Genomic DNA, 242,500 nt, shown 5'->3' on the forward strand with positions numbered 1-242,500 from the left:
AATTTCATGTCACTTCTCGTGGCTTTGGCAGTGACTTGGTGTCCATTTCGATGCTCTGGGAGACAGTTAGTGTCACAGTTAAAAGTCGCTGTTTTTTGTGCTTCATGGAGACGCACCACGAGGAGATCATGTTTTTCCCTCCATGGCCAAAGTTTAAAAGCGGCAGACTGGTAAATGTGAGACCCTGAAAAGTCGCGAGACTGATTAAATTCTTGGACGTTAAGTGTTCTCCGTAAATTATCGTGCGGACGGAAAAGCATTTTGTGAATCAAACTGTGGAATTTAAATCTTTTGAATTACGGCGTGTAGATTGTATCTGTTGAATTGTAAATTGCCCGTCTTATTAGGGTGTAAATTATGCTTGATTACATACCGCTTGTCTACATCCTCCTAAACCAAGAGTGATCAACAGCTAGGTGTAAATTGAGCCGTGAATTGGTTTTAGGTTCGTCTGCAGCCAGCGACCGAGTCTAGAGGTCGAAAGCTTATGAACATTTGCTCGTATAAATCTGTTGCTCAGTCTGAAGGCCAAAGAACGTTTCGTCTTGCTGTTTGAAGGTCTTTTTTTTTCTCAAAATGCCAACGGGCATTTCGTCTTTGAAGGCTTGCAGTTTCGTATAAGTCTTGTAGCAGAAAGCTAAACTGCAGTCAGTTTACTGACTAAAGGTTGCCAAACGTTTTTCTTAAAGTCCCGCAGTCTTCAGGGCCAAACAACTCTTGCTCTTCAAATGTTTTCCTAACAACAACTGGTCTTTGAGGGTTTGCGGTCCAAAGGCCATTTAGCTCTTGGATTCAGGTACTGTAGTTGCCAGACGACCAAGCACATGGCCCTTCTTAAAAACGAGTGGTGTAAAGGCCAGCTTTTATGCTGCCTCATTGTAATCTGAGTGTAATGGGTGGATGTTGTACCCCTCGTGTCACGGCGAGGGAATAGTGGCTGACTGACAGCATTTTATTGTATCTGTTTACAATTTAGTTAAGAACTGGAGGCCTTGTTTAGTTTTGTATGTCAGGAAGTTTGAAAGTTTTTTTTATCTGGACACTAGGAGGGTTCGAGGTTCGGTGTGGGGTGACATGAAACTTTCTGGTCCAACAGACAGATCCCAGTCTGAGTGTGATTAGGTGCAGGAAGACACTGGTAAAGTTATTGCTTTTTATACGACCGCAATCACGACGTAAAGGTATTGTGGTTGGGCAATGTCGCCGCTAGTAAACAAATGGTTTTTGTGGTATAACTCGTCAACCCATTCTTCTTTTCTTCTAATTTTAGGACAGTGATGCTAACACGACCCTCTCTCCATCACCTTCGCTTCACCACCACAGTGGTTCCATCCACCACCCGAGTTAGCTCCATCACAACTCAGAACTTCATGACGACCCTTCGGCCATAGGCGGAGCTTCCTTTATTCATTGGTGTGACCGTACGTCAGTGTTGGTCTGCCTCCTTCAGATATTGTCCTGAAAACTACCCATAGAGTGGAGAACAGGCTTTTGTTAACATCTTGATGCGCATAGTGATGCCATGTTTTCCTTAAAAAAAAAGCTCCGCAATTTTTTTGCTGGGCTAATATGAGAATAATCATGGCTTACGCATGTGTTCATCACTCACGCACTGCACTTCTGTTGAGTTTGCTTTTCAAACGTCAACTTAACGTCTAAACTTCCGGTACCTCCGTTGCTGAGGCTGAAGATATTGGGCAGGTGCAGTAGACGAGCTGGGCGCCTGACATCAATGTGGTGTACATTTTTGGTAATCCTCTTTTACTTTTGGTTTGGAACATACGACCTTTAGTGTGTTTCGCAAACGTCACAACAAGAAGATGGTGCTGTCTCTACGTAGTCTGGTGAGGATGGTGGTGGTGGAAGCCGAGGCTTCCCACCAGCCGTCGCAAACCACACACTCACAGGCATGTGGTGTGATTAACATACATAATGATGGTTACGTTCACTCGCAGCAGGATGAGACTTGACACGAGTTATTTGTTTCCTGTGCGTGCGTGCGTGCGTGCGTGCGAGTGTGATCTTGACCTCGTGCACACAAGAGGTGAAGCTCCATGCCGGGCGAGCTCTGAAAGGGGCCGAGAAGCAACAAGCAAAAGATCTTCACCATCCAGAGGGAGGAAGTAGCGAGACGGAGGCTGTCCAGGGTGGGTGGGGTGCGTGACTTACGACAGGCCTGTGTTAACCATGATGACTGGACGCACCTACACCTTGTCTGGGATAGGAGGTCGGCTGCACACGGGTAATTGGAAAGGTTAGGCCGTCGAAGGCCACATATATACATAGCTTTTCCCCTATTATGTTCCCAGCAATTTATAGCATCCCGGCTGTGCGTGCTTCCGTGCTTGCGTTAAGGACAGGTACAATTATTATGTAATTTCGTTTTCGAGGCGCAGGTTAGACAGATGTGGTGGTCACCTGTGTTCCACCGTCACCACCGTAAAGTAGGTCAGTGGGGTTAGTTTGTCACGCCCGATTGACCCTACGTTTTCTTTTTGCTACGTGGCGGAGGATCCGGGTTCTGCCGACACACACTGTTTTTTTCAGAAGATATACCAGAGTAGTACATGTACTTGCTTGTTCAGGAAAAAATATATTATCCGACCTAGAACTTGGTATGCCGTCTTACAATAACAAGTCCTAAGTCATTTTTTTTTTTTAATGACACCCCGTGCTCTCTGGTAACCTTTCATCTCGTTTTCATTGTAATGTCACTGGCCTTTGGAAGAAACGTGTTTTATTTTTTTTTTCTTTTTAAATAAAACACAATGAAATGCAGCAACGAGGATCAATAGCAAAGGTTTTATTACATTGTTGCATTATTTTGTCCAGTCAGTTGAGACATTTTAGAAAAAAATGTCGCTAGGGGTGAAGAAAGTGATAAAAGGACTGACTTGTTAGGATGCATAAATCTAGGCGAAGATGAGGAGCAAAAGTTGCGTTTTTTTTGTTTTTGGTAACCAGATTTTTACGTGATACGGATTTAGCCGCGTAACCTTTCGCGACGAATTTATGATCTATTGACCCCCCCCCCCCCCCCCCCCCCGCACGCGTGCGGGCGGGCGGTTCCCCCCCACTGTACTGGACAGAGATCTCTGATGGACGTAGCAGTAACTACCGGAGTGCTGACTGATCTCGCGTTCTGTGCGAGATAACTGAATGGTCAGGTGGTTTACATTGTAAATGGATTCCGAGGCTGGATCATGATATATCCTGTACGTAGAGTGTTAAGAGTTGTTCATGTTGACAGGGTTCATGAATCTGAGGTTGTCATTGTATTCTGTCGTGATACAGATGAATCGGAATTCATGACACCCTCCCTTTGATATTTAATGCTACCACTGAACATTCGTGATGGTTATTTTACAAATGAGGCATTGATGATTTGATAACGCTAGTTCAGGTAATCAGGACATGTCCATAAGATTGAATTACTGATGAACTTGGGATGTTTATTCTATGAACCGCGTCATTAGGAGAAACGAGAGGGACTTTAACTATAGACGTACATTTGGTTCGTTATAATGTGAGGTCCTCTTGTCCCTCAGAGGCTATAGTTATCTACCCATGACTGGTGAGCTTAGCACTGGAGAGCAGAAGGAGGGTAGCAGCAACCTGACCTTTCACAGGTACACCCGTGTCCTCCCCCTTACCAGCTGACTCCCGCGGGAAGTTGCTTTGTACAAAGTGTCGCAAGAGGACTTGATGTCTTGGGTATATTAAGCCACCTGTACTACTTCTCGCGTTTGAGTTTCTCGGCGATCAGATGGTACTCTTCGTGCGAATCAATGATTCGGCAGTGGTTAGGGGCTTCGACGATGTCTGGGTGATGGTTCCAATCCCGAGCGGTGATTGTATGATGATGCAAGTCCCAAAGGGTGATTGAGGAATGTCGCAAACCTCTGGGACTTGAGTGAGTGACAGTGGCGGCTGGTGGACGGTGCTAGGGTGTGTCAGTAAACCGGGGGGTCGGGTGGGGTGGGGAGCAATGGTAGCAGTAATACCTGCTCCGGTAACTAAATGTTGGTGAAGGTGATGGCCGTCTGGTGTTCAGCGGAGCCTGACTCGGAAGAGGATCGATTATTCCGGCATACTCGGCCGCTGGCGACAGCCTTTGAAGGTGACTAGATGTAGGTATTTTATTCACTAGTTCAGTATTCACGACATGCTTCCGTCACGTACGTACTTCCCAGAGTTTTCTGTCTGATGCTCCCCTGAAATACCCGACCTTGAATGCTGTCACACACGGATTGTTGTTATTCGCTGAACAGTGTAGCAGATAACCTCAGCACAGATTGTGAATGCTTATAATCCTTATGTTGTTGCCCCTAGTCCCTCCCTCTCTCTCTCTCTCTCTCTCTCTCTCTCTCTCTCTCTCTCTCTCTCTCTCTCTCTCTCTCTCTCTCACCGCTAACACGAGCGTCGTCTTCCGTCTATTATTTTTTTTCTAACGCGGACGTTAATCATTCGCAGTTTTTTACCAATGGTTTAGAACCCCCGGAGGTGTTTAGATTAGCCTGAAGTCCTTCTCTGCTGACGTTCCTCGTCATGAAGCTAACCACACTTTGGAAAGTGGGAGGCACATAACCAACAGCAAGGCGGGGAACACCACCAGAGAGGAGGGTCATGTGCACTGATGACAGGAGCAACGTTGATACCGAACACCCCTGTAACCGACGCTCTTCTACGAGGCGAGATACATCAAACGAAATGACACTAATCTGGAGTTAGGTATTCCGTGAAGAAACTAAACCACCGTCCTTTGAAGAGGGCAAGGGGGAGTCTACAGACAAGGGCCCGTGCCAGGCTAAAGCCTGATAAATCTCCAACAACAACCATCCTTTGATTTTAGAGGAGACATAGGGTGCTGTGTGTCTCAGTGCCGACGATGCCAGCCATGTATACCAGGGAGGTGAGAGGAGGGTTGTTGGGGCAAGCCCAGGGTCGTTGCCAAGAGGTACATATTGTCAGCGCTGGGTGACAGCCGCTTCGTAATACCAGCGAGAGGTTTTACGGAAATATAGCCCATATTCTGGGAATATTTCCACATTCGATACCAGCACAGAACGAAAGGTGGTAGTCCCTAATAAAAACTGGAATTGAGAAGCGGATTTCTGTTAACCACGACTGTGTGCAGGTGTGCTGAGGTGGTGACGCTCGCCCCGAGACGCAGTTTGTTTGGGTTCGACTCTTGCATGACTGGCATGCTTGCTGCCCTTATGACTTCTCAAACAGCAGGACAGGGGTCAAAGGTTTTCTGGGAAAATTCACAAGATGATGGCGGATTATTTCGGGAAAATAACAAAACTACGTCAAGGGGACGAGGCCTTAAATGTCTTTCCACTTAAGAAAGAAAACACGGTGAAACATAACACACGTCATCTCTTGTTACACCGCAGTATTCGAATGGTCATTTGAAGCTGGCGACACAACCGCAGTGGAGGGCTCACATGTCTGGTATCTTGTGACCAAGAGAGAGCTCGCCAGATTGATGCTTTTGGGCTCGTGTCCAATGCCTCTGGTCCCGTGTGTTGGGCGATGTATTACTTCATGTTGTTATCTGCGCCTCGGCTATGTCAGGTATACCCACATGTGCCCCCCCACCTCCACGTGTGTCTTGTCATATCCCACGGCTGCATCTAAACCTCTCCTCCCGGGGAGTCTTCCAATTGTCTTGATGGAGCGTGACATTTCCTCTTAGCTTGAATTTACCTTCACCTTTAAGTGCCGGCGACCTTGTGTCCAGGGAAGGTGCTGATTACTTGCCAACGCACCCTCCCTTATACCCCTCTCCTCCTGTCTATCCTTGGCCTACCATTCCTCTCATCTTCACTCTCTTCCCTCTCCTCCCATCCTTCTTTCACTCTCCTTCGGCCATTTGGGTGACCATAGTGTGGACCTGTGTGGACTTGGTGGAAGACCAAAAGCTTTAGGAGCATCACAAACGGCCGTCCCACGTAGGAGCGTTTCCGTTAAGCGTAACCCGTGGTAGGCAAGCACACGGCGTTTATCTGATCCTGGGGAAATTGTTCGTCGACCGTGTGAACAAGGTAAAAGAGTATAGTCTGTGGGCTACAGTAAAGGGTTACTGCTATAGATACAGGTAACTTAGATATTCCTGCTAACGCACGGCTGTAACGTACAAGTTTTATGAAGGCCTATTATAAGGCCGTCAGTCTATATTACGAGGAGAGAGAATAATAAAGATGTAAGACATAAAAACTGCACCGAATATATTGCTTCCACAAGCCAGTTCAGTTTTTCTAAACTTTCTAAGAATGATCAAATGATAAAGATCAAGTTTTAATGTTATAGGCAGCCGGGCAAGCAAACCGACATGTGTGATTACTATTTGTGTTGAGGGAAGAGAATATTTTACTCGTGTTGCCCCGTCTCTTAACTCGTACTTATGTACCATTTCTGTACTCCTAGTTACGTATACACACTCCTCAACCTTAGCCAGGTACCTATTTATCGACCAGCCCGAAGGGGAGGATGAACAGCTGGCATTGGCTGTGGGCCGACTGCGGCGCACAGTTGATATGAGATAACTGTTGTGGTGTAATGCTGAGACCGCAGTGATCCAGTGTGTGTCATAGGGGTTAGCCACAGCTTCACGCAGGGTCAGTCATGGTTCCTGGGTTGATGCATGTACCAGTCGAGCCAGTTACGTATAGAAGACCTGGCTCACTAAAGCCCCTCAGACGTCCATTCTGTTGCATATCTCCTGCAGGATCAAGCAGATGTTTTTCCCTGTTTCTGGTGTTGTCAGTCTTGGTTGTTGCCACGGGTCACGCGCGGGATATATCTGGCGTTCCATCTAAGTTCATATCCTCATGACCGCATGCCTGCATGTGCTTCAGAGCAAATGTTCTGTCTCATGTTGTGATGTTTCGATGCATATGGAAGTTAACCCATTCCTCTGCTGTGCCATCAGGCTTACCATGAGCTACTGATGACATCATGTCATGAATGTGCACGTCATAAGAGTTCCTTCGTCTCTCACTACTGTTCTGGTAACACGGATCACCTTCGTTTCCCCCCTTGGCCACACGTGTATTATGCTGAGCACAAGAAGTGTGGAGTGACTCATTATTTTTTTTCACACGTTGGGTTCATGTCCACTGTAAACTGCCAGATTCATATTATGGCCGAAACACTTTGGATTTAATATTATTTCCTAACCTACTGCTGAACTGTGAATGTTGTTATTATTTGACATGCATTGGCTCGAGGAAGACGGCGAAGGGAACCGTGGAATCTGTGCCATCTTGTAGTCAAGCTAACCCTGGGACACAAAGGCTCACACCATTAATTCGACACGGACCAGGTCGCCCAGACTAGCCAGCTCTTGTTGTTTCGCCCGGCTGAGGATTTCGGGTCCAACAAGGGCTTGGGGTTTGGCTGCACGTCGGAGTTGTTGGCAGCAGCCTTACGGCGGCAAGGGATAGTGTTCGTCAGTGTGAGGGGAGTGTGGTACGGGGCTTCATTCCGAGGGAAACTGACCGTTCTGGTGTTCAGGTTCGTTACTTAGGAAGAGCCGGTTGTAATTTCAGGATTTCGCTCCTAAACATCTGTGGAATTCACAGGTTTTGCTCTGTTTCTCCCAGACGGGAGAGCCATATAGTGTACTATATTTTCACGTTGTAATACCTGGGGATTTGAGGAAACAAGTACTTCTCTATGGGGCTCGACCACGTAATTCATGTGCATGGTATTTTTTTTTTCTTCCGTCTCGTCTGACTGTGCGAAGGAACCGCAGTGAATGAGATGAGGCGCGTCAGTTGTAAAACAGGTGTAACCAGTTTTGGTTACGTACTAATGCCAGGTGTGTGTACGTAAGTCGCTGACTGAAATGGTATTTGGAAGATATGTTCAATCCCCTGACAAAGATCTCGAATGAACAGCAGCTTTTGGTCCCCATATAATACACCTCGAGTGAAGAGCAGCTTAGGCAACAACCCTGTATTGAGTACCACTCAATCAGTTGGGCAAAATGTTAGCGATTCACTACTTCTGTAATATACTTATTTTTTCCTCATCGTACTGGCCTTCGTCTGTATAAGGACAGGGGAATGCCAGGTAACAGAAGACCTGATGGTCTATGACGAGGATATCTCCTGAACGATATAGTAACTGTGACCTAAATTCTTAATTTATCCAGGTGGAGACGGGCGGGGTAGTGAAGTGTGGGAGACGAAGGGCCTCTCTCCCCCTCTATCCTATGTGGACGTGGCGACCAAGGGGAGAAGGAATGCCGCTCAGGGATGGTTGTGATTAGCGCACTGTGGGCAACCTCGGTCCGATTTTTTTTTTATGTGGTGTGTGTGTGTGTGTGTGTGTGTTGGTTGGGACAAAAATGGGTTGGGAGTAGAGTATGTGTGTGACATTTAGTCTTTTATGAATATGTGAATAATGAAATTCGTTAACTGATTCTTTGTCTATGTCTTTCAATAGATTTCTTTATTCTTTTTAGATAAGTCATATTATATAAGGTCAAGTACAGGCGTGACGTTGCCCTTAATGACTGCACAGTGTATTACCATCATCAAGTGCCGGTCATATTATATTATCCGTTTCATTAGGTCGATGTTTTAGAAGAAGAAAAAATAATGCTGATTGTGGAGACTCGGGCTGGACATAATGTTTTCGAAGTGGATATTGTAAAATGACCTCGTTTGGTGTTTAAAAGCCGTCCATAATTTCCAAATCGGCATGTAAATAAATTATTGCTCTCTCTCTCTCTCTCTCTCTCTCTCTCTCTCTCTCTCTCTCTCTCTCTCTCTCTCTCTCTCTCTCTCTCCATCTAAAAGCACTATGATGCAATCTCATATTCGTGGTAGTGGAGGCGCGTACGTCGATAAGCTGATAATCACCAAGAGCATTTCCTCGGTCTGACAAGATGATAACTGTGCCCAGTGGTGTGATTCGCTATAGTTTTCATCAGTTCCCACTTAGTTTGTGAACTCGGTTCCCCAGCCTTGACTCTGGGGTAAAGCCGTTTTTTTTTTTTTTCAGGAATCTATACTTCGTATAGCCTAATTAAGAAGCCCCATTGTAAACCCTTTGTGGAGTTAAGTAACATTAATGAGACTCGGTCTCGTGTTAACACCAAATTTTCAGGACATTGTTTTCCTTTGTGTTGTGACCTCCCAGTGTTGCCTAATGAAACACTAGTCCCTCTGATGCAAAACCGAGACCCAGAAAATAAAATAAGGGATTTGATCCGTCATGCTTAACGGATTCAATTTCCTGCGCTTATGTTTTGTGGTGTGTATATACGTTCGCTTGTATGTTGTCGTTTTTCTTGTGCTTGCGCGGGCAAGCATACACCAAGTCAGGTGATTAGCATCTGAGTATAAAATCGGCTTAAGGAAAAAGCAGTTTGATATGTTATAAACGGAAAGTATTTGCCTCACACGAGTATGACTTAACATAATTGTAAACCTTTAACGACGTATCCCAGTTGGGAAATAACTCACTTGGTCGTATGGTCAGGAGTCAGATACAAGGCAAGACGTTGACTAACGTCTTGACGTAATCTCCTAGTAGCTATTTATTTATACGCGAAGGCCGGTGCGGAAGGTCAAGCTAGGTGAGCGACCTTTCTCTTGACCTTTTCGCTCGATCAAGGACAAGCCGCTTGGCTAGGGCGAAGGCTGGTAAGATGCCTAGGATGGGGCCACTAAGGGTTGTTGCTGTCGTCTTTAAAATCGGAATTGCAACCCTATTGCCACTTTTGAGACGCAAGGATTACAACAGAGCCCCAGTTTACCAGGGCGCGTTAAGTGTCCTTGTGTCACTAAATATATATATATATATATATATATATATATATATATCCCACGGTCGAGCACATAGGTTCGAATCCTGGCTATGGCAGGCGGTTCACAGTCAACCCAGCTGCTCATCCACCCCAAGGGGTTGGTCGATAAAACGAGTACCTGGATCAGGCTAGATATATATATATATATATATATATATATATATATATATATATATATATATATATATATATATATATATATATAGCAAAGAGCTTACTAAACGAATATGTTGACGTCTCGCGTTCGAGTCACACGGGGGAAATGTGATATAAGAGTGAATTAGTGTAGAGCTTTACGAACTTATTTGTCCTATACTGTTAATATTGTGTAAGACGAACAAGTTCCCTTGTTAGGGTATTGCATAATGGTCGCACCCATTCCTACCTCATAGCACGTGTCTTGCAATGCTTTTGTCAGTACTTGACGCTTTTTTTTTTTTTAGCTCTCCCTGGCAAGGCCTGGGCATATATTGTCTGGCTTCGTCGTAATATACGGGTGGAAACGTGTACACACAAGTCCGCGTGACTTCCTCGTGTCTCTTAGTAACGCTTCACAAGTACGAGTCATTATACGTATTAGCAACAAACCACGAGACGACGCTTCCAGTGAACGATATGTTTTTTTTGATGTCATTCATGACAGAAATTACTTCCCCTCGCCTCTGGCATTCCAAATACCACATGTTAAGCCTTTACGTAATCGTACTCATGTACTTCGTAAATTTTATCATATCTGCATTACTTTATCTATATATATATATATATATATATATATATATATATATATATATATATATATATATATATATATATATATATATATATATATGGTTGGAAAAATAAGGTGCCTTGATATCCTTCAAGGAAATATGTGTTGTCTAAACCACCTCCATGAGCAGTCAAGTTGCCAGTTGCACTTGGTCTATTTGGTCGCCATATTTCTCATGATCTGTCTCTGCTCTGAACCCCTTCCCTCCACTTTCTCAAGTGTCCCACACGTCATCCTCATGGCTCGTCACACAGCCTACCCTAACGCAACACTTCGCACAGTCCACCGTCACCCTTTACTTCAGGTAGAATGGCAATATAAACATCTCGCTCCTCCCGTTCCTTCTCGCATACCCCATACCATCCCTTGATTTTCCTTTCACACATTACTCATATAATCGTCTTCCATCCCCACATATCACTCGCATATAAATATGAAAGGATAAGACCATGCCATATCCCCTTACAGTTGGGTATTGTATGCTGGGTACCATTCTATTTCCCCTCACGCTTCGGCAGTGAAGTCTAGAACTATCCTATTTCCCTTCACACTTGGATACACAGAAGTCCGTATTTACCTCATTTCCCCTCACATTACGTCACACAACCACCTCTTCCGTCATACTCGGCCTCACAACCGAAGGTTCCTCCTCTGTTCTACCCCTCATACTTGATCCTGCTGCCTTCCCTCCCACCTCACGACCAGTCCCTTCGTCACCCGTGCTACAGTTCATCATCAGCTTTCCCTCTACAGGCCTTCACCACCACCACCACCACCCACCACAGCCATCACGTCTCAACAGACAACCACGCAGCCTTCCGCGGAGCCCGAGACATCTAGCGATACAGAGAACGTCCAGACTAACAAGTAAACCTTCGTTAATTTGTTCCCCTCCCTCATTTTGGTGACGGGATTCTTCCCATGTTAAACTCTTATCATGATATTTATGTATGTGGGTTCAATTATCCGCGTTCCCTCTGCTGCTGCTGCCTCTGTGATATTGCCCTCCATGTCTTCTTGAATTTCCTTGATCTGTGTTGGTACCCATACAGCGTATCAGCTTCTCTAATACTCCTCTTATGGCACAAGTATCTCTGCATCTGTTCTTATTGCCTGCTTGAGAACGCTCGTTGCTAACGGCATAAGCTTTCGCATTATCCCTGATCATGCTCATGTCACCTGACACATAAACCTTCTCATGTTCAGTTATGATGTTCGCTGCTACAGACAGCTGCGTCCTCTTTGATGAAGGAATCCATATCGTTAGAAACATTCGCATCATTTTTTTTTTTTTACATTGATCTGAGTTAGCTTTATATCTAAAACATGTGACTGTTAAACGATTTCGTAAAAACATTCGTGTCCCCTTTGATATTATAGTCGGTATTCACCCTGGAAATAAATAGTGATCCCGAACTGGCACAAATTTCTCGACTTTGATAATATTGATCTGAGCTGATGTAAACATCCGCGTCATTTTCCCGAAAGTTGAAATAAATTGGTAAAAAAGGGACTGGGGCCTCTGGCATAGTATTAATCAAAGTCATAATTGGATTTGATTTCACTCCCGACAAACTATTAGGGGTTAATTTGTAATCCATCTCCGGCTAAAAACATCTTTTTCCCTGCTTCTGTGCGAATCCTGCTCTATATACTATGGGAACAGTGATCCCACTCCATCAAGAGCCCTGTTCTCACCCTAATAAAGGCTCTGTTTTCACTCATATGACAGCCCAGATCTTATTATAATGAGGGCCCTATTCTCACTCGACCAAGGTCCCCGTTTTCACGCAAGCAAGGGCCATCTTATAATGAAGGCACTGCTGCCCCTCCCTAGTGCACTATTCTTATTCATGAAGGCCTTGTTCTCACTCACTATGGGGCTGTCCTCATTACGGGATACGCTCTTCTCTCTCTCTCTCTCTCTCTCTCTCTCTCTCTCTCTCTCTCTCTCTCTCTCTCTCTCTCTCTCTCTCTCTCTCTCTCAGGAGGGCCCTGTTCTCACTAACTAGGGGGCTGTTCTTATGCAGGGATGTGCTTTCTCTCAGGAGGGCCTTGTTCTCACCCAAACCAAAGATGTTGTTCCCAATGACTTATAAAGACCCTGTCGTCCACTGAGGAGGTTATGGTGAATATATCACATTCCACGATGATATATTTTCTTGTCTCGCTACACTGCTAGCGTGATCCCTTCCGCAGGGAGACCACAGATCGGTCTGGCTGTATGCGAGGTACGTCCCGTTGAACATTAGGGGGTTTCTGACTTAAGCAAGAAAGTTTTTTCTTCCCCCCCTTCTCTCTCTCTCTCTCTCTCTCTCTCTTGTCACTCCACTTGGTCGAGTATCACCCAGATCATTGCCCGGCTTAGGGAGACTGCTGGATGACAACATCTTGGCCGTCCCCAGTTCACTGAAGAAGGCCTTAACCATTAAAAGGTCCACTGGAGTCTATATAAAGTTCTTTTAACTCCAACCGCCCCCGCGCGCGCAGCCATGTGAGTCCGAAGGGTGATGGCCGTAGCTGATGTCATATACGTGTGTGCTGCGCAGCCAGATTTATAGATGAAAGGGAGAATTATTCCCATGATAACCAATTTTTCTTTTTAATTAACCAATATCTCCTAATGTTGTGAAAGCTTTTGTATTTGTTAGTGAGCCTGATCTAAGAACAGACGGGCAGGTCTGTTTGATAAGCGATCCTGATCTGTTGCATAACAGACGGGCAGGCCTGTTTGATCCCCTGGCGTCCTATGTGCATTTTTCAGAAAACTGGACGTACTTCGTCCGAAGACACTCCCTCACGTCCGGACGTCCCGGGTCAAGGACTGCTCTCTCCAGTGTCTGTCGTCTTCTTGAGAGATTTTTTCTTATGTGGAATTATTCATTTGTTTATACCGAGTTCATTATGCACCTCTCTTCATCTTATCGTGACCAAACGCGAATATATATATATACATTCCTCCCGGCACATAACAAGGTCTAAGGTTCTCCTGATATGGATTAACGGTTGGTGTATTTAATTGCTCTTTTAACGTAAACCGTTTTCGTCATCATTGCTTTCTTGCTGCAAATAGTTATATCTGATACGTAACGACGGGCGGAAAGCCAATAGAAACTTACTATCTAAATTGCACAAATCAGAGATTCATGAGTAACGTGAACAACATATGGGAAAGTCTTAGTTAACTTAGTAAGTTAACTTACCTGGGACGGAGGGGGAGCCAAGTTACTGCTACTGGTAGTGGTGTGAGGTTTCCAGCACTGTGGGAGGGGAAGGGGAGTGAGCATTTGGACGTACTGATGTCATGTAGTGTTGAGCACCGATGATCTACGACGCCGCTGAAGTCTGTTGGGAAAGAGAATGAACTTATTGAATCGTACCGCTGATGAAAATACGAAATTGATGCAAGAGTCACTGGTAGATTAGATATGATGATAGAAGAACTGAGCCTCCTGCAAATTGAAAATATGTTTCTCGTTTAAATTATTATTTAGTGGGGGTTTATCTTTAGAAGGGTTGATGTTACTACTAAAGACCAAGGCTGATACAGGTACAGGCCCCCCAGGCCAGCATGTAGGGAAGCTGATGACCTTGCAGGTAGACTATGGTGGAGGCCAGGCGTATGCTTGGCGTATGCTTGGCATATGCCTGCTTTTGACCCACATTCCTGGTGATGAATGAATAACTCGACACTGAATGAATGACACATTGAAACGATCGTCCTCTGCACACAAATTGATATGGAACAAGTTGGAAAATGTGTCAGTAAGTACGAATTTTACAGGAAAAGATGGCGTGTTGCATAGTTGAAATAAGGTCAGTGATGAAGACATTAAATAGAGGAGGTGATAAAAGAAAAAGTTTCAAAATTGAATTATAGTGAAGAAAAGATGTGCTCCCCCCTCCCTCTCCACAAGATGCACAAACGTACAAATGACCAGACATGCATTAGTCTATGAACAAATCTGAGAAATATTGGGAAATTATTTAACCCACAGTCTCTTGTTCAGCCTGTAATCTAATCGTAAATCAGTTTATCAGTAATCTTGTATAGCTGTACATAAGCGGATGGTTATACGTAATAACTAAGTACGTTCTTGAAGGCCAAACCTACTAGTCTTGGTTAGTTAGGGAACATCTGAAGAGAAGATATGCACAGTTGTAAACGTGTTCTGAGTACCTTTTATCTTTCATCAGACGGTCGGCTTGTACCGCTGAGGTAATGATGATGTGGTAAAAATGTACGGTTAAGGAAAAATGTAAAAATGTATGCTTTTGGCTCTGGATATTTCGTGGAATTGCTGTTGTAGCTTTAAAGGCATACGAAATGAAAATATTTCTTCGTTCCTCTCCAATATATATATATATATATATATATATATATATATATATATATATATATATATATATATATATATATATATATACTTAGAAAAGCAAATGGATTTGTATGTAGCATTTATGGATCTGGAGAAGGCATATGATAGAGTTGATAGAGATGCTCTGTGGAAGGTATTAAGAATATATGGTGTAGGAGGCAAGTTGTTAGAAGCAGTGAAAAGTTTTTATCGAGGATGTAAGGCAAGTGTACGTGTAGGAAGAGAGGAAAGTGATTGGTTCTCAGTGAATGTAGGTTTGCGGCAGGGGTGTGTGATGTCTCCATGGTTGTTTAATTTGTTTATGGATGGGGTTGTTAGGGAGGTGAATGCAAGAGTTTTGGAAAGAGGGGCAAGTATGAAGTCTGTTGGGGATGAGAGAGTATGGGAAGTGAGTCAGTTGTTGTTCGCTGATGATACAGCGCTGGTGGCTGATTCATGTGAGAAACTGCAGAAGCTGGTGACTGAGTTTGGTAAAGTGTGTGAAAGAAGAAAGTTAAGAGTAAATGTGAATAAGAGCAAGGTAATTAGGTACAGTAGGGTTGAGGGTCAAGTCAATTGGGAGGTAAGTTTGAATGGAGAAAAACTGGAGGAAGTGAAGTGTTTTAGATATCTGGGAGTGGATTTGGTAGCGGATGGAACCATGGAAGCGGAAGTGAATCATAGGGTGGGGAGGGGGCGAAAATTCTAGGAGCCTTGAAGAATGTGTGGAAGTCGAGAACATTATCTCGGAAAGCAAAAATGGGTATGTTTGAAGGAATAGTGGTTCCAACAATGTTGTATGGTTGCGAGGCGTGGGCTATGGATAGAGATGTGCGCAGGAGGATGGATGTGCTGGAAATGAGATGTTTGAGGACAATGTGTGGTGTGAGGTGGTTTGATCGAGTAAGTAACGTAAGGGTAAGAGAGATGTGTGGAAATAAAAAGAGCGTGGTTGAGAGAGCAGAAGAGGGTGTTTTGAAATGGTTTGGGCACATGGAGAGAATGAGTGAGGAGAGATTGACCAAGAGGATATATGTGTCGGAGGTGGAGGGAACGAGGAGAAGAGGGAGACCAAATTGGAGGTGGAAAGATGGAGTGAAAAAGATTTTGTGTGATCGGGGCCTGAACATGCAGGAGGGTGAAAGGAGGGCAAGAAATAGAGTGAATTGGAGTCATGTGGTATACAGGGGTTGACGTGCTGTCAGTGGATTGAAGCAAGGCATGTGAAGCGTCTGGGGTAAACCATGGAAAGCTGTGTAGGTATGTATATTTGCGTGTGTGGACGTGTGTATGTATACATGTGTATGGGGGGGGGTTGGGCCATTCTTTCGTCTGTTTCCTTGCGCTACCTCGCTAACGCGGGAGACAGCGACAAAGCTATAAAAAAAAAAAAATATATATATATATATATATATATATATATATATATATATATATATATATATATATATATATATATATATATATATATATATATATATATATATTATACTTTTTAGCTGTCTCCCGCGTTAGCGAGGTAGCGCAAGGAAACAGACGAAAGAATGGCCCAACCCACTCACATACACATGGATATACATACACGTCCACACACACACATATAAATACCTATACATCTCATCGTATACATATATACACACACAGACATATACATATATACACATGTACATGATTCATACTGTCTGCCCCCATTCATTCCCGTCGCCACCCCGCCACACATGAAATGACAACCCCCTCCCCCCGCATGTGCGCGAGGTAGCACTAGGAAAAGACAAAAAGGGCCACATTCGTTCACACTCAGTCTCTAGCTGTCATGTACAATGCACCGAAACCACAGCTTCCTTTCCACATCCAGGCCCCACAGAACTTTCCATGGTTTACCCCAGACGCTTCACATACCCTGGTTCAATCCATTGACAACACGTCGACCCCGATATACCACATCGTTCCAGTTCACTCTATTCCTTGCACGCCTTTCACTCTCCTGCATGTTCAGGCCCCGATCACTCAAAATATTTTTCACTCCATCTTTCCACCTCCAATTTGGTCTCCCACTTCTCGTTCCCTCCACCCCTGACACATATATCCTCCTTGTCAATCTTTTCTCGCTCATTCTCTCCATGTGACCAAACCATTTCAAAACACCCTCTTCTGCTTTCTCAACCACACTCTTTTTATCACCACACATCTCTCTTACCATTTCATTACTTACTCGGTCAAACCACCTCACACCACATATTGTCCTCAAACATCTCATTTCCAGCACATCCACCCTCCTCCGCACAACTCTATCTATAGCCCACGCCTCGCAACCATATAACATTGTCAGAATCACTATTCCTTAAAACATACCCATTTTTGCTTTCCGAGATAATGTTCTCGCCTTCCACACATTTTTCAATGCTCCCAGAACTTTTGCCCCTCCCCCACCCTATGACTCACTTCAGCTTCCATGGTTCCATCCGCTGCCAAATCCACTTCCAGACATCTAAAGCACATCACTTCCTCCAGTTTTTCTCCGTTCAAACTTACCTCCCAATTTACTTGTCCCTCATCCCTACTGTACCTAATAACCGTGCTCTTATTCACATTTACTCTCAGCTTTCTTCTTTCACACACTTTCTGCAGTTTCTCACCCGAATCAGCCACCAGCGCTGTCTCATCAGCGAACAACAACTGACTCACTTCCCAAGCTCTCTCATCCACAACAGACTGCATACTTGCCCCTCTCTCCAAAATTCTTGCATTTACCTCCCTAACAGCCCCATCCATAAACAAATTAAACAACCATGCCCTGCCCCTGCCGCAAACCGACATTCACTGAGAACCAATCACTTTCCTTTCTTCCTGCTCATACACATGCCTTACATCCTCGATAAAAACTTTTCACTGCTTCTAACAACTTGCCTCCCACACCATATATTCTTAATACCTTCCACAGAGCATCTCTATCAACTCTACCATATGCGTTCTCCAGATGCATAAATGCTACATACAAATCCGTTTGCTTTTCTAAGTATTTCTCACATACATTCTTCAAAGCAACCACCTGATCCACACATCCTCTACCACTTCTGAAGCCACACTACTTTTCCCCAATCTGATGCTCTGTACATGCCTTCACCCTCTCAATCAATACCCTCCCATATAATTTCCCAGAAATACTCGACAAACTTATACCTCTGTCATTTGAGGACTCTACCTTTATCCCCTTTGCCTTTGTACACTGGCACTATGCAAGCATTCCGCCAATCCTCAGGCACCTCACCATGAGTCATACATACATTAAATAACCTTACCAACCAGTCAACAACACAGTCACCCCCTTTTTTAATAAATTCCACTGCAATACCATCCAAATCCGCTGCCATGCCGGCTTTCATCTTCCGCAAAGCTTTTACTACCTCCTCTCTGTTTACCAAATCATTCTCCCTAACCCTCTCACTTTGCACACCACCTCGACCAAAACACCCTATATCTGCCACTCTATCATCAAACATATTCAACAAACCTTCAAAATACTCACTCCATCTCCTTCTCACATCACCACTACTTGTTATCACCTCCCCATTAGCCCCCTTCACTGATGTTCCCGTTTGTTCCCTTGTCTTACGCACTTTATTTACCTCCTTCCAAAACATCTTTTTATTCTCCCTAGAATTTAATGATGTTCTCTCACCCCAACTCTCATTTGCCCTCTTTTTCACCTCTATCATCTTTCTCTTGACCTCCTGCCTCTTTTTTTTATACATCTCCCACTCTTATGCATTATTTCTCTGCAAAAATCGTCCAAATGCCTCTCTCTTCTCTTTCACTAATAATCTTACTTCTTCATCCCAACACTCACTACCCTTTCTAATCTGCCCACCTCACACGCTTCTCATGCCACAAACATCTTTTGCACAAGCCATCACTGCTTCCCTAAATACATCCCATTCCTCCCCCACTCCCCTTACCTCCTTTGTTCTTACCTTTTTCCATTCTGTACTCAGTCTCTCCTGGTACTTCCTCACACAAGTCTCCTTCCCAAGCTCACTTTCTCTCACCACTCTCTTCACCCCAACATTCTCTCTTCTTTTCTGAAAACCTCTACAAATCTTCACCTTCGCCTCCAGAAGATAATGATCAGACATCCCTCCAGTTGCACCTCTCAGCACATTAACATCCAAAAGTCTCTCTTTCGCGCGCCTATCAATTAACACGTAATCCAATAACGCTCTCTGGCCATCTCTCTAACTTACATACGTATACTTATGTATATCTCTCTTTTTAAACCAGGTATTCCCAATCACCAGTCCTTTTTCAGCGCACAAATCCACAAGCTCTTCACCATTTCCATTTACAAGACTGAACACCCCATGTACACCAATTATTCCCTCAATTGCCACATTACTTACCTATGCATTCAAATCACCCATCACTATAACCCGGTCTCGTGCATCAAAACTACTAAAACACTCACTAAGCTGCTCCCGAAACACTTGCCTCTCATGATCTTTCTTCTAATGCCCAGGTGCATATAAACCAATAATCACCCATCTCTCTCCATACACTTTCAGTTTTACCCATATCAATCTAGAGTTTACTTTCTTACACTGTATCACATACTCCCACTGCTTCTGTTTCAGTAGTGCTACTTCTTCCCTTGCTCTTGTCCTCTCAACAACCCCTGACTTTACTCCCAAGACATTCCCAAACCACTCTTCCCCTTTACCCTTGAGCTTCGTTTCACTCAGAGCCAGAACATCCAGGTTCCTTTCCTCAAACATACTACCTATCTCTCCTTTTTTCTCGGTTACATCCACACACATTTAAACACCCCAATCCTAGCCTTCGATGAGGATGAGCACTCCCCGCGTGACTCCTTCCTCTGTTTCCCCTTTTAGAAAGTTAAAATACAAGGAGGGGATGGTTTCCAGCCCCCCCCCGCTCCCGTCCTCTTTAGTCGCCTTCTACGATACGTGTGTGTGTGTGTGTGTGTGTACCTGGTACATATACAAGGAACATATGTACCAAGTAATGGGTTATAAAGTTATCGACCATACAGTACATCTGAAGCTTGTAACGCTATTATCTTTGTGATTTTATCAGGGGTGTTATCGCTGACAGTATCACCGAGTTAGTTTTATTATACCGGCGTAAATCTTAATGGCTTCCATGACCTCTATTTTTTACCAGTTCGTTAGGGAAGAAGGGTATAGTGTTTGTTTCTGTTTCTCCCGAGATCTTGACACAGTGGATGTATTAATATTGTGTGTCTGTATGAATATAAACAGAGACCGGATGGTCAAGGAAAATGCCAGAAATGCATTTTTCTTTAATTTCATTATAAAATTGCCATTTTTTTTTCGTGGTTTTTGCATATACGTTCAGTGACTTTGATATCATTCTGCTAAGAGAAAATCTACCAAGTGTTTTTGATTCACTTTTTGGCTCTTCTTAGAATAAAAATCCTTCTATCCACGAAACAGATTGTCTAACGTAGAGATGGAACATGTCGTATGGCAACATTATGAGTGTTGCCTACACCGGAGGTGGACAGCTGTGCTGTACGAGTACAGTACTTGTGCGAAGGCTGAACGCTCCATCGTCCGCAACCTGTTTGAGGCAGTCGTTTCTCTCTCTCAGTTACAACTACATGTGTTGCTCCCAATATGCCTAAAGTGGGCCCATCTCCAGTTCTTAAGTATTTCGTTGAAGAGTGTGGTGTTCGTGCGTTGTCTCCAGATGAGGCGGAGTTGTATAGCCAAATGTGGAAACAGTCGGTGAAGAACGACAGTTACTCTGTTCCTCCTACTCAGCAGAAAGCTGCCGGTGCTCCCACAGCTGGTGAACAGAGCACCACAAGCACTACAGCTTCCGATGGGCAGTCACAGTTTCGGCTGGACAACAGCAAAGTGTTTGTCGATGCCAACATTCCTCAGTGGAAAATGGGAAACATTGCTCCGAAGTCTTTTATGAAGGAAAACATCAGGCAGAATGTACCAAGTCAGGCCGCACCACGAAAATATCATGCGAACTCTCTTTATGCTTGTGTTAACGATAACGTGAAACATAAAGTCACATACAATGTGTGGATTTCTGGTGATGAAAGAACGAATACTACGGGAAGGTATGTTGCCAATGTGGTTAATGGAACCATACATGGAGAATATCGGGTTTTGAATGTGTGAAAAAAAAAAAAAGAATGCTTTCTTGTGTCTCTTGGGAAATAGAGAATGGATGGAATCGAGGTTGGGAACTTAAAAAAGCTGGTGTCAGACTTGTGCTGTGGTGCAGCATTTTTTTCACCAACGTTTCTCAGACATAGTTGTCTGATTTGAGAAAATTAATGAAAATTAGCATTTTTTTTTTTTTTTGCAGCGTAGTAATTGGTGAAGTATCGTATATTTTACTAATAGTGTTGTGTGACATTGACTTTTTTCTAGTTTTTTACTGACCTTGTTGTTGCCTATTTTTGCTCATTTCGACTGCTTGTAAATGCCTATTTGCCTACTTTTTCTGTTGAGATTATAAGTGCCTAAATAGTGTGGTTCTAATTATCATATACAATTTTCGTGGTGTGTAACTTCTCTAATCCTCACAGTGTGGTCTTTTGGTCGCTTAGAAAAGCGCAGGGGATTCGTCAGTTAGATCGACTCCCTGGCCCTCAATAAGATGACACTGCATCCTGCATACATATAGACTCGAGGTGTACGCCTTCACTATGTAACTGCAGTGACAGATGTCTACTGCTGTCGTGTAATACGTTTGGGATAACTTTTTTGGGACTTCTCTGTAGTAAAGATGACATCAACTGCCAGCCAAGTATTTTATTTATAGATATTCCATCAGTTGCAAATAGTTCAGTTAATGGGTTGTGTTTAAGGTGTTAATGAAGCTGGCATCGGAAGTGTTGGGTGAGGTGTTTTATCCCAGTGCATCGAGACAAGTGAATTTTGAGGTCTCGTGGTGTGGTGTATTCTGTGTGACACGAGATAGCCAGAATCTGTCCATCATCCAAGCCAGCATCAATTCAGTACATTAACTAGAGAAATATTGAGAAGTACCCTGACGCTAAGCGTTTATGCTTCCTGGACATAAACTAGTAACTTGTTACAAGTACCTTCCTTACTTTGGTAGTCATGGCTATCATTAATAGCTTCGCTGTTTTTCACATATATATTTTTTTTTCAACTGGGACTGAGCATTATGTTGTATGATTGTGCGTATGTCTGGAATTACTCTTTTTGCAATGGACTTCACGCTGCTGTAAGTTTATTATTAAAGATTTTGTTGGCGGCCTTGTGAAAAGTATCAGGTGTCCACCTTTTCATTTCTTGTTGTCCATGATCCTTCGTCTCTCCAGGTGATAAGGTTCCTTTTGGATCGTGTGTTGGAGGAGGGCAGGAAAAGGCGATACCTACCACAAGTGACGTGTGGTGGCCGGGGGGGAGGGGGGTCTAGATGGTGGCTCTGTTGGATAAGGTTGTGGTGTTGTACGCGAAGGGGACTTGTGGAGGATCCGGCACACCAGTAAGTTATAGGGATGGTGGTGTGGTATGGGCTGTTGTGGTAGGAACGATTGTCTTGGAGGTGGAAGTTATTCCTAGAGGTAATTACCTCGGCGTGTTTTTATTGGTTTGGTAATAATTATTATCCATGGAAGTGAATGATGGTTTGATTGGTTATAGCTTAACAGAAGGGGAAATGTTCGTGAAGGGCGACAGTTAGTCTTATGTCAATAACAGATGGTCAATCGGCGTGAAGGCCAGCTTTCCTGCCGTCCAACGACGCTCTTCTCAGGTCACTTCTGGTGTGAAGGACTGTGTAGGACACGGGAGAGGACTGATAACCCCACACTTGGCTTGAGTTAGAAGGACGTTAACACGAACGCGAGCCGATTCGGAAGGTGCGTTAAATGATCAGGAGTGAAGGTGCACTGAGTCGTAGGGGTTCTTTGAGGCTTGGTCGAGTGTGAGATGTGGTGAAGGCCGGATGAAGAAAAAATGATATACGTATGCTAACCCTTCCGTCTGATTACACTCGCCAAATGCAGAGGTACAACGACGGAGTATGGAAGGTGATGTGCGGGTCATTCCCAGACTGGCTGAGGCCACAACGTCGACGTTCTCGACATGGAGTTTGGACGATTGTGGAAATGGTCGTCCATATTCAGTGACGCTGGCTGAAGGTGAGACTTCCATTGCGGGGAGGGGGTCCATCGTTCTTTCACTGGGGGGAATCCATCGTGCTTCCAGTGGGGGGATGATCCATCATACTTCCAATGGGGGGAAGGGGGGAATCGAACGATGGATTTAACTTCCTAACATGTTTATGATGTGTTCCTCCCTAGTATAATGGGCGTGGGTTTGTTCGAGGCGACATCTGGGTAACACAGCACACTTCAGTCTCTGAGACATGAACATGCAGCAATTTTTTTTTTCATGTCTTAATTTTATGCTCGACTCTCGCTTTGCTCTGTGTTTGGGTCACCTGGATTATAAACTATTTGGAAGATTGAAATGTACGCAGATGCCAAACTAGTTATGAGAAATATGGAGATGTGAAGGTATTAGTAAGAATGATTTCATCTAATGGATTAATTTTCTGATCTGCATTGTGTGTGTGTGTGTGTGTGTGTGTGTGTGTGTGTGTGTGTGCACAGCGCCTCCACACAGGAATTTATTCAGTTGACAGAGTTAGTGCTGCTTATGTGCGCCCGAGTTTCTCCCTGCTGACGAGATAGAGGTCACGGGTCATGTAGCCAGATCTGCATCTGCTGCATGATTCACGTCAGTGGCTACCACGTTACTGTGGCATGGACGCCAGAGGTACGGTGGTCTGGTTGGCCCAGCTCACACCGCCGCCAGCCAAAGTCATTGTCAGGTTATAGCACTATAACCCTACGTGGAAGCATACCGTGAATTTAGTGCATGTGGTGAATTTATCTTCCATGCATACAGTAATGTTAACCTTTCTGAAATAAGTTTACAGTTATGGATTTAGAAAAAAAAATACCTTAAGTTTCCCTATGATACATTTAGAATAATAAATGATAGTTACTCTTTTGTGTATCCCCGACAGAAATTACAGACAAACTATTCTCAAAGTTTTTGCGAGTTATTTATATTCAACAGAGCGGCTTGTTGACAAATCGTAACGAGCCCATATTTGGCGGAGAACCGGCCTACTTGAATGACAATAAAAAAAAAAAAGATAATGATTTTGATTGGCGAAACGGCGGACCTAAGTCGCTAGATGTAGCGAAAGTTGTATACAACAGTATGCACCACGTTTGGTACGTGTGGTTACAATCGTCACAAGGGGGGGGGGGGGGGTTGTAACGGGATGTCGTAATGGCACCATAGGGTGGGGAGCACGCACTCCCCCCCCCCTCTCCTCCCCACTCCCCCATACAAGGAAGACAATAACAACCTTGGAATGCGTTACTGAATTTCGGGTTGGACCCCGGAGCCTCTGTTGGCCAGGAAGTCTCCGCAGGGGTGGGATGGCTGGGTGGTTTAAAGGTCATACACGCCTATAGTAGCCCGGTAGTGGTCACGTGTGTTTGAAAGTGTCGTCATCCAGGCAGGTGGGGGGTGGGGAAAAAGAGGCCACTTTGGTCGACTGTGGATTTGGAGGGAGGGAACGGTCAGAGAACGAGGAAGGGAGGGTATCTTGTGTAGGAAAGGTCGAGAGAGTCATCCAGGATGTTTCGTAAACATGAGGTAAACCCAACAAAACAAAGGCAATACGTCAGAGGCAGGAAGTGTTCAGAGGATCGTAGTGAGTACCAAAAACTTGGCTGCAAGGAAAAAAATTCAGGCATAGATGTGGAAAATGGGATTCTGCTCTTGAATCATGCTTACTTGTATTCGTTCTTATGTGTGTGTGTGTGTGTGTGTGTGTGTGTGTGTGTGACAGCAAGAGAATGCATGAGCGGATGTGGCATTTCTTCGTCTGTACCTGGCGCTACCTTGTTAACGCTGGAAACGGCGATAAAGTAAAAAAATAAAAAAAATGTTGGAAGCTGTTGTGCTTCCTCCTTTTGGCGAGATCACATCACATGGCAACAGAGAGGCCTTATATCACCTCTCAAATGAAAACTCGTATCAGAGTGAGAACGTTGGAAATTCGAACATTATCATCCAATTCAGTCATCTTTCCTTCCACGGTGAGAGTGTGGGAAAGGCTTGTGACCCTACGTGTTCTTCCTCTCGTGTCTTTCTTGAAGAGGCAGGTCTATCATTACTTGAAGACTGTATGCCTTTTTCTCATATCCATGTTCTAACTTGATGTTGCCGCGCGCATTATATATATATATATATATATATATATATATATATATATATATATATATATATATATATATATATATATATATATATACTGACGTCATGACCTCTATACGTTCCCTACTTGTATTCATCTGCGCGCAATTTTTTGTGAGTTTGTTCTACATGTATATTTACATGTATGCGTATCCATTCGTATGCACCAAGTCACGCCGTGCATGTGAATGAAAGTCATCCCTACAAAATTTTCCCATATCCTTTCGTTACCATCGTCCTGTTCATGCCTATGGTGTGTCGCTGAGGGTAAAGAACAATGTGGATATATTTCTTGGCTAAATATTTATTTTCTTCACCACTATGAGGAAATATGCTGTTAGGGATTTTTCTTTCGTGTTCCCCATGAATAACTGGTGGGTTTTTAGAGTCGGGTTGGCATGAACTAAGTCATCAGGACAGATGGAACTACGTCTTGGTTAAATTGGTGAGTCAAGTGGATTGTTAACATCAAGAACGGGGAAGGTAGAGGGGACTGACGGGTGTGAGTGAAACTGAGGCGTTGCTTTGCGGTCCAGTTTCTTGGCGCTGATGTACGAGAAAGGGGAAGGTAATGGATGGCTGGCATCAGAAGGAGGAGCTACAGCCAGGCTGGGCCACTCGTGGGGTTGGAATGTTAGTTTACTACCTGACACTTAACTAATGACGTCAAAGCTGGGGTTTTTCCCCCTAATCCGAGTAACTGGTGACGTCACGTACTTAGGAGGAATTTGGAGCCGATGACGCCAGAGAAGGGTATTTACCGCTGGCCTGGCAAATGTTGAGGAGAGGCTAGGAAATGTTTATAGGTCTCGGGGAAGTGGAGCCACTAAATGAGGGCACGGGCTGTGTGTGTATAAAGAAGTCTTCAGAAGTGTTACGGTTTTATTTTGGGGGTTTTCCTTGTTTCATCCTTACTTGGTGTTGTGATAAGTTTGTCTTGTAATGCGAGATACGGTAGCATTTTCGGCGAAGACATCAACAACTTGAAAAGTGACGAAAGAATAGTAATTTGCCCGACCGTAACGGAGTATCTGTTCAGAAAGTTGAATACTTTAACGTTATTCGGAACATTACAAAGAATGAGACAAGTGTAATAACGGTGTAATTGAGAACTGCAAAAAAGGGATGAAAGGGTTTCGTAATAACTCATTTTGCCCGTGACAAAAGCTGGACTTTGGGCCCGCCTGCACAGGGCCACGCACACGGTTGTGGCTATAAACCCTTCACAGAATGAGTCACCCTCGCCACACGGGGGGACGGGGGGGAGAGGAAGAGGAGGAGGAGTAACTGTCGGATCATCACGTCCCATCGTCGTTGACTTTTGTATAATCGTCAGGTTCGAACCCTTGGTTACGGCTAGGTGGACGTCGGAGGGGGACGGTGAGGGAGGGCCGGAACCGTGTAACCTTATATTACTTATATGTACGTAAAATAGGGTATATGGATCCCTTACAAAGTGACAATATGTTTGACACAAGTTCGTCGCTTGTGTACTTAAAGTTTGACATGCATCTACTTTAATCATTTGATGGTAAATGTTAATTTCTCTTCCGTTTCGAGCGTCGACGTGTTTCATGAAATTTTCCACGCTAGGCTCTGGTTGTGTGGATCTTTTTTTTTTTTTTTTTTTCGTGTGCCGTCCGAATCGGGTTCAGTGCCCTAGCTGGTCGACCCAAGCCCGGCACAGACAGGCCGTGTGAGCCGCCACCCTGCACTTCGATTATCTGTTGTATAACTCGCCTGGTGTATAAAGAAAAAAAAAAGATGCTATAAGAACAAATGACACGAGAAAAAGTGGTTAAGCCATCACACGTGTTAATTCGATGATGACATCCTGTATAACTGGTAACTGTCAGGGGAGTTTTGTGGTGTGGGGTGCAAATGTTGGCTCCGCTGGATGACTCAGAGATCCGTATTAAAGCTGAAGCTGTGTACCTCTCTCCTGGTGGGGACCGGCTGGATAAAGGTGTCTTGTCCTAACCGTCTGTGTGGGAACTCGGAGACCCTCTCATCTCCAGGAGGCGGCAGTTCATGAGAGTGGGCTTTTATGCTGGGAATATAGAGTGTCGATAGTAGACTGAGACAGAAGCATATATGTAGGGCAGGGTCGGACACACCTGCTTACAGTGTTGGCTGGAGCTGACGTATAGGTGAACCTAGTTTAAAATACGCTGTTAATTCCACATTAAGGAGAGCTTTGTTAATGAGGATATGAATCCGAGAGCGTGAGGTGTGAGTGGTCGAGTGAGTGAGGGGAGCTTATGACCTTTGTTAAAAGTGTGGAAGTGACTGTGAGGGTGTGTGAATAGACTAGGAAGTGAAGTGGGTAATGCGCAGGTGGTGTGTACAAGAAAGGTGAAAGAAGTGGCGGGGGTGGGGTGGGGTGGTGCACTACTTGCTGCTGCAGCGGGCTGGGTCTGAGCTGCGCATCGTAAACCTTGGACTGACGAAGACCCGAGGTTTGAGGAGGGTTTTTATGAGAGGAGGTATTTGGATAGGTAGGTTTTGTGGCCTGAGGTAAACATGCATGGGCGTTGGTGTAAATAGTTTAGGATATGGCATGGTGGAGAAGGTTTTTGGTGAGGGAAGGCCTGCAAGGGATCACCCTCCATGCTTGCCTTTGGTCGCGTCATGCACCGCTGTGCTCCTCCCCTTCATGCTGACTAGCATCCATTAGTTGGCTGGGGCGTCTCCGTTTTCTCCAATTCGTCTCCCGGCCCTCTGTCATTAGCGTTAATAAACGGGGGCAATCTGTTCTCTCCACGTAAAATGATCGGGGAATGATTATGCCATATGACCCTGAGCAAGCACAAGAGAGCAACCGTTGGCTCTTCCAAGATGATGGTGGGCTAGATTTTGTGAAGATTCAAGACGAGAGAGGCTGGACCTATGATGACTTTTTTTTGAAGTGCTTATACTCTCCAGAGGTTAATTGCTTCCACTGACTTTTATTGAAGTTGAAACTATTATAGGAACTGCTGGAGTCAGTGCTTTGTTTGGACCCGAGTAAGGGCCGCGCATGTGGTATAAAGTAAACGACACAGTGGCAGAAATCACTAGTCAAAACTGACCTCTCACGGCAAAAGTTGATTCTGCAAGTTTACCGAGACATCAAACTGAATATCTAGTTATACTCGAAGAATAAGAGAAATGCCTTTTGGTTCATAGTTTGTGTACAGCTTATCTTCTTGTTGGTAGCCACGAGTAATTAACACTTCAAGGCAAGCTGTTGCAACCTTTACATAAGATCTGGACTGCGGTTTTCTTTGGTTCTCCAAGTTGTGGCTTTAACGCAGTCCTTTTGTGCCACAGTTCCTCTTGAAGGGGCAGGAACAAAGGAACACGTCACCCAGGTGGTCGGTGGCGGAGCTTGAGCTAAGGCGGTCGTATGACACCGGTCGGTGGTTCTAGCGAGGGCCGTGGCCCACGGAGGCAACAAACACGCCTCTACTTTTTTTCTCTCTCTCTCTATCTAACCTTCTATCAATATTAATAATAAAATTTTCCATGGCTGTTGGTACGAGATTACTGTGGTATATCATCAGGGTAAGAGTAGGTAGTAGTAGTGATAACAACCGGGGTATGAAACGAGGACACGAGAGAACGAAACATTGAGAAACATGAGGTGGACGGGGGTATTCCCCGACGCGGATCATACCAGAGCGCATCACAGGCTTTACAGGTGTAGCCGGCAAGGTTTAGCTAGTAAGTTGTTCCCATGTGTTATGTGTACAGTGTTGTACGCAACAACGGCCACTCTACAACCTTCTTCAGCCTACGAACGAGCTCGTTACGTTCTCGCGACTAGAAGACACACCTGATGTGCCTTGATACCCAAGGCGAAGGAGGCAACTTAAGTAAATGATTTACATAATATCATCTGAGGCTAATAACCCTGACCCCAGGATCAAGATGCTGTGGTTTGCGGCAGATGTTTATTCACAACTCGGGCTATTGAGGTTTCAACCTCTCCACCCCAATGTACCCAACCTCCTGGTACTGCACTCACGCACCTTCACAACCGTGTCATCGAAATGAGTTTTTTGTTTTACATATTTAGAACCGGATGACTATCTTTGCTTGTACCATTTACGAGTATGTACACTTCAGTTTGTCAGTAGAATGTAATCATTCTCCCCCTAAGTATTCGTACTATTTTCAGAGAACTTTTGTACCCGCGGACGACTTTCATATTTTAGAATTTTTTCATTCTTTTGTACCAGAAGGACAAGACTCTTAATGTTATCTTTATATTAGATTTATGTATCAAACTGTTCAACGTAGTTCCTGTTGCCATGTTATGTGTATGACGATGATGGTGAGGTCAGGGACGATGATGGTGAGGTCAGTGACGGTGATGGTGAGGTCTGTGACGACGATGATGGTGAGGTCTGTGACGATGATGGTGAGGTCTGTGACGATGGTGGCGAGGTCTGTGACAATGATGGTGAGGTCTGTGACGATGATGGTGAGGTCTGTGACGACGATGATGGTGAGGTCTGTGACGACGATGATGGCAAGGTCTATTACGATGATGGTGAGGTCTATGACGATGATGGTGTGGACAGTGACGATGATGGTGAGGTCAGTGACGATAATACCGATGTGTGGATGATGGCGGTGGTAAGTGTAGTGACGCCGACGCGGATGATGACGATGTCAATTGTGTTGTTGTGGAAGATCCGGGTCGTGTGAAGGTCGGGATGATACGGACTAGACTGAGCTGAGGTGAGGTCAGCCTCCCCCGCACTTGCAAAACTCTCATATATTCATTTTCATCTTCGTCTGGGCTTTAATATTATTCCGCGCAGGCCGGATACCGGGGGAGTAAACGTTACTTAATGGTGGCACAAGTTATCTGTGGATTATTTCAAGGCAATATTTAAAGGGATATACATAATTCATACGTCCTGAGGAGCGTAGGTTTTTTTTTTTTTTTTTTTTTTTTTTTTTTTTTTTTTTTTTTTTTAGGGAACCCCTGTTCGTGGGAGGGTACGGACATGATGGATTTAGAGGGAAAGACTTGGAGGAGGAGAAGGGGAGGCGATTTGTAGTATAAGAGAGGGAAGGTATGTCCGGGAGGGTACGGGTATGATGAATTTAGAAGGAAAGACTTGCAGGAGTAGAAGGGGAGGCGATTTGTGGTATGAGGGAGGGAAGGTATGTCCGGAGGTAAAGGGAAAGGTATATAAGGAGAGGGGAAGTAGAGGTATGCTGTATGAGAAACTTTGTGGAGGGAAGGGTAAAATCTGAGAGAGAGAGAGAGAGAGAGAGAGAGAGAGAGAGAGAGAGAGAGAGAGAGAGAGAGAGAGAGAGAGAGAGAGAATTTAATTCCTGTGGCGAGATTTTGGTATTATGGCAAGGATCACGCGTAGCGCTCACCGCACTCCTGTTTGTTGGACATCGCTGTTTTCTCGAGAGGCGGTGGTGGAGGACGGATGTGTTTTGAATTTTAGGAGCGGATATTTTGGAGAGAGAGACAAACACATTAGAGGGAGAGGTTTTGCAGGAGGTTTAGAGGGAGTTCTGTTTGAGGAGGAAGAGGGAGTTACGTAATGGAAGTAGTTGTAAGGCATATCAGACGGTGCAAGGAGACGCTATGATGATGATGGAGGAGAAGAGGGAGGGGAAGCTATTTTGTAGTAGTAGTAGTAGTAGTAGTGGGGGTGTAAGTAGGATGGGGTGAGCTGCGGGAGAGGTGCAGAGTGGCACGGTGGAAAACATGGGCAAAAATTTTCCCTGGGGAGGACTTTGTCAACCTGGAGCTGGAGAGAGAGTTACGACAGAGGAAAAAATTGGAAGACATAGGGAAGTAAAAAGACAGGTTTAAGATGGGGTTTGGTGAAGGAGGGGAAAGGCGTATGGGAAGGGAAGGTTGGGAGTGTGGTGGATTAAGACGGTACCTGCCCAGAGCCCAGCCACTTTTTCCGCCTCAGGTTCTAATGTTCTGTTGTACGCTTTTGTGTAGACCAACGCGGGAGAAAGCTGGGGTCATGTTGTTGTTGTATATCTTTACAATGGTGTAGACTTTTTGGCCCAAACTGTCAGAATGTGAAAGTCATGATCATTGTACTCTCATGTTGTCTGAACAGATATGCAAAGGCATCCTATGCTGTGACACTTGCTTTGGAAAGCGGTAGGAGTCTGTGTTTCGCGACGGGAACGGTTTTCTCATCGGCGAAAATAATTCCGACTGAAGCACCACTTCCAGGTTAAGGAATAACATCTCCAATGCATTTTCCAGAGGGGGACTAGTTTTCCATACTTCACCTCAGAAAGACCGAGAAAGATATTAATAATATTTTTACATGACTGAATTATATAAAGGGTTTATGTCAATCGGGGGAAGAGATTATAACTTGAGGAAAAGCATTCTATACCTATGCTGAGTTGTCTCAACTATTTACAGACAGTTTCCAGTGCTCCTGAGTCATGACTTCAGAAAATGAGACCAGATGTATAAGACTATGAGTTGTGTTTACCTAGGACCAACTACAGTGTCAGAAGGATCACGTTCATTACCCCCTTTTTTTTGTTGCTTTCCTGATTACTTTATTATTTTCAGTTTGTCCCCGAACCTCCTTGGTTACATTTTAAGTTAAGAAAGTGAGACTAAAAAAAAAAAAAAAAAAAAAAAATGAGACCCTTGTCAAATCCTACTTGCAGGAAATATATATTTGAATATTGTTTGATCAGGATCAGATGGAGCAGATGCGGTGTGAGGAGCAGTAGTAGGAGCCGTAGTAGGAGCCGGAGTGGTAGCGGTACCTGGAGGAGGAGTAGGGGGAGGGCTCCGGTGGACGGCACGGGCAGGTCCCCGCACAAACGCAAGTATGCCCACTTGTGGATCGTACTCTGGCCACCTCGTTTATTGATGTAGGAGTAATCATCATTATGTATCTGTCATACACACACATATATAACGTGCCGATGCTGGACGGTTCTGTCACCGAGGCTAAATCACAGGAGGTGTTCAAACTCAACTATTTGCTCACAAATGATCTTTTTGTTCATGGCTACAGAGAGCAAGAAAATGTGTGTTTTGAGTTCTGAGTTCATATAACAGTTAATGAATCACATTTTGAAGCCAATTTACGTTTTCAAAAGGTCTTGGCCAAATTGTCAGTTGTGTTTTACTTGACCTGGATCACATTCTTTATGAGCTGGCCATTGTTTATAAGTTCATTACACTTGATCAAATTCCTCAAAAAAGAGTAAAGTCACATATGGACTACCAACGGACGGATGAAGGTAAGGTGACTACATTTGGTTACTTCGTTTCCTGGGATCCTGATGTACACATCTGGTGTCTTCCAGTCATGCACCTGACGGTGGTTAGGTTAACTGAACACAGGACTACAGTTTAAGGTCTGATATTTATAGCACCTCTGCCGGTTATCGAAATTTCAAGCATATGTTATATGACTCGCCTTTGTGAAGTACGCACCAGAGGAACAAAGTTTTCATTCTGTGTCTACAACACTAGAGTGCTGAGGCGCTTATCCCCCGCCTCGTGCTTTGTCGTCCTCGAGTTGGGTGATTCGAACCTCACGAACGCGACTCCTGAATCAGACGGTACGACCCATGGGGTATGATGGCCTGGTCCTCTGACCTGACCCCTAGTCCGTAAACTCCCATCGTTACGTGACGCTTTCAACATTCACGCCCCTGTCTGGCTAAACAGTTGACTTGTCACAGTAGCCGGGAAAAGTCTCTCATCACCAGGAAGGTGAGGCAATACATTCTACTCTTCTCTCTACCAGTACGACCACAATTACACCCATGCTGCCGCGCCTGTGGGACGTGGGTGCACTGTAATTCCCCCGGAAAATACGTAGATCGGTGGATGACCTGTGTTATAAGGACGAACACTTATTGAGGATATCATATGGTGAGGAGGGTGAAGAACAGGAAAATATTATATATATATATATATATATATATATATATATATATATATATATATATATATATATATATATATATATATATATATGAAGAAATAAGGTGACCTAGAGAAGGATTATCACTTAATGAACAGATAGACCATCACCAGAGGCCATCAATACCACGTTCGGCTTTGCTTTTTATCACGCGCAAGAAATTACATGACTGGTAACTGATGAGAGTTAAAGAGTCAGAATAAATACTTCGAAAATACAAAATCACAGTATCCTCACCACAACCTTCTAGCTACTTACACTACAACAATGTTTTTTTCTATAGTGTTCAGTGTAATATTTCTGAGTATATTCATTGTATTCACTGCCAGAGTTCTGTCTGCGTGTGAAATGTGAACAGACTGAAAAATTTTTAAAAATCGGAAAATACAGAAAACGACGATTTCCATGAACGTTTATTACGAGGGGTTGCCAAACACGCCACTCCCTCTGCTCCTCTCAATAATTTTTTTTTTCTTCGAGTGAGGGTGTCAGGTCAGGGGCCATAACGTCATTCCAAAGGCTTGTACCGTCGTGTTCCAAGGGCTAACAACTGCCATCATGGAATGCTGACCTCTTAATGCTAACGTATACACAGCATGGAACTGAAGAGACATCCAAGCCACAGTCACAACCACAACAAATGTTAACGTTTGTACCAGCGAGAGTGAACGTTGTATGACAACACTCATACCTCCAGCTCAGGAGGTAGAGGAGACTTAAAATGTGAAGCTAACACTAATGGTTATTCTAGATTCATGATGGCCATGAAACATTGTGGGTCACTGTGGTAAGATCTGAACTAAATAGATGGGCAAGTTAGAAAGTAGATCGTTTCTCATACCACCCGTCACCCTGGCCAACCTCCTTGACGCTCACAACTTCACACATTACACCTGACTGCTCAAGACATTTATTATTATTATTATTATTATTATTATTATTATTATTATTATTATTATTATTATTATTATTATTATTATTATATAACCCCGGACCGTCTCCTATGGGGCTCTTGCAGCCTCGAGGCTGCGCTACACTACGTAGCTGGGACTGGATGGACTCCTTCCAAGAGAGTTCTTTGACGAGACACTGTAGGCGGGTAACACAGTGTATCATTAGAGAAGAAAGAGAAATAACTTGAAAACATTTGCAAACTTTTTTGTCATTCATCTTCGAAACCGTCTACAGTTTATATATTTTTTTTTTCCCTAACCTGACGCAAGTGCTGATATTTGCTGCGTACACAGAACTTCCAGTTTATGTGAACTATTTCCCTGGTAACTGTGTTACATTGTTGGAGTTGCACACTTACGTTCCAGCAATGTTTTTTTCTGTCAAGTTTTTACGCAACTGCTAGAAATGCCGGAAGAGCTAATGTGTATGCAACGTCGACATTCCTCAATACAAGCGTGGCACCAGTCCTTGGTGCATACCAATACCTACGGCTCAGTGTTGGACAAATATGGGAGGGATTATGACAAGACCAATTAATACCAGGATGAGCCATGGTAATTAGGTCCAGCGATACCCTTATGTGGTGGAAGCCAAGTACAAGAGTGGGACGGAGCTCGTGATAAATCAATCTTGAGGGTCGCTGCCTCATGGAGTGTCCTACGACTGTGGAACAATGGGTGGCGGCGGTAAACAAGTATTTACAGTGTGTCCCCCATGGCGGAACACGACGGTACGACCCTGAGGTACGATGGCTTGGCCTGAACCTCCCTCCTGGGGCAGGTCGAAGGCCTGGCCATCATACGTAAGGGTCGCTCCATCTTGTGCTCTGAGGGTTAAGGGGATGAACCTTTCCGGCTTATGGTAAACTTCCTCCAAGATATTCTATACATAAAAAACAGGGCCATCTGTGTGGAAGAGCTTCGTGTTTCGCATTCAGTATACTGTGACATTTTATCATCTCAAGCCTATATCAGAAGTGTATTATTGTCCCAAGGGGTTGTTTAAAGTATTTTTGAAGATGACAGAGTGCCTTAGTGTCTATCCCAAATATACATCGGTTGTAAATACACTTAATGAACTAACTGTCAGAGAACGGACCGTTAGAAGCCAAGGTAGGGCACGTGCCAACCACAGACCTGGCGAGCCGCGGCGATGGATAATACTCCTTGTGTTGGCTGTTGAGCAGAGGAGTGAGTCGTCCCCCTGTGGTTTGTGGGATGACCTAGCCAGGTGTACGTCCCTGTTTGGTAGCCAACCAGCTTAACTGGTTTATGTTATGTAGTCACAAGCTTATTTTTTCCCCTCCCTCGACTGCAGGTCATCGGACAAGCACGGTGTTGCTCTGTCATTGAATTTAACTAAGGAAGCCTGTTCATTGGCTGAAGTGTTTCCAGCTGATATAACGTTTCGGACATGAATACAGAGAAACTCTGTAAACTAGAGATTTCTCTAGTTCCATTATCTTACTGAGTTTTGCTGTTGCAAAGAGAGAGCTGCGGAGGATCGTATTGCTCCTAGTCTCAAGCAAAACATGTTTACAGAATGACCACACATGGAACAAGGACCCGGCCACAGTGGGTTGGGTAGTTCACCTTTCCCTAGTGTCCATCTCCCTCTGCCTGCCACACTTTCTTTTCCTGCGGAAAACCGCTCTCGATGTTGAGTGCTAAACCCACCAACATAATGCAGACGCCCTACTAATCTCCCCACATCACTTGCTGCTGTGTAGCATCCCATCCCACATACAAGTTTCGTTGAACAATTGAGGGTTTTTATTGTGTCTGTTGTGTCCCTTCGTCTGTCATCAGACCCCTTAAGGAGTGGTGCGAGATACAGGTGCTGAGATCTCTCTTTACCTTGGGGTAGGGAAGATTACTATCGTCATATTTTGACGGTGAGTTTCACAAAAGGTCACCTCAATGTCATACGAACAATGTGTTTACCTTTTTTCTTTTTGTACAGCAGTTCATCATCGACACGGATCTTGGCCATATTTCTTATATGGCTGTTCTCAGGAGCACGGAGGAACCGCTCGCTCCCAGTTATTATGCTGAGAGAGAAAAAGTCAAAGGTTACTACTACTGGTTGAATTCGCTGCTGTGACCACGGGTAGAAGGATGGTTTCCTTGTCGTACCTCAAGCTCCGTTACGTCAGTCAAGTGGACGAGTCTCTATTCACGACTTCCTGAGAGACAAAGACACTCGTTTTTCTTTCGACATCAGGTCGGAGTAGCTGTCGTGGCTGAAGCCCACGCCCAGAGAAAGCTGTGGGTTTTTGCGTCGGGTGGTAGTGTGGGGCTGCTGCGGGAGGGATCGTCGGCCGGTTGTTCAGAGGGGAGTGTTTTTGTGTGTGGTGGCGTCGCGTCGGGTGGGTCCCAACCTTGGCAGGAGGAGCTTGCTGTCCGGCCGCCACTATTAATAGCTTCATTAATCCCGTGCTTGTGTGTCCCAGGTGTTGTGCTACCTCCCCCAGCCGCTCACAGGCTCTCCTCATGTACCTCATTGACTCATTACTTCATTTTTGTCATATTCTTTTTTTTCCCTCCTTACCTTCCTATCTTATTATTCATCCTCATTTTTTGCCAACTTATGTAATGCACCAACTCTTTTTTTTTCTTTTTCTCATGTTCTCTTCCTCATTCCTCTGTATTTTGTGTTCTCTCCTTCCACTCATTCCCTCTTATCCTTCCTTGCCTCTCTCACTCCTTATGGCCCTCGTCATTGTCTAGTCAGGGTCTTCCTCTTTTACCCGTCCTTTGACATATTCTCATCCTTCCTGCTCTTATCTTTCTGTTTGTATCTGGCCATATAAATATTCCCGATATCAAATGTATTAACCCACCAGACCTGTTTTTCCTCATGCACATCATCATCGTCCTTTGCTCTTCATTCTGATTTTCCTTCGTGCATCTCTGTGTCTCACACTTGAGACAGTTTGTTTTTATGTTAGCTGAGGCCCTAATCAAGGCCATCCCATTATCGACCAATCCCATAGGGGTGGATGAACAGCTGGGTTGACTGTGGACCGACTGCCGCAACCAGGTTTCGAACCTGTGCGCTCGACCCTCGCCAACCCAATTACTCTCTTCTTCATTCTTTTGTTTCCCCTGTCGAGTGTGTGTCATCTTCCTCCTATTTTTCTTCCTTTGCGTGTGTCATTTTCTCCCTTCTCTAGTGCTCTATTTACAGTTTTCGTCTCGCTGCTCCCTCCAGCATCGTCATCGACCGCTGGTTGAAACTGTGTTCTTCCAGGGAACCTGTCACTTTCCAGGACTCGCGTTCGGCAGTGTAGCCCATGTTTCGTTGTGTGATTGTTCCTGAAGCAGTGTCGGGATTTCCCGGGTTTCTCTTTCGTGGGTACGCGGTGTGCCTGGTGAGGGCAGGTGCTCCTGTGTGGGAACTTAGGTACATGCGAGGGGTTTATTTTTCTCTGTTTTAGAGTCCGTCATATTCAGTGTGGAGGTGAGCAGCACTATAGGCACTGGCTAGGTTCTGATGTCGGGTTATGACAAAGGTTTTATCTCCATTACTCTGGGATATTATAACTTGAGGTATCTGTCTTGATTATCCTAAGGCATATATCCTGATTATCGTATTATAATTAAAGTATACATCCTGATTATCCTATTATAACTAAAGTATATGTCTGATTATCGTATTATAACTAAGGTATATAACAACGTTATAGACCTCGCAGTAATAATGACTCACAATCTTACTTTTAGTGAACACAACAGACCAACAACAGAGCCACTGACCAGGGTTCTCTTAGGTGCTACACCTACCCCTGTCCAGCCCCTTTTCTTTCTAACCACCCTATATAAAAAAAAGAAAGCTCTCGTAAAGTATACATAAAGTATGGTAAAGCCCAGGCCGAGCTGTGAGGGGTAGAAGAACCAGTGAAACCATCGTAAGGTATGGGTAAGTTAAGCTAAGGTCCTAGACCCAGCTGTCGGGGGAGGGGACAGAGACCTCGAAACCAGTGTATGGAATACGGAAGGAAAAGTAAGGTCTTAGGCTGAGCTGTAGGGGTGCAAGACCTCCGAAACCATCGTAAGGTTTACGTAAGGTAAGGTCCCAGACCCAGCTTCGGAGGGCAGGAGACCCTCGAAACCACCGTAAGGTATACGTAAGGTAAGGTAAGGTTCCAGACCCAGCTGTGGGTGTAGAAGACCTCTGTAGCCACTGTAAATTTACTTGAGGTAAACTGACTCTAAAAACAGTGCATCCTCAGTAAACAGTACCAACGGTACAGATGCTGGACACTGACAACTTGATTGTGAAGCCTAAGACGTAAGCCTTAAGACGTGGGTTTCGTCGGTGGACATCGGCGTGAGGGTGTGGTCGTTGCCAGGAGCTCCCGGGCACCAGCTGTCTCCGTCTCCCCGGGAATCTTCCCTTTTAAAAAAAAGAAATGAAAAAAGAGTTGCGCCGTGTAACGCTGTCCCTGAACCTTATCCTTAGGTATTATGGCCTTGACGAGACGAGGTTAACGGGCGAAGGGCGTGTCGTGACCCACCGAACCTTCCTCAACCTCCATCCATCCGCTCCTTCCAGCACTCGTCCCTCGTGTTTCAGGCCGCGTCGTGCAACGTACTTATTCACGTGACCCGGATTTACGCTTATCCTTGACCTTCGCCTTTTGTTCTGGGTGGATGTCGGAGTTTCTTCTGGGCCTCTGCCTACTGTCATGAATTTCGTCAGGTGTTAAGACTGCAGTGTGAGGTAAATCGTCACTATGGACATCTGGTTTAACATCACCAGCAAGTGTCTCTATGATAACACTCGTACATAGAGATGCTTTGGTCGAAATTCCTTCATTACGGCTGGTAAACATCAGTAAAAAATCGTATTTTTAATATGTCCGGTCATAAGCTCATAGCTCCAGATTTTTTATTGTCTCAATCTTTGGACCTTTTTTTTTTCTAGGGTATACATTTATGTCCAGCCCCTGTTTATAGTTGTATTTATGCTATAATACCTTTCAATGAATCTAAGATACGTTCAGCGAAAGATCTATTCTTATTTTGGCGTGTGTAAAATCTTCTTTAAAGAGTAAGCTCGTGTGAGTCCAAGACAGTTTTATGGGAGTTCATGAAACTGTAGAGTCATTTGAGACAGAGTTATCTTTCCTTTTTTTTCCCCTTGTGAGTGTGGCGTCCTCTGCAGCCAGAGAATGCAGCCTTATTTTTTCCCCTTTGGTTTGGGTGTGGTCTTCCGGACCTTGACAAGGTCTTGGGGTGCAGTGTAGGGCAAGTTCATAGAGGGGGCCTTCTCGTCCCACCTCGCCCCGACGAAGGGGAAGTTGAGTGAGCACCAGAATGTGCTCACAGAGGTGCTGCATGCCAGTGGACCTCGGTAGAAGGTAACGGATGGCGTTAACGATGGAAAGTCACCTCGGAACAATCGCCATCACGAATGTTGATCCAAGACTTGCCCGCTGGGGATAACATCCTTTCCCAGGGATCGAGCGCGGTGGAGTGAGTGACAGGGTTGGCCATCAGGTAATAAGATGGTGAGGGATATTCTGTAAGCATCTTCAGGGACCCGGTGTCAGCGGTGGATTCCTCAGTTCTTGTGGATCAGTAATCATCAGTGAAGATTGGCGTCTGTTATGGGCGTGGAGGGTGTAGGTGCGGTCGAGATCAACTTCTTTTGCTGATCCTCGAGGCTTTTGCTGCACTTACCAAGGGCACGATGGCACTCGCCTGCCACACCCAGATTATCATCTTACCTGCCTACCCCCCAACGCCACACCAAAGGAGACGTGCCTGTCCTTGGTTCGTCTCTCATTTCTTCTGGATCCGTCCCCGTAAAAACATCCTATGTAATATCAACCTACCGGGGTCTGAGTAAGACCCTATGTGACCCCTGTAATCCTTTTGCGTTACCGCTCACGGGACGAACATGGGGTACACGATATTTTTGCCGGGGTTACCGGCACAAACCAATCAGTCGTGACTGGGACTAGATGGAGGTGATGAAGATGACAGAGGGGTTGGTCTCAAGGCCGTAGGTTGAAGTAAGGACTATTTTGGAACGAGGTGATGTTAGTTTTTTTTTGGTGTCAATAACAGGTATGATGGAACAGCGAAAAAAATATTTTTGGCATTATACGCCTAAGAAATAATTAAATGCGAGACGGAAAGAATACCTAATGAAGCCGAATCATCTGTAATCATCGTGAAGAAAATAAGTTGAGAGAGGTTCTGCTCAAGTAATTAATTGGTCAGCCACAAGATTAGGTGACAGTAGTTAGATCAGTGAAGTTAGATTCGATTTAGCGGAGCCAACGATGGGACATAAGGGTGGGATGCATTTAAACTGGTTCGGAGAATAGGACAGGGAAGGTAGCGGCTGTGTTTTTACTGTTGCGGTAGATGGCATACGTAAGATCCCGTGGGACTAAGACGGGTGCGAGGGTACACAGGGGATGCAAGCGTAGGATGGCGTCCTTCGGTATGGTAACTGAAGGGAACCCTTGTCTGGAGGTTCCCGCCGTGCAAGGACACCCACACTACCTGAAATCCCATAAATAAATTCGTCGGTGAACCTCCTGTACTCTTGGCCTGCGTATATCACTCCTGGCCTCGACCAGTGTCCATGGCCTCCACACACTTAGTACCCTACTTCCCCTGCCATCACCGTAGCCTAGTCGTGATGTAGAGTACCCTACTTCCCCTGCCATCACCGTAGCCTAGTCGTGATGTAGCCCACCCAGCACAGCACGGCAGACAATTAGGCATCACTCTGTCCGTATCCGTCCGTCCGTCATCCATCATCCACGTATCCGTCGTTGTTAAGTTGCACCCTATCCGTTTGACCTGATCAGCAATGGTTGGATTTAGGGCATCGAAAGGTATAACTCCTTTTCTTCCCACGTCTATAAAGAACTGATCGACGTATTTCCTATAAGTGTAGCTTGTACTTTGGCCGAGTTTTGCAATTCATAAAAATGGCTTAACCTTGAACGTATTCTGACTCTTATGATAATCTGAAAAGACTTTCACCTTTGGACGTGAAATGTACATACAGGTTTTTCCTAGTGTCTGACGAAATGAATGCCATTTGACCCGTAACTCTAGCTATAATTTATATGCCACTTAAAAAAAGGTTTACATCGATTTTACTCCAAGTAATTGCACTATGCTTGTGCTGGCGAACCAAGTATTCAATGGAACACCCTTCTTGTGAAAGTTTTGACATTGAATGTAAGTGAATATAAGGAAGTATGGAGTTACGAGTTACCTGAAGCACGTTAAGATTTTTAAAATAATGAACAATCACTTCCCCGTACGTTTAAAATTTGAACGTTATTACTTGTCTGTTAAAATAACGGCGCGGCAAACGCTGATGTAAAACAATGTTCCGTCTCAGACGCAAACACCAACCTGTCGTGTTGGCGACCCAGTACGGGGCCTACCACACACCGTTCATCTATCCATGTGTGAATAACTGATACTAACTGAAATTTAAATCTTAAGCTGTAAGGGGCAGGAAAAGGTCTCTTAGCCCCTTTACATACACACACGGGCGCGTTGGTGGTTTCATTATATATAAAATTATTACATCCATCACACCAAATAAATGTGGTCGAGTGGACCGTTGCGTGTGTGTGGGATGCTGAAGGTGGTAATTCTTTGGAAACGTTGTACTTCTAAGCTTGTCATCTGTTCCCGGGGGTCCTCGACTGCCCCACGATTGCCTAAGGAGAAAGTTGGGCGCATTTACTGTGTAACTGATCGTAAGGGCGCTAGGTCGGTGGGGTGCGTCTCCCGTGGAGGCCTTCCTAATCCTGGACGTGTACCCTCTAAGATCACTCTCGGTCACTAATTTCCTCGCATTTTTCATGCTGTTGTGCTTCGCTTTTCTCCCTGGACGTCACGAATCGTGGGCGTTCCTCCTGACGACTTGGGTCATCCAGCGATATACGCAATGTGTTTGCGGGGTCGTCATTTAAGAGTTAAAGAAGAAGCAGTAGAGAAGGTCGTGGTAAGAACGACGAAGACATTGCAAGAAATAAGATAAGGGAGTGACGGTGAAAGGTCAGAGGACGTACATTTGCCTGCCATGGAAGAAAGAAAAGTAAGAGGTGACTTAGTCACAGTCTTCAAATTTGTAAATTAGTCCTGTGAGGTCAAGAGCGAACGGTTCCTCGAAAGACGTAGACGTTGAACTAACATGAATTAACGCTTGAAACTCGTCAGAAAAGATGCAAAGACGTATTTTTATGCTATAAAAGAAGTGGCTGAATAAAGTAAACTGACGACATTGTGAATGCGTACGTCACAAAGAAGTTTAAGAGGACGTAAGGCAGCAGAGAAAGTTTATACACACACACACACACACACACACACACACACACACACACACACACATAGTGGCATCATCTCTTCCATTCCATTCTTTGTCTCCGAGGTCATTCCCTCCCGTCGCTTAATCCCGTGGTCTCCGCCTGGGTGAGGGTGGGTTCCACTGGGGTGGACCTGTGTGGAGAGAGCGCTAATAATGTAGAGGACACAAGCATTTGTTACGCCTCGCTTGTTCCTCCACCTCCCGACTCAAGAACCGGATCATGAAAGCTACGCTATGGAAACTTGATGCACCACTTTCTGACGTGTTCCATCCCTGAATTTTCTCTCACCAATAAGCTGTTATAGCTGTTTGTTGTATGAGGTTGTACTGGCTAGACTGACCGAAGAACTGGAAGGGCTTTTGTTGCTAAACGGGATTAAGTGCGGGAATCGACAGTGCGTGGCCTTCGACGCACCAAGAGCGTTAACATTGCATGTAATCGGCGAGCAGGGTAAGGCAGAGCGTGTGGTCATTTTAGTATATTCTGATGTCTGGAAGGTATGGCAGCCACGCTATCCTTCCTCACGACTTTGATTATAATACATTTATACTGCTTCACCTCATTTTTTTTTATATACATTATTATGTTTGAAAGTACAGCGTGTAGGTAACTCGTTTAATTTTTTTTTTTTATATATATCGGCATTATTTTTCGTTTTGAATGGTTTTGTGTACCTTAATAACGCTGCTTAATTTTTATGTAGCAAGAAAATGTTGTGGATTCCTCAGAAGGTGATAATGCAAGTGTCAGTCCGGCATTCCGTGTGGTGTGTCCGACTGATCCACCGTCGGCACATTACACAAACGAGAAAAAAAAAAAACTTGACTACAGGATATAAGTGCCTCAGAATGACTCGTAAGGAACACACCACACACTGCTACGTGGTATGGTATAGCGATTGCGTTTGGGGTATCCAGATGTAGTCACTTGTTGACGGTGTTGCAGTTTTGATGTATATCTTATGGGATCATGGTGAGGTATTATCGGCTGAAGACGAAAAAGTAGAAAATGAATATTGAGGTTATCTTGGGGGAAAAATAGACATGTACCTCGAATCGTAATATGACGGTAGGCTAAGAAATTTAATGGGACTGATTATTACATTGACCGTATAATGTACGTACAGTGTGACTACAGGTGTCACAGGAGATCTCGATATCAAATGATGTAGGACGGTAACACGCGAGGAACATTTCCCCCCCCCCTTGAGGCTGGGTCTTCTGTTCTTAACGTTAGCTCGCCCGCGCGGGAAATGGCAAGCGTACTGAAAGGATTTGAAGATTTGCAAGATCTTTGATGTCTGAATCTCGCCACGACCCGAGAAGCTGGATACCACACTTGATGGTAATGACAAGAGGTGACGCAACTGATCATGTGGTAAGATAGATCTTAACCCCTTGAACATACCCTTTAGTATGACGGCCGGACCTTGACACAGACCGTTAAGGGTCAGGTGTAAGGCCACGCCCAAGGTTTTACATTGTCGTGCTCAAGACTTTAATGATGACAGAAGAGAATGTCAAGGTTAGGTCCGGTGAAGGGAAAGAACCCTTACTGTTTGTGTGGTGATGTCAGCTCTAGCTAGAGGAAGACCTTCGTACTGAACAAGAGTTTTACTGGTGTAAAGGATTGTGAAAGAACCTAGTCTTCGCTCCATCAAAAGCGCGCCGCACATATAGCTTTGAGGAACGGGTTATAGGAGAGGATCAAGAACAAGGTCAATGGATATTCTCCACACAGGTAGGTAGGTAGGTTCGGCCTATCCGCCCTAAGCGGTCAAGAAGGCGGGGCTATTATGACCTTCGGGTGTTGTGTCACAAGGACAGCCACTTGGTGGGACTGTACCATACGGGTCTGGAGGCAGTCAAGTATATTCCACATGTAGTTCTAGAAAAGGCAGGTTTGGCATCGTCTCAAACACCTCATCTTCCACCCTTGTCATCTTATACATCACCAGCCCTTCATAATACTCATTCCGTCTCTATTTTTTCCCCCATTTGCTCTCCTTACTGTCCCTCCCATTCGTTCTCTTATATTCCTCACATCACAGTCTTCCAAAATATTTTCCTACTCTCACAACATCTCTCATTTCCCCTGTTTTTCAGCTTCCGTGCCTTTTTCCTGTACTTTTCTCAATCATTCTCGTCCCTTCCCTGCGCGTACCATCCAGACACCTCTCCTTTATCGTTCACCAGCAGTTTTTAACTTCATTCCACCGCCTTTCTCGTACGTCCGCATCCCGAATTCCGTATGCCACACACTTCACCTGCACATGTAAGCACAGCTTACCCAGATACCTTCCACTTGTCTCGCACGTTCGTTCCCACATGGCCTATTGTCCTCAGCTGAGGAACGAGTCTGGTTAATACCAGAGCAATTGCCGTTCATTATCTTAACGTTGTTACTCCACTAACTGTAAAAGAGCCTAAGAATTCGTAACTATCTACGCCATTACGACAGGAGACATAGATCCTTCCCTCCCATCTTCGTCTTGAATGCATTTTTTTTTTTTTTTTTAAGTTGGGCTAGTCTCCGTATGGTTACAACAGGTAAGGGCTCCTAAGCTCGAAAACAAATGTTGCTGCGAGTCTGGCGTTTCGTTGGAAGGCGGAGGGTTTAAGAATGGCTCTTGCGACTTTGAGGAAAGACGGAAGCGACAAAGCGGCTCCCTCGACATTAAGGCGTTCCTTGTCGTGCGCCAGCCAACACACTAACCTGAACCTGGTTTGTTATCGATACTATAGGAGGGAGTAGCAGTGTTACTGTAGGAGGGGGAAATAGTGTTCTGGACGTGGCAGCTCTTATAGCAAAGTGTATGGGAGGATGTGAAGATGAAGGGAAGAGAGGCTGTGAGAAATGCTGTGAAAGGTTGAGGACCAGACAGAATGAGGAAGTTAAACGAGACGTGAGAAACACTTGAGAAATGATAAGGACCAGGCAGAATGAAGATGGGTTGCGAATTTGAGAGCCTTATGAATATGGGACGTAGGGAAGGGTAGGTTAAGTAGAAGAGTGAGGTGAGTATGAAGGAATAAGAAGGACGTATGGTGAGGTGGGGACAGGAAACGCGAGGACGTAAAGCTAATTGTGTAATATCTGTAGAAATGTAGGGTGTACAGAAAAAAAAAAAATCGTTTGCAGCGCATAATTATTTTCGATGCTCGTGACTAATGTCTCGATTATGAAATAGATTCAGTAGATATTTTTTTTTTTTCCAAAACTGGACTACCATCACGGATATAGATCTACGGCGGAAATATACTGAGTACACGTACATTACCCGAGATAGAAGCAGCACGTATGTGGTGTTCTGAGTTACAGATTTGTAATTATGAAGGTTGGTAGGGAGATATAGCAGAGGCAGGGATGTATGCTCTCCTCAGGTACTAATGGTTAGGGTCCGGTGATCAAAAAGATCTTTTGAAAAGTCTAAACACACTCCTTTATAGTACATCAAAGTTTGGTAAGTATAAATGATTTATTTTATTTCTTCATAACGATGTTTAGGCATTTACAGGGCCTGGTGGCAGCAATTGTCTTCACGGAACTGTGAATTCTCAACCCATCGTAAATTATTGAAGTGGGAAAGTAAAATGAGGTCTGGTGCTGCGCATACTCCACACACCTGACCATAAACAGTACTTTTATTATCGATGTTGACCCGGACGTGTGCCTAGGGTAGAAAGATTACGCCTGTCGCAATACTGGAGGAGGGAGGAGGAGGAGGAGGGTGAGAGCACAGTGGTAAGACTAGTTTCGTTTCGTCGAGTTCGCCTGTTCTAGATCCATTATTGGTCTATGGTGATTTCCTGAACTGTAACGTTGCGTGCTCTATCTCTGGACCATCACAATGGATGATTAAAGGGTTGTGGTGATTTGGATTTCTTGCGCAGAGTTCTAATGTATCAGGGACTAACGAGGGATTCCACGTACACAAGGGCATTTTCAGATATGGTGAGACCAGGTGAGGCAATGGTTTGGAGATAAGACGGGTACGTATGTGACCGGGTCTCGTCCCTCTAACACTTTGGTGATTGTCGTCATATGGTGTGGAGGGACGCTGTCTCTCATGTTAACTTAGGAAGGACATAGAACTGGAGACTTGATTCTTCATGACTAGGTTATATGAGCTCGACATCTTATTTGTGGTAGAGACAGGATGGTAAAGCAGAAGGCATCTGCAGTTTGTTTGTTTTTTCAGTGCATATTACTGAAATCTCCATTATGAACCGTCTCTTCAGTTGAGTGAAGGAAAATACTGTTTATACTTATATTGACGTTTACAAAACTGTCTTGCTCAACCCTTTTGAACACGACGGCACGATCCCTGGGTGGCGTGACATTTGACCTGACCTTTCAGGGTCATGTCAACGAGTGTCAGTGTTACTTGCTAAGGATCTTCCAGGAGCGTTACGTCCCATGTCCAACCCTCGCACTGTGAACTTCTCAAGTCTTTCCTCAAAGGGTTGCCACGCATCGTTTCTCACCCACGATTCCCATCTATGTCATAATTCGTGAACCTGTTCGTCGTAATCAACGTTGCTCCTGTGTCGTAATGACCACAATTTACGTTACCTGGTTTGATTTCCTAGCGTGTTGCACGGCAGGGTACGGGGGAAGAGAAACCTCTTCCAAGTCGACATCATCATACCAGCGGGGTTGGTTGTGCAATCCGGGCTGTTTCCCGTGCCTCACACTAAGGATTTCTTCTGCTTTTTATGGTCAACTTCGAAGGCAGGTTTCTCGTGATTTGTTTTCTCAAGAGGATGCCTTGGTGAACTGTGTGTGTGTGTGTGTGTGGAATGAAGGGCTGTGAATTTTCAGCAAGAGATGATAGCCATTTACCTTGAAGTAAAGCGTTGTTTTCTTTAAAATCAATAATATATTGATATTGATACATTTAATGCACAAGACAAGGACGTATTTGTGAGTGTAAAGGTTTTATTTCCTGTCGTTATTTCTATAGTGAGAACAGCTTTTGGTGCCAACATCAGGGACGGCCTCTTTGGGATAAGGTTTCACCTGTTCTTCAGTTGATGCTTGACCTTCCTCTTAAAGACAGAACTCCACGGTTTAGTCATGGAAGGAAAGAAGCAAACTTCGAGTAAATGCATCCGCCAGTTCCCAACGCTCGCACGGTGTCCTAAGGACGGGGCTGCTTGACCTACCCAAAGAAGGAAGTGAGCAAGCAAGTGGCCAACTCTCCATGAACAGATACTAAAGTAATGTTTGCAAACGAGGGGGTAAAAGAAGACACGCTGCTGTGAATGGCAAAAGGAATAAAGCTCTGAAGTGAGCGAGGGCAAGCTCTTAAAGGACGTGCTTTTGTCTGACCTTTGGGTAAATGGCCTCCCCCCTCTTGCAGACACTAGGAACTTACTTCATACAGATGGGGAGAATCCCCGTGTACAGCCGGCGTAGCTGCACACGAAGGAAAGTATATCCGAGACGAATAGAATCCCAGACTTTAGAAACCTATTGAGCACTAACTCTTAGAGTTTCCAGTTTGCTTTGACATACGATTACCGTAATTGTGCATGAAACATGACATGAGACTATGATAGCGGTGTGGCTGCATATGCGAAATAAGTATGAATGATTATTCTCGATGCGTGTTTGATATCGTAGGCTGTTCCTTTTACCTAAGGTACATTCAAGCTCCCAACACTAGCTGAAGCATAAATGTATCCGGGAATTTCGATGTCGTTTGCTTTCACGTGATAGACTCAGTGACGTGTTAACCGCACTGATGAGGGAATGTCTATTAGTCTTTGCATGTACGTTTGAACATAAAGGACACGAGCACCGTCTAGAGATATTGAATCAGTTTTGACTGTCAGGATATAAACTCTTTGAACGTCAGTGTTACAGTGCCGTAAACATATATTTGTTAAGAGCTACACGAGCGCAGCTGTGGTGACCATGGGAGTTGACCCCCAGGTAAGAAAGATGGCCACCGATGTGGTCAGAGGTGGTGCAAGCAAGGCAGAAGCTTCCTCACCATCTCCCATTCTTCATGTCTCTTCTCCTTTGCCCCGAACGATTCACCTTTGCCCTCCCTTCCTCCACCCGCCTCCTATTTCTTCTCGTCCTTTCGTAAGACCCTCCTCCCTCTCACCCCTAACCTTACCTCACCTCACCTCCCCGCGCGCCGTGTGTGTGTGTGTGTGTGTGTGTGTGTGTGTGTGTGTGTGTGTGTGTGTGGCTGGGGAACCAGTGCAAGCAACCCAGCGGTGGTTCTCTCCGGGGTTCCCCGCCACCTCTGTGCACAGGTCCTCCCCGCCTGTCGTCTTCGCTGAGAGGACATGACCCGGAGGTTGACTGACGTTACCTCACAGCTCCTCCTCGTGCTGTGGACAGGTCTCCAGGCGACGCAGTGGAGCAAATAATTTCGTTGTTTTTAATGGATCTCATAAATTACGCTGGTGGTGTGTTATTTGTCCGTTTCTCTGTAACGTAAAGACTATTTTACTTTAATATTATCATTACTCTACTGATCTTCTCCAGTAAAAGTAAAATCCCAGCGTATTTGGCCCTTTAACTTGTCGCGGTAGTAATTATTATCATAATTATTCTTTTTTTTCTCTCCCTCACACTTGATCGCCATTTCCGCCTAAGCGAGTTAGCGGCTGGAACAGACGAAGATTATCATCATTTATTTGTATGTTTTCATATAAGTTTGGTCGTGTTAGGTACAGCACGTGCGCCACTCGTTCGTGTTGTAGACCTTCCTTCATAACTGGAGGTCGAGCTCTTCTCTCCTGTCCACCGTGACGAGACTGCTCTCCTTAAATGGAGATGTGCGCACCATTAGGCTGGGGTAGAATTTAATACGCCTGTAATGTAGTCTGTTCAGTTGTTGCCTTTTTTTTTTTACCAACACTGACGACAAGCTTATCTGGTCGAGCGTCCATATTAAATCCTTCCCTTGGTTCCCTGCACACACACACACACACACACACACACACACACAAAATGTAATTTTAATATTTGCTAAATGAATATTATTCATGGAAATGTATCTACTTCCCGCTGGTACTGGTCACACCACCTTTCTCAAAAGCTTAAAAAAAAAGGAGACGAGAACACGCTTGAGCAATCCGGCAAGAGTAGGGACAGTGGCCTTGTACTTTATCGCGTGTAAGGTAATTTCCCCTCCTGGCTTAGGGTGGGATGGTGCGGCCTGCAGGGGTGGACGAATTGTGTTCACGGGCCCTGGTGGGGCTGTGGAAAAGGTCACACTGTTGCCGAAAGGTTCTTTTAGGGTTGTCCCATGTGGTGATATCTCGGGGATCCTGGTGGCGATGAAGAAGCTCCGAAATGTTGTGGTTGTAGAGTTTTATCAGTAGTCGCTGGTATTGTCGGTCGTCGGGGCTGGGTCTCAGGACGGGAAGGTCGACTGGTGTTGGCGTTGGAAAAGTCCGGGGGAAGAAAAATGTCTGGCCTTTGTGGTGGTTCACATGCCGCCGTATGGAACGTAGAAAGTTCGAGAGGATTAGGGTCAAGGGTGAGGAAGGGGGGGGGGGGGGCTATATTGGTCAGGAACCTGCAGGTTGAATTGAGGATTATCCTCAGCCATAAAACTGTGAGCTGTGATCACGGACGAAGGGCCACAAGACGGTCGGATACTGAACACTTTCAACTTGAGCGTGATTAATATAAGGTTGAAGAACTAGTGAAGGTTAGAGGCAGTGAGCGATGAGAGTGGTGGAGGCAAGCGATGATTACTGTGAGACAGAAGAGTGTGTGCAAGGCTGCGGAAGGTGTCCAGTTGGCAGTGAAGCGTGCAAGATGAGAGGGATCAGATCACAGCCTTACGTACCAGTTCATAATGATGAAGGTCGATTGGGGAGCACTTGGGGCAGATTATCACAGGAAGTTCTGACGATTCATGATGATAAGGGACGTGTAGTTGAGATTTTCAGAAGATTCATCTTCGTTTCAGTTTAAAGCGTGAACCATGCAGTGTCTGTTCGCTCATCTGCATCCTCGTCCTCCGTCTAGTTTGCTAGTCAACATGGGTGCCCTCATTATTGAGGCCCTGCTGGATTCTGCACGTATTATCCACGGAGCAGTTAATGTTATGAATGAAGTAAGACAAACGTCTCCTTCCTCACCAGTTTTACCCTCAAACTTCTCTGTATCCGATGATAAAAAGTAATTCCTGTGGCACCGGCAACACTGGGTGTTTGCCCGTCATTATGAAACAATAAGTAGTGGTGGGTGGACGAAGGTGTGGGAGTGTTGAGTGGTGGTGTCGTCTCACAGTGTTAGAACATATAACACGCGTGTTTTTAGTACAGGCAGTCATATGTAGCCTTGCCTGTGTACTACTACTACAACAGCGTTTTACACTACTGGATCCTACTAACTCCTCGACTTGGGCAGCCGGGTCGTGTAAACTGGTGGTGCAGCAGAATGACGAGTGTTAGCGTGAGGTAGATGTTTTCAGTGTAGCCCCCAGATTGAAGAACTTAATTTCCTTTGTTCATTGAGTGTCGTCGCTTCGATCCTGGAAACGAATAACGAGGACGACTTGATAACTTCAACTTGTAATATTTATCTAATGTAAAATACATGTAATTAAAGATTACAAGTAAGAATATCAAGTGACTGCATGATACGTGTGTTCACGAAAGTATCCAGTAAGGTCATGCACTACCTTCTGTGAAGACGCTGGCATTGAGTGGCCTGGTAACGTCTCCTGTTAGAAAGTTGTCGTGGACGATGCAGGAAAATCCCTGACTTCATCTTGCGCCTCCCGCGCGCGAGTGGTGGGTGGGGGAGGCATCATTGGACTGTCCCTCCTTTACACAGGATGATTTCCGGGGCCAGTACTCGAGAGCCATAATTGTCTCTTTCGTAATTAGCTCTGTGGTCATATGGCCCCCCCAGCTCTGGCCCGGTGGTGTGTTGCGGCCACGCCCGATCGCACCCGACCAATATCGTCGGGTTTAGACCTCTTTTTTCCTCCCCTCGGTTGACAGACTGAACAGCATCAATTAGTATTGTATGGCGGCGGCCCGTCACACCTGGACGCCCCGCTGATAAACCACAGCCTCCTTGTTGTTGTGTATGGCAGGCTGGTACATGAGCGGCTCTCCTTACCTCTTACTTAGTGGAAGTGTTCCTCCTCTGACGTGAACCGTCAATGTTGCTGAAATGGTAGCCGCCCTCTGGCCCGCTTGATGAGGATGTACACAAATATATGGCTCTAGATCATTGTCGTCTTTCGTAATCATTTTAACACTTACGAGAAGTGTTTGGCTGGCCATACCCAAAGGATTCTTTTACACTGGTGCTCATAACTGAATCGGGTCTATTCGATTTATTAGTCACTATTTTGGTTTAATTTGGATTAAGAGTAAGAGAGGATTAGACCAGAGGGGTACGTGGTGGAGAGGATCAGACTTGAGGCACCTGGGAGGGGAAATGATACAACCTTCATGACTGTGTGGCTGATCCTGTGGCAGCTGCGGGTAAACAACTGGCGTCCCGCTGGCTCGTAATATTAGGATGCTTTCAGACACTGCTTCCACTCTGCCTCCCTGTGACACCCTTTTTTTTTTTTCCTCAGTAACGCACGATTTAGTAAGTAACGACATTGTTCATTTTTGGGACACAGCTTTTGAACTAGTGGATCGTAATTTGTTATTAGTCAGAGATGTGGGTAAGGTGTTCTTAAAGGCGGGGCGGGATGAATGGTGAGTTGGTATAAAGGTGGGGAGGTCGTGGCGGGCGCGGGCATGGTGGCGGTGGTGGGCGGAGTCACACGGAGGTGCAGCAGGAGGACTAATACCACCACCTTCGGGGTCGTCCGCTCCCCGAGGCCTCAGTTAGTGATCAACCTCGCACGGGGACGCACCTGTGTTCGGCTAACTCCACGCACGCGCTCTCCCTGTCCTCACGAATGAGACACCGGACTCCCGTTTTCTATCGCGCCGCGGAATTTTACGGGACACCACCTTATCGTGATAAAAGGGTTAAAATTCTTCTTTAAAGTGAAGTTGTAACGAATGGTTAGTTCCCTGTGTTTTGTGAGCATTCCTCGGACGGCATATGTATCATCACTCGGACGTGATGTATGACTTGTGAAGAGACAAAAATACTTGACTGAAAGCAAGAAACTTATGTTTAAGTGCAGTCGTAAGCCAGGAATGAAAATATTGTAGAACTACCTGACATAGAAAGCAGAAAACGTATAGCATTATCCCCCTGAGTGGAACAGTGTTTGTGAACGTTTTGAAAAAAAAATAGTTTACCCCGAAAAATAAAATCTTACGAGGTTCATGTATTTAGGCTTCTCCGAGGACCATTTTCTATGAAGGAGTCGTAGTGTTATCATTCTATGGCCATTTTCCATGAAAGCCACAGTATTATCCGTTATTTTCATTTAGGCTCCTGCATCTTTAGGCTGCGCTGCGACCAGTACCAGGGAAATGTAGACACCTTTGGAGTTCAAAAATTTCTTTAAGGAGACTGTACTCTCTGTGATACAGCCTCGACAATGGTGAATTTTCACTCTCGGTACTAAACGATTTCTGGACGTCTTACCCATAATCGTGTATATTTCGAGTTAACAGGTTGTTCAATGTAATCCCATGACTGAAAGCAGGTTCATAAGACATCCGACATATGGGCGAAGTAGAAGATTTTCCCCGATCATAAATTTCGATCTTGTTGTCTCGCGTCAAGTGAATACGAAGGAAGGTTTCGAAGTCAAGTCTGGAATGGTCGAATTCTAGATTGAACTTTTTTTTTTTTTTTTTTTGTCTTATACGTCAAGGTATTATTAAAGTTTTGTGGATGTGATACTTATACATTAAGATATCACAGTGTGGGATCATAATTATGATACTTGTATGATATCACACTGTGGGATCATAATTATGATACTTGTACGATATCACACTGTGGGATCATAATTATGATACTTCTATGATATCACACTGTGGGATCATTATGATATACGTTATCATACTGGGGATCATAATTATAGTACTTATACGTTATCACACTGTGGGATCATTATGATACTTATACGTTATCATACTGGGGATCATAATTATGATACTTATGTTATTACACTGTGGGATCATAATTTAGATGCTCATACGTTATGATATCACACTGGAATCATAATTATGATGCGTATACGATACCACACCGTGGGATCATTATGATATACGTTATCATACTGGGGGATCGTAATTATGGTACTTATACGTTATCACACTGTGGGATCATAATTTAGATGCTTATACGTTATCACACTGTGGGATCATAATTTTGATGAATGGCGATGTACAAACGTTGCATGAAATCGTCGAACCAAAATGTTTGAAAAAATTAAAGAATAGATTGTTTTTACGCAAAATTTTTATAAAACTGTTTGGTGGAAGCCTTGGGTATTATGAATGTGGTAGTGTTTGAGACGTTCTCCATGTAGTTCTTGGGTAGTTTACCCGGTAGTTTTGGCTGCTCATTTTGCATGACGGGTTGTTTGTTTGAGAGGTTGAGGCAGCATGATTTAACAATCAAGGTCTAAGAAATGTTAGCCTGAATTCCGTTTTCCGTTTGGAAAGTTAATGTGTTACTTTACGATATGAAAATATATTACTCCTTTGTGTTTCGATAGCAAGGATGAACTGTAAGAAATATGGAGTACACTTAAGCACGGGTTTATACACGAGTCACGTTAACATTTGTGGTTTATATTTGGCTTACCTCATTAAGGAAAACGTAAAGAGAACTCTGGATGAAGAGATATCAAGGAAAGATCGCGTTGGGAAATGTGTTTAGCTGCGTTAATCAGAGAATAATGTCTGTATACTGAGTCACGTATATCGGTGTATATTATACACTGGAACACTGGCGCTGTTATGATGGTATTAATATTACACTGACACTTGTTCCAAGACACCCGCTATGAATAACTGTAAGGTGTTTGATTATCACTGAACGGTACTGGGTAACGGGGTTTTTAAGAAAATGAGGTGTAGGTGTTATTTGTGATTATTAGTTATTGTGTGTATAATTATCAATTACGGAATCCGGAGAGGTAAACGGATACTTGGCCGTACGGTAACGGCTGAGTGTACCGTCAGGGCCGGATGAAAGACGAGGGAAGGAAATATATAATTATTGAGTGTGTTGGGGAAGAAGAAAAAAACGGGAAGCGTCTACCGTGAGAGTTCACTGTAACACCAAAAGGTTTACCACCGCAAGGCGAAGGAGTCCCGTAACAACAGTGGGTCTAAGAAGGTCATACGTACGATACAGACCAGCTCCAGTAGTGCTGGATATAGCTCTCTCTCTCTCTCTCTCTCTCTCTCTCTCTCTCTCTCTCTCTCTCTCTCTCTCTCTCGCTCTCTCTCTGCTGTGGTTGTCAGGGGGTGACGGTGGGTCGGTGGTACTGAGATGGTCAAGAAGATAAGGGTGTGTGAAATCACTCAAGCTTCTTGTAAACTTAGGATGAATTTTTTTTTTTTTTTTTGTAATGAAATTATTGGTATTAAAGTGTTTGAAAAAGATGAAATAGGGGAGGGGGGCGCAGCACAAATTAGCCGATATAAATGATCATGTGAATATACTCGTGTAGGTCTTATAGATGTATGTTAACTGGTCAGCAAGAAATAGATGCGAGAGGTGAAGCAAGAAGTAGATGGTAATGATAGGTTAGTGCGGGGTAGATGTTAGAGGTCAGCTCCATAGATGTCAAGAGGTCAGCATGGTTAACTGTTAGAGGTCATCCGGTGAACATATCACAAAGGAACGCGGGGCAGATGTTAGACGTCACCACGAATATATAACGCAGGTCAAGACGAACAGACGACACGGATGAGCCGTGATAAATAAACTCTTTATATAAGACGTGAATGTGGGCCGCTGTGTGTGTCATTAACACGGGTACAGTAGGGTTCGAACTGGAGGTAAAATGAGGATATAAGAAGAATGTTATGATAAGAGGAAAACAAATGGAGGTTGTCTCTTTTACGTGATTTCCTCCCCTACCTACAGCAAAGGCGATCAGTCACTAAAAGTATATTTAACCGATTTACCAAAGAAAACTTCATGAAAAATGTACGTGTATACACTAGTCCCTATTCGTAACTCGTCTTCCGTTTTCTATGATAGCTTCCTTGACGTAACCGAGCACGGACGCACTGCCCCCTTGTCTGGCTCACATTTGGCGCGGTTATATCTAGTAAATGATAAATTCATTGAAAGGAGCTTACGGGCTGCGGAAGATCTTGCGTGGCGGAAATAACTACAGCTTTAAGTGAATACTGTTTCGTGTTGAGGAATGCCGAGTGTAGGTTGTAGAGCAAGTGTCAAGAGTCAGGAAAGGAGGGAAATAGTTGGCCCAGGTATGGTGTTGTCTTAGTCGTGACGTGTTGTCGTCCCTCAGGAGATGTGCATGTTAGAGGCTGGTGACGGGACGCAGTGAGGCCCATGGTGGCGTAGCCGGGCCCACACCTCCCCCGTCCCTCTGCCACGCCACCTGTGCCCATGGCAGAAAGTAGGCGTGGACTGCGCGGCCACCAGGGGAAGGTGCCCCAAGACAGCGTGCTCCGTGTCAACGTGGACGTGCGTGCAGGCGTCCCCCGTGCCAAAGTCCTTCAGCCAGGGCACCAGTATCTCAACGGAGGCCCCAGGACGGGCGTGGGGATATCCCCGGACGTGTCCCACGAGCACAGGGGTCACGACCCGGCCCCGCCTGCCACACACCGCCACTACCATCCCGCCGCCCACGGCACGCACCTCCACGCCCACACTGCCTCCCGCTACCGGGAATCGCTGGACGAGCCGCCAAAGTATGATGACATATTTAAGAACCACGTGAATTCAGAGCCTTCTCACCTTTATCATGGACAGCATAAGAGTTATGAGAAAAGGCGTCTAAAGTCCTATTTGCTGAGGCACTTCCCTAAGGCCAAGACTGTAAACAACAGAAAAAGTGGGACTTGTCTCGTCAACGGTGGGGTTCCCTCGCCCGAGAGTGGTGGTAGTGTTGTCAGTGGACCAAGTCAGTGCTACACCCAGATCAACATTCCTCGCACAACGCCCGTAGATTATCCGACGCCTCCGTCAGTAGGAGGTGGGGGTGCACCGCCGCACCGCATGCACGCGCCAGAGGCTGACCAAGAGCAGAAGAAGTACCAGTTCAAGCAACAGCAGAAGTTCAGGCATCATCATCGTCAGCAGCAGCAGCAGTTTGAACAGCAGCAGGAGGGCAACAGGAAGTTCACCATCACCCTAAAGCCCGGGAACTACCGGGTAAACGTCCAGTGGCGCTCCAAGACCCATCCGTTCAGGATAACCCTCACGCCGAAGAAGACCAGCAGGGACGCTCCGCCGCCAGCAGAGCAGCAGCCACTGTATTACGGCACGTGCCACGCGCACCAGCAGGAGCACGTGCAGCACTCTCTGCCCAGGCGACTAGTGCACCGTCTCTTGTTCCGCCCACACTCGCCCAACGCCGAGTGTAGTCATCGAGGAGGAGACGAAGACGAAGAGATGTCGCCAGCACAGCTGCCCCAGTACTCGGTCCACGTGCCAAACCTGCAGCAACAGGTGACGCAACAACAGATCCAGTTTCTGCAGCAACAGGTGGGCAGTAACCCTGTTGCCTGTGGGAGCCGGAAGGGCCAGAAGAGGTGCTGGGAAGGCGTGGGACCGCGGCATCGGCAGCGGAAGAGCCGCTACAGGTGGGCCTCTCTCTCATGTATGCATTTGGGGAACCTGGATGACAGCGTTGGGGAGACCTCGGGCGGCGATTCCTTCGGCGGGTATGAGGGTGTGGAGCATCTGAAGCGCCACACCCTCAGCCACGTCAGGGCCGCCAGCTGCGAGAGTCTCACCTGCGGCTGTCAGGGCCTCCCTGGCACCGCCAGTGCCGAGGTAAGGCCAGCTTATGTTAACTATGTTGGTAGGAACATGAGACGGCGAGTGGCCGCTCTGGGCGTCAATGCCAGACTCAGCTCTCTTAATTCTGCTTACTGTGGTAATAAAGGTGGTGGTGACGGAACGAAAGACGACAGCTACATATTCGTAAAGAAGCCCCAGCTGACGTACCACGCTGTGTCCTGCGACGTGCTACGCAACGATAACGATGGGGAGCCCGTGACTGCTGACGTCCTCTCCAAGCCCAGGAATGTTGCCTCGCTGCTGGCAGGCGAGCGCAAGACATGGCACGAGGACGAGGCTTTCGTCAAGCAGGTGGTTGAGGAGTACTTCAAGGACCCCGCTCCCCTCTCAGATCTGGAGGAGAAGGACTCGGAGACCATCACTCACCCACTTCCTAAGAGGTCGATGACCGCGGACAACATATTCGACGGTAAAAGTGTAGACCTTCAGGACTCTTCGTCATCGTCGTCCTCAGAATCCACGTCGACATCTGACGACGAGGACGACGAAGACGACGACGAAGACAACGATGTAAATAAGCAGGCAGATTGGCGGAGCCCGAGCATTGACGACACGACCTACTGTGACACTGACGAGACCAACTCATGGTTCACAGACGACTCGCTCGGGTACGAGGCCGATGTGGAGCCGAGTGACAAGGACACTTTGGGCCAGGTGTGGCGCCGCTGGCGGAGTGCGCCAGACGTACGACCATCCAGTGACGTCAGCGTGGGGCGGCGGGAGCAACAGCTGGGCCAGCATGCCGCGGCGGCAGCAACGCCTGTAGGTGCAGATGCCGCAGACACCCGTGGTGGGGGCCGCGACGGTGCCGCCAAGAACGGCACCGGGCGAGTGAGGTGGCGGGGCGAGGATGGCGGCATCTTAGGGCGGGCAGGGGAGGCAGCCGCCCAAACCCCCCCATATAAACATTCGCCGGTGTGTGGGTACCAGACCCGCAAATCCTGTAGTGTTGACGAGACCAAACTCTCGCGCCTAAGGCTTGGTCTTCGCAAAGTGAAGGAGCACAAGTTGCTACAGTTTCCTCAACACGATTTGGACAGTAAGAGGCGCCCCTCACGAGGCAACGGCCAAAGCAACAGAAATAATGAGAGAGTACGAGTGGGTGGTGGTGGTGGAGGTAATGTGCCCAGCCCAGTTACCACGATCCCTCACAAAGAAGAGGTAGACAGCCATGAGTTCATTGGCGTTGTGGAGAATCTGGAGTTTGTCAATGGCAAATTCAAAGCAAGTGCGGATAAGGATGTATGCGAGGAAGTGCTGTGTGACTGTGTCCGCAGAAATGTGGAAAAGGTGGGCGTAGTGGGAGAGGGTAACGTCGGCGGTGGGCGTGGTGGGGGAGGCAGCAGTGTTGATGGGGGCGGCAGTGTGGACGACAGCACAACCGAGAGGACCCACAGAATTCTCACCCAGGGCCTTGTCGTCCACCACTCGGACGTGTCGCACGACCATCACTTTGTCCTAAACGGCAGTGTCATCAAGAATGCCCTCGCTGTCCTCAGGGAGGGTATAGAAGCCCAAGAACTCGAAGCAGTAAAATCTGTGCCTTGTGAAGCTACCGACACGCCGGGAGAGACGGCTCTGCCAAGTGAGCCAGGGAGGAGCAAAGAGGCTCACGGTGAAAATAAAGTGGTGCAGGGAGATGAAAGGGTAGCTCAGGGAGTGGCTCAGGGGGGAATTATAAGTGGTGAGAGTGTAAACAAAGGAAGTCTTAAGGAGGATAAAGCACGAGACGAAAGTGGTGAGACTAAGCTGTTGGAGAAGGAATTTCTTGATGCAGTTAGTGATTACGAGAAACAAACTGTAACAGGAGTAGCGCAAGATCACACGGAATATGTAGATCACAGTGGGAAGGTGCCAAAACAAGATAACGAGATGAACAGAAGCAACATATCCATTCACCTGATCCCGCCTCTACCCCGGAGGCCCAGCCACGACCTTACCCTAACGCCGGACTCAAAACACCAGGTTTCCAAAGCCAAACCTCCTCACAACTCTGTTACGAAGGAACACCCGCCTGTAGGATCGTGGGGAAGGTCGCCAAGTGAGGGGCGTAATACACGCACTTACCAAAACATCAAACAAGATGAAGGCTCTAACATATGTGCAGGACGCAGAGTAAACGATGGGACAGTGAACCCTGGTAACCAGAGGGTTAGGACTGTTCTTGAGGCAGGTCCCACGAGGCGGTCTTCCAGCGTGGACTCCGCACGGAGGAGTGAGAGAACTTCCTCCGAGTGGAGGGCCAGCACCGACACCCTTTCCTCGTCCAGCGGCACCAGTAGTTGCTGCCACGCTATACCGAGGCCCAAGTCTAAGGCTGGTAGCAAATCGAAACCATTATCCTCGGGTCACGGCCGTCGTCGCCACGATGCCTCACACGAGGAGGACTTAGGTACAACGAGCTCCTCCTCCACCAGAGTGTTCGATAATGAGTACCACATGCACCGTGTTCAAGTTGCTACTGGCAACGATCGCAAATTTGCCCTAACGACGCAGCGCACGGTCATCGAAGTGCCCCTGAGTGGTGGGGAGCAGAGCGAAACCCAGACGTTACGGACCCCCCGTGAGGAGAGCAAGCAGGGTGGTGGTAGAACGCCAGTACAGAGGAGTGAGCTAGTGCTTGGGCCGCCCCAGTTAGGTGTTAGCCAGAGTGGGAGACACAAGCATCCACCCACCTTCCTCACTTCAGCCTTTCCCAGCAGTAGCAGCAGCAACACCTGCATATCAGAGTACAACATCGGCGAAGCCCAACAGGCATCTCCCGAGTCTCCCAGGCTCCTGACTCAAGGATTTAAACTCTCCAACACCGACGTTAAAACGTCAAAGCCGGTGAGCGATGCCAAAGATGAAAATGCGAAGAAGTCAAGCAAGAATAGTTCCAAAAACAAGACTAAATCCAAACCTAGGAGGTATTTCTCGGGCATCTTGAACGCTTTTGGTTCAGCGGCGCCCCGGTTCAGGGGAGTGCACACACCTGATGCCAGAGGGGAAGGTGTCAAGAAGGAACGTGACGCCAGAAAGCTTTCTAGTGAGGTCTGCTCCCAGGTGTCGCCGGACCCGACGCCCCGTATTGGTAGCGACCTTGCCGATAATCGGTCATCCAACAGAACCAAAGGTTCGTCGGGTGGTGGGGCTAGTAGTGGCAAGCCTGACGCGGCTTCCTCAACGAAAACTGAGGTATTACAGGTGCGCGCCGCCACTAAAGATAGCAGCAAGAGTGGCTTAGAATACGCCATTGGTGACGTTGCTCCTGTTCCCAGTCCACGCCCACGCCGCGCCCGCAAGAATAGCCATGACTCTGCAGACAACGTCGTTGCGCCCACACCGCCCACCCGCCGCAAAAACACCGAGGAATCCGCAGGTAAAACATTTATAAATGGAGGGAGTAACGAGTGGGGTGGGCAGCGTTTTGAGAGCCCGCGAGCTAGTCCCCGAGTCAGGCGTGGCCGGGAGCCAATTTCACACTCAGTAGAAAGGAACTTCCGGTGCAACCTGCCCACCACCGCTGAACATCCCGTTGAGAGCAGCTATACACTGAGCGGCTCGAACCCTCCCACCCCACGCCCACAAGTCTCGTATGAAAACCTGAACTTTCATGAAAACCTTTCTTTTCGTAAGCCGGGAACTCCTGCTGCCTCGGACAGGAGCTGTGACAGTAGAGAAGAGCTTGGGAGAGTTGCATCTATAGCAAAGATTTCTCCGTTGTCCACGAGACGAACAAGTCACACCCACGGGTCGGAGAACCACAAGAGCCCGCAGACGGAGTCATACGGACGTTCAAGGTCAGGGTCAGCTAGAGTACACACCGAGTCAAGTAGCGGGCACAGCAAGAGGCTCCATGAACACAGCAGACGGTCAAGGAAAAATAGCGGCGGGTCGAACGGGGAGAGAGTGGAGAGGGATGGCTATAATGCAGAGCCAAGAAGCAGTGGTGGTGAGAACGGCGGCCGCGAGGTAGTAGAAATACATGGCTGCGGGTCAGGAAAAGAAAACAGTGGATCGAGGATAGACCAAGAAAACAGTCCGACGCGTACCAGCGATTCAAGGAGGGACAGCGAGGAGATGAATATAAGTCGTCGGAATTGTGGGGAAGACTGGCTACGCGCAAGTGCGTGTCTGGATGGCGGCACGGGCAGAAGTACTCTTGGCGGGTCATTCGGTGTTGACTCTAGTACGGGAACACCTGGTCGCCGGCGACGTCCCCGACCACCATCCCTGCCCACGACGCCGCCGCAGTCATCGAGGCATCGTAGGACGTCACACTCGTCTGGCACGTCTGGTGGGTCGCTGACCTCTTCCCCGACACGTTGGAGAAGACCCCAGGCCGAGGACACATGGGAGGACAGCTCAGTCGACGGCTCCCGGGAGGGGCGTTTGTCAAACTCGCCGTCAGCAGAGTCCGTCGCATCCGACTCGACGTCCTTCTACTACAGCGCCGTGGGTTCCACCGTGTACGACCGCCCGAAATCACTATGCGAGGATTTGACGGAACGGTACTCCTTCATTACGTGCTCGCAGTATGAGCCCTTGTCCTTCCATCAGAAAACTACCGCAACTACTGACCGTAGGCCAACCTCCTCCGCTTCGGTCGAGCTGCAGGGCAGCGCCAGTACCACCAGCCTCCCTAGAACCATAAGTGGAGACTTGAACTGTGACGTGGATGTTAATCTTTCGGAGGGAGAGGTGAAGGTTCGTGTACGGGCAGACGAGGATGTGGCATCTTTAACGTCTTTACGCGATGACAGTGATACAGAAAGTGACAGTGACGAATATGAATTATCCGGTGATATCAAAACTGAAGATGAGTCCAGAAAAAGTGACTCTCCTGAAATCTGCCACGTGGCATCTGATTGGGAAAAGTTATCGTCGAATGATTGTGACTTGAAAGATGAGCCTCACGCGAGCGATGGTGGCGTGGTTCACGCCGTGCCCTGCGTGACGAGGACTGACTCATCCGGCAGGTCAAGCCCGTCCAGTTTGGGCATGCCGACTTTCCGCGGCCAGTTCGTGGATTCCCTCAGTTCACAGGACTCTAGGAAGAGGGAGAGCAGCCTGGTTCACGCCAGTCCCTGTTGGGCCACCACAGACTCCGACCTGAGGTCCAGCGTCTCCAGCACCGACTACTACGGCAAGGTTTACCTCAGTGCTACGCCAAAGGAACGAGTTTACGAGCCCGACTATGAAAACCTTAAGGAACAGAGCCCACTAGCAGAATTCCTCGAAGGTAATCGAGAAGCGAGTGAAGACCGAGCTAGCGAGTCATCAAACCCGAAGACAAGGAAGCGCCGTTTGTCTGGCTTTTGGACTACCAGCGGCGAAGGTGAAAACAGCGATTGGGAGGAAGAAACTGTCTCCGTCGATCTCCAGAGTTCTTTCACCCAAGCTGGCGTTCAGGAAGCAGCGGAGGAAGGTGAGGCATCACAGTCCACTCCTGTTGGTTCGCACGTTGGAGGGCGAACGCCGCCTGAGTACCACGATGCTACAGATTACTCCATCGTGGAAGATGAGTTCGTCCCGGAAGAGGTCCAGCCACTCTCTCCCACCCCACGGGCTTCTGGTGACACCTTTTCCACAGATCACTCGGCAGCCCCGTCAGACGCACCCGAGCCCCAGCATGCTACCCCTGGCTGGGAACAGCATGCCGCCGCGTGGGAGTGGCACAAGGCTATGTGGGAGCACCATCAACATCTTCACCAACAACACCTCCATCAGATCCACCAACACCAACTGCAGCACCAGTCCTTCTTTGCTGACGTCATGTCCTGTTTAGGCGGGAGATGGGGTGCGAGAGCGGGGTCCTGGTGCCGCCAGTCCTACCCCGACTCTCCTCACACCTACCCGGACGACAGCCGTGGTGCCCACCTGCAGGACAGACCCATGCCTTCCTGCCGGTGGTTGGGGCAGTACCAGGACGACCCTCCATACCGGCCTGCCAAAGCCTCGTCACCCTGCGATATGGGCAAGCCCCCGAGGTCTCCGCTGCCGCCCTCGGGCTCACACAGAAGTCGCGACACATCGTCAGTGCCGCGGGAAGGCTCCAGGCCACAGAGCAGACAGCGATCGAGGTCCAGGCGCCGGGCCTATTCGGCCAACTCGAAGTACCGCGTGGAGTTGGAGATTCCTCCTCACTTGCTCTCACGGCCGAGACCTTCGTCCTTCACTAGCCTCGCCGCCAGAAGACCCGGCAGCCACTCCCCTGAACCCCTAGAAGACGACTTGAGACAGGAAACCCTTCAGTACCTGTCCGGCGCGGCCCACGACCACAGCGTTGACGCCACACGTCGCCGGTACTGTTGTGTGTGTGCCACCCAGCCCTCTTAACACGCACCAACACCGCCAACCCTTGGTTGTTCCCAAATTAACTTCTTATGTAGTTCGAACTGACTAATGTAGACGTAGTCTTGGTTGCATGTATGCCTTTTGTGTCGTACTAAATCCTAACGGCAGTATTTTTGTAATGATATGCTCTTGTGAATTTGTTAGGGTAGTTAAGGAGGACAGACAAGTGTATTTGTACTGTACGTATATGAAATGAAGAAAATGCGGCAAGTTCAGAGTTGGCGCATCAATAGTAACCACGTAACGTTTTCTTGGAAACCTGTAGCATTGGTACTCGGAAGCATAGTGCCAGTAAGGATCTACCTTTCACTGACCGAGCTGTAGTTCACATCGAATAATCAGTGATTGTGTGTGCCAGAGAAGCTGAACGTAACCATTCGCGTCGTTCATGTTAGGAAAAGAGAAAATGAGAAGCGAAAGTAAATTTTGTCTTTAGGATCCGTGATTCATGATGTACGCTCAGTAAAGACTACGATAGAGTATGCACCTCGAAAAAAGATTATCATGAATTCGTGATGTAAAAGTAAAGATTGTTAATAGAATTCGTACTACAAGTAACAATGAGCGATAAAGCGTGTACCTGAAGTAATGGCATCTGACCACATGGAAAGATTTACAGTAAACCACGTACCACAAGTTGAGATGTGGGAGGGATCGCTCACCACAAGTAAATTTCCCCCGTGTGACACCATCCCATTATTTTACCAGCAGACAGTCAGCCTCCATAACACCTCTCACCCTCCGCCTTCATCAACCCCTCCCCACCTCCCCATCCTTGGCAGTGGGTGCAACATATCTGTAAACAAAAGTATCTGGGACAACACGTGTGCTGGTGACGCTGCAGGACCAATGTAGCTACGTTGCTGAAACGTTACGGTCGCCCAGTTGGAACGTTTCCATAGAAGAATCTAGCGCGGGTGTTGCAGCATCTGCGGGTTACTGAATTGTTGTGGGTTTAGGTGCTTAACCATTTTGGTCTTGCGTGCCATATTGTGTAATGACTATGGGGAGAGAGTTGTACACCGCTTTCAATTCTGTCTACACACACACACACACACACACACAATGCCTAAAGTGTGTGTGTGTGTGTGTGTGTGTTTAAAAAACGGGGCAAAACAAGTGTAAGACTTTTTTCCCCCGTAACATAAATAGTACGCCCGCCTCAGCCAGTTACACATATCGACCAGCCCCGAAGTCAGGATGAACACCTGGGTCGGTTGTGTGGCCCCCCCAAGATTCGACCCCGTGTGTTTTATTGTGAAGAATGTGAATGGTGGCACTTGACTACGTTACGAGCGTAGGTTTCGTTTGAACAGTAAGGTGACAGAGCGAGTGAGGTGATCGATTTAGTAGCGGGACAATGAGAACTTTCTTCAATTTTGTATCGATGTCCTGCGCGGGGAAAAAAAATATATTCTAGGCTAGAATTCCGTAAAGTTCACTGGCCGTTTTGGGGAAACAAATTAGTTTTGACGATTTAAATAAGTTACCCGAGACGGTCATCAAATTATTAGGGAAAGCGAGGTTTCGGTGTCTTATGCGCTGCTCTCAAACTTTCTGCATCACCTTGTGGAAATCGCTTTTGTAATGGTCGATTTTTCAACTAAATTATCGTAGGCAGATGACTTTGTTACGGGTTTTACGCTGGAAGGTCAGACTAGTTGCTAGGCTAACGTCAGTATATGCAGTTTAAGTTACGTAAGGACACAGAACCTACCTATCAAGCATCGATTAGCGGGCCGGCAAGGTTAGTCTTGTCGGTTACACAGCCCCCGTTTTCTGACAGGCTGGCGCCTTTAGTAAAGAAAACGTGAGCAAAACAACATGACGCAAGTGCCCTGCTTCCATTGTTGCAGTGCGACCGGCATCCATTATTTAATGACTGTACATAGTACCAAAATATGTTACGATGATCGATCATTGTTCGGAATGGCCAACCCGGAGGGGAACAGTGAAAAGGAACAAAGTTTGATTCATTAAGCTGAGGCGCAGGTATATAAATAAACCTCTCTTGAAATGCAGGCCTGAACACCTCGGTCGATGACGCTGAGCATATTGGCTATCTGCTCTCAAGTGTTTATGAAAGTAATCCACAAAGTTTAGATGAAAGTCTGCTTAATTTTGAATCTATCCCGGGAGTGGTATGGTATACCTGACAGTGAAAACAAATAACTATCAGTGAAACGTAACTCTGAAAGCAGATGTCGCCCAATATATTTCGAACAGCTAATGTATCTATTCAGACAATTATTTACTCTGGGATCAACATTTCTCTGAGCCTTTCCTCGATGCCTTGTTTACCAGCAGCGTGGTCCCGCATGACCCACATACAAGCATTCCTTCCGTATCGAGAAATATAACATCAGTTTTACTGTTTACTTTACCTTGGCACAGTGGTGGTTCTCGGCCAGTTTTGCGGCGTTGCTTATCGCGCTCATCTGGGCCGAGCAGTGTGAGTTGGACCCTGAGGAATGTGGCTCAAGATGTCCCATCCTGGCTGACTCCCTTGCATTGGGAGGTGGAGAGATGTGGCCCGGGGGAGCGGTGGTGACGTGGTGATCCGGGTTGCCGAGTTTTCCTGGGGGTGGAAAATGGGAAGTGAAGGAGGTTAATATCTGTAGGAGAAGAAGGGATGAGGAGGGTTGTAGGTGAATTTCTGATAAGTAGTTTAGCTGAGGAAGGGGACTGTACAGAATAGAGAGTGCTAGGTGTGGAGGTGGGGCCCTAAGGCCAATTTCCTCACAAAACCAACCAACATCGTAACACACATTCCCAGTCTGCCAGGGTTATTATGTAAATATACTCAGTAAACCACCCACACATCTCGGTAAAACCTACACCATATATATATATATATATATATATATATATATATATATATATATATATATATATATATATATATATATATATATGTGTGTGTGCACTGTAACTATCTTGCTTTCTTTTCCTTCCTCCACTCTGCCTTTCCCCCGCCCAGTTCAGTCCCTTTTCCTATGATAACCATTAAAAAAAAATGTATCGAGGTGGATTGTGTGGTAAGGGTTGGGATGAGAGGCTCTTCGGGAGTTGTACCAAGGTTGACGACTGGAGTGAAAGGTTGCACCGGGTGGATGGTGCTACGGGGTGGATTTAAAGGTTCATGAGGCTGTTCTAAGGGTGGATGTGCTAAGGGTTGGTGGCAAAGGTTATGAAGGGCAAGCAGAACGTGCGGACGGTTACCCCAAGTCGATAGTCATGACTGATTGTCAAAGAGACACAGTGTTGACGTAGACTGTGTTCAGTGTGAGGTAGACAGTGTCGACTCTTTAGTAGTATGTAGTGACGATCGGCTGATCGAATCTGCTGACAATTGGCAGATAGGCTGTGCTGACGACTGCAGTAGAAGTTCTTAACGTTACAGTGAGGTGGAAATTTAAGATACTTTGATGGGAAGGACCTTGATGGGGTTAGACTATGGTGAACAGTTGGTATGGTAAGAATGCGAGGTGCTTGGCGTTTGGTTGGACCCTGACAGTGCTAAGGGCAGGAGGTGGCAGGCTCTGAAAGACTATGGTGTTGGGGTGATGATCGTGTGTGTGTGTGTGTGTGTGTGTGTGTCTGGTGGGGTGTCGTGAAGGGTGGTGAAAGGTCGGTTGCGGTGTATGATTTCGACCTTGAAACACGAGCAGGAAGCATAATTGACCAAGATCTTGTATTTTTTTAATCCTAATTTTTTCCTCAAATGTTTAATTTTCACAATTTCATTTTTCCTTCATATCAGCGGTATTTTGCTTGAACGAATGTGTTAATATGAATTTAACTGATGCCTTCGACCAGCAGTCTCTAATTGTAGAATTTCAATCGGGTTACATTCCAATTTTTTTCGATATAAAATCATGACTTGTAGACTTTGATTTCACGGGTCTGGCCGCCGGACAAGTCCGGAACTGTAGTCCTCTGGAGGACGTGGGGAGCGTGGCGTCCTGCCCCAGTGGGAGGGCTGAACACTAACTCTCTCTCTCGTCAAACATTGTCTTTCAAGAACACGTTTCTTAATACGTTTGTAATACTTTAGTATGAATGATTCTCTTCCGTGTCTGTCATACTGAGTCTGTAGATTGTACTCAGCTATTATTATTATTATTATTATTATTATTATTATTATTATTATTATTTGCTGTAAAGACGGGCATATTGCCTCGACCCTGTCCTGGGTGTAGGAGACCCAGTCACATGTACGCGATGTTACATGACTTAGAACGTATCTTCAAGGCGAGGGATCAGAGGTAGTGGTCACAAGGTCGTATGCAATGAAATGCTGCTGCCTTTTTTATTTTCTTTTGCACATATCTCGTGACGAGGTCATCGAAGGACGACCAAACTTGATCCACAAATATTGCTGACAAAGTAACCTCACATTGTGTAACTTTCTAGATGGAGGGGTCAGAGGTCAAGGTCACTAGAGGACAATTCATTACGAGAGTTACGAACCATGTCTATCAGTATTGTTATTACTACTACAACTACTACTACTACATAACAGGGTTGCAATTAGGTATAACATTACATCAAGGAATATCATCTTTCTGATCATTATTTACATTATCGCTGGGGAAAACAGTGCGTGTTGGAACCAGTCCAGCCATCGAGCCTTAGATAACGAGGCTTGGAGTTAAAATGTCTTTGTCAGCGATATATTAATATATGTGGCACACTCGTGAATGGCGGAGGTTACAGTGTCTCGAGAAGTGGGTGTGCGGATAACTTGGAGAGAGAGAGAGAGAGAGAGAGAGAGAGAGAGAGAGAGAGAGAGAGAGAGAGAGAGAGAGAGAGAGACTAAACTCACGTACGCGTAGAAGAGTTTTTGCCGTGAGCCAGGGGTAGAGAATGCAGTACACGAGTGTCCCCGCCATAATGAAATGTGATTGGCAAGGAAGGACTGTATCTCCGGCCAGCCTGTGTGGTGGTGGTGGTGGTCAGCCAGGTGTGTGGCGTGGCTGTGGCAACATTACCTGCTGGCCTCATTGTTCCTCGCCCACACTCGCACGCCTACACCACCACAGCTCCGCTCCTCTCTCTCTCTCTCTCTCTCTCTCTCTCTCTCTCTCTCTCTCTCTCTCTCTCTCTCTCTCTCTCTCTCTCGTTTCCGTATTTTTTGTGGTACCTGCACGAGTACTTACATATATCCCCTAACGTGTATCTGTATTCTCGACCGTCACAGAGGCCCGTGTGTTTCATCGCGCAACACCCGTCTCTAAAGCAACCCTGCTTTCATGAGTCATAACGCAACACTGGTCTCGCCAGAAACACTAGTTTCCTGGATTCGTGGCCCGGCTTGTGTTGTTACGGTGTCTGCAGCGGTGTTGATCTCCCTGCAGTGCCAGGCTCAAGTTTCTGGTCCTCGTGTTTGTGTTACACTGGCTTAGTTCCGCGGTATTCCTTCCCAGTCGTGTCGTGTCGTGTGTGTGTGTGTGTGTTCCATTCCTGGGTGTTTCTTTTCGAGCTGTGATTAATTCAGCCATTGTGGCCCAGTTCGTGCAAGCTGCAGCTGAAGGATATTCCCAAACTTTTAAATCTGTCGACCTCATCGCAGACTTACTGAGCCCTCGTCCACCCCCCCGTCACATGCTCAGTTTATGATAATGGTTAGGTTTATATTTCATTCTTGGGTTCTCCCACCACACCAGCTTGTAATTTCTATCGCGAACGTTTAGAACAAGTAATTTGCATGCTTCTGTAGCTCTGCTTACGGCAAATGTGTGACTTCCTGCAACCGTTAATAACACTTTGCCTCCACCACAGTCACACGAAATGTAATCCTGCCTTCGACTTTACACATCACGTCGTTAAAACTGGAAACTGAGTTTAGATAAGTAACAAACCCCGAACCACGTGCTATTCCTGGTGGAAGTGGATTGCTTTAGGTACCAGGAAATGGACAAGGCAACGAATGGGACCCGAGGGAATGAAGCGACTCGTGGTGCGGCAGAGGAAGTTATGGTTCTCTAAGGTGTGTGGGAGGAAAGGATGCTAAAGTGGGAGCACACGTAGTTTTGCTGTAAGTACTATTTCAGGGTGTTTCCCCGGGGTGTGCAGAGGAGGCGGTAATATAGAGGCCGTGTGGAACAAGGACTTGGGACCAGCGCAAGAGAAGACGTATCACCCTTAAAATGTGTGACTACGGCTTACAGGTACAATTGACACGTCCCCTCACTTGAGCTGATAAGAACTGGTCGGGTGCACTTCTTTGTACGTGGATGAATGTAGGATTAAGTAACAAGTACTACAGATAGGGAAAATGTTGTCCCCCCTCTTTACTAGAAATACTAGAGAACAGTTTCTGTCTTAATATAAAACCGGTTCACACACATTTAAGAGTTGTAGCCCAGAGTAATGAGGCATTAAACTCGAGGACAACGTAGATGGCAACACAAACATGAAACACACCTGATTCTCTCGAAGCCTCAGAGCTGGTATGTTTGTGTGTGTGTGTGTGTGTGTGTGTGTGTGTGTGTGTGTGTGTACATACACGGGAGTAAAAACATGACACATATATTCAAGGCTACGAGAAGGGGGCAACGCGTGTATAAAACTCCTCCCCAAACACACAAACAGTTATCACGTAAAGACCCTTACCCTTGGTATGCCGGGGAACATAAACAAGGCACGGGAAAAACCATAATCTCTCTCTCTCTCTCTCTCTCTCTCTCTCTCTCTCTCTCTCTCTCTCTCTCTCTCTCACACACACACACACACACACACACACACACACACCAATAACCTACACCGTACATCTCTACACTCTACCACTGTATCTTCTCTGTCCAACCTCCTCTCTACTCTTTAAGCCATTCCCCACCAAAAGAAAGAGGGCCTTCCCTCTGACACTAGAGAAAATGTTTTGTGCGGAAAGTGTACCCAGTGCGGCTATAAAAGTCTTGGGTTGTTAGAACATTCCGTGTTAAGGCCTCTGTAAAACTGTCAAACACAAACAAACACTGTCGTGGGCAACGGCTTCACGACCGGTGCGGTTCTGCAGTGACAGACGCAGGGAGGGAGGGAGTAGGGATGCAAACGGAGACGGATGGAGAGAGAGAGAGAGAGAGGGAATTACACCTTGACCAAGGTAGGCGTCAAGAAACAGGCGAGGGGAAAACGAATGGGAGGAAAGAGGAGGAGAGGACTTAGTGGGTAATGGAGGGCTAATGGATGTCTAGAATTAGGAAGAGGGAAGAGGCATAGGAGAGGGAGAGATGTGGATAAGCAGGAGGGTGAAGGTATGAAAGGAGGGAATGGAATGTGGGGGGGAAGATGGAGCATGGGAAGTAGAAGGCGAAGGACGTGGGAAGGACAGACGCATGGGACAGAGGATGGAAGCGGAAGGGGCGCGAAGGGGAAGGATATCATGGGAAGTGGGAGCTGAAGAGAAGGTGGAGTAAAGAAAGAAGGTGCAGGTAAGAGATCTGGGATATGGGTTGGAGGAAGAGGAAAGCAGCAGGCTGGAGGCTGGAATGGGGAGGTGGAAAAGATGGCAGTGTAATAGGGAGGAAGTCTGTTGTGCCAGTTCAGAGGAGGTAATGTGGGCCAGGCGCCACAAGGTGGTGGTTTCTGCCTGTGTGCTGCGTGGGACCGGCCCTCTCCCGCCACAACCACAACAATTACCATCTACCGCGGCCAGCACGAAACCATCCACCCCAAGGTTGTCGGAAGGCTAACGTAACCAAGGTTACCAGTGTTGTTAAGTTGCTCAGGTTATGGCGAGGACCCCCTCGGAGAGACATAGACTGTATCGAGTAACACCAGGGGGAGGGGTTGTTAGCGAGGTGTGACTTGTACCGAGCGAGGTAGTTAACAGTTAAAGCCGGTTTAACGTAACGAGGGACACCTGGTGGTGGTGTTTCTTGATGTAATGGGGGAATACCTGTTTTGTGGTAGGGAACGCCGGTCGGACGGAAAGACCGATGAACATTTATGAATTCCTCTTCAATAATTCGGGAACTGTAGTCCTCTAGTAAGAATAGAGTTGGTCACATTACCAGCCTCGACACAGGTTATTGAAATTAACCCCTTGAGCACGGCGTTAACAATCCTTGAGCACGACTCTACCATCTTTGAGTACGACAGTACGATCCTTGATTAAGCTCCCGGATATGATGGCGTTTTAAACTGACCTTGAGTTTGGTCAAACATCATACCGTCATACGTAAAGTTTGTGCCTTCCTACTCAAGTAGTTAAAACAGTAAATGCTCAGAGCTATTCTACTTTGTGTAACACGAATTATTAATAATATGACTGTAAAGACAGAGAAGGAACTTCTGGCAGAGGTTTTGTATGGTGTTTGTGTTGGCACCGACATAACGACAGTGAAGTAGGGCACCGGAACACTTGTGGATACCAGAACGTCCCACACCACAAGCAGAGTGTTACAAGTTTCCCCTCACCATCTGCGTCGTCTGCTTAGGCCATCTGTAAGGTACGATAACCACGCTCTCCGAGAAAAGCCTCTTGCAGGTGAGATGGGGCCATTACCGAAGAACCACTTGTGGATTCAACCACCTGTGCGAGTCAGTGATTGGATTTACCCGTGTGAGAGCCATCTGGTTGTCCCTCAGAGGCATTACTGGCTGTCAACAGCAGACTCGAGCAGTGTGATGAACTTAAGTGATCGTCTTGCGATGTACGAGAAATGGACCGTTCGAAAAAGCCGCCTTCATGACAGTAGTGGAAAAATGTCTTATGTCTTAGACAACAGAAATCAGTCTTTCATCTACAAAGAGGTCGAGCTGTAGCAGGATGGGTAAGCGTGTTTGTAGGTTGCTATCTATTTTGACACAGCCCATGGCACAGACAAGTTCTTGCATATATGATTATATATCTGGTGGGGTGTTGCCGGAATCCGCCTGCAAGCGATGAGTTTTACGGCGGGGCTAAACCACAGTCAGTAGACGGGAGTGCTGTCAAGTCGCTGACCTCTTCACTGCAAAGGAGTCCATCATGGAGTGCAGCCTTGAAGGTGCATCATCATCATCATCATCATCATCATTATCATAATAATAATAATAATAATAATAATAATAATAATAATAATAATGATAACTCCGATCCCTAAGACGTTCAAGGTAGCTCTTGAGTTCCCTTTCAGAACTCGTTCACTGTGAGTGAATGTTCAGATGGGATATGTGGAAGATGCCACTGCATCTGATGTGACGTCTGCCGCTGAGCAGTGTTAACCCTCTTTACAGAATTCATATGGATAACACACCGTGCATATGTACAGCTGATGCCAGTGACGTCAGTATTCATGTTAGTAACGTCTGTATTTATGTTAGTTACAAAACTACAGTGGGTCAGTAAACCTGCCTCTTCATCCTCTTAAAAACGAATAATTTGCATACAGGAGGGCTTTTTCCTTTATCATTCAGCACACCTCTCTCTTTCTTACACACACTTACACACACACACACACACACACACACACACACACAGAAAAAGTGTCATCCGGACAGACGGAAATACTTATGAATATTCAACCTGGCGTTAATTAATTTCATCGTGCCACAGAGGCAAATTATGACCCCCCTTCCTCGTTTACTGTTAGAAGAATGTGCCTCAGACACACAGGTGTCGCTTGTATTTATATACTTGTTTATACGTGCAAGCCAAGGGAGGTGAAGCTGATAGAGGATGGTGGTGCCAAACCTGCTGCCATTTTCCTCTCCACACATAATTTGGCTGCTGCATTTTACTCTAATTTTTTTTTAGAGACTTACGTGATGGGTCCGAGAATAAATTGTAAGACTATTAGACGGATATTGTCCGTGTTAGCCATCGTCTTTAACTGGAGATTATTCAGAGTCAGGAAGTCAATGTTTCTCGTGAAAAATGTCACTGGAAGCGGAGCGAGTGACTGTGAAAGTGGTACACAGGAACCATGTTTCCATACGGCAAGATCATGGGTATACAAGTGGCGGTGGATTGTTAAGGAGGCTCTGTCACCATAATTTACATGGTAGCAGATGCCGTAGCTTACCGCCACGCTGCCGTACCTCACAAGGACACTTGTGCATATCATAGGGCGCCTCAGCTACATGCTACATAGCGAGGGACGCTTCAGCCACAGGGAGTGATAGCCACATGCTACATAGGGAGTGACACTTCATCCGCATGGTGCAGAACGAAGGGCACTTTACCCTCGCTACACAGCGAGGGAGGGGCGCCTCATCCCACAGCGAGGGAGGGAGGAAGGAAGGGGAGGGCCGCCGCCTCAGCAACATGCTAATATTGCCCCACACATCGGGAGGACAACGTTTCTGATACAGCAACAGGGTCGCAGGTGGAGCTTTTCCTGGGGGAGCTTCACAGATGTCAGCGTTGTAGTCTGATGTGATATCGGTTCCTTAACCCTGAGGCAGTCTGCGCTTGTTTGGTTCTCATCACCACATCCTTGCCCGGTACTCCCTGGGCCCCTGCAACGTACACACACACACACACACGTACGTTACTCCTGGTAACCAGGCGCATAGGTTCGTCTTCGAAGGTTATTGTAGCTATTCATTTTGTCACGTATTACCGCCGTCGTTTGACGTCGCAAGATGTGTTCTTAAAACCCATCTCGTCGCTATTTTTAGTTAGAGCAGCACCAACTGCTCTCTCTCTCTCTCTCTCTCTCTCTCTCTCTCTCTCTCTCTCTCTCTCTCTCTCTCTCTGGCAGAGTAATCGAAAAAGTTTGTCCCGGAATAATAATTTCTTAAAACTCGTTTGTGTCAGTTTTCCCAATGCTAGATAACAGTTTCAGATTCTAAAGAGGTATGGTTGATGACTTTAGTAAGTTTTTCGGACCACTAAATCGTTGAACTTTGGTATTGGCCAGCAGTCGAACAGTCTGTGATAAGCATCCGCTATTAAAAATGTACGTCAGAGAGAAAACAAACACTCAGGAGTTTGAGTGAGGTATTGAGAGCTTGACTCCAGATATTTAGACTGGATAAGTAACATCTCTACTTGACGCACTTATGTGTGCGACGAGTGTTAAAGATTTTGGCTTAATGACATTAAATTATGTATTGTCATCAAAACTAACAACATGCGTACTGTGATGCCCCTCTCCGCCAGGGTCGGGTTAGATACATGAGGTGGAAGCTGGTGGCTCGTCAGCGGGAATGAACCTTTTACCTGACGATGATAAACTGTGAAAGCTAAGCAGGCGTTTACGTTGTACTCGCGCCATGTTGAATGACGTGATAGGTTCAGGAAATGCCTCAGTTGCCCCCTACGGATTTTGGAGCTATTTTTGACATTAATCAGACAATGGATTACTGTTATGCAGCAAAGTGCAGCAGACTAAGTGCACGAGGTTGCTGTTTTATTCAGTGTAATTATTCGTTCTGTGATGGTCTGTATATAATGCCCAGAGCTGCTGTGGAGAGGAATTCTTTTCAGGTTAATTCAAATGATCCTTTTAGGCGTGTTAAGGGGCATGCAAAGGCAAAAGAGTGAATGTGTGTGTGACATCCGAGAGCTAAGTTCTTTTCCAGGTGCTACAGTAACCACATCACAACAATCTGCAGCTTGATTAGGCGCTTATCTTGTGTACTGTCGGTACAGGGAGCCCCAGCCTAGGCAGTAGGCACAAGCCTATCTCTACCCACATGATCACATGTCACACCCAACGCTTGACAACAAGTAACTCACACGACTCGTTCTTCGTAGCCTTAGCGTTTTTTTTTTTTTTTTTTTTTTTTTTTGCGCTGAGCGCTTCGGGATGACTTAGGCTACCTTTTGGCAAAAGCTTGTCGTGAATACTCGTAAGCACTCTGTATCTCTATGACCTCGTGGGTCAGCCGAGGGCACGCAGAGCGGGGTCTACTGCCAACGCTGGTTAATGTGTGGGGGGAGCACATGGTGTTGTTGTATTGCCTGAGTTCACTTGAACTGTCGTTGCAGTGACTCTCGGTAGCTTTGGTAGTATTTTTTCACTCATATGTTGAAACCATGTATAAGCACACCACGGTCGACCCTCTCGGTTCCGAGTGTACATAACACACACATCTCTCTCTGGCTCTGTCATTCCACCTAGGATCAATGTCTCATACCAAATATCTTCTTTAGGCATTTGATTTCAAAGACATCCATTCTCTTCTTTCTCTTGGCGTTCAAAGTCCTTTATACATGCATCGTTGATGAGGTTACTATATCTTAAAGCATTCCCAATTTTTTTCTAACAATGACCTTTGCCTCGTAATGCACTCAAGAACTTGGCTCCTTCCAACTTGTGACTCATTTCAGTCCCCTTGGTTGCGCCCGTTTCCACTTCCATTCTGGTATCTAAATCATATCCTCCAGGTCTTCCACATCCTGTCTCGCCAACTTTCATACTTTGTTACGATCAGAACTGCTTTGTTTTCGTCATTCTGAATCAGTTTACAAATAGGTCTGCAGAACGTGCTGGAAGATCTTATTCTGGCAACAATGTATCTAAATTGACTCAAGTTCTTTAACACGACGGTCCTACCCTTGAGCACAGCGGTGCGATGCTAAGGTATGTCTTAGCCCGTAAAGGTCGGGTCAAAGGCCAGGGCAGTATACTATGTATAGCACTGTCGTGTTCAGAACGGGTTAAGAATGGACTAGAGGCAGTGGCCGAGGAGGAGATATTTTGGTGGTTGCCGTACACGTGCCTTCCGTTTAATAACTCAAGTGTTGACTAATTTTTGGCGATGCGTTGGATTAGCTGCCAGCAGCTATGTGATGCTAGGGTATTGAGAGATTTATGACTAACGTTATATATATATATATATATATATATATATATATATATATATATATATATAGAGAGAGAGAGAGAGAGAGAGAGAGAGAGAGAGAGGGGGGGGGGAAGAAGGATGATGATGATGATGCGTCAGAAAAATTCGGTAATGACGTAGGCTGAGGCAAGTGACGTGGCTCTGACGTAAGGTTCCTGGCTCCTGCTGCTGGTGCTTGAGGAGGAACGACACCCACTGGTGCCCCCGACACCATGGTTGCTCCCAAAGTGGGATGATGAGGTGTCGTGTGCAGTAACGTTGGCCGAAGGGGTTGTCTGTCATTTAGACACACGCGATGGGATTATTGTGGGAAGAGTGTGTTGAGCAGGTGAGCTAGCGGTCGGTGCCTGGAACGGTGACCCAACTGGTGGAAGCGGGTGCCAGGCAGACCCCCCGTGCTTACCCTACTTCCTGCACGACATTGACCTGACCGCCACATGTATGTGTCGTGGAGCATATCCTGAATTCTCTTCCGACTGGGTTTATTCCGCTTTCGATGAATGGATCACCTCTTAACGATGAAGACAAGGGCTGTTCATCATGGCGAGGAACAGCGAGACGACACCTCCCGTGCTCGTACATAACCTTGAGTGCAAGTCCCGGTGTCCTCTGTGGTGCAAGCAGAGTTACGGGGGCTCAAGAGGTGGCAACGTTGTAGCCCCCAGTATTGTTATACAGCCAACAGTGGGAGGATGGTTTGGACAGTAACGGGATCCTGCTCATCTGGGAACTAGTTTTGTATTCTATTGCTGACCCTAATTCTTCGTTCAGCGTAATATGTCCCTCCTTCTTCCTGTAGCAGTTCCCTTCCTCTCGACTCGGGTGTTCTTAAACCAGTTCGTCTGTCACAGGGAGTGGCTCGCTCCTCCCACTCCCCGCTCCTCCTCCTCCTCCTCCTGTTCTAATAACACGTGTTTCCTGCTCCTGGCCTGTGACCATGCCCTTCTTGCTCCTGCTCCCCTGTCATCTTCCCTGCCACTCACAAGAATGTATATTCAATTCTACCTGTATATTCACCTCTCTCTCTCTCTCTCTCTCTCTCTCTCTCTCTCTCTCTCTCTCTCTCTCTCTCTGGCTTGCCTTGACCCTTTCCTTTTCCCTTTGTGCTGTGATTTATCTTTACACCTGCGGCCCTGTTATCCTCTTCTGTTTACCTTGTGGTCCTGTTATGCTCTTCTTTCGCGTCAGGCATATTCCTTCAGCTACATGTCGGTCGCACACTTGCATTTCTGTGATGCCGCTAGAACTTCCCTTAAAGATTTCCTTCTCTTCCAATGTCTTTCCTCTGTTCCTCACCATATGCTGTTGATTTCTACTCCTTTTTCACGCACCTTCACCCTATAATTCATCCTTTACTTCTCTTTCTTCGACATTCACTGCCCACGCTCTTCACCTCACCTTTCCCTCTGCTGGTGTAGGTGGGGCGGCTGAAGCTCCTGCCGTGGGCGTGGACAGTGTAGGTGCGTCCCGGTACGGGAGCCAGCCTGGTGCTGGTGGCGGCGGCGGCGGCAGAGTCCTCAGTATGCCGCGCGGCGCTGTCACGTTCACCTGGACGCCCCCGGCTGCTCCCCTTCGCCCAGCTGCACACCCCTCTCCCGCCTGCTTCACCTACGTGTAGACCCATCTGTGACACTACCTGCATTTGTTAAACGCTCCCGGACCTGTGTCTCGTCTCGTTAACACGACTGGGGCTTTTGTAACCCCACCTTACCAACAGTGCAGTGCGGACAGCCGTTGCTTCGGAGGAATTATTCTGATAAAATTAAAAAGTTTCGGATAAAAAAAAAGTTCTGGTACCTTCAGAAACATGTACGATTTTCGTGTTTTTATTATTATGAAAGGAACTTTAATGTGTGACCTGTGTTTTATGTTCTGTGGACGTGTTATCCATATGTAGTGTGACGATGGTGTGGGTTTACTACGTTGTAACGACGGACGTCGGAGACATGGACGACAATAGACTGTGGGTGTCGTGGATGCCGTCGTCCTTCGTCTACGCCCACGAGTGGCTCAAGGCGTCCTCGTCATGGAACTACCATAGCCCTGACGACGTGTTCTGCGTCTGTGGCAGCTACCGAAGCGGGGCCTCGCAGGACATAACCCTGGGCAGGCGTATTGGGAATACCGAACAGGGAGGTCTCCCCAGTGAAGCCATCAGACCGGGAGGAGTGGGAAACCCCAGAGTACAGGAGGGTAGCGCCGCGCGCCTTTCTCTCCCTATCGTCGCTTCAGTATGCTCGTGTGAGACCCATAGTGAAATGATGAGGGAGGAAAGGAAAGCAGAGGTTTACAGCGGCGCCAAGGGGGAGGGGGAAGCAGAGGATGATGACAGAGTCATCAGGGAGGGAATTTGCACCTGCAAGTGGGGCCGTGTGGGACTGGAAACATTCTCTGGAGGTCAGGAGAGTGCTGGGCCGGGTGAATGTCGCAACCACCCGAGAGTAGAGGTGCATGGGGCTCGGGAAACGTCCAGGGAGGCTTCAGGATGGTGGTGGTCTGAACTGTGCAGCCGAACATGGCCACCAAAGTGCCATGAAGGGTTGCTGGCCTCCGAAGATAAGCGGTGGTGTGTAGGACGCAGGTCGTCAGTGCCTCCCGCTGATAACAACACTCCCCCTGATCACCGCAGCATCACTGATAAGTTATTATCATTGTTTACGTGCTCGGTGTTGCGCAGCAAGGCAGCGTCTCGAACACCAGCGTGTGAGGCTGGAAGCGCCCCGTGTGCCGTCGCTGGCGCCGCCGAGTGCCGGGAGTGTGCTGGGACGCGTCCCCGGGCGTGTCCCACCTGGAGGTGTGACTCGCGAGGCCCCGTGGTCAAGGACACCCCGAAGCCCCTCAGGTTGCCCCAGTTGCCACAACCCAAGTCTCCGCTTATCAGACTGCCCTTCAGACCTCGGATAAAAATCGTTTGTAGACCACGGATTAAACTCCCGTCCAGGAGACTTATTAAACTGTCCTCCAGACGATGCATTAGATGTCCCTTCAGGAGTCGTATCAAACTGCCCTTCAGACGCATCAGACTGCCCTCTAGACTTACCCTAAGACTGCCATCTAAACTGCCCTCCAGACCCCGTGTAAAACTGACATTCAAACGACGCTTACCCACCAGACCTCGAATCAAACTGCCCTTCAAGCTGCCCTCCAGATATCGAACGATTAAACTGCCACGTAACGTGACCACCAGTCTGACCGCTGGTGAGCGTGCCACACTGCCCTCCCTGACGGCCACTGCCCCCGAGCTCCGAGTGACCCTTATTATGACCCTGGGACACCTGACGCGGTACTTGCCCTTGCACAGACTCAAGAGACTGTGTGGGAAACTGCGGACTTACATGACTGACCCCATGTTTAGGTAACAGCTGGACTTATGTGGATGACTCTGGGGAACTGATTGTGGCTGGACTGATTTAGATACTTCTGACTGACTGCTTTTGTCACATTATGGTCTTTCGCATACCCTTGACTGACTGACTGCAGTAGATTTTGATGCTTGTGTGTAGTAGTAACTGAGTTCATTTCTAGTCAATCTGATAGTTGTAAATGAGTGACGAGGATTCTTATCATTTTCCAGGCTCATTAATACCTCGTAGAGATTTTAGTTGTGGTTCAGACATGTAAAAACCTTGTTTTATTTCGTAAAAGAAAATTAAGGGTGTTTTGAAAAGTTTTGGTTTAACAAATAGTTTTACACATTAACATTTGAAGATGTTGCTCTTAACAGCTGATGCAGCTGACTTTATAACGATTGAGGATGGTCTAGATGGCTGAATGTGACATTTGAGTGATTAAATTTAGTGTGATTTCATGTTTACACGGGAGAGAGAGAGAGAGAGAGAGAGAGAGAGAGAGAGAGAGAGATATTCACGTTGAATGACTGGAGTTTACTAGGGCTGTAAACGTTGTCTCGTAAGAGTGAGGCTTACTTTGAGCGAATCGCTATCGAGTTCAATTTGCTCTTAAGTCTTTTGGTGAGATTATGTTGATTTGAGGGAAGTTCACCGTGTGGGCAAGTTCATGTTGTTCTCTTCTAATGACGTCAAATAACTTGAGTGGACTCTAACACCTGTGGTTTATGGCTCTATAACTGTTGTTACTGGCGGAGGGTGTAAGTAGTAACTGTGTGTGTGCTGATAAATTTAGCATGTTCATGTGAGCCTTCTTCTGTGTGTGACACTGCCAAGATAACCAGCATAAAAACGATCCCCGAGGCCTGGCGGGCCTGTGGATGTGGCCGAGGGGTTGTGGCGTGGCTCGTTTTTCGACGTGGACCTTGCACGTTGGGTTTTGTGAAGTAACAATATTTTTGCAGGAATGTTTTTGACTCTGTGAATTTGCCGGGAATACCGGCACAAATGAAAATCTCTCTCTCCATACATGTTCTCTTCTAGGTTTGTACGTGTGTGTGTGTGTGTGTGTGTGTGTGTGTGTGTGTGTGTGCGCTTATACCTTTGATATTCTATCTTTGATGAGAAATGCGCGACGTACTAACGCCAAGTGTTTCCACCATTGCAGGTTGGCGGAACGAAAGAAGAATGAAGGGAACGAGTACTATAAAAACAAGGAGTACCGCGAGGCCCTCAAGCTGTACACTCAGGCTATCGGTGAGTACCTCAACACATGTATATATCCTCGGGTGTGGATACACTCGCGGTCACCTTCAACTTTACAGAGCTCCCGCATTTTCCAGCCAGTTCCAGTATCCCAGAGAACTCCCTTCATCACATCCAGCCCCCATCGTTCCAATTAGTCCTATCATCACATCCAGACTCCATCATTCCAGTTAGTCCCATCATACCAGCTAACGCCTTTCATCCTTGCCATTTCCCCATCATTCCAGCCAGACCCATCATCTTAGCTAACCCTTCTGGTATTATTCCAGCGACCTAATGGTATTGGTACCCGTCACCTTTACCCTTCCGTCCCGCCGACTCCGTCCGTCCTCACACTTGATTCCTGTCACACCTACCCCTGCCATACCAGCTCTCTTGCGTCCCATGGTCCCAGTCGGGTTCACGCTGTCATTCCCCCACCCCCCAACCTTCTAGGTATCCCCACTACTCTCATAACTCCACCTCAGCTTCAGTCTTCCAGTAATGACTGTCATACCAACAGAGTTCCTTGTCTCAAGGTACGAGACGCTGTATTAACAGTCCACTTTTTCCTCTGTCGTACTCAGTATTTCCTGCACCAATGGAATACATTTCAGTTCAGTTACGGAAATCCGTAATCTGCATTTTCGAGAAATGTGGATCCCTGAGCATTCCATGCCGAGGCTACATATCTTTTTTTTTTTTTTTCTTGTGTACATGTAGGACACGAGTTTTGGGAACGTGGCTTCACCAGGTGGGTAGAACTGTGTACGAACGGTAATTTGTCGTGCTGGGAAGGTTTACGGACGTTCTGTTAAAGTATGAGAAAGACGAGGCTCTAATAGCTGGGCGAGTCTTTACGACATGTCGCTCGAATCTGTCGACGAGACTTACAAGCCGTTCAAGAGAGAGAGAGGCGAAAAAAAACGTGTATTATCGTTATTGCACGAGAGAGAGAGAGAGAGAGAGAGAGAGAGAGAGAGAGAGAGAGAGAGAGAGAGAGAGAGAGAGAGAGAGAGTATCAATGTTAGCTGGTGTGTTTGTGTGTGGGTGTGCGGACGGGAGGTGGCCGGGACCGTTACCAAGGCTGGCCTCGCTAGAGGCCGGGGCCGGACGGACGGACGGGAATCCTTCGGCAGGCGTCGTAGGGCAACCGGATGTTGCTCTCGTATATTCCTCTCTCGACTCATCCACTTCCTCCAGGACGTGCACGTCATTATTTGCCGATACATTTTACGCACTTGATTGTTTTGTTGTTGACTGTTCGGTACTGTTCCGTCTGATCAGCGAAAACAGTTTTGTCAACATCATCTCATCTCGGCGGTTGCGGGAGAGCTCATGTCCGTCGCTGTCTTGAAGTCTTGAGAAAACAGGGTTTTCAGACAGCCAGACTTATTATCAACCTTGCCTCACTCCCACCCAGCGGGCTTGGCTCCTACGCCGTGTCCTCCGACACTATAACCTGCTTCAAAGTGACCAAACCAGCGCGAGAAAACGGATACTCAAAATTGACCTACTGGGCAAACTAGCGTCTGACTTACAGACACCAACCATTGGGCAAAATAACCATACTGGCATATTTTCTCGTCTGATTTATTTTGGCTATACGGTTAGACCCAGGACGAACTGCGGGGTTAAAGACGTGCCTCCTACATCGGGTATGCGTTTATCGTACTAATGGATTCTCTCTCTCTCTCTCGAAGATTACCGTTTAAATTCACTGTTCCATCTCTCACGTTTGAATAAAACACTTGCAAGAAAAGCGTCTTTATGTACTACAGCTGCAGCTTGAAACTGGTGAACCACCGCGAGAAGGGTGTGTCGATAGCTGCAAAGAGAACGGACCAGGAGTGTTGTTAAAAGGGGGTACTAGTGTGTATGGTCGCAGAAATGGAATTTGGAATGATCATAAGTTGTTGTCAGCTGAAGAGGAATTATTTGGGACTGAGGAAGGCTATACCGTCGTGCAGTAGGTGAATTTATCCCCAGCCGATGATGAAAGACAGGTGCCTGGTCATTCTCAGTGAGGGAGCAAGTGAGGCAATACTGATGCTTGCTTTACGTGACCAGAGCAGCGTGTTGTGGCTGTGTTGGTGATGATGCAGACTGTGTGCGCACCACGTCAGAGCCAACCCTGCATTTTTTTCCCCTCTTCCGTCAGCGTTTCCAGAGAAATTGAGTCCTTCTGTCAGCGTTTTCAGAGAAATTAAGTCCTTCTGTCAGCGTTTCCAGAGAAATTAATTCCTTCCCACTATCACCGCTGATTGCTTAACCGTCGTCCCACGCTCCCCTCCCGATCTTCCCCCCACCTTCCAGCCGTGCCCGCTGCGGCTTCCTACTCCGTGCTGGGACCACAAGGCCGGCTCGTTCCCTGTCACTGGCCTCAACTTTATTTTTTCTCTTGCGTGGACCTCCCCTCCTCCAGTTCTCTAGCAGGCTCTAGGTATGCGGTGTTTAGTTTTCATCCCTAGCTGCGTTTTCTTTCAGCACAATCTTTTTTTTTTTTTTCTTTTTTGCTGTGATGGAAATTATAGGGCCTTTCCGACGGTGTTAGGGTTAGAGACGCGTTGAGGAAAATTTGTTTAGCAGCAGGTGTTGACGCTGCTGTTCACGGTGGCAGAGGAATCGCCCTCACCACCCGGCCCATCAGTCCATGAACGGACCAACATGATCTAGTTGCCAGACAGAGCTTTATCCTGAACTACTTGAGCACACCGGTACTAACCTCGAGTACGACGCTCATAATACCTTTGGTCATAATGGCCTAGCCTTCGACTCTGCCCAAAAGGGTGAGGTCAAAGGTCAGGCTGTTATACCCCAAGAGTCTTACCGTCGTGCTCAAAAACTCGACACTTGGAGTCGTATACTTCCTATGATTTACGAAATCGATTCATCCTTTTGCGTTCGTGATTACTCTTAGTACGTAAGAACAGGTGCGACTGTACTTTTTTCGTGTGAATAACATGATGAATGATGCACATTTCGTAGCGCTGACGTTTTGAATTTGCGGGTCGATGGTTTCAGTGAAGTGAACGTCAAGCGGCTAGTGGAATGGTGGACGTGTCTGTGAAGGCCATCAAATATGGAACCTCCTGCCGGCGGGCCAGGAGGACGCAGAAGGATTTTTTTTTTTTCAGAAGGCCTCGCTCCGGGTACGTGTCCTCTGATGCGTCGGTAAATAAACGTCGCAACTGTGCTGGAGGCGTTTGTACTGTACTCACGCTCTCTACCAGGATCTGGCGTTTCGTCAGCCTCGAGGATCTGACGAGTGACTGCTGGATAGTTGATACTCCTACTCGAATAAAGTGACGTATTCTTCATTGTGGACTTACACGATGAAGCAGTACCTTGAGCTGGAATCTACGTAGAGTCGTCAGCTATGAAACTGACGTAAGTTTTCCACTTACCAGCGGAGGAGGTATAGTCTGTCGAGCTGTATATTTTGTAAAGGTGAGTAAGGGAACCGGAGGGTGGGTTGCCTTCCCACGTCTTGCTCTCTCAGTTTGAAGCGTCAGGAGATTAATATCATCGGAGAATCTGGGACGGTTTTGTGGTGCACGTTGTTCGGAGCTTGCATTACCCTCCCAGTTCTCTCTTGTTGTATCTGGTAGCTTGAGTAATGCTCACGTCAGCCACCGATCAGCCACACTCGTGCTATTGTCCGCAATAATGCCAGAAAGTTAATTCGTCACGAGCAACCGATTCCTGAATTTTTCCCCACATGCCTTCCATGTCCGCTCTAATCTGTTGTTGTGTTCGTGTAAAATCGGACAGTCCTCATCAGTCACGGAAGGTGAGGTAGGCACGTTGTTGTTACGTGTTGTGGTCATAAAGGGTGACACGAGTCAGCATCGAGACCAAGGTCATTGCCTGAACAAAGTGGCGGGTGGATCACCCCCACACTGCCCAGCAGGTGCACTTTACAAGGTTAAAAAGGTTTTGATACTATTGTGTGGACTGCGTAGCATGCAAGATGCACTGGAATTGTTTTGTACATCTTCGAGAGTTGCACTTTAACATTGAACATAACCTTAGTCATAACTTTAAAAAGTTTATATATCTGATACATATGAAGAGTCATAAGTTATTTCCCGGCGTTTGATGAATTTATCATCATAAGGCCCCTAACTCTGGCTTAGATTTTATTTTGAAGTACTCTGTTTAACCAGGAACCTGCCTGGCTCATAACTTTAAGAAAACTCCGACTGTGGCCATGGGAACTAATGCAGGTGTTTTTGGTATTATCCCTTCAGTATTTCCACTCATACTCTCACTTACAGTCACATTGCTGCAAATGCAGGTGACGTAAGTGTTGCGTGGAACCCCATTCTCGTTGCAGTATCGTTGATGCGCTGCATGTTACTGTGTTTAATTAGAATCCGCTATCTTGATGATGTATAGAATCTTCCCTTCAGTCTCGAAAGTGCAAATGATGAATTCGGGTCAGGTTGAAACGGAGGCAATCAAGTTGTGTGTACAGGGCTGATAACTGACCGTAAGTGTGTGAAGTGCAGGTGAGAGCTGGTGCTCGGCTCTTTCCGTCAAATCTGTTGTTCGCGGTTGAAGCACACCACACACTGGGTCGGCCCCCGCCCCACATACGGTGCCTTGAGGAATTTCTTGAACGCCAGTACCGGGCATGTCGTGCGTTGGTATATATGGTCTAGGTTTATGACATAGTCCTGTGGACGGGGTGGTCCAGTGCGAGGAGACCTTATGGCGCCGTTTGCTGAATTCGCTCAGGTTCGCCCGAGTATTTAATTCCACGGGATGAAAAGTTTAGGTGGAAAGCTTAGGTGTAGACAGATCCCTCAACCTGGATTTGACTCCATATGGAAATTTCATGTGAGCTTATTCATAAACATTCACTTGAGGACAGCTATTTGGTCTCATCCTTGAGAACGAAAGCACGGAGAACCACGAAAATTACGTGGCATATCATATAAGTTTATCGACGGAGAAAGTTCTTGTACATGCTGGTCATGGACTGGAGTTGATAGGTGCTAACATTTTAAGCCAGGAGGCTGTTTTTGTATATTGTTACTCCACTGACATAGACATTAATATCTAAGTACAGTGTCATCTGTTGACGGCCAACATGACCACACTGGTCTTCAGAGGTGATACAAGAGGGTGACTTGAACTTTGTTACTGCATGATTCAACTATTCCAGGTGCGTTGTAATACACAAACTTTTGAAAATACATGTTTTTTTGTATTCCCCTGTCGAAGGATCCGGTCACGGACACCAGTCTTCATCGAGGCAAGGCCTTACACTAAACATGAAAGGGGCTTGAAAGAACGAGAAGCACATAGAGGATAGGAAAAAAAAATAGTTTTAAGGAGTTTTAGAGGAAGTGGAAAACCTGCATTTTAAAAATGGGACAGGTCGCAAGCGTTTATAGACAATAGCTTAGAGCATGAATTTTTATTTTCTTCAATATGGTTTAAAACGTTTTACAAAAACGTACCAGGTAGTGTTGCTTTTAAAGTGAAAGTTTAGAATTGTCCGAACTTCGGGAGACCTGATACACCTCCACGTTGGGTAGGTGTTCCTGATTGTGAAAGTTTCTGAGTCACGTCTTGGCCAGGTGTAAAGGCCGGATCACAGGGTCGCGTGTGTGGTAGGCGAGGTGCATGTAGACCTGCATGGACCTGGTGTGTGTGTGGCAAGTGGTACATTACTGGCGTGTGTCGTGTGTGGTACGAGGCTGGCAGGGGTCAGGTGTGAGGCCAGAGATGCGGCCAGAAATGCAAGAGTAAAGAACATTCAAATAAAATCTAACTTATTACTTGTCGACGCTATTATTCCTGATTACATTATTGAGTTTAATGTGACGACTTTTCGTTCACTGGGGTAAGAGGCAAGGTAAGTACTGCACCATGGCACGGTCATTGTATTTGTCGCCCGGTGATGTGCGTGTGAACCTCATCATAACGAATTAGTACAAGTCTAGCGGGTTATTCACTCGCATATTTACATTTGGTCCAGATGGTAGCGGGAAATACCTTCCAGCCCTCGGTGTTTTTAGAGATGTATTTCTATAAGCAAATTCGAGTACTCTGGGTTCCCTGTAGCGTTCAGAATCCCCTGACTAAATACCCTCCTCCCAGCGGACGGTGGTGAGTCTTATCTCGAAACGGCAGTTGCAGATGGGTGGAGCTGTGAAGGGTTGCGATTAGATAGTTGATGGCGACGGTGTGGTGATGGCATTGCTGTGATGGCGGTGATAATCACTTGCAAAGAAATGTTAATAGCTGATGTTATCTCGGTCAAATTTAGGCGGGGGGGTAAGGAGTGAGGGTGAGGCGCCAGGTGAGTGTGGCGGAGAGAAGGTCGATGGTGTTGGGGAGTGTGTGTGTGTGTGTGCGCGCGCGCTCTAGCAGGAACGAGACTGCCTTGTGTCTTTATAATTAAATTTGCTTGGCCGAGGAAAAGTTGGCTGTAACGCTGGCGGCTGATCCAGGTGTGGGCGGGGTCAGCTTTAGATCATTATCAAGGGGATGATGATGATGATGAAGAGGAGGAGGAGGAGGAACTTCGTCTTAAGAGAGAAGAGGTGGAGAGGCGGCGGTGATGGCGGCCAGAGTAGATAAAGGAAAACAACAGGTCGTCGAGATAATCCAGAAGGTAAAGGACATTCCATCATCTTCCTTCACTAAACAGGGTCATTGAGATCATTTAAGAGATATAAAGATGGAAATGATAACAGTAATTACCTAAAATGTGAAATTTGGATCATGTTAATTTCTCTGATGTGTTATCGACAAAATTAAAATCACCAACCTTTGAACTGACGATTCCAACGTTTCCATCACCACGTTTCTGTTCGATCACTTCTGTAAAGGAGGAATAACTATATTATTTTCCAGAAGAGAAAGTAAAGGAGGGGAGTGGGAAATATTTCACTCTACGTAGAGACATAAGACGAGAAGAAATATAGCGTGAATACCGGGGAAAAACAGGAGAGGCGTAATGTAAGCAGGAGAGACGCCATCGTATGTGACAATGTTTGAATACGCATCCCCACCAGCAGGACAGTACGCTCCGACAACTACCACCCCGCCCGCCTCTCTGTCATGAGTGGTATTTACGTTAGAAAATCAAGCATCTATGATTGAAGGGCGAGTGGTGCAGCGAACTGCCTCAGACGACATTGGTACACGCATAGAAATGGTTGTAAGCCCCTTAGTTCAACATGACGTAACCTCTGACATGACCTGCATCAGTAATACGGACACAGGGTTTTTTTCCCTGTTTTGACGGTATAGAACTGAAGTTTCTAAAATAGTGTGTCCTATTTCGGCCCCTTTTCTTCTCCCACAACGTCATAGTTATTACTGGGTAGGGTAATATGATTTTTTATCGTCAGTCTGTGAAGGCTTTTTTGATATGACGGGAAAAAGTATATAATTTTATTCGTGATACGTAAAGGTATGGCTTGAACAGGTTCGGCAGCTGAACAGGTGTGATCTAGGGATGAAGTGGGTGGAGGAAATCATAACACGGCACGGCGAGTGTTTACGATGCGGCTGGAGGGGAACTAATAGCCAAACCCGTAAGGAAAGACTTTCATCAGCATCATCAGGAGTAGACATCCTGGGAGTAGACATCATGTACACAACAAAGCAAGCTTAACAACAACAGAGCACGACCATCACGAGAACAGATCACTGTAGCGAAAGAGAAATAACAAGTGCAACACTGAAAAAGTCTAGGAGGCGTTGGTATGTGGTGTAGGTGTGCGGCCTGTGTCGTTGAGTAGCATGAGGAGGCTCTCCGCCCACGACTCTGTGTGTGTGTGTACGGTTCCTACACATCTCTCCCGTCCTACGTTGAAGGTGACTGTATGGACTCACGGGCACACTGTTACTTGGATGGCTGTGTGCTCAGTGGACGAAAGTGTGTTTAGTTACGAAGGGGAGTGGACGAGTGTGCACAAGGTTAAAAGGGCTGGGCGAGTGAACGAATGATAACAAGGATGGTTGGTTTTAGAATGAAACAGGGCCAAGTGTTTGATGAATTAAGGTTACCTTTGAAGGGATGGTTGTATGACTGATTGGTGTAGCGTGTGTTAATTAGCTTGTGTTTTGCTTTGATGCGACCTGAACTCCCAGATCACTGCATGAGATCGAGCGTGCTGCTCGTTTAGCCGGGTGTTGGTGTCCGGGATGACACTCGTCATATCTGCCTTGTTGTGAGGAGAACGGTGAACAAGTGAAAGGACCACACAAGAGATGGGGAGACGAGAGAGAGAGAGAAAGTGGTAAAGGTAGGCAAGATATAAGAGCATGGAGGCAAGGTTTGTGATGACAGCAGTTGTCTTCGACGTCAGGGAAAAAAAAAAAAAGAAAAAAGCTGGCTCATATTTTGCTAAACAAGCTTTGTACATGGACGTGTTTTATCATTACTTTGTTTGTTACTGAGCTTAAGTCAATCCTGTGGTAAGGCAAGTTGTGGTTGTGTGACTGGCTACCTTGATATTTACACGTGTGTGTAGAACAACTTCTCCATTGCAATGTTGATCATTATTGGGTCATTCGTTCTAGCTAATGTTGCTTCGTTGTTGTAAATTACAGAGTTTATTTGAAGTTTAACCTGCTAATTTTTTTTTTCTTACGACGAAAACTGATTATGTTCACAGTGTAACGATACAAACTTCATTATGAGCTGACCATTGGAAGTTCGTGAAGATAATCACGGTTTAAGATATGTGATGATAAGCGGTGTTTATGAAACTAAGAAAGGGACGACCAGAGGGCCAGATTACCTGGATTAGGATAATCGTGGCGGAGATAACCTTGAGGGGCAGTGTTGGAGGCGTCTACAGTTTCCTCGTCCGGCAAGTTGGCCAGACAATATAAATACACACACACGTCTCGTCGGGTTTTACAAGACAAACTGGTTTTTGACTTCTGAAAACCTTGCAGGGGTGGTGGGTGTCTGTAAAGTGCACCTGATGATACTGAAGTTCATGGTGAGGTTGATGCCTCGGTACACATACCAAAGGTGGCGTACTGAACTCAGGGATGAAGGGTATTTCATCCTACCCTCGCGCTGAATACCCGCTTTGTCTCCGTATATGTATATATATCTCAGCAAGTAAAGCCATTTGGATTTCTAAAACTATCTAAATAAGAATGATGATGGTTGAAACCGTTACACGAAAAACTGTAAAATGGTAATGACTTCGGTGTAAATGTAGAGTGTATAAGATGTGTTTGTATTTTATATTTTAGGGACATTGCTGCCTTGTGTATGGTTTTATGTGTTCGTGTATAAAACAGCCAGGTATCCAATGGGGTTTAAAGGTGCGTTGGTAGGCGATGCTGGCGCATTCTCGGCTCGGTACGTGGGCATTTGAGGGCTGGATGAGGGCAGGGCAATGCGTGTGGGAGAGAGAGAGAGAGAGAGAGAGAGAGAGAGAGAGAGAGAGAGAGAGAGAGAGAGAGAGAGAGAGAGAGAGAGAGACCCATGAATTAGGTAGTGTTTGTGTCGTGTGGTGATCTGGTATTCAGATGTTCATGGGAATGCTTGATTCGGTTGAGAGTTGATCCAGGTGGGGAATGTTCGGGTTTTGGTGCCTTCCAGTATAGCGGCTTCGGGGCTGCAATCCACGCCCTCACCTCTGCCCACTCACCCCTGTAGCCTCGTCCTCGCTCCAACAATGACCGCTCTATGTCTCCACCCACCATACCCTGCTCCTTCCCGCGGCCTTCCCACTCCCACTTTCTCCCCTCCTCCACATATAAGATTTCTGCCACTTTCCTCCTGCGGAAAACCTTGTAGATTGTCAGGCCTCGTTATTTCTCCTCATATGCACTTTCCTCCAGCAGATAACTTCGTCAGAGACCATCATGTTATATGTCCTTCCCATGCACTCTGTGTGAGGACCGCCACTGCTGTCTGGTGTAGCTCATGCTCTGCCTGTTCCCTCAAAATGCTTCTTCCACCTGTGGTTCGCTTGTCTTATCCGTGCTTAGACAATGCCCGCTGTGTCTTCAACCGTGCCAATTCAGCGGCCGCCCGTTCCACGTCTACTGCACTGCTTTGTTCAAGCCACCTTAGCAGAATCAAATGAGTAAGGCACACGCTCGTGTGTTATGTCTCAAGACACGCTTGGCGCTCTTATAGGTGTTGCGATGCCTGTGAAGATGATAAACGCAGTAGGGCCAGTGCAAGTGTCCCCTGGACAGCACCAGCACTCTTGGGCAGCTGTCTTAAGGATTTTGGGGATGGGGTAGTATTTGACTCGAAAATAAGTCATTTTTATCCTTTTTCCAAACTTCTGTTCTGGGGACTGACAGCTTCACTGTACCTGGACAAGAGCGGCGTAGTGAGTGATATAATGCTAAGGCCACTCTAAGGTGAAAACTGTCAACAGACAGTGTCCTGTAGTTCATCCAGGTCAGCACTGTATATGATTGGTGGTAGACAGTCACCATTTGATATCATAACTCATATCCGCTGAACAAGAATGTGTTTAGTCGAGTCCTTATTGTGAGCATTCACATTCCATGGTACAAGCACTCGGTCGACCAGTTACCCCATATTAATCAGTAGTCCACACACCGTCCATACTGTTAACAAGTAAACCTCAGAAGTGTTCACACTAGAGTGTGTACTTGAGGTGGTGGGGCTCAGCAGTGTGAAGGTTGGGCGTCAGGATACTGCACCATCAGGGAGTCAAGCTGTTGGCCAGCAGCTTCCCGTCCATTATGTGATAACCCATGGGTGTTGGGGAGTGACGGGGAGATTATGTAGAGGGGGAGAGAGAGAGATGAGGGGAGAGGGGGATAGTGGCTAGGAAGAGAGAGTGTGGAACTGTAAACAGAGGTGAATAGACAGCATACTCATCTGTAGACAATATTTCAATTACGATGGAGGTTTTTAAACAGGTCTGGTTTCCTCGCTTACACCATATGAAAAGGAAAATCATTGTCTTTGCTAGTGTTTACAGTCTTCATGATTATCACTCCTCTCCTGAATAATGAAAACGAGAATCGGTCGAGTAAGTTATTTAATGTGGCTGAGGTAAACAGGTTGGTTCCATGCCAAACGGACGTAAACACGGGTAGAGGCAATTTGTGGCTCACTAGAGTACTGTACCCTTGTTCGACCCGTGCATTAAGTAACAGCCCACGTGTCTAAAGCATCCCCGGGCCTTGCAAGGAAAGAGTTCAGTAACGATATATCCCTCGTTCATTCGGTCTTTGTCAACTGTTCGATCATTTTAAGACTCACTTCAGGCTTTATTTAATGCTTCATTCGCGTTTGTGTGCAAGGAGCGGCAGATGAAGGGGGGGGAGGGGTTGTTAGTTCGCCGTCGGTGGTATGTTACATCAACAGTTTTTAACAGGATTTTTACACTTTATAGAGTAGTAATGGGTGTCAGTTGTTGTGGTATTTATTTTGACTATCGACAGGCCACCGGAGGATATGATCCTCCACAGTTCACACACTCCTCACAAAGTAAGGTTCCGGCACCTCGCCCTTCTTCCCCCCCCCCCCCCCTCCACGTCAAGCCATAATTATCTCGTCTGTCAAGGGCACGCCTCGCACCTCCCCCCTCCCCTCTCCTCAACGTGGGTTTGATATTACGTCACTGCTGAACCTGTGTTGGATAATAACCCACAGTGAACGTCGTTTACTATGTGCGGCTCGGAGATGCCTTCAGCCAGAGACATTACTTACACAACTCCCTCTGTCTCTCTCTCGAAGTGCCTGTTGCGTAAGAACAGGGTAATGCCCTATTACCTATAGGGTAGACGAAATTTGGCGTTTGTTTTCGTATAGAGACCAATTCACGTGGTTAGTACATGCAAATGCTTTGAGGTAAGTACATTTATCATCAACGATCCTGTTTGGGTAGTAAACATTTACCTTAACCTCGTTTACTTTAATCTTATTTCTGGGAGGTCGTTGAGTACTCTACCCCGTTGCCCGGCCTGTGACCAAGCGTATATCCCTACATGGTGAGGGCCTCGTGTACCTTACTTTTTGTATACACACCTTTTACTGTTGTTTCGAGGGTACTTTACACCTACAGCTGTGTGTGTCTTGGACTAACCTGCTGAGTTACTGAGGTTCTTTGACGCCGTGGCCCGCAGGCTTACGCAACTATCACATCCTGGCTGTTCTAGTACACCTCGTAGATACAGACCCATTTTCAGTTCCTCCACTGAGCAGTCACCAGTGTTTATTATTGATAACTAAAGTCAGTGTAGTTAGGTGTACCAGACTGTTGTGTACTGCACCGACAGATTATGAAAATAGGTGAAAATAGGAATAACAAGCTCATCAATTTAGCAGTGGGAAGAGTGAAAGGTGGTGTGAAATTAACAAAAAAAAAAGTTAAATGTAAAGTAGTACACTACAGGGTAGCATTACAAGATGTAATGATAGATCATACGAACAAAAGAACCCAAAGGGAAGCTGCTCTAAAAATCCTGTACGGGGTGTGTCACCTCCCGCAAATACAAGAACTTCATGATGAGATACAAAAACAACATCCTGATTATGTCTGTGATCCACCCTTTACTGGGAAGTTCCTTGGTTTCCTCCCCGCTACCCTCCACGTAATATATGCTCTCTGCCACCACCTTTAACCCGGATTCGAAAGGGAGGGGATATCGTGGCGTGGAACGTGCACTGACGGAGGAGCGGTGAGCGAACAGGAAATGTGATTGTGAAGATATGTGATAGAGATGATCAGGAACAAAGATTGTGGTCGTGATTGTGTTTATCCGGGTAAATGGAGACCCAGAGGTACAAACAGAGGACAGAATGGGTGTCTTTGGATCACCGTTCGAGAGGTAGGGGAGCAACTTTTTATCAATCGTATGACATATCCTACTGCTCCGGATGGTCGTACTTACTTGTCCACAAACACTCAAAGGGAAAAATAGTGTGGGAAGGTTGTGATAGAAATCATACTGTCCGATTTTAGAAAGCAGTCAGTATTAAGCGCAGGTTCCGTGCCCGAACACTTGGGTTATCGAAAGCCATTGGTTTCCTTTGTATCTTTCCATACTGTTAAAAAAAAAAAAACGGTCTGGGGTGTCGTAAGGGTTAGCTCTACAGGGTACAGGTTGGGACTGAAGGGTTGGCAGCTGTATTGATAGGGGGTGGCCGCTTATAATCCTCAACAAAAGACAAGCGAAAATACATACGTGACTTTTGCTCGAATGCAAAGCGAAGGACCCATCGAGATATTTCAGTACGTAAGCCAGGAACTTATATGGTTAAGATAAGTCAACAGAGTAGCACTTACATGGCAAATATAACACAAAGAATAGCAATTACATGGTTAATTATAGCCCACAAAATAGCACATAACCTTTCAGTACTAGTTGCAATTGAGCAGGAAGTCCTTAAGAAAAGTAGCTCTCGATAGACAAGAAATATCAGATAAAGGTATCACGAGACAACGTATCGAGAAATATCACGAAAGTGAACATAGAATTAGGAATGCATAGAGTAAAAGATGGAGGACGGCAAGATTGTATACAGTTCATTTCTGTAAGATCCGTAAATCAGGTTCAAGTCACGAATTATATGAAAAAAACAACAGTTTTCGGAAATTTGCTATTTGCCAAATTAAACATAAAAATGGAAAGTTGTAATACACACAAACACAAGTTATAGAATAAATATATATCAGCAACAAACAGGTTGTGTAGAAAGTGTGTGTGTGTGTGTGCCATTCTTGTCACATGATCGTATCGAACTGCGTCTTATGTAAAGTCACGTCTCATGCTTCAGTCGCCTTATTTTTCTATGGAGACAAATTAAATGGGAGAAAATGTGAGGATAAGATACCCCAGAACTAGTAAGTAATATTAACATGCATATATAAGTAAATGTTTCTGAGCTAACTATGCTCTGTTTTTATTAAGAAATGCACTTCTGTCATCGTAAACAGTCAGCATGAAAAATGCGTTGCAGAAAATGGGACGATTTTAATCGATTAAAAGGAAAATGATACTCTAGGAAGATATTTGCGACACAAGTGGACAATAAAATTTCGTATTTACTAATTCCAGAGGATCCATTAGCATATGAAGATTTCTAGCGCTTCAGTCATGCAATCAGTCATCACTACAGTAACATCAGAGAGTGACATTACCCCAGGTAAACAAACAAAACCAACAACTAGGATATCCTTTGACTAAGTTATGTCTCGAGATAAATTTCTATTATATATTATACTTTCCTTTATGATACCAGTTACTCGAACTTACCTAAAGGAGACAGATTTTGCCTGGAGAATGCAACAGAGACAATCACAACACCCTCAAACACTCCTCACCAAGCTAAACAGACACAATGAAGTCGAAGTGCATTGTGGGAGAACACGTGGGAAAAAAAAACTGAGTAAAGAATTACCAGTTTGTTTGTTTGTACACTTTTTCATAAGCGAAATACTTGATAGTTATCACTAAATTTCTGTGACACTTTAAGTTGCATAGTGTATATAGAAAAGTTACTGAAACAGCAATAAAAGTTGTGTAAATGTCTGAGCAAGTAAAAGTTTTAGCCCAACCCACACGACGAACCTGTCGTTTAAATTTACGCGGCCTAACATGAGCGTGCATTTCATTTTCTAAATTCACTTTTCTTCAAATAAGGCAGCGTCCCCGACGTATCATCCACGTAGCTATGTCTCCAGATGGGCAACTCTAATTCAAGTGTTAAACTAATAAAGGAAACCCTAAATCAGTTCAAAGTGTTCCATATTCCCATAACTCTTCCCTTGCTCTGCCTAACCAGGAACTATATTTGCAGTTCCATCACATTTACAAAAAAAAAAAGGAAACGTATTATTTATACATATTAGCCAAGTTAAATATGTGCAGATGTAGCAGTACATGCGGTCCTAACTCACTATGCGCTTAGTAATTTCTAGCGCTTAATCCAACTATTTGCGCGTCTACAAACATAGTCTTGTTGCTGTTCTATAATACCGCATCCCACCGGCTGTAGGTACTATTCTTCTGTAACCCTTAGGTATAAACAGCACGGCATTCAGGTTCGGTGGTTTAGCCCTTAACCAGAAGGTTAAGTTATAGTCCAGGCCACCACACTCTGGGTCCCCACTTGTCACGTATCGTCATACTCAAGTGTATATGCTGACTCACCACTCCTTAGATGTGCATATCTTAGTTTCGCATGTTAGGTGAGCTTCTGTTTGCTCTGCTTCATGTATATATATATATATATATATATATATATATATATATATATATATATATATATATATATATATATATATATATATATCTTTCTTTTATACTATTCGCCATTTCCCGCATTAGCGAGGTAGCGTTAAGAACAGAGGACTGGGCCTTTGAGGGAATATATATATATATATATATATATATATATATATATATATATATATATATATATATATATATATATGTGTGTGTGTGTGTGTGTGTGTGTGTGTGTGTGTGGTGAGGTAGGGTTGGAACCGCGTCTAGCAGCAACAGGTGTGGTACCTGGGGTGAGCGAGTTACTGGGCAGCTGCTCAGCTTACTCCACCACATCTGCACCTCATCCACACCTTTTGCCTAGCACCACACTCGTACGTGACAACGAATCATAGTGACTGATATAGGGGTAGACAAATGCGAAATGTCAAAAAATACGAGTATAAGGACATTATTTAGTGCATTTATGTTTTCCTGCATCAGGTGCGCTGCACAATGTTATTGTTGAGTTTAGGATAAAATAGCCAATTTTTCTCGATCCTTGACTTGGATTATAAGGTGGTTAATATAGGAAGCGTCTGAGTTCGAACGTTTGCATGTCATCATTGTATTGGTGGCGCAGCGCGACACAGAGGAGTGATGCAAGCTTTGGGTGACTGGCTGTGCTGGCTGAGAATAAAACGCCTTGCTTGAGTAGGTGTTGCCGTGACACACGCAGTTATGTAAGGAAGATTAGATGCTGTTGGGGTGCACGACGTTTTCGTATAACGAAAAGAAAGGATAGTGTTGTGAGCAGTATTTGACACGCTGTCCTTCCTTAGTGGAAATGGGTGATGCACACTCTCAACCTTCTCCACATAATTTACCCAAGGCAGGAGCTGCCACTTCCAGTCATTTGAAAGCTTGATCTTCCTCTCCCTGAATAAGGAAAGGGAGGAGGATACGTGTATGTACCGCTAGGCTTAACATAGGCAGCCGGAATATGGAAACTTGATTTGACTTTCGACTTGTATAATAGTTTTACTTGGTATGTCCAGCTACTTGTGTCTCTGTGAAGTGGAGATGGGAGTGGGAGGACAGGTTAGGTTAGGTTTTACTTTCATCAATTTACTTCGTTTTTATATAATTTCATCTCCCGTCTTCTCCCTCCCCTCCTCAGGACCAGGGAATTATGCTTTAAACTCACACCCGAAACGGAAATATGGGGTTCGGGATCGTTGTGGACTGCGATGTCTAATGATAATAATGATAATAATAATAATAATAATAATAATAATAATAATAATAATGATAGCACTATTGTTCGATTATGCTCCGAGGTATTTCAGTTCTTGCACGAGACAAAGTTTGCCATCTTACACATATTGAAAACAAATCGAAACGCAATTTCTTTTTTTTCATCAGTCTGAGCTTTTTCTTGTTAGTATGATAACATATTGAGATGTGTGGTGTAGGTGGATGCCAGATAGTGAAGAATACGGATGAGAGTTGATGATGAGGCAGTATGGACGAATTTGGGTGAGAGGAAATATAATGAGTAAGGGATAACGGAGACAGAGTGAGGAGGAGGAGGAAGAGTTCCTCACGGCCATTTTGTTGTGGTCACGCGACGCCCTCACGCTATTTGTCACGTGCCTCCTCCCTCTCACTTCCCCACACCTTCATAAAACACTCGCCTCTTCCATTCAGCCGGCCGTGCATTAACCTTCCCGGACACCTGGTGCCTGCCCGTCCGGCTCCCAAGCCTCATGGACGCGGAGGGAGCAGTGTTGCCATACTTCCCTTACGTTAGTCGAAGTAGTGGCTCAACTATAACATGACTTGGTATGCTACATCTCGCAAACTGTATAGCGTTTTCCTTTACAGACTGTATATACAGTTTTATTATACTTGCACAATGGGAAATTCTTGTATTACTTTACGGTTACCCTTTTTTTTTTTTATCATTTTCTTTGATGCTTGAATGTCTACTCATATGAAAGACCATTCTGGTTATTGCATTTGATTATTGTGTAACAGAATTTCCTTTCTGTAAACGTAGCATTAATCACTTACGATTGTAACTTTATACGTCATTCCCTCTCTCTATACCCATCTATGCTTTTTTTATTTGTGTGAAGTAAATGATACTTGAATGCCAAATATTTTTTATTAGTACATGTGGGTGATATTTTCCACCGAACAAAAGTACTGAATTGAATACCCAGAGCGCTGAAGTTTTAATTAATTACTTATTGTTATATGTGACCGCTCTATGGAGTCCGGAAGGGTGTACGTGACCAGCACGTCCCAGCACCCGTCCAATGAACTCTCTCTCTCTCTCTCTCTCTCTCTCTCTCTCTCTCTCTCTCTCTCTCTCTCTCTCTCTCTCTCTCTCTCTCTCTCTCTCTCTCTGGTGTATTATAACTTTAACACACTGGATGTGACTTGATAACCCTGTGCTTGCCTTATCCACCCATTACCAAACTTATTCTCCGCCCATTCCCAGACTTGGTTCTTTGCCCAGTACCAGACTTGCTTATGCTTATCTAGTCAGCTTTCGCCGGAGGCACTTATCTACGTCTTGTAAACACGGTCAGTAACACGGTCACCATAGCAGTGACACACACACACACCCACACACACATCTGAGGCCATAACATGACATTGAGCACGAAACTTGGAAAAAAATGTAAACATATAAAATATCAGTTGATCGTGAATCGAATAAATGCGATGAAACTGTCTATGCTGACCGTATACAAAGGTTTAAAAAGTTGAATGTTAGGGAAGGATCAAGAGATAGGGCTTATAAGTGAAGTGTTTTACAAAGCGAGTCGGCATTCTTACCATAACAACACCTCGTTGATGAGGAAGACATCCTTGGCGTCCAACCGTAGAACTAGGGCGTGGGCCGGTTGTCCTGAGGAATAAATGGTGAAATATTAAGGATGATAGCCAAACATTTGCATATTGGTTTTACCACATTTATAATAACAGTTAACTGACCACTACGTTTCCCTCTCTCCAGTGTTCAGCCATCTGGGCGGATAGGAGGTTACATTTTGCTTGGGGAGTTACAGTTCACCAGTTTACAGTCCTCTATTCGCTCCCGATAGCTTACATATATATGCAAGTCCTCCATTCAAGGCAAACCTCAGATCAGAAATCAGTGCAGTACTGGTCAGTGAATGGTAGTTTAAAGCAGGGCAGTACGGTCAAGGTGAGGTTAGTTAGGGGAAAGGCAGTAATGGTCGTCATGGTTGGATGGTGTCTGCCACAGCCCCTACGCCTGATATATCACCCGTCATTAGCAGTCACTGTCGGAGCTGGAGGATGTGTGGTGGATGGGAAGGCTCTGGGTGAAGAGCGGATGAGGGGAGATTGGGGATTGTGAAGGGGTCGGGGAGGGGAGGCGTTGAGAGGAGAGACGCAGGCGCCGCCTAACGGGAAGGGAGACAACAGGACCAGAGAAGATTCAGTAAGTGAGGGCCTTAAGGTGGTGAGGGGACTACCGCGCGTCGCCAAGAGTGCTCATGTGTCGTGGTATAAGTTGCAAGTGGAGGACTGTCACTGGTGTTGAGACGTCGTCTTATATTGTAGTCTGAAGGAATAACTCTGGAATGTTGAGTCTAGAATATATTGTTGACTTCTTGCTTAATGTTGTGGTTAAAACTTCAAGGTTGAAATGGTGTTATCATAATATTGCAACAGTGAGGTGAGGAGGACAGATGGAGTGATTACCACAGCTTGAATTGATTTGATCGAAGAGTATCGACTCAGAAATGAAAAATTGTGAAAATATGCCTGGGATGAACTAGGGCAATACTCATTCTCCCTCCCGAAACTTTACATTCTCAGGTTGGACTCAAGAATGTGGTATTTAGCATGATAGTATGTCATTCAGAGATACGGAACATGTTCTTGCTTTGAAGGCTTGATATAGGAACGGAACTTAGAACTAATCAGAACCATGACTAAGTACTCATTTTTGCCCAAATCTAGAGTGAGGTAGTGTCTTTAATTGTAGGAGAAGCGAGATTGCGCCACACTAGCTAGGTGGGAAGTGAGTGGAGTGGGAGTGTGGTGTCTACTATTGTTTGGCAGGTAGCACAGGGGTGGCGACACCCCTTTTATTGTGGCAAGATTACAACGAGGAAGTCCAGCCCACCTCATGTTTGTTTTGGCTCTCTCTGTGCATACCGGAGCGGCACTTGCCATGGGTGGGAGGGACAGTTGTAAGAAGCGCGGGGTGGGGAAGTCGACAAGGTTAAAAAATGTCTTGAACACAATTCCATTGTAATAGTGAACGGGAATACGAAACCAAAATCCTTCTCAGTGTTTATATTAAGCAGGGGAACAGGCTTAACAACGTGGGTTTCTTTTCATTAATTGTAGAGCGTACTCTTTTAAAGCAAGAAATAAAGTGATCTGCGGGCGTCGCAGTCCACGAAGCCCAGGATGCGCGGCAGACTCTACACCGCCGAAACCGAATACCACGCACCGGCTTGCTGATTCATGTTAACACATTGATATCAAAAGTAATTATTGAATGTTTCTTCAGCAGGTAAATTTTTTATTATATGTTAAAGAAAATTTACTCGGTGCGTAACATTGCTACATGTGTAGCATGGTCGTAAATATATATCTGTTGTTATGACCAGTAATGAATTTCGATAAGATACTAAATGCCCATCCTTAGAATGGTAAAAAGTATATCCAGAACTGGTTTTTCGATGGACTTTTCTTAAACATGCCGAATCTACCTACCTACATATACCCCCGAGTAGTCGAATCCGGTGCACTTTAGGAACAAGAGTGTGGGCGGTGTTCACACGTGTGAGGTAATGTGTGTCTTAGTGAAAGTAATCCAGTAGGTGTGGGCATGTAGGAACTGTGCTGTCGCCCAGCTGATGGAGGGGGATCCTCAGGTCCATATCCAAAGGAGGGGGGGGGGGGAGACTGCTTCCATGACCGGAAAGGTCCACTTTTCTCATTGTACCGGTAATTGTATATAATAAGATATACATCATTTAGTAAATACATACAAGTTTTATAAACCAACAATAGTCATTTCATGGAAATCGAAGTCTGTCACCAAAGTGCTTCCATGACTCGCTTTCCTCTGCAGTGACTGTTATTACCCACACAACACAGAACAAGGCCACCTATATTTAAGACTACCTCCTTAGGAAGTCCTGGCTACGGGTTTTTGTCTTCCAACTTCTTTGGTTAGGAGGTGTAGGTCATGTGGTGATAATGGGACATGTTTAGGCCGTTCTGTCATTATGCCACATTTCAGGAAATCGCCCCCCCCCAAAAAAAAAAAAAAAAATTAAATCTGGACATTTATAAGAATATTTTTAAGAAAGAATGTTTCATTTTTGGAAAATGTAACAAAAAATGCAAGTAATTTTTTTGGAAGGTACACAGAAAAAAATCCATGAAATTTGTTTCCTTGATAAAAATCGAATTACTACGAACGTGACGATTGCCCAAATCGGTTTTTCATGTATATATAATACCTTCTATAATGATATTTCAGCAAAATAACATTATCACATTCAAGTAAGATCATCCTATAAGAAACGCTCAAGTTTTCATATTCTTCACATGCCAAATAAGTGAGATTTACCAAACTTGAAAACATTGAAATAATTAATTTTATGGCCAAATACATTAACATAGGTAAATGTCATGTAATAAAGTGGATAGACTTACTTTGGAAGACTTGACAAAGTGTTCACTTACACACCCATCCCATCCCAACACCATCTACCTTAATCCCTAATCACAAGCATTCTTAGTGAGATTTAATAAATGTCATCTAATGTATCATTGATATGGCAGCAGTTGCTTCCTCAGATAGTGTGGTATATTGATAATAAGCTGTATTGGGTATAGTCCATACATGAGAATTACAAAGTAAATTTTTGGCCTGGAATGTAACCCCCCCCCCCTCCCATATAACATGGGTTTCATTTAACTCATACAATGGCAAGTGACAAACTAAAGGAACAGATTGCCTGAAGGGCAACCGTCTCCTGCACTGGCCCCCAATAAATGAGTTTTCATTCATAACCATCAAATGAATTTTAGGTTCATTCTTAAATTTTGTTTGTTGAAGCTTCTTTATTATAGATAGGGTTCACATAAACCAAGACAAAAACTAAAGAAACTGAATTCTTTCAGTTTCATGGAAAGATATGTTTTTTTATAAACAAGGAAAAGTTCATTTGCAGCACTTTTTGATACATAATTATGTATATCTGTATAACTATAAAAGTTTTATCTGCTGCACTACATAGATCATGCAGTGATACAGATATTGTTAGTGCTTGCCTGTCCTCTAATGAGATTCTGATAAATTGGGTCAAGATAAGGGTGCAGTGTGGACACTGGATATTTCTACTCATTTCCAGACAAATGGCAATGCTACTTTTTTCCTCTTGGGAATGTGGTTTTAGTAGGAGTTCTAAGGTGGGTATGTGAGTTAAGGTCTGTAGTGATGGTTGATGGAGATGTAGAGTTCTCTCTCGAGGTGGAATGGGAGAGGTAGTTTTGGTGGAGGGTCTGGGGTTTAAAGAGATTGTACAGGAGGTGGGAGTGGATTGTAAGGTCTCTTTAGGTAGTATTTAGGTAAAGAAGATAAGGCACTGCACTTTGCAGTGCAAGGAGCCATTCTGAACTTAGTTTTTGAGCAACTATGGATGTACATTGTGCACAGGTCTTCATCGTGGAAAATATGACCGTAATATGGGTAAATATGACGTACATTCGATGTTGGGCTTGGCTGTATTGACACCCAAATCCTTGTGAAATAACCAGTCACACCAGACATAGGCCTTACTGTTTTATTTTACTAATGCCATGCCCAAGAAAAAACATTATATGAAAACAATGAAAGAACTGCAACAGAGAAAGATACTGACACCCCTTTTTGTGTTTAAGAAATGTGTGGCATATCTGTCTTAATATTTGAGAATAGAGAGTTATAACATTAATGGTTGAAGGAAAGTAGACTGATGAGAACAATAGAATTATGAGCCGAGGAAAGAAAATAGTTGTTGGTGGTGGAAGGAGGAAGGGAGGACAGGAGTGGCGGCAGTTGCCCCCTCGGGACCGCCCATCATCCAGTGTCAGAAACACAGACTCCTGTTATGCCTGGAGGAACACCAGCAAAGATACTGGTAATTACACTTATTTCTACTCATAACCTCTTTAGTAAGAGTGGATGCATGGCTGAATTTTATCTTATTCTAGAGTTTGTCCTTTCATTTATCGCTGACTATATTTAAGAATTTTTGAATAAATTAGTCCCACCTGGCAGCATGTTGGAAGTTTGATACCTTGAAAGTAGCCAAAGATTGTATGGGGGAAAAAAGACTTATTACTGATCTGTATCATCAGCATTTAAACTTTTTAACTTCTCCAAGGTATTACTTTTAGACTGAATGTCAGCTTCATGGGCACGGAAGTTTGACCCTAAGGCACAGCCATACAACTCTTGAGAACTGTTGTTTGACCCTTCAGGATGATGGGATGACCTTCATCATGACCCTAAAGGGCCAGGATATAGATTTTACCCTCTTGCTCAGTGGGTCAACATTGTTACATTGACCCATGAGAAAAAATTGAACATTATGCTTTTACTTCTGGTAGTTGTACTTGGTCACATTAAGTGGCCCACTTTTGCATACTTTGTTAAATAATACATTTAGTTAGTATGTACATTTTCACTGTGTACAGAAATGGTTCAAAATTGCTTTGAATATATGTGTTCACGAAATTCTGATAAAAGCACTGGTACCCATTGTAATTTTTTGTTTTGAGAGAAAACAAGTTTGACTGATGACTGCATGGGTTCACCAAGGTCAGTGACCCTGTTTTACAAAGTTAGTAGATGGCACTTGTGATACAAAGGTTTCTACCTATACATTGTCTTCTACCAGTACTGGCCTTCAGTACTGGTATGGGCACTGGTATGGGCACTGCAAAACTGCATAACATTGTGGCATCATAATAACCTATTACTGTTCCCTCATATTGGAAGCCATTGTGGTGTTATTATAAGTAAATACCAACATCTTATATTGGATGCCGTTTTAGCATAGCACTAGAATATCACTTGCCTGAAATCAGGGCATCAGTATTATGACACCGATTTGGTATAGAGGATGGTATGGGGTTTTGTGTCACACTTGGTGAATTTTGTGCAGAGTGCCGGATGAACATATATATTTCACATATGCTCTCAGAATCATTTGGGAACTCATTATCTATATATTTATTCAACAAAGTTTTCTTTGTAAGGCTTTTAGCTGATTCATGAAGTAATAAAAGTTTTCATATGGATGAGAAGAGCTTACATGGATGAGTCTCAGTTTTCTTAGGTAAGGTAAGTACCTTCACTTGAACTGAACTTGATTATTGGATCTACCTTCTGCAGTTTTTAAAATGAAAAATGATATAATCTTACTGTACTCCTTTATCCGGTATATATTATAAATATAAATTGCTGTGTCAACGATTGCAGTCAATAAGCCAGAGTAAATACAAGAACGAAAGCACGTTACATATTCCCCATCATATTTCTGTGAAAATGTCATGGGACAGACGAGTAAGTTCTTTGAAGACTAATATATATTATTGAATTTTTGATTGCATTTAACAGGAGTTTATGTTATACATGGTAGACATACATAAAAATACTTTTTAATAGTGCGTTGGAAACTGGAAAGTGAATTTGATTTGCTCTTTTTCTCATGGTATAAAGGTGATAGTAAAGCAAACAGGTACAGATGATGATGGTGGATAAATGTTGGTGTCAGTGGTAGTGTTGGCGTTAATGGTGGTGATGGTGGTAAAGCTTATGTGTGGTGGAAAGGAGGTCCATCCATGTTTACCTAATTCATCGCCTACCCATTTGATGCCATTATCACTTCAAACCCTCTTTCACCCATCCCTCCTACAGTCAACCTTTTTTCTTTTCTCACCCCTTCCTCTCTCAATTCTCAGTCTTCCTTCCCTTTTTCCTCTGCTTCCCACCTAACCTACTGTATTTGCTCTCTCACCAACCTAAATTTATCTTCACTTTTCTCTTTTTTTTTTTACTCCCATCTTTTCTGGAGTCAGCATGTTGAATAGGTATAGAAACTCACAAACACGTAATTATATAATATCATGTATGTATACGTGTGTGGTAGGGTGTATTTGTTCATTTATCCTACTTAACCATCTTAACCACTATTGATTGGAGAAAGTCATTAATCCCAGAATGGAGCAGGCTGTATAAAGAAAAAAAATTAACTGTGGAGATGAAAATGTGGTGATCACAATAATAGTGGCAGGTAGGACACTGTGGGAACAACCACCTGCAGGGTGGGTATTCTAGTCGATGAAGTATTATTTTTCATGTTACTCATAATAATGATTAGTCTCTTCCACTTGAATAAGTTCATATAAAGCCAATCAGACTAAACCACAGTGAAGTTTTACATAATATTAATAACGTTTATTTTGATGTTGTGGAGTAATTCCCAGAATAGTAGGTTAGTCTTTTGGAAGATTTTTTTATTCTTGGAAAAAAAAATAGAAAGGCTTAGTTTATGAAGCTGAAAGGAAATGATTTTTTATCTTGTTTATATATACTGAACTATGGCTGATTCTTTGGACTCCTTAAGCTCTCATTTACATGTTTGTTGATGAAAATGAATTATATAATATGTAATCCCAGGACACCTGTTATGGGGTTCCTGGGGCTTTGTGGTTGCATTACAGGCAGTTGCAGGGAAATGAGTGAAAAATTTGTTGAAAGTGAGAGAATATTAAGCTTAAGCAAGCCCTTGGTAATATTTTATCCAGAAAATCCAAGGACTATGTAAAGTCTGCATTACCTTTCATTTGATAAAGTTGCTGAAACGGATAAAATTCTGGGATGACAAAAAAAAAATCTCACCAACAGTACCTCAAGCCCTTACCATTACATATCTTACTTGTATCCAATGAATTTCATGTACATTACATGTGATATTGCAACAGTTGCATATTCAAATACTTTTGAGGATAATGTAGACAAAACTGAATACACTCCAATAACCCTAATTCCACCATCAACCCTCTCCAAAAGTACCTGTGGAGGATGATGTAGACAAACTAAATAAACAGCCCTCAACCTTCCATAACCCTAATTCTGCCATCAACCCTCTCCAGAAGTACCTCAAGCCCTTACCAATACATTTGCATCCCCTGAAATTCATATGTATTACATGTTATATGGTAACAGTTGCTGGACAGACAAGCTTGGTCCATGTCCCTCTACCTACCATTCTCTCTTTTCATTTTACCCCACTCCAGCAGAAGCTCAAGCCTTCATCGCCACCTTTTTCAGTTCCTTTTCCATAACTTTTCATTAAATATTGTCAAAATTACATCTCCCCCAACTGTGATTTATGGATGGTAAGTTGTTTCGGTATATTCCGTACATAAGGATTACATGAGAAAAACTTTTGTTAATAACAAGAGTTCCAGTTTCTCTACTTATGATATTTCCACTTGCGACAAGTCCTTCAGGATGTAATTCCCATCACAAGCCAGGGTTCTAGCATAAATGTTGAAATGAACAGAAATAAATTTTCATAAGATACACTGTTTTAGAAGTAAATCTTTAAACATCTGTAACTGTCTATTGTATTTCATTCATTACATTATAGAAGTCCCATGCTAATCATGTTCCTGGAGAAATCAGTAGCTTGTAAAACTGTGGTTGGCAAGGTATGGGGCCTATGGGAAATGGGGTTTAAGGAGAATAACCCTTGAAAAACATCCCATAGATCCTATAATGAGCACTTTAAGTTTACCAGTAAGCATGTTTTTCTTTTAAAAAGAAAAACTTGTTTAATTTATAAAGGCACTAAGAAATTATGTTCAAAACTGTGAAGTAATAGTTTGATGGTAGTTTGTTGGCACTGAAGCTACACCTGTGTACTCCCAGAAAGCAGTGAGACAGCTACCTTGGTAGCTGGCATTACTGGCTGGTTACAATATTCTTGCCTTTCCATTAATATATTGGTCTGCTGCACTGGGCCACAAATAGCCTGCAACCACAGGACACTTGCCCAGTGCATGGAATTTTGATGATGCCATGGAAAACCATGGATACTCAGAAATTGATGCCTTGGTTGATAAAATTATATACATTCTAAAAGTGTTTACTCAAAACCACTGTTAGCAAAACCGATTATATGGTATTAATTTCAGATGAAAACAAATATTTTTCCGTTTTTACTTTCTGTATGGTAATGTCTCTAGTTTGTAAATAGGAATTGATTAAGCCATATAGTAGCATTTCTTAAGTTTAACTTGACTAAACTTGATAGTCAATCAGGCAGGTTTATCTCAAGCATGGCATGTCAGCAAAGGGTTTACCGAGTTATTATTTTATTCTTTAGTTTGAATATGTTTAACTGGCATTAAATAACTTCTTACAAGGCCCTAGATATTCTTCCGTTAATTGTTTATTGTGTGATCACACATATTTTCATGATTATTACGTTATTATGGTTCCCCTTAGTAATATTGACTGCACAGTATCATACTTTTGATTCCCTTCCCTTACACATACTTTTGCAGATCTTTGTCCAGACTGTGCAGCCTACTACAGCAATCGGTCAGCATGTTACATGATGCTTGGAAAGTATTATGAAGCACTCAATGATGCTAGAGAAGCAGTACGGTTAGATACATCCTTTGTAAAGGTAAGAACTGATGAAGTTACACTTTTCATTTTAAGTATTCTGATCGTTTTGTGATAAAATTAAGAAATGTTTTCCAAGATTAGGAAAGATAATATGATGCAGCATCTCATCCTTGATGAGACTGTACTCCTTTTTCTCCATTGATTATAATACACTGTAGCCAAAGGTGATATTTCAAGGTGATAACCACATAAATGCAGAGTAAGGTATCACCTCCAGGAACAGAGAGGGGAGCCAAGTGAGGATATTTCCTCAAAGGCTCAGAGCCAAGTGAGGATATATCCTTTAAGGCTCAGTCCTCTGTTCTCAACATTACCTCGCTGACGCAGGAAATGGTGAATATGTATGAAATATATGGGAGCGGGGGGCTGGAAATCCTCCCCTCTCGTCTTTTTTTTTTTAATTTTCCAAAGGAAGGAGCAGAGAGGGGGGCCGGGTGGGGATATTCCCTCAAAGGCCCAGTCCTCTGTTCTTGGCGCTTCTTTCTTTCTTTGAAAGAAAGAAAAGAAAAGATATATATATATATATATAATGTTTGTATTCTTGTATATAATTCTTATTATTATTTTCATTAGAGTATAATAGATATATTACCTTAGAACCCCTTTTCTCATAGGGGCTTTCTGCAGCCTCAAGGCTTTGCAACTTCTAGTAGGAGGGAAATGGTGGACTCCTTTAGAGTGAGATGTTCCTTAAGGAGAATGTACTCCCTTTCATCAAAAGATATTGATACAGCCTTGCCATAGGTAATTTTTCACTTGCAGAGTAAATCGAATACAAAACAATTTTTCACTCCTGTTCAGGGCTACCTTCGCGTTGCCAAGTGTAACATAGCTCTTGGAGATGCTACTGCAGCACTCTCAGTACTACGGCAGGCTGGTGAAATAGAACCAAACAACAGGGCCATCCAGGAAGAGGTAACCAAAGCCCAGAGCCTCATTCGATGCCAGGATGAAGTTGCCAAGGCTACAGCTAAAGCTGACTACAGAACGGTAAGTAGGAATTTATATTAAACTTAAGAATTTCATTCAGTGTGACAGATAGCCAAATGCAATAATAATTAGTGTTTCAAATCCGGTTTTACCACTTCTTCCTGTCCCTGAAATATGAATGTTGTAATTAGTTCGTATATTTCTATGTCTGTCCTTTATTGTGCACTGGCACCATGCCTATATTTGAATATTCATGTCTTTACAATGCCATTATTATTGACAAATTGTTTTCTTGGTTAAAGAATTTTGTATGTAATTCAGAAAAATGCTCATTCGAATTCATTGATGAGATGGGTATTTTCTTTATGAAGTTGCTTCTGTCTAGAAATAGAGGTTTTGAAGATTGAAAAGCCTTTTCTTTCCAAAATGATATCCCTAGAGTATGATATATTTTCCTGGACAAATATGGGTTAGGACCTTCTAGGTACTGTTGGGATACACTGGCTTTCCCCACCCATTACTATCTACCCACCTGTGGTCGTGGCATCCATCTTGTTTCAAGCACAACTTTGACCCCTGTAGATTTCCCCAACTTACTTGCTCCTGGCAACTTACCCAAGTTTCTCAAAATATGTAGATTGTAGGTGTCAGCCCCTTATCAGCCCAACTCTTCATAATGCTCCTCCTCTTGTTGACATTAATGTCTTACTTTGTCTTACTTTTTCCTCTCCTTAGTCCCTTTTTATATCTTTCAAAACTTATCAAAGTTATAAAAAATTTTGTTGCCCTTAATAAGGGGAACTTATTAAAGTCTTTACTTCATACAGGCCATATTCCACTTGGATCGAGCATTAGAATTGGCTGTTGGGTGCCGGAGCTTGAAAATCACCAAGGCAGAATACCTTGTCTTCCTGCAGCGGTATGGAGATGCACAGGAAATAGTTAAGTAAGTGTATTATCAAGATTGTTTGGTTAATGATGTTAATCAAATAAGATTCTGTTTGGTTAATGATGTTATGTCTCGATGAATCTTTAACAATTTACCATGATTACCTTAGATTGTAAAACTTTTTCATACCTGATTGCCATTTCCCACATTAGCGAGAAAATGCCAGGAACAGACAAAGAAAGACCACATTCACTTACATCCATTCTTTAGCTCTCATGTGCAGGGCTTCGAAACCAGAGCCCTCTCCACAATCAGGCCACACAGACCTTTCCATTGTTCCCCCTAGCTACTTTACATGCCCTCGTTCAGTCCATTAACAGCATGTCAACCTTTGCATTCCACGTCATTCCAGTTCGTTCCCTCCCATGCATGCCTTTCACCCTCCTGCATATTCAGGACTTGAAATGCTTTTCACTCCATCCTTCCATCTAGTTTCTTAAGTTTGGAATCCAGCAGTAGTATTCAGTTAGTAATTCCTTGTTACAGTAAAATTTGTTAAAAGTTTACATTAATAATGAGAAAGTAGTTCAGTGTTATACTGTAAAATATTGTTTCATCTATTCTGAGGAATTCTGCCGAAAAGTAATAACTTCAATATTGTACGTAGTTATGAAGATGAATTTGATGCATAACTCTGTATCTTAAGCATAAGTCCCCTTATCTGTGTTATTCATTTTAATAGTGAACCTCCCATATATCTTTTAATGTTGGAATTATAATTGTACTATTAGCTATATAAACATATTTCTTTTTCCTTATCAGTAGTGTTCTTTCAGTCAAATATTAATTATATTTCCTTTAATATTGGGATAATCTTTGTGTCTTCATGCACTCCTCAATGTTTCATATAATTTAGTGTCATCCCCCTCACCCCCCCCCCCCCCCCAACTTTTTACTTTCTTTTTACACTTCCTTTAAGATTAGAATAGTCTCCAAGCATTTTCATATAAACTCTTCAATAATTTATAAAATTTGGTGTCATCACTTTCTCTTTTCACTGTCTCTACATTAAGGATTGCTTGATGTATATAATGTAGTTTGTACCACAAAATGTCCAGCAGCCTTTAAGGAATCTTTCTGAAGATTGATTTCTCTTATTTTTCATGTGTTAGAAATTAACAAATAGCAAAATTAGGTTTACAATAAATATTGCTTTCGGGAATTTTCATATGCTTTTGATCGAACATCTTGCATATCCATATCTTGCCTGTTGACACTGTTTTTCAAATTATGTATCTGTCATTTTTTTTTTTTTTACTATCTAATATAGCTTCTAAGAAATAATTAGGCCAAATATAGAAAATATCCCTTAGGTAGGGGAGAAAAATTTTACCTCCATATTACCCATCGTGTCTTTGAAGGTGACTAAAGGGGACCGAAAGGGGTGGTTGGACCCCCCTTTCTTGTATTTGAATTTAAAAAGAAGGAACAAGGAGGAGCCAGGCAGGGAGTTCCTTTTAAGGCTTTGTCATCTGTTCTTGATGCTGCCGCACTTACATGGGAAATGGCAAAAGTATATGAAAAAAAATTCTTCCCTCATTCTTTAAATAATAAGAAATAAGAACATTAGACAGATTTTGGTGTGGATAATTAACACCAGACACAGAAATTCAATTTTGTAGCAACACATTCTCATTGTTATCGGGAATGAGATGTGTGTACCTAAGCCTCCAAATTAAGTACAGAATGAAAAAATGACAATAAAATGAATATTTAGTATATGTTCACAGTTTTGAAATGTATGTCAACTAGAAACTGAAAGGCTTGATCATGAAATAGGCTGTAACAGAAAAAAGGGACTGGAGTAAGATGAGTAAAACTAAGTTAAACATGTAAAGTTTTAACATAAAAACTCATTAGAACTAAACACACTATCATTTTATCATGGAATGGGTGAACTAATCTAGGGAATGGATGCTTTCTGTTCTATTGCGTTAACCTGATCCTTTCTGTTACTAGTGACATCCTTCAGTATGACAGCGGAAATGCAGATGCTATATACGTAAGAGGGATGTGTCTGTATTATCAAGATAACCCCGATGCTGCCTTCAGCCACTTCCAACATGTTTTGCGATTAGCACCAGATCATCAAAAGGCTCGTGATGTTTACAAGGTGAGATATTGATTTGAACTTTAACATGTTGAAGTAAGAAGGTATGTTTTTTAAATATCTTCTGTATTTGTAAATTGTTTTTGTATAGATAAGAACCACTCATATGGATTTGCAGTAATTCCCAATGCATTAATTCAGGTAACCAGGACACCACAGCATAGAATTCAGAATCTCTTGATTTGGAAGAAGTGAAGTAAAAGTGAAAAAAATTACTTTAGTTATGGTTGTTTATTTAAAGAAAAACTCAAGCAATAGTGACCATATATAATAGTTTTGATAGGCGTTGAAAATTTATCTGTAGTATATCATCTCAATTTTAGCAACAAAGTAAGAAATCAAATCAGGAAAAAAGAAAAAATAGGGTATATATGCAAAGTTGTAAAAAATACTTTTTTTTGTCAAGGTCGTGTATGAAGTCCTGCAAGTAAGAATGATGTACTTATATACGAACTTTGAATTTAATGGCAATGTTCTATTACTTTGAAATGTTGATGGCGCAAAGATCACTGAAAATTGCTTTGGGCTTAAGTAATACTGCATTCACATTTTATCAGATTGATTGCATGGTAAGAAGATACTGCATTATATAGGTTGAGTTTGAGAGTTAGTCATAGCTGACCTTGTTTTATTTTGTATGGACTACTTGAAGCTAATCATTTTTATATTGATTTGTAAGAGTAAAGTAACCTCTTGCATGTTATGATGCTACCTCCACACGATAAGGTAAAATGCATGTAGAGTGTGTAATATGCTACATGGAGAACTAGTGCAGAAAAGTTATGTTATCTAAAGTATTTTTGATAAGCAGCTTGCATCTTGTTTTTTCAGAAAGCAAAATTGCTAAAGCAGAAGAAAGAAGAAGGTAATGAGGCATTCAAAAAAGGAAACTATCAGGAAGCTTTCAATCTATATACAGATGCCCTTGCAATAGACCCTCTGAACAAACACACTAATGCCAAACTGTACTTCAATCGTGCTACAGTTGGTTCAAAGGTAAGCAGATGTTGTTAGTTATGGAAAGGAAGTTAATATATGCAGTCTTAAACATACACTTTGGAAAGTTTACTTTCTTTTTTTTTTTCCTGAAGAAACCACATCATTATTTCAGCTCTCTCTCTCTCTCTCTCTCTCTCTCTCTCTCTCTCTCTCTCTCTCTCTCTCTCTCTCTCTCAGAAGAAAAATGTTTTGTCCGTGAATCACAAGCAGCTTGACCAAAAGAGTTAAGTCTGAAAACCTAATAAAGTGAAAGTAATTCCTCAAACAGCCATTTACCATAGGATCACAGTCCGTAGACAAAAGCAAAAAACTAAGTACATACCATTCAGTCTTTATCAGTGTTAGGCTACCTTGATGAAGTGAAAATCATTCCTCAAACAACTGTTTACCCAGGACCATCTAATCTCAGCCCCTTATCATGTTTATAAAAATTATGTGTTGAAAAAAAATTGATTTATATACTGACAGAATTTGAAGGTTACATGTACAAAGATCTGCTACCCAGCCAGAAAAATTAGTGCCAAAATACTGGTGTATATACTGACAAAATTTGAAGGATAAAAACATCTGCTACCCAGCCAGCTTAGTTCTTTGATCATATCTAGTATGTTTGCAAGCAATGAGACACAGTGCTGGAAAAGGATATGATATTCTAATAACAACAGAACTTCAGGGTTTATGATTAACTGGCTCCCGGTAAGATGTTTAACCTAATTTATATATATACCCTACCTCAATCTCCCCTTCAGATAAAGGAGAATGAGAAATTGTCTTCCTCATCTGATAATCTAAACTACTCATTATTGAGGGCATAAGAATGCTCATATGGGCAGATTCACCATTACTGCAGACATGCATCATAAAGGCAAGCCCTGGAATAAGGCACTTGATTATCCCCGACACTTTTTGGTGAATATCCATGGTCTCTGAGCTGTTCCAATGACTTATCCTTTGTTTGGGATGCTAGCCAATAGTGCATGCATAATTTTGAAAAAAATCCTGTTGAATTAATCTAGCACATCTGAAATAGTCTTCCACATTCTAATGTCACATCATCCCATCTTCAACTATGCTGAAGGAACATAGAACTAGTACTTTGTCATATTTCAGCACATCATTATTGTCCTAGCTCTCCAAGTACCCCTTTTGCATATTCCCATACTTCTACCCTAGGAATAAATTTTGATAACTTTCTTTAAGTACAACAGAAATAAGTGTGAAAAGTACACAAATTAAGACGCTTAGTTAAATAAAAACTACACAGCAAACAGAGTAATGAATTTGAAAGATTTTTAGCTAATGGTTTTCTGTATCATGAAATGGATAGTTGAGTAAATACAAAAAGGTTAAAATAGAGATTACTGTATGAGAATAACATAAGAGAATTGTAGGGTTTGTTTAAGTGTGTAGAATGGGGGTGGTTAGTAGAGATGGTGAAGGGCTTTTAAAGGAACTTTAATCGTATTGAGGATCCATAAAAAATTGTGAGCAGTTTAGAATAGCATCACCTTCATTTCTAGGTTTGTTAAAAGCACAGTATGGATGGAAAAGAACCCTCGTGGATTTTATATTTAGGTTAATGATGATATGAATTGAAGATAAGTAAAAAAGATGCTGAAGTTATGCATTATGATGAATGGGAGAATACATGGGATTAGAATACAAGTGAATGTAAAATATGGATCTTGTTGGCAAAACATGGACCTTTTCATAGAAATAATTGATGAGGATTTGATGGCTGGAAAAAGTGTTATTGTCATGTGTACTACTGTGGTGACTTTGCTGATAGGCTGGATATAGCATAAAATAAGTATATATTTTAGAATGTAGGATTTAGCCATTAGTAGTTTTACTATTACTATTTTTTCATTCACTGTACTAAAGTTATTCATGAATAAGAATGTAACATGCTAGTCCCTAGGTATTAATTAAAGTGTCTGTATCAAATAACAGCTTAATAAACTTGAACAAGCCACAGAAGATTGCACAGCAGCGATAAACCTTGATGATGGTTACGTAAAAGCATACCTTCGAAGAGCCAAGTGTTATCAGTTATTAGAAAAGCATGAAGAAGCTGTCAGAGATTATGAAAGAATAACCAAACTAGATCGTAGTCAAGGTAAGTAACTGTGAATATTTTGATTTATATCTTTCTCATAACATATTATTATTATTATCATTATGAGTGTATTTGAAGGTATATTAGTCCTAACAAATGTTTTATAGATGCAAGGAATGGGCTATAGATTAGGATGGTTGAAGGAGAGTGGATGCGTTGAAATGAAATGTAAGGACTATATGTGGTGAGGTGGTTTAATTAAGTAATAAAAGGGTAAGAGAGAGTTTTGGAGTATGGGTGAGAGACCTGAAGAGGGTGTGCCTAAATGGCTTGGACATAAGAAAAGAATGAATGAGGAGAGTATGAGAAAGAGGATATGTGTCTGAAGTGGAGGGTACAAGGAAAAGGGGAAGACCAAATTGGAGATAGAAGGATGTCATGAAAAAGATTTTGAGTGATCAGGGTCTGAACATGGGATAGAGTGAACTGGAACAAGTGGTCTACACGGGTCGACTTGCTGTGAGTGGACTGAAACAGGGCATGTGGAGCAGCCGGAGGAAATCAATGAATGGCTTTTGGGACTTGATTGTGGATAGGGGCTAACTCATGGTCTAAGAGGTAGCTAATAGGGGCAGGAACAGGGGGGCCTGGAAACCTTCCCCTTCTTATGTTTCAGTTTCAAAAAGTGGAAACAAGGAGTGTTCCTAGGGGTGTCAAAATGTGAATGAATACAACTAGGCTAATAAGGGAGTCAGGTAATATGTGGGAAGAGGAACTGAGCAGTTCTGAGTGGAAGTAAAGTAAAAGGAAAGGGGGAAGAATGGTTTAGAAATGTCTAAGGGGTAAAGTCTTAGGACAGTGTTAGCATAAAAGCAAAAGGAGTAGTATTTATGTTGGAGGAGGAGTTGGGGGAATGTGTTAAACAGTGCAAGGAAGTGAGTTCATGACTGGTGTGGGTGAAAAATAAGAGATTATTACGAGAGGTGGAATGAGTATTATGAAGGACTTATTTGTGTGAACGTTGGTCAGCAGTGCCAAACACAAGACTATGGAAACCCATTTGTGTGTAATTACCTATTTGTGTAATCGCAGACTTGTACTGAATGAGGAGTGAGTTTTATACTTGTAGGGCCCCATCTCTTGAACATTCTCTACTATCAAACATCTTAAATCTATGTACGTTTTGTGCAATAACAATGTCCATAGTCATTCTTTTCCATTCACGCACCACTGTTATTCTATTCAAGTATTTCTTTACATCTTTTTCAGAAGTTGTTTGTTTAATTTCATGTTATGTCATCTGTTTGCTCTGATGTGTGTATGTTTGCATCTGTACATACATGCACTTCAGTTTGTACCTAATGTTAAAGAACATATTCAATCATTAGGAAGTTTTTTGTTTGGTAAATCTCTTCCTCAAAAAAATGAGAAAGCTTTGCATGCAGGTTATAACGAATCCTATATTTGCTGCAGAACATAAACGTTTACTACAAGAGGCCAAAATTCAGTTGAAACGGTCTAAGAGGAAGGACTACTACAAGATCCTTGGAGTTAACAAGAATGCTTCAGATGACGAAATAAAAAAGTCCTACCGCAAAATGGCATTGGTACATCATCCAGGTAAGTGAAAATTCAGCTCTAAAAACTGGAAAAACTTTGAAAATTTCTTCAGCAGAGACCTCTAGAATATGGGTTAAGGAAAAGAAAATATACTTCTCTTTGTTGAAATTGTACAGATCAGGTACCTTCTCAAAAATAACATTTTTGTGACTGTTTATGTAGGATCATGCAGGTATTCAAAATCAGAAACACTCATAAGACTTTGTTCACAAACCTACCAGTTTCCAGTGATATTGATATTGCTGTGTTGTAAATTGATGATATGACATGCTGTATTGTATACTGATTTTGATACATCATAAGTTAGTTTGGAACAAAAAACATGATATTGAACTAGGCTAGACATGCAGCATTGTAAACTGATAGTAACACGACACACTGTATGTAAACTGTTGGTAATACATCATAAGTGCGCGTGAAACAAAAAATACACTAATCAGTTTGATGGATCAGGGACTCAAATTGTTTTTACCCTATCTTATTTTTTGTGATTTTATTGAATTTCCTGCAGGTTAACATGGATTAAATGAATAAAAAGAGGAATATTAATAAGTTTCAAAATCTAGAAGACTGGCAGAGATTAGAGGAAGTGTGGGAGTCAGCTTTCCCTCAGTAAGCAGGGAACTTGGCAACAGTGAAAGGATAAATAACAATTACAAGGAGCCTTGAACAGTATTGTATATGTGCCAGAATTTGTAGTATCTTATGTTTCAGGAATGGAGGTTATAGCATCAATACGTATTTCTTAACAGCTGAGGTAGAGATGAGTAAATGAGGCTCTTCCGTGTCATTTCCCTAGCTGTTCCTCAAGAGGGCAGGAAACAGTGAACATTATAAAAAAAAGTATACTGTCTGTGATTTTAAAGTTGTGAATCAGGTGCACTTGTAGTTTTGATTAACTGGCTGTCTTCTGATGTCTATTTTATCTTTGTTTTGTATTTGTTCAGTGTTTTCTACATTAGTGAGGCAGCACCATGATCATCAGGTGAAGAAAGGCCTCAATCACTCGCATCCATTCTCTGTGTGAAACCACAGCCTCATATCCACAACCAGACCCCATAGCCCTTTCCAGGGTTTCCCCCAGATATTTCATCTGTTGATAGCACATCAGTCAAAATTCACTCCCTTCTGTGCACATATTTCAGTCTCCTGCATGATCATGCCCCAAGTGCTCAAAATATTTTTCACTCCATCCTTCCATCTCATTGTCCCCTCCACTTCTGACTTATATCTTTTTTGTCAACCTATCCTCACTCAATGTCTCCATATGTGCAGACCTTTTTAGCTCACCCTCTTCAGCTGTCGTATTCATACTCTTCCTATTAATGTACCTCTGTCTTACTTGTTTATTACATATTCAAACTACCTCACAACACTTATTGTCCTTAAACATTTCATCTCCAATATACCAACCCTCCTCCACACATTCCTATCTATAGGCCATGCCTGGCATCCATTTTCTCCTTCACAGTTAAAGACTTCTCTTTCCACACATTCATTATTACTTTTCAGAAAGTTCACCCCTTGATCCACCTTTTGACTTGCATCTGCCTCCAAGGTTCCTTTTGCTGTTGTGTCCAGCAACTCCTGTAATGAGTGATGATAATGGTAACATAATCAAATGATGAAATGTTTACTTTGTATTTAAGAAGCAAAATTGGTACTGCTGTATTTTATGATCACTTACCAAATGGTATTCAGATTTTTTAAGCTTTTTCCTGTACTGTTTCCTTTTAGATCGACATGCTAATGCAAGTGAGAAGGACAAGCATGAACATGAAATTAAGTTCAAGGAAATAGGGGAAGCATATTCTGTGTTGACAGATGCAAAGAAACGAGCAATGTATGACAGAGGCCAAGACATCAATGATCCTGATGGTGGATTTGCACATGAGGGTTAGTATGCTTGGCATTATTATACCTAAGCATGTTTTTGCAGTGAATAAATTTTCTGTATTTTACAATAATTTCCTTGCTATCAAAATACATTTGTTTATAATGAATATGAAAATAGTTTTACTTAAAGGTGAAAATTTTCTACATATATCTTTTAATTTAATCCTAAAGTTTAAGAGCTATCACCCTATGAGGTACAGTGATTCAGTAGAATGATATTGATGCATAACATATTTTCCCACCACTCCTTGAATTCATATCTGTGGTCTGATATGGTAATGGGTGTCCATAAGTTAATAGCAGCAATAGATCATCCATAGAAATAAACTGTGTTCGGTTACCCAAAAAAAAACCAAGGTGGGAAGACCTTATGTGTCTGCTTGATGGAAATACGTTTTTCATTGTAAACAAAAAGTTTTTGTGTGGTTTAAATGATAATACCAAACTTTCACTCTCGGACAAATCAGGAGACCACATGGATCAATTTTGAATAATGATAATAACACATTTATGTATATATATATGCGTGTATGAGTGGATGGGCCATTTTTCGTCTGTTTCCTGGTGCTACCACGCTGACGCAGGAAACAGTGATTATGTATAATAATAAAGAATAAATATTTTGAATATGATATTAGAAGAAAATTTTCACCAAACAGAGCAGCAGAAAATGAAAAGGAGCTAAATGTATTTGTCACTTAAGTATGCTGTGGCTTTAATTTAAACAACTGCTACATGGCAGGATTTCAGTCTTAACTTTACAGCAAGATATGAATATCTGTTGATGGGTTTGAATAGCTACTTTTATTTCTTTTTTTTTCAAAATTGGTCAAAAATCTTGACGATGGGAAAATCTTTTGTTAACACTGATAACACCCAAAGGGATAAAAGACCATTTAACAGCAGAATATAGAATTATGTAATAACAATTGGTAGATACATGTTTAGGAACATGCATGCTTTCCAACTTTTAATGTAAATTTTTTTTATCATTTCCAGCAGACATTGATCCCAACCAGATATTCCAGGCCTTCTTTGGTGGAGGCCATGGAGGCTACAGCTTTGGTGGTCATACTGCAGGCTTCCAACAAGGTGGATTTCCAGGTTCTGGCTTTACAGGTGCAAGCTTCCCTGGTGGTTTCCACTTCCAGTTTGGCTAAATTGAAGCATGAATTTGTTCACTTATTTTAAAAGTCTTAGTGTAAAAAGATTTCATGACAGAAATGGACTTCATGCTGTGGTGTTCCATAAGATGTTATACATAAAAACTGCAGTTGTACCCGGATTTTAGTCACTCATCTTGGAAAAAAGGAAGAAAAAATTGGGAGTAAGGGTAGACTAATAATTTGTAGATTATCATTATCATGAATTTTCTTTAACAACTTGGCAGATGGGGGAGGGGTAAGTGGAGACCAAACTAGGCATTAAATGTCATATTTAGGGCAATCTCTAGTGAAGTACATATTTATTTCATTTTTTAAGAAAATATTTTTGAGATGTAGGTAAGTACAGTTCATACTTAAATGTAAGACGTGCAAAGTTATTCTGAACACATTAATCTATCCAGAATGTACGAGTATGTAAAGTAATGAACTTGACTCTACTATTGTAGTTACTGCAAGTAAAAATGACATTGAGAGAGATTATTGCTTAAATGTATATGATATGGATCTAGTTGATCAATGAATTGGTGTTTCTCATGTCATGATCATTCTCAAGGCATCTTTTTTTTTATATATATATAATTTCATCCATTATGCTACATTATCACCCCCTCAAGATACTCACTGTTTACATATACACACAAGTACATTATTTTTCATATTCATTTGTAAAAGGTTCAGCCATTTTTATTGCCAAATCAGCATACCTTTTGATTCCCATAGAGGAAGCTTATGTTGATGGCTATATTTACTACACAAACCAGCTGTATTTTGCACTGTCATTTCTGAAGGTTTCACCCAAACGTATACGTTTCATTCACCTGTCTACTTTCTTCAGTTGTTGAAGTTGTGAATATGTTATGTGTTCAGTGATATGCTTTAGACTGAAGATAAAATTCCCATTTCTGAATAATTTAGAAGAAACTTGCATGCAGAACATATTAGTCTTGGTATCAGTCTTGGTATCACTAATCATTTGTTTATTGAAATCAGCCACTTTTGTAAGAGTATTTGACCTGCAGGGGTATTTGAATCAGTTTTATTTATTTTTCTTGTACATTTACTCATAGTACTTGTGATATTGATGGATTCACTGCAGTTCAAATAAGTGAGACAAAAACATGATTTAGGGGTCTGTCTGTGGCACAAGAGGTGATTCACAAAGATTCTTTTTTTGCATTCCTGCCTCAGATTTTTTTTTCTTACTGCTGATTCCAAGTAACTAAGATTGGTGATATTTTCATTTGTACATAATTTATCTCTATTAATACAGATCATTTCACTTCTCCAACATTTGTCAAGTAAATGTGCTTTATGCATTCAATTTCTGAAGCTGTTTATACGTTGAAAATTACCATCAGTTGTATATCCACTAATATGTTGCCAAAAATTTGAAGAATGTTACAATAGTAGGTGCATACTCTTGGTGGATATACATTATAAGTGTATTTCTAAACTTTATTTTCCTTTTCTATACAAGAATGATCATTTTTTAGTGGTTTTATATACTAAATTTTATATACTTCCTGAAATTATATATATTATGTTGTAAAGCGATTGTACAAATAGTTTTTACCTCAGTCTGGGCAAATGAAGATTGTGGTGATTTAGATATTGCTTTATGAAAATTAAAATGGTAAAGCAGCACACAGTATAAATGCTTAGAGGATAAAATCATTATCTGGTCTCCTGTGATTTCTTGTTTTACTTAGTTTGAAAATCTACATTATATTCAACCACCACTGTATGTTTTTAGATGGGAAAAAATTGTATATGTATTACATTCATTCAAAATAAAGATCCAAGATTATAAGGATTATTTACCCATCTGGTTTTTCTCTCATTTGACTCTCTAACCATATATATGGAGTGAAGCAAATGCATAGAGCCTGTCAGAAGAGGGCCTATGCTGGCACATTGATGCCTCTCATCCTTATGCTTATGCTGGTACATGGATGCTCCTCATCCTTGTAAGTACACAATAACTGTTTTTTCTCGGGCATGACTGCCGTCTGTATACATATAATAATATTACACTATTCATGATGTCAAGGCAAGATTTCATACTACATATGTGTTACCTACTATCACTTATCTTTTACATAGTTAACATGACTAAATGACCAAATTATTTTAATGGCACTAAAAGTACCATAGCGAGTGCCAACGCCACATATATATACTCAATTTTGACATCCCATGGGTAGATGATCTTTTTGTCTAGCTGTTGTGAAATACTGCTAGTGACAGTTATGAATAAGACAGAAGCAAACATTGCAGGGATTTTAACCAAAGCTGGGAAACATTCATTCATCTTGTGATGATGGCAGCAGGGCTAAAGGTTCATCACAAAATAAAGGGGGGCAGATGAAGGGTTAATGCTGTATGTAATGTTTTCAAAGGAACACATTCCTACTGATATCTAAAATCACAATATTACCTTACTACTAGCATAATGGAATGGAATTGTAACTAAACATCAGTGTGGACAATGCCCAGATCATGAGGGAAATGAAGAATGATGATGACTGCATCAGCCTAAAACAGGACAAATATATGGATGATCCAAATTCAGTCGAAGTGCAAGGGATGAGGATGGGCTACAGTGAAAGAAAGCTTCTTTGTGATGATTATCTGACAGGAAATAAATTACATGATTTTGCATGTGAAAACTATCTCAGGGTTGACGTTGTGCCTGATTTATTGCTTGAAATAAACGTTAGTAACTTTGTGGAAGACGCAACGGTCTACTGGCGAATATAGGAATCTTTTTCATGTTTGTAAATCATTTACTACATCTATTATACCAAAACGATTATGTCTCCCAAGTCTGGTCACCGCACCTAAAGGAGATCTGCTTGAAATAATAGAGAAGAGCAACTGAGGTGGCACCTGAAGTAAGAGAACTGAGCTACAATGAGAGGCTGAGGGTTACGATACTGTCCTCCATGGAGGAAAGGATAGGGATGGCCCTGATAACAGCCTTCATGTTTCTAAATCGGCCAGATGATACTGACTGGGAACAACTCGCCATGAGAATGCAGCACCAGAAAAACAAAGAAGCTTTAACAAAAATGTGGGCAAAAAGTTTTATAGAAAGGTTGGTTTATTGTAACACTGGTGGATGGTTGGAATAAACTAAACAATGAAGCAGTGGATGCTGGTAGTTTACACGGATATGTTTGTGAACAGACAGATGTTTCATTATATAATTTCAATGTAATTCACTTCACACCATCTTTCCTATGCAACATCAATGGTTCTTTCCCCTTAAAATAATCCATGAAAACATGAAACATACCCAGTGATAGCAATGTAGATTTTTTCTAATCAGTATCTGAGTCCCATAATTTAATACTTTGTTTTCTGTCATACAACACACACACACACACCCCAACACAAACCAGGTGTTTTAGCAATGACAATGACCCGCATAAGTCATAAATTGCACCAAATGGCTATGTCACCTGAGTTGGAGGTACAAGAAATGCTTGTATACAAGAAGAAAATGATTGACATTTACAAAAGTGCTGCTTCTCACCTCTGTTATGATAGACCCAGCCAGGTCATCACTGCTCACCAACACGTTCCTGGACACCACATCTCCCACCTGTAAGCATAAATGGAAAACCCTGTGTCATAAACATCACTATGGGCAGCAATGAGCAATGAAATTACCCATACCGAAACACACAGCAGAAATGTTCCCTAGATAATGAAACAATGTGGCCAGCTAAAGTTAATTAAAAAAGTTGCACGACAAAAAGTTCGTCGTAGTCCACCCTCAAGTGTAGAAATCTTCGTTCACGCTCAGTCTCTAGCTGTCGTGTGTAATGCACCGAAATCACAGCTCCCTTTCCACGCCCAGGCCCCACAGAACTTTTCATGGTTTACCCCAGACACTTCACATGCCCTGGTTCAATCCATTGACAGCACATTGACCCCGGTATACCACATCGTTCCAATTCACTCTATTCCTTGCATGCCTTTCACCCTCCTGCATGTTCAGGCCCCGATCACTCAAAATCTTTTTTGCTCCATCCTTTCACCTCCAATTTGGTCTCCCACTTCTCTTTGTTCCCTCCATCTCTGAGACATATATCCTCTTTGTCAATCTTTCCTCACTTATTCTCTCCATGTGACCAAACCATTTCAATACACCCTCTTCTGCTCTCAACCACACTCATTTTATTACCACACATCTCTCTTACCCTTTCATTACTTACTCGATCAAACCACCTCGCACCACACATTGTCCACAAATATCTCATTTCCAACACATCCACCCTCCTCTGCACAGCCATATAACATTGTTGGAATCTGAGATAATGTTCTCATCTTCCACACATTCTTCAACGCTCCCAGAACCTTCGCCCTCTCCCTCACCCAGTGACTCACTTCTGCTTCCATGGTTCCATCCGCTATTAAATCCACTCCCAGATATCTAAACACTTCACTTCCTCCAGTTTTTCTCCATTCAAACTTACCTCCCAATTGACTTATCCCTCAACCCTACTGTACCTAATAACCTTGCTCTTATTCACATTTACTCTCAGCTTTCTTCTTTCACACACTTTACTAAACTCAGTCACCAGCTTCTGCAGTTTCTCACCTGAATCAGCCGCCACCGCTCTTATCATCAGCGAACAACTGACTCGCATCCCAAGCCCTCTCATCCACAACAGAAACAATGCCGATGACACAGATATGTGCATTCTTGAACAATTTCAGTAAACTGCAGCCATAATGACTTGTCATGTTTTAGATTTGCAGAGGTGGATGCCACTTGGCATAGCACTAGTGAAACAAGTTTCCTTTGTTTCTATAGTCCAAGAACTCACATACCTGATATTTTTCATTCGTTTCAAAGTGAACTGAAATTCCTGTGTAACTAGACCTGGGCCAAAGTCTCAGTATAAAATAACTAATTACATCACGAGAGGAGAGAGAGAGAGAGAGAGAGAGGTTTCCCATAGGTCAAGATCTCTGCCCATGATCACAGTGAACGAGACAGCTACCCAACCAGAAAACAAACAACTGTAGTACGCATAAGCTAATGAAAGTATGACTTGTGTCGAGGATGTTATCCCACTATCTGAATTCACAGCTACAAGGGAAAGCAGAAAGCATGAAATATTTCTTTGAGGCAGTCATACAACAGTTAATGTCTGAAGACATCAATTACGTTGGTTCTGTCCTAATGTTGGTAATTATACACTAACAGAGTAATTAAGGGACGGTGGTAAATACCGCCACAACACCTAAAAAAAAAAAACAAAGGGAAAGATAACCCAAGGTAAAACCGCACCTGTTTGGGGTAACTCTGAAAGCTTTATCATCTTGACATCAATCTGAAGCTTTCCTTAATTTTCAGTCAAAATCACTGTTAACACTTGTTTGTTGAAGCATGCAGGGTGCCGTATATTTGTCAGTTTATCGACAAAACATTTGCAAACCAAATATAAAATCGTAACGCGTGAACCATATGAAAGGAATGTAAACTTCTATACCATAATAATAGTGATTATTATACAATATATATATATATATATATATATATATATATATATATATATATATATATATATATATATATATAAGGGGACATCAACACCAAGTATCAATGGATATATGGGTGTGGCCAAGTGAGGTCCGAGGTCACGACCTGACTACAGGTGACCTTATTTACTCCCATAGGTACAGGACCAATAATACCTTTAGGAGTAGGTCACACATACACAGGGACGAAGGTACGGAGATGAGATGAAGAGATTGAGGGATAATTTGAGCTTCCTTTCCTCATGTGGAATCTCTACAACTGCCAGCGTTTGTGCTTCCTTTCCTGATAAGGGAATCTCTGCAACTGCCAGTCAAGATAGAATAATTATAATTATGATTTTTTCAGATCTGATTACGTTATGAAATGTTTGGAAAAGCTTTAGACAGACTATAAATTATGAAAAGTAAACAATACTTTCGTCAGTCTGCGACGCCACTGAAATCACTAATGACTGTGTTAAACGTTCTGCATGATTAACATATTGATATATACATTAGCGAAGCCTCCAGCTATCATTTCTGTCTCTATATTTCACTTATACTAATAAATGCGACGCAAAATCGGAGAAATTAAGCCTTAAATCCACACGACAGTTTACAAATCTGCTCGAGTTCTACCTAATGTCAAACCCTACCACAGTTCTCCAGTCGTCAAGATATTTAAACACTATCCTCACTGAGAAATACTGTGTAAACAATGCAAGACGGGTACAGTGAAAATACAAGTAAAAGCACATGTAATATGACTAACGGAGCAGATTACTACAATATACTAAGAAAAAAAATAGTTTGCTACCAGTTTCATAGCTAAAGTGTCAATTTATTTTGGATAAAAATCATAAAAATCAATATTATGTATTTCAAAATGAGAATAGATGCTACTGCTACAGGAAGATCGTTTATTGACAAGCTGCAGCGTAAAAATATATGGTAAACGACTTTGTTTCGGGGTCCATTCATTTTCCTCGCATGTTCATACAATTTTGGGTGCAGGTGAACGGTTCATCAACAGTAAGGAAACAAAACTAACCATGATGGTGGATGAGGAATACAGAACTCAAAGAAAGAGACGCCAGAAATCCCCTACAAAATATTTGCATTTTTATCCTATTCGGAAAACTTTCCATAAAGGACACCATTTATTTTTAGCTTGGCTTAGACTACGCCATACCCGTTGCCTGCTGAAAATTCAAAACATTTTTTCTATAATAACTAACAGATAAACAGAAGAGAAAGTGAAACGGGAGTGAACGTTCTTTTCTTACGTAATATGAACCGGGTCAAATCAAAATTTGAAATATAGTGCGTTTGTCATGTCTTTCATAAACATGGCAACTCCTGGCGGATACGGTCATGACAGGTCGAGAGCAGTGGAGGGAGATCAAGGAAGGTCCTGGAATCGAAAGGACCTGCGGACGCGTCAGCTTATCCACTGACGTAGCTCGTCTTACCCCATGTACACCACAGTACAACAATGGCAGGTAAGCCACGTTCATTACTAATTACTGATCAATATAACGATATTATAGTCTGTCGATAAAGACCATGCTCAATACTAATCACTGATCAATATAACGATATTATAGTCTGTCGATAAAGACCGTGCTCAATACTAATCACTGATCAATATAAAGATATCACAGTCTGTCGATAAAGACCGTGCTCAATACTAGTCACTGATCAATTTAAAGATATCACAGTCTGTCGATAAAGACCATGATCATTACTAATCACTGATCAGTATAAAAATATTATAGTCTATCGATAAAGACTATCTGAATTTGAGTTGTATTTTCTTATTACAAAATTACAACCAGATATGTAGTATGGTTCAAACTAACGGAATTATCAATGGAAAAAAGTTTAAGAAGTCATGGCGACTGACGAAACATTTCATAATTATGGAATTTCAATTCTATATCTAATAGGGCGTGATGGAGTATCAGTGGTCTTATTATGTAAATGGTCAAAGAAAGCAGATTACAGGAGATGAATACAGTCTCTATCAACCTTTGAAATAAAAAACAAAAACAAAATGAAGCGCGCGTGAAAACGAAATAAGGGCAGGTGTACCATGAACGAGAGTAAAAGATATAAAATTCTAAATTGGGGGCATAAGCAGTATGACTTACAAATCGCTAACATGTACAGTGCAAGATTGTTCATCAACACTTCTTTATAAAGAGGACTGCTACCTAAAATTTCCCCACAAAAATCAAATTTCACAAATAATCGGGCTATCATACAAAAAGATATATTCATAATGTAACAGAAACAGCGACAAATTATTGTGTTACATAAGCGTACTTGACTGTAATTAAGAGTACCATTAGATGTTCACAGTGGAGTATAGTTGGACCAACCTAACGGCATGAATCAACGATCCTAGGAATATCAAACTGAAGTAAATATTCCCACAACCGGAAGACACTGAACAGACTTCCAAAAGTGTGTTATAGCAAGAGAAGCCTTATTAACTGAACAATAGCATAAGATAATGTTCCATACCTGAAGCGCAGACAGCACAATATTGTATAACTGAACCACTGCACAAAACCATGTTCCATAACTGAACCACAGCACAACACAATGTTCCATAAATGAACCAAATCACAACATAATGTTCTGTACTTGAATGACAGCACAACACTGTTCCATACTGAACCGTTGTTCAACGCAATGGTCGTGCCTGAACCACAGTACAACACAATGTTCCACACGTGAGTCACACAATACTTCCATACATGAACAGAACAACACATTGTTCCATACTGATAGACAAGCGATTTTTTTTTGGACTTGCTAGTCAGTAATTCCTTTTTGTTATGATTAAGTTAGGCTGGAGGAAACATTGTTACATTGGTGTTATGTTAGGCTGGAAGAACCATTAAGTAAGGAGTACTCTAGGTTGGAAGATCCTTTATAAGTTAGGACTGTTAGGTTGGAAGAGCTCTGCAGTTAGAATTGTTTCATCAATTACTGTTAAAACGTTTTGAGAACAACGGTAAAACCCCAAGGTGTGATTGCCTGGCCTTTGACCTGAACTAGAAAGGATTAAAAGAAGCTTTTCTGAAGTTCGCCTCAAAGGAATAGCTATGCATTTATCACAAAATGATATCCAATTTGCTCATGGAAATTAAATAAGTTGTCATATTTTATTGAAAAAGTATGCGATTTCCAGTTACACTGCAGGTAAAATTGGCAGATGTTTGAGTTTTTGCTGCAGTGAATGAAGAACAGTATCTCATTTACTGGCAGTTCCTTGACAGTTTACCATAAATGAAGAAAAGAATCCTGGTCATTAGTAAATGCTTGACAGGACAGTTTGTTACTGTGAATGAGGAATACAATCATAGTCACTAACTTGACAGTTTATGTGAATGAAGAACAGAACTGTGGTCATTAGCAGATGCTTTAAGTACTTAAAAACATTTCAGTTACTGTGAATGAAAACAGAATCCTGGTCACTAGCAGATGCTTGGCAGTTTCTGTTGCTATGAATGATGAACAGAAATGTGGCCACTGACAGATGCTTGACATTTTGTTGCTGTGAATTATATATTTAATGTAAATGTAATACAAGGTCTAGACTCCAAGAGGACTTTTGTCTGACTGGAACCTTCAAAAAGTCCATGGGTGAACACAAAGGTTTATTTCTCCTTTACAAGCTTCTGTGGCACAAGCAAGATGAGGATGAAGCTGACTACCAAACCTTAACATGTTCATATTTCTCATACAAATCTAAAAATATTTAAGAAACAAAAAAAATTCATAACTTTAAACAAAAATTTGTACTGAGAACCTTCTCCATGGTAAAATTCCATTTATCAAAGAAAAAAGAATACTGGTAGATAAGCAGTTCATGATACTAAACATTGTATTTATTTCTATATTCCTATTGTCTCTACAATCCTCACCACATTAATTTTAGGAATGAATACCATTTATCTATAGCAGTGCTCCACAGATTCTGAAATATTCTTTTTTTAATCCAGCAATAAAGTTTATCATGACTTCATGCTTTTGTTGCCTTAAAAGATAAAAAATTTGCATGCCTAACAATTCCATTAATATCTTATATAAAATCAATACAGCCTAATTTTCTGTTTAAAAACAATGTCTTGTCTTCACAGGTTACCAAAGGTCTGTGGGTATGCTAATGTTAGTAGCAAATGTGCTTCTGACTTTAACAGAAGCACAGCGGCTCTACCAATACCCATCACAAACCCACAACTGGAGACAGAAATTTCCACAATACACCTATCCTTCCCCAGACAGAAGTTATCAGACTTTACACAATCCCCTCAACCAACCAGTTAAGTCACATGAATCTGTGCAATCATCTAAATTCCCCATCCAGAGGTACCGAACACCATACTACTCCCAACAACAACGCAAGTTGTATCCAGCAACCCACTCCACTCAGCAGCCAATTAATTCATGGCAACCCACAAAGCATCCCACTACACAACCTGCTGGATTACATCGCCATGTACATCATCTCACTCTAAAGCCTCTTGCACCACAGGAACCCATACATAACACAACTCACAGGCCTGTAGAGCCCCAACAGCCAGCATATGACCCCATTGAAGAGCACAGCTGGCCAAGACAACATGCACATCACCCCTTCCAACAGATTACAAGATCACAGCAATCTATAAATCATTCCACTATGCAACATGTTACATCACAGAAGCCCACACATTACTCTACTCAACCACCAGTCAGATCACAGCATCACCATACATCACAGAAGCCCACACAACAATCTACTCTGCAGCCTATCAGATCACAGCTGCCCATTAGATCACAGCTACCCACACATCACTCTTCTCACCAGCCTATTATATCACAGCAGCAAAGACATTACCTACCTCAACAGCTCCTCATGTCACAGCAACACACAAATTATCCAAGTAAACAGCCTACCAGGTCTCAGCAAGCTACAGACTATCCTGCTCAACAACCTATCTGGTCACAACAACCCACGCAGCACCTTAATCAACAGCCCACCAGGTCACAACAGCCCACACGTCACCTTACTCAGCAGTCCATTAGGTCACAACAGTCTCAGTACCATACCAATCAACAGCCTATAAAATCAAGGAAGCCAGTACATCATGCTAATCAACAACCTATCAAGTCACATCAGGCACACCTTATTCAAAAGCCACAGTATCATCATGCTCAACTTCCTAACAGGAGACACCAACAAGCATGGTACTGGCACTATTATGGTAACAGGTAAGCTTGGGCCTGGACATTTGTTCTGAAATACTGTGTATCACTGAAAATCTAGATGCATTGAAACTCACTAACTCAACAACAAAAGTGGCAGTGCTACAAGTTCAGATTGTGTTTTGAATGATGGTATGAATATAATTTTACAACTAATGGAATCCAAAGCAAAGGTAGTATCTTACTGATTTATTCTGTTGTTCTAAGATTATTTCATGATCTTTAGTGTTCACTACTACTACAATCACTATATCAAATTCTGATTTTCACCTATTCAATACAATGCCTCAGTTAATAAACACAGATTCAATAACAAAGCTTCATGACAAAAAGACAACTAGCAGTATATTTACTTGCAAGGCTTTAAAGAAAAAACACGAGCAATATGTACTCATATTCTAAACCTAGTCGCAATCTTACATTATCATTCATTAATAATCAGTATGTAATGCTGAAGTGACTTGAACATATGACTAGAATATGTGAAGAGAGCTTAAAAAAAAGAATGTGTCAGAAGTGGAGATGGAAGAATGGAATGGAAAAGATTTTGATTACTCATGGCCTGAACATGCAGGATGAAAAGCTAGCACAAGATGGAGTGAATTGGAGTAATGTGGTATACATGGGATAGTGTGCTGTCACTGGACTGAACCTGGGCATATGAAGCTGCTGGGGGAAACCATGAAAAGATCTGTCTGACCTGGTTGTAGTTGGGGGCTGTGGTTTTGGTGTATTGCATATAACTAAAGAATGAATGTGAGTGAAGGGGTGCCTTTCCTTCATCTGTTCCTGGTGCTTTCTCACTAATGTGGGAAAAGGTGAACAATAATGAATAAATCATATCAATAATAATGAAGGCATGAACCAAATGAACAAAGACACATCGTTGATACCAAAACTTGTAAATTCTATATGTGCATTTAGTCCAAAATAATCAAACAAGTCTTTCTTTTTGTGCTGGGAATAGTACAGCCTTTGCAATATTATTTGGTATTATACACATCCTAAGCATTCTATTTTCCTTATTTTTCTATCCAGGGTCATCAGTCTTCCAGTGACTCAAACTTCCTTTATTAGCGTACTCATCAACTCACAATACCCAATGCAATAACTTTTTTTTACATTCAAAATTCCCTTCAAGTTCATTTGAAATAGCACCTCTACCTTCATTTTCTCTTTCTTTATATAGTGCACTGGAATCTAGATTTACCTAACTTGAAAATTTAAAAATACCACTCTGTCTCATCAATCTGATATACAAAGAAAGTCTTACTGGATTCATATTACTTTAACAGTCCAGCATCACCTCCTATGTTCATTCTCTGCCATACCTAGTTCCACATTTCTCAATCTGATACACAAAACAGCTAATAAACAAAGCAATCTAGTACTTGTTACAAAAAATACATGGTTTGTGCTTTTTTTCTAATCCATTGTAAACCTTTGTTCCCAGGTATCACCAACAGTGGCCCCAAACCACCCAAGCACCAAGCAGACCAGTGCATGGCAATGAGCGATTTGACTCAGGACAAGTCCTGTTACCACAACCTGACAAGAGTATTGCAGATTCAACATTCAGCCCATTATTTCCAAATAATACTGAAACATTTACAACAGGAAGAACACCATTTACAAATGCAACAATCACATTTACCAATTCAATGACAACTACAGAGAAAGCAGTATCAACTGCGAACTTATCAGCTATACCTAGCACAACATTGACAACTACTATAGGCATACCCAGTGCAACATTACCCACAGAAAGTAAACATGGCACTACAGCACCTATATTTGGCATTACCTCTCCTAGTCCCTTAACAACAGAAAGAACCAAAATAATGACTAAGAACATCACCAGCTTCTTGCCAATTACTAAAACTACCACAAGCAAACCAGAAGTTTCAAACAACAGTACAGTAGATGACTTGAAGAATGCCTTCACAACTTATACAACTGATACAAGTACCACATCTAGAACCTCTCCAACATGGCCATTCACCATGAAGCCAGTTCAGTTAATTGTTAAGACCCAAAAGTATGCTGAGGTATCATCACTAACAACTAACAATAATGAGGACTTATATCACATGAATGGAACTTTTGATGGAAAGCTTGAGGAAAAAAGCCTGGAAGAATTTTTGAACTTTGCTAATGGACAGGTTTCTAACAGTGTTTCTCAGAAAGATTGTTGTGAAAGTAAATATCTAAATCATCCTCCTGCAGACAAATCTCAGAATTTAACTGAAGTGACAGATGTAACTACTCTGTCACCACTAAAAGTTGAAGAGTATGGAAGTGACATCATGGATGATATTCCAAAGCATAATCATGATCCCTTACCTCATGATAATACTGCTACAAGTCAGTATCCAACTGAGAAAACTCTCACTTCAGTACCTAATGATAATAACACAACTCATTTGCACACTGCAACAGATGTCACTCTATTACTACCAAGCTTGTCTGTCTCTCCACATGCAGAATACAATACCTCTTCACCATCAACCAAAGGAGGTGATGAAAGTTCCTTCTCAAAAAATAATGTCACTTTTTCTCAAAGCCTAACTAAAAGTGACAATCTACTACCTTCAAAGCTTCTCATAAATGATACCTCCACATCACCTGTAAAAGAAACAAATCCTCCTCCACAACAAAGTTATCTGTCTTCACATTTGACATGGAGGGGTTATGTTCATCCTAAGCCAACAAGAGCAGGTATGGTTACTTTTGAGCCACAAATAACTGGAGATCCTAGTATGACTAGTTCACCTCTAGAAGTACCAAAGGAAATTAAGTATCTGCATCAAAAAGATGGGCAAAAAGAAGCAATAATACTACCTGCAGGTAACCAGACATTTCCTAAGAAAGCTAAAGAACATCCTACTCATCCTCAACATAAATCTCATAGGTTACCTGTTCAACAAACTTCATTCCCTCATCTCTTAGATCCTGGCTTTCCATGGAACCTTCATTTAAATCATCCATCTTCTTCAAATAACCATCCAATGGAAACAGAGAGTTCACAGGGCATCCTACCTCAGTTCAACCCAGCTAATGGCTTAAGGTTTGAGTTAACTAAACTAAGAGAGACAGCTGCTGAGAATAACACTAAAGATGTCTTGCCCCAATTTAATCCCACAAGTGGTTTAATATTCCCTTTAAAAGAGTCAAATAATGGAGCAAATACTGAAAATAGTGATTCTGAAGATATTAACAATGAACCCAAAGATTTACAGCCTGATCCTTTCCACACAGTTCCTGGTCCCTCCCTTCAGAAACACTTAGTTAATGAGAGTCTTAATTCTGATATAACCGGAGCTAACAATGCTGCAGAAGTCTCAGTTACATCAAAAACAAATTCTCAGCAACAAATTCTCCTCAAACCTTTGTACCCACAGGGCTTAGCTCACGGACTGAGACATAAACCTATGTTAATTCAGAGGATTCCTCCGGATCAACAGCCATGGAGACCCATTCAAGATAAACCTTTAGAAATGCTAATTCCTTTAGAACTGCCTGATCAGATGGCTCCAACTCGGCCTTTGTTATCTAAGAAACCAACAAGTGAAGTAAGTTTTCACCCCAGTGAAGCAGAAGCCCTGGAATTCTTACTTCTGACACATAGATCACAAAAGTTACCTCAGTCACAAGGACTACCGGGCTTTCCTCCAGCACCAGAATTTACAACTATGTCAACAAGATCACAAGAGTTGCCTCCACCAGCACAGTCACATGAATTTCCTCTGACACCAATAATACAGGGCCAACCACTACCAACAAAACAGGATGTATATTTGCCAGTAAAACAACAGAAATTTCCTCCTCCTACAAAGTCACAATATCTGCAGTCACAAAGACAAACTAATTCACCTTCAGCAACAAGAAAACAAATTTTGTCAAAACAGTCACAATACCAGTTTTCAACACAAGGACCTCTGCACTTGTCTCCAACACAAACCATCCAAAGTGACCTGTATTTAAGTCTACAAAACTCGTCTCCACCATCAACATTACTAAATGAAAGTCTTGGGCAACAAAGTCAACTATTACTTCAGGACCATTTGCCTATTCAGAAAAAAGAAAAGTCTTCATCATCCCAGGGCCATTTTCCAACTAGGATAAAGGAAAAGTCTCCACCACACAACCTGGAATCCAGTCCTCAAGATCATAAACTACAACCTTTTCAACATAAATTTTTTGATACACCTACAATTGGCCAAGTGCATGAACCTACAACAGCAGCAGAAAAAAGGTATATTCAATCTGAATCCAGAGGTGAAACGCTTCAAAATACACACCAATTCACCTCAGATTATAAAGAGCCATTTTTACCTATACCAGCAAGTCACAGTTCAACTTTTTGGCCTGAAAAATCACGACCAACTCTTACACCAATCTTCCATCAACCTTCAGTATTTGCTTCTCAAATACCTTATCAGTCAGAATCAAAAGATTATTTGCTTGTCAAACAGTCTGATAAGAGAGAGATTCCTGATATACAATCTACTGTATCAGTAAGCATTACTCCACATGCCACTTCTACTCCAACTACAATACAAGAAGCCAAAGAACTTCAGTCATCATCAATTATCAGAAATGATGAGAGGCTGGTGAAAGATTTTCTCGATGCTCTGCCAAGCCCTTTTAAGGGATCAGTGAAAGTGGACAGAACAAACCTACACAACCACAACAATGTGGCTATTAGCAATAGTTATGGAAATGTGATTTATCAACATGGGGGAATAACTTTCATAGGGGAAGAAGACAATTCTGATGAGTAAGATGTATATAAAGACCCTTGCCAAGAAATGTAAATCTAGGGACACAGTAGTCAATGAGTGAACTTCAAGTAATAAGATTAAAATAATAATATATGATTGAAAGCTTCCCTCACTCAAAGTTTTTTCCTTTTCCTGTGCATTTCCACATTACTTCTTTTACCGAGTGTTTGTGTCTTTGTTATGTGCATATCCAATATCAAAATTACATAAATATCTTTATTCAGAACCTATTATACTGTGATTCAATATGCAAATACTGCAACATGCAACAAATGAATAAGCTGTTCTAAGTAATTACTGACATACGCTGCATTGAATGAAAAATCTTTTGAGACAAGAAGTATTTTCAACTTTACCTGTTCTACATTTCTTAGACAACAGCATATTCCTCATTATGCATAATTAACAACTTGCCACTTTTGATGTGTAGTACTTTTCATGAAATATAAGTACCGTACATTACACAGTGGCCACAGGCACTCTGGAGCAGCAATCAGGATTCTTTCATTTATTCATTAAAACATGCATCATTGCTGTCTGCTAATCAAAAATTTCATGTATGTCATTCTCAACCTTTTTTCTATGATGTATTTACAATTTTGCAAGGCTACTGCAACCCTATTCAAAATATAACAGTATGTTCAAGGTCAAGTTTTTCCTGAAACAAGGAAACTAGAATAACTGAAGAACTAGGGTTGCTGAATACAGAAAACAAAGCAAAACCACTCAGGCTTAACAATGCTTTCTAAATATACAATGGATTGTGCTATGAATATCTCAAAACGAACTATTTTAAAGTTAGGAATACAACATGCACTACGTCCAGTAAACAGATCACAGTTTTGATGTATCCAGTGTAAAATATAAGGAAACATACTTCAGTTTTTCTAAAATGAAATAAAACATGTAACTCATTCCAGTGGGAGAGCTGTCACCTTTTGTCTCAGAAATTATATCTTTTGAAAGCTGTTGAGAAATTTCAATGGCCTCACAAAAAAAAGAAAAGAAAAAAGAGACCTAAGTTGGGAACCTGTTGTATATACATATATATGCGTATACATATACACATATCTCTGGGATAGGGGAGAAAGGATACTTCCCATGTATTCCCTGCGTGTCGTAGAAGGCGACTAAAAGGGGAGGGAGCGGGGGCTGGAAATCCTCCCCTCTCATTTTTAATTTTCCAAAAGAAGCAACAGAGAAGGAGGCCAAGTGAGGATTTCCCTCAAAGGTTCAGTCCTCTGTTCTTAAAGCTACCTCACGAATGTGGAAATGTCGAAAAGTATAAAAAAAAAAAAATATATACATGTATACAAACATGTTAGAAAGGGCAATCGAATGTTTACCATATGGCATCCTACCTACGTCTCTTCGTTGTATATCAACTGACTTATATTTCTCTCTTGTGTCTCCCCTGATGATGTGATTATGACACGAAAGTGCACTTGGGAACTTATCGTGTTTCATTTTCCCCACGGACTCATAGGAATGTATACATACATATATACATATCATTATAAACGCACATACATATATACACATGTACATATTCATACTTGCTTGTCTTCATGCATTCCTGGCGCTACCCAGTCCTACAGGAAACAGCATCGTTACCCCTTGTGTCAGTGAGGTAGCAGTAGGAAAACAGACATAAAAGGCCACATTCATTCACCCTCAGTCTCAAGCTGTCATGTGTAATACACTGAAACCACAACTCCCTATCCACATCCAGGCCCCACAGACGTTACCATGGTTTACCCCAGACATTTCATATGCCCTGGTTCAGTCCATATACTTTATACTAATCAAATTTTTCCCATGTTAGTGAGGTAGCACCAAACTCACTAGGTGTCATGAGTAAGGCAACAAATCCAAACCACCAGTCCACAGACAAGCCCTACAGAACTTTCCCTGGTTTCCCATGACCCTTCATAGTCCACCCCAACAACAGCAAGTCACCCACTGTATCACGATGTGTTTCATGGGCTGTACTCTAAACCTAATGGGCTGCAAGTTGTCCACCACTGGTACATGATGTCCAGCTGCTCTAAGTTTTGGTGGAATTTTTCACTTAGCAAAACCTTTTCCTAATTTCTATTCAGCGAAATATTGAATAACTGTTCTTTTTGGGCCTTAAGATCATGTAGTTGATGAACTAAAAATTTATCATCAAAACATTGTTCTCACTTTTCTTTAGTTGTTTTCATATGTCTATTTCCAGTGCAGTGTTATTCCAACTCCCTTTAGTTTTATGCTTTACTAAAACAACCATTGACCAATGATATCTTGCCAGTTGTAGCTGTCACAAATGCATGTTTTAAAAACAATCCAAAGAAATTGTCAGCATATATGATGAGTGTGAAGAAGCATGATAGGAAAAACTGTAAACATCACAATACAGCAGCAGAGGGAAACTACTATGGGGCATAACTTTCACTAAGCTCCATGAATGGGCTGGAAAATAAGATATAATGGTATGGGTACCGGTTACAATGCACTCGTGTTGGGAGATATTTGACACTATGGACATAAGAACTTGAAGTCTACTCTTTAGCCATTATTTCCTGCTTCTGACATAGCAGTCTGTGTAGACCTTTCGCCAATCTTTATGGCTTTCTTTAGATCTCTACAAACTCCAAAACAGTGAATGACTTTTAATAAAAGGACTAATGTTTAGATCAGTTTTATCAAGTATAATTGTTACAAATTCTTTCAAGCAATTCTCATTAGATTTGGCAATTATAAACATAAATATTCACACAAATGTCTTTTACTGGAAAACACACAAACAATTCAAAGGAGAAGATAGGAAATCACGTTTTACATTCATTGAGAGGTTCTGCTCGAATATTTTCTAAATCTAATCTTGAATCCAAGTCTTCATCCACTTCTCCTATGAGAGCTCTGAAAAAAAATAAATTCACATGTTGTCACATACTGTACGTATTCTTACTTTGTCCTTAGGAATAAACAGGGATAGGCTTAACACTTTACTTATACTGAACAGTGCAAAGAAGTAAAAGGGACAAACAACATTCCTGTTTTCATTGGTAGGGCTTTTAAATTCAATTTTAGGGAAATCTTGAATACTGTGTTCAGTATGGGTCACCTTATTTCCAAAAAGAACACAAATGGAGAGAATACAGCATTAATGTACAAAGACGATTCCTGAACTGAAAAACAAATTCTATGAGAGCCATTTAAAGAACTTAAATGATCAGAACAGTGCTGAAACGTACAAACTGGTGATTTTCTTAATGATTTGGTTCATACATGTCTTTAAATATGTTGAAAGGCTCCAGTTACAGATAAAAGCCCTTAAAGGAAACATAACAAAGGGCTGAAGATAAATAGAAGTGAATGCAATCTGAGTGCTTTCGAGGAAGTGAAAAACCTGCCCTTAAAATAGGAGCAGGTCACAGCTGTTCATGTTGACATGAGATGGCAAACAATTCCATAACTTGGCAGTGATGGAAAAGAAACACACACCACAAAAGGCCATCCCTGAGTTGCAGGTGATGGTCACACAATGTATCATGTGGTGGCCTACTGAGAATATGGTTTTTACTTCATGGTTGGGAACAGATAGTGCATTTCGTTAGAGAAAAACACCTAAATATTTATATATTGAGGCAAGAGAGCCCACATTACAGCATAGAGCCAGTGAATCATGTTAGTAGGTATACCTGGAAGAGTTGATATGATGGACAGTTTTGGTCTCAAATCTGTCAAATACATTGAGTTATAACCTATCCAGATGTCTGAGCAGTATTCCAAACTAGGTTGAATCTAGCTATTGTAAAACTGGAAAAACAAAGCAGAGGAATAAGATGAACCTAGTTATTGTAAAAGAAAACAGCACAGGAAAAAAAATTTGGGCAGTCGACCAGGATTCTCAGCAGACATGATGCTTGTATAACATACGGTTTCCAAAAGAAAGCACATTTAAGTGATGCCAAACACATGTAAAGTGTAAGATGGTGGAATAACACAATAATCAAAGGAAATGGAAAAGTGGCGAGTGGTATTACAAATAAATAAAAAGAAACTGTATTGGAGGCACTAAACTTAAAACATGTTTGCCCTACAAGGAAATCCTGTCCTCATCTAAGTTTACATAAGCACCTGTGAAGAAATGCGATGTAGCTCTAGCCAATGAATATGGTGTGACTTTGAAAGTATAAGTACTTGGTTATTTTCAGAGAGGATATTGTGGAAAAACTGGAGGAAGAAAATGTGATACATGACATAACCCTAAAGGATATGGCTAATGATTGGAAAAAAAAGACTGGTTAATAATTCAACAAATGTGGAAGTAGCCAAACCAGAGGGAGGTAATTGTGGGAAAACTGAGTAAGGGTGGAAAGACTAAAAAAAGGGGATATTGGAGATTTGACTCTAATAACACACTCGTGTGTTAATCAGTCTTGACCAAATCTTTGACATAAAAAGGACGATTATTCTTAAAGCAATGGTCATGTCAAACAAACAAAATGTTAAAGAATGAAGTAAATGTTCAAAGTACTTGGGGCTAAGAAATTCAAAAGAAAATTCAACATATATATACGGCAAAGGAGACTCAACAAGTGTAAACCTTCCTAAATGCATAGATGCAAATACTTGTAATTACGTACACTCACAAAACATAGACTCGAGGGGAGGTGCATACAGGAGCAACAAATAATAAAGAATCAAGGGAATGAAAGCAGAAATGCTACTATCTTCAATGACTATCTTCCTTTAATTCCAAATAACTTCCCAGAAAATACAAGATCACAATGTGATGGATGCAGACAACACAAGACATGTGTTAATGTGAAAATCAATGAGGAACAGCATATTCTACCATGCATGACAATCAGTGTTCCTGCCCTCCCCCTGCCTTTTGCTGCAGACCCATGCCTGCAGAGGTTAAATGTTGGCACAGTGCAATACAGTAAGGCTTAAAAGGAGTCTGCTGTAATTAGATTTTTCAACCATAAGATGTCTTATACAGCAAAGTTTGTATGAAGAATATTACTTAAAAAAAGAGTCTTACTTTTCCTTAAGTAATTCATTATAAGAGTATGCCACATTATATTAGTTATCTATATGATAATTTACTTACACATTATCCCCTCTGACGACATAAAGTCCCAGAATAACTTGTTCAACACCTCGATGAGAGCTGTAGACTCGCTCGTGACATTCATCCATGATCAGGTTTATCGTTTGATCAAACCCCTTCAGTGTTCCCTACGATACATGAAAAAAGTGTACTATACGAACAGTATCCAATAAGTACAGATACATTGTCAGTACTGTAATTTGAAATTTTCTAAAAAAGCTTTGATTAACAAATCAATTAAAAACTAGAATAGTTAAAACTAATAAACTAAAACTATTCAATGAAATAGTATAATTCTCATTCTGATGATCCAGAGTAACACAGTTCATCCATTTCTGTACATGATCTAGTAACATAAAAAGTAAAATCTTACCACAATATTTCTCCCATCAGCTGTTATCACAGACACCAAATCTGCATTAAGGGTTAAGGAAAGATTTTATTGTAGGATCAACTATGAAGACCAAATGGCGTTTACCCAAATTCTTCAAAATTTTCATAAGTTCATAGCAATCACAGAACAATCAAAACTTTTATACACCACACATTTGCTATACTAATCATCACTCTAGACGGCTGCTTCTTAAAAACAACAGCAAGTAGGATATACTGCACAGGATACTTCCATTTATCTATCAACTATTCTTCTTCCATTCTTTAAGGCAGACTGGTTGCGACCGTTTGCAGGACTTAAGATATACAACAATGATTAATATATTGTATGTGTACGGTAAAGTACTCTTTCCTGTTATAGAAACAACATGTTAACTCGAGAATAAGACTTTACTCCCAACATAATCAAAACCGCAAACTGTGAGGTTAAACCTAAGACATACATTCAATATCGTACACTCAAGCTTGTGAGTTTGAAAGCCATTCATTCTACATCACAAAACTTGTTTTACTGCAAAATGAAATTTGCGAAAAAGGATACGATTAACATAGCTCTCAAGAGTATTGGCCATCCCGTCTGTTTGTCGTCTTACAAAGTTTGTTTGGGCGGCAATTCAGGAGGCAAACATTTGCAGCGAACAGTATAGCTAGCAACCGCGTCCGCAGAGCAGCATCAAACTATAATAGACGTAGGAAATCCATCATCAACTTTGTAACTTTGAGATGATTAAAGACAATCTTGGACTAATTCACTATTTCCTTTGATACCTTCATTTCAAGTAAGTTCTATAGGTGTGTCCCTGAATCTTATTCGAAGTACTTTGCGTAAAAATTACGAATCGTAGAAAAAAGGATTCGTCAGTTTTCAACGTCTCTAACTCTTGATTTAAGGGCCCCATGGCAAATAATGGGGTGGACTACACACACATACACAGACACATATTCAACCCATATCCAGTGCGTTAGTGTGAAAAAGGACCCCTACATTTATAAAGTACTTTTAACTTGAGCCTGTGCCAACATGTCTATTTTGCTTCAAAGACCAAAATCTACCATTAACAAAGCTGCCCTGACACAGCCTATCTAAGAAGTATAATCGTTCCAACATAATTTTAATTGTATAACATTCTCCTCTGTTATCTTCAGTGACTCTGGATCTCTCCTTAATGGTGCACATTTTCCCCACATATATTCGCGGGGGGGAAAAAGTACGGTTTCGGGATACAAATATTCTTTTGTGAAATCATGGATTGAAACAAGAGATACTTTTATTTCCCTACGGAGTGAAGAACACTCCTAATTCTTTTATAAGGTCTTTAATAATTCTATGATCTGCTCCTTACAAAAGCTCGTAACCTTGGCTATTCGCTGTCAATGTTTGCCGGCAACATGCCATAGCCTCTGGCGGTATCGTTTTAAAACGTTTGAGCAAAACAAAGAAAATTCGAACATCACCTTGCGCTCTGGCAAGTAATCGTTTTATAAGATAAATAATTTCAAGGTGCATTGTAATGAACATGATTTATCCAAAGCGTTACAGAATCTGCAACTTGGTATGATATATAATAATATTAATAATAATAATAATAATAATAATAATAATAATAATAATGATAATAATAATAATAATAATGATAATAATGATAATAATAATAATAATAGTAATAATAGTATTGATAATGATAATTTCTTTAACATTTGCTCACCGTTTTCCGCGAACTAAGGTAGCGCTGGGATCCGATGAAGGACTTCCTCATCTGATAAAATCCTCTCTCCACGTGCAGTGCCCTCGGATCCACAGCCAAAATTCATAGTACTTTTAATGTTTTTTCCTACCGTTCCACATCCCCTAAATCAACGCACTGAAAGCACATCACCTGTAAACCACACCGCTCCATACCATACACTAGTATGTATATATATATATATATATATATATATATATATATATATATATATATATATATATATATACGGTCCGTGAATATGTGCCTTGGTCAGCATGCTAACTTCTACGTCTAACCATATGAAATTGTTATAAGTACAGTTTGTCGAATTGTAACTCCATAACAATGCACTGGAGGAATAATGGGGGGGGGGATTATTTCCAGTGAACATATTTCTCATTAATTTCAACAACTGTTGAACGTTGCTGATACGTCCTTATTCTACTATGAACACGTATCGGACGCCAAACAACACAAGCTACGTAAGGAATCGTAAATAACATTTCGAAAAAAAAAAAAAACACGATGGAGATGAAAAAGGAAAATTGTAAATAATGATATCGACTCACTTTTCTAGGTGATAATGTCTATACAATCAATAAGATTCGCAATCACATTACCTGTCGCAGAAATTTTTTGCATGATAAAGAAACAGGTTACTTACCAGGAAAGAAACCATCAACCAATGCCTGTCTCAGTAACTTCTTAAAAGTGTTAAAACATTATATCTCGGGGTAAGTCAACCAGCCGACCTACTAAATGTTTCGACGAACGAGGTTTACAAAGCAGCTCCATCCTATCCAGTGTTCTATGGGTGCATATATGATCTTACGGCCTATGGCCCACGTCTATCCAACCCAGCCTCTAGCACACACGTGCACACAGCTCTAGTCCCAGTGTTCCTTGTCCCACGTCCAGTGCTCTAGGATCAGTCAGCCCGATCCACGCCCACAAACAGCTCCAGGATCAGCCAACCCGGCCCACGCCCACAGCTCCAGGATCTGCCAGCCCGGCCCACGCCCATAGCTCCAGGGTCAGCCAGCCCGGCCCACGCCCACAGCTTTCTCCTAGCCCAGTCATGAGTGGGTGTGGAGGGCGTGTACCACGGGTTACGGTCCAGTTCCCGTCCAACTCAGCGTCCCGAGCGACACCCGGTGTTCCACGCCGCTTGTCGTATCTTCCCAACATATTGTACACACATTAGATCACCAGGGTTAATGCTCACTCATCGGGCACATAGGAAGATGAACAACGACACCTTTAAGTAATAACCTCAAATGGTTAAATCATGAATCTAAACTATGATAGATTGGGGCATAGAAAAAGAAAAGTAAATCACATTTCATGAACGATGGCTGAAATATGGCGAAGTCACGACCAAAAAATGTCTTTTTAGTCAATTTTGAACCTTACAGGATAGAAGGAATGGCTTAAATCACACTTTTATCCTGTGCCTTACATGGAGCTTTTAGACAGGTATTCTTATGCAGTGTTTCGTCTCAAATGACAGAGAGTGTAGAAAGCAGCAGCAGGAAAAAATACATGTTTGGCAATATTTAACCTACGACCCCATAAAATCCTTTAAAAGACTAGAATCAGAAAAATGAAAACGTCTGGGCATACTAGACCAAGGTATAGTACTAGTAATATCCAAGTCCATTAATGGGCCCTAAAGTCTAAACAATTATGCAAAACTTTCATTGTTAGGAAGAAGAAGCAAGAGGAACCAATAGTAATGATAATCTAAGGGAAATCTTGCATTCGAGTAAAGTAAATATGAATATCATACATTTCCTGAAGAGAGTAACGGTTTGAATATGAAATCATATGCATCAACGAGACAAGACTGGGAATATGGGAGTCATTCCTCCGATGAATTCATGCGTTAACTTGAAGCCTTGAGGAATCGACTGCGAGCCAACACAAAGAACACACTGACGTTAATAAGCAGCTTCACTTGACACAGTTCTGCCGTGTCCTCACGGTGCCACCTTAATTGTCATGGATGACTCAATACAGCCTTCTGTAACAGCGCAGTCGTCAGACATTCTTACACATTGGCTCCATGAGAGACTAGTCCCGTGATGTCCAAAAGTCAACGTTGACACCGAGACAGCGTAGTCACTTCTGTCGAGTCCCTGTTGACGGCCTACTCCATTGTAAAAGCCTTACCCACTGCCAACTTGACTCACTGATTGTCTTGCATAGGATGTTTTTAAGCACTGACAGCTTTCTCCAACGACATATCCTGCTCAACCTCCATAACAGACGCCCTCGACAGAATATGCTTCAAGAAAAAAAAAAAAACTAACGTTTCCTTAGTAACGAAAGCACTAAACAACCTAACCATCGCGACAGAATCACTTGACAGCCAATCCTTCACGATGGGAACACGTAAATACCCTATCCTCCGTATGAGAAAGCAATGACAGCATATTTTCTGTGAAGAAAGCCGGTGACACCCTTTCTCCATGACAGCAATACGAGAAAAAAAAAAAAAACACGTGAAAACCTTTCTTTCACCTCAGGAAAACTTGACGACCTGTCCCTTTTGACAGAAGCACTTGACAATTAAAAATCCTCGTGACAGAAGCGCTGGACAGCCTATCCCTCGAGAAAAGCAGCACCGGAAAACCTACCGCTCGTGAAGCGCTGGACAGCCTATCCTACGAGAAAAGCAGCACCAGAAAACCTACCACTCGTGACAGAAGCACTTGACATCTTGCCCTCCGTGTGACAGGAGGCAGTGGCACCCTATTCCGCAATACTTCCACCAGCATCAGGCGTCCCCGCGAGGCATCATAGCCCGTGATACTTTCACAAAACAGAGGAATCTAATTAGGTTTCTAGTGCCAGCTATTGTCGGGAGACAATAAAGACTTCCTCCTTAACTAAATGTAATTCGGAGTGATATAATGGGACACGGACGGGTGACTGTCTGGAGGAAGTAATTATGGGTCTACACGAAACAAAAGAGTGTCTTGAGGAGAAGAGAGAGGGGTTGGTCAATAGTATGCGTGGGGACACTCACTCCGGGCTGAATAAGAGGAAATAATATCAATATAATACAAAATAATTACAAAAATATTAAGAAATAAGAGAAGATTAAGAAGAGTGATAAAAGTTTCTCCACAGGAGGACATGGCTGATTGTTTTCAGTGACTAGGAAGAATAGGGGGAAAAAAATTCTTCGCTGCCCTTGTGATGCGTCATGGATACAGAGGAGGTTGACCTGAGCAACCTGCATGGATCACACACACACACACACACACACACCACGGAAATAAAACTGGGTAGCCAGAATTAGAAAGGTGGGACGAGCCGTGCCAATTACACAGGGGCCAAAAATAGCTATCTCATACTCAATTCCACACTGTGATAACTCTGGTAATTGTGAGATATGTAAGGACGGAAATGCCAGACAAAGGTTGTTGAATAACTCTAAACCTGGCTAATCAAAACTGGTAACACATACAAGCAGAGCACAGCTATCAAAAATACACTCACACGATGTTAGAGTGTAACGATGGTACCCCAAACAATCTAAACCTTCAAGGTAGTTCACTAGTAGACGGAATGTGACCTACAGTAGTTTCCAGGGTTTGTGATGTTTCGAGAGAGTCGGCAGCTTTAGAATCATTCGTAAATTATGAAATATCGAACAAATGAAATTCATGTATACGGTAGTTGTACATTTACCATTAATGAGGTGACTTAATGTCAGTGTAAACAGAATGAAAACGTACCTCTCCAGACTCGGAGCCTGGCTGAACATTAATCATTCATAAGTGAACAATACAAATGGGTACTAGTACTGTGTGTCACTGAGCCAGAGGTATACACATGTGAGCTCCAGTCTCTTAACCTTTCCATATGTAGTGTGTGTGTGTGTGTGTGTGTGTGTGTGTGTGTGTGTGTGGTTAACTGTACGGTACGCGGAGCGAGAATGGTCTCCTGAACTTTCATACTATCGTACAACATTTGGAAGCAACTACTATGTACTCTGCATTCACAGTTTTATCACTTGTTCCATTCGTCCACGTCTCTGATACCACCATAGGAGCAGTTTTTCAGCATCTCTTCTGCTAAAGTTTCCTGCTTAATTTCTGACTACGATCTTGTGTATGTGCACTGTTGTTCGTGAGTGAAATCGAACGCCATTTTTCTTCGTGGGTGCTCTGCAGAGAATGGTTTGATTTTCCTCAGGAAACTGCGCGCAGTATAGGTATAGTTGTGGAAAAAAAAAAAAGCCAGTGTAAACTCTTGCAATAAAAATGCTGTTATTTGTACATCCAGTGAGCAAATGTTTACCGAGGCAAACATCAGAATTAAGTGAAGATTCGTGATTCTGTTTCCTTGCAGTTATCGAATCTCGGAAGCAGAATTTTCTCTTTCCTGGAGCCGAAATGAGACCATGAGACGTGTACGAAATGAGAAACAACAATTTCCCTTGAGTAGTATAGTGAGCACAGCTACTTACCATAACGGTAAACCGTTACTGAAGAACATTTTTCCCCAGAGCTCAGTCTGCCGGTAAGAATGCCTCAGACTACACAAGTACTAGCGCGCCTTCTAAGATGATCATGATACACGAGAAATCACTATTCAGGTTTTCGTAAAAACCCATATCCGATCTCAGGTTCCCTGGCCATATCGGTTATAGCCCTGTCTTATACCACGGTCGTGGGAATGTTTACCTCTTCTACTAAGCAAATTCAGTCACTGAGGGAGACATTTGGGTGCTCCTAATGCCTCGCGGCTTCTGTCTACGAAGAGGCAAAATAAAGTCGGTTTCTCTGGAGCCAGAAGGTCCTCGACGACGCAAGTCCCTTCTGTCTGCTGATTAATCACTAGGGACGAAAACCACAGCTTTAGAAAGCACGATACAAGCTGTAATAACAGATGGATTTCTTGAGATGGCGTCGAGCCTCGGATAATTAGAAAAGTGCGCCCTGATTCTTCTCTGAAGATGAGAGAAGGTGCTAAGAAAATTCTCATTCTCTCTAATTCCGGCTCTCCGTTTTCTTCCTCTTATTATCATTACACGGACAATTATATCATTAGCACAAGCATTCTTGTGATTGCAGCAATAGTTATGACGATAATTAGTCGTCCAAACTTTTTACATTCTTTGTCTTAAATAATTTTCAGGCCAGAAAGGCCGAGAGCAGAACCCAGACAGTCTCCCAGAAGCTCTGATTACTGTTAAGTACAGCTTCTTGCTATGGGAACATACATCTTGAATGGAGCCACCAGTAACGTTGATCATAATCGTAACCTGAAACTCACTTTTAATAAGACATAACACGATGATAACTCCAAGCAGACATGCAATGAAGACTAGTAGAAAGGAAAGCATCACAGATATAGCTGTAAAAACATGAGACCTATGTAAGAAAGCATCTTTGAGTCAAATCTTACCTAGATCATTCAAAATCCATGGCTGAACGGACAAACGAACAATCGTGAGGTTTGAATCCATACAAAATAACTGTCAAAAAAAAAAAAGAATCTCTCGTAGTTCTAATAAGTATGCAGGATCTCTAGGAATTTATTATCTTTACCGTTTCATCTATATTACCTGAAGTGTGAAGGAACAGCAAGCTAAAAAGATAAGAGATTCCTCAGCTGTGACCTGTAACCCCTGTAAGAGTGGAAAGGCATGATTCTCTGATCTGTCTGAGGAACGTAACGGTTGGTTGAGGGGGTCTCTGTCTCAAGTATAATACAGATTGGCTGAGAAGTACAAGAATGACAGGCTGGAAAACCTTAGCTTTGCATCCGCTGAATAAAACCGAGTAAAGATATACGAAAAAACGAAGACAAGGATTCTAAACATTAGTAATATCAGTATGCGGATCATGTGGTAGGTCATCTTGTATAACCAAGTCTCACCCAAACTGAAGGAATCGAATTGTGACAACTGACTGTGTGTATGGGTCTCAAAGTCACGATCGGCGAATACAGGGAACTTGTAGCGAAAAATAAGCACTCTAATATTTGAAATCTGACCCTTTGAAATTTGAGAGAAAAGCTAATCATAAAAGAAGTTATTCTTGTGTTTTTCATCAAGATATATGCCTTGAAATTTTCAGGTCGATCAGTTATAGAACAAAGGAGGAACAGGCCACAGCACATGCTGAAGAAAAAAGTATCCGTTCGTGTTGAGTGTAAAACGAAAGTACAAATAATGTTTCGTCCAAACGCTACCAATCACATGTACTTCATACGCCAAGTACCCAGTATCAAACCTAATACTTTCATACAAATTTATTTGTATAATCGTACGATCACATACATTATCCCACTCTTAGTTTTTATCTATGAACATATGATACCAACGGGTCAATGAATGACAGGCTATCAGAGAATAGAAGCAGGAGAGTCCATTAACCATCAACCACCTCGTTTAACCACTAATCATTCTACGGGACTATTCTCCTGCCCAGAGTCGGTTATCTTAACCTATCTTCAAATGCTTCAAATCCTTCACACTTCCAGTCTCAGATGAGCGTTACTAAATAACGTACATAACAGCAGAGCCCTTCAACCTGTATCTCAGTCCTGTACCACAGATCCCGTTCTATACCACACACATATTAGCGTCTGTCTGCGCCACTGGTTCGTCTCTCCCTCAGTGCCACAGTGAGAAACGTCATGACTAAGTCGTTTACTTCCAGTGTTTACGTCACTCATCACCATTCCTTAGTCAGTGATATCAGACCAGCGATACATCCCCGCCAGGCTGGATAACATAACAGACGAACTGTTACTTTCACCGTGGGTTCGCGCGAGACGACGTCATCTGTTATAACCCCACCTCAGTTTCTGTGCAATTGTTAATATCTCCGCCCTACATCGCGTGTTCATTAAGAGCTATCCCCCATTTTTTTAATCCGCTTTCTGAATAAATTCCGTGTTTCATAATTTCTTTTTTTGTCGTTATAAATACCGATGTTGCCTCGAACATTTTTCTTATATACCGCAAATTTTAGGGGAAATTTTTAGTACTGCCCCAAAACACTACCTCTATTATGTGCTTAAACACACGATCGATGAAGACTCGACAACACTGAAAATGGACTTTCAAGTTAACGTTCTGGTTACCACTACGGGTAAACTTCTGACCCAGTGTAACACATTTTGGACCCCTGGCTTTCAGCCCCCTCACAACTAAAGACCTCCGCCATCTATAAGGACCAAGGGACTATGATAGGATCCTTGAGGATATATATACAAGTCAGGTGATCATCACAAGTGACGCATTCAGGATTCCTCTCTCTCTGCCAAGTAACGATTCCTTATATTGACAACGCCGGCACTGATATCTCTTATCACCTTAACACTATCATGATCACGAACTCATCTAAACCGTCCTGTGTTTCCGCCACCGCCACAAGTTCCTCCGATACCAGAACCTCCGTCTACAACGCCTGCATCACTACACACTCACTCGTCTTCCCCAGTACCTCTACCTACATCCCTTACCACCATCACAATTCCTACCACCAACACCTCCCTTCTACATTCCCATCCAGGACCGCCACCTCTTCCCTCACCACCGTGAGCGTTTCATCCTCCGACACCACCCTTCCCAGGCACCAGCAGCCTGGCTGCGGTGGCCCACTTCCACCGTGGCTCCCCCGTCAGTAGTGCTCCAGCCTTGTTGCAGGTAGGACGTCGTGGCTTGGAAACTCGGTTCCTACATCTCCTTCTCCCTCCCTATCGTGACAGCAACTTGTATAGCGTCCAAGCAACTTGCATACCACCCACTACCCTTGCACGGCGTCGACGCCCGAGTGACTGTACGTGTCAGGAACACACGGAGGGAGGTATTGACTCGTGTTCTACTGATGAAAACACTCAAATGCTTTATAAGTGGTGATAAGAATTAAGGTTATCTGAATGATCCTTTCCTGTCGTTTCTATAATAAATAGAATACTTCCCATCGAAGGCGCGGGCTTCTACTGATACCCCTGGAAAGTTAGGGGGCAAGACAATGTTGCGGCTTCTGGCAATGGTAAGTAAAATGATTTTTTTTGGTCTAATATCCAGCAAAATATATGCCACACACCCCTCACACATTGTTATGCTGTTCACCCACTCTAGCCTCCTTCATTATTACCGCTCAACGATGACTTTCTGGTTATCCATTGGCCTAAACTTGGCTGCTCACTGAACTGATCGCCTGCCTTTATCCTTCGCCGCGGACCGCTTGCTAATAAGTGACCGTAAACACACACACTCACACACATGTACAGCACCGAGACATACTTATTTTCAGTTTATCAGTATCCATTTCACATACAATATGTTGTAGAATTATATAATTGGCTTATCTCTTCTTAAATGTCTATCATTTTTCAATCTCTCCTCATCGTGTTAAATCTATCTGGTCATCTTTCTTTTTAACTATTATTATCAATTCACTTTCCTTCTTTTCATATTCATATCCATTCATCATCACATCTCAGTTGCTTCCCATACATCATCACATCTCTGTTGCTTCCCATTCATCATCACATCTCTGTTGCTTCCCATTCATCATCACATCTCTGTTGCTTCCCATTCATCATCACATCTCTGTTGCTTCCCATTCATCATCACATCTCTGTTGCTTCCCGTTCATCATCACATCTCTGTTGCTTCCCATTCATCATCACATCTCTCTTGCTTCCCATTCATCATCACATCTCTCTTGCTTCCCATTCATCATCACATCTCTGTTGCTTCCCATTCATCATCACATCTCTGTTGCTTCCCATTCATCATCACATCTCTGTTGCTTCCCATTCATCATCACATCTCTGTTGCTTCCCATTCATCATCACATCTCTGTTGCTTCCCATTCATCATCACATCTCTGTTGCTTCCCGTTCATCATCACATCTCTGTTGCTTCCCATTCATCATCACATCTCTCTTGCTTCCCATTTATCATCACATCTCTGTTGCTTCCCATTCATCATCACATCTCTGTTGCTTCCCATTCATCATCACATCTCTCTTGCTTCCCATTCATCATCACATCTCTGTTGCTTCCCATTCATCATCACATCTCTGTTGCTTCCCATTCATCATCACATCTCTGTTGCTTCCCATTCATCATCACATCTCTGTTGCTTCCCATTCATCATCACATCTCTCTTGCTTCCCATTCATCATCACATCTCTGTTGCTTTCCGTTCATCATCACATCTCTGTTGCTTCCCATTCATCATCACATCTCTGTTGCTTCCCATTCATCATCACATCTCTGTTGCTTCCCATTCATCATCACATCTCTGTTGCTTCCCGTTCATCATCACATCTCTGTTGCTTCCCATTCATCATCACATCTCTCTTGCTTCCCATTCATCATCACATCTCTCTTGCTTCCCATTCATCATCACATCTCTGTTGCTTTCCGTTCATCATCACATCTCTGTTGCTTCCCATTCATCATCACATCTCTGTTGCTTCCCATTCATCATCACATCTCTGTTGCTTCCCATTCATCATCACATCTCTGTTGCTTCCCATTCATCATCACATCTCTGTTGCTTCCCGTTCATCATCACATCTCTGTTGCTTCCCATTCATCATCACATCTCTCTTGCTTCCCATCCATCATCACATCTCTGTTGCTTCCCATTCATCCGGTAATATATCCTTGATCGAGGTATCGTTACTCCCTCTTCCTGCACGGTTATCCGCTCGTTCTTCCTGCCTTCAGATCCTCCACAGGAAATTCTCCCTCCCTGGTAGTTACAGAAGCCAACCCCACACACAGTCCGTGCAGGCGTCGACGGACGACCAGGGGGACCCCAATGCCTCCACGCCACGGCAAATAGTGATCCTAATTCCCCAACTGGTATTAGAGTGGTTCACGACACTACCCGTATAATAATAATGATAATAATAATAATAATAACAATAACAATAATGATAATAATAACAATAGAATTAATTGTTTTCTCGTTTTTGCGTGGTAACATCAGGAACAAATGAAGAACCTCGTTTGCACGCTGTCATGCATAATGTACTGAAAGCACAGCCCCATACAAACAGCCAGGCCCCACAGACTTCATATGCCCTAGTTTAACCAATAATACTAATACTAATACTAATAATAATCCATACTAGTAATTAGAATTAACAAAGAGTAAGAGAAAAAACAATACAGTGGAAATCACAATGTGACGCTATAGTGATAATGATAATATTTAAAACTCACTGAAAGAAACGGGGGAAAAAAATAAATATGGTATATAATTATCATCATAATTTTTATAACTATTATTATTATCATTATTATTATTACTATTATTTCTATTATCATTATTATCAATATCATTATTACTATCATCATTATCATTATCATCATTATCATTATCATTCAAATCAACTTCCAACACAGAATATATTCAGTTCTCTTGAAGACAAATCAGACAGAAGCATCGTAGCTTTCTTTTCACACGACCCTGTGAAGGGATAAGAGATATGAGTGCAAGCGTCTGTCATTTGGTCTGTCCTAAGTTACATCACCGGTACTGTTGTCTCTACATGAAGGGTTCTTATTACTGATGATCAGTGGGGTACTAAACAGAGGGCCAGAAAGAATGCAATTCTGGTTATCTTAAATTTTCTTCTTTCACTCCACGATCCAACATTCAACATGTTTTTGGCGCGATCCAGAAAACGTGCTGAATACAGATAAAAGGATCTGATTTCTCTTTGTGATGGCAATCTTTACCTACTTTGAAATCTGAATGTTACATTATCATGTAGTTCAGTACTTTGATTACATGGGTAATGAAAAATTCACACACACACACACACGTATATATATATATATATATATATATATATATATATATATATATATATATATATATATATATATATATATATATATATATATTCCTATGAGTCCACGGGGAAAATGAAACACGATATGTTCCTAAGTGCACTTTCGTGTAATAATCACATCATCAGGAGAGACACAAGAGAGAAATATAACAGTCAGTTGATATACTTGTTCACTTACATGTGCAAATTTAAATAAACGCATTTTAAACCTCAGCCACACCCACGTGTGTCCTAAGATAGTGAGAGCATAAAAAAGGTTTACGGGAAAGCACGTCGAGTACAGACTGGGTCCAGGTTGCGCCTCCCACCACCACCACCAGCAACACCTCCTCCTCCCGGGGAAACCTTCATCTGAGGATCACAAAAGATCGAACCCTGATACTGCAAAAGTCGGACTGCGCACCACCCTCAACGGCTCTACAGGACAGAGGGGCGGCACGGGATGCCATATGGAGGGGCAGGGAACCCCCCGTATCATTTGTCAAGGCGGCCGATGCTAAATGATTTCAGGTGATGATTAATGCTAATTGGAGAGGAAGTTGCAGGAAGGTTCCCCGACTGTGTGGTGGGCACAGCAGTTGAGAGAGACAGCTGAACTTCTGATCTGGTTTACCGCACATCCGCTCTCACTCACTCACACACACACACACACACACACGATCCTGTTTTTCCCGCTTGAGAATCTCTTTTTCATCTGTACCTTCCTCTGAGAGGAACCACTGATGGTGTAATTGTTAACGAGTACCACTAAAAGCAGACTGGGTCCCGTTACGCGCCGATGTAGGGCTCGCGTCTATCAGTCGTGGCTGAGAAATCATGGAGGCAAGTCCCTCCCCATATCGCTGATCTCCGCGACACACAGTTCTACAGTAACTCACTAGATCATCCACAAGTTCTCTGCACGTCGCCTTGCATAAATCCGTCATCACCGAGCAATAGGCAATGGTGGAGGACCGACGTGTGCTAAGGGTTGCTGTGTTGCAGAGAGAGAGAGATGGGCTCTTCCGCTCCCCGGCTGCCTGGTGTAGTGTGGCAACATTCCCGTGGGGGCGCCTCCCATCCCCAGACCAGTACGTCAACACAGGAAACACCTCTGAGGCGTTCACACACTTTCCCCAGGTCCGCGAAAACTCAAATCTATTTGACTACAGACCTTTAGATTCCGACCTGTCACGCTTGTGAACCATCAGCGAGACAGGCTTCGGCGAACAAGTCATAAACAAAGCTATCTTCGAGGAATCAGACCGACGCAGCGTGGATGATGATGGTTCTTGGCCTGGACCTTACTCGACTCCGGTGCTTTTATGTTTGCTCTTAGCGGCCGTGGGGGGTTGGACGAAGAGGTGGGAGGAGAGTTCAAGGTGTCGTGGTGATGCTGGCGACGACGTGTTGAACGCGTGCTGAGCGATGTACACTACCCCAGCCACTGACCCCATTCCCCTGACCTCTACCAAGCTGAGCGGAGCGTCTCCCTCCTAGGATGACGCATGGGGAAATTTACCGGAACTGGTCGCTTAGATCACCGGCGGCGGAGATGATCGTCGTCTGGTTTAGTCACTTGGGAGATGAGACCATTGATCAACACCTCTTGCCTAATCCTGTATCAACGGGAAACAAGATACGGATGCCCAGGTCAGAATACATTACACACACACACACACACACACACACGGACCTCTGTGGTGTGGTAGTTAACGTTATTAACCATGAGTCAACATGCGTTCGACTCCTGGGCGCGGCAATCGCCCACACCCACACCCGGGTGTTCATTCTCCCATCGGGATTGGTCCGTAAATGGGTACCTATGCTGGACATACATATACAGAAATGAAAAAATGGTACATAATATATAAAAATGCAGATATATATATATATATATATATATATATATATATATATATATATATATATATATATATATATATATATATATATATATAATCAATCATGGCCTGAAACACACGAGAGACATGAAAAGTAAGAAATTGTGGTGAGTCACGTTAGCTTGGAAGTCTGTGCATGACTAGCGAACGACACTTTCAACACTGTGGAATACTATCTTCCAATCAGCATAAAAATAAAAACATTTACCTCAGTCCTAAAGATGATAATCATTTTCCCCAATCTTCACGTTGATAATCATTTACCCCAATCTTCACGTTGAGAATCATTTACCCCAATCTTCACATTGATAATCATTTACCCCAATCTTCACAGTAATAATAATTTACCTCAATCTTCACGATAATTATTTACCCCAATCTTCACGTTGAGAATCATTTACCCCAATCTTCACGTTGATAATCATTTACCCCAATCTTCACAGTAATAATAATTTACCTCAATCTTCACGATAATCATTTACCCCAATCTTCACGTTGAGAATCATTTACCCCAATCTTCACGTTGATAAACATTCACCTCAATCTTCACGTTGATAAACATTTACCCCAAAATTTTGTTGATAATCATTTACCCAAGTACTCAAGTTGGTAAGCATTTACCTCACTCGGTCTACTAACTCTCAAACAAGTCACGGGATGATTCAGTTACGCTGCGATGGATGCTATTGTGAGGAGTTCCTGTTGGTCGCAGTTTTTTATCCCCTCGTTATTAAGACAAACAACAACCAAACTGTGGAAACTACGTGAACTCATTCGGCAAACAAGACGATAACCGATAAAGCATCGTTACCTGTTTATATTTTTTCCTCCTCCTTTACTCTGGGGGGTTGGGGGTTCCTCATCTATTGCCAGAAACTGGGACAAAACCTGCGTGTCCATGATCTTAATCAGCCAGGGTTGAGCGTGGCAGATAACGGACCGCGGGTTTTTTTTTCTCTTTTTTTTTTTTTCGTGTAGAAACCGTGGTGTGGTTGAGTCGCGTCTCACGCACCTTGTCCTGGGGTTCTCCAACGATATCGGATGTGAAAAAAAATATATCCGAAGATATTCTAGTATTGCCAAACACTCGGCGGAATACTAAAGTATGAACTGGTCTATATCTGAGGTAAAAAGTCACTAATGAAACTTATGGATTATCACAAGTCAGCAATACCTTACGACAAAATATAAGTGTTTTACACAAATATTACCGAATACGACTGCAATATTGTGAGAAGTGGCAGAAGATGAGCCGAAGGGATTACTACGTTAAGTTTACCATGCCATGACCGAGGTGTGGACGATGACTTTAATGTGTTGGGGATATATCGACATGATCGACTTGATATAAATTTCTTTTATCTCTTATTACTTTCAGGTGATTGGGGGTTGGGGGGGGGGGGGGGAATTATCAAGGAACGAGATGATGAGAGAAGATGAATAAATTTTTAGGTGATGAAGGATAGACACATTAGGCCATGTGAGGTGTGAGTATGATCACTGTGGCCGGATAAGTCAGGTTAAACAAATGGGATAGCTACAGTAAGCACGTCAGGTGAGAAAGACGAATATTTGACATAACGAAGACACTGAAGTGTACAGTCTTACGACCCGTGGAACACAGAGGCAGAGATGATCACACACAGATTATGTGATAAACTCGCCTAAAGAAGAAGAAGAAGAAGAAGAAGAAGAAGAAGAAGAAAGAGAAAATAAACAGTTATGAGACAGAGCAAGAGGCTATGGCTAACGGGTGGGTCATCTTTATGTACATATATGCGTAAATCTTGTCAGGTGTGGGTAAACCAGAGCTACGGGAAGATAGGGTGCGAGGCGTGCTACGGGTTGAGGAAGAGGGGAGGTGCCGGTTGTGCATTGCTGAAGCCAGCCTGAGACGGCGCTGCCGGCCCCGGGCCGAGAAAGCTCTTGTGACAGTTTATGGGCGAAGTGGGGAGCAGGTCTGGAGCCGGTCTGCCTCCTGCAAGGGCAGACCACGAGACCTGTCCAGATCCTTTTAACCCCCACCCAACAGCCTCTCCTGAGTGCCGGCGCCGGGGACATAACTTTCGTTTATGCACGTCTGCGTATCTGATGGAGGTGGAGCCGGCAGTACAACCGCACAGGGGCGACTGGTCGCCATGGTGGTAGACTGGTTAATGGTAGGCGGCTGCCCGTGTTAATACGGAAGTTACGTGTGGCTCATGGAACAGTGGCAGAAGCGTGTAAACATCAGGAGGTCATGTGCCACAACAAATAAACTTTACTGCTAGTTAATGTTTGCCTTTCAAATAAAATGTAAATGAGAATAACAGTCAACATATCTTGCCATAAGAAGATGCGCTGGAGCTCACGAGAGATGAAACACGAAACCCTGAATCACTTTCACAGAAGGATGGAGTCAACAAATAACACCAAGAGACTTAACGCACACGAGAAGACACTTAGGCCAAGACAGACAGACAGATGTGGAGGAAGTCTGGCCATAATCTAATACTATTTATCGATTCGAGTAACTGACAGAGATCACATGACAGACACCCGTGCTAATCGCGAGGTCCTTATAGCGACACAGCCCAGTGTCGTATCATGCTCGGGTCACGAGATGAAAGATTATCATAACTGGTCATAGTTCTTCTTTACTGAATGGTTTGCACTCGTGTTAGTTACCGCATACCGTTCCATGTGATTAATTTAAGGCATCAGTACTTCTTAATATGTACTGGAATTATTCTATTCTATCTATCAACACTTCTACCATTAGTGTGAGCCATGACTGACGTATATGAGGGCCCGGGGAACAGGTGTAGGGTGGTGGGGCACAGGTGTAGGGTGGTAGGGCACAGGTGAGGGCGTGGTGGGGCACATTTGTGGGCGTGGTGGGGCACAGGTGCGGGTGTGGTTGGGATACAGGAGGTGTGGGGGTGGCGGAGGAAGACAGATGTGACGAGAGTCAGGATTGCGGTGTCGGCCACCAAGTGTGGCGGAGAAGTATGACTCGTACACAGCCACACTCACCACCGTCCCTCGTCCGTGTCAAGGAGCGTATCATTACCTTCACCCAAGCGGCCTCTGGGTCACCGGGTCACTGACACCAATAAAGGGAAATTCAGGCGTTCTTCGCTATCATGATGCATGAAGACCATCTCTAACAAAATCCCTGTCTTGTAAAACAACGTCATCTCTTTGTACGTCACATGAATGGAAAACGTTTGAATACACTTGCCATGATTTTCTAGCCGTAAACCCTTAGGAAACCATTAACTCTAAAGATTAATACATCAAAATAAACGAGAGAAGTAACGTACATGAAAGGGGTGTTTATAAATGTGTATCTAGCATATCATAAACTCGACTCTGCCAAATACTTCAAGTCAAAATCTTGGGGGAAAAAGAATATTGAGAAAGTCTTTAATGGGGGACTAATGAAAGCGGTGGAGGGACGCCTTGCTGTCGCTGCCCGACTTACAGCAAGCCTCCATTGGTGTGTCACTATTGCTGTTATTTACGACGACATCATCATCATCATCATGGCACTGAAGGAAACCTCTGCACGGTAGTGTTGCTCTCCAACACGACCAGTTTACCGCCTGACCTCAGCCAATCACGGCTTCGCTCTGCATTACCACAAGGAGTGAGACGCCTCGCGACCAGGTATAATCTGATTATGGTACAACATGTTGCTGCCACGTTCACGACTCCGTCTTACCGAGAGATCAAGTCGAGAGTTCTCTGGCTTATTTTTCGTCCTAAGACCGTATCTGTTTTCTAGCTCTTTTGATCCTCACACCTGCCTGCCATCATTCAACTAACGGAGTCCACTATGGGAACACTTTCCTCTTTGCTTGAACGCTCACATCTTGCATGCTTTACGGTGCAAGCAGATGGCCAACCTGCGAGTTCGATAAAACACCAAAGTGCTTATACTGGGTGAACACCACACAAGAGGTTCTCGAGATTCATGTACTTACAACCGACAAGGTGTGTAAGTATGTAAGTTCAGACAGTGCTGCGTGGGGTCACAGAGCTTATTGGATGTCGTCAAGCGTAGAAATGTAGATTACAGGTGCGTCACTTGAGTAATATCATACATAAGGCCCAACTGTCTTTGGACCAGTGGTTATTTTCTCTGCTGTTAACACGGCCACCCGACTGGAAACTAAGTATTACATATTCAGAAGTTGGACTCAGTTCCTTGCCACTGTGGTATGAGAGGCAACAGCGGAATTACTATCTGCGTAAGATCGAGTTATTCTGTCAACCGTAACACTGCTGCACTGTCGTGTTCAGCGATCTGGAAATATATGGCCACGTCTCTGCTGGTTTCTTCTCTCGCAAGAGAATATTCACCATCGTAGAAACTGTGCGAATGTAATGATCATTTTTCCCCCCCTCTCTTCATTCTCTATCTTAACACTTACGTAAAACTTTCACCAGAGTCTTACCACACTTCAGCCACACTTCATGATCTCAGACCTTACACATCCCCAGGAGCGGCGATCATTCAAACTGACGTCCTGCTGTTATATTCCCAGCAGACAATGTAACTGTTCACAGACGTGTATTTCAGATATTAAGGAAAGATACCAGCAAATTGCTGTCAGTAAATTACCCCGACGAGCCTGGAACACGAGTCTGGTGGCTCCTGGGGCAACGGAGAACAGTGGTTACTTATGATATAGTCTCAAAAACAATCTGTTCACTTACTGCAACTGTTATCAGCGAACATGGGAACATGATACTCGGTGCTGACGAAGAGGACACTAAAACCACAACAGTAAAGACAAGTAATTGTAATACATAATGACTAAGACAGAGCTTGAAATAATGACATAATTACCACTATATCATGATGGCATGTTAATGTCTGCAGTAATCACTGTACGAGGTGTCTTCATGTGTGAGAGTAAATACATCGTCCGCCGTCACTGATATGCAAATAAGCTGCATATCTAATCACAAAGCTAATGTTCCTCCTGCAGTAACGACAAGATGATATATTCCAGTTAATCTGCCAAGACTTCAAAAAGGAAAAGAGTTGTACGTTTAAAATTCCCACATTACTTGTCCGAACATAGTAAAATATAACGGTTGTTGCGTACCTACACTGTCTGTCGCTAATGGAGGAAGAAAATATGATGGATTACCTCAAACTTGGTCATTACAACAAGGTACCCTTACGCCAGCAGTGTGCATATATAAGGCAGGCAAGGTGAAGCGAGGTCGATGAGACTGAACTTGGTCACTGTGACGATCTAAGTCGTCCACCACTACGCTTGGTTACGTCACGTGCCGGCTTCCTCACAGGGCGTCCAGGTGGGTGAGATCTAATGCAATCAAGTCACAGGGTCGGCCGGGCCGGTATGCGAGCCCAGAGGTCTAGACCAGCAAGGTCACTCTCCCCCGGGGAGGAACTGCTGGTGGTGGTGGTGGTGGTAAGAAAGCTTCAGCTTTCTTCACCCCGGGGTTGGTCAAGGTCGGATGCCGAGGTGCACAGACTCTCCCTACGTAATTCTAAGATGCCCCTGACGTCAAGATGAAGAACAGCAACGGTGATAATGTTCCACTCCAGCGAAGACTGGCGGAGAGGGGCCAGGCGAGGGATGAGAGAGTGGAAAGTGAGAACGGACGAGTGAACCTCACCAACAACCGGACCACTGGCTGGGAAGGTGGTAACACCACCACGTCGGGTCATTCTGCCTGGCGGTCACCTACATCACTGCCTGTGTGCCTATAAAAAAATTAAGGTCAGATGAGCGAGATAGAAAGAGAGAGAGAAGGAAGGGTAGGAGAAGAAGAGGGTGCTGGGGAGAAGGTAGTAAGGTGAGATGTTGTCTCTTCACGAGAGAGAGAGAGAGAGAGAGAGAGAGAGAGAGAGAGAGAGAGAGAGAGAGAGAGAGAGAGAGAGAGAGAGAGAGAGAGAGAGGACATAGAGGAGCCTTTGAGACAGTTGTCTTTATATAAGCTTCCTGGAGAGATGGTTTCACTGATACATGACACGGTATCTCTCAGTCCACCGTCCACAGTCTAGGGTGTTCTGACACCCTCACGGATACCGCTGCGCCAGTGTCCACCACACTTCACATACCCTCATATCAGAACCTTTCAGTTTGGTAAGAGTGGAGTTGATGCTCCACAGGAGACAGGAACAGTTTGATAGTCTGTCGGCCCCTTCACCATGGATCACTCGACAGATTTTTTATTTAAACTAAAAATTGTTCCTTTTGATCAAGATTCGCGACGCAAGTGTAGCGTTTATTGACCTACGTTGCTATCGGCCAGGCTGCAGATTGGTCTGTAGAGGGAAAACGACTGATAACCCTCGTGTTCAAAGGTCGAACCCTCGAGGTCGAGGGTCGTACTATCGTGCACAAGAACTGTAACCTCGTGCACAAGGGCGTACCGTTGTGAAGGGTCATACGTCGTGCACAAGGTCGTATCATCGTGCTCTACCGTCGTGCTCAAGGGTCATACCATCGTGATCGAGGATCGTAACTCGGCGTGTTTAAAGGTTTTACCATCGTGCATAAGGCTCGCACACTCACACACAAGGGGGTCGTGCATAAAAAGGGTCGTACCATCGTGCTCCAGTACACAGTACCAGGAGGCACCACACGGCCTCAGGATATAGGTGTCCCAGCTGTATAATGTTTCGTGTGGTGTGTGTGTGTGTGTTGTCCAGCACCACGTGGCGTGGGCTAGAAACACGTGGTGTAGTCCTGTAACACGTAGTGTGGTGATCCATGTGGTCCAACAACACATGGTGTAGTATAGTAAACACGTAGTGCGGTGCATGTGGTCCAGCAACACGTGGTGTATTCGATGTGGTCCAGCTACACGTGGTGTAGTCCATGTGATCCAACTACACGTGGTGTTAGTGTAGCCCTTGCAACACGTGGTGTGTGTGTGTGTGTGTGTGTGTGTGTGTGTGTGTGTGTGTGTGTGTGTAGCTGTACTATAAGTGGGTCAACAGCTCTGGCAGCAACAAACACCAGACGGACCTTGTGGTGGGCGGGTGGTTGATTCTAAAGGGTGGGGTAGGGGCGGGGTGGGAGGGTCGGAGGGTGGGGACAACTTCATAACTGTAAGAAAACTTCCCATACGTCAGTACAGCCATCGGTGCGTAATTACCCATCTGTACTGTATGGGGAGGAAGTTTTACGCTCGTGGGGCCGCCTCCATCTCTTGGAACATTCTCTCCTGCCACACAGCTTCTTAAATTCAAGTATGCTTATCTGCATCGACCATGCCTTCAGTCATTTGATTTCATTCATCCAGCGCTATGATATTGTAAAAGTACTTCTTTATATTTTTCTTAACAAGTTTCCAGCTTAATTTCATGTTATGTAATCTGGCTGTCCTATTCCTAAATCTCATGAAGATCTGTTCACTGTTCACTTCGTCCATCAATTATATATATACCTCGCAAACGCGGGAGACAGCGGAAAAAAAAAAAAAAAAAAAAAAAATATATATATATATATATATATATATATATATATATATATATATATATATATAAACACTTTTTCTCTTCCAGTTTAGCACTTATAATTCTGGCACCATCTTTGTTGCCCTCCTCTGGACCTTCTCTATTTGCTCGTTGTGCTTCTTTGTCCGGTGACCAGACTAGGGAAGCATATTCTAGTTTAGCCTTACGTCCAATATGAACAGCTTTGCTAAACAATTCTTTATTCAAATATTTGAAAGCTACTCTAATATTCGCCAGCAGACAGTTTGCTCATAATAACATCAATAATAACTTCTAATCAGGTAAGGTAGCCGAAGGAGGATTTACTGCTCCCTACCCAGCCATATTTATAAAACCTTATACCTAATATGAACAAATTATTGGATTTCTCCACGTTTATCGTAATCAACACCAGATTATTAACCTTTTTAACCATACAATGACTATCCATCATTAGTCCCTTTTATTTTCTTAAAGTATCAATATACATCTTCGATTTTTTTTCAGTCTACCTTAATATCAAGGATTTCGTTTTTTTTCATGGTTTGGCATTCCGAGTGGTCTATCATCCAGTTTCGATAACTTATACCTACTTCTATAACTACCTCTTCGTCCTCTGCCGCCCGAATATTAAAGTTCCGACTACACCAAGTCAACAGGTAAAGAATTAGAGGCATTTTTTTTCCCCTCTCCCTGTCACCACAGTCACCCTTTCCCCTCCCTCTATTCTTTCCTCGTCCTTGATTCCATGTACACAGTTCTGACGAGATTCGTCTTGGGCCAGTTATTTACACTCCAGCGTCTCACCCTGACACCCATAGTCTTTCGAGGCAATCTACCATATACTCACTTACCACGTACCTTCCCTCCCCCCCGTCTGGTTGACTATAGCCACTAATCACCGAAGGATACTTAACCCCCCGCCCTTCCCCCCAGGACCTGGGAGGGTTATGTCCAGCTCCCTCCCTCAGCTACTGACGCTCCACAAACCACCCAGACTGAACGAACCCCCTGCACCTAACCAACCACGACAGTGTCCAGATTATCTCCCCTCAGCACACGTCATAATGTGGTTCGCTCCTTGGTTATTTGGGTCTTAGTCTCCTTGGCCTTCCGGGGTCATTAAGGCCAACAACTCCATTTTGTAATATAACCCGTCGAAATAAACACTTCCTTCAAGAGTTTAAAATAAATCAAATATCAAATTAAATCAAAGACCGTACACGCCCTATCTACTGAAAGTGCGAGCATTGAACCACGAAGACGAGTCACCAGCGCAGGATATGCTACTAATGTACGCCTGTAGTTTGGAAATCATGTCTTTTCTGGTGCTTTTTCTAATGTACAATGATCATACTTGTAAGAGAAGAGATAATTCGATTCCACATACCTGCCACACCCACATACACACACACACTAAGCACCAGTATCCCATCAGTTACCTGGGCCGAACCAATAAATCAACTAAACGGTAACACTTGCTCCAACGATCGGCCCTGAAGCCCCCGCACACTTCCTTCCCCAGGCCATCCCGGCAACTAGGTAGGTATGGACGAACGCCACCATGACAGAGGGACGTGCTCCACCGCGATTCTAGCGGGACCGTTAATGAGGCCGATGTGCCCGGGGCCAACAGAATGCCAAGCCCCTTGGTTGATGTCCGTCAGGCATTCCAACGATCACGTCGCCACATCGTCCACCTGGCTCCCCTGGACCACTAGCAGACTTTAACGGCGTTACGTCTGTCTTACCCACGATATGTGGGCACCGAACTTCTGTACTGAGGAACCAGATATATACCTCTTTATCTCTCTACACACTGTATTCGTAACCATTACTATACATCTATCGAGCTACATCTCTTCGTTGTAGATCAAATGACTGTTATACTTCTTTCTTACATCTCCCCTGATGATGTGATTATTACACGAAAGTGCACTTGGGAACTTATCGTGTTTCATTTCCCCGTGGACTCATATATATATATATCTATATATATATATATATATATATATATATATATATATATATATATATATATATATATATATATATATATATATATACATATATATATATATATATATATATTGTACACTATATTTGTGACTAAGTGTTGCGAAACTAGTAAAAGCACCAGAATTTGCACTCGTGACTTCTTGACTCGTGAAATCACCAGTCTTAGAACCACGATGAATCTCTAAAACACGTCTTCATGACACGCACTTTTCCACGACTTTCATCGAATGTTAGTTTTCCTATATCTAAATCTACTGACTTTTGCAACTAAGGAGAAATTAGCAAGTAGGGTATTGCTAGTTATACGGTAATTGTGGTTCTGGCAGACAATATATCATATACATGAAGATGTAAATCGATAGGCATCTCTTTCATATCATAATCTACAGGAATTTTCGCCAAGCCCATTACGTTATCTCGTGGAGATGAGTTTCAGACACTCTGTTCTCTCACTAGATAAGGTGATGAACTCTAACTGAAGTGGGCGTTTAGTCGATCCCCGATCGGAAACATCTCTTCGTCTATACGTGTTTCATTACCTTCGAACGTGATGTAAACACGGAAAGAAAACGGAAATGTTTAAGTAACGAAAAAAATAACGAGTCAGGCTGAGATAGCGATGCGTGTCAACACTCACGGATGTTGACTGATGGCACACGTAAAAACACGATGCGTAGTATCAACAATCGTTATGTGAACTATATACCAACAGAAACGTCGGAATCGGGTTGCACGAGAAAAATACGGGTAAGCTGCGGTCAAAAGACGCGTGCCAGCAGACAGTTTTGAACGTGAAAAGAAAACGGTCTAAGTTGTGGTCATAGATGTGCGCCAACAGACACATACGTCAGGCAATTTGCTCACCTCCAGCAGCGCGTTACCAGATGATCAGAGGGTGCACGGCGGACCAGCTGTTGCTCCTGGGGTCACTACCCCCGCGTAGAGAGGGTAGAAACAACAGGTGGTTCTCCTATGGGAGGCGTTGGAAAGCTGAGAGCCATAACACAAAAATACTGGCGACGTATTCTACGTTCTAATAGGTAACCTACAAATGAATGAACTGACTATATAGGGTAGCCTGAAATACTGCAAACTACCAGGCACTACATAACTGTAAAACGTGATGACCACAGACCCAACCGGATAACGACCAAGGAATTCTGAGAAAAATAATACGTGGTATTACGAAGCTGGATGTGTTCTGGGAGCACAAAACGACTTCGTGGCAGCTATTAAACCTTGCAAGCAATCTTCTTAAAGCATAAAAAAAAAATTAGACAATGGCCTAATACTGTTTCTCTGCGTGTGCTGGGGTAAAATGCTCTTCGCTCATCCATCTCACAACTGAAGTACCAGGTGGAAATAATCATTAGGTATTGACTATATATGAAGTTGGAAGAACATAGCCTTATCAACCCAACGAAACATCCAAACGTTAAGGAAAAGCATACAATTATCCAAGTAAAATCTGATGTGATATGGAAGTACTTGTTCTAAGACTGTAAGAAACATAAAAAGAGCAACACTAAAAGTTATGAGAAACTCAGTACGTGATCAATCACAGACACGTCCAGCGTGAAGGGTAAACCTTTCTAGTTTCAACCTCCAGATGCTTGACATGTTCCACCAGTGACTGTCAACCTGTACAGAGCTTAAAGAGAAGTTGCTCGCTCTATAAAAGACACGGACGCACTAAAGATAAATAATTTACACACACACACACACACACACGGTTAATTCAATGACCCGTATCTCCCCGTGTATCTCTTACATGTCGCAGAAGAACGTCGGATGGGGGTTGTGGGAGCAGTGGGAGGCAGTAAATCCTCCCTCACCTGAACTATCACATTAGGAGAGGAAGATACAAAGAGAGAGGCGAGGATTTTTCCTCGACGGCTCATTTCCCGACGCTACCTCGCTAGGGCTGGAAAGGGCGAGCACAATATAGAAGAAAAAGAAAAAAAAAAGCCATCTTTATGTGGCTGGAGATCGTTGATATAATAGGCAAGGGACTTCACTTTTTAATATTCGACCAAAACTTTCTTCAAAGTATCATGTGGCCAGATGTTAAGCTGTTGTGGCGGTCAAGATTCGACTCCCCAGTGTGTGGACACATGACGAATCATGACCATCAACACCAACAGAAAGTTCCCATGATCAAAAACACGCGCGAAAAAAACATCGTTAATCATGTCTAAAGATACTTTCTTTTGACGAGTTTCGCTTCGGCTCTCAAATAGCATCATCACTTGCTGGTTTTTATTTTTTTTTTACACGTCACGTTACTGTATCATGAGAACCATCTGCCTTTCCACCCCTCCCCCTCCACTCACATACACACACACACACATAGCTTCGGGGGAGAGACCCGTGTCTCACCACCACATCCACAACACGTAAACAACAGGAGGTGACTCGCTCAGAGCTCTCTCATCCCGTAAACAACACACCGCTCGCAAGACCTGATGCAATGGGTTAATATACGATGGAATACAAGATGAGGGGCCTTACTTGAGTTACCTCTGGTTATTTACGTTCTTTCATTTTATTGTACCGACGTCATGTGAAGAGTCCAACCCAAGACCTCAACTGACATCATCATGTCATCCAGTCATGGATAACTCTTATTCTTCATCATCCTCTCATTTTGTCACACAAAATAGCTGATTTATTGTGCACTAGCACCCGTCCTGTGGGGCTTTCATGTTGAAATATACACGGTATTCACTAAACGTCTAGAGACCGGGTCAAAATGACTGAATAACACAAACGTTAACAACTTTGTGTGTGATTACTACTGACTTGCCAAGAGGAGAGAGCTTTACAACCGTGTTGCTCCGTCTCTTAATGTTGTATATGTACCAAGTTTTTACTACCCCAGCCTAAGCCAGGTACCCATTTATCGACCAGCCCCGAGGGGAGGATGAACATCTGGGTTGGCTTTGAGACGACTGTCGTGTGCCCAGGATTCGACTAAAGGCAAGACCGTGCGTGAAATCATATTCAGCGATGCTATATTGTTGTGGAAGCCAATTTCTAATTTCCAGCAGCAGGTATGTGCTATTTGACTGTCCTGTTTCTATTATCAGATAGGACTAGGAACTTAGGGCACCATCAGAGTCTTTCAACAGACGTCCTTATCAGTGACGATTCTGTTTCTAGTTGACTCCTTCCCTTGTTCAGTACCTGTTACAGAGTCTTCAGAAAATGTTGCAACGCTGTGGACAGGATTCGAACCTGTGCGGGCGTGGCCCAATGGATTTCGAGACCATCTCCTTAACCACTCGGACACCACAGCTGTGTGTATTACAACGTGTGTCATATAATCATCTTCAAAAAGAAACATGGAAAACCAGAGAATAACACACTTCATGTAAACCGAATACTAAATGTGTTTCTGAATTACCACATATCATTCTCAAGTGAGGCAATAAATGATGATGATAAAAAGAGGACCCGTTATGTTGTAAACACGCGCATCTGTGATGGGTACAAACGGCTAGTGTGACCTGGCGAAGTCCATCAAGCTGTGAAGGGTACAAACTGCCTGTGTGATCGTGTGAGGTCCCCGGGGCCAGGTCCATCCGACTGTGAAAGGTACAAACTCAGCACCAGCTGGAAATCCAAGAGGCGGTCCGGTGTGATGATGACCACACCACGTACCGGTGCGCCCAGGACGAAGAATGCTCTGTATTCGCATCAACCAATACTGGATTCTGTGGGCTAACTAAAGCCTTAATTTTGATGTTCTTTTTAGCATTATTTCTACTTTTTTGTAAAACCAGGTGTCGACACTTTCCATGTGTCTAAAACAGGTGCTCCTCGAGCAATGACACGATGAACTTCAAGTCGGACCTTAACTGTTCATAACAGGTTTTAACAGCTTGTCACTCCTTGTGGGCGAGTTGAGAAGAAATTAACGTCAAGGCCAAGTATTTCTGCGGTTCGTGGTCAAACTACTGATCTCTATATCTAAAACACGTCCATTCATCTTCAGGTACAGCGGATGACGCTACACCTTCCACGGCACTGACTGATGAAGTCATGACGCCATGCGGGTCACTTTTTAGCAGTACCATGACAAGTGGGAGGCAGGTATCGAGCACCTGAGTGAGGGAGAGTTGGACCTAATATCACAGGTTACGTGAGAGAGCCGGCCGAGATCATCGATCTCTTATGGCAGAGTCCTACACCTGCGTGGCCTCGATGGACAGAATATTTTCAGTCCTTATATACGCTTCCTGGCGGTGACCCCAGCCACCAAAGATGATGGACTTTGAGACACTTTCCTCTATGTAGTAATCTGCCGGATTTCTCCAACATCCAGGTGTTAAATTTCGATATGTGAGTGAAACACAGAACAAAGGGACCGTGAATGATGAATGTTGTAACCTCACACCTCCTTACTATGATTTCCACGTATCTTGAGAACACGTTCGCTTTGGTCATCATCATCGTGTGGGAAAAATCACTCAGCGCCTCGCTTCATCTGTCGTTTCCCACCCTCGTTCAGGGGATGACGCGGTCCAACTGCAGACGGGAGCAGAGGGGAAAAAAATCTGGAGCAGTAGAGCGTCTCGGAGCCAAAGAGCGAAACACGGCAAGAAGCGAACGTCTTTTAATCTAATCTAACTTTCACAGTGATCATTGTAACGGGGTGTAACCGCGCTGGAGAGAGAGAGAGAGAGAGAGAGAGAGAGAGAGAGAGAGAGAGAGAGAGAGAGAGAGAGAGAGAGAGAGAGAGAGAGAGAGAGAGAGAGAACCAGGACACGAACTTGGTCTTACGAAGTTCGATGCATCTTAATAACGAATAATGAATGTGTGCTTGAGGCAATGAACGAGCCAGCGGCATGATCCAGTCTTGCATACAATCTTGATACGTCGGTTCGACGTAGTGGACCAGTCTGTTCGACGGACTGTCTGCAAGTAACTGCAATTCAAAGCAGACTTTCGTCTGCGTTAACTGTAATTTTAAGACTTTCCGATTTTACCGACCAATAGTGAATTTTCTATACGTCAAACCCCTCCACCTCTCTCTACCCTTTCATACCACACAGTCGATAGCTTCGTGTTCGTCAGACTTACAATAATGATAAAGGAATTTCCAGCGAGTGACATAACCCTCCGAACTCCACGATCTTTAATGATGACAGAACACGTGTTCTCAGACATTGTCAGCCGGGAAACACAGCTGTGTGTGTGTGTGTGTGTGTGTGTGTGTGTGTGTGTGTGTGTGTGTGTTATATAAGTCTCCCTTACGTACATGGTTCCATAAGGGAGTGATAAAAACATCATCTTCACGCGTACTTTTCGTCGGTCATGAAAGATAACTATAAAAACCTGCTGGGGGTCAGGACGCATGAGAGAACACGGCAAGGGCGTGGGGTGAGTCACGCCTGCTTCACAGGAGTTCCCTGCACTTGGCTCGTGGGGTCACACTTCCCCAACCCTCCCTCGCCTCCATCCCCTTGACCCTGAACTTGTCGCCCTGACCTTGTGTCCGACCACATCCCGCCAGCTGGGCCTTGCACACCGCACCCCCGGGGTTGAGGTGGGTGTGTAGCGGTTAATGGCCCGCAGCTGCAGGACCTGTAGCGTACCGGGTGGTCACACTAGGCCCGGGGAGGGAGGGGGAGAGGAGGAGGAGGAGGAGGGGTGAGTTAGCAGTGTACACAGTGACACACTGAACCCCTAGCACTAGTTTAGTCTACCTGACGCCAGATGTGAATCCCAAAACCTGCCTCTCCTACACTGATAGTCACACACCCACATTACTAGCTCGACTCCCCCATATCAAGAACAGATTTCATCGTATGTTTGTTCACCTCTAAGCTACGATTACCTCCTGATCTTTTTCGAAATAACGTCGCTTCCTGAGACAGCCTGTTACACCACCGGCGCGCGACCTAAACAATCATACCATACCACCATTAAGAGGATTACAGGCAACTGGGTATCACTTCCAGTCTCTCTAAAGTACTAGAAGAGATCAGAAGTACAAAGCTTTAAGTAGGAGAAAAACACAGACAAAAGGTATATGCATAATGACCTTCTGACAGCAGGATTCGACTCGCTATCATTAGGAGCCGAGGACAGTAACCATTAGGATTGAAGCCTATATACAGTGTCTATCATGCAGCCGATTCCTTCTCATTATCACATTATCAGGCATGATAGTATATGATTCACAGGGTTATCATATCTCCCTCACTTTTCCTGATGATAGATATACCCTCATAACTCTACCATGTCATCCAGTCTTTATTTTTGTCGATCTGTTTGTATACTCGATCAGTCCATCTGATACCTAGCCAGTCAGTCGGTCCATCATACTGTTCGTGGTGTCAGCCTCCTGCCGCTTACCCTCCATCTTCTGTTTCAGTTTAACTGGATAAGATGCAATACTCATTTGCAACATATATTTCCCTCAGTAAACTATCTAATAAAGTTACCGCTGTACACATCTCCAAATTCATACACGATGACCTATTTAGAGAGAATAAAGCATCGTGGTCAACACTGGCACAGGCTGAGCTGGTAGAAACCATACTGTAACGCAAGCAACCTACAGTTTTCTATGGTCTTGCGGCAAACTGAAAAATCAGTTCTCGTTGCCAAGCCACTGTTCCTTACCCGTGCAAGGAGGTCGAGCTAGTCTGGAACTCAACCACTGCTCTCTTGGAGTATGTTGGTTGGTGCAAATGATTCCACGGAAGTATATCATTATACACAATGTGTTGAGTTATTCTATCCTTGAGGTCAGGTTATGGCATAAAAGGGTTAATCTATCGTCGTCAAAATGTTATTCATAACACTGGCATAGTTAGGTCATAGTTCTTAAGGGGTTAAATCAAGGTAGCCTAAGATTCGACCGAGTGTACTCAAGGAGTTGGAGAAGCATAGTGCTGAAGTCATCCTACACTACCAGAGGTAAAGGGTCATCCTACACAGGAGTTTAAGTTGTAGTACTCAAGAAGTCTAAGTGATAAAGGTTATCTGTTGTCCTCAAGGGGTAAAAGACACGACGTTCAAGGACTAAAGTCGCCTTATTCAAAATGACCAGATCACTGAACCAAAAACTTTTGTCATTCTCTTCGACGATTTCAGTCACTGTTTTTCCATTCACCCGTGATGGCCACGATCATGGCGTACTCTTGGCAGTCAGCTATTATCAAAAAGACTTGGTTACTGATGAAAGATTAAGCAACTGAAATTTTGAACTGATAACAATATACTTATGTACCATCACGCCTAGTATAACCAAGTTCTACCTGCTTCTATCATGAAGGAAATATGGTCACATTAAAATCAATCTCTTTAAAAGCCTACAAAGAACTCAGTACAATTCTAAAGGAACCAGTGACTTGAAAATTCTTAAAAAAAAAAAAAAAAAGATTAAAAGAAGACTCCTAATGTGAATTTTACACAGTGTTCATTATGAGAACTTCAGGAGAGTATATACCTAGATTGTCGATGCATATCGTGCATATTACAAGACATTATTGTACCCCCTTCGAGCTGTGAACTCTCCTCAGCATCCGCTCACAGACAATCTTCACTGATATCTGAGATCAACATTACATCAATATCCACCAAATCACTAACGCCGTTGCAAAGTTCTCATCAATTTTCATTCATTTAACTACAACTGAAGCAACGTAATTTCATAACTGTGTCGTTGCTTTAGCGGTTCTTGGATTCATATGCGCTACGACGCCGTTGAGACAAGCTACACACACACTCGCAGTCCGAAACAAAATTCCTGACCGTCTTAGCCCTCAAGAGGAAAATCGTCGACAGGTTACCAAACACACAAGCGTATCCAAGCTGAAACCAGTTTCTGCTTCTCCCGGAAACCTGGTTTTTTCCGACGTACCTGATACATGTACCTTTCTGATCTACACTTCAACCCTGGAGGTTTAAGTGTCATTGTCGTCATATATTCTTTCAGCAGACGAGTAGATGTGTTGCAAAGGCAATGAATCTATCGTGTACTCCTACCCATCCTGTGGGCGGTGTGTCAAGAGAGGATACAGACTACAAGACTAAGTGATATTACAAGTTACAGAATAAGAGAAATGTTTTCAGCGGTTGAAAGACAGTGAATGCGTTATTGAACACTATACAAAGTGAGGGAATGGGTAAGGTATGGGTGAGAGTGAGAACAGGAGTGAGCGGTACCAGCCCCGGGGTCAGAGGTCACTGTGAGGGGGGCCAAACAACGGTAATAAACGGGGGCAGTGGGGCTACGGAGGCGGGGTTTTGGGCTGGTGTAGGCCACTGGGGTCAGGCGGGGGAGTAGGGTAGGGCAGGGCGGGGCGGGGGACAGATGCGGTGGGCGGCAACGCCGTGACCACACGTACCAACCACACCACACCACACCACACCACCTGGGCCACGCACCACACCATCAGGACCATTGAACCACCCAACCTCGAATTTTCCAAGAGGCCAACCTCATCAAACAGTAACAAATATCGGGTGAGAAAACTTTAATGTGAACGGAAATGTATAAAGACTAAAGTACGGAAACCAAAGTACAACTCAACGTTGGATGATTCTAACGGAAGCCTCGACTCTACGGTGATACGTGATATGTACATTAACTGATGTACGTTATCGTTTGAGAACAGATAACTATCGCATTTTATTCTTTCGTACTTCTATGAATGACAATACAAGATTAACTCTTTAACTCCCACAACTGGTAGCAGCGATGTGAGTTTTAACCGTGTGCACTTCCACAAACCTGAAGTTCACGAGTATAATAATCTTCCCACCACTCTACAGGGCTGACATAACAGCTCTTTCTTTTTTTTTTTTAACCAACTTGATAGTTTCGCCTTTGTCTTCTCTTAATTACTTATTTTTTCTATGCTTGACGTGTGTGTGTGTGTGTGTGTGTGTGTGTGTGAGGTGAAACAAGGCAATATGTGTGGCAATAACTCTCCCAACCCCAAGCTAAGACAGAGAAATAATGGTGAAACAATGGAATATGACGGAGCAAAACTACACCGTAGAGGACTGAATATACTGCTTCATATATTCATAAGATGGTAAACATTAAGATAGGTAATCTTATAAAAACCCACTTAGGTAAACTGTAAGACGAGCGCGGTGTCTTTTCGTGGTATCGTTCCTCACCTACCATCAAACTGAAAGTCTCATCACCAGTTATGATATCAACTTACAAATAAAGGCTGAGTCACAGTATTCATCACATCATATCACGTCACGTCACCGTTCCATCAAAATATCTTATATGTAAACAAATTAATCTGGTCATAATGTAGTTAGGGACTTGCTTGTCCTAGAACCTTCCTAAGCCAATGTAAGATGTATATCAAATTGCTGTTCTGTTATTCTTAGATACAAAACTATCGAGATAATTCTCACATACCTTCAAGCCTTATCTGACACACGTAGTAAGAATCAACACAAAAACGAGCACTACAGTTTCACACCACCACACTCGAACTACCTTACAACTGTCACAATGCTCCACCACACCTGAGCTTAACACTTCCACCACCACCACAATTTCGACATGTATATTTCAGATATTCAGAAAGTAACGAATTATCATTTTCTAAAAAAAAAATCATATTAAAAAGTAGTCAAAAATTGTTCAAATATGAACTGTCGATCTCAAACTGTTACTGACTGAATAATTTAGCCGAAAATAGCTGAACTAAACGCTCTAAATCTGGTAACTTTTAAGTACTTAGTAATTGATACATGCAACGTAAAATTAAGCTACTTTTTCATATAAAACTTACTAATACTAAATAAAAAAATAACACGACAACCGTAGTGAAATTAAGTAGCCAAACTAAAAATATATTATATATACGAGTTAGTCCTTCCACCGCTACGTTTTCTTTGATGCTTCGCCTATTCTGTGGCAGGATACGATGACGAACATGTGTATAATAAATGATATATATATATATATATATATATATATATATATATATATATATATATATATATATATATATTATTTATCTATTTATTTATTTGCTTTGTCGCTGTCTCCCGTGTTAACGAGGTAGCGCAAGGAAACAGATGAAAAAATGGCCCAACCCACCCACATACACATGTGTGTGTATATATATATATATATATATATATATATATATATATATATATATATATATACATATATACATATATATATATAAACGACTCAAACAAATTCAAATTTCCCCTGGTAGCCAAATAACCTTTAAAATAGACCAAATCAATCAATCAAATAAATCTGCCGTAATAGATACAAAGCATTGGTACATGTTTGGACCAGACACAAGGATTCCCTCTCTTTATCACAGTAACATCTTCATCAAAGTAAAACTATAAAAGTTTCGACGCACGAAGGGCATATATCCAACGACCAGGTCTTAACCGTCAGCTCTGGACGATCAGCCGGACAAAAATTGCAAACCATCTATGATCGTATATAATTGATGATGGCAGTGACAGCAGAATTCGTCTTTGTCATTTTACACAGCCTCATCCATAGTGAGAGAGTAATTTCCATGGAGTTAAACATCATCCTGAGCTCTGTATTATTCTTAAAAGTAATGACCGTTGAGACTATTATATATTCGGGTAGAGTTGGTTGCAACATAATGGGCTGTACTTTCCCTTAATTTGAATAATTTCCACGTCATACGCTTCAGAGTACGTAGTACAGATGTTAAACAATTATGTCATTGATGTATATATGACGAGTCCTGTACATGTGAACGATAATAAGTCCCTTGACCACACCTGTATGAGGTCCCGACTTTTGACCTCAGCCTTATATAAAACCTAGGGTCGTTTCGTCGTGTTCAAGATGTTAATGATAGCTTTTAAATAGAACCACAAGCATACAAACTCTCTGTTACGTTTAAGAACATATACTAATCATTCAAAGAGATCTGACATTACCAAAATACACTTCTTTTCATTTGAAGACAAAGGACTGACGCCATCGAGGTAAACATCTCGTCTCTCACTCCGAAGCCCCCCACAATCAAGGGATCAACTTAGCGTTAAGGTAAACATTGTTGAATCTGTTTTCGTGGGGACAAAAGTGAATCTAATTATCACTGTTTAGGGATATTTGTGTCTGTCTATTACTACAGAAGGCCTGTTTCTATCATCAGAACCTGTGTAAACGATCAGACGAGACTTAGCTTTGAGGAATAAGACATGGAAGAGATCGGTTTAATTGGAGAAGGCGTTTATACTGCTGTCAATCCTAACTGATGGTTTACGTCGTGAGCCTTCTTTTTATATCATCCTCAGTTTCCAAGGCGCCCGCTATCACGAGAAGGTAAAGTTTAAATCATAGTATAACAATATCTGTCGTCATTATATATCAAAAAATTATACATTATGTATGTTTAAGCATAAAACTGAACCAATAATGATATTCATGGAATCGCAATATACGGTTTACCAAGTTGTTTAGTGATTTCTAAACAAACAGGCTTTACTTCACAATATATTGTAGTCTACATCTAATGGACGGATAATTTGTATGCAAATACTATGTATGAGCATGTGGCAGGACGGGAGAGAGAGAGAGAGAGAGAGAGAGAGAGAGAGAGAGAGAGAGAGAGAGAGAGAGAGAGAGAGAGAGAGAGAGAGAGAGCGTTCATGATTGAAATGATAGTCGCTGACACCATTATAAAACCTTTTCTAAAATCGGTAAATCTATATTTCTCTAGACAAAGAAGAAAGTAAATGGAAAGTCTTTCCTTGGGACAGTAACCAGCACCCGATATCAATATTGATTTGGAGGTAAAGATGAACAACCATCAGACGTTCATCACATTTCTTATAGTCATATCTTTATTTTACATAGATGAATGAAGCTTTTGTGTTTGATTCAAATAACCCACAACAAGAATTCATATACCTAGACAGTAGCGACAGACTCTTTTTACTGTCTTCTCGTTAGATCAATTTCTCAAGCCAAGGTCCAAATAAATCAAACACACCTTGGCCGCCAAAACAATGTTACACTTGCTCTGCCCGAGAGTCAAACCTAGGCTACATAGAACAGCAGACGGACAGCTGTTTACACTGATATACAAGTGAACATTTCATGTTCTGATGTGTAACCTATTGCTTGAACATGACGGTACGACCGTTCAGCGTGACGGGTCGAGGCTTAGGTATGATGCTATTAGCCCCTAACTTGACCCTTAACGACCGTATCAAAGGCCAGGTCACTATGACCCAGGCTCGTATCCCGTTGTCCTCAAGGGTTTGAACGGTTCCGAAATGCTTGTTCCTGGAAGCCAGTCTGTGGATTTCAGCGCTACTTGCGACCCCTTTCATTCCAGTGTGCTGAGTGAACCTGTAATCGCCAAATGAGTCGCACAATGAAAGCGATTTCGTAGGAGTGTTCCCACACTCGCGGACGTCCCCAGCCACACGAACACGACTCCCCCAAACTTGGCGTTGAGAAATGACCAGCCGGGTTCCCTCTTAAGTGAATGATTCTAGGTTTGGTTTCCCTCCGGTGAGCTTGCGCTGCTTGCCCTGCAAGCACGTACCGTTAGTTACTTTGACGAATTACTGTTATCTTCGGGGCGTCACCCAGCCATCCCTCAGTCCACGTAGGATAACTGCCTCGCTCATCCACCCCCTCCTCTCTCTCTCTCTCTCTCTCTCTCTCTCTCTCTCTCTCTCTCTCTCTCTCTCTCTCTCTCTCTCTCAGACATAATAAGACAACAGAGCATCCGAGCTGAGCCCCTCTATTTTCCCCTTACCAATTTCTGATTCACCATACTAGTCCACCATAATCCACCCAGCAAACCTCTCCCAGAGTCTACCGCGCACTTCGACTGAATCCGTCCAGCGTCCAGTCCTTGTAAACGGTTCATTTATTTTGCAAACTGTAATATCGACCACTGAGGCCCCAGCCCCTGTACCTACCATGCATTCTGTATCCTCTTCTGCGCCAAAGTATAGACAGAAGAGCACAATAAGTTCTCCGCTCTTGCGGCTAAAATAGAAAAAAAAAAGATTTCAAAAAGGAAGATATTCATAGTTTTAATCTGCAATCACCAGGAACCTCTGTCTCCTGACGAGCCTGGAGTAATAATGCAACTATTCTCCTCCTTAAGGAACACAAACCAGGCCACAATGTTCATCTTAGTCACCGTATTACCGACGGTGAGTCAAGACCGGGTTGTACCAGGACTTGCCATCTTCTCTACCGCTTGGCGCCATATGCTCTCCTACTCCTCCGTCAGTCCCCGGGCGCATGTGACGCCACAGGCATCGTGATAAGAGCCTGTGTACCGTTACCCCGCACATCTACGCTGCTGACGGTCGCTCGGTCGGCTGTTCCTTGGAATATTTCTAGTCCTGGAAGACGGCGATCGATGCGCCTGTCCCGACTTCACCTAGGATCACCAGTTACAACTGTAATAGGTAGTTATCGCGTTCCTCAAAGGCTTGAATTGCCTGTTAGTACGCCTTCAGTCGGATCGCAACCATCAGATGATATTTCTCCATGATGGGTTGAAATGTATTTGATTTACTGATAACAGACAAAAATAAAAAAGCAAGTTGGAACACGTAACATAAATGATTAAACTGCTGTATCAACATCTGTCCAGGCCCTCGACAACTGTAGCAGCGGAATAGACTAAAGCATCAACTGCAACAACGGGAAATGTAAAAAAAAATTATAGATTAACAGATTTTGATAAACCCTTTTGAGTTCGTTTTTCTTAGCACGATGGTGCAGCCCTTGAGAATGATGACGTGACCTCTAACTTGAACGTTAAAGGTCGTTCAGGTTAAAGGCCAAGCCTGACGTCACACCCAAGGGTCGAACCGTCGCGCCTAAGGGTCGTGCCGTAGTGTTCAAGAATCGTAGCGTCTCGCTCAAAGGGGTGTTCCGTCGTGTTTACGTCGTGTCATCGTGCTCAAGGGTTCTGTTTTTTCTGAGATGTAACGGGCAAGTGAATGCCCTAATTAGGATTATCTCAATCCCATGAGGTATGAACAACTGGGTGAACTGGTGGCCGACTGGCCCCTCTCGCCCAAGATTCCAACCCATGCGGGCCCGCGCGTGCGTCATGGTCACTAACGCTAACCACTGTAGGCCCGAGAGGTTCAACATCAGCGGTAAGAACAACAGCTGCACGTAAGCGGTGCGTTCAGCTATCAAACACAGCAGCAGCCGCAGCTGTCGCAACAACTGAAGCGATTCAAGAATCTGGCGTGAATATTCGGAACACCGTCACGACACACAAACTGGTGAGGGAAATAAACATCGTCAGCCGTAACATCTAGAACACCAGCTGTTGCACCAGCAATGCCAGCTGTAGCATCAACAACACCAGCAGCAACACCAGCTAGCTGAAAGGGCATCATCAACACCATCTGTAACGCCAGCAGCAGCGACAAGAACGCTTACCATGGTAGTGACAACACAAGCTTCAGCAACAACAAGAACACTGGCCATGGTAGTGACAACACAAGCTTCAGCAACAACAAGAACACTGACCATGGTAGTGACAACACAAGCTTCAGCAACAACAAGAACACTGACCATAATAGTGACAACACAAGCTTCAGTAACAACAAGGACACTGGCCATGATAGTGACAACAAAAGCTTCAGCAACAACAAGGACACTGGCCATGATAGTGACAACAAAAGCTTCTGTAACAACAAGAACTCTGGCCATGATAGTGACAACAAAAGCAGCTGTAAGGCGTCAAGAACTCTGGCCATGATATCAACAACAATAGCAGCTGTAGCGGCCAGATCGACCTACGAGGAGCCACAGTACCAACAAACCATTCATCTCCAGGACTGTGGGATCGGGTGACCCCAACAAACATACATGTACAGATAGCGCGTGCGCGCGTGCATATATGTGCGTGTGTGTGTGTGTGTGTGTGTGTGTGTGTGTGTGTGTGTGTGTGTGTGTAAATACGCCCATCTGAGAAGGATAAAGGCATATGAGACTGTTCCTTTTACATAATGTATCTGCTAACGTGAGAACACGTAAAAAATATTCCTAGACAACCTTGTGTCAACAGAGTGACTTTATTATCTATTTGAATATACATTTGCTTAAGCGGCTGTTTCACTCAGGGATATTGTCTGTGTATGTTACTGGTCGCAGAAACTTTACTCGAAACAAAAGTGCAAAGTTGAAGGAATTATCTGCATAAAGGAGCGCATTTATGAACAAGATTAAGCGCGCCTTCACACACACACACACACACATTCATTAGCCATTAACATTAGGGTAATAACAATCTTGATCAAAATATATTTGATTAAGAGGATCTTTAACCCCAAAGCTAAACTCGTCTCATGATTAATAATGAAATACAGTCAAGGACATATTTCTGCAATCATCAATCATTGTTAACACGCTAAACCCCAACACCACGCACGTTCCAAGGACTAAAAATAACGACAAATACTTTCCAAAGGTTAAAGTTACCGAGATACATAGTATTGTTCCCTTGGTTCCCCTAAACTTAAAAGCTCACCTGGAATGAGCCCCGAGAGTATCTTTACCTGCTCTCACTAAAAATGTGAGAGAATGTGTGACGCCCGCACGCCCACAGGTATGTTCCCACCCGGAGGCATCTGCCGACGGTCGACCCAGTGCTGGGGATCTGAGGGAAGCCACGCTCATCCGTCTGCTATCAAAGTAATAACGTCCAGCTGAGGCGTGTCACAAAAATGGCCCAGACGGTTTCTCTCTCCTTGGTAGCAGGCTTAACTCCCTATATTCAGTATCCTGGACTTAGAGTTGAGGACGTAAGGAATGTCGGGTTTAGCCGCCGTTGCGTTGATCGTGACTGTCGTGGCCAAAGGTCTGCAGGAGACATGTTCAGCAACCTTACACCAAGGGCAGTTCATCTTTGCCCAACACCTCTTTAACTCACCCCAGTCAACTATTTATCAACGAAACCCTAAAAGGATGTATGAGGAACTGGGTTGGCTGTGAGCTGGCAACCCGGATAGGGATACCGCCTCGGGTCCCACAATTCCGTCGCTGGAAAGGGTGGTTGACCACGAGAGCTCCATCATCATCCATTACGTCAAGCCGTCCATTACACATGCCAGTGAGAAATTAAGCCTGTCTTTGAGGACGAAAGAAGCGAACGATGAGGCATGTCCTTTGACCAGTATGCTTAAAACCTTTCTAATGTCCCACTTGTACGTTAGAGAAGGTAAAGTGCTCGTTTGGCAATCCGTAGGTTGACCTTTCCTTAACAGAAAGTTATAACGAACGTTATTATTCAACCTAATTATCATATTTCACTTCTGTCTGACGCACGCCTGCCTATCCGTGGCACATGTGTTTACACGTGACTCACGGAAATAATTACGGTCATGGGACGCTGTGTCGAGAAATGACCACTTTCCCCAAGATTATACACATGTGGTTCCCTAAAATACTCGAGAAAGTACTTTTTTTTTCAATCTGTAGAACCTATGTAGGTACATATTAATACAAGGTATAATACTATTCTTATATGTATATACCTGCTTGTGTTTTCTCGCCTTGGCTAGACGGTGGCGTCAGGAACAGAACGACTGAGCCTTAAAGGAAATATCCTCGCTGGCCTCCTCTTCCCGGTCCAAGACAACGACGGTACAGGAGGGAAGACTTGCTCGCCCCCAGTGTCCCGCCCCTCTTACTGGCCTTCTGCAAGCACCCAGGCATTACGTGGAGAGTGCGTTCTTGCTCCTCGATCTCCCAGGGATAAATTGAACGACGTATGAGAGCACATTTGAAATAAAGCATACTTAATAAAAAAAGGGGGGAAGTATCTGAATAAATATATGTTTAAACATATCTAAGCATATACATCACACAATTTCGTTTTTAACATAAGCGTCCATAAACAAAGGTGATACTACATATAGATATACCAATTTAGTGCAAACACACACACACACACACACACACACAGGAATAACCTGATCACACCCTCAAAGATTTCAGGCCAGTCTGATGACGTCAACTGTGTGAGCGGTTCTTCGAAAGATATAGGGATAGAACAACCACACACCAAAACATGGTATTAATTAAGCATGGAGAGGATGTAAGGAAGAACTTTATCAGTATTAGAGTGGTGGATGAATGGTAGAAAACGAGTTACGAGGCAGCGAATATCGACGGCATACTGAAGTTTAAAAAGTTGTACACTACAGTGTAGAACTCCCTCGCCGTACAGTACAAATACGTGATTACAAACGGGTAAAAATGTTTACAGGTGTCGAATGATATCATTACAGGACTGACGCAACTTCGTGTGATGACAAGCGATATCATGCTCGCCTCACTGACTATAGCATGACCCTTCCAGCACGGCGGGTCGCATGGGGTCAATTGCTTCGGCTAAAGCTGACTGGATCGTGTTAACAGGTTAACCCAGAGGTCAATGTTCCATTCTGAAGTAGGTTACGGTGTCTGAACCAACGACTGGCTGTGTTCGCCGCCGATGACTATGCCAACCGAAGCAAACACCGAAAGCAGACATGTTATGAGTCCTGTAATAAGTGAGGCAAGACTGTAGGATGAAAACAAGGGAACACATGAGAAGTGAGAACCTTAAAAAAGTCAACGAGGTGCGTTTCCTAAAAACCTATGCGACTGGAAGTCATTAATGAAAAACAAGAGAGTAAAAATGCTGGAAAGACTCCTCAACGCTGAGGAAGTAATATGTACAGATGAACTGAGAAAGACACGCCAGAATTCACTATGACATGTGTGGGTCAGACGCCTGTCTACTGTGCCTGGTGACACCTGAAGGTTTGGAGTGTCCAGCCATTCTGGCCGTTCAACCTTAACAACGCTGACTCTTGTGGAGGTAAATGTTGGACAATTCTTTTTTTGTATGCATTTGTGTTAGACAGACAGACAGACATATATAGATAGATAAGTGTAAATATACCCACACAGAAGTACAGACCTGGTACATATGCACATGGTTGAAAGACGGGGGCAGCTCTAGTGTAAACTCCTATCTCCGTAAGACACAGACAGTCATCACAAACAGTAATTACACATACATGATCAAATACCGTGTGTGCATGTCTTAAAGCCATAACCAACGGCGATATCAAATGATCCTCTGTACGTGTGTTGTTATGAAAGCATCTAACGTTACGGGACCAGACCAGAACTGACTGACGTTTGGACCCTTGGAGGGAGAGGCGAGGCAAACACGGCCTTCCCTCTCTCACCGCACCTTCCTACCCAAGGCGAAATACCACGAGGTGCTCTGCAGATACTGTGTGTGCGTGCGTGCGTGTGTGTGTGCGTGTGCGTGTGTGTGTGTGTGTGTGTGTGTGTGTGTGTGTGAGTGTGGAGGGCGCCGGAAGAGCGCCTGAGAAACCCGATGACTCCGTCGCCCGCTCCGGAGGAAGACAAATTATTTTACTGATGTGAGGAAGACGACGGCGATAAGAATATGGCTTCACGGAGAGAGAGAGAGAGAGAGAGAGAGAGAGAGAGAGAGAGAGAGAGAGAGAGAGAGAGAGAGAGAGAGAGAGAGAGGCAGCGAGAAAGGAGGAGGAAAATTTCCATACATATCTTTACGCCAAAAAATCACACCGATCCATCAAGTCTCTCGCAAGATACTGTGTGAAGGCCGCCTGACGCGATCGATCCTGGGTTCAGAGGAGAACGAACGGCAAAATATTTATTTAGGAGGGAGAATGACCTCCAATTTGTGTGTGTGTTGTGTGTGTGTGTGTGTGTGTGTGTGTGTGTGTGTGTGTGTGTGTGTGTGATTCCCTGTCTTTTTCTTACTGTTTCCTTGCTCATTTTCTCTCTTACTTCTCAACACCTCCGTAGGAGATTCCTACAGACATAACGTAAACCAAGCCACATGCCTCCCAGCCTTGTTCTATAACGAAGTACTTCACAACACTGTAACCCACGTCAACATCTGGTATTATGCTGGTATCCTGACATATACTACATACACGCATGCTGTAATGATACAGCGTCATGATACATAGTATACATCTGTCACATATGGCTGAAACGATGCATTTGAATTCATGAGCTTTGACCTCACAGAGCGTGTGAAGCGGACACTATGATACTCTTCGAAGCTCAATCATGTAGTGAATTGGAACAAATGAAAGATTAAAATTTCTTTATATAAACCATCACAGGTGTTTGTGTGTACGAACTCATTTCGCCTACTGCCCTGAGCCGGCATCACCCGTTACCCCTGAGGCAGGTCACCTTCCCACATTATGCGTGACCTCTTTCCACACATCCCCCGCCTAACTTCATCCTCCTGTAGGTCACATCCTGCCTCAAGTACGAGGTCTGCACTTACTTCGCTCTTCCTCCCCCAGCTCGCTTCCATCCATACCTATCCTCACCCTCGGCGCACACACGACCCTTATCTATCCCTCACCTGACTTGACACTCCTATTCCCTTAACTCTCTCATTCTGACACCATAAATCCTACTACACTCTCCCGCCCCACACACCAAATTCCCTAAACTCAACCTCACAGCACAAGAAGAATTATCCTTGTCCAGTTCCGCTCTCTGGTCTTGCCTTATCCTCAGCGTAGCGCTAAACATATGACCCTCCCCACTCGGCCCTCAGCCATACAAGCTTCTTATCAACCACTCCGTCACAATAACAGAAATATTGACATACATAACCGGTCGGCCGTACCATGTGACACCGACACTTTACCGTGACGCGAGAGGATGTGACGCATTGCTATGATAAAAGGGCTGATGTGACGCCGAGGTTACAACTAATTAATATGGTAATAAGGCTGGCGTGACGGGCAATTGCGGCAGTGCTACGGCGAGTCGAGACACGACCCTGTGTCGTGACCCATGTACCCTGGACCCCATGACACCAAATGCACTGGAGAACATTCTCAAGTTATTACCGTAAGACAAAGGAGGAAAAACACAATTAAGAAAACTAGTAATTAGGTTAAATGATAATATTCTTTCTTATAATATCGCTGTTCTTCAGGGTCTGATACACACATTCAACGAATGTATTTCACAACGATTACATTCATCAATTTATATAATTCATTTGCGACTTACTCTTTGACTAGGGAGACATGTGTCAGTTACAGAGGCGAACAACTTTACGAGCAGTTAATCAGTATCAGGCAGACCTGTAACTGATATTCTTCTTCGATCGCCAGTGACTGAAAATTCTGTATATCAATGGTAATGTCTATAGCATCAAAGTAAAGTCTCAGAATTATTGTTGCTGGTTCTTACCAGGAAGTATATATAAATCTACTTGTTCGCCGTTTGCCGCGTAGCGAGGTAGCGCCAGGAACAGACCAAAAAGCGTTTTAGTTACTCACACTCACTCTCTAGCTGAGATGTATAATGCACCGAAACCAAAGACCGCTATTCACAACCAAGCCCCTTCCTTCCCCTGAAGTTTATATATCCTGGTTCAGACCGCCGGCAGCACGTCACCCCCATATACCATATCGTTCCAATTCGCTCTATCCAATGCACGCCTCATATATATATCATTATGATGGAGGAAGATCCAGAGCAATACAGTGCCGCGTAGAAAGCTGGTCATTTTGATAACACTAGTGGCTACAGTGAAGGTCAACAGGTAAGGTAATCTGTCGCCCCTAACATATCGGTCACCGATGAGGGCGTTCATCTGCCACTTATCCTCACATGTGATCAACAGGAAGGAGCGAGGGAAGTGATGGATGGAATCTATGGAAATAGTTGGTACAGTTCGACAGCAAAGAAAAAATGGGAGGAGAAGGAGGAGGAATGGCAGCTAAGATTAATCACAGACATGGTCTGATGCCTTTAGTCTTCTGGCATATTCTCACTGATAACAGGACCAATAATGGTGCTTGTCACTGTCTTGTTCTCTTCGTTCTCAGTACTACAAGATGTGAAGACTTTCATAAAACAAAGCACAAGTTTACTCTTCTTTTCCCTCAGCGTCAGTCATATTCTCCAGTTATAAAAGTCATGAAGACAGGAGCGAGGGCTGCGACTGACGCAAGCAGGAACGCTGGTGACGTGGGATGTAAATTGCTTTCAAATATAACACTGAGAGAACGAACCTCTCCTCTCCCATTCTCTCGCGCATTAATCAGGCCCATCGTGTGTCGACTCCGCGAGAAGCCGTGGGTTTCTCTCCGTGATAACACTGTCTCACTTTTCCATTTTTAGTATTCATGCTCAGCGCTGACGGTCACATCAACTTTCACTGTAATGGAGAGATAAGACTTGCTCCTGCAATGTTTGTGCAACAGCTGGCCATGTCCAGATGGTGGAACTGATGCTCTCCGCTCCATGTATCTTCTTCCTACAGGCCATAGTGATCTTGGCCTCAGATGGACTTAACATTTTTAAGTAACCTCCTCCGCTTCCACCTACTTCTCCAACATCAGGTACTTCTTCATCTCTAGCGCCCGGTCCCCGTAATTATACCGCCATGAGGCGCGGAATGCTATATGGTGCCTGAAGACCAGTAATGGATCCTGAAAAAGTGCCACTTTCTCCCTTTGGATGAGACAGACTGGTGTGTGTGTGTGTGTGTGTGTGTGTGTGTGTGTGTGTGTGTGTGTGTGTGTGTGTGTGTGTGTGTGTGTGTGTGTGTGTGTGTGTGTGTGTGTGTGTGTGTGTGTGTGTGTGTAAACGACACACATAACAAACATACATGTACGCATACTTGGCAATGGCGTCCTTATCCCTCACGGTTTCGTCCCGCAAACTGGCAGTGGGTTAAATCAACTCTCAGTGTAACTATTTCATTTAGTCTGTCGCCATTTACCTAGAGTTGCCCCGCGCCTTTCCTCAGGTCCGAGTCCTACCGTATCGTACATAACTTCCACACTGGGTAGAAAACCTTATGATATGAAGACACACCAGTTAACTCTCAATCATAAGTTTACCTCATAGTTTCTGTACAGTTCAAGCGTAATCGAATAGGTGAACATACCTCAGAAAACGAAGCTCACTCTCTCAGGCCAGACACAGTGACCCGCATACAATTATGGTAACCTCAGATAATACGTCGCGACTGTCATGCTCCTGCCATTCACTAGGGTCGTATATGGTCATGTTCCCGTCATGAACTAGGGTCGTACATGGTCATGCTCCCGTCAGGCACTAGGGTCTTATATGGTCATGCTCCCGTCATGCACTAAGGTCGTATTTGGTCATGCTCCAGGATCTTACTGTCGTGATAAAGGCGGGCGTTAAGCATAATAAATTTGACGACATCTTTTGATGTGGAGGGCGGGAGGGGTGGGAAGCAACTGCCAAGTTTTGGTTGGGTTGAGTGAAAGGTGGTTGTGCTACGCTTGCATGAATGAGGTTGCTCTGGTGACCTAAAACCAAGTAAGCAAGAAAAAGAAGCAGTGATAAAAGAGCGAACATAAATCTTTGGATTCATTGGTAGGGCCTTTGAATTCACGTCCAGGAAGATCATCCTAATCTTTATAATTCACTGGTTCGTCCCCAACTTGAATATTACATTCAGTTTGGTCATCCTTCCTAAGAAAAGACATAGATAGAATGAGGAGTGAGTAGCGTTGAGCTACCAAGATTCCATGCTGAGAAACGAATACTACGACAGCAGATCAAACGACTTGAATCAATTTAGCTTCGAAAAGACAGGGTTAAGAGGCGATCTAATACAAGCATTCGAAATTATCAAAGGTCATGATAATCTTCATCTAACAAATTACTTAAGACTTGGTTCGTTGGATTTCACTCATAGTAATGGATACAAACAAACTCGTGGACAAAAGTTTTGCTTCTAAAGAGGCAAAGTACTTTTTCTTCATTAGGGCTGTTAACATATGGAACCACTTGCCAACTAGAGGGGCTGAAAGCAGCACAATGGGTACGTTTAAGAACAGAGGTTGATAAATATTAACCTTCAAGTCCACGACTTACATAATTTGCAGTTCTAAAGTTTACCAAACAATTCTGCGATATTCTGATATCCTCCAAAACCACAAACAGCCTTGAAAGGACCCAGTAGTCTGTTGTTATTTGAATTCCTCTGTGTAATCCATCACAATCTGTGGATTTCCGATGTGCTTCTTGTTATATATACATATAACAAATCGACTGTCCTTCATCGCAAAATCAAACTACTCCAGACAAATAAATCTTCTGTCAGGCTGCACAGAGAATACTGTTGGTCGTCAGCGGAACATACACCCATGCTTGTGTTCCCCAAGAAACAGGGGAACTCTGCGGTGCATGTTATAAACAACGACGGCGTCAGTCAGCTGCCTTGTGGGAATCCCATTTAATCCCATTTGATATGGAGTTTATAGATAGTGTGGCAGGAGGCAGGAGGAAGAGGTTGCAAGATAAGTTCCCGGTGCCCTCTGTCATTTCCCTCCACTCTTCTATCACGTGTCCCTTCTCTCCCACCCTCCCTTTACTCTCTCTCTCTCTCTCTCTCTCTCTCTCTCTCTCTCTCTCTCTCTCTCTCTCTCTCTCTCTCTCTCTCTCGACCCAGGCCGGACTGATCGTAGAGACAAGCCCGCCATAAACTTTAACTCGCGTCGTAAACTGTCACGTGACATACACTGTTTCCCTCCACTCTTGACACAGGGTTTAGGGACGGTGGAGAGAGAGAGAGAGAGAGAGAGAGAGAGAGAGAGAGAGAGAGAGAGAGAGAGGTAAGAAGTAAAGAGAAAGAGACGTTTGAGGGAAAGGAAAGAGAAGATGGAACGGAGGAAAAGACAAAACGTATAAAAATATATAAAAGCCATTAAGTGTCTATCCGTTCCAACATCTGACTTCACCGTTGAAGATCCACGTTTCCCGCGGCATGACGCAGGACTGACATCACGAAACTGCAGTCAACCTAGCTTGGTTGGGTCCCCCACCCATGTGGCACCATACCACGCAAACTGAGTAGAATACCAGTAAGAGAAGGTAAAGGAGGCTTGGTAAAATATGATAATCTAAGAGGGGAATGGACGGGGATAAAACGTTGTAAACGAGAATAATGACTGCAGGGGTGTATAAAGGATGGGACGAGTTGAAGGTGAAACGAGCATACATTTCCTTTCAAAAGTGACAGACACGACAAGGGCAAAACAGTCTCCACTATAATACGGATTAACAGAAAACAGTGCGTGAAAATGAACGGGGAAACTCAATTAGATCCTAGGAAGACGAGGGGGGAAAAGTGAAAGGAGGAAAAGAATTCTACATATTCGTTGTATGATGTAGTAAGGAGGTAATTAAATGAGAATGATAATAACATATAAGGGGAAATACACTGTGAAGAAAATAAGATACCACAAGGGGATTATAGAGGAAAGAAGTGGGAGGAAGGAGGGATTGGGTTAGGGATCATCATGTGAGTGGATGAGGCAAGACAATGAAGAAGATGGAAGCCGCGCTATATAAAGAAAATTGGGAAGAGGTACACTGATATACATGATTATATGATAACATGAGGAAGAATTAGGTATGATTACTCTTAAAGGAAAATTTCTAAAAGAATCTGAGGAAAGAAACAGACAGTAAATATCAATGTGCAAGACAATAATAGACGGGAATAAGTGTTGTAATAACAAGTTGCTGAACTAAAGACAGAAAAGTACGAAGTACCGTAACGTGTGAGAGATGTAGAGGAGGAGCAGCCGTAGATAGAGTGGAAGAGTTAGTGTAACACTTGGGTAACTGATTGAATTATAATCACGATCAGAAAACGCGAGAGTATGAGGAGGGATGTGAGGGGTATACACAACTCGTAGATGAGTCTACCATGTGCATTACTGTAAACTTATGTAATGAATCAACTTTGTGAAGTCTTAAAGTCTGATATCATAGTCTCCTGGCCAGTGGGGGGTCTGACAAAGACCGTTTTACCTTTGTAATCCTTTTTGATGCTACCGGTCACGGGGCGAGTGTGGCCATCTCAATGTAAACCATCCTCTGATAAGTGTCGAAGACTAAAAACATAGTGATTCCAAAGGACGAGGAGGAGGAGGAGGAGGAGGAGGAGGAGGTGGGGTGTTTGCGGGCACGGGGTACGATGATGCGGTAGGAGGAGGAGGGAAAAAGATGATAATTGTGGGCACACAACAGCTGCACATTATGACTGCCATTACGATGGCTGAAGGGTGGGTGGACGTGGGGCCTGCGACGCGTCATAACCCTTCCCAACGGTTACAACCTCCACCAACGCACAGTGTGAAGTAAACTGCCGCCGGAACGGCAAGAATTAATAAGTGAAATGGACGGCAACATGCGTGCGTATCTACAAGTAATAAAAAACATTCGAAAGTCGATCGTTTATTAAGGACAGAACCCTTCGTGTGGGCGCGTCTTGCAAGATGATAATGATGAAGATGAACGGTGTATTGAATTCAGGCGGCCAACTGGCTGGAGATACACAGCTGAGATAGTGCAGAGGTGGGAGGTCAGAGCAGTTGGCTAGATGAATGATCATAAAAACAGTTTGATTAAGATCAAAGTAGGCCTGGGCATCTCCACAAGGACATGAAGGAGGTATGTTTTCACAGTCAAAGTGGCAAATATGCATATGTGTGTGTGTGTGTGTGTGTGCGTGTGTGTGTGTGTGTGTGTGTGTGTATACAGAAAGGAGAGAAGACAAAGTATGCATTCACAAGGTTAAGAGAGAAGGCAACACGAGTGTAAAACTCTCCCCATAAGACGCAGTTATCACACACACACACACATACACACACACACACACACACACACACACACACACACACACACACACACACACACACACACACACACACAATGAAAATTGAAATAAAAACATGAAGTACCTATAACTTACCCTTATATAAAATATGACATTAAAGACACAACGTCAGGAGAGAGTAATTATGGACTAAATAAAGACAAGACACTAGGCCATACGGTAAGTCACCATGACTCTGGCAGTGTAAGCTCCACTGAGAGATTATTGTAAATAAACCTGATAAGTTATCTGACGAGGCTTACATAAACCACTCGACCTCCAGCCTTTCCTGCACGAGGAACACGGGGATCGATGCCCCACTGAGGTGATGGACTGACTACCCTCACTCACACCTCGAGCAACCGCAATGGATATTTTGACGGGATAAACGACGACCATATCGGTGATCGACCTCCCCGAAAACTTCATCTACACGATACTGGCCAAAACAATTCCAGCCGCTTCCTTAATGAGGGAAACTAAGAGAAACGAGATGGTTAACACAGGACAGAGGAACGAGATAGATAAACAGTAATATATGAACGTTAATGTATCGCTAAGACGTGAACTATGCAGAGCAGCCATAGTTCACCTCGTAACGGCTGATGAGCGTGCCGGGCCAGAGGTGTTACAATGCCAGAACAAACAGATAAGTAACACACACTGCACCTCCTCAACACTACCCTAATGGCTGGGTCAACACGGCTAATAACAACACCCGCAGTATGTTTTCCCAGAACAAGCCGGGATACAGGACGTGCTGAGAAAATCAAGACAAGAAGAAAAAAAAAGAAAACGAGACTACATCAGACTCAAGCTCATATCAACTTTGTGATATTTCTGGCTATGACATTTTCATACGTCACCAGGCAAACTTGAACACAAAACTTGAGCGGATCAAATCCAACGCTGCCGGACTTATGTCAAGTAATGGAAGTTATTGAGGTGGTCAGGAATAATGTTCCAGCACAGTCACCACAATACTGACGAGAACTCACGTGACCGGCACAAATTCTTACCCCCCACCCCACCCTTCCCACTCCCTGGTCGATCCGCATTAATTAATCTTTCTGTACCGTCAACCACTCCTCCTCCCACCACCAAGCTGCTTAAAGCCGGATCTCTTGTTAAAAAGTGTGCCAAGTGCAGAGCGATCCTAATATTATGACTTTAATATGGATATCTACTCAGTGTATAATGCCATGTTCTGTGAAGAGGTCTGCCATCACAACCCGACGATCTCGGTTCGAACCCCAGTGCAAAATAGGTACAGAAGAGGTCTCGAGGTCTAATATGATCGGATGATACCTTCACCCGGGGCTGCTCTCCAAGCTTGCGATAACCACCAGCTCTCCCTCCTCCAGGCGAAGTGAACGAAATATATCATCAGTTCAGATGATCCTGCCAATACCTGCAGTTTACCCTCCTACATTTCAAAGGAACAAACAGATGGAAAATATGACACTGTAGCTCCCCAAGCGAGCCTCCTCCGCTCTTCGCTCTATGAAGGTACACTACGTCAGAGGGTGGGTGGGTGAGAGTGAGAGGATAGGTAATCTTTAACAGGACACGACCCTGGTAGGTGGCGGCATCGGACTGGTGTTGACGGTGTCTCTTGGACCGGGACACCTCCATCTTAGGGGCGCGGGGCGGCCTATATACACATGGTGAGAGCATATGTGATCTTAGAATTATCTGCGACACCTGAAGAAGGTGGTTTAGTTCTTTCGGCTGGTGATTATATGTTGACGGCGACGGTCTGAATCACCAAGGAAGTTAGAGAGGTTCAAAGCCTAACCAACCAACCAACAATCTACCTAAAGGATGTGACGGGCCTCTTGTCTACCTTCCATGTTTCTACCACACCTCTGGAATCTCATCTACACCTCTCCCCGGCCTTCCAAGTAACCAACAAGTACATACTTGCCCGCTGTACAGTACCCTCACAATCCAATAGTACATTCGTCCTTCCTTTGCCTTCCTCTGCGCCTAACTTGTACATCACAGGAATATTCTCTCCCCTCGTTAGTACCTTGTCTGCACGCCTCTCCTGACCTCCATGTCTCTGCACCTCACCCACGCTCCGCACCTCACCCTCGCTCCCATGCTCACCTGGCCCCTCACTCGCACCCTTCCTGCACGTATTCTCGTAGCTTCCTTGTAAAGCGTCTGTACCTCCTGCAAACCTCTCTCCCACCTCATGCCATCTGAGACACGACTCGTCTGCCGTGATCCGGTGCTCTGGCAGGCAGGTCAAAGGGCTTGGGTAAAAACGCTTATTTAACGAGTCACATTCTTGAGTTACTTATTGGTCGCTGATTGGAGGAACGTGTCCAGAGATGAGATCGATAATGGCCAATCACAAGCCGGCCGCCTGCCGTTGCTCAGTGACGTGATTCAGGTAATTATCTGAAGGCTGAAGCGCGTGGAAATAACATCCCTCCTCACGGCGAACAACACTGTCGCTGAAAGACTACACGAGGAGATGATAAAGGGAAAGTGGAAAGGAGAGGTGGGACAAGCGAAAAAAAATGAAGAGAGAGGGTGAAGAAAGAAAACGGGTGACATGATCAGGGGTAATAAGAGCATGCGATGGTTCATCGGCATGACTACGTTGCGACTGTCAGGCCTCTTGCTCCACTACACTGACTACAGGCTTCTCCCTTCCCTCCTTCTACGGGGCTCCCACCCCGGCACCCTTCAGTCTAGATGTGTCGAGTGATTAATGGCTTGTCATACGAGCTCCTGGATGCCACAGGATCTCTCAGAAACACTTGTTAATGAAGGGGTGGAGAGAGAGAGAGAGAGAGAGAGAGAGAGAGAGAGAGAGAGAGAGAGAGAGAGAGAGAGAGAGAGAGAGAGATAATTCCACTAGTAGGTTGCATGAGGGTCCAGAGGGACACGTGACACCCCAAAACGTGGCCTGCACTCCGTCCACCACCGGCAGAAGACGACCTAACCCTCGCACCATATCTTCTTCAGTACTTCGTCTGCTATCGACAGACTCTCGCACCCTATCATGAATACCCTGTCAACTACCGAAAGAAGATACCCTCCTCTCGCACCATATCTTCAGTACCCCATCTACTATCGACACCCTCGCAGCTTACCTTCGATACCACGTCAGGTATAAACAGAAGCTGCTCTGACTCTCGCACCATATCTTCAGTCCATCCACCAATAACAGAAGACACCATAACCATCGGCAGTTTTTGAGTCAAACTCCCGGGTAAATGAACAATCAAGCCTCATCAGAAGTTATCACTGTATCAGTTTACATCCTGTCGACTGGGAGAGACTGTCACGTAAGTGGGTCATGAGTCTGAATCACAGATCCCGGTCCACCTGGAGCCAGTCAGTCGGTCAAGACATTTCAAATGAAGGTAATTCATATGACCAATGACGGACATATACATAATCTGAAGTAAGGAATAGGGATGTCGGATTCCATTGAATTCCTGTCTAAGAAGATCAAACCACATAAAAATTCCAGCATCTGTATTAATGATCCCTTAAGTCAAGGTCATCATTCTATCCTTTAGGTAATTTTAGGTGTACTTTCACTTACAGGTCAGTATGATCCAATATTAGCGACTGAGAATGGGTAACCTTGAAAAAAGCCTTGACCTCAGAAGTCATCATCATAATTGCTCTTGTTTGACATGTTACACATATAATCCTGGCGTCCTAATTTGACGGTTCTCACCACCATCTCGGGGTCCAAATTAAAACTCCACGTGTCTTATGCTGTCATCAATACACACACGCTAGCCTGGTCTGCCACACGCATGTGAGACCAGTGACTTGTCAGGTTCACACACACACACACGTGAAGTAAGGCTGTGTGAGCCTCACCTCACGTGGTCCACTATACACTTTCTTAACCACTGCTTCCTACTACTTGTTAATGCTTTTATTATGAATGAGTTATGAATGCGGCGGTTATTATGAGAGATGGTGATTCTTCATCACTGTGCAGCGGAGTGCATCAGAACCCTTTCATAGACTTGACACTGATGCGAAACAATTCATTTGCAGTTAATATACCTGGACGCCTTTGGAACTTCTTATGTTAGTTCCTACATTCATTTGCACGGCAGCCCAGTCTCTCTACCATTCCAAGTGTTTGAGTAACAATTAAGAGCTTTACTAAATATATATATAAAAAAAAGTTCATATCGTTATGACGAGTCCTTGTTCTACGGAGGGACGAACTCCGACTAGACCCTCTGACAAGCGAAGCCATCCCGACCCCAGCCAGCAACTGACGTCGACACAGGCTGATATCATCGTCCCATAACGAGAACGACAGTTCCATCCGGATCTGTATCGTTCGTGTAGTAAACCTCGGGTTTACCAGGCTGATATACAGGAATTGCTTGGCTAGGCAAAAACACGCAGAGTGGTATAATAGTTACACTAACGAGCCGGAGCGACAGGCGCTACGTACAGGAGCAGAGTCAGGCGAGTGGCCCTCACACGTTCGGGCCAGACTTACAGGGTTGTGGGCATCCTGATATATAAATATCAGCCCTTGTTGCAAGTCTCCTGCGTCACTCGCTTGCACAAATACTCCATCATTGCATGATTACTTAGCACATACGGTGATATATCAGCCATTTTTAGTTCACTTTCGTTATACCGGGACGAAATATTTCCCTACACTTTAACGCCGGCCCACCCCGCCCGACCCGGCACGAGGGACCCACGCTCATCCATTACTGGTATCGAATAAAACTGTTGAAATAGATCGTCACATATCATCGCTGGGGTTAAAACCAACCTGCCCTCCCTCCCGCCTCCCTTGCCTCGTACCACCCATCCCGAGCCAACCTCCCCTCCACCCCCCTTGCCTCACTCTTAATGAGAACAGTTTTCAAAACCTCCAATCATGAGAATTCTTCGCGAGAAGAAATTCCCGTGGAAAAGGTCCCTCAGTCATCATTCACCCAAGGCTCCCTTAACTCCCCTTTACCTCGCGGTCACGTTCTTCTTCTCCATTCAGGCCTCCAAAAAGTTTGATAAATCGAAGCTCGTGTGCCGTCTGGGAATAGCTCCGACGTGAGGGAGAAAATGGGGGATTGGGCAGCCAGGAAAGAAGATGGAAGAGTGGACGGGGTGAGGACAAGGGGGAGGGGGGCGTCGCGAGAAGGCGAGGAAAGACTGGGAAAGCCTAGGATTTGCATGAGAAAGAGTGAGAATGATGGTGGCTGAGTGAGGCTAGGGTGAGGGGAGGGGAAGCTAGGCAGGAGGTAGGTGTGGGCTGAGCAGCAGAGGAGGAGGAGGAGGAGGAAGAGGGACAAAGAGATAATGTATGAAAGATAGAGGAAAGGCAAAAGCAGGCGAGGAGGGGAGATGGATGGACGAGAGGAGGAAAGTGGCCATTAAAGAAAAAAAAAGATATAAGAGAGAGAGGGTGAATAACTAGGGGAGAGGGAGGAGGGGGGATGTTATGGGGCGAAAAAGAAAATCTGGTGAAAAAAAAAAATAGCGAGAGAGGAATCGAATTACTTCGACGACTGGGAAGGAGGAAGGAGTATCATTTCTTGTCATATTTTCTCAGTGTCCCCCCTCTCCATTTTCTACTGATGTAAGCCGTAATACTGCATGCATAATTTATGAGTCAGGTTTCCGCGCTGGCCGAGTCGAGCCTGTCACGCCACCGACTTTCCCTCACCCATCTTCTCCCCCCAGCCCCTCTACATCTGAGGCGTTGCGTTCCAGCTCCCTCTGACTAATGTGAGCCGTGCGACTCGAGGCGTGGCAGAACAGCTTCCGTATGGCCGATCATCCTGCTGACTGCAGCGTGTGTCCGGCTTTCAAGTGAGACGTGACGGAGGAAGGCAAGTCCCAAGTGTAGAGAGGCGATCAAGTCGCCAGCATCAACGTGCGGCAGTAACGAGGGAAGCGCCTGTGGTCGCAGGACAAGGCGTCTGGCGTGGATGGAAGCAATGAGACAGAAGTGTCTGTCATCCGTGGCACTGGACTCAGCAAGCGCCTTACATCACAGCAGTCGAGGGAGTGTCATCCGTCGTGGTGCTCTGAACAAGTGCCTCACGTGCCAGCTGTAGTGTAGAGCGTCGTGTGAGTGTCTTGCAAGGTTGGAGTCAAGAAAGAGTCATATGTGTGTGATAAGTATCACGATGACGTCATTCATCGCAGGCAGTCGACGCTATCACGTCTAAACCAGGTCGATCGACAGGGCTCGACATGATCATGCACCATCCATGGCTGCAACAACGCAAAGTCCTACATCCGCAGACTCCCATACTATCATTTGTTTAATAGAAAGTCTTGTGACTAATAAACTCCAGGAAGCAGAGGGCCGTCATAGCAATGCCATCGGCTGAAACACAACATAGTGAGGTGTAACCTGACAGCAGGGTTGGACACAGACGTGTACACTAAACCAACACCATCTTCCGGCTGTGCCGCTCAACACACAATGTACCCACAAAAAATCACACCAAGGTACCCCAGATAATGGTCTTCCCCGAGCGGGCCAGACCGGGGCTCGTGAGTCGCTACCATGCGGAAAGAACCACCACGACGGCCAATTCAAATTCGCTTCCCACGTTCTCTTCATGCGAGGAAATGATCAGATGCGTCACCAAGTAAGAGAGGACGTTCCAAAAAGGTTTTATTTTAGAGTTTAGCGTCACTGAAGACACATGTGGTAAGATTCTGTGCAGATGTTAATCTCTCCTAAATATAATCTCTCCTCAGAGATAATAATGAATAATTTTTTTTTTCAAGTGACCGACATGGCACAAGCAGAACATGTCCCAGAATCATGGTCGTCTCGGATGAAAGCAGAACAGATTAATGAAGGGGAATGAAGAGTGACAACGGAAAAGCAGCCACGCTAGGCACAGGGAAATTATCGACACTGGAAAAAAAAAAAATCATCATGTTTCACAAAGGCTGAGTGTGAGCGAGAGCGCCAGCCTGGAGGTCTAAACCATTAGAGTAATTACTCCATTCACGACCATGTCATTATGGGGGTAATTAAGAGCTCGACACTTCCGGGTTCAAACGCGTTATATCGACGCCAGCGCACACACACACACACACACACACACACACACACACACACACACACACACACAAGACCTACATGGTACAACAGGAGCAGCAACGCTCGCCTTAATATACATATATCCTGTAAGGTAAAATCAGCTTACATGTACCTCACATGAGCGTCGATTCCAAGAAAAAACCTTTGCTGTGAGCATCAATTCTGCTTTGCTCTCAGTTCTGTGATCCACGAGGCTGTTGCCGTGTGGCTGCTGCTTACATCCCCCCCCCCCCACCCCACACACACACACACACACACACACACACACACACACCCACCTCCCACCCGAACCCCAGGAGAATCATGAGTTGATGGAGAACATAAAAACGTAAACATTTTTTCTTAGTCTATGCTCAGTGACCCCGGGGCTCCCTCGCTCTCGGTGCCAGCCCCAAGGACGTCGACTAGGCTCCAAAGTGGATCGTTCATCAAAGTGAATGTTTACTTCGCTAACAGAACCGTCCTCTGATCTAATTATGTAGTCGCATGGTATAACTTGTATTGAAGAGAGGCAGCGTAGTCTGTTAGGGAAGTGGGGTATATATTTGCCTCTCAGGGGGGAACTATTATGTAGTCCTGTCGTATTTAGTACTGCAGTCCTGTCGCATTCAGTCCTATAGTCCTGCTGTATTCAGTCATGTACGTCTGTCGTATTCAGTCCTGTGGTCATGTAGTATTCAATCCCGTAGTTCATCCTCAGAGGGGGTCTAAGCCCACAATACACTCCAGCAAAGACTGCAAATGAAAGGAAAATGACTGACCTAATCAATCTACATAACATTCAAAAATTTATCATAAGGATAGATCGGTCGTCATATCATGCAGCTGGGATCTACGTCTGCTATCATGGGAAAGTACGGCTGATACATCGCAAATCACACAGAAGAATAGCAACGATGTTTGATACGTCAAGCTGGTGGACAAGAGGCTCCCAAGGCCACACATTCAGAACCGCCCGAGCGGCGCAAATCTAACCTTCACATTCACCAGAAATATTTCACAATCTTCCCACCTTAGGCGGTTTTTGAAATTAGCCGTGCAACCCGGCCACATGCACAATATAGCCACTTTAATTATTTCTTTTCCCCAAACGCACAGTTTACAGGCACTAATGCCTATATAAGGTTCGGGCGTATAAATATACCTAAAACTGTATGTGTGTGTGTGTGTGTGTGTGTGTGTGTGTGATCATCTACACAGAAAGAGAGAGGGAGGAAATGATAAGGAGGACAGGACAGGTTCTTTCAGCTGTGTCTCTTACTCATACGTCTGTTACACTGGTTCACACTGTGGCCACAACGCAGGGTCTACAACAGCCAACCGTTCCAGCAATGACGACATTGTTTACAAACGTCTGAAGGTTATATCTACGCTGGGGTCATAGCGGGTGCCAACCGCAGGAGCACACATGCAGTGAGAGCGTTTATGTTCTTAGAATTATCCCCGTAGCACATGAAGAAGGTGCGTACATTTTATCGGTTGGTAGTTACAAAACGACTTTGTCAATCTTAACGACTCTAGAAGCCTGCGCCACGAGACTAATTCAGATCTTAAATTACGAAGTGTCAAATAATTCCCAGACCTCAGCTGCATCCTGAAGCTGAAGGCACAAAGAGCTGCCTTGAACTTAATTATCAGGGACGCGCCTGTTCTTAAGCTGAATCAACCCACCAAGGAATCACGTCTGCCAACTATTTTCCTCCATTAAAATCTGTAATTCAGTTCTGACGGTATGATTATGTGTATGAGCTTACACCAACCTGGCTTGCAGGGAAGGCTACTTCCCTATATTTCCCATTAAAAGTCGTAAACAATTTGCTTTTTAGATTATGACTGAAGTCTTTACTTGATACTACTACTAATACTACTGCACTACTACTACTACTTCTGATGATGATGATGATAATGATAATGATAATAATGATAATAGTAATAATAACAATAATGATAATAATGATAATAACGAAAGAGTATTCATAATATTTCTCACCTCGCGTATAGAGGCGAATCCACGCAAGCATTTTTACCATCAAGCAGATTTCGCCTTAATCTCTTTGGTAACTACATTATATTTTAACTTATGGTTTATTCCCGTCCTGAAAGCTACACATTAACCTCTAATCTGAGAGGCAGAGTAATGCTGATTCCCGAGCTATAAGCATTCTCATTTGGCAAACAAACAAAACTTATCACCTTAAGGTGATAAGGGCCGTACCGTCGTGCTCAAGGGTCGTACCGTCGTGCTCATGGGTCATACCGTCGTGTTCAAGGGTCATACCGACGTGCTCCAGGGTCTTACCGTCTAGCTCAAAGGTCATACCGTCGTGCTCAAGGGCCGTACCGTCGTGCTCAAGGGTCGTACCGTCGTGCTCACAGGTCAGAGTTATCGTGCTCAAGATGTTAATGTTGATGCAGCAGACACACACACACGCAGCTTCCTGCGCCACGAGACTAATTCAGATCTTAAATTTACGGTGTCAAAAAATTCCCAGACCTCAGCTGCATCCTGAAGCTAAAGACACAAAGAGCTGCCTTGAACTTAATTATCAGGGACGCGCCTTACATCTAATGTGGTCTGGCCACCTGAAGATGAAGACGCTCTTCCTGGGCTTTCCTAGGCTGGGCTTCGACTAGGCTTGCTCGAGTTGGGCTCCAGCTAGGCTTCCCAGGGCTGGGCCCCAGCTAGGCTGGGCCCCGGGTTGGTTTCCTCACAGGCTTCTTATCTAGTCGTTCTCCCAACGCTGCAAGCAGTCTCCCCCTCCCTTCCCTCACCTTGTCTCCGCAGGACACTAATTACAACTTCCCTCCCACCCCTTGTCTCCCTGCTACAATATATACAACCTCCCCCTCCTCTTCTCTCCCCTAATGCACTACGTAAATTCTTCCCTCCCACTCCTTGTCTCCCCATTGCACCCAGAATGCAGCTAGCTTCACCCTCCTCCCTGGCAGAGACAAGGCAAATCTCACGACACGTCTTCACCACCCACCCCCAGACGGCGACGGGACGGGAGCCTAATGACCGTATCACCTCCTCATCGTCTTTAACAATTGCTCAAGCTTAATGACATCCTGACTCGAATGCTTTTTGTAACGGGGAACAAAAACCTCAGCTTCTACCCGTTAGGGAGGTCACACGAACTATTGCTAAAGCCATTTTCCTTTTCATTCATGCAAGATAATATGTATACAGATTAAAGTCAAACTCTCGCAAGTTTGGAAACTTCTGACTCTCCAGCAATCAGGATCTATAAATGTCTTGTTTATCCCAAGAAGTTTCGTATCAAATTCAAGGCACTTTTCAGAACTCTATACAGTAAACTTGAGCTCAGTAAAACAAAAATATATATCATACCTTCATGTCTTTAACAGTATAATACCATGGACGAAGCATTTTCAGCTATGCCCTTTGGCCTGGCCTCATACTGGTAACCCTGTTTCATACTGTAATAATTCGATCGCTCGCGACGTTTCCCGTCATTTGCCATAACTAATGCTATATTCACGGATGGCAATAACTATAAAGTGGGGCTGCTATGATTACGTTAGGCAATCTCTCTCACATTCACGCTTACCATTCCTAATGAGACGACACGAGTAGCGCTGATCATTCCCAAATTCATCAGACCCAACCGGGAAGATCATTTTTTTCTTTACCGAGTCTAGGTGTACATTAGCAGACGTGGAAGTGGAGATCTATATAAACAACGGTTTGTTGGATTTGGGAAACCAATCGGCTGAAAAGGACACCGTTGAGGTATCACAGATATTACAGAACTGGGAGGTTATGATGCTTACTAGTTAACTAATCATGTAAGAGCCTAAGACTACGGTGGCATGAATATTCCCACACACTGGACAAGCATATGGATGAGGTACATTCAGATAGACAAGGAGGCAGATACACAGGGATGTTTACAGAGTAAACACTATGGTTTATACATTATGAATATGACAGAACATTAAAGCGATGAATGGATACAGTAACACAGTAGCTGACACACCACGTGCCCTAACAGAAAACTGAACTGTTCACTTGTACGTGTGAATCTGTACGTGTGTACCTCATGCGTATAACAGGAAATAACTCATATCCGTCTTACGCACTGCTTTGCGTAATGATAACGAGGTCTTCATTAACATTACAAAACACTAATAATGCTTACCGTTACTATAATGAGGGAGTATCATATCATCTTCCATTGTTCAACAGCATTTTTGACAAATAACGTCAATGAGCTGTCCCACATCTAGACCCATTCCACCAACCAACACACCATTGTTTACCTGAAATTGATATACACCATTAGACTCTACCGGAAAACCCACACACACAGACAATATTCAAGGCATGGGGTCCCCACCAGTGTAAAACTCCCTCACCCATACGGTATAAATAGGCAATTACAGACACAGGGAAGACACAAAAGCTCTGCAAATGTAACAAACAAATCATTCCTTCTACACAAGGTATCAAAATGAAAAGCTTGGACATCACCACCACCTGGTCCTGGAGGCTTATCTGGGAGGGTTATGAAGTTCGTGGAAGTTTTTCTTTTTTTTTTTGGAGGAAGGGGTAACATCTGGAGGAAGAGGGTAACATTTGGAGGAAGAGGGTAACATCTGGAGGAAGAGGGTAACATTTGGAGGAAGAGGGTAACATTTGGAGGAAGAGGGTAACATTTGGAGGAAGAGGGTAACATTTGGAGGAAGAGGGTAACATTTGGAGGAAGAGGGTAACATCTGGAGGAAGGTGTTAACATTTGGAGGATTGTAAGGAAGTGAAAGGGTTACATTTAAGAGTCGTGACGGGCCAGTGTTGACGAGTATGCTGGGAATACAGTGGCTTCCTATCAGAATGTTGGTAGGTGGGGAGGTGTTTCTGAGGGATGGGAAGGTGAGGTTCAGGAGATGGTGTGGTGTTGGGGCGGGGTTGGAATTGTATCTAAAGGTTTAGGAACACAGGGTGAAGAAGGGATTAGAACGAAAAGTTCAGGAATATAGTGAGGTAGTAGAGGCTGCATCTAAAATATATATTTTTTTCTTTTTTTCTTTCAAACTATTCGCCATTTCCCGTGTTAGCGAGGTAGCGTTAAGAACAGAGGACTGGGCCTTTAAGGGAATATCCTCACCTGGCCCCCTTCTCCATTCCTTCTTTTGGAAAATTAAAAAAAAAAAAAAAACGAGAGGGGAGGATTTGCAGCCCCCGCTCCCTCCCCTTTTAGTCGCCTTCTACGACACGCAGGGAATACGTGGGAAGTATTCTTATATATATATATATATATATATATATATATATATATATATATATATATATATATATATATATATATATATATATATATATATATATATATATATACGTATACCATAAAAACAGTGGCTGCTTACCCAGCCACTCACTGGAAGGTTCCAGGAGGCTTCCAGGGCGTGGGGGAAGGAGAGTAAGCCTACTCGTGGGACTTAAGGAGGCTCTGCTGCCACAAGGGTTTCCAGGGACGTGGCGGACGCCTGTGGTGGGGAAGGTGCCCAAAGTCATGGAAGCCCTTTTCGTGATCTATATTTTGGCACATCTTTCTAGACGTAAGTAACGGCAAATGTCGTCCTTGTAGCGACTGGAACACCTAGTTCTACTGCGACGTGTGGGTTAAGCTATCACTTTAATATGAAGGATTTTTATGGAAACTAATCAGGGAGGATTAGAGTGGGGAGAGAGGCCCCCAGCAGCCTTGCTGCTCCTATGGCGGGGCCCCCCTCACCCCACCACCTGTGGTTTTCTGAAAGTTCATTATCTGCTCTCGACTAAAAACCTTGAAATTAGTATATAGGAAATGTAAGACCATAAAAACCGTCCATAAAAAAAGAACAAAAGTCCATCAATAAAATCCTCACACTTGCCTCGACACGTTCTGTCCTCGGCCGGTCTGTGAAGTGCACGACTTCTCAGTAATTACATTAAGTCTTGATTTACAACCTTAATTTTCTGTAGTGCAAGGGCATGAACTCTTACCTTACGGTACTTGATACAACCAAAGCTATTTTTCCCCGTGCACTGAAAGCTGTGCAGAGTCAGTTCAATACAATGAGATTACGTACGCAGGATTCCCTTCAGCTGTCAACTCCTTTTAGCACAGGTAGGATCCTTCACCCCGACGTCACGGCCCTGAAGTACGACAGTACGACCTTGATCAAGCTCGACGGGACGACATATGGGCGTGCTGGTGTGACCCTTCACCTGCGAGGTCGTACCGCCGTGCTCAGGGATGGATCTGCCTTGGAAGTCTGGAACACAGTTCTTTTTCAGCGAGCATCGCTAGCGGTTGGTCCCATGCCCGACGCCACACGCGCACACACACACACACACACACACACACACACACACAAAGAACAACGTGACAGTAACACCACCACACAGTACTAGACTGTTACGTGAGCGTGACAGCCCAACAGCTCCCGCGTCTGGCTTTCCACAGTAACTGTAACCTTGCGAGGAAGGTGCTGGAGGTGACGGAAGGAGCATGTGAAAGTTGGTTGTTGCTTAAGAAGGAAGGAGGAAGGTATTTAGGAAGAGGGTCGGACACTGATGCCTCTCTAATGCAGAAGGAAGATAATGAAGAGAAAGAGATGAAGATGAGGAACCAGATTGGGAGTGAGAGAAAATAAAATTCAATTTCAACAATTTTAATTCTCGAAGAAAAAGGGAATCCATCCACAATAGGGAGACGTGCCTGCATGCCACCAATTTCAACTGGATTTATGCATGTGGGTATCACGTACCAGTTCTTCGTCTCAACACCCTCATTAACTGCATCAGACAATTAAGAGCAGATGAAGAGGCTCGCAGTTCGGGAAAAGTTCACAGAACGGGACGGGAGGTGACACCTGACGAGCGCTACACAGGTGGAGGTGAGGTCAATAGGTGTCTCAGTAACGGCAGACAACGGTAAGTCAGGTCAAAGTTCGAGCTCCGAATTAATGACCCATTGGGACGTGAGTACCCGAAGGTGCCGTGAAGCCCCTCTTTCCCTGCTCCTCCTCCTCCTCTTCTCCCGGCCCTCCTCGTTAACGACCTCCTCCTCTTTCTTTTCCCACTTGTCCTTCTCCTTCTACCTCCCTCCTTCCACTCTCCCTTCCCTAGGCCACCAAAAGGGTTTCATAAACACGTACTGCTCGTTTGCCTCTCTCGAACCACACTCAGGTAATGCAACAAAGAAAACATGATTCATAAAAAGTATAAAATCAGTTCATGACAGCCCCCTGTATCACGTACAGCTCAATTAGAAATAGATACAGTCATCAATTACTTCTCCAACGAATTCTCATACGAAAATCAATAGTAACTTACACGAATTACATCTTACTGGTGTTAAGTATTTTTGAGATCGTAATGTCGTAACAAGAATAACCACTGGATGATGATGCCCGCTTGGCAACTACCCAGGCTATGGCGCTTCTTGCTAGACGAGAGGTTAAGTATATGTGAAGGTCAGGGAACCGATGAGGGCAGGGAGACGCTAAAATGGCTAGGAGGGCAGCTAGGGTGTGGGGGCACCTGGGGGAGCGTAAAGTACTGGGGCAAGGGGCTAATAAGACGTTAGGGTTATGGGAGTAAGAATAATAGGGGGATTTAAGATAATGGGGGGTACGAGGTATATTGGGAGACACGAGGATAATGGGGAGGGAGAATGGCAAGAGTAGCACCATGGGTGATGGGGAGCTTGATGCATGGGGAGGGGAAAGAAGGGGGAGAGGGGGAACACTGTAGAAGGGAGGAAAATGACCCCACGGCCCCTGAGAGAGAGTGAGATATAGGGTGGAGAGAGAGAGAGAGAAAGAGAGAGATGGGAGGTGGGCGCTCCCCTCGCTTCGCCTTCATAACACTAATTAAACTTTCTTACTGCCAATTATACTGTTAGTGGCTCTCAGTACAGCACCAATTCCCACTCCTAACGTCTCCCAGGACACATGAACAGCCTTCTTTATTGGGACAAGTTTGTAGACGATCCAGACCATTCTACCTCACTGCTTACTCCGAGGTAGTGGTATGGATAAACTTACTCGCGACACACAGACACACAGCTTAAGCTGGTGTGTGTGTGTGTGTGTGTGTGTGTGTGTGTGTGTGTGTGTGTGTGTGTGTGCCTACATACACAGCAGTACATAAAACAAGGTTAAGAGACGTGGTATTTCCCTGCCTGCAATACACAAATAGTAAACACACACACACACACACACACACACACACACACACACTAACCAACCTAGACTATGGTCACGCTCATCAACATCGCTTCCAAGACCCTGACCCTCGGTTGTAACAGGCCCCAGACCCCTGCAGATGGGGTCCGCTCCACCAAGTTTCTCGGTGTCACTCTGGACAATGAATAAAGCTAGAGGTAACACGTCCGCACCATCATCATATGCCCCGGGTATCGTCCCTACACTCACTGTGGACTCTTCGTGCTACTTGGCCTCTCTCTATCTGAAGTGAGAAACACCTACGCAACTTTCGTTCTTTCCAAATACACCCATACCTTCCCGACCTACCACCTCATCCATCACATCACAGGGGCTACTGCAAAAAGTTCAGAGGAGGAAAAGTATTAGCATCCTCAGTCCCTCCTACACCACCTTATCACAGAGCTCTCGACACGCTGGTCGTCCCGACTCTCTCCAACAATTACTTTAACTTTATGTAACATCTCGGGCCAAAGCTACTGCACCCTCCACGCCACCGTCACCTCCTACCACCCGAGATCACGAGTCCCAAGAGTTGTAGTTCGACAACATAACTGCACTGAATCCATGCAGACTCGTACAGTTACTTGAAACTACACTCTCAACCCAACCACTGTGAAGATCATATATAATTCGTTAACTGTATATCAACCTTCATTATTTGTTTGTGTTAAGATTGTGTTTAACATTCTCCCCCCTTTTTATAGTCCCCTTGTTTATTTTTGCATGTGTTTTATCTGTACCTTCAGCCTCTGACTGCAGCTAATTCATTAAAACATAATCATTATTCTTATATTTATTGTTGTTGTTTTGTGTTTCTTGTGGCTCCTGTATAATCACTATGATTCTCGGGCTGAGAAACAAATCCTACGACAGTAGATCAAACAACTCGAATCTATGTATACATGAGAAGGTTGAGTGGTGATCTAGCACGTATTCAAAATAATCAAAGGCTTTGATAATCTTGATCTATCAAGTTACTTAAAACTTGGTATGTCTGATTTCACTCGCAATGATAGACACAAACTCGCGGGCAAACATTTTCCCTCGAATGAGTTGATGTACCTTACTTTATCAGGATTGTTGATATATGGAACACTTTGCTAACTGTGGTGGTTGAAGGCAGTACAATAGATACGTTTAAGAAAAGATTTGATCAACATTTTGCTTCAAGTTCACGACTTATTATCATTTTCGCCTGTCACACTGACAATTTGCAGGTTATTTTCTTTGAATTATCTGTATACCTTCTGATATTCGCCACACTAATCTCTGAGTTTCTGATATCTTCCATAATTACAAACAAGCCTTGAAAAGACCCAATGGTCTATTACTGTTTGAATTTCTTCGTATTCTGTGCAGTATCTTCATAATAATGAAAATAATAATAACTATATCATTATCAGTAGTATTAGTGTTATACACTGTGAGCCACAAACACACATAGAGTCCCTCGTTAACGAGTACCATCACAGTTCTCGTGCAATGGACAACCCAACCACTGGTCTGTCTGCCAGCGCCATATTGGCTGCCTGTCCTGCGTCGTCAGCACTACCTAGGAGGCAAGACGAGGTTCCTGCATGTAGCACACACACACACACACACACATATATATATATATATATATATATATATATATATATATATATATATATATATATATATATATATATATCGGTTCCTAATTACGTATTCATCATATATATATCCTTAACCACAGGCATTAGATCTAATGAATTCTTTACGTATCTGTCTTCTTCAGGAGTAATGTTTGCTGTGTAAGACCGTAAGAAAAGTGTGGTTCTCGTCTTAAGATGTGAGTGTGTGTGGGGTGCCAAAAGTGCGTGACTCGGGTAGCGGACCTGCCAGCACCAGTAATAGACTGGCGTCTGTATGTCACCAGGTCTAACGGGACGGTGGTGACCTTAGTCTCATATGTGGCATGGGGGGAGACGGGAGGTCAGGCACGCCTGCCGCTAGAGGTTCGACAAGAGCCGTCCTGTGGCGGGAGGTAACGAAGAAAGATTGTTTAGAGCAGACAGGAAGGTGGCGCGTCGTATTACTGTAGGATCCTCCCCTCCAAAGTCTACGAGAACATTTTCGTAACTGACGAATCTTTGTCTTTTCCGTCACCTCAGCTTTCTCTTGTACACATAAGTATTCAAATACGTATACGTTGCATGAAAACATACGTAAATGATCGTCTACATGCATGCGGATGTGTATCATACATATGCAGCTTTAAACCCATATGCGCAAACATCCATACGTATGTGTATACTACACAAGTCTACCTCAACATTCGTTCTTTACAAAGCAAATATAATGAAAACAGCAAACCACCCAAAGAAGAGGAATGAACAATCACCAGCAGTCTCCCAGCCTCATGAAAATGCTCTTAATACAATCCTACTTCAACGCGCTCAGCATACAATTCCTTTGCTACAGCATTAGACCCCTTCTACCCAAACCAATTCAAACCCAACCACCAATTTCCACAAGGTATAGAAAGACACACTGTTTCACAATTCGAGTTATATTTTGCAGCAATCATGTGCAGCAATGTTCATCGCCTTAGCAGTTATCATAATGTCTTGGTCACACCCCACTGGGCGTTCCATTACAATAAATTTGTTACAAATTGGTTTCGCTGCATAGCATTACAGTCTTTCCATAAAATAAACTCTTCTATTAGATACAAGAGCTGGATATAATGTCGAAATTTCCGGTTTTTTATCATTAACATAAGATGCGATACTTCTTACAGTTCGTTTGCACCTATACCTAAAATGTTAAATTATTTTTTTCGAATTTTAAGGCATAGCGCTCTATACTTAAAGATCTTCACTCCCCAACAAACTTAACAATGACAAAACATACATATACACAGGCATGACTCAACAGGCATTAAACAACAGCCCTCCCAACCCAATAGCTAACTTACCTCCACTAAACTTACACTCCCTAAACATGTACGAGTTACACTTTCTCGTCTGCAGTCTAAACATTCATCTCTCGAACATGACAGACATTAATTCACCTAACCACAAGACCTCCTGCCCAAGACACATCTTCCACAATGAAGACGCAGAAGACTTACCCCTTAACTGTTCTGCACTTGCCGTGCAAACTTCTATACCACCGCACATCTTGACTTGTGGTTTCATTCATTGGACGTGGCCAGCTTCCTGAGCACTGTAGGGGCTCCATAGATGGGAACCATTGGACAAGAAGGTTAGCTACACACGGATTAAAACAACAAGGAGACCAAATTAAGTATAATACCAAGAAAATACACTGACTCACACTCCAGGCAACACCGAGGAAGTATATACTCACAAACAAACACAGTAAGTCAATACAGAATGATACAAAGCCTAAGAGTAATATATAATATGAATTCTTCCTTCTTAGAACCCATAACGCCGCCTAAGTACAGAATGAAGATTACTTCCAGGATACAGTAAAGTTAACTAATACGAAACGTAAGTGGGTAAACTGAGGCAGGCCAAAGCCATTACAACTTGGGCTTACACGATCTCAAGACGCATCTCTTAAAGTCATTACTTCCAGTCAACGTTAAAGCTAGTTGTAACAAACTTTTTTTTCCTTTTAGCACGTTACTATCATTTCCCTGTCATACAGCCATGTAATGTATGGTTATGAGTCTTGTTGTGGCCAAGAGCAAGAGTTCCAAAGGTGTGTGTGTGTGTGTGTGTGTGTGTGTGTGTGTTTTCAACATAATGATATAGTAACGTTTATGCGTATTATGTACGTCTTCGCCTCCTCAACATACACGGACATGTTCAAGCGAATCCACAAAATTTCTTGCAGAAAATGTTGGTGTCCCTAAGATGTGTACACTTGTATGGTCCAACACGTCTCATGGACATTACTATCACACCTGCTGAAATATCTGGTGGTGCAGAGCAACATGTTCCTGGAGTTATAACCACAGCTAACGAATACGGTCGAAGTAGGGCCAGGAACAGACCAAGAAAGGCTGCATTCGCTCACATCCTTTCTCACTCTCATGAGTCATGGACTGAAATCATAGCTCCCTATCCACATCCAAGCCCCACAGACCTCTCCATGGTTTCCCCCAGCCGCTTCTCATGCACTGGGTCAGTCCAGTGACAGCACGTCTACCCCTGTATACCACACCGTTCCAATTCACTTTATCCAGCGCACGCCTTCCACGCATGTTCAGGCCCCGATTACTCAAAATCTTTCGCACGCCATCCCTCCATCTCCAATTTGGTCTACCCGTTCTCTTTGTTCCCTTCACTTCTAACACATGTTCTTTTTATCAGCTTTTCCTCACTCGTTCTCTCCATACGTCCACACCTTTTCAGCAAACCCTCTTCAGCTCTCTCTCTCTCTCTCTCTCTCTCTCTCTCTCTCTCTCTCTCTCTCTCTCTCTCTCTCTCTCTCTCTCTCTCGCATACAGGCGGTCTAAGAAAACGCTTACGACCCAGGTCACGTGAAGACCAAGTCAGAAGACTGCTGGCGGTACTACCCCTATCGTGGGACACGTGCTGCACGCAAGACAAACGGCAGGTGAGCAGCCCATTGTCCCGGGTCTCCCGGGGTCAAGCCACGACAGGAAGCTGTGGGGGGAGCTGACCTTGCTAATCAGTGCAAGCCACACCCTCTCGGCACACACACACACACACACACACACACACACACACAAACACACACACACAGTGACCTTTGACCTCGTGGGGTTCAAGTCTTCCCGCACTCAAATGATATGACTCTGTTTAAGTATGTGAATTAAAAAACATTAATAACTTAATTTAGAGGATTAATCAAAGAGTTATGTTACTAGAATGACTCACCAAATGAGGGAATGTGGACGTGTGTGTGTGTGTGTGTGTGTGTGTGTGTGTGTGTGTTGGGTTACCACGTCCGGAAGCAGGCAAGCGGACCTGACATCAACACGAGGCTGACCCCGGACGTCCTCGAGGTCAGGCCGCCAATATAACAGGTTCGGCCGCGTCCACGACAGTCTCACGTCGCTCTAATTAGCAACACAAATGGTGGAGTTCAGGTCGAGAGAGAAAGAGAAAAAAAAAATTATAAAAGGTTACGAGACATTTTTCCGAGAGGCAGATTAGCTTTTGAAGCAGACAGGAACGTACCCAAAGAAGGTGGTAAACATTAGAACCACATGACCTCCTTCGCTCCCACACAGGCGACAGCCAAGCCACTATCCGCCCACACCTTGACAAACACTTCAAAAGCCAGGCGAACGATGTGTTCTCGTACGAGACATGCTCACGACTACAGGATTAATCTGGATCACAGTGATATATAATCACCAATCATTCCCAGCTCTAACAACCCTGTAATCCAAGGTAATTTTCCTCTATACCCCATCTACATTCATGAAAGAAAATATATATAATCCACTTCTTAAGTTAGCGTACGTCAAACATTATCGGATACTGCTACTTTCCATGTTACTTGACAAAAAACTCTCCGTAACATCTACAAGAAATTTTCAAAATCAGATTCCCCAAAGACACGACCGACAGCAGGGAGGCATCGGGACCGGTGAGAGACTGTTACTTAAAGGTTTTCTTTCATGTTCACTGAGCCCTGCAACAAACAAAGGCTTGTCTTCATCGTGAATCGTGCCGTTAGCTGCAGACAAGAGGAGTGTGGAGTGTGTGTGTGTGTGTGTTTTGGGGGGAAGTTTGCGCCACTCCAGACCTACCAGTTGCTGGCCCACCACATGCCTCTACCGCTCACTCACACCCACCAACACAAAGGGCGACAGGCCGGAAGCACTTGCAAGCCATTATCTAATTCAGATGTTAAAAAGCGGGAAACTAAAAAGTAGCTGGAGAGAGAGAGGTTTTCCCGTCTAGCGTATTACAAGTTTTCTGTCTGACGAGGTCACATTAAGAATTCAATCCCACGACACTCATTTGGGCTCCACACTTCGTACAGTCAAACAAAAATCAAAAAGAGAAATGAAAAAAAGTTCCAGGAGAAACTAAAGAATAATAGACATGTGTACATTACCGTGGCTTTACCTGAATGCTATTTACATCCAGACATGATCTCTGAAGAATATTCACACTCCAGGAGGCAGCGCTGACACACTGGCCTAAATTATCTGGGTTATTTCAATGCTCGTGAGCTGCTGCAGTCTGTCTGTGTCTGTCTCGTATACAGACGCACAATGCGATCACACAAGTCCCATGGACCAGCAGTGTGCGTTGGAGGCTATCGTCACACTTGTTCGTCATCAACTACAGAGTAAATTGATTCAGCTGCTACGAGACACGGTAGTGGTGTGGCCAGCATGGGTTCTGGCTGGCGAGGGAGCTATCACAAGGATAGTGGTGTGTGGACTGGTGAAGGGTACAGTGGACTGGGGTGAGGGGACGGTAGGGGGGTGGACTGTGGACGGTGGACGGTGGGACTATAGATGGTGGGGGAGAGGAATTATGAACAGTTATGAAGGGTTTGGAGTGTGTGAAATGACCACTTTGAAGATATGTTTGCTCAGGACATCAGCATGATGGGACGGGTGTAAGGAAATGGTATAAAAAAGAACAATCTATTTACGGGATAAACCGCAGTCAGAGGATCAGTGTTAGGGCATGACCGTAGAAGATCAATCTAAGGCTATGGGAATGGGGATCAATACATGAGTATGACAAGGCAGGTCATTATGAAGGTATGGCACTGGGAAGTCAAGATAAGAGACAACATAAGGGTATTGCATTTGTGGGTCAATATAAGGGTATGGCAGACGACAGGTATGGAAATCAAATATAGGGACGACAGCGAGAAAGGATCAGCCTGACCAAATGACTGGAATGGGATTTAAAAAAAAATAGAATGAAATAAATAGAATAAAGGGATGAACATTTCCTTTAAGCCAGTAAAGCGATTGAAGTGAGAGGGCGAAGTCGAAGTGATTAACGTTTCAGGAAAAGTTGTTGGAGTTGAAAGAATTGGACGACTGTAAGAGAAATCCTGAGCGTGGAGGGGTGTCACCAGGGAAGGTGTTCGTGTTGCTCCGGGCCACAAATCCACTCCAACATTACCCCTAACGCCCCCATTATGATAATAATTACCCCCCTATTAACCACAATTACGCTCCATTTAGACACCAGGATTTCTAGACTTACATTCGAACATTTTGAATTTTATGATCTTACTTTTTTCCTCGAGATCTTCAATGTATGACCGTACTATTGACTGAAATAAATCTTGAAACGAGTGAAAGACGTTTACGAAAACAAGCGATTCGTATACTCTGATCATCAAACAACTGGGCGATAAGATTCCACCTGTGAGTATGTGTCTTATGAATGGATATGGACTGGATCCTGTCGATATCCATCCCTCATTCAGGAGGGACGGATATCGACAACTAAATCTTGTACTCATGATTGAGAGCGAGGCGTCAACAACTGAGAGGCCGGGCGTTTACAAATAGGGGAAGGATAAGGCTGTCGACCAAGCCACAAGATGTGCCCTCTTGAGGCGGGGCACCGCTTATCTTGACCCGTGTAGGTGCTGGTGACGTCCACCGGGAGTGTAATTAGTAAGAAGCATTTATAAGATTTTGCCAGAAGGCAGGTCTAGGGCCTCCCGTAGGAGAATGTAATGTTACGGACAACGAGTAGAGGGGAAAAAAGTGAGACAGAGAGAGATACAAAGTAAATCTATCTAACTGTCTATCTATCCATCTATTACTATCCACAACCAAGCCCTACAGACCTTGTCTTAGTATCACCCGGCCTCTTCATACGCCCTGGTTCAGTCCATTGACAGCACGTCACCCCCTGTGTACGACATCGCTCCAATTCATAACAGTAATAATAATAATAATCATAATAATGATAATGATAATGATGATAATAATAATGATAACAATATTTATAATGACAATCGTCGCACATACATCTGTTCAACTGGGTGCTACACGTCAGGTTATGGGACTTGAGCGTCGCCTGCTGCCGTCGATCTTGTACAACAAAGGGCAGGCATTTGACAAGGGTGTATAAGCATCCTGAGGAGCACAGACGAAAACACACACACCCACCCACAAGTTATATGTTCCCCCCTTTGACAAACAGCTCTAAAAGCGACGAAAGCTCATAGTAAATATCAGTATGTGAAATGCCATTTGAGATTGGTAAATAAAGTTATACCGAACGCGATGTGAATGGGGCCCCTTTCCTCTTGACTATAAAATATGCGAACCTTTAACTGAACTGAAATTTCATCATTAACTAAGTCCTCACCTGGGAAGTGTACACATAAACCAAATTGAAGACATCAATAGACACACAATTAAACATGAAAACTGTATCTAAACCCACGTACAAACAAGAGTCATGCAACAACTCTAAGCAAGAAAAGGAAAACAGAAAAAGACAGTGAGTAACAACAAACACAGGCAAACACTTCATTAAATTCTCAGCCGAAGAAGATCAATCAATAGAGCCTTAAAGGAATCTCCCCAATATAGCCTACCTGAAATATCACAGACATAGACGACAACACTACTCCGTCAGACAGGTTCCCACAGTATTTTTTAATGCTGTAAGGAAGGGGTTAGGGTACTGGATCCAGACTCAGGCTTTACATATGGATGGACCAGAATCCATTCCTCCGTCCTAAAGAGTAACAACTATTTGATAGCCCATGCATCTATAAGTACTCCATCATCGTATGACTTAATATGCAGTATAATCTATATCTTAACATGCGAAATATTCATGAAATGTATTAACTCGAATCATATGACATTTACTGGTCTAAAGCAGATAATAACACGGGGTGAAATGTGCTCCAGATTATTAGTGTTCCACAGTATTCAATTTTTTTGCCTACACTTCAATTGAATGTATTGATGACAAACCAATTTCATCAAAACGTCATAAACGCTTTAGAAACACAGAATATTGAAAGAATTATCACTACTGTTGCCTATAATGAGACTAAATACCTATCTAGAGTCTAGAGGGCAGTGAACTTCTTTACACATGAACCTGGGGGAGATATGTTGCCCAGAATGATAAGACAAACCACACCAAACATCAAATACAGCACGGGGGAATGCCCTTATCAATCCCCCCAGTGACGTTCGTATGAGATGGCTTTATACCCGACATTTGTGTACGTAAAAGTCTGTGCCAGAATTAGCAGTTTCAAAAGCCTCTGCTCTATTTACGACTGCGAGGCGGGCCAGTAACATCTCAAACACGGGAGGTCATGCCTCGCTTCTGAAGTTGTCTGACGGAACATGAGAATATCGTAGGGTACGGCATGTTTTGAGAGAGGATGTCCTACACGAAGCCATGAGTTGTAATACTGTGACAACATGTGGTCCTCCAAGCACCGTCTTTACTTGATTTTGACGCTGTATGACGCCCAAGTTATCATTCCCAAAGAATTTCGTCATTACATCTAAAATGAGGATATGACACAGCTCAGGAGAACACGGACGTCGCCGTTAACTCTCAGAAGTTCATACTCGCCATCTGCTGGTGTGTCTCCAAGTGTCTGAGGTTAAAAATATGCTTTCTTAGCTTCAATGATAATGTCTCATATCCACTGATATTGGAACGTGGCTCTTGAGTGTGCGTCCGTCTGTATGTGTGTGCGTGTTTACTGAGGCAAATGCGTGCGAATCCAATTTTCATGTCAGTCGAAGATGGACCAGGAGTCTTCATATCCACAAATACGTCCTCTCGTAAGAAATGCTCCGAAGATCACGTGCGAGTAAAGTATGCAATGATTGTATGTCAGCACGGGCCAGCCTGGGGTCTGATCCACCTAGGTTCGAATCCAGGGCCTGGGCATGGCAGTCGGCCCACACACCAACCCAGACCTTAGAGCTGGTCGATAGATAGGCGCCTGGCTTAAGACTGGTGTGTGTGTGTGTGTGTGTGTGTATGTGTGTGTGTGTATGTGTGTGTGTGTATGTGTGTGTGTGTGTGTGTGTGTGTGTGTGTGTGTGTGTGTGTGATTACTATTTGTGTTCTACGGAGAGAATCTACACTAGTGTATATAGTAATCAAACAGGTGACAGGCAAGCTGTCTAGAGATTTCCCTGTTCTAGTCACTACAGTCATTTACCAAGCCTAGTCACGTGTCTGCTGAGCTTTCAATTGAAACACGTAACGCTGTCGTAAAATATGGTCATCTTTGGCCATCGTACCCAAGACCAGATACCCCTATGCTCAGTGAGCCTACCTGTCCAGGCTAGGCCTGCACCCGTGACAGGCTTACGCTGGGGACTTGTGCGAGGCTAGTCCCCCAACCCCCTACCCCAAACCCCCCAAAAACCACGACCGACACCACCAACACCACCACCAAGACTGCTAGCTTCACGGATGACTGATTTTGTAAAATTAGTTAAGAAAATCTCTAAAACCACAGCGTTTAGAAAAAAAAGAATTCAGAGATTTTGAACATGAACAAGACTGGCGTTGATACCCTAAAAGTCATACCACGACCCCCAGCACTTATTGGCATGACATAGAAGATTATAGATAGGCTCGGCCGCCAACATTATACCAGCACGGCCTCCATACACTCGCGTCACGACTCCCTCGCACGTCTTGCGTTGCAATCTGGTATTCATGGAATATCATGACTTTCAACTTTATCCCGTGTCTTGTACTTCTTGATCTCACCTTTTTGTTCAGATATTCTTTTATCAGGTCCACCAAACAAAAACTAGGTCTATTTCGCTTAATGGATGCACAATTTACACTTTGAATACGTTATTCAATGAATTTCAATTAAACAGTCTCTATTACCCAGATCCTTTGGATTCTATAACAAAAGACTGGATCATCTTCATATTACTATCAATATCATAATGTGTTACCATCGTCTACATAGCTCGGTGTCCTCTCACATCTATCAATACCTAAAGAGACTGTCACAGAGAGAGAGAGAGAGAGAGAGAGAGAGAGAGAGAGAGAGAGAGAGAGAGAGAGAGAGAGAGAGAGAGAGAGAGAGAGATTTTGGCAGAGGACAGATCAAGACACACGCTGTCTGAAGGTCGTTTTACGTCAAGCATCTACTGAATATTAAAGCTGTTTTTCACTCACCATCACAGGGGACTGGATGGTTGTGTGTGTGTGTGTGTGTGTGTGTGTGTGTGCAACTGCCTATTTGTACTACACGGGGAGAGAGTTTTACACTCGTGTGGCCCCATCTCTTGAATACAATGATACATCTTATAATCATGTATGCTGTCTGCATTGACCATGTCCTCAGCCATTGTTTAATTCATCCACCATTCTTACACTATCAAAATACTTCTTTACATCATTTACACAAGTTTTCAAACTTAATTTCATGCTATGTGCTCTGGCTACTGTACCCCTAAATCTCTCGAAGAACTGTTCACTGTCCACGCCATCGATCTGTTCTAAAAGCTTAAAGGTTGCGATCAGATCACTCCTCACTCTTCTCTCTTCCAAGCTGGGCATCTTTGCCATCTAATTAAACTCTACTTTACTTTACACATTACTTTATGTTCCCTAATCATGTCCCCATTCTTCACTCACCATCATCCTCATTCACCATCTATCCTCATAACCTCAGTCACTCACCATCATCCTCACAATCTCCACTCACCGTCATCTTCACTATCTCCCTCACTCACCATCATCCTCACTATCTCCCTCACTCGATCTATCTCCTCCCACCAGCTCTTCACACCGTCCTCCCAAGAATACGTTGCATCACTATACACCTCCGCTGAGGATACACTGAGTGTTTTATGTAGACAGAAATGATGGGGCACACAGCCTCGGCAGAGGCGGTGGGGTGAAACCTCTATTACATATACTTTTCGTTTATGTAAAATGAATCATTTCCCTTGCCCCATCCCTCCTTTTTATACCTTGTGTACTATTATCTAACGCCTCGTACTTACTACTTTTTTGTACCCAATACTTTCAGTGTGCTGAATATCTTATGGTTTTACATCTTTTAAAGTCTCATTCATCTGATCTTGAAGCAACCTTGCGAGCATTGGAAATATCAAACACTTATGACATGATTTTCGTACGTAACTTTTTGTTCGTGTATAAATAAATGTATGGGGTATGTATGTACATATGTATGGGGTATGTATGTACATATGTATGGGATATGTATGTGCATATGTGGGAGTAGTGGGTAGCCTTACTGACCATGAGTTACCCACGGGACCGCCTAGGTTTGAATCCAGAGTGATGCATAGATGCATGTATAGTTGTACATCTATGTCTATGGATGCATGGATGAACGTGTCAATATGTGTTGTAATTCATTAACGAAGCAATCATTACCACGAGCAGTAACCCCGCCGTTGACGCACATATCAATTACATCGCCTAATTCGTTCCCCCCTCTCCTTACACGACCTCACTCAGCCTTCCTCGCACCTCTTTCAGGTGTTGCTGCTCCTGCTGGCGGTGGTGGTGAAGGAGGGGGCGTCACAGGAGTACACTGAGACGTCCGACTACCCTGAGGGGTATTACGCCTTCGAGGAGTCGCCAAGCAAGACGCCTCCGAAGGTCCGCAAGCCGCCGTACCTACAGTCCAAGGTTCCTTGCCCAGGTGAGTCGCGGTACACACGAGCAGCGGTACGTACAACAATAGGTATACCCTACCAGTGGTACATGAATCGACTGGTACACACAACCACTGGTTCATAAATCCAGTGGTACACTCAACCTATGGCACATACATCGGCAGGTACACACAACCAGTGGTGCATACACCAAGTGATACACTCAACCAGTGGTACGTGCAACAAGTCAGTGTTCATACCATTTGCAAAGTACGGCACATACAAGAATCACAAGACCTATAACGCTTGTTAAGGCCGTCAGTAAGACTCAAGGCTCGCGTGTCTACTACTGCGTTGAGTGCAGCCTTGAGGCTGAAGAAGCCCCGTAAAAGAGACCCTAGTGTGTGTGTGTGTGTGTGTGTGTGTACCTTTCTGAACATGTAGGAGGGTGAGCGGCGGGCACGGGAGAGAGTACATTGGTACTATGGAGCATACGGAGAGATGTAACGCTACTGCCACTTCTGACCATGTCTTCCATCTGCAGGGACGCTGGAGACCAAGGAGGAGCGGGAACAATCTCTTAACAACCTGTGTGGCGACCTCAACGACGGCCTCCTGCCCCTCAACCCCATGGGTCAGGCCGTGCTAGGTCACTCCTATCCCTTGTGAGTGCTGGTAGACTCAGTCGTTCGGATCACGGGTTGTAAGATTAATATTTGAGCTGTTTATAAACGGGATAATCTTGAAGTGTTCCCTACAACTGACACTGAAAATTCGACCATTGGATCTTAATACACATTTCGACAGTAATAAACGATGTCGCGCAAGACTTGGTAGATTAGACATCTTAGTTTTGATATGAAAAAATCAGGGACTAACAAGAAAACAATATTGTTAAACGTCTTGTAATTAATAGCTAATTGTCACAGGTCTTTAATACAACTAGTGCCTAAGAGTGAATGTTATAAAACCTCGAGTTGACAATCAAGAGAGTAAATAACTTCTGCACTTCAAAATCCACAAATACCAACTGAAAAAGCTGATTACATTTTCTTTTCCAATTCATAACTGAAGGCTCTCCTTTTCCCATAGTGAGCTCATCAAGAACATGAGCCTCGACTTCTTCAGCAAGACACTGCCCATCCTGAAGGAAGACAAGACCCTCCCTAAAGTGGCCAAGCTCAGAAGCAGGAATGTTCCCCTCAGGTAAGGAACACTGTCTAGTTCCTTCTCACAGCCGTGTCCAGCGTTTTCTCCCAGGTTCGTGATGTCAGACACTATTTGGATTTTGAAATTTACAAGCTTAATGTGGGTCCTTCTTTCATTATGTCAAGGTATCCTCTCCAGCCTGACAGGATGGCCTCTGAGTCCTTCCAAAGGTTTGTCATGAACTTGGTCCTTTTAGGGGTGAAGAATATCGTTTTGATTTTTATGTGGGGTGTGGGACATCAACTGGTCCCTTTTAGGGATGACAATCAACATCTCGTTCCTTCCTAAGGAGGTGGGTGTTGTTGGGATCCATTCTGGGATATTAGACATCATATGCTAGAGAGATAGAGGGATCCCGTATTCGAATTCAATGGTTAATCTAACAATAAGACTTATGAATAGCGACGACAATGCTGATCATTACTACTTGTATCCCAATCCAGGGACCAGTTCCGTGTCATCCGTCGTCCTATCCGGTCAGTGAAGCAAGAGGAGGAAGAGAAGACTACCACAACCTTTGAAGATAAGGCCATCAAGACGAAGGAGACGCAGAAGGTGGCGAGCGCGGGGGATGTGAAAACTGAGGGCAGGTCGCTGGCCGCTGAGGACAGCATGCAAGCCAGGGCCGCCCGGGCCTTCTGTGACGACAACTGGGGACTGTGAGTGAATTCCTGCCACATCCGGTCTTTAGTTGGGGTCCTAATGTAGTGGTTTTCCTCCGCTGGCCGTGAATCATGCCGGACCCAGCTTCATTCCCCGACCGTGCGATGATGAATGGCCAGGAAGTCATTTCCCTAACTTGGGTCTAAGTAACTTGATCTTTTACATTTTTCCTTTAAATACATACGTCTTTCAAGGTGAAGCCAAATGTGAAGCTTGCTCAAGACCATTTACGAGGGAATGAAAAGAAATAAAGGCTATTCATAATCTTTTAGTCTCAGGAAATTTAACCTTTTCACAATGCGATTTCTGGTCAGCTCTGGGGATAGAGAGGTGAAGCTGTTACACTTCTTCTGGGCAGAAGGGCGGGGACAGGGGCTTTAACTTGTCAAAGTCTTAACCTCGAAATCGATATATCTTTCCTTCCCGATAGAGAGAGCCAAATGGCAAGGTCTGGTCAAGACTGGCGATGGAAAAATCAATGACACAGAAACAGTAATTCTCAGACTGGAACGGATGAAAGATGATGGAACATGGTCCTTTATTTCATTTTTTTTTTTCTTGGAGTATAAAATTCACACAATAAATGATCTCGTCGATACTTTTGACAGTGAAATGTTCACAGCTTTACACAGCTTTACAACCTTCCTCAACGACAGTTAACTTCTTTAAAGCCGACTCCCCAAAAATGCAGCTTTTCTACTCCCTTACTCTATGATAAACAACAAATGGTTGCCATGAATAAAGGAGTTTTGATACACAGAAAACGTGACTCCCAAACATCTACTAAGCCTCCCTTGTGCCGCAGGTTCTGCCTTCTGTACAACGCCATGTCTGGCAAGAGCTCCAGCGACAATGTAGTGCAGGACCGCAACGACGACGGCTTCGTGGGTTCTCTGAACAGCCTCTCTGGGGGTATGCAGCCGCTGACGCCCTGCCCCTCCGCCGTGGAGTACGTCACGCCCGTCTTCGCCAGGAACTACCAAGGCGTCTGGCGCTACGTCGTCCAGATCCCTTACGAGGGTTACTTCACCCAGACCGTCGAGGTCACTCAGTGTCTGTGAGTATCAGAGGTTCTCTTTTGACTCTTGAGCATGATGGCCTTTGCTGCGCCTTGGCCTTTACGGGGGTCGGGTCTGAAAGGGGCAGGCCCCCATACCATAACCAAGGCTCGTACCGTCGTTCTTGGGAGGTTAAGTGTCTAATAAGAAACTCAAACATAGCAGTAACTGATAGCTTATCTAATTCCTCTAACTACCTAAAGACCCCATCATGTTATCATCCATAGCATACCCGTCATTAGCAACCCACTGATGTTAAAACATAGCAGTACACATTGCCCGTTTAGTCATATAGTTGCTATGTATACTATTAATCATATATGTATCTTATATGTTGCCTATTCCCCATAATTTATCTCCCTGTCTGTTCTAAGTATACTTTCTGGCCGGCAGGTCGAGCAAGTGCCACTACCTGTCCGGCTCGTGCCTGGCATCGCCACGATGGGTCTCCCTACTGGTGGCTGAGGTCTACTACCCAGACACCCTCTTCCCCGCCGCCCCTACACGCCCAGACTTCAGGTACCAATCCCACCGTGTCTGCGGGAGATACCTCCCCTCCGACGTGGGGCAGGACCTTACCACGTCCTATATTGGATGAGATACATGACATTCGGAGTTGATGTCTATTTTGTGAAGAGTAGACGACCAGGATATGAATAATAATAATAATGATAATGACAATAATAATAATAATAATAATAATAATGATAATAATGATAATGGTAATGATGATAATAATGATAATCATCATCATCATGATAATAATAATGATGATAATACTAATATAATGATAATAATAATAAATGATAAGGACAACAACAACAATGAAAATAGTAGTAGTAGTAGTAGTAGTAGTAGTAGTAGTAGTAGTAGTAGTAGTAGTAGTAGTAATTATGATAATGATGATGATGATAATAATAATAATAATAATAATAATAATATAATAATAATAATAATATTAATAATAATAATAATGATAATGATAATAATAATAATAATAATAATGATAATATTAATATTAATAATAATAAAATACTTTACGCTTAATTGAGCTGCAGCCATGCGCTATAAATACAAAGATGTGCGTGATACAGACAATGGGGATATACGTATATAAAAAAAGAGTGGGTGGGGAGGTTAAACAGAGTCTTTACAGAAACACTAGGGTGGCAGGCTATCGATTATTGATGATGTTCACCTACGCTTGGGACGGGGCTGTTCTTGTGGTGTCTACACGAGCTCGGGCGGGCTCGAGGCTAAGGATTCGATACTATCTATATATGAGCTCGGACGGGTTCGATGCTAAGAACCCGACACTAAGAAGTTATCCTTTACATGTCACGTTGATTATGCAGAACTTCTGTAGCGTAGGATATCTGACGATGAACTTATGTTCAGAACATGAGAAATCTATGGATAAGATTTGGATAGAACACACACTTGCAGTATGAAAACCTACAGGAGGAACCTCATTGATGTAAAACGTTTACAATAGGTTAAAATCCTCACTAAGAACGTTATTTTGAGAAGTAATGGTCCTGTGGACGCAGAAAAACCTTTGACAAAATAAGGGAGACAAGGAACTCATAAATAGTTCGCAGACTGACCGCGAGAGACATAAAGAATTCTACGGTGACTTAAACCGGCCTATGGTGCTACTGTAACACTGTTTATCGAATTAGTTTATTCCATGATATGGACAGCTGATCCCTACACCTACAAATGCTAAGTATTAGAGGGAAGCCAAGATACACTAGGAATGGGAACGATTTCTGTGATGAAATAAACTTATCTCGAGAAGTAGCCAACACGCGGTAATGACCTGACCAAACCGGAGCCAGGAATACATTGTGCGTGGGATGAGAAAATGAGAAGGTTAAGAACAGGTGCCGAAATAAATTAACCGAGGCATCAGGAATTTGATATGTGCAGAGCTGACGCTTCGCCTCGGGAGCGATAAACCCGAGCCACCGATCTTGGGTGAGCACACGGTTATATACGACCCTGATGAATCCTGGAAGACTTCCAGGTAAGGCATATTAGTCCCTGAGATCGTGAAAAATTCGGGATGAAACGTAGACATTGGGAGAGAGAGTTCAGAGAAGAAACGGACGTGGTGACTGGTGAGACAAGGCTGCTTCCACGCACGTTACTAACTCTCATGTCAGCACTACTACCTCCTGCACCACTATTGCTGGTCTACAGTCACCCGAAGCCCCTCCCTCACTACCTCGTGACCTTAAGTTGTAGCTCTTTGCATCTGAAATATTTCTTACTTCCTGCACTTGTATACTGATGACTTATATCGTTGGTAAATACATAAATAAACAGACTGATGATACGTAGAAAATATTTTCAACCACGGGAGACGACAGGTGAGGAATCACTGCCATGGAAATCCATATGTCGCAGGAGTGAGGTAGGAACAGAAACTGATATGACGTATTGAAGGATAGCACGGGAACAAACACAGTAGCCAGCCCCTTGGAAACCACTCCCACTATCTCCACTCCTACACTCACCGTTACCTGTCCATACTTAATCAGGTGGTTAGAGGAGAGGGAGAAGGAACGGGACAGGGGAAGGCATAGCTTTTATTCATGTTAGCTGAGACGGCACAGGCAGCTGAGGCCCAAATCAAAGCCATCCGATTAACGATATATATATATATATATATATATATATATATATATATATATATATATATATATATATATATATATATATATATATACTAGCCTGAGCCAGGTACCCATTTCATCGACCAACCCCTGTGTTGACTGTGGACCGACTGCCGCAACCTATGCGCTCGACTCTGGACGGCCAGTGATAGCGTCACAGTCAGGAAGGCAAAACGCTACACTACGGGAGAAGATTGAAGTGTGTTTAAGTGTATGGTGCAACTGTGTTCTTGTTTCTTATCACTCAGCCCTACCACGATCCAAGTAATAAGCCTCACACGACCCCTCTCTTCCTCTCCTGCTAGCCGTGCGGCCGTGGCGTCCGACGCTCCTCCTGGTTCCCAGTACCAGAACTTCCGACAACGCCAAGGTCCTCCTCGATCTGAGGCGCCCGCCCAGCACTACTGTGACGGACATGACGAGATCGGCTGCTTCCAGGTACGCTACAAACTATTAATCCCCCCCACTACCTCCTACACCCACTATTGCTGGTTAAAAGTCCAAATATATTTCACGATTCTCTTAAAACACACACACACACACACACACACACACACACACACACACACACACACACACACACATATATATATATATATATATATATATATATATATATATATATATATATATATATATATATATATATATATATACATATACGCGCATATATTTTGCCAGCAAGGAGCCCTAAGGATCAAGCTCCCCCACCCACCCCACCTCCCTCAGTAACCTACAACAGAGCAACTTAAAAGATTTTCTAGTCATGAGTCACACCAATCCGTGCACCAGTTCTAGAAAAAACACTTGTAGATACTCTGAGATGACAGACAGACGCGCGAACAAAAAATCAAATACACCCACGAGGTCACACGTGCATGTCCTGATAATTTTACGAGTACTGCAGATGATATGTATGTGTATGTCTGTCTCACCACCAAAGTTATTTGTAAACTGCAAGGGAATGTCTAAGTAAATGTGTGTGTGTGTGTGTGTGTGTGTGTGTTGCAGCAGAGAATAAGGTCAATGTATTTACCGAGACACCTTTACCAAGATCAAGTGTGTGTGTGTGTGTGTGTGTGTGTTTGTCCGTAGCATTATACGAACTGGTTCGCTACCGTCACAGTGCTTGGCAAGTGGGCACGGCCATGCGTCACGCACCGCCGTCACCCCCGCACCATGAATCCTGCCCGCGTCATGACCTGCAGCGCGTGCGTCGCGCACTACCGTAATCACCCCGCATCATTACTCCTGCCCGCGTCACGACCTGCAGTGCTTGCGTCACGCACCACCCACCCTCACTCACCCCCCGACACACATTCCCCCCCACTTTCCCTGGTAGCCCAATACAGAGGGTAGCCGAGCCAGTCATTCTCCCCTGACCCCAAGGTAGTCCTTTTAAACAGCGTCCATAAGACGGTGTGTGTTGCTCTCTGTCCTTAGGAGAAACATAAGAGCCTTTTTCACACAAGGTGTTCGATACGTATAGGCATGAATACAACATCACAAACTGTGGGTCTCGCCGGGTACATGTGAGAGTATGGGTTGTCATAAGCAACGAGAGGTTGTATAATTAAGCCCACACTACGGCAGAGTTGTATAAATAATCCCACACTACAGTAGGATTGTAAAAATAAGCCCACACTACGACAAGGTTTTAAACATAAGCCCACACTACGACAAGGTTTTAAACATAAGCCCACACTACGACAAGGTTTTAAACATAAGCCCACACCACGAGAGGCTTTCAAGAATAAGCCCACAGCACGACAAGGTTGTAAAAAATAAGCCCACACTACGACAGGGTTTTAAGAAAACTGCAATGTATGTCTTAAGCTTTTGAGCAAGGCCAAAAATTATTACAAATCTTGAGCTCGACAGTACGACCCCTGAATGGAATTGCGACCATTGAGTATGATGGCCAGGTCTTTCACGTAACCCTCAATGGTCAGCTCAAAGGACCAGAGGATCATACCCTACTGTACTGACTCATGGCTCGTACCGTTGTGCTCAAGAGCGTAATGTAACACAATAAATGTAATTTAGCTTCCTCTACGTTCTTCGTTAAGTTGTTTATCTCGCAATGTACTTTCCCAGGGCCTTGAATATTGCAATATCCACTGCTGAATTACCAAGTTCGAATCCCCGGGGCACTGAATATTTAAGATTCACAGCTGAATCGCGAAGGTCAAAAAGTGCACAAATAAATCTCTAGATATACTGAGAATTAACTAGAATATTAAGTATGCCAATGATAAATGATTAAATAGTCTCAAAATAAACACACAGCTAGCTCTTCTTAAGATATCTAATTAACCAAAGTCATATTTTGTTTCTGATTTACAGTTCATAAAACTAAACAAGGCAGCAAGTCATCGATCCAGAAACAATGGCGAACATAATGAGAATCTCCAACAATATTCTCATTTCTCTTGAGCGGTTCCTGCCCTCGTTAATCCTCGTTCTTGAACTTTTCTCATATCTCCTTATCCTCCACAGGTCCGTCTCTACTACGACTGGTTCCTCATCCCGGGCTCCTGCAAGTGCTGGAAGCAAGATTACTTCGCGCAGTTCGCCTACAGGAAATAAATCACAAGTGCTCAACCGGCAATGTCCTCACGCCTGAGATAAACCACAGGAAAGACCTGGGAAAACTGAGGTCTCACACACGAAACAGAGGCATAAGGGCTGCTGGCTACACCCACTCGCCCACATGAACCTATGGAATACTGGTAATGATGACTCCTGGAAGCGGACGAACCTCACCCACAGAGAATGAGTTCGCTTGCTGGAATTACTTCAGAGTGCCTGACACCACCACTGCCGGTGCTGAAACATGATCCCCCCAGGTCTCGTCCACCTCTCCCAGTAGGATACACGTCAGCTGCTGCGAATCTCGACCAACATCCTTCATGAATGTATAACAAATCCTCGAAATTGACGACGTTTCCTCAGGGAAATTACAACAAGTTCTTAAAACATAAAAAAAAAAAAAAAGATATGAAGCAGGTCGACTTAAATCATGCCATCCATTGGCGAGGTTATGTCTGCGCTCGCTCGCCTCCTCCGTACGATGAATTACGAAAGTTCCTGGATAAGAGAAAAAAAAAATTATAACTGGACTAAAAACCCATATGGTGCAGACGCTGGAGAGACCACTCCATGCCACACTTCACCAGCGAGAATCAATCTTGCCCAAGACGCCAGCGTAGCTGCCACCCAGTTCGTAACATCTTTTTTTTCCACACCAAGTAATGACAACTCGCAAACTTTACAGGCACTGTTGCAGACGCTTCGAGTTGCATGAAGGGAGATGTATCTAGAGAAAGACATTAACCTGCGTCCTTATGGTTGGAAAGCTTCTGTGTTCAGCTTTAAGGAGGAAGTTCTTAACGGCTTGTGTTCCACTTTTCCTTCTCTGCAAGTAACGTGAATCATACAACACAAAAGTGATTACTACACAGAGGAGCTCAACTTCTTCCTACTTTTTCAGCATTAATGAACAACATTAAACCTTACCTTGTGCCCCAAGAGACACATTACTCCATACTTCCGTATGTATGAAATACTGTAGTTTTGCTTCAACGTTTTGAGTCAAACATTTCGTTACTGCTCAGTAAAAAAAGATGCTCGCTCTAAACAGCAAGATATTCAAACCCTGGAACAATAATCGGTCTTGCATCTAATCAGCTGTTGTGAAACATATGAAATTCAACAATTACTTTCGTAAAACCAACATACCTTAACTTCTATGATAATGATGTCACCGCCATGATATATATTGTTAATGAGGGTTATAAGATTTCGTAAAAATGGTGAGGATTATTTCAATGACACGAAGAAAAACGTTCGAGGGAATCAGATTGGCTGACGCTACAGACTTCACTCCAAGTCCTGTTCCTTTTACAAACTAAGTGCGAAAGGTACACATACTTGAGTCCCACCTTAACTCGCGTGATTAATTGCTGTTTCATAACCAAAAATCAAAATTCTTTTCTTGAGAACCCCCATTGCAAAAGTTACAAGAAAGGGTCATGAGAAATATGTACAACCCCAGCGCTGCTACACTTCCGTCTGACATGGAATATAATAAAGAAAATCATCGTAAATATTTTTTCCCAAACTTTTTGTCGTTTCCCGCGTAAGCGAGGTAGAGCCAGAAACAGACTAAGAAATGGCCTTCTTCCTTCACACCCACTCAATGGCTATCCTGTATAATACACCAAAACCACAACGCACTATCCACAGCCAGGTCCCAAAGACATTTCGTTGGTTTCCCCTGATCGCTTCATATGCCGTGGTTCTGTCCAAAGACAGCACGTCACCCCATTTATAACACCTCGCTCCAATTCACTCTGTTCTGTGCACGCCTAACACGCTCCTGCACGTTCAATTCCCGATCGCTCCCACCTTGTTCATTCCATCCTTCCATCTCCACTACAGTCTCCCTTTCTTCTTGTCCCTTCCATCTGTGACACACATAAGCACCTTGTCAATTTCTCACTTATCCTCTCCATATGTTCAAACCATTTCAGCACGCCCTCTTCAGCTTCTCAACCATACTCTTCTTGTTACCGCACCTCTCTCTCATACCTTATCATTTCTCACTCTATAATTCTTCCTTACACCAGATACTGTCCTAAAGCATTTCTTTTCTAAAACACACACCCTCTTCCGTACATTCCTCATCAAGAGCCCACACCTTGCATCCAGTCAAGTCTGTAGGGACCACTATACCCTCACAGAACTCTTCCTCCGCGCACACTCAAAATGCGCCCAGAGCCACATGAAATTGATAGAATATAAAATCACTCATTCTTTTAGGTCAAGTGACCCTTGTTTTCATACACCCTGGTGATCTAAATGTCTTATGTACGTGATCAATGAGCTGATTTAACCTTAATGCAATGATTGCAGACATGACGCGTGAGCACGTGCAGCTTGTCGTTTCTTGTTTACAAAGAATTCTCTCGGCTATATCAACTCTAAAACGTTCGATTCTGAGGTAGAGAGACCAGGTAGAGTAGTATGAGAGATGTCAGGTGGAAGGAAGGAGACAGAAGCATTAACTGTAAACACATGAGTCAGAACACAGGAAGGGCAAGGAAGGTGGGATGTGAAAAATAATGATGAACTTGACGTGAAAACTTTCGAATCAGATCTTTGTCCCTTAGTCAAATGATAACAGATACCACGAGGCCTGTCAAAATCTGAATATGTTATGGGTATAATCTAAACAATGCCTGAGCAAAAAACTTATTACAATTGTTACAGTGAGGCCAACAATACCTGAGTTCCCCTTCAGGGAGAGCAACGCTGGATGAAAACACTTGTGAGGGTATACAGTCGACGCTGCCAGAGTCTACCTGTCATTCGTCAGGAACCAGCAACAAGCTGCAATCTTTATATCAATTACGCCTGCGAGATCGTCCAAGCTCATCACAGGTTAGGTAATAACGTGGGGAAAATACTGCAAGAAATCCAGTCAGGCCTTTCCATGTCAAAGCTTAGTACGCGTCACGTAGTAACAAAAGAGAAGTAAATAGTTCTATAATGCCGCCATACTGTCAAAACTTCAACTATACACGTCAGAAAACATGACGTGGAAATCTTGATATCTGAAACACTTAAAGCTGTTAGAACGGAACTAGTCACGGGTCACGTGATGCTCTAACACACCCTCTCCCCCTCCCCCCCTTCCACCTTTGGACATCTAACACTCCCCCAAACCCCACTCCAACCCACCCACCTACCCACCATAACGAAAGCAAGGCACATGCCACACAGCCTCGATCGAACCCCCTGTCACCTGGGTTTCCTCACCGTCCTGGGAACCCTTGCATGCTAAACAATCGTACAGTCAACTGATAAGTGCTTCATCTTCGCAGGGACGCGAGTGAAAAAAAAAAAAGTAACAGATACCTGATGAATGTAATGTGCTATGCGACACTGAACAGAATGCAGCACTTGTAAACATATATCGCAATGAAAGTAGTTATAAGTGCAAGTGTTGATGACAGTAAGCTCTATATATATATACATGTGTGTGTGTGTGTGTGTGTGTGTCGAAATTATTTTTCTATCCTACGTTATTCTATTTCTTGAGTTGTGACCAGTATATATGCGTCAGAGCAATGACAGAAAACCATCAATAAATCTATAATGTACATGTGTGTCATACTGTTCAGTCGCCCTTCGTCACCTAACCTCCGAGGCTGTTGTTATAATACCTACATCAAATGTTATATCGGTTTGCCTCTTCGTAATTTCGGGTGAATTTCACAGATTGATGTCCCTTCATTGAAAAAAAAGAAAAAAGCTACTGTTATGAGGTAAAATGCCACCCAATGCATGGATCAGCCAACCTCAAGCCACCTCTTGAAGCCAGAGATGCGAACCCTTCTGAACCAGGACTGTCAACTGTAGTGATGATAACACCTACACTCAGCCAACACCACGTGAACTCTCCTCCTCCTCCCTTCACATCTTCATCGTAATCAATGTTGTCATTCTCCCGTTATCGTGTTTAGTCTTACCACAAAAAGTTAACAGACGGATTTCTGATAATTATTCTTTACTGTGTACAATGCCAGAAAAAGAAATACTGATGCTACAGTGTACTCATCATTTCATCAAACTCTATCTTCAGTAAGTATAAAACTATGTCTGGATCACTGGAAAATCTATGCCTGGATCACTGGAGAACTGTGTGGTCGGCGAATGGGTCAGTCCAACGCCTTTCTGGAGCCCACGCCATCAGTCGACCAGACACGGGGTCCAAAACGTTTACAGAGCCGAGCAGATCAAAAACATCTGGATCCTAAACGTTGGGTTTGGACATCGTTTACAAGGCGAAGCAAATGATGCGTGTCTGAGGAAACCATTTACGGACACCAAGACACCTGGATGCACGTCGCTTGCTTGCGGTGTTCTGGCGGACCCAGGACGTTGCCCACGACCAACCATGTTCCAGTTATTCATCTGTGGATTTTCTCCTCTCATAATGATAATCATCATCATCATCAACATCAACATCATCGCGCCATCTGAGGTTTTTGCCCCACACGACTTCATTGTTTGGTCTATATCGTCATTATCTGTAGATATAAGTAGCGGAGTATTGAAGTGCATCACCACTTGATGTGTCCGTCGTCCCAGTACTCCAAATGTAAATACTGTAGATTAAGACATTTGTATGGGAATTTACGTTACTGTTGTGTAATAGTCTGCCAGAATAAAATTAGAGCTATTGCTAAGCCGAGTTGAAACACTTCCTGTAATCTACCTTTCCTGAAGAATTTGGGGGGAATATATACATACATACATACATACATATATATATATATATATATATATATATATATATATATATATATATAGGCATAGTGGGAGAGAGTGCGAGGGAAAGAGAGATTGAGTGGAGAGGAAGTTGGAGGGAAGGGGGAGGGATAGAGAGGGAGGGAGGAAATGAAATGAGGGAGGGAAAGGGAGAGCACATTACTGTGTAACTACCTAGTTATCCCACCATGATGGGCTATACCAGCGGAAATTACCTTGACGCCGCAGAGATGAAAAGTTAAGTTGTACTAACCGCTCTCTCTCTCTCTCTCTCTCTCTCTCTCTCTCTCTCTCTCTCTCTCTCTCTCTCTCTCTCTCTCTCTCTCTCTCTCTCTCTCTCGTAGGTAGGTGTATATGTATCCCATCTCTCCTCACTCAGAACTCCAAAGTGTAGGAGAACACAGAGGCGATCCTAACTTCAGAAATATTGACACAAAGAAAAAGAAAAAAAGAATAGTACGCGACCTCAAAGATTTAGTTAGAAAGGTTCACTTACCACAGCCACCTAAAAGCGCTCAAAATAACCAATATGGTCCTTACAACATGACCGCTCGGCGATGCACGGTTGTACATAGTTCACAGATTTTCATTTCTCTCAAATATCTGTGAGTCTTTCTACTCTTACCAAGCTTGCTACGAGTTTCTCATTTCTACCACTGTCACGAACAGACTTGTTAGGACCCACTGGCCTACTGCTGTTTGAATTTCTTTGTATTCCTTTTCTGCTGTTTGAATTTCTTTGTATTCCTTTTTATGTTCCTTTGCGCCACAACTGGGTGGCTTAATCCTTTCACAAAGGCAAGTGAGAAACTCCAACTCAGCCTGTCGTATACGGCCCCACTCGTGAAGGTCTTTGAAACCCAAATCCTTCCTTATTAAGCATATAATCAAGTACTTCATTATCCTGAAAGGATCTGTTGATACACTTCTCCACTTCAGTGAGCAAACATATATAGGGTTGCCCTCAGGTAAACAACCGTCAGGTGACTCCAGAGAGTAAACACAGGAAAGCTGGATTTACTGCAGTATATATATATATATATTGTGACTGGACCAACTTTGAACCAGCTTCAAGTCTTGGCAATTAATGCCTTTAAACGCCAAGACCTGGTCTTTGACCTGACCCTTATACCTCAAGTGCTATCATACTCAGAAGGTCGTCCCGCCGAGCCCAACAATCGTCTCAAGGGTCACACTATCATACTCAAGGTTCCAACTGTCGTGTTCAAAGGTCGTACCGTCGTGCTCAAGGGTCGTACAGTCGAGATTAGGTTATCATGGAGTGAATAACTTGAAAAAAATAGAGGCAACACAATTACCGAACCTTTTTGTGTTGCTCAAAGCACTAATTGGATGGCAGACTGGCCAGTGTGTTCCCGGCCGCTTGGATAGATTACTTCAAAGCCGGAAGTAAAGCTGGGCGAGAGAATACAGTGAATTATACAGAAATTTAAAGGGAAAATCGACTCGCGATGTTACTGTCCACGGACGAAAATAATCCCGTCCCCAGGATGGTGGTGGGCATGCAGCCGACCCACGGTATGATAAAAACCCATTACTATGCGTTAGTCAGAAGCTTGATAAACGAAGCTCAGCTTCATGGCAGTAACTGCGGCCTTGTGGGAGGAGAGTCAACAATGATGGTGATCCTTGTGGGAGGACACTGAGAGGTGATGGTGACCTTGTGGGAGGACATTGAGAGGTGATCAGTGACCTTGTGGGAGAGTGAGCATTTAAAAGTGACCAAGTGGGATGAGGAGAGTCAGTCTTGGTGAAAGTGACTCTATGGGAGGAGAGTGAGTGCCGACAGTGACCCTGTGGGAGAGCCAGCAACGATAGCGATACTGCGTGAGGGAAGAGTGTTCACTGCGGACAAGTACGTCAGGTAGTGAGCGCTGTCCTCCAGGAAGGTTCGCACACAATTAAACAATGCATCGCACAAGCTGCCCGGCTAGTTGACATGATCTGGTGTGGGCAGTGCCTGGGGGGGGGAGTCTCGTGTCCACACAACAGTGAGGGCAGGGGTTACTAGCGGTGCTGGGAGGTCATATCCACATTACTTGCTTGCATCAGCCTGAACGGGTTTGCCATTTTCTGTGCACATATTCATAACAAGAGGAATATGTTGCCTTCAGTGTATATATATATATATATATATATATATATATATATATATATATATATATATATAACATGAGAAGAAAGAAGTTTTAGTATGTCTGAGTAAAGGAACATGGATGTTATGGCTCTGCGTGAAACAAAGCTCATGCTCAAGGATAAAGAGGGAAAAATGGTTTGGAAATGTCTCGGGCGTAGAGTCATGGGTTGGTGTGAGGGCAAATATACATGTATATAAAGTTGATGACATGACCTTGATTTGGTATGGGAACCCACTTGTCCGTGCTGTCACAGCTGACATAAAAAAAAATGGCCCTTTCATTTACTGTAAACACACGCCACATTATGAATGTCACTCATTCTTTCAAAGAAGCAGTATTAAAAAAAAAAAACTAATTCTGTGGGCTAGAAAAAAAAAATGTTGATCGAAATAATGAAGAACTATTTCATTTCTGACATTTGAACAGAAAATGTAATGTTCGACTAAAAGAAAATAATCAGTCATGTGAACAAGTCCTTCTCATACCACCACACATGGTCATGTCAGACCTACAAGAACAATTTTCGTAAAGGAACCTGAAATCGGTAAACATTTTAAAGATTAGAAATTTCATTTCTTTAGGGAGCCAGACATTTCTGTTCTAGACAAGATCATGGCGACCTTTAGCAACTACAGAGACATATTTACACTAAACTTTTGCTGTTTTTATATTGTTGGTATGGTGAACTCCCGGCGTTCAGAAGACAATAACGAAGTTGTGCAGTATCTATAAATTGTCAATGCGACGTTCTCATGGGGCTCCAAGGATAATATCAGAGATCCCAAGAGTTCATATGTTGTCGAATGTGGTGTTCCCGCGCTATCTCGCGAGAGAAATGAAAGCTGGGCGATGGCTGTAAATAATACTTGGGATGGCACCGCCTCCGACGTGAAAGAGAGGCCGCCAGATGTTTAAATATCGAGGAACCGTCTCGTTGCCTCCCAGATGGGTAAAAGAGAAAGCTATAAACGAACCATCAAGTTCATGATAATCGAGACTTTAATGAAAAAAAGATGACTTGCAAATTCGCAGTACGCAGCACTATGTTTATAATGATAATGATAATAATAATAATGAATGCATGATAAATGCATCCGCAGGAATGATAATGATCATAATAATAATAATAATGATGATGATAATAACAAACGTTTTAATAGTTAAATGCAGCCAAAGGCTGAAAATATAGTGAAAGTACACATAGTTAAAACAGTCGGGGGGCTTTAACAAGTGGAGGGGACGTCAACCAGACAGTATTTACACACACGCACACATTAATAGTTATGTAAAACGCTAACAACAAAGCTGTTCTTGTAGCGGTCTGTGCGAGCTTGGACGAGCTCCATTCGGCTGTGGTGCCAGACCATACCTCGTACCGTGGTTATGTGAGGGACCAAAAGTGATCGGAGCAGAGTCCATCAACAAAGCACAGTACTCCAACGCAGGTGCAACCCAGACTAACCTTCAAGGATGAGAGGAGAGGGAATGTCTGTGTCGACCACCGACACAGACAGAATCAACGAAGAGGTTGACTCTTCCTTAATTAAAAGCTTCAGTTTCTGCTTCTTTCCACACTCAAGGAGATCTTTTGCATGGAGCAACTTGTTGTCGAGCGTCCGGACTGGCCTATGGTGATGGCTCCGAGTACCACAGTGGTCTCAGACAGAAGAGCCACATTGTGCACAATGACTACGAATAGCTGTACATCGCAGGGGGTAGAGAAGCCAGACGACAGAGGACCTGATAGTCTGCAATGTGGCTGTCTGCTGAAGGACGGGGAAAAATACATGGGAAAGCCAAATAACAAAAGACCTGATGGTCTATAATCTGGGAACGTTTAAAAAACAAGAGAATAATATGATTTAAACTCTATTATCTGATTAAAAAAAAAAAAAAACTTCATACGCAGAAGTTGTGCAAAACAACAAACATTTACAAACTAGAAAGCTGCATCAATCTTTGATATCGTCAATTCACAACATAAACTCTGACTGCTTGCCAATTAAGGTCACGTCAGCTGATGTATCTGCTCGGGATAATTAAGCCGCTTGGGATGTTTATGAGTCGCGATTTGAGAACGAAATAAGGAGGACAGTGGACTCGGTGCACGGTCTCTTACATCACTACAGGATATTGATAGATAAAAGTATTAAGTCATGAGAATGGCTGGTATTTCACAGTTGTAGTGGCAGTGACGTAATCTATCATGACATACTCATGTAAACAGATGATGTTCTTCGACAGTGAGTGTTTCAGGCTTCCTTGTGGGAGGGGTAATATTTGTATGATCATGTGTCTAGCGAAAGTGTGAGAAGTTTTTAAACGTAAGGACGCATCAGGACAACCATTCATGAACCAATAGCTTTCATACAACAAAACAAATAGGCAAACACACACACACACACACACACACACACACACACACACACACACTCACAAATTAAGAGACTTGAATTATGAGGTGGGGCTTGAGGCTTTAAATTTGTCCATCTTGGAAGAGAGAAGAGTAAGGATCTCAGGGGACTACCCGTTCTCTGTGATCCCTTCGGTGAATTACTGTCACGTGACAGGTGTTTCTGAACTCCGTATACAGGCCAAGCGGACTACAACCTCAACGCATTTCAGTAGATATGAGTGGTTGCAGAACCTGTCATAACACTCTGACGCTTCGATTAAAGAAAGAAACACCTGATAAAAGACACTGGCAATCACAATTCAAGGACGGAAGTTTAGCGGTAATGACGTGTTTCCTGTTAACTGCAGTATTGTGTTGGTGATGGTAGGAAGCAGGGCACAAGTCCTCAAGAGAGACGCGGGGCAAGACGAAGTTTGTTGGTGTGGGGAAGGACTGACCGAACGACAACACTGGGAGGGCCTGGGCTCAACGACTACACTGGGAGGGCCTGGGCTCAACAACAACACTGGGAGGGCCTGGGCTCAACGACAACACTGAGAGGGCCTGGGCTCAATAACAACACTGGGGGGCCTAGGCTCAACGACAACACTGAGAGGGCCTGGGCTCAACAACAACACTGGGAGGGCCTGGGCTCAACGACAACACTGAGAGGGCCTGGGCTCACAACACTGAGAGGGCCTGGGCTCAATAACAACACTGGGGGGCCTAGGCTCAACGACAACACTGAGAGGGCATGGGCTCAACAACAACACTGGGAGGGCCTGGGCTCAACGACAACACTGAGAGGGCCTGGGCTCAACAACAACAGTGGGAGGGCCTGGGCTCAACAACACTGTTCATTGGAATGGTGGACGACCATCTTATAGTTACCTTGGGAGTTGAGTGACATCAACTAGTCGGTGTGAACCATAAACAACCACAGACACACACACACACACCACACCGCGACCAACATCACCATCAGAACACCCGACACACTGCAACCACCACCACCACAATCACTGTCATCACATACGACACGACTACCACCACCACCACCACTATCATCACATACGACACGACTACCACCACCACCACCACTATCATCACATACGACACGACTACCACCATCACCACCACCGCTATCAACAAATGTGACATCCCGACCATCGTAACCATCACGACCTGGATCGTGAACTAACAGGAAAATACACCGTGTCTTAACTTCCTTAAGTACAGAAAAGGTTAGGTGACTAAAGTCTTTATGACCGTTTGTTCGAAAGAACATAATCACCAGCCAGTTCACTTTACGTTCATCGTAAAGTTACTGCGGTACTTAAAACGTCCTGCCGATGAGTCTCACGGAAAAAGACACTTTCCAGACACACACACACACACACACACACACACACATACACACATATTCATTATATATATATATATATATATATATATATATATATATATATATATATATATATATATATATATGTAAGAAATATGCGTGTGTAAGCGAAAGCGTCCGATGTAAGAAGGGTGAAATATCCGCCAAGTCAATACAATGTGGAGGCTTACCCCAATTCTTCATGTGAAGTTCTTTAATATTACTCTGGCATCCGCTCCTCGACCCCCTCTTACAGAGACAGAGAGACAGACAAGAGAGATGGAGAGAGACTGTTGTGTCCTGTTTGTCTTTCTCTTCAACGATTACCAACGTCCGCTATTACATCCTCGAGCCACTGGGCCCAGTAATAAACCAGGCCATGCCCCGGGCTTGCTTGGTCCAGCTCCCGGGGCTGTTTGCTCCCCTCCGCCGCCGCTCTGATGTCACTGGGGTCAAACGACAAACGTCATCACTTTCACTTCGATATGATTTACAGGCTCAGTCCTCTGTTCTTAACGCTACCTCGCTAACGCGGGAAATGGCGAATATATACATATATATATAATATATATATATATATATATATATATATATATATATATATATATATATATATATATATATATATATATATATATATATATATATATATATAAGAAGAAATGAATATACGAACATTCCAAAGAGCAGCGCTTCACTCATCTCCCCGTAAAGTGGTTCGCTAATAAGAATATAAAGCTTGATAATGTTTATCTCTCATAGCGCACCGGTACCACTCTGCATCCTCTCCATCCCTAAGACCTGGACTCGCCGGAGCATGAAGCTTGTAAATTAGTTTTGTGTTTCATAGAAGGACGGTAGCGCTGTGGTCTCTCTCTCTCTCTCTCTCTCTCTCTCTCTCTCTCTCTCTCTCTCTCTCTCTCTCTCTCTCTCTCTCTCTCTCCCCCCACACACAGGACGGGGACATTCCTCCCTACGGGCGGGCAACACGGCTGGTCAGAGATAACAAGAGCAACAGAGCTTGGGACGGACGCACTAGACAGGTGCTGTGTTGTTCTAGGACAAACACACACACACACACACACACACACACACACACACACACACACACACACACACACACACACATACACACACACAATAAAACATTCTCCTCTGTTTGGGATGCCATTACAACCTCATCAAAACTGTCAGACAAACAGTCGTCCTTCTCAAACCAGTGCATTATAATTCAATCTCATTTTTCCTTCCTGAGAAACAAAAGTAGACCACCATCTCTGCAGCCGTATCTCGCGGAATACCTAATGAGCAAAGTGGCATTTGCTGCGAATCATATGCAAATGATCACCCAAGGCTGCTTTAATGTTATTTGTGCCGAAGGATTTTCACTGCGTCGTTTTAAAGTATATTAGGTTTGAACTTCCGGAGTCATGAACACACACTTTACACATGTCTGTTGCCTCTACAATCACCTAAGCTGGAGAGCATTATGCCGGAGTGCAATACCGGCTCCCTTGCCTTTGAGAGCACTTCCACACCCGATATGGGCACCGTCCATACTCATCTTCTGTCAACCTTCCTCATCCTCACACTGAACACACTGTGTTCGTTGAATATCACTCTTTCACACACACACAATAAAAAACACTCGGAACACTCTTGACTGCCACGCTTCGTCACACTAACCCCGAACACTGTCGTTTCCCACTGTGTTGATGTCAATCCGTCACACTCCCACTCACCCTGAACACTGTCTTGTCCACATGTCACACGCCTTCACACTCACCTTGAACACGGCCGATGTGTTTTGTCACAACACATTTTATGACCGTTCAAGTATAAAGAGAGATAGAATAAAATGAATCCACACTACCATATCGAAAGCGGCAAATCTGGTTGATACAAAACCCCTGACTCTCTCTCTCTCTCTCTCTCTCTCTCTCTCTCTCTCTCTCTCTCTCTCTCTAGACACAAGACATGTCCCCACAAAACCTTTCGTAACTGCTGAATCCCTTCCGTCTGTCGCTCTCTTCGGTCGAATAACTAACCTTAAGAAACCAAGCGAGACGGAAGCATCGATGACTTAGCCTCTGACCATCGCGCATTACTTAAACGCAGTCGCACGCCAGCCAGCGACTCGACGGTAAAGCAACGGATCATATTTGCCTCCACTTCTGGGAAATAATCCAACTCACCATCATCGATGGGCATCAGTGCCTGGCTCGCCTCCAAACTGGTACCCATATCACAGGAAATATACTGCAAGAGGCATTCCCTTAATGTCTTCCTAATACCTTCTAACGACCTTGAGTTTCCCATTTTTTCCCACAGTCATTTGTAGAAAATGGGAATCTCCAAAATCTGTTGGACGGAAAGGAAGAAAACAAAAGCTGTATATCAAAATTTTTTTTACAATAATTGGAATGCTGGCATGAACCTCTCTCTCTCTCTCTCTCTCTCTCTCTCTCTCTCTCTCTCTCTCTCTCTCTCTCTCTCTCTCACACACACACACACACGATGAACTTCCTCGGCTGGCATGAGTCTCAGAAACTGCTCCGCCAATAAACCAGAAATCCAATTGTGGCTCCGACACTATCTACTGGGCGAACCGCTCGCACTATTGGCTGACCGACTTATGGAGGGAAACTCAAAATCAATAGCAGGAGGTTGGCAGTGATGACGGCCACGTACGACTTATATATGAACCAAGATAGGGTCGAAGGGATGGCTGGTATAAATGAAATGGCAGGGGGAAAGTCTATCTTTTTAAGAGCTTAGAGAAAAAGTACAAACGAAGGATATGATCGGTTCATGAACAAAAGTGATGAAAGATGTCTTAAAGAAACCATAAAGGATTTTATCAAGAAAGGGAACTAAACTCCAGTATAAAATGTTAGGGATAGATTATATTGGGGGGATGGTCAGCTTAAATCTACGGAAGTTATTGGACGATTACAAAGGCGAGTAGATGAAAAAAAAAAAAAATCTACAGATATAGCCCGGAAAGATTTATACAAGCACGTTGCGTAGGTGAAGTGAATAACAACATGAAATGAAAAAGAAAATGGGAGGGTAGATCATATTTTTAGAAATACAGATGGCGTCTGAAAAGATGTCTCCTACATGAAAGAAGAATTCCCAGCAAGAACAGGCCCTAGAGGGAAACCCCCTTCGTCAGATCGAAAGTAAACAATAACAAAAGGGTACTGACGACACATGAAGAAGCTCTTGTCACCTGGATATGAGCAAACAGTGGCGTCCCACAGGATCAGTTTCTTGAGCCAACTGCCAGTTCTAACTTAATACAGTTAACTCCGTAAAGGAATCCAGAGTCGCAGATGATACGTCTGGAGCAAGGGAAAACCTGAGGACGGGTAAAGATAACGTGAGATGGAAAAATTCTGCAAAAACAACTGGATGGCTTCAGCAAAGGTCAGATGTATTCCTAATGAGATTCAGCCTTAACAAACGTAATGTAGGGAAGATGAAATTCATTAAAATTGGACGAAAGGAATAAAATCGCAGGAATCTTCTCGAAAATGGAACTTGAGACTTGACATTCTTAAGCCCTTCACAAAAAAAGGGCGAAAGGTTGTGAAGACAAACCTTAATTTTGGTCAAGTTCAAAGTCACCATAAGGAACGTAAATAAAGATATACTGACGAAGATATTTACAACATACGTTAGGCCCATATTAGAGTGTACATCGACAATTTGGTCCACACACACACACACACACACCGTCAGTCATGCAGTACACACGCAGAGCCACCAGAGTGACTAGAACGGTGCATGACAATCACTTTGTCGGAACCAAAAGGTCGGTCCCGTAAGGGTGGAACGGGTCGACTACGTCTGGTCATGCCAGGAGATCTAAGGCAATTTTCAAGTACCTTCACTGACATCATAACGATATTGCAAAACAATTCTTTCCAACAAAGAGGAAAGGGTGGACAAGACACAAAAAGGATATCCAGTAACAAAAAAAAGGGGGAAAAGTGTCAGAAAACACTACAGCACCAGCAGGGTGGTTGGCAAATGAAGGAAGCTAAGTGAAGAGGACATCAACACAATGAGCAGTTGAAAACTTAGAAAAAATATGTAACAAGTGGATGTTTGACGCAGGCGGCCCTACTAGTACAAAACTTCCCTGTACCCGTAGATAGGGGTTACACACACACACACACCACACACACACACACACACACACACACACATATATATATATATATATATATATATATATATATATATATATATATATATATATATATATATATATATACAAACGCGGGCGCAAACAAACATACACAAACACGCCAGTGGGTGCGCGCGCGCACACACACACAAACACACACACATCAATATTCCCTCCCCACACACACAAACACACAAGTAAACATACATTAACTATTAATATCCTAATTAGCTCTATCTCATTTACCTCCTCCTCTTCGTCCTAAGATGATAAGATCCTCTTAATTGTCTCTGGAATTAAATAGTGAACGATATTACTTGGCCGACTCCGACTACCTTAGAGATATGTCAGAGCTCTGCGGTCGCATCCCACATTACTTCGTCCTCTGGCGACAACCTACTCATGAGAGAGAGAGAGAGAGAGAGAGAGAGAGAGAGAGAGAGAGAGAGAGAGAGAGAGAGAGTCTGGCCTTAATAATACTTGATAGGAAAAATGCAGTCTCCATAAAAGCAGCAGAAGAAAAGGATAGCAAAGCAAAGGCGCTCTCTCTCCCCCCACTCCCCCAGGCAACACGCTAGACGGAAAAACTTTGAAAAAAAAAAAAAAAATATCCCTTGCAGGAGTAATATGCCAGAGGGACATTTCTTGTAAGAAAGTAATAAAGTAGAATGAACAAGTCATGCATCCCTTCATCATTTGCTATAAAGACAATAGATAAACTTGAGCTGCAGCGTCTCTCGACTTACCATGTCTTGGACTATGCCTGATGTTGAAGACTGATACAACAATACTCCCTTCAGCAACTTACAGCAAGACAAAAATAATTAGTTTCCACAACTTGTCCGTCCGCTTTCGATACTACGCCATCATTCCATTTTTTGTTGTTGTTGTTGTTGTTATTTCAAGAAAGGTATCAATACTCCACTTTTATGGCGAGC

The 242,500-nt window shown here is 43.6% G+C and overlaps 4 protein-coding genes, 1 long non-coding RNA gene and 1 other non-coding gene across 7 annotated transcripts; 3 read left to right on the plus strand and 3 right to left on the minus strand.

The window, feature by feature from the left end:
• Window positions 1-11,468: 11,468 nt before the first annotated feature.
• Window positions 11,469-95,699, minus strand: LOC139763192 (uncharacterized). Its single transcript, XR_011716060.1, has 4 exons — window positions 95,412-95,699; window positions 87,955-88,007; window positions 66,174-66,367; window positions 11,469-13,940 (listed from the first exon to the last, which is right to left on the minus strand). It is a non-coding gene; the product is annotated as an uncharacterized lncRNA (long non-coding RNA).
• LOC139763189 (uncharacterized) lies at window positions 57,237-121,669 on the plus strand. 2 transcript variants are annotated; one of them, XM_071688930.1, is made up of 11 exons: window positions 57,237-63,737; window positions 81,091-81,179; window positions 107,994-108,118; window positions 108,922-109,110; window positions 109,878-109,996; window positions 111,959-112,112; window positions 112,941-113,105; window positions 115,062-115,227; window positions 116,641-116,787; window positions 118,525-118,683; window positions 119,683-121,669. In XM_071688930.1, exons 1-11 carry the CDS (start codon window positions 57,250-57,252, stop codon window positions 119,841-119,843), a joined length of 7,962 nt encoding a protein of 2,653 aa, XP_071545031.1. In that variant the 5' UTR covers window positions 57,237-57,249; the 3' UTR covers window positions 119,844-121,669. The 2 variants fall into 2 exon arrangements, with proteins under 2 accessions (XP_071545031.1, XP_071545032.1); XM_071688931.1 differs by having other exon boundaries at window positions 119,686-121,669.
• Window positions 121,670-126,736: 5,067 nt separating this feature from the next.
• LOC139763194 (uncharacterized) lies at window positions 126,737-136,398 on the plus strand. The gene is made up of 3 exons (XM_071688932.1): window positions 126,737-126,886; window positions 129,539-130,652; window positions 132,100-136,398. The coding sequence occupies exons 1-3, from the start codon at window positions 126,880-126,882 to the stop codon at window positions 135,428-135,430; spliced, it is 4,452 nt and encodes a 1,483-aa protein (XP_071545033.1). The 5' UTR covers window positions 126,737-126,879; the 3' UTR covers window positions 135,431-136,398.
• A 1,702-nt stretch (window positions 136,399-138,100) lies between these two features.
• Window positions 138,101-141,592, minus strand: LOC139763196 (U6 snRNA-associated Sm-like protein LSm8). The gene is made up of 4 exons (XM_071688934.1): window positions 141,472-141,592; window positions 140,911-140,951; window positions 140,538-140,665; window positions 138,101-138,334 (listed from the first exon to the last, which is right to left on the minus strand). The coding sequence occupies exons 1-4, from the start codon at window positions 141,500-141,502 to the stop codon at window positions 138,244-138,246; spliced, it is 291 nt and encodes a 96-aa protein (XP_071545035.1). The 5' UTR covers window positions 141,503-141,592; the 3' UTR covers window positions 138,101-138,243.
• A 6,646-nt stretch (window positions 141,593-148,238) lies between these two features.
• On the plus strand, window positions 148,239-227,016 carry spz6 (Spaetzle domain-containing protein 6). The gene is made up of 9 exons (XM_071688933.1): window positions 148,239-150,678; window positions 218,359-218,524; window positions 219,022-219,142; window positions 219,570-219,683; window positions 220,130-220,345; window positions 221,155-221,406; window positions 221,801-221,926; window positions 224,394-224,526; window positions 226,588-227,016. The coding sequence occupies exons 1-9, from the start codon at window positions 150,658-150,660 to the stop codon at window positions 226,675-226,677; spliced, it is 1,239 nt and encodes a 412-aa protein (XP_071545034.1). The 5' UTR covers window positions 148,239-150,657; the 3' UTR covers window positions 226,678-227,016.
• On the minus strand, window positions 168,095-168,176 carry TRNAS-CGA (transfer RNA serine (anticodon CGA)). Its single transcript has one exon. It is a non-coding gene; the product is annotated as a tRNA-Ser (tRNA).
• Window positions 227,017-242,500: the final 15,484 nt, after the last annotated feature.

The sequence above is a fragment of the Panulirus ornatus genome, chromosome 46 (assembly GCF_036320965.1).
Source record: "Panulirus ornatus isolate Po-2019 chromosome 46, ASM3632096v1, whole genome shotgun sequence".
Taxonomy (NCBI): domain Eukaryota; kingdom Metazoa; phylum Arthropoda; class Malacostraca; order Decapoda; family Palinuridae; genus Panulirus; species Panulirus ornatus.

Coding starts and splice junctions, on each gene's coding strand:
- LOC139763189 (XM_071688930.1), top strand. CDS start 57,250: ATGCATTTGGGGAACCTGGATGACAGCGTTGGGGAGACCTCGGGCGGC. Junction 81,180..107,993: donor GCTGTACACTCAGGCTATCG/GTGAGTACCTCA, acceptor ATACTTTTGCAG/ATCTTTGTCCAGACTGTGCA. Junction 116,788..118,524: donor GGCATTGGTACATCATCCAG/GTAAGTGAAAAT, acceptor GTTTCCTTTTAG/ATCGACATGCTAATGCAAGT.
- LOC139763194 (XM_071688932.1), top strand. Junction 130,653..132,099: donor TGGCACTATTATGGTAACAG/GTAAGCTTGGGC, acceptor CTTTGTTCCCAG/GTATCACCAACAGTGGCCCC.
- LOC139763196 (XM_071688934.1), bottom strand. CDS start 141,502: ATGGCCAATACTCTTGAGAGCTATGTTAATC. Junction 140,666..140,910: donor CTGATGGGAGAAATATTGTG/GTAAGATTTTAC, acceptor CATGTATCGTAG/GGAACACTGAAGGGGTTTGA. Junction 138,335..140,537: donor GTCGTCAGAGGGGATAATGT/GTAAGTAAATTA, acceptor ATTTTTTTTCAG/AGCTCTCATAGGAGAAGTGG.
- spz6 (XM_071688933.1), top strand. CDS start 150,658: ATGTTGCGGCTTCTGGCAATG. Junction 219,143..219,569: donor CTAGGTCACTCCTATCCCTT/GTGAGTGCTGGT, acceptor CTTTTCCCATAG/TGAGCTCATCAAGAACATGA. Junction 220,346..221,154: donor TGTGACGACAACTGGGGACT/GTGAGTGAATTC, acceptor CTTGTGCCGCAG/GTTCTGCCTTCTGTACAACG.